Source organism: Bos javanicus, chromosome 23 (assembly GCF_032452875.1).
Source record: "Bos javanicus breed banteng chromosome 23, ARS-OSU_banteng_1.0, whole genome shotgun sequence".
Classification (NCBI taxonomy): domain Eukaryota; kingdom Metazoa; phylum Chordata; class Mammalia; order Artiodactyla; family Bovidae; genus Bos; species Bos javanicus.
In genome coordinates, this window is record NC_083890.1 from 31,544,338 (window position 1) to 31,828,703 (window position 284,366).

A 284,366-nucleotide genomic window follows, 5' to 3' on the forward strand; every position below is an offset into this window, starting at 1 on the left:
GTTCCATATCAGTATGTAGATCCGTTAGGGGAAGCACAGTGACTGAAACTGCCTAGCCTTGCCAGGCACCATAATAATCATTTGCATGAGTTGTTTTACAACAGAAAGTTCTACTAAGGAATACAGAACTAATAAGTCACCACCAACCTGAAGAGTTTGGGAAAGGTCAAAAAGTGACACCACATGTCTGATCATCTCCCAGAATCCTTCTCACTGGCATCCATCTTGGTTGAGCAATGCATGTGCCACCAAGAAGAACTCTGAGTCAGAATGATTGCCCAAAGACAACCTAGAAACTAATTCCATCACCATAAAACCTGAAGCTGTGAGCCACATGACAGAGCAGTTTTCCTGGGTTCCCTTACCCTGCTGCTCTCTGCCCAGGTGCCCTTTCCCAAGGAAGTCTCTTGCTTTGTCAGCACACGTGTCTCCTTGGACAATTCATTTCTTAGTGTTAGACAAGAGCCCACTCTTGGGCCTTGGAACCGGTCCCCATTCCTACAACAGTTTTAAGCTTGATAAAGTGTTAGTCACTCAGTTGTGTTAGACTCTGTGACCCCATGGACTAGGACCCACCAGGCTCCTCTGTCCATGGAATTCTCTAGGGAAGAATACCGGAGTGGGTTGCCATTCCCTTTCCCAGGAGATCTTTCCAACCCAAGGATTGCACCTGGGTCTTCTGCATTAGCAGGCAGATTCTTTGCAGTCTGAGCCACCAGGGAAGCCCACTTCAGGTGGTGGTGGTTCAGTCTCTAAGTTATGTCCGACTCTTGTGACCCCGTGGACTATGGCATTATAAGCACTCATTAAATGTTAGCTATTATCGTTTTTAAGAATAATTGTTTTATTATTATAGAGGATATGAGAATACAGATAAGGAGCCGAGAACAGGTAATGTTGGAATTGAATCCTGAAGAATGAACAGGATTAGCAATTAGTTTGGCAAACAGTAGGTAGTGGGAGGGAAGTTCTAAATTAAAGATCAGCATGAGGAGGGAGACATGAGAAATGTGATGAACTCTAGGAAGTAAAAACAGTATGGTTAGAGTATAAGGCATATGAAAGTGACAAATAATGATGCTGGATTTGTAGGTGGGTCAAATCATTAAGGACTTTTATCTCAAATGTATCGGAGAAATCTAAGTGTTCAGAATTTTTTGTATTTGAAAGGTCACAGTATCAGTGGAATTAAGGATTAGAAAGGGGACAGATGAGAAGGCCTTACCTGATATCACATAAGTAGTCTGTAGAAAGCTGGGATTAAAACTAAGTCTTTCAGTTCAGTTCAGTTGCTCAGTCATGTCCGACTATTTGTGAACTCATGAACCGCAGCACGCCAGGCCTCCCTGTCCATCACCAGCTCCCGGAGTTCACACAAACCCATGTCCATTGAGTCGGTCATGCCATCCAACCATCTCATCCTCTGTCGTCCCCTTCCTCTCCTGCCCTCAATCTTTCCCAGCATCAGAGTCTTTTCTAATTAGTCAGCTCTTCGCATCAGGTGGCCAAAGTATTGGAGTTTCAGCTTCAACATCAGTCCTTCCAATGAACACCCAGGACTGATCTCCTTTAGGATGGACTGGTTGGATCTCCTTGCAGTCCAAGGGACTCTCAAGAGTCTTCTCCAACCCCACAGTTCAAAAGCATCAATTCTTCGGCACTCATTTATAGTCCAACTCTCACATCCATACATGACCATTGGAAGAACTATAGCCTTGACTAGATGGACCTTGTTGGCAAACTTATGTCTCTGCTTTTTAATATGCTGTCTAGGTTGGTCATAACTTTAGCCTTTATCATTTATATTACATCATACTTCTTACTAGGGCAGTAGAGATAAAGAGCTTGGACTTTGGAGTTCTGGCTTAATGTGTGACTTTAAGCAAATGACTCAGTACTTTGAACCTCCCTTAAAGTAGAGATTCTATTATTAACTTCATAGGCTGTTTAGGAGAATTACCTGTGTTATATTGTGAATCAGCTTGGCATAAACTCAATGAATATTAGCTATAAAACCCAAAAAGTAAAGAGTTTCCTTTCTTCCAAAATATGAAACAATAACTCAAGAGACAGAATATGCAAAAATGAGATAATAGACAAATACTAGACTTATCTATCATCTATACCATTTTTCTAAATTCCATTTATATGCATTAATATGTGATATTTTTCTCTTTCTGATTTACTTCACTCTGCATGACAGTCTCTCCAAAAAAGAGGGGATATATGTATATGTATAGCTGATTCATTTTGCTGTACAGCAGAAAATAGCACAACATTGTAAAGCAACTATACTCCAATAGAATTTTTTTTTTAATAGATAAATATAAGGCACTGCTTTTCAGTGCTAAAATTAGAAGTTAAAACAGTACAGTAAGTACTGTGGGAGATTAGGAAAACTAGGGACTTAGGAATGTCATGAGACTAGTGTAATTTGAGTGAGACTCTAAAGTATGGTCAAGAATTAGGTAAAACAAAGAAAGAAGGGCTTTTTGGACAGAAGGAGCAATAATAAACTAGTTACAATGAAGAATCAATGTTGAATATTAGGAATACAGTTAATAAAATCATTAATTTTTCATGTTTAATGCTTGTTTTTTTTTGTATTCCTGGATCTAGGGGTCACATTGAAAATAGACACTTAAGTGAAAATCTACATACTGAATAGGGACACCCTCACTCCACAAATTCTTCCTTTCACTTGATTCAGAACATAGGCCATCAGACTTCTACATCCCACCCCCTTATAACCTAGCAAGATCCTATGGGGTCTTCCCCAAACAGACCCTTCCCACTTCATATCTTTTGCCTGACTCTTGTTCGTAGTAAAACTTTATTTTCCTAGCCTTCTCCAAGTTCTAGAAAGTAAATTTCATCAAAATGAATAAGTAGAAAGAAAGGAAACAGTCAAACAAGACAAAATAATAATAGTTTAGCCATTAAGAAAAAGCCAGGGATCTTTAGTTCCTCCTCAGGGGCTGTAGATATTCTGAGATGTGTCCTTTGAGCTGTTTTTTAGAAACTGAAACTCCCCAGGTGGAAGAAGTTAACTGTATGCTGCCCACAAGAACATAGACCCCAGACCATTTGGAACCAGAAGGTTGATGATGTTAAACTCCCAATTACCTCACCACCAACTAATCAGAAGAGTGTTCAAGCTGATCACACACCCGGCAACTCTCCTCCCTCTCCTTGTCTTTAAAAACCTTCCCTGAAAGCCAAGTCATCTGGAAATCCAGACCTTTGGAGCACTAGCTACCTGAATTCCTTGCTTGACACCCTTCAAGAAATGCTGCACTTTTCCTTCACTACAGCCCAATGTCAGTAAATTGGCTTTACTGAGCACAGGCTGGTAGACTCAAGTTTGGTTGATAACACCTTTTCCAAGTACAAGGTTGAAGTATTTCATTATGGGGAAACTGATCAGTACAAAATAAAAGACTATAGGTGCCAACATTTGGGGGATCCTCTAAAGGAACGCTACCCAGTCCAGTATTCTGACTTGGAGAATTCCATGGACTACGGAGTCCAGGGATTCGCAAAGAGTTCGACACAACTGAGCAACTTTCACTTCATAATAAAACAGCCAGGTCCCTGCCCAGTAATCCTGCAGTGAAACCTATTATTCATCATGTCTTTACACAAAACCACTTAGCTTCAATCAACATATTAGTACTCACTCCTAAGTATGAACCTATAGTGAAGGACTACTAGATATGCTGATATATATCCCTCTTTTGTTCTCTGAGCTTAATGTTTCTTATTTTTCTATCCTTGACTGAGAATTAAAAACAACAACAACAATGCAGGTTTGTCACTGGAAAACCCTAAGTATTATTTTCCATGTCAAAGGAATAAACTTCCTCTTTTTTTAGTCTTTTTCCTTTTAAACCTAGTTTCTGCTCTTCTTACATCAAAGGTAAAGCAATAACATTAGCAGTCATTCATAAAGAGAGATTAGGTAAAATTCTTGCTTTGTGCAATTCAAAATTCCAAATCTAATGGGAAAGTTTATTTGAAATATATTTCAGTTCAGTTCAGTTCAGTCGCTCAGTCTTATCCAACTCTTTGTGACCCCATGAATCACAGCACGCCAGGCCTGCCTGTCCATCACCAACTCCCAGAGTTCACCCAGACTCATGTCCATCGAGTCAGTGATGCCATCCAGCCATCTCATCCTCTGTCATTCCCTTCTCCTCCTGCCCCCAATCCCTCCCAGCATCAGAGTCTTTTCCAATGAGTCAACTTTTCGCATGAGGTGGCCAAAGTACTGGAGTTTCAGCTTTAGCATCATTCCTTTCAAAGAAATCCCAGGGCTGATCTCCTTCAGAATGAAATACATTTAAATACCTCCTAGTAGCCTTTGAGATAATAGTTTAAATGTTGCTTAAATAGTTTTCTCACAGAAGATTTCCTAAAACACCATCTCTCTTTGATAAGAGTTTTTCTTTTCTTAATCTGTGCTCATTTGCATATTTTCTCCACTAAGTTCTATAGTTTAGCTTTTTTTCTAATCATCCCATCTGACAGGCTGATTACTTCATTCTCTTTGATTACATTATTCTTGAATGATGCCCTTTCACACCAGTAGCCTTTCCATCTCTTCCTTCCTTAGATCAATATGCCATTTTTATGGTCCCCATATGAAATATTCTGAGTATTTTCAGTTTCATTATCTTGTTTCCAGTATAGTAGCTTTTTTCCTTCCTAGCACTGGACTCATAGTGAATTTGTATTTTTATGTCTAATAGATGGGAAGCCTAGACCTAGAGTCAAGAAATCAACACTAGAGCAGCAGGACATTTTCAAATTCCTCTGAAGGAATAAAAATGGAAGAAATTGCAAAGAGAAAGATTATATTGGGAGAAACCTGGAGGCCAATTTAAGAACTAGCACCTAAACAAAGAGAAATATCTGGGAAAATATTAGTCACCTTCATGAAAATTTCTGCCAAAGAAAGTGATACAGAATGTAACGAATTTGGGGAAAATTTCAATGAAACATCAATACTTGTTTCAGAGCACAGTGATACTATTGAAGAGCATTGCCATGAATGTGGTACACATGGAAATATGTTCAAAAAAACTCAGATTTAATTATACAAAGTAAATGTGATTTAAAGAAAACATAAATGTAGTGGGAAAACCTTCAGAGAGGCTTCATTCATTCATATTTTCATTCAACATCATGCACATCATACTGGAGAACAACCTTATAAATGTGATGAATGTGGAAAGAGATTTAACCAGAGTTTCCATTTAACAAATCACAAGAGAATCATGCTGAAGAAAAGCCCTATAAATGCAATGAATGCGGGAAAGTTTGCAGTTATTGCTCAGTCCTTATTCAACATCAGAGAATTCATAGAGGGGAAAGACATTTTGAGTGTACTGAATATAGCATGATATTCAGTCATAGTACATACCTTACTCAACAGCAAAGAATTCAAATGAGATAAAAGTTCTATGAATGTAACAAATGTGGGAAAACCTTCAGTGATCACTTAGGTCATATTCAACATCATATTGCCCATACTGTAGAGAAATCTTTTAAATGTAATGACTGGAAAAATTTTCAGTTACTCTCAGGCCTCATTCAACATCAGGGAATGAATACTGGAGAGAAACAATACAAATGCAATGTATGTGGGCATGCCTTTAGTGATTGTTCTGTCTATTCAACATCAAAGAACTCACACTGGAGAGAGGCCCTATGAGTGTAGTGAATGTTGGAAAGCCTTTGGTAACTACTCAGTTCTTATTCGACATCAAAGAACTCATACTGGAGAGAAGCTCTATGAATGTAAGGGAATGTGGGTAAGATTTCAGCAGAAGCACATACCTTACTCAACATCAGAGAAGTTATACAAGACAGAAACCATATAAATGTAATGAATGTGGGAAAACTTTTGCCCAGAGTTCATTCCTTACACATGAGAGTTCATACTGGAGAGAAACCTGAAAGCTTTTAGTGACTGTTCAGGGCATATTCAACATCAGATAACTCACACCGGAGAGACACCCTATAAATGTGTATGGAAAAGCCTTCAGTCAGAATACAAACCTCACAAATCACCAGAAAATTCATACCAGTGAAAAATCCTATAAATGTAATGAATGTGGAAAAGCCTTTAGTTACTACTCAGGCCTTATTCAACATCAGATCATTCATACTGGAGATAAACCTTATGAATACAATAAAAGTATCAAAGCCTTCAACTGAAGGATAGACCTTAAAAAACATCAGAAAACTCATATTTAAGAAAAACTCAACAAATGTAATGAATGTGGAAAAGTGTTTAGCAAGAACAAATATCTTACAGAACACCAGAAAATTCATAGTGGAGAGAAGGCAAATATACATACTGAATATAGGAAATCTGTTAGACAAAATCCTTTTTTTGTTCAACCCGAAAAGCTTCATGTACAGAAAAGCTCTGAATGCCTTGACTGGCTACCATGGAGACCTTTCCCAGGGAACCAGTAGGACTGTGAAAACCATCAACTTCCTAGAATGACCACACAGTTTAGTGGAAAGAGCACATGTCTGGGTTTGGCAAGTCCTGGATTCTAATTCAGTTCTATTACTAACTAGGTCTATTAGTTATTTGGGGGTAACAAGTTATTTTGCTTGACCTCTTTAGACCTTCATTTACTCACCTGAAAAATCAGAAGACCTGATTAATTGATATTTAATATCCATATTTATTGTTTTTATTACAAATGCAGGCTTCTGTAGATGTGGTTCTAAAATTGTGACTTATTTACATCAAGTGTGATGCAATGAAAATATAGGCCACATGCCATATATACTGTTTACTACCCTTGTATTTGTTCTTCAAAATTCAACATTGTGAATATTGAAGAATATTGAGATAAAATAGTATAGATTCCATGAATTATTGCAGTAGGAAGATTGGGATCTTTAACTTAAGAATATGTTGTTGGATAAAATCCCAGCAAAGAACAAATCAAACTGTTGGTATATAAAGCTTGCTTTCTTAGAATTCACCCAAACTTAATCTTGCAATGTAACTTTCTCAACATTTTCTACTATACTGAATATTGTTGCCATCATGTCCTAGATAAAAAGGAAGTGGAAACATGTCTTGGGAAAATTATCAAGAAAAGATGAAATTAGGAGTTGCATGTTATTTGCACACCTAAATATGTAAAGGTGTGCATATTCATATTCTCATATGAGTGAGAATAAATTTGGAGATTCATAACATCTAGAAAAGTTGGTTGGCCTATTGTCTGACTTCTTCCTGTGGTTATACAGTGACCTGAAAATATGAAGATTGATCTCAAAAGCCTATGATTTTGAATTCACTACTTAGGGAAAGAAAAAAATTCAGTTATGGAACTTCTCCAGTATAGGAGGGTCCAGAGTTACAAAGTCTGGTGTTTGTTTCAATGTCTAAGCAGACTGTTCACATGTAAGGAAAAATGATAATGGACTTGCTACAAGCTTTAAGAAAACCTGGACTTCAGGCAGCAATGTATAAGCTTTTCTGAATTTATGTATCCTTTTAAGAACTATAAAAGTCATAAACTTTCTCACCAGAACAGATGCATGACAATTTGTGAGCAGTTACAAAATAAAGTTAATAGTACTAAAAACACATATACATTGTACTAACAGTAATTTGAAAGTGTAAAGGATACGAGACTTTATTCACAAGAGAAATATAAAATATTTAGGAATGAATTTAATAAGAAGTAGGAAAACCAAAAAAATATAATTAGTCTACACATTCCCTTGAGAAATTGAATGCTCATTTGAGGGAACTGATACGGAAAATTAAGGGCACCAAATTCTCAACAGATAAGTAGTATAGACTTTGATCAGCAAATACTCTAACCTCTTAGGGTTAGTTCCTTCATCTGTGAAATAATGACAGGTTACCTGTCAAGAGTTACTTTAGGGATTAAGTGAGATGATATATAAAAGGTGCCAGACACTTTGTGGGAAGTTTACTGTTGTTATTATATAGCATTATTATATATAATATTAATTACATGTTACAATAACTTACACTATAATATATAGTACAATATATAACATACAACAATATACTATAATAGTTATTGTAGTATGCTATTACAGTATATTATACAGATTATACATTAACATGTGAACTATTATGCTGTGAACTTGATGATATAAATCATAAATTATTGAATCAGTAAGAAAATGGTAGGCTCAGAAGAAGAACAAGATATCCTTTCAATCAAATGATGATGATAATACTAGTGGCCCTGAATCCAAAATTGACTGGAAATGTAACTTGCCAGAGGACATTTTTTGAAGTCAGGTTTATTGGAATATACTTAAATCAATAATTTAAACTTTTCTCAAAACAAATGCTCTCGGCACTGATGGATTTACTAGAGGATTTGGTCAAACAGTAAAGAAAGAACTGTTCCATTTTCCCAGAGTGTAAAAGAGAATATACTCTTTCCAACTCTTTCTGTGTCTAGTATAGCCTTGATACAAAAATCTGACAGGAACAATATTTAGAAAGAAAATTGAAGCCAGGCTCATTCATAATCATAGATACAAAACTCTTGAATAAAATATTGACCCACTGTCTAGCCACATAAATGTGAAAGATAATACAGGACTACCAGGTTGGATTTATCCAAAGAATGAAAGTTGGCTGAAGAATATAAATTCAATCCACACTAATTAATCCTATTAAGGAGGGACTTCTCTGACAGTCCAGTGGTTAGGACACCATCCTTGCATTGCAGGGGGCCTAGGTTTGATCCCTGGTAAGGGAAGTAGACTCCCACAAGCTGTGCAGCCAAAAAAAAAAAGAATATTAATGTTTTTTTAAAAATCAAAGAAACACATATGATCATCTCAATGGATGCAGAAATAAGATTCTACTTACTTCTCTGTATGTTTTATTTTGCAACAAAATGTAAAATTAAGCAAAGACAAACAAGGAAGCTTTTATGTTATCAATGTGTGCTGCTGCTGCTGCTGCTAAGTCGCTTCAGTAGTGTCCGACTCTGCGACTCCATAGACGGCATCCCACTAGGCTCCTCTGTCCCTGGGATTCTCCAGGCAAGAGTACTGGAGTGGGTTGCCATTGCCTTCTCCAATGCATGAAAGTGAAAAGTGAAAAGTGAAAGTGAAGTTGCTCAGTCGTGCCCAACTCCTAGCGACCCCATGGACTGCAGCCCACCAGGCTCCTCCGTCCATGGGATTTTCCAGATAAGAGTACTGGAGTGGGTTGCCATTGCCTTCTCCGATCAATGTATAAAGATTCCCAAAATATGTTGTGGGGCGTCAAAAGCAAACCCCAAACATATGAATCTATATATTCACATATAAGTGAATAAAGAAACTCAAGAAAGTTAAACATCAAATTAGTTAAATAACAAATAGTAGAAACCTGTGAAAGGTAGAGAAAAAGTAGGAACCAGGTAGGTGAGTAACAGGGATGGAAAGGAAACTTTAACTGTATAACTATTTATACTTCATCTGAACTCTATGAGTGTATTATCTTTTCAAAATGCAAAACAACCAAATAAATACAATTTCTTAAAAGCATTATTCAGAAGCCTTATAGGAGAGTGTACCTTCTTTAGAAGAGGTTCCCATTCCCTTGGAGCCTCACGTGTTATTTTCATTCATCCTTAGCTCCAGTAGCTCAGGAGTCAGGCTTTATTCCTGGACAGTTGAAGATTTGGAAACCGGAATAACTAGTGATTACACAGATGAACATCTGCACCTCTCCAGATGGGATTAGAAGTTTGAGATGCTTAGTCCTAACTGCAGGGTCAAGCTTTAAGTCTTTGCACAATCATTGACTAGCAATGGTGCCTGTGCATAGCATAATTAAACAGAAGACCCATGGTTAGCAACTCAAATTTATACACAAAACTACAACAGGGAGCTATATAAATGGAATTCAGAACCTTTATCTATGAACAAACCATTCCTGTATCCTTTCCAGGCTAAACTCTTGAAATCTGCTTGCACATCCACCTGTGAAAAAACTCATTTATTGTACCCTGGTAGACTGTTCAGCATTTATTCAACAAAATGTTGAGGATCTGCTATTTGACGTGTTCTCCTCTAAATACTGGGATTATATTTCTGAACAAAATGTGCAAAACTCTATCCTCATGGGGTCTGCATTGTAATGGGAAATGCAGACTAGTGAATAAGTAAAATGTGTATGAGTAGATGGTGATAAGTATGAATGAAAAAATATATGTATGAATGAAGAGATAATAGGGATGGCTTTTTTCTTTGTAATGTTTTATAATTTTAAGCATGTTGAACAGGTAAAACTTCACTAATAAAGTGATATTTGAGCAGACCTGAAGGATATGAGGAAATGAGTTAGGCAAATGAGTATTTGGGAAAAGGTGTTTCTAGGCAAAAGAAACAACATATGCAAAGGAATGAGGCAGGAGTATGTCTGACTTGTTTGAAGAAAAGCAAGGAGCTAAAGGGGAGGATAAGATAGGAAGGGAGAGCTCTTACAGGCCGCTTGAGGCGCTTTGACTTTTTTACTGGACAGAAGGGAAACTCTTGGAGAGTTTTGAACACTTGGAGAATTTTGCACTACTTCTGTGTTTAGAATAGACAGGAAAGGGGCAAGGTTAATAGCAGGAGGCCAGTGATGGGTCTACTGCAAAAATTTAGGTGAGAGACTGATAAATTTTCTAGTATGATTGCAGTGGGAATAGTAAAAACTGGTTGGATTATGAGTATATTTTGAAGGTGAAGCTGATGAGATGTAGGATCTGAGCAAAAGCAAAAATTCACAGATGCCTGCACAAAATGGAGTAGTTTTTTTTTGTTTTTTTGTTTTTTCAGTTCAGTTCACTTCAGTCGCTCAGTTGTATCCGACTCTTTGCGACCCCATGAACTGCATCATGCCAGGCCTCCCTGTCCATCACCAACTCCTGGAGTTGACTCAAACTCGTGTCCATTGAGTCGATAATGCCATCCAATCATCTCATCCTCTGTCATCCCCTTCTCCCACCTTCAATCTTTCCCAGCATCAGGGTCTTTTCAAATGAGTCAGCTCTTTGCATCAGGTGGCCAAAGTATTGGAGTTTCAGCTTCAGCATCAGTTCTTCCAATGAATATTCAGGATGGATTTCCTTTAGGATGGACTGCTTGGATCTCCTTGCAGTCCAAGGGACTCTCAAGAGTCTTCTCCAACACTACAGTTCAGAAGCATCAATTCTTCAGCGCTCAGCTTTCTTTAGACTCCAACTCTCATATCCATACATGACTACTGGAAAAACCATAGTTTTGACTAGACAGACCTTTGTTGGCAAAGTAATGTCTCTGCTTTTTAATATGCTGTCTGGGTTGGTCATAACTTTTCTTCCAAAGAGCAAGAGTTTTTTTAATTTCATGGCTGCAGTCACCATCTGCAGTGATTTTGGAGCCCCCAAAATTAAAGTCTATCACTGTTTTGATTGCTTCCTCATCTATTTTTATTATTATTATTTTTTTTTGCACTGAGATGTGAAAGACTAGTGAAGAGAAAGTTTGGGGGGAAGATTAGGAATTCAGTTTTTGGCAATGTTAAGTATAAAATACTTATCAAGAAGGCAGCTGGATATGTGAATTTGGAGTTGGAAGGAACAGTCCAAGATGGAAAGACTTTAGCATATATGTGGTATTTAAAGACCAAACAGTGGGCATGCTAATGGAAGACTCATACAAGAGATAGTTATAATGCAACATGTAATAAACACTATTGATGGGACTGAAATAATCTCAGGAATTCTGGGTATATTTCAGGAGTTTCTAAACCAGTCTTGAGTCAGCAAAAAGTTCCAGAAGGTAGTGTCTGAACGGAGATCCAAAGGACAAGTAGGGAATGGCAAATGGGAAAGGGAGAAGGAATTCCAAAGGAAATGCAACTTCTTCATTCAAAAGCAAGAGGACATGAAACAAGAATTCCCCTGCCTCCTTCCACTTCAACTCCTCTGTCACAGTTACTCTTCTGTCAGAGGAGGAACTACAGACATTTGGAGGGAAGTTAAATTGGAGAAATTTGATGTTTGAATTCAGTGGGCAATATTTTTGTGGCTTCTAGTTACTTCTGTGTGAAGTTCTTATTTAGCATCTAGCACTGCAATTTCTGGAAGGTACCACTCAGAGGCAGCCTTAAATAACAGGAGCCTTGGTGTGCAGGGACTTCCAAAAGCCCCATTCCCTGAGATCAGCTTCAGAAACAAATATCCTGTTTTCAAACATAGGAACTCCTGGTCCCTGTCAAAACAGACCCAAACATTATCCAATCAGAAATGGAATTCCAAAAAACCTGGCTCCCTTGCAGGCAAAGAAAAATCTTGAGATTTTTGATAGGTTCTTCTCAAGTGAGGGTTTCCTTATGGCTTTGCTCTATTGGCCCCTCCTTGGTTCCCTCTGCAGTTCCTCCTGTGATCCCAGACAAACTTATGGAGAAGCAGGTCAGAGATTGAATATTTGGCAGAATGGGAAAAAGCAGACTTGGTGGAACCATCTGGTTCTCAAGAGGACAGAAAAGAGTCCAAGAAAAGGGAAGAGTGAGCCAGGGGAAGGAAGGAAAAAGACGTGGGAAAAAATAAAAGAAATCATTCTTATGTTTGAAAAACCGTTTGTTGTAACGCAGTTGAATATCACTTTGCCAACAAAGGTCTGTACAGTCAAAGCTATGTTGTTTTTTTTAATCAGGGCTTATTTTCCTAACATATATAGGATTATCACTTGTTATCAAAGCTGTGGTTTTTCCAGTAGTCATGTGTGGATGCTGAGCGCCAAAGAATTGATGCTTTCGAATTGTGGTACTAAAGAAGATTCTTGAGAGTCCCTTGGACTTCAAAGAGTTTAAATCAGTCAGTCCTAAAGAAAATCAACCCTGAATATTCATTGGAAAGACTGTTGCTGAAGCTGGAGCTTCAATACTTTGGCCACATGATGTGAAGAGCAGATTTATTGGAAAAGACCCTGATGCTGGGCAAGACTGGAAGCAAAAGAAGGGGGCGGCAAAGAATGAGACAGTATCAGCAACTCAACGGACAGGTATTTGAGCAAGCTCCAGGAAATAGGGAAGCAGAGAGGAGCCTGGTGTGCTGCAGTCCATGGTGTCACAAGTGTCTGACACGACTTAGCTTCTGAACAATAACAACAAATTGAATATCAATGAGGGCACATCCATTTATAAGCAGAGTGGAGCCACTGAAGCTTGTTGGACAAGCCAGAGATCAGTGTATTGGAACCAACCTTAGCTGCAAGTGAAAGGTTGTTGTTGAATCACACGAAGACACCAGGATTCTTGGCCCCTGGAGGAGAAGAATTCAATCCGGGGCCAGTGACGAGGCTTGATCGCTCAGAGCTTTTGTGTAATAAAGTTTTACTAAAGTATAAAGGAGGGAAATCTGGTCAACCACTTGTAAAAGAATGAAACTGGACCACTTTCTAACACCATACACAAAAATAAACTCAAAATGGATTAAAGATCTAAACGTAAGACCAGAAACTATAAAACTCCTAGAGGAGAACATAGGCAAAACACTCTCCGACATACATCACAGCAGGATCCTCTATGACCCACCTCCCAGAATATTGGAAATAAAAGCAAAAATAAACAAATGGGACCTAATTAACCTTAAAAGCTTCTGCACATCAAAGGAAACTATTAGCAAGGTGAAAAGACAGCCTTCAGAATGGGAGAAAATAATAGCAAATGAAGCAACCGACAAACAACTAATCTCAAAAATATACAAGCAACTCCTACAGCTCAACTCCAGAAAAATAAACGACCCAATCAAAAAATGGGCCAAAGAACTAAATAGACATTTCTCCAAAAAAGACATACAGATGGCTAACAAACACATGAAAAGATGCTCAACATCACTCATTATCAGAGAAATGCAAATCAAAACCACTATGAGGTACCATTTCACACCAGTCAGAATGGCTGCGATCCAAAAGTCTACAAATAATAAATGCTGGAGAGGGTGTGGAGAAAAGGGAACCCTCTTACACTGTTGGTGGGAATGCAAACTAGTACAGCCACTATGGAGAACAGTGTGGAGATTCCTTAAAAAACTGGAAATAGGACTGCCTTATGACCCAGCAATCCCACTGCTGGGCATACACACTGAGGAAACCAGAAGGGAAAGAGACACGTGTACTCCAATGTTCATCGCAGCACTGTTTATAATAGCCAAGACGTGGAAGCAACCTAGATGTCCATCAGCAGATGAATGGATAAGAAAGCTGTGGTACATATACACAATGGAGTATTACTCAGCCATTAAAAAGAATACATTTGAATCAGTTCTAATGAGGTGGATGAAACTGGAGCCTATTATACAGAGTGAAGTAAGCCAGAAGGAAAAACATAAATACAGTATACTAACGCATATATATGGAATTTAGAAAGATGGTAACAATAACCCGGTGTACGAGACAGCAAAAGAGACACTGATGTATAGAACAGTCTTATGGACTCTGTGGGAGAGGGAGAGGGTGGGAAGATGTGGGAGAATGGCAATGAAACATGTAAAATATCATGTAGGAAACGAGTTGCCAGTCCAGGTTCGATGCATGATGCTGGATGCTTGGGGCTGGTGCACTGGGACGGCCCAGAGGGATGGTATGGGGAGGGAGGAGGGAGGAGGGTTCGGGATGGGGAACACATGTATACCTGTGGCGGATTCATTTTGATATTTGGCAAAACTAATACAATTATGTAAAGTTTAAAAATAAAATAAAATTGGAAGAATAAAAAAAAAAAAAAAAAAAAGTATAAAGGAGATAGAAAAAGCTTCCGACACAGGCATCAGAAGGGGGCAGAAAGAGTACCCGCTTGCCAGTGTTAGCAATGAAATTATATACTCTCCAATGAATCCAAAGAATGTCTGGAGGTTGTAAAGATCTCACCAGACCTACTCCCATAATTTACATTTTAAGATAACAGAATTAGCCAGAAGGTTTAATCCAGAGACTGTCCTTAATCCAGAGACTGTCCTCAGGCAGGATACATTATTATTATATAATCCTAAGGAATGTAGAGAAGGAAAAAAAGTTTGTCCTTTCTTCTTCCTTGAGAATTCCAGAACCCTCTCTCCTTGGGGACCCCTAGACTCCTTATCAACCTGCCTAGGAAATGACTCTCTCACAAGTTTTCTAACAATTCCATTGTTAAACTATATTCAAACAGTTGAACTAAATCTACTTCTAAATCTTATTTTACCTTTCCTAATGTATTTACTTTTCTAAAATTCATCTCTTGAGAATCAGTCTACCATAGAAGTGTGGCACTCAAGTCCCACGTTCTCAGCTTCCGTGGAAAATTTTCAGCCTTCTGCTTGAAAAATTAAGACAATTCTGATAAATTAAGACATTTGACTGTGACACACTGCCCTGGGGTGCTCTCCTCTCTGATTCCCATCATGGGAACAACTGGAAAAACAATCCTTCAAGCTGTTGCTGTTGTCTTTTTTTTTTTTTTTTAATGTGGCCTGTTTTTAAAGTCTTTATTGAATTTGTTACAATATTGCTTCCATTTTATGTTTTGGTTTTTTGGCCATGAGGCATATGGAATCTTAGCTCCTGAAATCTGTGTCTCCTGCATTGGAAGGCAAAGTCTTAATCACTGGACCTCCAGAGAAGTCCCAAGACGATTTTGTATACAACTTCATGGAGGAGGGAGAATGACAAATTCCACATTTACTTCTATTACCTCCTCCATTAAAGGGTTTTTCAAATTATTATCTGTTTATCATGCCTTGGTTATGTGCAAGTAGATGCAGATTAGCACAATCCACAGGAAGTATTTTTAATATTCAAAGGAAATAACATCAAATTTCAATATTTATACCTGTATTTGGTACAGAGAAGCATGGTAGGAAGATCAAGAAAAGACTAAATGCAAAATGTTGTATTGGGATAAAGTTCTGTGAGAGACATGAAATAGAAAAAATAAATTGAAGTAAGTACGAGATTTCTTTTCTCTCTCAATAGATGTCATGCATATGTTGTCACTTAAGTCCTGTCCGACTCTTTGTGATCCTATGGACTGTAGCCTGCCAGGCTTCTCTGTCCTTGGGATTTTCCAAACAAGAATACTGGAATCAGTTGCCAGGCCCTTCTCCAGGAGATCTTCTCTACCCAGGAATCGAACCCATGTCTCTTTACATCTCCTGCATCGGCAGGCGGATTATTTACCACTAGTGCCAATAGATGTTGGTAGGTGTTAAGTTATTATAGTTTTAAAATTCCTTTGATACAAGTCATTATATCTTTCAGCAAAAATAGAAATTTATGAAGAAAAATGTTAAATGTCCACTGGAAAAAATGTGAGGGGGAATGTCAAATTTGTCAAAATTATCTTGTACATGTGTGTGTGTGAGTTCGGTCATGCCCAACTCTTTGCGACACCATGGACTGTAGCCCTCCAGATTTTGGAGAATATTGGAATGGGTTGCCATTTCCTTACTTTGGGGGATTAAAAAATGCCCCCAAAGTCATTGAAGTGTACAAGGGAAACAAAGTAAGCCAAGTATTCTTAGAGCCTGGGTAGCTCAGTCGGTAGAGCATCAGACTTTTAATCTGAGGGTCCAGGGTTCAAGTCCCTGTCCAGGCGGGAGGTTTGAGTGCTTTCTTGTGTTAGAGGATCCTGACTTTTTATCTCAAGGAAAATTTGGCTACAACTTTGACCACTTTCACCTGCGTAGAGTGAGGAAACACCAAGAAGTCAGTCACCTTCAACCTTAACCAGTAGCTGAGATTTGATATTGTGTTTTAAGCAGAAGGAGATCTTAGCAGTTCTTAATAATGGAGACCTCCTGAGGAACACAGTATAAAATGCTTAAGTGAAATGAAGTGAAGTCGCTCAGTCGTGTCTGACTCTTTGAGACCCCATGGACTGTAACCTTCCAGATTCCTCTGTCCATGGGATTCTCCAGGCAAGAGTACTGGAATGGGTTGCCATTTCCTTCTCCAATAAAATGCTTACAGCCCATGAAATATAAGAAAGCTATCTATTCCTTTAGACTAGGGTGTATTAGAAAAGGAACTGGAAAGTATATTTGTCGAGTAAAGTATTCACTGGGTCAGGACTTCTAGATTTTCAGTTATTCTCTCTCACAACTGAGCTACTTAGCAGATGGGAAAGCCCTGCTGCACTAAGCCATGGTAATGTCACTCTAATGATAAACATAAATGGTAGGAAGTTATTTCACAAATACTGCAGTATAATCTTAGGTGAAATGCTCATCCTACCCAAAAATATTGGCATATTTTACAATCCATTTCTGCAATTTTGTCCAATTGTGTCTTGATACAATTTCTTACTCAGTGAATTGTATTTTTCTTTAGAAATATACATTTCCTCCCTCCATCTCTGTGGTAGGATTGTACTTCCCATTTGAAGATTATATGATGGTTTACATAGAAAATCTTAAGGAGCTAAAAGCAAACAAAAATCCTTCTAGAACTAATAAGTATGTTTAGCAAAGTCACAGAATACAAGATCAAAATAGAAAAATCAATTGTATTTCTATGTACTAGCAATAAAAAATGGACACCAAAATTAAAATACAGTGTTGTTTTTTTTTTAAGTAAAGAAGCACTTAGATAAAAATCTACCCAAACATGTGAACATGTGCCTGCTGGAAACAGCAAAACTACAAAATTCTGATGAAAACAAAGGCTTAAATAAATGGAGAGAGATTCTGTGTTCATTGATCATAAAACTCAACATAGCAAAGATGTCAACTCTCCTGAAAATGATGTACAAGTTTAACATAATTTAACATAATTCCTATCACAATCCAGGAAAGATTTTTTGTAGCTATAGACATGACTATTCTAAAATTTTTGTGGAAAATCAAATGAGTTAGAATAACTAGAATGATTCTGAAAAACAGGAATAAAGTGGAAGAAATCATTCTTATGATTTCAAGACTTATTGTATAGCTACAGTGTAATAAAGAGTGTACATTAATTGGAAGAGGGATAGATATATGTCAATGAAACAGTATAGAAAATACAGAAACACCACATACAACTACATCTAAATCAGTTTTTACAAAAATGCAAAAGCAATTCAGTAGAGGAAGAAAAGTCTTACTTTTTTCTCATGATTGTGGGAGAGTAATTGGATACCCATTTTATCCAAATTAAAAGATGCTTGCTCCTTGGAAGAAAAACTATGATAAACCTAGATGACATATTAAAAAGCAGAGATGTAACTTTGCCAACAAAGATCTGTCTTGTCAAAGCTATGGTTTTTCTAGCAGTCATGTACGGATGTGAGAGCTGGACCACAAAGAAGACTGAATGCCAAAGAACTGATACTTTCAAACTGTGGTGCTGGAGAAGACTCTTGAGAGTCCTGTGAACAGCAAGAAGATCAAACCAGTCAATCCTAAAGGAAATCAACCCTAAATATTCATTGGAAGGACAGATGCTGAAGCTGAAGCTGAAGCTCCAATACTTTGGCCACCTGATGTGAAGAGCCAACTCACTGGAAAAGACCCTGATGTTGGGAAAGACTGAGGACATGAGGTGAAGGAAGTGACAGAGGATGAGATGGTTGGTTGGCATCATCAACTCAATGGACATGAGTTTGAGCAAACTCCCAGAGACAGTGAAGGACAGGGAAGCCTGGTGAACTGCCATCCATGGGGTCACAAAGAGTCAGATACAAATGAGTGACTGAACAAGAATTGGATATCTATAGGCAAAAGAAGCAAACCTCAGTTATATCTCATATTTTATTTAAAAATTAACTGAAAATGCTTTATAGCTTTAAAATAAAACATAAAACTGTAAAACTTTTGGGAAAAAATGTGAGAATATTTGGGGGACTTGGTGCTTGATGGAGAGATAATAGGCATAACACCAAACACACAGTCCATAAAAGACAAACTTGACTAACTGGATTTCATCAAAATGAAAAACTTTCACTCTGCAATAGACTCTGCTGAGAAAATTAAAAAAGAGTTATAGACTGAGGGAAAATATTTGCAGATAACATATCTGACAAAGACATATCTAGAATACACAAAGACCTCTCAAAACTCCTTTTTAAAACAACAATCAATCCAATTAGAAAATGGGCAAAAAACGTGAAGGGACATTTTACCAAAGAGGATATACAAATGGGAAATAGCACATGAAAATATGTTCAATATCACTAGTCATGTAGGAAATATAAATAAAGACCATGATGAGATATCACTATACACCTATTATAAGAGATAAAATAACAAATGGTAACAACTGCTAAAGGTTGGCAAGAATGCAGAGAAACTGAATTTGTCATACATTGCTTATGGGAATGTAGAATGGTAAAGCCACTCTGAAAAACAGTTTGTCAGTTTCTTAAAGAAACACCATACAACTCAGCAATTCAACTCCTAGGCATTTATCCTGGAACAATGAAAACTTATATCCATACAAAACTGTGTACATTATTATTTATAGAAGCTTTATTTGTAATAGCTCAAAACCTGAAAACAACCAAAATGTTCCTTAATAGGTGAATAGGTTAAAAACTGCTATATCTATACAATGGAACACTATTCAACAGTTTAAAAAAAAAAAAAATGAACTATTGATACACAAAACCTCAATACATTATCTTTGCAACTTCATGTGAATTTATAATTATAAGTATTTATAATAATTTCATGTGAATTTATAATTATTATTTCATTGGAATAATGTATTTATTGTATAACATACACACTTTCTCTTCCTCATGGACTTGGCCATGTGGCTTAGTTTGACTAATGAAATGCGAGTGGAAATGTCCAGTCTAATGTATCAGAGAAGCCTTCAGCTCACAGTACTAAAGATAAAAGGCTTTTTACCTTCCAGATTGGCCCTCTCTAGCGTCGTCACAAAGGCATCTGCAAACAAGAGCTATGTTCAGGAACTTTCCAAAGGTTCTGCTCTCTAACACGGGAAAAAGAAGGGCCTATCTATAAAAAAAAAAAAAAAGAAAGAAAAAAATCATTTTTTTAAAGTCGAAACGACCCCAAACGAGATGTAATCGAAATTTTGACCCCCGTGTAATAATTTGAATAACAAATTAAGTTTATTGCAGGCACACCGTCCTTGTGAAAATCTTGCCCCCTTGCAAGCGAATAAAACATCTTTTATTCAAGGATTGTCTATGAGATTTTCGATAAACAACACAGGAGATGGTTAACACGATTCCTGTCTGATGGCACCAGAGCTGGCTACACGACTTTCGAGATTCTCCCCGAGAAGGGTCCATCCTGAGTTTTGCTTTGCGGGCGCTTCCTCTGCTCTTTCTGAAAGGCTAGCGGCTCCAGGTAAAGAACCCGCCTACCGATGCAGAAGACTCAAGAGATGTGGGCTCGATCCCTAGGTCGGAAGATTCTTCTGGAGAAGGAAATGGCAACCCACTCCAGTATTCTTGCCTGGGAAATCACAGTCCGTGGGGTTGCAAAGAGTTGGACACGACTGAGCTCGTATGCATGCATACATACATAGCTGCTTCGGGAAGGGGGAAAGGTGCTGGGGAGGGGTACGTTGATAAGCTTGGTCACTCTTTGGCAGATTGGAAAATTGCAGATCTGGAAGTGATGATCCGAGGTCATCTGATTATGGAAAAGCAGATCTTCTATGTGTAAGGGAGAGAGAGGGGAGGCGGAAACCATCAGAATGAAAAGAAATATATATATATATATATCACAAAAGGTGTTATAATCTTTGAAAGGAAAAACAGTGAGAATGCTTAAGAGGTGAGCAGAGTGGCGCAGCGGAAGCGTGCTGGGCCCATAACCCAGAGGTCGATGGATCGAAACCATCCTCTGCTAAGAAGGTTTGTTTTACACCTGTTTATTTTCGATAAGAGTCAGACACGACTGAGCGACTGAACTGACTGATTTCCGCTAAACTTTATTCCAGCCAGGATACAAGAACAGAAACTAAGTCAATTTCTACATCTTCCATGTTTAATCAATAAAAATTCACGAGTTTGATAATCCTCTAGTTTGGGTTGTTTCCCACCTTACTTTAAAATCCCACGATTCTCCCACTAGGCAATTCCAAAACTCTTCTATCTGAAATGGCACACTACTCCGAATTGTAAAGTTCCTTCCATCCCTGATGTCCAGCAGAAGAGCAATTGGAAATATTCTTTCTGTCGAGGTGGTCTTATACATGTATGCTACCTCATAGAGAAAGAAGTGATAAATTCCATATTTGCTTCTGTTACATCTTCCAGTAAAGAGGTTTTTCAACTTATTATTTACTTAAGATGTTTTGATTGGTTGCATTCTATTAGTAAATGCAAATATAAATTAAACCCCAAATTTGCTTATAACAGATTTGTGGTATCACTAAATATTAAAATTTCAGATTTCAATGTTCATACTTCTTTGGTACAGACTAGTATAGTAGGATGATCGAATAAAGACTTTAAGCGTAAACATACATTATATTGGCATAAGATTCTATAGAAATGCAAGTTCAAGGAGAAAGAGACCGATGAAGTGGGAAATGTCTGGACCCATTTTTGGACGGTGTGGGTTTTGAAGGGAACCCTCTCTCCGAGTTCCTTAATTTAACCTTGAAATGATCTTTCTTCAAAGAGTTGTCTTCAATCCATGCCAATTTTATTATTAGGAGTTGTTCTAGAAATCTTAAAACATTGTTTTTTAATTTCTCAGAATGTTAGTCCCCTAGTTCACCCTGGGTTAGTGTGAATATTCAACCTCAAATTAAATCTCCCACTCCTTTGCTCCCCTCCGAAAGCCTCGACCGCACTGGGCAAGGGGAGGATAGCAAATAAGAGATAGTCTGGGTGGCTGAGCTAGCGACTAAGCCAGGTGCCTGCGGAGGCGCTCAGGTTCGCGGCTGGCAGACAGGTAATCCCTTTGGCTCAGTCCGAAACCTCGAGACCCCTCCAGACTGCTGTAGCGCCTGTAGAAGCAGTACGAACAATCGGAGGGTAAGCCAGATTCAGTCTCCAGGGGGCGACCCTGGATGGTGGGGCTGCGTCGGGAGTTTGTCATCCAGGAGGCAATGACTGACCCCTACTGGCTGCAGGAACGAAAAGGCAAAGGAAAGAAGTGCGGGAATCCCCACCCAGCAAATCCCGCTTGAGTTGCTCCTGGCTGCTGGCGCCAAAAATGCAGTCTGGGCTGCACAGGTCCTCGCGTCCGAGTCTCCAGTCTTGCGCTCCCGCGAGCTCCCCGACCCCGACTAACCCTGAGGCACTCGGACTGCACTCATTATTCCGACTCCAGGGAACAGGAGGGCGCATGGATCAGGCCCGCCGCCCGTAGCCTGGCCCCTTCCCGCCGGCCGCTGCGGTAATCTGGAGACTCCGCGCCTGCCCAGCTCTAGCTCTGCGTGCCTGGGTGAACTCCGGCCGCGCGCTTCCTTTCCAATCCCTCTCCGCCTGCCGCGCGCTGCAACCTGGAGAGGAAAGAACAGAGGCCCGAGCGTCCAGCTTCTGCCTCAAAATAGCCGAGCAGGCCACCCCGACCGCCGACATCCCGTGTGTCCTCTGTTTTCACCGGCTGCTGACTTTCGGATACCGGACCTGGAGGATGTGGAGCGCCCCGAGACCCTTGCTCTTTCCTCGTGCCGGGATGCTAACCGTCATCCGAACACTGCGCACTTCGACCGCGGCTGGGTCGTCGGAAACCTCGGGAGCGGAAACTCTAAATCCAAGTCATCGACTTCGCTTCATTGATCCGCATGGGCAGTTACCTGGGCAAGCTGGGACTTTCGCCATCATCCCCAGCAGAAGGGCGCACAGACTTGTCGGAGAGGCCAGTGAACCGCCGGCTAACTCAGTCCCTTCATCAAGTCTACCGGATTCAGCAAGTCCATCGTACCCACCCCGCCCCTCGACACAGACCTGCGAGAAGGCCGCCGGACTGGGATGCTACCAACCCCACCGCGTGGATGGTCAATGAGGCTTGGAGGCGCTTTCCCATGAAGAGATGCCAGAATTCCATCATGGGGCCTCTTCCCTCAGACTGGTGGGAAGGTTACTTCAAGCGGAGTATCTGGTCTCTGCGGCACCCTAGGGCAATATGGAGCCCGGTGACCATCAAGATCGTTCCTCCTGCGCGGACAGTGCCCCCCTCCGCTTCCCCAGCAGAGGTAACCAACTCTGCAGGGCTCTCGCCCTCTGAGAGGCTCCCAGACCCCTGTGCAAAGGAAACGGTGCTGAGGGCCCTCAAAGAGTGCAAGAAGGGGAAAGTGAGGTTTGAAGAACCACTGTTTCATGAGAGCTTTGACTGTAAGAGAAGTATTCCAGAGACCAGACTATCTGCATTTAAACCTCTGGTTAAAGAGGGAGTCCTCACTTCTTTTGTGCCTAGGCCGGGGCCTCTGAATAGAAGCCTCAACCCTTGGAGCTCAGATCACAGCTTGAATAAGAGGCCCGGTTGTTCCTCCATGGACTCCTTGACCAGCACACACACAGGCGACTCCCTTAACTCCAAAAGAAATGCTATCTCAAGCTCTTTCAGCTCTTCTCGAGATTTCTCAGAACCTTGGAAGAAAAGTATTCCCAGTGCATCACTCCAGATACCAGAGTGGCCAGTAAAAAAGAAAGAAAAAGGTCATCAGTCTCACCTTCCAGTCCCGCTGGTATCAGACGAGTCTCCAGAAACATCTGGCAGCTCTGGACAGCAAAATCAGGTTCCACTGCTTCCATCTAGCCCTGAAAACCTGCTGTCTCTCACTCCACCTCCCCAGCTTGGTCATCCAGTCCCTGAAGACCTGGCCTTATGGAAGAAAGCTGGACTCCAATCGAGCAACAAAGCCAGAGAGAATACAACTGAGAGCACCACAGACTCTGTCCCTGAGTCTAGGTCTGCTATTCAGCCTTCCCTGTCTCTCACCCTGCCTTCTGCAGGCACAGCTCCAACCCAGAGCACTGATCCTCAGTTGGAAAGTTTAAATAAGTTACAGAAGTCTCCAGGTCCACCGGACTTCCCACAGCCCACTGGAGAGGTAATCAGTGCAGCCCACTCACCTCTGACAACAGCAAGCCTGCCAGCCCCATTTGGGTGCTCACAGTCAGACCCCCTTTCAGGCATCTCTTCGGACTCAAAACTCCCAGCTACTTTCATCCATCTGACCCCTGTTTCTCCCACATCACCAGTCACTGGCACCACATGGCTACCTTTGGCTTCTCAGGCTGCCGTGCACCTAGACTCATCTGCTGTTATCCCTACAGCCCCCGCTACGCAAAGTACTTCGTTTAGACTGATGAGCAGCCCAGCTCCCCATCCTCCTGCATCTGTGCCTCCTATTGCAGCTTCTGCTGACCACATGTCAAAACCCATTTTAGGGCTCCCACCCAATAGTGAGACTGGGACCTCCTTATACTCTAGAATTTCAGTCACAGCTGCTCCATCTTCAGCTCCGGGTACCTTAACTCCCACTTTCAGGCCTATCTTTGGCAGTGTAAGACCACTTAAAACTATGCCCATGATAGCTCCTTTCTCTTTCAAGCAGGCCTCTCCTCCACCTACCCCTGCTTCTCCCCATCTCTTCCATGGCCTGGTCAAGGCTACCTCTGTAGTCATGTCCACCACACTAGCCAACACATCCAAAGACTCTCTTAAGCCACCTTTTGATTTTGGTGTAGTGAATGTTACCAGTACCATGGGCAACACTTACTCCATCCCTTCCACTTGCCACACTTTCCTTCTTGGGGCTGCCTGTGCCTTCAAGGGCAGTTTCTCCCCAGCTGCAGGCTTCATTTTGCCGCCATGCCAACGTCCTACCATACCTACTGTACACACAGTCACTATCTTTAGCCAGGTTCTTCCCAGTGCTGTCCAAATAACCCCTACCAGGAGCACTGCCAATTTTAGGGCTAGCTCTCTGTCCACTTCAGCCCTAGGAAACACCAACCAGCCTGCATTTTCATCCAGGATCTCCAGTTCAACCTCAGCATTCACAATTCCCTTGGGGTCAGGCCCAAGGCCACCTTTTTCACTATCCCTGGGAGCAACTCCCCAGCCTGCATTTGGAATTGCATATGGGCAGAAGCAAGGAGCCCCCCAACCAGCCCTTGGCCCAAGCTTCAGTAGCTCTCTCATTTTTGGAAACTCAACAGTGGCATTCTCAACCCCATCACAAACTCTGACTCAACCATCCTTCAACAGTCCCACTCAGTCAGCCTTTGGAGGTTTGGCACCATCAGCCTCCACCTTTTGCATCCCTACCAACCTCCGGCCAGATGTTAACAACACTCCAGTAGCTTTTCCCTTTGGTCAGGCTAATACAAATGGTTTTGGAGTTGTTACCCCAACCCACCGGACTGGGGCTTGTGGCTCAGTGTTTGGTAGCACAGCCCCAAGACCTTTTGACTTTGGGGGATTAGTAACCCCTATGGACTGTGGTGAGACTGGGGTCAGTGTGACTGCTCCAGACATGAGTTCCAACTCCAGAGCATTCAGCACTGGAGCAGTGCCAAGTGGGACAACTAACACCATCACACCCTTGGGTAAAGGCTGGGGCCCAAAAAACCAGGGCCTGACCAGCCAGGGCACACCTTTTGCCTTGGGGAGGGCCAACATTTCTGCAAGAAAAACTATGTTTAGGGGCCCTTCCATGGATCCCTTTGCTCAGAGCACTCCTGTCCTTGGACCAGTTAAGGCAGGCAGCAGTTTTGGCTTTGGGATGCATTCTTCACCTCCCCAGGGCTCTGTTGGAAAAGGATCTTTCAGATCGCCAGCCTCATCATTTTCCATTGGCACAAAATCAAAAACCTCAAGAAATAGGGAGCAAGGGCATTCTCGAAGGCATCATTCCCATAAGAAATAACCTGTGTTCCTTGCCATTCGTACTGTGATGTGGACCTCTGTGTAGTGACTTGCCTCAGCATCTTCTAAGTCTCTACAGCAAAAATACCCGAGATCTAAGGTGAGAGCTTTGCACATTCATCCTGTGGTCCTAATCTACATTCTAGAAGACAATGAAAGACTAAAGTATCAGTGATAATAGCAGACTGGAACTGAGTGGAACTAAATCTTTGGAACTGAACAGAGCCTTGCCTTCCCCTCCCTGCCCATTTCTTTCTGTGTCAAGAATGAGCTCAATCAGGACACTGCCTCCTGCTTTTTTTTCTGGAAACAGACATGACAGAGAGGCAACAAATACAGCCCTCTTGCAACTCTGGAAGGTGGAATAGATTCTTTCTAAATCTCAGCCTTCTTTCATTTGGCCCAAAGAAGTGGTTCCTTTATCTGATTCCCTAGGGCAACCGAGTCCTCATTTCTCTCACCTTTGTTCCTCAATCAGTTTTCAGAGAAGCTTTTATTTTTTTTAATTTTTATATATTTTTGGAGAAGCTTTTAATGCAGTTTGACCTTGAATCCAACTTTTCCTTGAGGATCAGTGGTTAACCCATGAGAGTACCCACAGGAGGGTTGGGGAGAAAAAGATACAGTGGTGCAATCTTGCTTCTGCTCTTTACACCATAGGTCATAATTCCTCCAGTCTGAGCCAGAAATGCTCAGTTAGGGAACCAAAGCTTACATTTCATTTTTTCTTTTAATTTGTATAATACCTTATATAGTCACCCTTTACATTCACATCTCTCCTAGCTGAGGTAGGTAGGGCAGTAAAACTCTTGGACCTGAGGAATAAAAAAGTACATAACCAATGCGAGGTCTATGAGTAAGCCTTGACATATTCCTTAGCACTTATCATCCTAATGAAAAACAAAAAGGCAAGAATGACTCCCTGAATACATCTATCTCCTGCTTTATGGATACCTTGAAAGAGACATAATTGGAAAAACAATCTTAAATTGGTTGATACAATAAAACTAAATTATTGAAATGAGTTTATGGTATAGGAATTACTATCGAACTCATGTCTATTCTGAGGCAGAGAGATAGTAAGAAACTTGCCCAATCTCAACCAGTTAGTAAAGGTTAGATTTGAGACTTAAACCCTCTTGGCTCCAAAGTCTGTGCTCACTTATCCCTCCCTACAGCAAATCACCAAAGTTAGAACTCTAACCCAGGTATATATGACTCTAAATATTCATGCTATTTCACCTTTTAAAGACATTCCACAATTCAGGATTGCTATCTTATAGAGTGGGGTGGGATAAGAGAAAAAGTATGAGACCTTTTCTACTACTCTTTACATGATAATTTAGCATTTATATAGTGATGGCTATATGCCCTGTATTGTGCTTTGCACCAGATGTTCAGAGGAGATGGAAACTCCTGCTTTGGAGATAATAGTTTAGCGGGTTGATTGGTCAGTAGCCAGTGATTTCAGAACAAATGGCAAAGGCTGGGGGAATGTAAGCAGAAGACAGAAGTTCATCTTACCAAAGAAGTCTTTGAACTCGATTTCTGTTTTAAGGTGTGTATTCTGGGAATAAATTGGGGAAGGGTATTACAGACCAAAGACAAAACACCTGCACAGGATCATCCAGAAAACAGAGCAGATCTGTTGGGATAACTGTTCAAGGAGTCTGACAAGCCTTGGGAGAAGCAGGGGCAGATCATAGATACGCTATAAACCATGTCCAGCGGTGTGGATCGGGTTCCAAATACAATGGAAAATCCTGGAAAGATTTTAAGTTAGGAAAACACAAGTTTGGGTTTATATTGCTCTAGTTGCCCTGTGAGGAAGGAATCAAATGGAGACAGACTGGAGGCTGGAAATGTGTGGTAGACTGTGGAGACACCAACAAACAAGACAGATACACCTTCTATTGAGGTAATTGCCTGATTAACAACCACCATCAGAATAGTTTGAGCCAGGCCCCAAAGAAGTACAGTTCACCGAGGCCAAATGTTTTTTTCTCTTTTTCTTTCGTAACTCCAAGATGGGGGAAGAGTGAAATAGGAACAATGTGAAGATTTTAAAAATTAATGGTAGCTTTTGGTTGTTTCGGGTTTTTGTGTTCGTTTCTCTTCCGCCATTCCCAGCTTTCTGCCCCCAAGAATCTGAAGAAACCATTTTGTTTCATTTTTATTTAATTGGATGAAGAGGAACAGGACAAGCGTCAGGTGGCTGGTTGGCTCAGTTGGTTAGAGCGTGGTGCTAATAATGCTGAGGTTGTGGGTTCAATCCCTGTACGGGCCAACTGGCATGAAGTGATATTTTTGCTACATTTACACACAGATGAGAATTCTGGTCTCATATCCACTAGGGTGTCACAATTACTGCCTGAGAGATAAAGCTGGTTGAAATCCTTGATTTCCCCGAAGGTAGAAGTCCTGTAAAGAATCCGCCTGCAATGCAGAAGACCCAGGTTCCATCCCTGCCTGGAGAAGGGAATGGCAACCCACTCCAGTGTTTTTTCCTGGACAGTCCCAAGGATAGAGAAGCCTGGCGGGCTACAGTCCATGCATCCTGAAGAGTCAGACACGATTGAGCGACTAAGTGCAGCACATTGAACCCCATCTACAGGGCAAAAGGGTAGCAGTGAGTGACCAGCAAGGAAAGTAGAGAAGCTCTGGGCATGTTTTTCCACTAGATAACTGATTCTGCAAAGAAACTGAACTTCTTGTACTATATTCATCTATAAATAAACTGTGAAACCATCGACGCTTTCTACACTTCCACACTTAGGTTTTAACTAGTTCAGCAAAGGATGAAACAAGGTTTTTAAAATGACAGGTGAAAAAAAGTATTAATATCAACACAGCAGTAAAGAATAGTGAAAGTTGGACAGTAGCCTACCAGGCTCCTCTCTCTATCGAATTATCCAGGTAGAGTGGGAAGCCATTCCCTTCTCCAGGGTATCTTCCCCATCCAGAGATGGAACCATGGCTTCCCACATTGCATTGCAGTCAGATCTTTACCATCTGAACCACCAGCTAAAAACAGCTTCTTTAATCGTCTCTTTAGCAAAGAGTCAAAGGTCTGTCTAGTAAAAGCTATGGTTTTTCCAGTAGTCATGTTTGGGTGTGAGAGTTGGACTACAAAGAAAGCTGAGCACAGAAGAACTGATGCTTTTGAACTGTGGTGTTGGAGAAGACTCTTAAGAGTCCCCTGGACTGCAAGGAGGTCCAACCAGTCAATCCTAAAAGAAATCAACCCTGAATATTCATTGGAAGGACTGATGCTGAAGGTGAAACTCCAATACTTTGGCCACCTGATGTGAAGAACTGACTCATTGGAACTGCCCCTGATGCTGGGAAAGATTGAAGGCAGGAGAAGTGGACAAGAGGTTGAGATGGTCAGATGGCATCACCGACTCGATGGACATGAGTTTGAGCAAGCTCTGGGAGTTGATGAAGGACAGCCTGGCGTGTTGCAGTTGATGGGGTTGCAAAGAGTTGGACACGACTGAGCGACTGAACTGAACTGAACTGAGTTGTCTAAGAGTGAAACAGCTGTCAATGGCCAAACCTGGAACACTTAGAACTACAAATAATATGGTTTGGGATTATAATCCAAACTGCAGTGTAAAATACATATTCATAAATCCATACTGATATAAATAAAGGATTGAAAAATAAGTCAGTGAATACAGCAGAAAGGATACTTTTCCTTTAAGAAAGAATTCCAACGTAAATAAGTAAATAATCCCCTGACCCACCCAAGACCCATCCATGAATCTTATTTCGACTAGCTTCTAAGTAGTCCAGTGTTAGTGTTAGTTGCTCAGTCGTGTCTGACTGTGACCCCGTGTACTGTAGCCTGCCAGGCTCCTCTGTCCAAGAGATTCTCCAGGCAAGAATACTGGAGTGGGTTGCCGTTTCCTTCTCCAATAGTCCAGTATGAAGTAGGAAAACATAAGAACTTGAAAAGGGAGAAAAATGGCAAATACTACCTTAAAAATGATCAAAATTGCCATCACCAATGGTAAGCCATGCTCCTCTCATGTAACATCTGATGTAAAGTGATGGGACAAGTGCTTTGTTCTCTCCCCAAAACCTATAACCTCAAGCTGTTACATGAAAAATATCAAACAAACTTAGACTGGAAGATAGTCAAGTATTCTATAAAAATACTTCATCCACACCAAGATACAGTCACAGACCAGGGGAGGCTGAATACAACGTGGGGGAGTACGGGGTGGAGTAGAAAGGACATTATGTAAGAACAGGTGTGATATAGACAAAGTCAAGAGTTTAGTTATTAGTAAAATATCAACATTGGCTTCTTAGTTTTAACAAAGGTACCATGGTAATGTAAGAAGCTAATATTAAAAGAAACTGGGTAATGGGTATAAGGAAATTCTGTTGTCTTTGCACCTTTTTGAAAATCACTTCAAAATAAAAATTTAATTTTCAAAATTCTCATAGAAAGTATGTCTTTTTGCCACCACTTAAATCAGCATCAACACAAATGCCTGATTGAGAGTAGGTCTATGATAGGTAGTTGTTAAAAGCTGAAGGAATGTGGTTGATGTCTTCTTTTGGTGAGGGACATGCAGAGATGTTTACGTGGTGATATGTGCAAGATGGTATATTCTTGTCCTGCAGAATATTCTCCCAGAGCCCCATTCCCATACTGAAATGCAAACCAGATCAATAACATTCATCTTCAACCTATTAAAGACATCTGAAATGGAGCTATATGGTTTATGTTGAACTTGAAGCTCAGTGGGCTTCTCTCACAAAGTTTCAAACCACACCTGAAATGTTTTCTTTCCCGGCTTGACCCTAAAATATTTCCATTTGTGTCAATAAACATGTTAACCACTTCTCTTTGTTACATTTTGCCTGGCAAAACTGAGGTTATCTATCACACTGCTGCTGCTGCTAAGTCGCTTCAGTCGTGTCCGACTCTGTGCGATCCCATAGATGGAAGCCAACCAGGCTCCCCCATCCCTGGGATTCTCCAGGCAAGAGTACTGGAGTGGGTTGCCATTTCCTTCTCCAATGCATGAAAGTGAAAAGTGAAAGTGAAGTCGCTCAGCCATGTCCGACTCTTAAGGACCCCATGGATTGCAGCCTACCAGGCTCCTTAGTCCTTTATAAAATCCAAGTTTTTCAGACAGAACAATGGCCAGAGCAATGTTCTCTTGTGGAGCCTTCACAGAGCTCATACTTTTTTCAGGCAATATTACTCACTCCTTCTTTTTTGACTTGAATAATTCAGATTACATTAATGCTAGGTGGATTTTTCCCTTTTATTTTGACTATTTTAACAAAGCTTTGAAAAGGATGGAAAACAAAGCACTGTGAGTGAAAATACTCTACAAGAGAAATATTCAAAATTATTAGATTGGGGGGGGTGCAACCAAGGAAACTAGAATGCCATTTTATTAGACAAACACCTAAGCTGGGGGTGATGTTTCTGTGGTGTAGTGGTTAGCACATTCACTTTATACACATAAAGGTCCCCGGTTCAAAACCAGGCGGTAACAGCTCACTCTTCTGGTTTTTGTCACCTTACTGAAGTACAAAACTTTCCTTTGTAGTCTACTGCCCTCATGAACGGAGAAGGCAATGGCACCCCACTCCAGTACTTTTGCCTGGAAAATCCCATGGACGGAGGAGCCTGGTAGGCTGTAGTCCATGGGGTCTCTAGGAGTAGGACACGACTGAGCGACTTCACTTTCACTTTTCACTTTCATGCATTGGAGAAGGAAACACTCCAGTGTTCTTGCCTGGAGAATCCCAGGGACCGGGAAGCCTGGTAGGCTGCCGTCTATGGGGTCGCACAGAGTCTGACACGACTGAAATGACTTAGCAGCAGCAGCAGCCCCCATGAAGGTTCACAACTTCAAAACAAAGATTTTCCAATGCATGCTCACAACTACAGCCTTTTAAAGTACTTACTGTATTTTAACATTTCTTTACCTTCCTCTGACTCCAACTCCAGCAAATTCTCATGTGTGAATTTTATCTGGAGTATCTCCTTCCAGTCTGTGGCTAGTGTTTTTCTCTCTTAGTGGACTTGTGAGGAAAAAGGGGTTCAGTTTTTGTGAGGTACAGTGTAGCTTATTCCTGTCTAACATATACTTGCTCATCTCAAAGGTGTGGAAGTATTTTGCTACATTTTCTTCAAAAGGCTTTATTGTTTTCACTTTCACTCATGACCTATTGGCAATGACTTGAAAAGCAAGCAACCGGCTGTAAACAATTGAGGTATGCCTACCACAATTACAAATGAATTATTGAATGAATGCAATCAAACAAGAAGCTAAAACCAACAAATGAAAAGCAAAAGAGGATGTTTCCAGATGTCTTCCATCTCTGGCATTTCTTTTCCTACCCAGAAATATTTTCAAAAACATTCAATATAAAATTTGTGTGTGGAGAAGGTGGAAAAGAATTGAGGAGGAGATGGAAGCAATGAATCAGAAGTTTCCCAGAAACTGCATGGAGACCTTGTGTCTAGTGGAGATCATTGTTTAACCTCACAGTCCTTTCCTTTTTCTCCTAGTTCCCCCTTGTCCGAGTTTGTACCCCCATCAGTACTCTCAGGGAATTATTCTGCAGTCTGCCTGGATCAAAGTCTCTCTGCTTTGCAATCTTTGGATATTTTGGCCTTAATCTATGATGTTACCATTTGAGAGTTTGCAATGAGTGCTCCAGCAGTTACTGGAAACCACTGTTGTTGTTTGTATAATCCCCACAACCAGTCTTAATTCTTTTTTGCATCCTGGAATATTTACCACACATGATGATCAGTAAATATTTGTGAATGGATCAATGAATACTCAATTTCTTTTTTCTACTATTGTGAAAGTCAAAAGAATGGAGTTGGACACCAAAGATGCTGATGGCTGCAGGAACTCTTAGAACCAGAAAGCAAAACTTTTATGCCTACTGTGTCTCTCCTGCACCCTCTGCCAACAAGAAAATAAATATTTAAAAGACCCAGGTCCCTTTTCCAAAAGCAGTCTAAAAGGCTGAATTTGGAGCTAAAAAGTGCATTAGAAAAAAACAAAACTGTTTTTCCTCCTGTGTGTCTTCACTACTCACACAGAACACTTTACTTCAGACACGTCTGGCCAGTAAATATGTGGGAGTACCCCACCGCCACCACCACCACCAAGTAATTCTGCAACACTAGCTGAGTGTCCTACAATTTAACTTAATGCTGACATTATTTTTCTGGAGATAACATCACATCCCACACGTTACAAGATTAGTCCCTTTAGACTACTCCCATTTCAGATGCCAATGGAACAATGTAGGCCTTTTTGTTATCTCAACGCATAAACAGATGGTACATTTCAATAGATTGTTGGAAACTAAAAGTCAAAAATATGCTAAATTCAAACACAGACACACAGTAAGAGACATAGGATGTCTTCAATAGACTAATTAGTAGACTCTATAGAAACTGAAAAAAGAAATTATAAACTTGAAGGCCTAAAAACTACCCAAGTTGAAACATCAAGGGAAAAGAAAGAGCATTTAAGAATTATTGATTAATATATTTGTAATCAGAATCTCAGAAGGTGAAAAGAAACAGAGAAAAGAGCAGAAAAAATATTGGGAGAGTTAATGACCAAGTATTTTCCCAAGATAATGAAAAACAGATATTCCTCACTTTTCAGAAGTTCACTTTGCTGCCACTTCATTTTTTGGAAAGACCTGCATTAGCATCTGTTTTACTTCCCTGGTGGTTCAGACGGTAAAGCGTCTGTCTACAATGCGGGAGACCCAGGTTCGATCCCTGGGTTGGGAAGATCCCCTGCAGAAGGAAATGGCAACCCATTCCAATATTCATGCCTGGAAAATCCCATGGACTGAGGACCCTGGTGGGCTACAGTCCATGGGGTCGCAAAGAGTCGGACATGACTGTGTGACTTCACTAACTAACTATTGTAGAGGCTGAGCTCCTCAGGAGCAGCCAGGTTGGAACTGCCAAGCTCCTCCCCCAGGAACTATAACTCAGCATCCCACTGTCAAGGCTGCTGCTGCTAAGTCACTTCAGTCGTGTCCGACTCTGTGTGACCCCAGAAACGGCAGCCCACCAGGCTCCCCCGTCCCTGGGATTCTCCAGGCAAGAACACTGGAGTGGGTTGCCAGTTCCTTCTCCAATGCATGAAAGTGAAAAGTGAAAGGGAAGTCTCTCAGACGTGTCCGACTCTTCGCGACCCCGTGGACTGCAGCCTAACAGGCTCCTCCATCCATGGGATTCTCCAGGCAAGAGTACTGGAGTGGGGTGCCATTGCATCACAGCTTTAAACTGTGTCTATAAGCATCTGTGCTTTATTTCCGCTTATTTTGTGCATCTGTATGCAAGAAGGGTGCTAAGGTAATCGCTTCTTCACGCCAATTCAACTTGTGAAATGTTTCATAGGAACATTTCCACTCTGTTTTTGGATGGTATCACCAACTCAATGGACATGAGTTTGAGCAACCTCCGGGAGTTGGTGAAGGACAGGGAAGCCTGGTGTGCTGCGGTCGATGGGATAGCAAAGAGTCGGACACGACTCAGCAGCTGAACTGAACTACTTTCTGATAGTGGAGGAAACCTCTACATCAAACCTCAGCTCCAAGTCAGAGAATTCCAAGCTGTATCTAGCTAGCTAGCTATGTATCCAAAACAGTAGAATTTTCATCCGATTAGGTATGCCAGAAGATAATGGGATAACATTTGAAAGTGATGAGAGGCTAATTTTGTAAAATCTGTAAACCCAGAATTCTCTACCAAGCAAAAAGTATTTTCCAGAACTGAATAAGAGATAAAAGTCTTTCCTGACAAACAAAAACTGGAGTGCGTTTCTATCAGACCTGCAAAATAAGAAATGTTATAAGCTGGGACATATAAGGAATATTTTTCCCAGTTCTAATCACTCTAAAAATGACTGACTGCATTAAGCAACAGTAGTAGTGACATACTATACAGCTATAGCATACATGAAAGCAAAATCTGTGGCAGCAATGACACACAATATAGGAGGAAGTATATTATTGCCAGCTTCTTACATGGTACAGTAAGTAGCATAATATAATTTGAAGGTAGATTTTGATTAGTTGTAGCTGTATATAGAAAACCCTAGGGAAACCACTAGTAATTTAAGACATACAAGTGATAAGACAATGCTCTAGACAGGAAGAAAGAGATAAAAGAAAGGAACAAGGGGAAAAAAACACATAGAAAACAGCTAATAAGATGGTGGATTTTTAAAATACATCATTTACATCATATCTAAATTAGCTAAATTCACCCATTATAGACAGAGCCTGTCAGATTGGATAAAAAGAGTTCAGAGTCAACTATATGCTGGACTACTGTCCAATTTTGCTTAAAAACTGTCATTTTTGGGTAAGATACATGCTAAAGTAACTTGATCCCTGGGTGAGAAAGATACCCTGGAAAAGGAAATGGCAACCCACTCCAGAATTCTTGCCTGGGAAAGTCGAATGGACAGAGGAGCCTGGCGGGCTACAGTCCATGTGGTCGCAAAAGCGTGGGACATGATTTAGCAACAAAAGCAGTTGTACCGGGAGTGGGATTCGAACCCACGCAGACACATGTCTATTGGATCTTAAGTCCAACGCCTTAACCACTCGGCCATCCCAGTGGTGGGCCCAGTAGTCTATGTATCTAATATTCAGTTCGGTTCGGTTCGGTTCAGTTCAGTTCAGTTCAGTCACTCAGTCGTGTCCGACTCTTTGCAACCCCATGAATCGCAGCACGCCAGGCCTCCCTGTCCATCACCATCTCCCAGAATTCACTCAAACTCACGTCCATCGAGTCGGTGATGCCATCCAGCCATCTCATCCTCTGTCGTCCCCTTTTCCTCCTGCCCCCAATCCCTCCCAGCATCAGAGTCTTTTCCAATGAATCAACTCTTCGCATGAGGTGGCCAAAGTACTGGAGTTTCAGCTTTAGCATCATTCCAATATTACAGGCTTATAATTAATTAGACTTGCTAGTCCCTGGAAGACTATGAATAATTTTACAGGAGATTAGAGACCAAGTTTAAAAAAGAAAAATCCTTTTAATGTTTCTTGGAAAAAAACAATGAAACACAGTAAGTCTAGTTAATATCCATCACCACATATGTTACAAATTTTTTTCTTGTGATATAAACTTTTAGGATCTATTCTTTTAAGGACTTCCAAATATTCAATACAATACTGTTATTAACAACTATACTACCACAGTGTACCTTAGATCTCCATAACTTATTATTTTTTTTTATTACTGGAAATGTGTACCTTTTGACCCCTTTCATTTCTTTAATACCCGTAGCTTCCCTGATAGCTCAGTTGGTGAGGAATCTGCCCATAATGTGGGGGACCTGGGTTTGACCCCTGGTTGGGAGGATCCCCTGGAGAAGGGAAAGGCTACCCACTCCAGTATTCTGGTCTGGGTAATTTCATAAAATCACAAAGAGTCAGATAGGACTGAGCAACTTTCACTATCATCTATTTCCTAACTCTGGCAAACATTTTTATTATGCATTACTTGTATATTTAAACAAACAAATAATGTTTGCTTTATGCCAAAACAAAATGTTGAAACACATACTAATCACAAACTTAGGAAAAGACTGTTCTATAGCAGTGGTAACAGGTAGCCACCAGACCTGAATTTAAACCAATTGATTTATCTGTGATAATTGTTTTGTGAACATTTGCACAACCAATCACTGTCAACCCCTGCTTTCTGAAATGAATCAGCCAGGAATGCACTCACTTCAGTAAACATCCCTTTGAGTGCCAACCAAACAACAAGAGTCTCTCCAGAAGAACCATGCTTCCACAGAATATGTCAACCCACTGACCCTCTGAAAGTCTACCTTAAGCTCCTTCCCAGAAAATATCAGCTCTTTCAAAGGGATGGTGCCTTACCAGCACTGCTCCCTCCTTAAATGAACATAGGCTTTGGATTTCAAGCAGTGATTGGTGAAAATGCCCCTCTGTCAAATCTGAAATGCTGAAATTTCATTTTTTTGCTGGGACTGTGTTTGCTGGGGGCAGGGGTGGAGGGGAAGGAAGGTAGTGTCACTGCTGAAGAACAAATGAAGTCAACATTTATTCCCAATTTGATGTATGTGAGGTTATCTCCAATTTGTTAGATGACTGCAACAAAATTATTCAGTGAGTAAGTAACAAAAGGCTTGCAGTGGCCCATATGGGGACTGAACCCACATCCTTGGTGTTATTACCACCATGCTCTAACCAACTAAGCTGACTAGCCAACTGGCAAAGAAACCTTTTCATACAAAGGTAATACAAAGATTCAGATTGCTATACCTGCTTAAAACTAAATAATACATCAATGAATTAGACAACAGAGAACATAGATTCTCAGAAACATACAGTCTACCAGGACTGACTCATGATGAAAGAGAAAATCTGAAAAGCCCTATCACTAGGAAGGAGATTGATCAGTAATCAGAAACCTCTCAACTAACAAATGTGTAGGACCAGATGGCTCCACTAGTGAATTCCACCAAACATTAAAAGAAGAATTAAGACCCATCCTTCTCAGACTCATCCAAAAAGTCGGAGAGGGAGAATTCTTAAAAACACATTTTACCAGGCAAGCATTGTCCTGATCCCTAACAAAGAAAATGATGTCACCTCACATATTGAGGGATGGGGAATTCAGGTAAGAAACAAAAAGGTCTGCGAGATTTGCCTTATCATTTGTTTACTAATTTGCATATCCCTCCTATCTACTAGTGCTGGAGTCTGAACTTGCCAAATTCTCCCCTCTTCTCCACAGAAAATCCCTCAGCAGCTGGAGATCTGGCTTCCACTGGCAAAGGAGAGCCAGGTTAGATGGTGCCACGCCCTCACCATCTCCTGTATGACCTGCATGTTTCCATTTATTGGACAAGAGAAAGTAGCTTGTTTTGAAAGAGGAAATTCCCAGGAATTCACAATTAGCAACTGTCCTGCGTGAAACTATCTTGTGTCTGCAAATATCCTCATTTCTGACTAAAAGTGCTTTCTTACAGATGAAGAGTTATCTAAATACAAGTGACTGCTCTCAATGTCCTGTTATTGTTCAATCACAAAGCCGTGTCTGACTCTTTGGGACCCTGTGGACTGTAGCCTGCCAGGCTCCTCTGCCCATGGAATTCTCCAGACAAGAACACTGGAGTGGGTAGCCCTTCCCTTCTCCACAACTCAATGTGAATATCATTATTTTAAATGTCAAATGTCAAATAAACACGGCTCTTTACGCTCATCTCCTCCCCCTGCAAATCAGCTTCAGGCTCAAATTCTGTTCAAGTACTGGCCTGAATGCCTTGCTGCCTGTCTGTCTCTGGACTTCAGACCCTGACCTGTCTCTGCTTCTCACTGTTGCTCTCACTGGACCCTCCTCCCTCAGTCTCCAAACTCTCTCTGTCTGTAATTGTCTCTCAATCTGCTCCTGTTTCTCTGAATATCTTCATTTCTGTCTCTCTCTGTGTCTTAGTCTGGTTCTCTTTCTTGCTCTTCGTCTCTGTCTCAGCCCTTGTTGCTCATTCAGTATCTTTCTACTTTCCTCCCCTCTTGCTTGCTCTGTCCTTACTTATCTCCATTGCTCTATTTCTGTCTCTCATTTTTGGTCTCTGCATCCCTTTAGTCACTTTCTTTCTCACTCTCTCTCGGCCCCTATTCCTCTCGCTTCAGACTTTCCCTGTCCTTTGCTATCTTCTCAATCTTGCTTTCTCCGTGAGGCTCAGTTTCTGTCTCTTAGGCTCTTCCTCATTGCCTCTACTGCTCTTCTTGTCACTTCACCCTTGTCTTTCTCTGTCTGTCTTTTAGTTTTCCTTCTTTTTCACTCACCAATCTTTCCCCATAATCAAATGTCACGCTTGGGCAAGTCCAGCTTCCAATCCAAGGGGTTTAGGGTTCTGATCAAGCCTTCCTGCTGAGGACACCTAATCTCTGAGAGATTAGACCCAGTCTCACGGGGGCCTACTTGGCCTGCCTTGGCACGGCCAACAATACCATGTTCACAGGTTGGTTCAACCCTCACCAGGACCAGGAGTTAGCCAGTCAAGGGGCCTGAGTGCCTCTGGGAAGCTGGGAAGTGGAGGGAAAGTAAAGACGAGTGGGATGAGGGGAGGGATGGGCAGGAGTGTGGAAACAGAGGCATAAAGCCCATTCTGTGAGGGGTCGTTCCCTGCCTTTCTTGACTCCAAACCCTGAGGAGTAACACTGTTCTCTCTCCTGAGGATCAGTCCTAGCGCAGAACACAGGTGCTACTGCTGCTGCTAAGTCACTTCAGTTGTGTCCGACTCTGTGCGACCCCATAGACGGCAGCCCACCAGGCTCCCCCGTCCCTGGGATTCTCCAGGCAAGAGCCCTGGAGTGGGTTGCCATTTCCTTCTCCAATGCATGAAAGTGAAAAGTGAAAGTGAAGTCGCTCAGTCGTGTCCGACTCACAGGTGCTACCCTGTAACAAACGCTGCTCTTGAACCACAGCCCCTCATGTTGAGGTCTAGCCTCAGTGATTCCCATCATCATTTAACAGTGTGCACCATGGTCTGACAGTCATGGGTGCTCGATTCCTGCCGAGAGATGAAAGAATGAGGTCTACCCTCCAATCTTCACTTCCTCTTGATTTTCCTCCTACTTTGCTGGATACTTATTTGCAAGCTTCTCCATTTATTACTTAATGGCTTTGGGGTTTGTCCTGGGCTACCTCGTCTCCTCAAGTATTCTCAGAGCCTCCCTATCAATGTGGCTGTGGTGCCAGGCCTACCTCTAAGGCAGGTTTGCCACAGTTTTGATTACCTCAGTCCTCAGGAAATAGAGTTCATTCACGCCAAATACTAAGAATTCCTCTTTGTTTCCCCCTAATTCCACGATGGGGGAGAGGAAGAATGCGATTTCTTCTTTCTTTGAGTATTAGTTTGTGGTCGTTTGGGTTCACTGTATTCCTTTTCCAGCTCCCGGAAAAGCCGTATTGATACCTTTTCTTTTAATAGCATAAACACGATCTCACACTCCCATGTCTGGCCGGTTAGCTCAGTTGGTTAGAGCGTGGTGCTAATAACGCCAAGGTCGCGGGTTCGATCCCCGTACGGGCCAGGCTGTGTGAAGACTACCGTTTTTCACACTTACACACAGAAGGTGACGGTTCATCCATTTTAGGTTCACCGCTTACATCCCAGTTCATGTCTGGGACACGGAACTCTCGGGGAGAACTGTCACTGGAATCGTACATCTTTCCTCATGTTTGACTCGCATCCGCAGGACGAAAGGATAGCAGTCAGCGACCCAGCAAGCCATAGAGCATCGCTTTGGCGCATTTTGATCCACAGGGTAACTGATTCCAGCAAAGAAACTGACCTTACTGGATTATTTTCCTCCTAAAATAGACTATGAAACCATCTACACTTTCTACATTTCCACACTTGAGTCTTAACTAGATCAGCAAAAGATGAAACAAGGTTTTTCAAATGCTATGTGAAAAAACTCTATTGATACAAACACAGCAGGAAGGAAGCAGTTTTGTCAGCTGTCTCTTTATGAGCTGGAGCCATCAATGGCCAAACCTGAAACACTTTGAACAACAAATAATATAGTTTGAGATAATGATGCAAACTAAGTATAAAATATGTATTCATGAGTCCGTACTGTTATAAATCAGTGATTAAATAAGTAAATCAATGAATACAGGAGAAGGGATGTATTTTTCTTACTGATGCATTCCAACTAAGGTTGGAACTATTCTCCACCAACCCACCAGGAGATGGAGATTTAACCTCTCCCTTCTGGAATATGGGCCATCCTGACCGACTAGCTTCTAAATATCCAGGAAGAAGTAGGAAAACATAGGAAGAAACTTCACCAGGGAGAAAAACAGCAAACACTCCCTTAAAAGTGATCAAGGTTGGCATCACTAATGGTAAGCTATCCTCCTATCAAGTCACATCTGATAGGAAGTGATGGGACAAGTACTTCATCTCTGTGGTCTCGTCCAGAAACCTGTAGCCCAGGCCTTCGTGTGAAAACTATCAGACAAACCTAGACTGGAAGATAGTCATAAAAATACCGGATAAAAATAATTCATCCGCACCAAGAAATAATCACAGACCAGAGGAGGCTGAATGCAATGTGGGATCCCGTGGGTGGGGGGGGAAGACATTAGTGTAAGAACAGATGTGACACACACAAATACATGAGTTTAGTTATTATTAAAGTAGCAGTGTTGGTTTCTTGGCTTTAATAAAGGTACCGTGGTAACCCAAGAAGCTAATTAAAGGAAACTCTGAAATGGGTACAAAGAAACTCTATTGTTTTTGCAACTTTTCTAAATATACTCCAAAATAAAAATTTGTGTTTCAAAATTCGCATAGGAAATGTGTCTGTTTCCCACCACTTAAATCAGAGTTGAGACAAATGCCTGGTGGGCAGTAGGTCCATGACAGGCAGTTCTTAAAAGCTGAAGGAATGTGATTGATGTCTTCTTTGGTGAAGGACATGCAGAAATATTTACATGGTGACCTGTGCAAGATGGTACATGCTGCAGATTATTCTCCCAGAGTCCCATTCCCACACTGAAATGCAAACCAGACCAATGACATTCGTCTTCAGCCTGTAAAAGACATCTGAAATGGAGCTATACGGTGTATATTGAACTTGAAGTTCGGTGAGTTTCTCTCACAAAGTTTCAAATAACACCTGAAATGTTTTCTTTCCTAGCTTGGCCAGAAAATATTTCCATTTGTGTCAATAAACATCTTAACCACTGCTCTTTGTGACATCTTGCCCATTATAAAGGGCAAGACCGTCTTGCCCTGTGTTCCCATGACACAATCCAAGATTTTCAGACAGAACAATGGCCAGTTCACTGTTCTTCCGTGGGGTCGTCACAGAGATCATACTTTGCCCAGGCAATATTACTCACCCCTTCTTTTTTGAACTGGGAGACCAAAGGTTACTTTAATGTTAGGTGGGTTTGTTTTCTTGTGTGTGTGTGTGTGTGTGTGTGTGTTATTCTTATTTGTGTGCTTTGATTTTTAAGCCTTTGATGTGCTTAACAGCAGGTGGTTCCTAACTTAACTTAGTTTTCCCATTAATTCACAAAATACTTGATAAAGTGCAATCACATTGGGCAGAAAAATTGTAATCCTATAGCAGTATGTGATTGCAATGAAGGAGTTCTTCAAATAGAAATAAATGGAAAATGTGACCTACCTTTACAGAAGTACTCGAGAAGCTACAGTTGTTGGGAAAAAAAAAACAAACAAACAAACCACAAAACAAAAGTCTGTTATTGCAAAAGATACTGGCAGCTTCCTGACACTATTCACTAGCACCTGTGGAAGCAGTATTGTTTATGCGGCCTAGATATAGAACACTTGTAGCAGTCTTATAGATTGAGGCTAGAAATAATCTACACTACCTGCCAGCACTCTTCAAAGAATTTGAGTAAATAAAAATAATAAATAGAGGTTTTACATTTTCTCAAAGTCACGAGTATAATGACAGATTTGGAACAAAGAATCAGTGGAGTCTGACATCAGAGTTTGAGCTCTAAAGCATCATCGCATACTGCCTCATGCTCAGAGGAGAGGACTATTCTCTGATAATTATGCAGTAAGTGTCCATTTTAGGAACTCAGACAAGTCAAGAACTTGATGACATTTTTAATGTAAGACATGTCTACCAAAGTTTTAATTGTCTGTGTTTCTGTGTCAAACGTCATTCTTGCATGTTGACATTTGCTGAATTCTTACCTTCCTTTTCCCTTTTGCATGCCTTTACCGTCCACGTTGCTCTAAAATAAATATGAACAGGCACACTCCTCTCTTGTAAGATACTGCTCTTTGACAGTGAGCGTAGCAAAAGATGTGGTGAAGTCCTTTCAAGCGCTCCATTTCATGCTATGTTTCAAGACTGATAAGCACCATCGTTTTCCTTTTACAGATTCGAAAGGGAGAAGTATTAGTATCTCCCATGCTGCTGTTAAGTCATTTCAGTCGTGTCCGACTCTGTGCGACCCCACAGACGGCAGCCTACCAGGCTCCGCCGTCACTGGGACTCTCCAGGCAAGAACACTGGCCTGGAGTGGGTTGCCATTTCCTTCTCCAATGCATGAAAGTGAAAAGTATCTCCCATAGGAAGGTGCAAAAGTCAAACGACTTGGCTATCGATTTCAAGGGTTCAGAGGTTCAGAAGGTTTTTCTTGTCTTGGCTCAGCATGTAAACTTCTGTGCATATTTCAGACAAGAGAGGGTAAAAGACTTGATAGAAATTTTGAGAAAGAGTCCTGAGATTGTAGTGTTGATCTTAAGTTCTTGAGAAATGCATTGGTGAGCCAGGAAAGCGAAAACTCCTTCAAATAATGTTAGGAACCAAGGGTCAACTGCAGCTGGCTCCGTGGCTTAGTTGGTGAAAGCGCCTGTCTAGTAAACAGGAGATCCTGGGTTCAAATCCCAGCGGGGCCTCAGGCAAGACTGTTTTAAATAGAGCAAAACAAGTTTAAAAAATGAAATCTGTTTACCTCCCATCAAGCCCGGGAGTACTAGGAATGCTCTCCCGATAGCCATAAAAAGGTGGTTCTCAGACGGTCTTGAGATGAGAATTAGAACTGCCTCTCGGTGTTTCCTTCGCGTTTTAGATCAGGTCTCAGAAGTTGCCAGTTTGGTTTTGTGGGATCTCTTCAATTATGTTTGCCTCCTAGAACTTTTACCACAATGGAGTCATTTGTTTTTCTTCATGGAATCATTGAATTGTCATGTCCCTCTTCAGAGCCACCCCCTCCCCCGCGAACTCCCACCACCCCGATTTGGCACCAACTTTAGTAGTGCCTTACAGTCGCGCTTCTCAAAATTTTATGGGCATGTGAATGACCTGGTGTGATCCATTATAATGAGGGTTTTAAATAACTGCATCTGCAACAGGGGCCTGAAAGTCAGCATTTCTACAATCTCAGACGCTACACTCCTGTTCCATGGACGATACTTCATGAAGCAAGGCCAGAGACTTACTGGTCTAGTTCAGTGGGTGTGTTTTCAAGTTCTGCACTTCCATATGTTGCAGCTGTCTTCCTGAATCACTAGGTAATCCAGCATTGTTTTTACTCATTTATCCTTAGTGAATGAAATGAAATCAAAAGAAATAAAAGAAGAGGAAAGACATTCTAATATAAATTACGGTAGTGTGAATCAAGTTGTGTTGTAACTGTTTCCTCTTTTCGATGTGAAATGGACTCTTGACGATACTGGAAATTTTGGAAGGAGAAGAACTGAGGTTATATCTAAAAGAGGATAAAGAATAGTCAATGACAAAATACACAAAATTATATTCTTTTTTTTTTTTTTAAGGTGCGGGCAAACTGACTTTTTAAAGCATTCTTTGTTTATGAACTTCAACTGTTTAAAAAGTACATTTTGATCCGAAAAGCCTTTGTGCGTTCAGGAGTCACATACCCCAAAGGGCCCTTTGAGTTGCTTGCATAATTTTTCAGGACATCTGGTAGGGTCAGGATTGGGTACATGGTGGGGCTACTCCTTACTGGCTTAAAAATAAACTTCTAATCAAATTATGGGAAACTAAATCCCAAACTTGCTGATTGGGAAATATTGTCTCTCGACTCTGTTTCCTGCAACGTTGTGACCAATCCTAGTTTTAGTTTTGCTGAGAGCAGGAGCTCTCAGCGCTGCTATTTGTGAAAGATGCCGATGCAGAGCTGGTGCAAAGATATCAGGAATTTCTCACATGGGATTTAATGAAAGACTACACTTTCGCTGCTGAGCACCTTCCTGGTCCTCGAGGGAAGTACTGAGAAGAGGGAAAATACAATGAGGAAGGTCAGGTGACATGAAGAGAAAAACAAAGGAGAGGCAAGGTGGGCATCTGTTGAACAAATTCAGATCGCTCAAAGCACAGTCGTTCCAGGGCAGTGTGAGTGACGCTGGATAATAAGTTGACTGATGCCTCCCACCTCGACTTATTCTGGCGCAAAATCCAGTCCCATGAATTCCCAAACACTGCTCCTTTTGGCACTCCTTTCTCAGAGTCAAGAGGGCACAGGCCATCCCAACCCCGCTCGGCAGTCTCCTCCAAGGCGAGTTTGGCCCTCTCGGAAGTTCGGTGGTCTTCAGGACTCTGTGCGTTGTGTTCTGGCTCCGACGATGAGGAAGAGAGGTGGAAATCAAAGGCACAGGACAGTATCGGGTTGTTGCTCGTAATCAAATGCCCTTGGAACCTGAGGACACCCTGCCTGATGTTTGGGAAGGTGTTTGGACTCTGCTCCCTCCTAGCTCAGGCGGTAAAGAATCTGCCTGCAATGCGGGAGACCCGGCTTTGATCTCTGGGTCGGGAACATCCCCACTCCAGTGGGTTGTTTCCAGATGTCCAGCCTGGAGAATCCCATGGACAGAGGAGCCTGGCAGACTACAGTCCATGGGGTGGCAAGAGTCGGACACGACTTAGCGACTAAACCACCCCCACCACTGAGTTAGGTTTGGTGGGGAGCCTGGTAGGCCGCCGTCTATGGGGTCGCACAGAGTCGGACACGACTGAAGCGACTTAGCAGCAGCAGTAGCAGTATGAGCCATAGAATTTCGATATTATTCTTTTAGCAAAAGTTTTTGAAACGATGGAAAGCAAGGCACCGCGAGTGAACACATTCTGCAAGAGAAATATTCAAAATTACTAGATTGGGGGCGTGACGGGGGGCGGGGGGAGTGGGGAGCAACCAAGGAACCGAGTATGCCGTTTTATGGGACTTGTAATACCTCATACGGGCGTGACGTTTCCGTGGTGTAGCGGTTAGCACATTCGCCTTACACGCGAAAGGTCCCCGGTTCGAAACCGGGCGGAAACAGCCCAAGCCGCCGGCTTTTGCTGTCTTATAGACAAGTGCAAAGATTTCCTTGGGATTTTGCTGCCCTCTCCAAGGTTCCCGATTCCAACGTATCCTCAGAGCACCCGTGCTCTCACCTACGGCCTTTTAAAATACTTACTGTAGTTTAACATTTCTTGACGTTCCTCTGACTCCAGCAGCTTTACAATGTGTCAACTATAATGTTCTCTCCTAGAGCAATTTTGAGGGAAAAGGGGTCGGATTTTGTGAGGTACGGGGGTAGCTTAGTGCTTATTATGTCCTGGACGCTTAGTGCGCCTTCTGTCCTGTCTAACATATAGTCGCTCATCTCAAATGCATGGAAGTATTTCGCTACATTTTCTTCACCAAACTTTATTGTTTTCGCTTTCACTGTTAGCCTGTGGGCAAATGATTTGAAATGCAAGCAGCTGGCCCGAAGCAACTGAGGTAGGCCTACAGCAGTACAAGTGAATCAACGAAAGAATGCAATCGGTCAAACAAGAAGCTAAAACCAACAGACGGAAAAAAGGGGAGGTTTCCAGATGTCTCCCATCTCTGGCAATTTTTTTTCCCCCGTACCAGAAATATTTTCAAAAACCTTCGACATAAAATCTGTGTGCGCAGAAGGTGGAAAGGAATGGCGGAGGGGATGGAAGCAATGAATCAGAAGTTTCCTGTCCCCAGAAACTACACGGAGATCTTGTGTCGGGTGGAGACCGTTGCTTAATCTCACTGTCCTTTCCTTTTTCTCCTAATTCCCCGGGTCCACGTGCAGATCCCCACCAGTACCCTCAGAGAATTATTCCGTAGTCCGCCTGGATCCGAATCTCTGCTCAAATGTTTGCACCACGCGGTCGACGCCGACTCGCCCCTTTGCCGGGAGCTTGGGTCATCTGCACGCGGAAGGCAGCACGCGGTCATCTGCAGCCGGACCCAATTACCCACCCACCTAGGTTTGCCTGGGCGGACTGGTCACATTCTGCCACGGGTTGTCCTTCAGTCGCACAGACCCGTCGCTTCCCCGGGTTCAAAAGACAGTTCCATTTAGGCACAGAACAGTCCCAGGTTGAGATCGGAATGGAGTGGAGGTGCGTTTGTCTGCGTGTGTGTTTCGAGACAAGGCCGTGGGACAGACACACACGGAACGGGGCCTGGGGACCCTCGCAGGCAGGGTATCTAGGCCAGCAGCGGCTCTTCTCGGACGGTTCGGGGACTCGGCATCCAGATCAACACGAAGCTCGCGACGGGCAGGCGGAGAAGGTCCGCGTCGCCCCCGGGAAACCAGAACTATTCCCGGAGTCAGGACCATGAACAGCGCACTTTGGATTTGCCGGGCCGAGTGAGGGATTTCTCACAAGTGAGAAAGGACAGGGGGAAATGTTTTAATGGTACATTGAGTCGGTGGCGCGTGTATTTTAGGGACAGACTTTTTTTTTTTTTTTAATTTAAAAAACACATAAAATACCGCACATGGTATTTCCGTTGTTGCTGCTGTTCAGTCGCTAAGTCGTGTCCCACTCTACGGGACCCCGCGGATTGCAGCACGCCAGGTGTCCCTGCCCTTCACTATCTCCCAGAGTTTGCTCAAATTCATGTCCGCTGTGTCGATGATGCCATCCAATCAGATCATCCTCTGTCCCCTTTCTCCTCCTGCCCTCAATTTTTCCCAACGTCAGGGTCTTTTCCAGTGAGTCAGCTCTTCACATCAGGTGGCCAAAACATTCGAGCTTCGGCTTCAGCATCGGTCCTTCCAATGAATATTCAAGGTTGATTTCCTTTATGATTGACTGGTTTGATCTCCTTGCAGTCCAAGGGACCCTCAAGAGGCTTCTCCAGCACAGTTCCACGCTCAGCCCTCTTTATGGTCCAACTCTCTCATCCCTAAAAGACTGCTGGAAATACCATAGCTTTGACCAGAGAGAGGGATCTTCATTGGCAAAATGCTGTCTCTGCCTTTTAATCCGCTTTCTAGGTATCTCATAGCTTTTCTTCCAAGGAGCAAGTGTCTTTTAATTTTGTGGCTGCAGTCATCATCCACAGTGATTTTGGAGCCCAAGAAAATAAAATCTGTATTTCTACTAGATGGTTTTGAAAGAAATGGTCACATGTTGAGGTATGGGAAAGTCATGCTGGCTTACATATGTTCGTGCCTAATGAAAGGCAAAAAAAAAAAAAAAAGTCTGTTTTAAAGGTAAAGCTTAAATGCCTTTCTCCCTGAGAGGTGAGCACTAGTAGTATTTCCCAGGTGCCTGGGCCAGACTAATCTGATGTGAACTGGCTGATCTGCCTTTTTTTTTTTTTTTTTTTGAAACCTTTAAGGAATGTGCCATTTCACTTTTGATGTTTTTTTGTTCTGACAAGGAATCAGTTCAGTTCACTTGCTCAGTCGAGTCCAACTTTTTGCCACCCCATGAACCACAGCACACCAGGCTTCCCTGTCCATCACCAACTCCTGGAGCTTGCCCAAAATCATGTCCATCGAGTCGGTGATGCCATCCAACCACCTCATCCTCTGTCATCCCCTTCGCCTCCTGCCTTCAATCTTACCCAGCATCAGGTTCTTTCCCAATGAGTCAGTTCTTCACATCAGGTGGCCAAAATATTGGAGCTTCAGCTTCAGCATCAGTCCTTCCAATGAATGTTCAGGACTGATTTCCTTTAGGATAGACTGGTTGGAACTTCCTGCAGTCCAAGGGACTCTCAAGAAGCTTCTCCAACATCACAGTTCTAAAGCATCAGTTGTTTGGTGCCCAGCTTTCTTTATAGTCCACCTCTCACATCCATACATGACTACTGGAAAAACCATAGCTTTGACTAGACGGGCCTTTGTCAGCAAAGTAATGTCTCTGCTTTTAAATATGCTGTCTACGCTGGTCATAGCTTTTCTTCCAAGGAGCAGGCATCTTTTAATTCCATGGCTGCAGTCAGCAACCCATCTGCAGTGATTTTGGAGACCCCCAAAACAGTGAGAGTGAGCCCCCTCTCACTGTTTCCATTGTTTCCCATCTATTTGCCATGAAGTGATGGGACCGGATGCCATGATCTTCGTTTTCTGAATGTTGAGGTTTAAGCCATCTTTTTCACTCTCCTCTTTCACTTTCATCAAGAGGCTCTTTAGTTCTTTGCTTTCTGCCATAAGGGTGGTGTCATCTGCATATTTGAGGTTATTGATGTTTCCCCCGGCAATCTTGATTCCAGCTTGTGCTTCATCCGGCCCAGCACTTCGCATGATGTACTCTGCGTAGACCTTAAATAAGCAGGGTGACAATATACAGCCTCGACGTACTCTTTTCCCGATTTGGAACCACTCTGCTGTTCCATGTCCGGTTCTAACTGTTGCTTCTTGACCTGCATACAGTTTCTCAGGAGGCAGGTCAAGTGGTCTGGTATTCCCATCTCTTGAAGAATTCCCCACAGTTTCTTGTGATCCACACAGTCCAAGGCTTTGGCGTAGTCAATAAAGCAGAAGTAGATGTTTTTCTAGAATTCTCCTGCTTTTTCAATGATCCACCAGATGTTGACAATTTGATCTCTGGTTCCTCTGCCTTTTCTAAATCCAGCTTCAACATCTGGAAGTTCACAGCTCACGTCCTGTTGAAGCCTGGCTTGGAGAATTTTGAGCATTACATTGCTAGCGTGTGAGATGAGTGCAATTGTGTGGTAGTTTGAATATTCTTTGGCACTGCCTTTCTTTGGGACTGGAATGAAAACTGACCTTTTCCAGTCCTGGGGCCTCTGCTGAGATTTCCACATTTGCTGTCCGATTGGGTGCAGCACTTTCACAGCATCACCTTTTAGGATTTGAAATAGCTCAACTGGAATTCCATTACCTCCACTAGCTTTGTTCATAGTGGTGCTTCCTAAGCCCCACTTGACTTCCCATTCCAGGATGTCTGGTTCTAGGTGAATGATCACACCATCGTGGTTATCTGGCTCATGAAGATATTTTTTTGTATAGTTCTTCTGTGTATTCTTGCCACCTCTTCTTAATATCTTCTGCTTCTGTTAGGTCCATACCATTTCTGTCCTTTATTGTGCCCATCTTTGCATGAAATGTTCCCTTGGTATCTCTAACTTTCTTGAAGCGATCTCTAGTCTTTCCCATGCTATTGTTTTCCTCTATTTCTTTGCATTGACCACTGAGGAAGGCTTTCTTATCTCTCCTAGCTATTCTTTGGAGCTCTGCATTCAAATGGGTATATCTTTCTTTTTCTCCTTTGCCTTTCACTTCTCTTCTTTTCTCAGCTATTTGTAAGGCCTCCTCAGACAACCATTCTGCCTTTTTGCATTTCTTTTTCTTGGGGATGGTCTCGATCACTGCCTCCTGTCCAATGTCACCAACCTCTGTCCACAGTTCTTCAGGCACTCTGTCTGTCATATTCTAATCCCTTGAATCTATTTGTCACTTCTGTTGTATAATCATAAGGGATTTGATTTAGGTCATACCTGAATGGCCTAGTGCTTTTCCCTGCTTTCTTCAATTTAAGTCTGAAAATTGCAATAAGGAGTTCGTGATCTGAGCCACAGTCAGCTCCCGATCTTGTTTTTGCTGACTGTATAGAGCTTCTCCATCTTTGGCTGCAAAGACTATCAGATCAGATCAGATCAGATCAGATCAGTCGCTCAGTCGTGTCCGACTCTTTGCGACCCCATGAATGGCAGCACGCCAGCACTCCCTGTCCATCACCAACTCCCGGAGTTCACTCAGACTCACGTCCAGCGAGTCAGCGATGCCATCCAGCCATCTCATCCTCTGTCATCCCCTTCTCCTCCTGCCCCCAATCCCTCCCAGCATCAGAGTCCTTTCCAATGAGTCAATTCTTCACATGAGGTGGCCAAAGTACTGGAGTTTCAGCTTTAGCATCATTCCTTCCAAAGAAATCCCAGGGCTCATCTCCTTCAGAATGGACTGGTTGGATCTCCTTGCAGTCCAAGGGACTCTCAAGAGTCTTCTCCAACACCACAGTTCAAAAGCATCAATTCTTCGGCGCTCAGCCTTCTTCACAGTCCAACTCTCACATCCATACATGACCACAGGAAAAACCATAGCCTTGACTAGACGCACCTTTGCTGGCGAAGTAATGTCTCTGCTTTTGAATATGCTATCTAGGTTGGTCATAACTTTCCTTCCAAGGAGTAAGCGTCTTTTAATTTCATGGCTGCAGTCACCATCTGTAGTGATTTTGGAGCCCAGAAAAATAAAGTCTGACACTGTTTCCACTGTTTCCCCATCTATTTCCCATGAAGTGGTGGGACCGGATGCCATGATCTTCGTTTTCTGAATGTTGAGCTTTAAGCCAACTTTTTCACTCTCCACTTTCACTTTCATCAAGAGGCTTTTGAGTTCCTCTTCACTTTCTGCCATAAGGGTGGTGTCATCTGCATATCTGAGGTTCTTGATATTTCTCCCGGCAATCTTGATTCCAGCTTGTGTTTCTTCCAGTCCAGCGTTTCTCATGATGTACTCTGCATAGAAGTTAAATAAACAGGGTGACAATATACAGCCTTGACGTACTCCTTTTCCTATTTGGAACCAGTCTGTTGTTTCATGTCCAGTTCTAACTGTTGCTTCCTGACCTGCATACAAATTTCTCAAGAGGCAGATCAGGTGGTCTGGTATTCCCATCTCTTTCAGAATTGTCCACAGTTTATTGTGATCCACACAGTCAAAGGCTTTGGCATAGTCAATAAAGCAGAAGTATATGTTTTTCTGGAACTCTCTTGTTTTTTCCATGATCCAGCAGATGTTGGCAATTTGATCTCTGGTTCCTCTGCCTTTTCTAAAACCAGCTTGAACATCAGGAAGTTCACGGTTCACATATTGCTGAAGCCTGGCTTGGAGAATTTTGAGCATTACTTTACCAGCGTGTGAGATGAGTGCAATTGTGTGGTAGTTTGAGCATTCTTTGGCATTGCCTTTCTTTGGGATTGGAATGAAAACGGACCTTTTCCAGTCCTGTGGCCACTGCTGAGTTTTCCAAATTTGCTGGCACATTGAGTGCAGCACTTTCACAGCATCATCTTTCAGGATTTGGAATAGCTCAACTGGAATTCCATCACCTCCACTAGCTTTGTTCGTAGTGATGTTTTGTAAGGCCCACTTGACTTCACATTCCAGGATGTCTGGCTCTAGGTCAGTGATCACACCATCGTGATTACCTGGGTCGTGAAGATCTTTTTTGTACAGTTCTTCTGTGCATTCTTGCCATCTCTTCTTAATATCTTCTGCTTCTGTTAGGTCCATACCATTTCTGTCCTTTATCGAGCTCATCTTTGCATGAAATGTTCCTTTGGTATCTCTGATTTTCTTGAAGAGATCCCTAGTCTTTCCCATTCTGTTGTTTTCCTCTATTTCTTTGTGTTGATCGCTGAAGAAGGCTTTCTTATCTCTTCTTGCTATTCTTTGGAACTCAGCATTCAGATGTTTATATCTTTCCTTTTCTCCTTTGCTTCTCAGTTCTCTTCTTTTCACAGCTATTTGTAAGGCCTCCCCAGGCAGCCATTTTGCTTTTTTGCATTTCTTTTCTATGGGAATGGTCTTGATCCCTGTCTCCTGTACAATGTCACGAACCTCATTCCATAGTTCATCAGGCACTCTATCTATCAGATCTAGGCCCTTAAATCTATTTCTCACTTCCACTGTATAATCATAAGGGATTTGATTTAGGTCATACCTGAATGGTCTAGTGTTTTTCCCTACTTTCTTCAATTTCAGTCTGAATTTGGCAATAAGGAGTTCGTGGTCTGAGCCACAGTCAGCTCCTGGTCTTGTTTTTGCTGACTGTATAGAGCTTCTCCATCTTTGGCTGCAAAGAATATAATCAATCTGCTTTCGCTGTTGACCATCTGGTGATGTCCATATATAGAGTCTTCTCTTGTGTTGTTGGAAGAGGGTGTTTGTTCTGACCAGTGCATTTTCTTGGCAAAACTCTATTAGTCTTTGCCCTGCTTCATTCCGTATTCCAAGGCCAAATTTGCCGGTTACTCCAGGTGTTTCTTGACTTCCTGCTTTTGCATTCCAGTCCCCTATAATGCAAAGGACATCTTTTTTGGGTGTTAGTTCTAAAAGGTCTTGTAGGTCTTCATAGAACCGTTCAACTTCAGCTTCTTCAGCGTTTCTGGTTGGGGCATAGTCTTGGCTTACTGTGATATTGAATGGTTTGCCTTGGAAACGAACAGAGATCATTCTGTCGTTTTTGAGATTGCATCCAAGTACTGCATTTCGGACTCTTTTGTTGACCATGATGGCCACTCCATTTCTTCTGAGGGATTCCTGCCCGCAGTAGTAGATATAATGGTCATCTGAGTTAAATTCACCCATTCCAGTCCATTTCAGTTCGCTGATTCCTAGAATGTCGACATCAACCTATATAAATATATATAATCAATCTATATAAATAGACACGGTATAAAACTGCTGAAAACCGTGTTTCTCCGGAGCCGTTCATCAGAATAAGTGAGAGACACTCACACGGGGCTATCGTCCTTAGTTTGGCTTGATTCACGCTTTTTCTTCTGTTCCGGGTATAGACTGCTTGTTGATTATTTCCCTTGACACCTGAGTACAGACTGCAAAACGGGGGCTCCCGCGTTCAGGGAAGTGATACCTCGATGTCTGCACTCCCATTGCCTCTGCGCTGGTGGAGCTCAGCACCCGGGGCTGGCAGATCCCTGAAATTCTAACTGAGGGAGTCGGGCGGATTGGCCGGGCTGTCCACCGGGACCACCGCTGTTGCCCGCTGCGGTCTAAAGGGGGCTGCGTGGTTTGAATGCCTGGGAGTTTTCTCCAATATTTGGGGGAATTTTAGCTGACTTTTACTCAGATTAGATCAGACTAGATCTCAGATTCTGTGAACTTTGAGAGGACAAATGGATGAAAGGCAGGAAGCGGTGTTTCTGAAAGGGTCGCCTGCCACCTGAACATCTGAGACCTATTTTATGACATGACCCTTAAGCTTATGGCCTCAAATCCTCTCCATGGCCTCTCCTATGTCTCCAGCTTCATTTCACACTTCACTGCCCCCTTCTCTCCCCACCACCCTGTCCTCTCATTTCCCAGAGACTTGTGAATATATTATTTGTTCCCCCTCTGTTCCTAGTTACGATCTCCTCAACCTCGAAACTTCCCCTCCATCATCACTCCTTCAGATAAAACTTCCCCAAAGCTTTCTGCATAAATCTTCACATTTCTGTTAGCTTCTGTACACCTGGTCTTTTATCGCAAAGGCCAGTTAGGCAACAGATGGCAATGCTGGGGTGAGAAAGCGTTGCATTCTGGATTCCAAGTTTGTGCCATCAAGAACATTACTATGCCCTGTCTCTCTCAACATCCAACATCCTTCTCTCAAGGCAGTTGTATATTTTGACGTGTTCCTTATGCCCAACTTGAAAACAAAAAGAAACATATAACCACGGTGTCTAAAGAGAGCATGTCTGCCTGTTTAAATTTTGTGTGGTATTAAATCATTTCCTGAATTCCAGCAGTCTCTGCCTAATGTGGTTTCTGCACCTTTGAGTATACCTTTCCTGCCTTCTTGCCTCTTTTTGCCTTTACCATTGACTTCTGCATGCTTTTATCCGACGCATGATTTATCATAGAATTTGGCCATGATTCTCCCTCTTAGGGAGTATTAACTACTCTTAACAGTAAGAGGAGTAGAATGTGATTCTTAGGGCCAAATGCACTTCCAAACCAAATAAGTGTACTTTATTTTAAAAACACTTAGTTAAAGAGAATACAGGGCAGTCAGTAACCATCCGCAGACGCATCATCAGGGCCCCAAAGAAGTATAGAATAGATGAGGGAGGTGGAAGCACGCCAGATTAACAGGTAGCAGAAATTAACCAAGAGCACTCCCAGCAGAAAACTTGCTCTCAAGGAGTGACTTCTTTCTATCATGTATGGAAAGTCCTAAGGGTTAAATTTGCTTGTAATCCAAAATGTAGACATGGAAAGCAACGTTGTAGTACGTACACTAACCCCAAATGAAGAGAATCGGTGGGAGTCATCAGTTTCGGGGTTATTTCTATCTTCATAGCAGAACCAGCGACTTCGGAGGCCTCATTGAAATAGACATGCTTAAGCCCTCTCGTCGCAGGGGGCCAGTGGCGCAATGGATAACGCGTCTGACTACGGATCAGAAGATTCTAGGTTCGACTCCTGGCTGGCTCGAAACCTTTTGCACAACTGATCTTCCTGCACTTGAACCACACCCCAACTCTCCAAGCTTTGGCGGCTCACAAGCGCTACGAAAAGCTCCCTCAGCCTTGCTTCTTGTTACCCCGTGGGGCCATCCTACGTCTTGTGGGAGTCCGAAGGACCCTTCAAGTGATTGCGATCACTGGAACATTCACAATCAAGCATTTTCTGGTTTCGATCTCCCACAGCAAATACGGAGGGGGAAAGGACCACATAGGGACACCTGTACTGAGTTTCACATCAAACAGGCTTTAAGAAAAAAGAAGAGGAGGACGAGGAACAAGAAAGAGATGGAACGTAGGAAGGAAGAAGGCTCGGCAAGTGTCTTCGCCACTTATTCCCACTGGGTTACCCTTCACCACGCCCTCCCCTCTTCCTAATAGAAAGAAGAGTGGCTTTGACTGAGGAAACGTTAAATCCAAGAAAGCCCAGGGTGTTGGGCGCCGGATATCGGAGCTGGCCCTGCACCCCGACTTCCAGAAGAGCGCCGGTAGGACAGTTTCAAGAGGGAGGAGTAACACGCTATTTTTTTTGTTTTGTTTAAGCAACCCAAGTTACATTACATACAACTCCAGGGTTCAAACAGGTAACACCTTGAGTGATAAGGAGCAAAAGTCCCCTTGGCCCGTACGGGGATCGAACCCGCGACCTTGGCGTTATTAGCACCACGCTCTAACCAACTGAGCTAACCGGCCATGACAAGTCTTGATCTACAACTTAAGACCTCTGTTTGCCGCGGTTACACTTCTTTTTCGTGGTCCTCGGAGAGCTGTTCCACGCGTAACCCAACAAACATCTGCTGTGACCTCTGCACACAAAGCCAAACTCGGACAGCAGCCCTTTGGACCAAAGGCCGCCAAGCGAGGGAGCAGGAGACGAGCCTCACGTCCACTCCCTCTTGGTCTTTCAGTTAGCGGTGTTTTGTTGTTGTCTGTCTGTCTGTCTGTCTTCTCTGTCTGTTTGTTTGTTTGTTTCAAGCGGAAGACCAAAGAATCTGGGATTGATCACCGACTTTTGACATTTCAGGATTCAGGATGTTTCCGGTTTACCGTTCGCTGCCCTCGTAGTCCACGGCTCGGAGATTCGTTAGCTCAGCTTGCCCCGGAGAAACAAACTGACTTTGGATGTTACTGATGATATCTACAACAGCAGTGTTAGTGCCTTGAGGATGTTACCGACCACAGCAATTCTAGTCTGACTCTGGGTGATTTGTGCTCAACTGGCACAGAACTGAGGTCAGGGGGGACAAAGTAAGGACTGCCTGGCAGATCAGTGGGCATTTGCCCCTCTCCGCCCCTCGGTTTCTATCAGCCAAACACTGCCCGTCACAGAATGGGCAGCTGCTAGAGTTCAAGGGCACCGAATCGCGCTTACTTTTCAACCAGGATCATTGAATCGTCTTCAGTCATTGCAATCTTTTTCTGGCACTCAAGAGATGGTGATCACAGAACTTCCTAAGGTCACACAAACCCACATAAGACAAAATCGAGCAGTTCTCCGACATCTACTGTACCCGGACGCTGCCTAAAACGTCTGCTCTGCCTTTGGCAAGGAATTCTTCGCTTAGAGGTAGTATTTGCTTAGTGTGACTCATTGACTGTAGCATTGTTGGTCGTGATAGGAGGGCGCACTAACGTCGACCATTTCCTGAAAGAGAAAACCGATTCGGTGTGGCCAGCTTGGGCTAGCCGGGAATCTCCTTTCCCGCTTGGACACCATCAGCCGGGGAGGGAAAACATGATCAAGGAGCCGAGAAAGCAAGTTTCCGTAGTGTAGTGGTTATCACGTTCGCCTCACACGCGAAAGGTCCCCGGTTCGAAACCGGGCGGGAACAGCTTCGCTCTTCGGAGTTTGCATTTTGAACCGTTCTCCGGAACCTCTCAGGAACCTTCCGAGAAACTCGGTAGTTGAGGAGGCTTCCGAACTCCCACCGAGTCTCACCGGTAAACCTGGGGGAACTACCGACGATCCGACCCATCGGAATAGTCTTCAGGCACCGTATTCCATCTCGTACGGCAGAGCCTGCACTCAGCCCAGCTTAAGGCGCTTTCTGCGAGCCTTTTACACAAACAGCAAATTCTTCCATGGATTCCCCGGGCCGTAGACCGCAGCTTCCTCCGAAAACCTTCGGTTTCCTCGTTCACGTCAAGGAATACGACCGAAAACCAATTGTGCCTTCTTTTCTTTTGGTTTTCTTCTCCGAGAAAGCGTCTCATTCTTTTGACTGAGGATGGAAGGCAACGACAATGACGAAACTCTCTTAAGAGAAGCAACAGTAAGGGTCAGTTGGAACTTGACATTTTGGAGGGGAGGCGGGGGCCGTAAGAGGAAAGGAAGAAGAGAAGAGGACTCACGCAGTCAGGGGCCGGTTAGCTCAGTTGGTTAGAGCGTGGTGCTAATAACGCCAAGGTCGCGGGTTCGATCCCCGTACGGGCCACTGTTCTCTTTGGTCACCTCCTCCAGGAGGCTGCCAACTGTTTTCCGAGAAAACTTGCCTCTTAACCTACACAGCCCTGAGAATAGTGCCTAGAGTCCCCTTGCGGTTGTGCCTGTCCCGTCGGGACGCCAGGCTCGTCAGTCCTCCACCCTCTCCTGGAGGATGCTGTCTAACCACATCGTCCTCTGCCGACGCCTTCTCCTTTTGCCTTCCGTCTTTCCCAGGATCAGGGTCTTTCCCAGTGAGCTGGCTCTTCGCATCGGGTGGCCAAAGTGTTGGAGCTCCAGCTTCAGCGACCGTCCTTCCAATGAATACTCGGGGTGGGTTTCCTTTAGGATTGACTGCTTTGATCTCCTTGCAGTCCAAGGGACTCTCAAGAGTCTTCTCCAGCACCACACTTCGAAAGCATGAATTCTTTCGCGCTCAGCCTTCTTTATGGTCCAGCTCTCACATCCGTACATGACTACTGGAAAAACCATAGCTTTGACTGTACGGACCTTTGTCGGCAAAGTTACGTCTCCGCTTTTTAAGTTACGTCTCCGCCGTCTAGGTTGGTCATAGCTCTTCTTCCAAGGAGCAAGCGTCTTTTAATCTCGTGGCTGCAGTCACCGTCCGCATTGATTTTGGCGTTTTCCCCTTCTGTTTGCCATGAAGTGATGGGACCGGATGCCATGATCTTAGTTTTCTGAATGTTGAGGTTTAAGCCAGCTTTTTCACTCTCCTCTTTCACCTTCATCAAGAGGCTCTTCAGTTCCTCTTCGCCTTCTGCCATCAGAGTGGTATCATCTGCGTATCTGAGGTTGTTGATAGTTCTCCTGGCAATCTTGATTCCAGCTCGTGATTCATCCAGCCCGGCCTTTCACATGATGTACCCTGCATAGAAATTTAATAAGCAGGGTGCCAATATACATACAGCTTTGTCCTATGCCTTTCCCAATTTTGAACCAGTCCGTTGTTCCACGTCCAGTTCTAACTGTTGCTTCTTGACCCATATACGGGTTTCCCAGGAGACAGGTAAGGAGACAGTTAGAGTCCTCTAACTGTGTTCCAAACCCGCCACCCTCACATACCTTTTACCCACTCGTTACCCAGTTCAGCTCTCCACTTACCACAAGCCCAACATTTTTCCAGGCAGGCAGGGTTCTCTTTCCTCCGGGACCAATAGATGAGGACAGAGAGCTGGGCAGGGTCAGAGGGTGGCCTAACACGAAAAATTTGGTGGGAGGTGGGGGCAGGGGCAGTGGAAAAGTTTCCTGGCAACCTTTTGTCAAAAGCGTATTCGATTTTAAATTGTCTTTCCAAAGTAGTTGCTCAATCAACGCCCTTTCTCAAATCCTCAAGAGATACAAAGTAAGGAGGCATTCTTAAAAGGTCGTTCTTTCCATGTCTCTGAAGACCCTTTAAGGTGAACTGACAGCCAAGATTGCCTTGTGAGGAGAGACGGCGCAAGGTGGTGGACTGATTCGGGATGCTTCCTCTCCCTACGTGTCTGCAGCACTTTGACCACTTTGAACAAGAAACACAAGACCACAAGACTGACTTTTTTTTTTTTTTTTAGGCCAGGAATCAAATCTGGACTCTTGTCATCAGTTGACAGCCGTGCATCTCCCACGATTGCTTCTGATTTCAAAGGACAATTCAGTATCACGGTCCCTTCTCTGATCACTGTGGGGATTCTTTCCCCAGCCTTGTATAGTTTCCCTACCTGTGTGCGCTGACCAGTGTTAAGGTCCATGTGGAGAGCTTCCGGGAGTTTCCTCTTCTCCCGGCTCTGTCCTTTCCGGTGCTCTGTCCTGCCGTCTCCAGCTGTCTTGGTCTCCTGGACTTTATCCGCCCCAACATTTCAACTCAGAGAATTCACCAGCCTCTGCCTGCACTGGGCCTTGGAAACTCTCTCAAGGCAGTAAAAACTCGGGTGCAATCCTAGATCTCACGTCGGTTCCCAGCAAAATCGCTCATTCATTTCTTTTCTGTCAGAGATTACCATCCTTCTTTGCCTGATGTTTGGTGTCTGGAAAAGTGTTTCTGATCTGTTTTGGTTCTTTCAGGCAGGAGGGTGCGTCTGATCCTTGCAATTTTGTCTCGGCTGGAAACAGGCCTTTCCACTCTTTGGAGGAGGAAGAGGGGAAAGCTGAGACCTCTTCGGTTTGTGGGTTTCTGCTCTGGGGTTGCAGGCTGCGGGGGAGCAGACAGGGGCAGGTTGGTTAGTGCAGCGGCCTGTCCTAGGGGCAGTTGGCATCGCCTTTCCGGGAAACATGGGGCCTCCTGCTGCTTGTGGCAAGCAGTGTGTGCAGATATTGGGCTCGGGCTCCAGGTTCCAGCTGGGTCAACCTATCTGGAGGGTTCAGGCTACAGGCCCCAGCGCCGGTCACATGGTCTTCTCCGCTGTACCAGTGTGAGTGTGTCCGTGTGTGTGTGTGCCAGGGCTGGTGGTGGGAGAGGAGGGCTCTGGTGGGAGAGCAGGGCCTGAGTCCAGGAGTGCCGAGGGGCTGACGTCACCAAAACGGGCATTCGGATCTCTGGCGGGCCGGCAGGCTGAAGGTGGGCGCTTTCTGATGAGGGGGCGGGAGCCTTGGAAGATGGGCGATCCGCACACTCTTTCCTCATCGCCGCCTGGCTGTCACCCGCGGGACATCGGAACACCTACCTGCTGCACCAGTGCCTTCCCCCTGGGTCAATTCCAGTCGTCCTCCTTGGTGGCCGGGTGATGATTGCCACTTGGCAGAGCCTCAGAGGCTGGGACTGGATGAACCAGTGGGACTCGCCCAGCACCTGAGTCCACCGGAGCCACGCCTCTCAGTCCCTTGATGCCTCTAGTCCCCTTTCTCTCTCTCTCTCTCTCTCTCTCTCTCTCTCTCGTTCTCCTTTCCTTTAGGTTATTACATCTCCGTGGGACCCTTTCCCCAACACTTTATTAAAGAATATTTTAAAATGTAAAGAGCTTACGTGTAAATTGAGCTGGATGAACTTAACCGAGGTATACTACTCCCACGTGACCACCGCCCAGCTCGAGGTTCAGGACATGCCAATTAGTCCAGAAAATCGCCTTATGCCCCCTCGCCAGTCAATATTGCCTCCTGCAAGCTCATCGCTGTCTGATTTCTAGCGCCAGGTAATGTGCCTGCTCTTGAATTTCGTAGAAACGGAGTCATATAGCATATCCTCTGGTAAGACTCTTTTTCTTTTTCTTGCCTAGGGCAATAGTTCAGAAAGTGATTTGAGTCTTTACACGTACAATAAGTCGTAGAAGTTTGATCTTATCGCTGGGAGATTTATTCTTTCGATTTTATAAACAAACCAAAATTTATCTGTACAAGGAAATGGGACGTTGCTCATGATACTCATAGTAGGGAAAAAGCAGCCTAGTCAGGCCACCTGTCAGCAGAGTGGCGCAGCGGGAGCGTGCTGGGCCCATAACCCAGAGGTCGATGGATCGAAACCATCCTCTGCTAGGCTTTCTTTTCGTGACACCCATCCAGTTCCTCGCTCGAGCATCACGGGCACAACACAGTTCGTCAGCTTACAGATGCACCGTCTCCTTTCACCACTCCTAGAACCGTTGCCACCGCCTTCCTAATCTTTACAAACCAGCAAGCGTTTTCCTTTCCCGTCCTTTCTCTTTTCTTTTTTTTCCTTTCGTCCTGGGCGAGGGCCCTGGGGCCGGGGCGGGGGGCGGGGGTGAGGGTGTAATAGCAAAATCGGCCCTCCTCACTCATTTCCAAAGAGAGGCAAACCTCTGGCCCTTCTTACTTCGGAATAGTTGACAAGTTTACTGTCCATTTCCGATGGATCAGCACTACTTCTTCCAGGGAATAACATACACACTTGACTCCAGTTAGGGTTTTATATCTTCTTTACACTCGAAAGAAAAAACTTTTCTTGTTTGTTTGTTTTTCTTGATTTCTGCCTGGGGACTGGTCCGCGAGTCTCCTACTGTCTGTCCCTTGTCTTTTCACGACTATACGTATGCTGTACGACGAGGTGGCCGAGTGGTTAAGGCGATGGACTGCTAATCCATTGTGCTCTGCACGCGTGGGTTCGAATCCCATCCTCGTCGTCTGGTTGCGTTTATGGCCTTCTGCTGTGGCTCAGCTGGTGAAGAAACCACCACTCGCAATGCGGGAGACTTGGATTCCATCCCTGTGTGGGGCAGATGTCCACTCCAGTATTTTGGCGCTTAGAATTCCATGGACTACAGTCCACCTGGTCACAAAGAGTGGGACACGACTAAGTGACTTTCACTTCTACATGGTTACTAAATTTAGATCAGGTTAGCTGGAATGTTTTGTAAATCAACCTTGAATGCAATGCTTGTTGCTATTACTTATAAAGACACCAGTCGCATGCACTTTATGGGAAGAATGAGCAAAGGAATTAAGTTTGAAAGGCAGGAGAAAATGAAATGAATATGGTATAATAAATAGGTTTCTGCATCACAATTCAACTGGCAAATTCAAGAAGGAAAACACAGAAATCTTAGGAAAGTTTTCCCTTTTTTGTACAGTACTGTTTAATGAGTCCTTACACTGTGACAAGAAAATAAAAATTCCTTGAAACAGCAAGCACCATAAATAATGAGAAAATTTCAAAAAAATCAAATAGAAAAATAAAAATCTTCTGAAGTTGGGGCTGGGAGGATGGTGGAGGGTATGGGGGGATTGGGAAGGTGAGGTGAGGTGTGGAGGGACCTGCTCTCCTTTACTTATTGCTTTGAAGATGTTCTTATTTGGAAGCCCACTAAACTAACATACTTCAACTTATTTTGCCTGGTTACCCTATGCACTCATCTCACACGCTGGTAAAGTAATGCTCAAAATTCTCCAAGCCAGGCTTCAGCAATATGTGAACCATGAACTTCCTGATGTTCAAGCTGGTTTTAGAAAAGGCAGAGGAACCAGAGATCAAATTGCCAATATCTGCTGGATCATGGAAAAAGCAAGAGAGTTCCAGAAAAACATCTATTTCTGCTTTATTGACTATGCCAAAGCCTTTGACTGTGTGGATCACAATAAACTGTGGACAATTCTGAAAGAGATGGGAATACCAGACCACCTGATCTGCCTCTTGAGAAATCTGTATGCAGGTCAGGAAGCAACAGTTAGAACTGGACATGAAACAACAGACTGGTTCCAAATAGGAAAAGGAGTACGTCAAGGCTGTATATTGTCACCCTGCTTATTTAACTTCTATGCAGAGTACATCATGAGAAACGCTGGACTGGAAGAAACACAAGCTGGAATCAAGATTGCCGGGAGAAATATCAAGAACCTCAGATATGCAGATGACACCACCCTTATGGCAGAAAGTGAAGAGGAACTCAAAAGCCTCTTGATGAAAGTGAAAGTGGAGAGTGAAAAAGTTGGCTTAAAGCTCAACATTCAGAAAACGAAGATCATGGCATCCGGTCCCACCACTTCATGGGAAATAGATGGGGAAACAGTGGAAACAGTGTCAGACTTTATTTTTTTAGGCTCCAAAATCACTACAGATGGTAACTGCAACCATGAAATTAAAAGATACTTGCTCCTTGGAAGAAAAGTTATGACCAACCTAGACAGCATATTAAAAAGCAAAGACATTACTTTGCCAACAAATGTCCATCTAGTCAAAGCTATGGTTTTTCCTGTGGTCATGTATGGATGTGAGAGTTGGACTATAAAGAAAGCTGTGTGCCAAAGAATTGATGCTTTTGAACTGTGGTGTTAGAGAAGACTCTTGAGAGTCCCTTGGATTGCAAGGGGGTCCAACCAGTCCATCTAAAGGAAACCAGTCCTGAATATTCATTTGAAGGACTTATGCTGAAGCTGAAACTCCAATACTTTGGCCACTTGATGTGAATAACTGACTCCTTGGAAAAGACCCTGATGCTGGGAAAGATTGAAGGCAGGAGGAGAAAGGGACAACAGAGGATGAGGTGGTTAGATGGCATCACTGACTCAATGGACTTCACTGACTTGGTGAGTTGGTGATGGACAGGGAGGACTGGCATGCTGCAGTCCATGGGATCGCAAACAGTCAGACACGACTGAACTGTACTGAACTGACCCTCTAAATTGTTCGGAGGAGGGAATACCTGGGTTCAGACCAAAACTTTGGATCCATTGACTCTGCAATTTGTGCCACAACATGATAGATATAAGCCGTATATCATACCCTAAGAATAGACAGCAATAGCACTCAGTCAGGCATGGAAGAGCACTAAACTAAGATCTAGAATGAGTGGAGAACGAAAAGATGTGAAACGAGGGCAGAGGTTGAGCACTAGAATGTCACCAATGAGGAATGAGATTATAGAAAACAGAGAAAATCGCCACAGTGTGAATACGGGAGTAACCAGGATGGAAATGAAACTGCAAGAACAAAGAAAGTGAGAGGTAGAATGAGGACAAGCAGAAAATTATATACAGTTCTTTTGTCAAGATACAGAGCAAAATTTACTTTTCCCCTCCACTAGAAAGTCCGACGAGGATGGGATTCGAACCCACGCGTGCAGAGCACAATGGATTAGCAGTCCATCGCCTTAACCACTCGGCCACCTCGTCTCGCAGGAAACTGCAGCGTCTGGAAACTTTTAAAATATATTACTGGTTGGAAAGCCTTTATAGTTCCATGTTTGTGCCCAGTACCATTCTTCAAACTGCAGTCTTTTTCAGAGAATTTACACAAAGAACTGATTCTTTACTCCTTCCTTGGGGAACCTTTCACACTTTGATAGTCTTTTAACCTGCTGTGACTCCAGCTTTAATTCTCATTCTTCTTCAGTACTCACATTGCATCGCAGTCACGGTGACGTTTTCTCTCTTTTCTGTAATCTGATTCTCCTGCGTTTTTGAAATTAACTCTTTTCCTTCTGTTTTTCCCACAAACTGAATGCGATTGGGTTCTTCATAAGTAACAGCAAGGTGTATTGCCTTCGAGAAGGATTTTTTAAAAATTCCCGTTAACTTGACCTATAGGAGTGAAAAGAGAGGCGTAGATATCCGGAGTGGACATCTGCCCCACACAGGGATGGAATCCAAGTCTCCCGCATTGCGAGTGGTGGTTTCTTCACCAGCTGAGCCACAGCAGAAGGCCATAAACGCAACCAGACGACGAGGATGGGATTCGAACCCACGCGTGCAGAGCACAATGGATTAGCAGTCCATCGCCTTAACCACTCGGCCACCTCGTCGTACAGCATACGTATAGTCGTGAAAAGACAAGGGACAGACAGTAGGAGACTCGCGGACCAGTCCCCAGGCAGAAATCAAGAAAAACAAACAAACAAGAAAAGTTTTTTCTTTCGAGTGTAAAGAAGATATAAAACCCTAACTGGAGTCAAGTGTGTATGTTATTCCCTGGAAGAAGTAGTGCTGATCCATCGGAAATGGACAGTAAACTTGTCAACTATTCCGAAGTAAGAAGGGCCAGAGGTTTGCCTCTCTTTGGAAATGAGTGAGGAGGGCCGATTTTGCTATTACACCCTCACCCCCGCCCCCCGCCCCGGCCCCAGGGCCCTCGCCCAGGACGAAAGGAAAAAAAAGAAAAGAGAAAGGACGGGAAAGGAAAACGCTTGCTGGTTTGTAAAGATTAGGAAGGCGGTGGCAACGGTTCTAGGAGTGGTGAAAGGAGACGGTGCATCTGTAAGCTGACGAACTGTGTTGTGCCCGTGATGCTCGAGCGAGGAACTGGATGGGTGTCACGAAAAGAAAGCCTAGCAGAGGATGGTTTCGATCCATCGACCTCTGGGTTATGGGCCCAGCACGCTCCCGCTGCGCCACTCTGCTGACAGGTGGCCTGACTAGGCTGCTTTTTCCCTACTATGAGTATCATGAGCAACGTCCCATTTCCTTGTACAGATAAATTTTGGTTTGTTTATAAAATCGAAAGAATAAATCTCCCAGCGATAAGATCAAACTTCTACGACTTATTGTACGTGTAAAGACTCAAATCACTTTCTGAACTATTGCCCTAGGCAAGAAAAAGAAAAAGAGTCTTACCAGAGGATATGCTATATGACTCCGTTTCTACGAAATTCAAGAGCAGGCACATTACCTGGCGCTAGAAATCAGACAGCGATGAGCTTGCAGGAGGCAATATTGACTGGCGAGGGGGCATAAGGCGATTTTCTGGACTAATTGGCATGTCCTGAACCTCGAGCTGGGCGGTGGTCACGTGGGAGTAGTATACCTCGGTTAAGTTCATCCAGCTCAATTTACACGTAAGCTCTTTACATTTTAAAATATTCTTTAATAAAGTGTTGGGGAAAGGGTCCCACGGAGATGTAATAACCTAAAGGAAAGGAGAACGAGAGAGAGAGAGAGAGAGAGAGAGAGAGAGAGAAAGGGGACTAGAGGCATCAAGGGACTGAGAGGCGTGGCTCCGGTGGACTCAGGTGCTGGGCGAGTCCCACTGGTTCATCCAGTCCCAGCCTCTGAGGCTCTGCCAAGTGGCAATCATCACCCGGCCACCAAGGAGGACGACTGGAATTGACCCAGGGGGAAGGCACTGGTGCAGCAGGTAGGTGTTCCGATGTCCCGCGGGTGACAGCCAGGCGGCGATGAGGAAAGAGTGTGCGGATCGCCCATCTTCCAAGGCTCCCGCCCCCTCATCAGAAAGCGCCCACCTTCAGCCTGCCGGCCCGCCAGAGATCCGAATGCCCGTTTTGGTGACGTCAGCCCCTCGGCACTCCTGGACTCAGGCCCTGCTCTCCCACCAGAGCCCTCCTCTCCCACCACCAGCCCTGGCACACACACACACGGACACACTCACACTGGTACAGCGGAGAAGACCATGTGACCGGCGCTGGGGCCTGTAGCCTGAACCCTCCAGATAGGTTGACCCAGCTGGAACCTGGAGCCCGAGCCCAATATCTGCACACACTGCTTGCCACAAGCAGCAGGAGGCCCCATGTTTCCCGGAAAGGCGATGCCAACTGCCCCTAGGACAGGCCGCTGCACTAACCAACCTGCCCCTGTCTGCTCCCCCGCAGCCTGCAACCCCAGAGCAGAAACCCACAAACCGAAGAGGTCTCAGCTTTCCCCTCTTCCTCCTCCAAAGAGTGGAAAGGCCTGTTTCCAGCCGAGACAAAATTGCAAGGATCAGACGCACCCTCCTGCCTGAAAGAACCAAAACAGATCAGAAACACTTTTCCAGACACCAAACATCAGGCAAAGAAGGATGGTAATCTCTGACAGAAAAGAAATGAATGAGCGATTTTGCTGGGAACCGACGTGAGATCTAGGATTGCACCCGAGTTTTTACTGCCTTGAGAGAGTTTCCAAGGCCCAGTGCAGGCAGAGGCTGGTGAATTCTCTGAGTTGAAATGTTGGGGCGGATAAAGTCCAGGAGACCAAGACAGCTGGAGACGGCAGGACAGAGCACCGGAAAGGACAGAGCCGGGAGAAGAGGAAACTCCCGGAAGCTCTCCACATGGACCTTAACACTGGTCAGCGCACACAGGTAGGGAAACTATACAAGGCTGGGGAAAGAATCCCCACAGTGATCAGAGAAGGGACCGTGATACTGAATTGTCCTTTGAAATCAGAAGCAATCGTGGGAGATGCACGGCTGTCAACTGATGACAAGAGTCCAGATTTGATTCCTGGCCTAAAAAAAAAAAAAAAAGTCAGTCTTGTGGTCTTGTGTTTCTTGTTCAAAGTGGTCAAAGTGCTGCAGACACGTAGGGAGAGGAAGCATCCCGAATCAGTCCACCACCTTGCGCCGTCTCTCCTCACAAGGCAATCTTGGCTGTCAGTTCACCTTAAAGGGTCTTCAGAGACATGGAAAGAACGACCTTTTAAGAATGCCTCCTTACTTTGTATCTCTTGAGGATTTGAGAAAGGGCGTTGATTGAGCAACTACTTTGGAAAGACAATTTAAAATCGAATACGCTTTTGACAAAAGGTTGCCAGGAAACTTTTCCACTGCCCCTGCCCCCACCTCCCACCAAATTTTTCGTGTTAGGCCACCCTCTGACCCTGCCCAGCTCTCTGTCCTCATCTATTGGTCCCGGAGGAAAGAGAACCCTGCCTGCCTGGAAAAATGTTGGGCTTGTGGTAAGTGGAGAGCTGAACTGGGTAACGAGTGGGTAAAAGGTATGTGAGGGTGGCGGGTTTGGAACACAGTTAGAGGACTCTAACTGTCTCCTTACCTGTCTCCTGGGAAACCCGTATATGGGTCAAGAAGCAACAGTTAGAACTGGACGTGGAACAACGGACTGGTTCAAAATTGGGAAAGGCATAGGACAAAGCTGTATGTATATTGGCACCCTGCTTATTAAATTTCTATGCAGGGTACATCATGTGAAAGGCCGGGCTGGATGAATCACGAGCTGGAATCAAGATTGCCAGGAGAACTATCAACAACCTCAGATACGCAGATGATACCACTCTGATGGCAGAAGGCGAAGAGGAACTGAAGAGCCTCTTGATGAAGGTGAAAGAGGAGAGTGAAAAAGCTGGCTTAAACCTCAACATTCAGAAAACTAAGATCATGGCATCCGGTCCCATCACTTCATGGCAAACAGAAGGGGAAAACGCCAAAATCAATGCGGACGGTGACTGCAGCCACGAGATTAAAAGACGCTTGCTCCTTGGAAGAAGAGCTATGACCAACCTAGACGGCGGAGACGTAACTTAAAAAGCGGAGACGTAACTTTGCCGACAAAGGTCCGTACAGTCAAAGCTATGGTTTTTCCAGTAGTCATGTACGGATGTGAGAGCTGGACCATAAAGAAGGCTGAGCGCGAAAGAATTCATGCTTTCGAAGTGTGGTGCTGGAGAAGACTCTTGAGAGTCCCTTGGACTGCAAGGAGATCAAAGCAGTCAATCCTAAAGGAAACCCACCCCGAGTATTCATTGGAAGGACGGTCGCTGAAGCTGGAGCTCCAACACTTTGGCCACCCGATGCGAAGAGCCAGCTCACTGGGAAAGACCCTGATCCTGGGAAAGACGGAAGGCAAAAGGAGAAGGCGTCGGCAGAGGACGATGTGGTTAGACAGCATCCTCCAGGAGAGGGTGGAGGACTGACGAGCCTGGCGTCCCGACGGGACAGGCACAACCGCAAGGGGACTCTAGGCACTATTCTCAGGGCTGTGTAGGTTAAGAGGCAAGTTTTCTCGGAAAACAGTTGGCAGCCTCCTGGAGGAGGTGACCAAAGAGAACAGTGGCCCGTACGGGGATCGAACCCGCGACCTTGGCGTTATTAGCACCACGCTCTAACCAACTGAGCTAACCGGCCCCTGACTGCGTGAGTCCTCTTCTCTTCTTCCTTTCCTCTTACGGCCCCCGCCTCCCCCTCCAAAATGTCAAGTTCCAACTGACCCTTACTGTTGCTTCTCTTAAGAGAGTTTCGTCATTGTCGTTGCCTTCCATCCTCAGTCAAAAGAATGAGACGCTTTCTCGGAGAAGAAAACCAAAAGAAAAGAAGGCACAATTGGTTTTCGGTCGTATTCCTTGACGTGAACGAGGAAACCGAAGGTTTTCGGAGGAAGCTGCGGTCTACGGCCCGGGGAATCCATGGAAGAATTTGCTGTTTGTGTAAAAGGCTCGCAGAAAGCGCCTTAAGCTGGGCTGAGTGCAGGCTCTGCCGTACGAGATGGAATACGGTGCCTGAAGACTATTCCGATGGGTCGGATCGTCGGTAGTTCCCCCAGGTTTACCGGTGAGACTCGGTGGGAGTTCGGAAGCCTCCTCAACTACCGAGTTTCTCGGAAGGTTCCTGAGAGGTTCCGGAGAACGGTTCAAAATGCAAACTCCGAAGAGCGAAGCTGTTCCCGCCCGGTTTCGAACCGGGGACCTTTCGCGTGTGAGGCGAACGTGATAACCACTACACTACGGAAACTTGCTTTCTCGGCTCCTTGATCATGTTTTCCCTCCCCGGCTGATGGTGTCCAAGCGGGAAAGGAGATTCCCGGCTAGCCCAAGCTGGCCACACCGAATCGGTTTTCTCTTTCAGGAAATGGTCGACGTTAGTGCGCCCTCCTATCACGACCAACAATGCTACAGTCAATGAGTCACACTAAGCAAATACTACCTCTAAGCGAAGAATTCCTTGCCAAAGGCAGAGCAGACGTTTTAGGCAGCGTCCGGGTACAGTAGATGTCGGAGAACTGCTCGATTTTGTCTTATGTGGGTTTGTGTGACCTTAGGAAGTTCTGTGATCACCATCTCTTGAGTGCCAGAAAAAGATTGCAATGACTGAAGACGATTCAATGATCCTGGTTGAAAAGTAAGCGCGATTCGGTGCCCTTGAACTCTAGCAGCTGCCCATTCTGTGACGGGCAGTGTTTGGCTGATAGAAACCGAGGGGCGGAGAGGGGCAAATGCCCACTGATCTGCCAGGCAGTCCTTACTTTGTCCCCCCTGACCTCAGTTCTGTGCCAGTTGAGCACAAATCACCCAGAGTCAGACTAGAATTGCTGTGGTCGGTAACATCCTCAAGGCACTAACACTGCTGTTGTAGATATCATCAGTAACATCCAAAGTCAGTTTGTTTCTCCGGGGCAAGCTGAGCTAACGAATCTCCGAGCCGTGGACTACGAGGGCAGCGAACGGTAAACCGGAAACATCCTGAATCCTGAAATGTCAAAAGTCGGTGATCAATCCCAGATTCTTTGGTCTTCCGCTTGAAACAAACAAACAAACAGACAGAGAAGACAGACAGACAGACAGACAGACAACAACAAAACACCGCTAACTGAAAGACCAAGAGGGAGTGGACGTGAGGCTCGTCTCCTGCTCCCTCGCTTGGCGGCCTTTGGTCCAAAGGGCTGCTGTCCGAGTTTGGCTTTGTGTGCAGAGGTCACAGCAGATGTTTGCTGGGTTACGCGTGGAACAGCTCTCCGAGGACCACGAAAAAGAAGTGTAACCGCGGCAAACAGAGGTCTTAAGTTGTAGATCAAGACTTGTCATGGCCGGTTAGCTCAGTTGGTTAGAGCGTGGTGCTAATAACGCCAAGGTCGCGGGTTCGATCCCCGTACGGGCCAAGGGGACTTTTGCTCCTTATCACTCAAGGTGTTACCTGTTTGAACCCTGGAGTTGTATGTAATGTAACTTGGGTTGCTTAAACAAAAAAAAAAAAAATAGCGTGTTACTCCTCCCTCTTGAAACTGTCCTACCGGCGCTCTTCTGGAAGTCGGGGTGCAGGGCCAGCTCCGATATCCGGCGCCCAACACCCTGGGCTTTCTTGGATTTAACGTTTCCTCAGTCAAAGCCACTCTTCTTTCTATTAGGAAGAGGGGAGGGCGTGGTGAAGGGTAACCCAGTGGGAATAAGTGGCGAAGACACTTGCCGAGCCTTCTTCCTTCCTACGTTCCATCTCTTTCTTGTTCCTCGTCCTCCTCTTCTTTTTTCTTAAAGCCTGTTTGATGTGAAACTCAGTACAGGTGTCCCTATGTGGTCCTTTCCCCCTCCGTATTTGCTGTGGGAGATCGAAACCAGAAAATGCTTGATTGTGGATGTTCCAGTGATCGCAATCACTTGAAGGGTCCTTCGGACTCCCACAAGACGTAGGATGGCCCCACGGGGTAACAAGAAGCAAGGCTGAGGGAGCTTTTCGTAGCGCTTGTGAGCCGCCAAAGCTTGGAGAGTTGGGGTGTGGTTCAAGTGCAGGAAGATCAGTTGTGCAAAAGGTTTCGAGCCAGCCAGGAGTCGAACCTAGAATCTTCTGATCCGTAGTCAGACGCGTTATCCATTGCGCCACTGGCCCCCTGCGACGAGAGGGCTTAAGCATGTCTATTTCAATGAGGCCTCCGAAGTCGCTGGTTCTGCTATGAAGATAGAAATAACCCCGAAACTGATGACTCCCACCGATTCTCTTCATTTGGGGTTAGTGTACGTACTACAACGTTGCTTTCCATGTCTACATTTTGGATTACAAGCAAATTTAACCCTTAGGACTTTCCATACATGATAGAAAGAAGTCACTCCTTGAGAGCAAGTTTTCTGCTGGGAGTGCTCTTGGTTAATTTCTGCTACCTGTTAATCTGGCGTGCTTCCACCTCCCTCATCTATTCTATACTTCTTTGGGGCCCTGATGATGCGTCTGCGGATGGTTACTGACTGCCCTGTATTCTCTTTAACTAAGTGTTTTTAAAATAAAGTACACTTATTTGGTTTGGAAGTGCATTTGGCCCTAAGAATCACATTCTACTCCTCTTACTGTTAAGAGTAGTTAATACTCCCTAAGAGGGAGAATCATGGCCAAATTCTATGATAAATCATGCGTCGGATAAAAGCATGCAGAAGTCAATGGTAAAGGCAAAAAGAGGCAAGAAGGCAGGAAAGGTATACTCAAAGGTGCAGAAACCACATTAGGCAGAGACTGCTGGAATTCAGGAAATGATTTAATACCACACAAAATTTAAACAGGCAGACATGCTCTCTTTAGACACCGTGGTTATATGTTTCTTTTTGTTTTCAAGTTGGGCATAAGGAACACGTCAAAATATACAACTGCCTTGAGAGAAGGATGTTGGATGTTGAGAGAGACAGGGCATAGTAATGTTCTTGATGGCACAAACTTGGAATCCAGAATGCAACGCTTTCTCACCCCAGCATTGCCATCTGTTGCCTAACTGGCCTTTGCGATAAAAGACCAGGTGTACAGAAGCTAACAGAAATGTGAAGATTTATGCAGAAAGCTTTGGGGAAGTTTTATCTGAAGGAGTGATGATGGAGGGGAAGTTTCGAGGTTGAGGAGATCGTAACTAGGAACAGAGGGGGAACAAATAATATATTCACAAGTCTCTGGGAAATGAGAGGACAGGGTGGTGGGGAGAGAAGGGGGCAGTGAAGTGTGAAATGAAGCTGGAGACATAGGAGAGGCCATGGAGAGGATTTGAGGCCATAAGCTTAAGGGTCATGTCATAAAATAGGTCTCAGATGTTCAGGTGGCAGGCGACCCTTTCAGAAACACCGCTTCCTGCCTTTCATCCATTTGTCCTCTCAAAGTTCACAGAATCTGAGATCTAGTCTGATCTAATCTGAGTAAAAGTCAGCTAAAATTCCCCCAAATATTGGAGAAAACTCCCAGGCATTCAAACCACGCAGCCCCCTTTAGACCGCAGCGGGCAACAGCGGTGGTCCCGGTGGACAGCCCGGCCAATCCGCCCGACTCCCTCAGTTAGAATTTCAGGGATCTGCCAGCCCCGGGTGCTGAGCTCCACCAGCGCAGAGGCAATGGGAGTGCAGACATCGAGGTATCACTTCCCTGAACGCGGGAGCCCCCGTTTTGCAGTCTGTACTCAGGTGTCAAGGGAAATAATCAACAAGCAGTCTATACCCGGAACAGAAGAAAAAGCGTGAATCAAGCCAAACTAAGGACGATAGCCCCGTGTGAGTGTCTCTCACTTATTCTGATGAACGGCTCCGGAGAAACACGGTTTTCAGCAGTTTTATACCGTGTCTATTTATATAGATTGATTATATATATTTATATAGGTTGATGTCGACATTCTAGGAATCAGCGAACTGAAATGGACTGGAATGGGTGAATTTAACTCAGATGACCATTATATCTACTACTGCGGGCAGGAATCCCTCAGAAGAAATGGAGTGGCCATCATGGTCAACAAAAGAGTCCGAAATGCAGTACTTGGATGCAATCTCAAAAACGACAGAATGATCTCTGTTCGTTTCCAAGGCAAACCATTCAATATCACAGTAAGCCAAGACTATGCCCCAACCAGAAACGCTGAAGAAGCTGAAGTTGAACGGTTCTATGAAGACCTACAAGACCTTTTAGAACTAACACCCAAAAAAGATGTCCTTTGCATTATAGGGGACTGGAATGCAAAAGCAGGAAGTCAAGAAACACCTGGAGTAACCGGCAAATTTGGCCTTGGAATACGGAATGAAGCAGGGCAAAGACTAATAGAGTTTTGCCAAGAAAATGCACTGGTCAGAACAAACACCCTCTTCCAACAACACAAGAGAAGACTCTATATATGGACATCACCAGATGGTCAACAGCGAAAGCAGATTGATTATATTCTTTGCAGCCAAAGATGGAGAAGCTCTATACAGTCAGCAAAAACAAGACCAGGAGCTGACTGTGGCTCAGACCACGAACTCCTTATTGCCAAATTCAGACTGAAATTGAAGAAAGTAGGGAAAAACACTAGACCATTCAGGTATGACCTAAATCAAATCCCTTATGATTATACAGTGGAAGTGAGAAATAGATTTAAGGGCCTAGATCTGATAGATAGAGTGCCTGATGAACTATGGAATGAGGTTCGTGACATTGTACAGGAGACAGGGATCAAGACCATTCCCATAGAAAAGAAATGCAAAAAAGCAAAATGGCTGCCTGGGGAGGCCTTACAAATAGCTGTGAAAAGAAGAGAACTGAGAAGCAAAGGAGAAAAGGAAAGATATAAACATCTGAATGCTGAGTTCCAAAGAATAGCAAGAAGAGATAAGAAAGCCTTCTTCAGCGATCAACACAAAGAAATAGAGGAAAACAACAGAATGGGAAAGACTAGGGATCTCTTCAAGAAAATCAGAGATACCAAAGGAACATTTCATGCAAAGATGAGCTCGATAAAGGACAGAAATGGTATGGACCTAACAGAAGCAGAAGATATTAAGAAGAGATGGCAAGAATGCACAGAAGAACTGTACAAAAAAGATCTTCACGACCCAGGTAATCACGATGGTGTGATCACTGACCTAGAGCCAGACATCCTGGAATGTGAAGTCAAGTGGGCCTTACAAAACATCACTACGAACAAAGCTAGTGGAGGTGATGGAATTCCAGTTGAGCTATTCCAAATCCTGAAAGATGATGCTGTGAAAGTGCTGCACTCAATGTGCCAGCAAATTTGGAAAACTCAGCAGTGGCCACAGGACTGGAAAAGGTCCGTTTTCATTCCAATCCCAAAGAAAGGCAATGCCAAAGAATGCTCAAACTACCACACAATTGCACTCATCTCACACGCTGGTAAAGTAATGCTCAAAATTCTCCAAGCCAGGCTTCAGCAATATGTGAACCGTGAACTTCCTGATGTTCAAGCTGGTTTTAGAAAAGGCAGAGGAACCAGAGATCAAATTGCCAACATCTGCTGGATCATGGAAAAAACAAGAGAGTTCCAGAAAAACATATACTTCTGCTTTATTGACTATGCCAAAGCCTTTGACTGTGTGGATCACAATAAACTGTGGACAATTCTGAAAGAGATGGGAATACCAGACCACCTGATCTGCCTCTTGAGAAATTTGTATGCAGGTCAGGAAGCAACAGTTAGAACTGGACATGAAACAACAGACTGGTTCCAAATAGGAAAAGGAGTACGTCAAGGCTGTATATTGTCACCCTGTTTATTTAACTTCTATGCAGAGTACATCATGAGAAACGCTGGACTGGAAGAAACACAAGCTGGAATCAAGATTGCCGGGAGAAATATCAAGAACCTCAGATATGCAGATGACACCACCCTTATGGCAGAAAGTGAAGAGGAACTCAAAAGCCTCTTGATGAAAGTGAAAGTGGAGAGTGAAAAAGTTGGCTTAAAGCTCAACATTCAGAAAACGAAGATCATGGCATCCGGTCCCACCACTTCATGGGAAATAGATGGGGAAACAGTGGAAACAGTGTCAGACTTTATTTTTCTGGGCTCCAAAATCACTACAGATGGTGACTGCAGCCATGAAATTAAAAGACGCTTACTCCTTGGAAGGAAAGTTATGACCAACCTAGATAGCATATTCAAAAGCAGAGACATTACTTCGCCAGCAAAGGTGCGTCTAGTCAAGGCTATGGTTTTTCCTGTGGTCATGTATGGATGTGAGAGTTGGACTGTGAAGAAGGCTGAGCGCCGAAGAATTGATGCTTTTGAACTGTGGTGTTGGAGAAGACTCTTGAGAGTCCCTTGGACTGCAAGGAGATCCAACCAGTCCATTCTGAAGGAGATGAGCCCTGGGATTTCTTTGGAAGGAATGATGCTAAAGCTGAAACTCCAGTACTTTGGCCACCTCATGTGAAGAATTGACTCATTGGAAAGGACTCTGATGCTGGGAGGGATTGGGGGCAGGAGGAGAAGGGGATGACAGAGGATGAGATGGCTGGATGGCATCGCTGACTCGCTGGACGTGAGTCTGAGTGAACTCCGGGAGTTGGTGATGGACAGGGAGTGCTGGCGTGCTGCCATTCATGGGGTCGCAAAGAGTCGGACACGACTGAGCGACTGATCTGATCTGATCTGATCTGATCTGATAGTCTTTGCAGCCAAAGATGGAGAAGCTCTATACAGTCAGCAAAAACAAGATCGGGAGCTGACTGTGGCTCAGATCACGAACTCCTTATTGCAATTTTCAGACTTAAATTGAAGAAAGCAGGGAAAAGCACTAGGCCATTCAGGTATGACCTAAATCAAATCCCTTATGATTATACAACAGAAGTGACAAATAGATTCAAGGGATTAGAATATGACAGACAGAGTGCCTGAAGAACTGTGGACAGAGGTTGGTGACATTGGACAGGAGGCAGTGATCGAGACCATCCCCAAGAAAAAGAAATGCAAAAAGGCAGAATGGTTGTCTGAGGAGGCCTTACAAATAGCTGAGAAAAGAAGAGAAGTGAAAGGCAAAGGAGAAAAAGAAAGATATACCCATTTGAATGCAGAGCTCCAAAGAATAGCTAGGAGAGATAAGAAAGCCTTCCTCAGTGGTCAATGCAAAGAAATAGAGGAAAACAATAGCATGGGAAAGACTAGAGATCGCTTCAAGAAAGTTAGAGATACCAAGGGAACATTTCATGCAAAGATGGGCACAATAAAGGACAGAAATGGTATGGACCTAACAGAAGCAGAAGATATTAAGAAGAGGTGGCAAGAATACACAGAAGAACTATACAAAAAAATATCTTCATGAGCCAGATAACCACGATGGTGTGATCATTCACCTAGAACCAGACATCCTGGAATGGGAAGTCAAGTGGGGCTTAGGAAGCACCACTATGAACAAAGCTAGTGGAGGTAATGGAATTCCAGTTGAGCTATTTCAAATCCTAAAAGGTGATGCTGTGAAAGTGCTGCACCCAATCGGACAGCAAATGTGGAAATCTCAGCAGAGGCCCCAGGACTGGAAAAGGTCAGTTTTCATTCCAGTCCCAAAGAAAGGCAGTGCCAAAGAATATTCAAACTACCACACAATTGCACTCATCTCACACGCTAGCAATGTAATGCTCAAAATTCTCCAAGCCAGGCTTCAACAGGACGTGAGCTGTGAACTTCCAGATGTTGAAGCTGGATTTAGAAAAGGCAGAGGAACCAGAGATCAAATTGTCAACATCTGGTGGATCATTGAAAAAGCAGGAGAATTCTAGAAAAACATCTACTTCTGCTTTATTGACTACGCCAAAGCCTTGGACTGTGTGGATCACAAGAAACTGTGGGGAATTCTTCAAGAGATGGGAATACCAGACCACTTGACCTGCCTCCTGAGAAACTGTATGCAGGTCAAGAAGCAACAGTTAGAACCGGACATGGAACAGCAGAGTGGTTCCAAATCGGGAAAAGAGTACGTCGAGGCTGTATATTGTCACCCTGCTTATTTAAGGTCTACGCAGAGTACATCATGCGAAGTGCTGGGCCGGATGAAGCACAAGCTGGAATCAAGATTGCCGGGGGAAACATCAATAACCTCAAATATGCAGATGACACCACCCTTATGGCAGAAAGCAAAGAACTAAAGAGCCTCTTGATGAAAGTGAAAGAGGAGAGTGAAAAAGATGGCTTAAACCTCAACATTCAGAAAACGAAGATCATGGCATCCGGTCCCATCACTTCATGGCAAATAGATGGGAAACAATGGAAACAGTGAGAGGGGGCTCACTCTCACTGTTTTGGGGGTCTCCAAAATCACTGCAGATGGGTTGCTGACTGCAGCCATGGAATTAAAAGATGCCTGCTCCTTGGAAGAAAAGCTATGACCAGCGTAGACAGCATATTTAAAAGCAGAGACATTACTTTGCTGACAAAGGCCCGTCTAGTCAAAGCTATGGTTTTTCCAGTAGTCATGTATGGATGTGAGAGGTGGACTATAAAGAAAGCTGGGCACCAAACAACTGATGCTTTAGAACTGTGATGTTGGAGAAGCTTCTTGAGAGTCCCTTGGACTGCAGGAAGTTCCAACCAGTCTATCCTAAAGGAAATCAGTCCTGAACATTCATTGGAAGGACTGATGCTGAAGCTGAAGCTCCAATATTTTGGCCACCTGATGTGAAGAACTGACTCATTGGGAAAGAACCTGATGCTGGGTAAGATTGAAGGCAGGAGGCGAAGGGGATGACAGAGGATGAGGTGGTTGGATGGCATCACCGACTCGATGGACATGATTTTGGGCAAGCTCCAGGAGTTGGTGATGGACAGGGAAGCCTGGTGTGCTGTGGTTCATGGGGTGGCAAAAAGTTGGACTCGACTGAGCAAGTGAACTGAACTGATTCCTTGTCAGAACAAAAAAACATCAAAAGTGAAATGGCACATTCCTTAAAGGTTTCAAAAAAAAAAAAAAAAAGGCAGATCAGCCAGTTCACATCAGATTAGTCTGGCCCAGGCACCTGGGAAATACTACTAGTGCTCACCTCTCAGGGAGAAAGGCATTTAAGCTTTACCTTTAAAACAGACTTTTTTTTTTTTTTTTGCCTTTCATTAGGCACGAACATATGTAAGCCAGCATGACTTTCCCATACCTCAACATGTGACCATTTCTTTCAAAACCATCTAGTAGAAATACAGATTTTATTTTCTTGGGCTCCAAAATCACTGTGGATGATGACTGCAGCCACAAAATTAAAAGACACTTGCTCCTTGGAAGAAAAGCTATGAGATACCTAGAAAGCGGATTAAAAGGCAGAGACAGCATTTTGCCAATGAAGATCCCTCTCTCTGGTCAAAGCTATGGTATTTCCAGCAGTCTTTTAGGGATGAGAGAGTTGGACCATAAAGAGGGCTGAGCGTGGAACTGTGCTGGAGAAGCCTCTTGAGGGTCCCTTGGACTGCAAGGAGATCAAACCAGTCAATCATAAAGGAAATCAACCTTGAATATTCATTGGAAGGACCGATGCTGAAGCCGAAGCTCGAATGTTTTGGCCACCTGATGTGAAGAGCTGACTCACTGGAAAAGACCCTGACGTTGGGAAAAATTGAGGGCAGGAGGAGAAAGGGGACAGAGGATGATCTGATTGGATGGCATCATCGACACAGCGGACATGAATTTGAGCAAACTCTGGGAGATAGTGAAGGGCAGGGACACCTGGCGTGCTGCAATCCGCGGGGTCCCGTAGAGTGGGACACGACTTAGCGACTGAACAGCAGCAACAACGGAAATACCATGTGCGGTATTTTATGTGTTTTTTAAATTAAAAAAAAAAAAAAAGTCTGTCCCTAAAATACACGCGCCACCGACTCAATGTACCATTAAAACATTTCCCCCTGTCCTTTCTCACTTGTGAGAAATCCCTCACTCGGCCCGGCAAATCCAAAGTGCGCTGTTCATGGTCCTGACTCCGGGAATAGTTCTGGTTTCCCGGGGGCGACGCGGACCTTCTCCGCCTGCCCGTCGCGAGCTTCGTGTTGATCTGGATGCCGAGTCCCCGAACCGTCCGAGAAGAGCCGCTGCTGGCCTAGATACCCTGCCTGCGAGGGTCCCCAGGCCCCGTTCCGTGTGTGTCTGTCCCACGGCCTTGTCTCGAAACACACACGCAGACAAACGCACCTCCACTCCATTCCGATCTCAACCTGGGACTGTTCTGTGCCTAAATGGAACTGTCTTTTGAACCCGGGGAAGCGACGGGTCTGTGCGACTGAAGGACAACCCGTGGCAGAATGTGACCAGTCCGCCCAGGCAAACCTAGGTGGGTGGGTAATTGGGTCCGGCTGCAGATGACCGCGTGCTGCCTTCCGCGTGCAGATGACCCAAGCTCCCGGCAAAGGGGCGAGTCGGCGTCGACCGCGTGGTGCAAACATTTGAGCAGAGATTCGGATCCAGGCGGACTACGGAATAATTCTCTGAGGGTACTGGTGGGGATCTGCACGTGGACCCGGGGAATTAGGAGAAAAAGGAAAGGACAGTGAGATTAAGCAACGGTCTCCACCCGACACAAGATCTCCGTGTAGTTTCTGGGGACAGGAAACTTCTGATTCATTGCTTCCATCCCCTCCGCCATTCCTTTCCACCTTCTGCGCACACAGATTTTATGTCGAAGGTTTTTGAAAATATTTCTGGTACGGGGGGAAAAAAAAATTGCCAGAGATGGGAGACATCTGGAAACCTCCCCTTTTTTCCGTCTGTTGGTTTTAGCTTCTTGTTTGACCGATTGCATTCTTTCGTTGATTCACTTGTACTGCTGTAGGCCTACCTCAGTTGCTTCGGGCCAGCTGCTTGCATTTCAAATCATTTGCCCACAGGCTAACAGTGAAAGCGAAAACAATAAAGTTTGGTGAAGAAAATGTAGCGAAATACTTCCATGCATTTGAGATGAGCGACTATATGTTAGACAGGACAGAAGGCGCACTAAGCGTCCAGGACATAATAAGCACTAAGCTACCCCCGTACCTCACAAAATCCGACCCCTTTTCCCTCAAAATTGCTCTAGGAGAGAACATTATAGTTGACACATTGTAAAGCTGCTGGAGTCAGAGGAACGTCAAGAAATGTTAAACTACAGTAAGTATTTTAAAAGGCCGTAGGTGAGAGCACGGGTGCTCTGAGGATACGTTGGAATCGGGAACCTTGGAGAGGGCAGCAAAATCCCAAGGAAATCTTTGCACTTGTCTATAAGACAGCAAAAGCCGGCGGCTTGGGCTGTTTCCGCCCGGTTTCGAACCGGGGACCTTTCGCGTGTAAGGCGAATGTGCTAACCGCTACACCACGGAAACGTCACGCCCGTATGAGGTATTACAAGTCCCATAAAACGGCATACTCGGTTCCTTGGTTGCTCCCCACTCCCCCCGCCCCCCGTCACGCCCCCAATCTAGTAATTTTGAATATTTCTCTTGCAGAATGTGTTCACTCGCGGTGCCTTGCTTTCCATCGTTTCAAAAACTTTTGCTAAAAGAATAATATCGAAATTCTATGGCTCATACTGCTACTGCTGCTGCTAAGTCGCTTCAGTCGTGTCCGACTCTGTGCGACCCCATAGACGGCAGCCTACCAGGCTCCCCACCAAACCTAACTCAGTGGTGGGGGTGGTTTAGTCGCTAAGTCGTGTCCGACTCTTGCCACCCCATGGACTGTAGTCTGCCAGGCTCCTCTGTCCATGGGATTCTCCAGGCTGGACATCTGGAAACAACCCACTGGAGTGGGGATGTTCCCGACCCAGAGATCAAAGCCGGGTCTCCCGCATTGCAGGCAGATTCTTTACCGCCTGAGCTAGGAGGGAGCAGAGTCCAAACACCTTCCCAAACATCAGGCAGGGTGTCCTCAGGTTCCAAGGGCATTTGATTACGAGCAACAACCCGATACTGTCCTGTGCCTTTGATTTCCACCTCTCTTCCTCATCGTCGGAGCCAGAACACAACGCACAGAGTCCTGAAGACCACCGAACTTCCGAGAGGGCCAAACTCGCCTTGGAGGAGACTGCCGAGCGGGGTTGGGATGGCCTGTGCCCTCTTGACTCTGAGAAAGGAGTGCCAAAAGGAGCAGTGTTTGGGAATTCATGGGACTGGATTTTGCGCCAGAATAAGTCGAGGTGGGAGGCATCAGTCAACTTATTATCCAGCGTCACTCACACTGCCCTGGAACGACTGTGCTTTGAGCGATCTGAATCTGTTCAACAGATGCCCACCTTTGCCTCTCCTTTGTTTTTCTCTTCATGTCACCTGACCTTCCTCATTGTATTTTCCCTCTTCTCAGTACTTCCCTCGAGGACCAGGAAGGTGCTCAGCAGCGAAAGTGTAGTCTTTCATTAAATCCCATGTGAGAAATTCCTGATTTCTTTGCATCAGCTCTGCATCGGCATCTTTCACAAATAGCAGCGCTGAGAGCTCCTGCTCTCAGCAAAACTAAAACTAGGATTGGTCACAACGTTGCAGGAAACAGAGTCGAGAGACAATATTTCCCAATCAGCAAGTTTGGGATTTAGTTTCCCATAATTTGATTAGAAGTTTATTTTTAAGCCAGTAAGGAGTAGCCCCACCATGTACCCAATCCTGACCCTACCAGATGTCCTGAAAAATTATGCAAGCAACTCAAAGGGCCCTTTGGGGTATGTGACTCCTGAACGCACAAAGGCTTTTCGGATCAAAATGTACTTTTTAAACAGTTGAAGTTCATAAACAAAGAATGCTTTAAAAAGTCAGTTTGCCCGCACCTTAAAAAAAAAAAAAGAATATAATTTTGTGTATTTTGTCATTGACTATTCTTTATCCTCTTTTAGATATAACCTCAGTTCTTCTCCTTCCAAAATTTCCAGTATCGTCAAGAGTCCATTTCACATCGAAAAGAGGAAACAGTTACAACACAACTTGATTCACACTACCGTAATTTATATTAGAATGTCTTTCCTCTTCTTTTATTTCTTTTGATTTCATTTCATTCACTAAGGATAAATGAGTAAAAACAATGCTGGATTACCTAGTGATTCAGGAAGACAGCTGCAACATATGGAAGTGCAGAACTTGAAAACACACCCACTGAACTAGACCAGTAAGTCTCTGGCCTTGCTTCATGAAGTATCGTCCATGGAACAGGAGTGTAGCGTCTGAGATTGTAGAAATGCTGACTTTCAGGCCCCTGTTGCAGATGCAGTTATTTAAAACCCTCATTATAATGGATCACACCAGGTCATTCACATGCCCATAAAATTTTGAGAAGCGCGACTGTAAGGCACTACTAAAGTTGGTGCCAAATCGGGGTGGTGGGAGTTCGCGGGGGAGGGGGTGGCTCTGAAGAGGGACATGACAATTCAATGATTCCATGAAGAAAAACAAATGACTCCATTGTGGTAAAAGTTCTAGGAGGCAAACATAATTGAAGAGATCCCACAAAACCAAACTGGCAACTTCTGAGACCTGATCTAAAACGCGAAGGAAACACCGAGAGGCAGTTCTAATTCTCATCTCAAGACCGTCTGAGAACCACCTTTTTATGGCTATCGGGAGAGCATTCCTAGTACTCCCGGGCTTGATGGGAGGTAAACAGATTTCATTTTTTAAACTTGTTTTGCTCTATTTAAAACAGTCTTGCCTGAGGCCCCGCTGGGATTTGAACCCAGGATCTCCTGTTTACTAGACAGGCGCTTTCACCAACTAAGCCACGGAGCCAGCTGCAGTTGACCCTTGGTTCCTAACATTATTTGAAGGAGTTTTCGCTTTCCTGGCTCACCAATGCATTTCTCAAGAACTTAAGATCAACACTACAATCTCAGGACTCTTTCTCAAAATTTCTATCAAGTCTTTTACCCTCTCTTGTCTGAAATATGCACAGAAGTTTACATGCTGAGCCAAGACAAGAAAAACCTTCTGAACCTCTGAACCCTTGAAATCGATAGCCAAGTCGTTTGACTTTTGCACCTTCCTATGGGAGATACTTTTCACTTTCATGCATTGGAGAAGGAAATGGCAACCCACTCCAGGCCAGTGTTCTTGCCTGGAGAGTCCCAGTGACGGCGGAGCCTGGTAGGCTGCCGTCTGTGGGGTCGCACAGAGTCGGACACGACTGAAATGACTTAACAGCAGCATGGGAGATACTAATACTTCTCCCTTTCGAATCTGTAAAAGGAAAACGATGGTGCTTATCAGTCTTGAAACATAGCATGAAATGGAGCGCTTGAAAGGACTTCACCACATCTTTTGCTACGCTCACTGTCAAAGAGCAGTATCTTACAAGAGAGGAGTGTGCCTGTTCATATTTATTTTAGAGCAACGTGGACGGTAAAGGCATGCAAAAGGGAAAAGGAAGGTAAGAATTCAGCAAATGTCAACATGCAAGAATGATGTTTGACACAGAAACACAGACAATTAAAACTTTGGTAGACATGTCTTACATTAAAAATGTCATCAAGTTCTTGACTTGTCTGAGTTCCTAAAATGGACACTTACTGCATAATTATCAGAGAATAGTCCTCTCCTCTGAGCATGAGGCAGTATGCGATGATGCTTTAGAGCTCAAACTCGGATGTCAGACTCCACTGATTCTTTGTTCCAAATCTGTCATTATACTCGTGACTTTGAGAAAATGTAAAACCTCTATTTATTATTTTTATTTACTCAAATTCTTTGAAGAGTGCTGGCAGGTAGTGTAGATTATTTCTAGCCTCAATCTATAAGACTGCTACAAGTGTTCTATATCTAGGCCGCATAAACAATACTGCTTCCACAGGTGCTAGTGAATAGTGTCAGGAAGCTGCCAGTATCTTTTGCAATAACAGACTTTTGTTTTGTGGTTTGTTTGTTTTTTTTTTTTTCCCAACAACTGTAGCTTCTCGAGTACTTCTGTAAAGGTAGGTCACATTTTCCATTTATTTCTATTTGAAGAACTCCTTCATTGCAATCACATACTGCTATAGGATTACAATTTTTCTGCCCAATGTGATTGCACTTTATCAAGTATTTTGTGAATTAATGGGAAAACTAAGTTAAGTTAGGAACCACCTGCTGTTAAGCACATCAAAGGCTTAAAAATCAAAGCACACAAATAAGAATAACACACACACACACACACACACACACACACACACACACAAGAAAACAAACCCACCTAACATTAAAGTAACCTTTGGTCTCCCAGTTCAAAAAAGAAGGGGTGAGTAATATTGCCTGGGCAAAGTATGATCTCTGTGACGACCCCACGGAAGAACAGTGAACTGGCCATTGTTCTGTCTGAAAATCTTGGATTGTGTCATGGGAACACAGGGCAAGACGGTCTTGCCCTTTATAATGGGCAAGATGTCACAAAGAGCAGTGGTTAAGATGTTTATTGACACAAATGGAAATATTTTCTGGCCAAGCTAGGAAAGAAAACATTTCAGGTGTTATTTGAAACTTTGTGAGAGAAACTCACCGAACTTCAAGTTCAATATACACCGTATAGCTCCATTTCAGATGTCTTTTACAGGCTGAAGACGAATGTCATTGGTCTGGTTTGCATTTCAGTGTGGGAATGGGACTCTGGGAGAATAATCTGCAGCATGTACCATCTTGCACAGGTCACCATGTAAATATTTCTGCATGTCCTTCACCAAAGAAGACATCAATCACATTCCTTCAGCTTTTAAGAACTGCCTGTCATGGACCTACTGCCCACCAGGCATTTGTCTCAACTCTGATTTAAGTGGTGGGAAACAGACACATTTCCTATGCGAATTTTGAAACACAAATTTTTATTTTGGAGTATATTTAGAAAAGTTGCAAAAACAATAGAGTTTCTTTGTACCCATTTCAGAGTTTCCTTTAATTAGCTTCTTGGGTTACCACGGTACCTTTATTAAAGCCAAGAAACCAACACTGCTACTTTAATAATAACTAAACTCATGTATTTGTGTGTGTCACATCTGTTCTTACACTAATGTCTTCCCCCCCCCACCCACGGGATCCCACATTGCATTCAGCCTCCTCTGGTCTGTGATTATTTCTTGGTGCGGATGAATTATTTTTATCCGGTATTTTTATGACTATCTTCCAGTCTAGGTTTGTCTGATAGTTTTCACACGAAGGCCTGGGCTACAGGTTTCTGGACGAGACCACAGAGATGAAGTACTTGTCCCATCACTTCCTATCAGATGTGACTTGATAGGAGGATAGCTTACCATTAGTGATGCCAACCTTGATCACTTTTAAGGGAGTGTTTGCTGTTTTTCTCCCTGGTGAAGTTTCTTCCTATGTTTTCCTACTTCTTCCTGGATATTTAGAAGCTAGTCGGTCAGGATGGCCCATATTCCAGAAGGGAGAGGTTAAATCTCCATCTCCTGGTGGGTTGGTGGAGAATAGTTCCAACCTTAGTTGGAATGCATCAGTAAGAAAAATACATCCCTTCTCCTGTATTCATTGATTTACTTATTTAATCACTGATTTATAACAGTACGGACTCATGAATACATATTTTATACTTAGTTTGCATCATTATCTCAAACTATATTATTTGTTGTTCAAAGTGTTTCAGGTTTGGCCATTGATGGCTCCAGCTCATAAAGAGACAGCTGACAAAACTGCTTCCTTCCTGCTGTGTTTGTATCAATAGAGTTTTTTCACATAGCATTTGAAAAACCTTGTTTCATCTTTTGCTGATCTAGTTAAGACTCAAGTGTGGAAATGTAGAAAGTGTAGATGGTTTCATAGTCTATTTTAGGAGGAAAATAATCCAGTAAGGTCAGTTTCTTTGCTGGAATCAGTTACCCTGTGGATCAAAATGCGCCAAAGCGATGCTCTATGGCTTGCTGGGTCGCTGACTGCTATCCTTTCGTCCTGCGGATGCGAGTCAAACATGAGGAAAGATGTACGATTCCAGTGACAGTTCTCCCCGAGAGTTCCGTGTCCCAGACATGAACTGGGATGTAAGCGGTGAACCTAAAATGGATGAACCGTCACCTTCTGTGTGTAAGTGTGAAAAACGGTAGTCTTCACACAGCCTGGCCCGTACGGGGATCGAACCCGCGACCTTGGCGTTATTAGCACCACGCTCTAACCAACTGAGCTAACCGGCCAGACATGGGAGTGTGAGATCGTGTTTATGCTATTAAAAGAAAAGGTATCAATACGGCTTTTCCGGGAGCTGGAAAAGGAATACAGTGAACCCAAACGACCACAAACTAATACTCAAAGAAAGAAGAAATCGCATTCTTCCTCTCCCCCATCGTGGAATTAGGGGGAAACAAAGAGGAATTCTTAGTATTTGGCGTGAATGAACTCTATTTCCTGAGGACTGAGGTAATCAAAACTGTGGCAAACCTGCCTTAGAGGTAGGCCTGGCACCACAGCCACATTGATAGGGAGGCTCTGAGAATACTTGAGGAGACGAGGTAGCCCAGGACAAACCCCAAAGCCATTAAGTAATAAATGGAGAAGCTTGCAAATAAGTATCCAGCAAAGTAGGAGGAAAATCAAGAGGAAGTGAAGATTGGAGGGTAGACCTCATTCTTTCATCTCTCGGCAGGAATCGAGCACCCATGACTGTCAGACCATGGTGCACACTGTTAAATGATGATGGGAATCACTGAGGCTAGACCTCAACATGAGGGGCTGTGGTTCAAGAGCAGCGTTTGTTACAGGGTAGCACCTGTGAGTCGGACACGACTGAGCGACTTCACTTTCACTTTTCACTTTCATGCATTGGAGAAGGAAATGGCAACCCACTCCAGGGCTCTTGCCTGGAGAATCCCAGGGACGGGGGAGCCTGGTGGGCTGCCGTCTATGGGGTCGCACAGAGTCGGACACAACTGAAGTGACTTAGCAGCAGCAGTAGCACCTGTGTTCTGCGCTAGGACTGATCCTCAGGAGAGAGAACAGTGTTACTCCTCAGGGTTTGGAGTCAAGAAAGGCAGGGAACGACCCCTCACAGAATGGGCTTTATGCCTCTGTTTCCACACTCCTGCCCATCCCTCCCCTCATCCCACTCGTCTTTACTTTCCCTCCACTTCCCAGCTTCCCAGAGGCACTCAGGCCCCTTGACTGGCTAACTCCTGGTCCTGGTGAGGGTTGAACCAACCTGTGAACATGGTATTGTTGGCCGTGCCAAGGCAGGCCAAGTAGGCCCCCGTGAGACTGGGTCTAATCTCTCAGAGATTAGGTGTCCTCAGCAGGAAGGCTTGATCAGAACCCTAAACCCCTTGGATTGGAAGCTGGACTTGCCCAAGCGTGACATTTGATTATGGGGAAAGATTGGTGAGTGAAAAAGAAGGAAAACTAAAAGACAGACAGAGAAAGACAAGGGTGAAGTGACAAGAAGAGCAGTAGAGGCAATGAGGAAGAGCCTAAGAGACAGAAACTGAGCCTCACGGAGAAAGCAAGATTGAGAAGATAGCAAAGGACAGGGAAAGTCTGAAGAGAGAGGAATAGGGGCCGAGAGAGAGTGAGAAAGAAAGTGACTAAAGGGATGCAGAGACCAAAAATGAGAGACAGAAATAGAGCAATGGAGATAAGTAAGGACAGAGCAAGCAAGAGGGGAGGAAAGTAGAAAGATACTGAATGAGCAACAAGGGCCGAGACAGAGACGAAGAGCAAGAAAGAGAACCAGACTAAGACACAGAGAGAGACAGAAATGAAGATATTCAGAGAAACAGGAGCAGATTGAGAGACAATTACAGACAGAGAGAGTTTGGAGACTGAGGGAGGAGGGTCCAGTGAGAGCAACAGTGAGAAGCAGAGACAGGTCAGGGTCTGAAGTCCAGAGACAGACAGGCAGCAAGGCACCCGCCCAGTACTTGAACAAAATTTGAGCCTGAAGCTGATTTGCAGGGGGAGGAGATGAGCGTAAAGAGCCGTGTTTATTTGACATTTGACATTTAAAATAATATTCTCATTGAGTTGTGGAGATGGGAATGGCAACCCACTCCAGTATTCTTGTCTGGAGAATTCCATGGACAGAGGAGCCTGGCAGGCTACAGTCCACAGGGTCCCAAAGAGTAGGACACGACTTTGTGACTGAACAAAAATGACAGAACATTGAGAATAATCACTTAATTTATATAACTCTTTGTAACAAAGCACTTTTAGTCAGGAGTGAGGATTTTGCAGACATAGGATGGTTTTATGCAGGACAGTTGCCAATTGTGAATTCCTGGGAATTTCCTCTGTCAGAACAAGCTGCTTTTTCTTGTGGAATAAACGGATACATCCAGGAGTGAGGTGGCCCTTCTGGAGTTGGTGAGGGTGTAGGATTCAGACAGCACCCCTAACTTGGCTCTTCTTTGCCAGCCCAAGCCAGGTCTGCAGCTGCTGGGAGACTTTCTGTAGAGAGGTGGGGAGAATTTGGAAAGTTCAGACTCCAGGGCTAGTAGAGAGCAGGAACATGCAAATTAGCATGCAAATGATAATGCAAATCACTGAGAGCTTTTTCTCTCTTACCTGTCGCGCAAGGCGGAGGCTCGGGGAATCTGAGGGTCTCTCAGGTGCCATGTCCAAGCAATGAGAAGCACTAGGGATGAGAAGGGCTGGCTCGGAAGATCCCAAAGGCTGTGTTACACTTAGCACATGCCAGGGGTCTGTATCCCCTGGAAAGAAAGGAAAGGATGGTGTGTTGAGCCACAGCCAGGCAGACACTAAGGAGTCAAGTTCTGATGGCACACTCACCATTAATAAACAGCACTTGGGTGGCTCCTGGGGTCTGGCCACCATAATAGGAGTTGGTCTGGGCCACAGCCTGAGCTACAGATGAGGTTGAAAGCCCAAACACCTGTTCACATAGCTCAAGCTCGGAGGGCAGAGCTGGGAGCTGGGAGAAAGGGCACCCGGGGACCTCACAGGTGACGTCTGTGGAGAGAGGGATTCATCAATGTGGAGTATATAGCCAGCCCCCTACCTCTTTAATAATCATGTTCAGAGCTCTCCCCAGTGATGACTGAGACAGTTCCAGACCCTCCCTTCAGTGAGTTCACGGTCGTCTCAGAGATGCACTCAGCCCAAGACACTGATGGCCTAGAATGATCAGAGCTTGATAGAAAAATGTCTGGAGTGAGGTTGGGGGTGTCTCAGAAGGAGCATAATGAGCCTGGACCACCTTGAGATGGCTTGTCTGGGCACAGCAGAGACCGTATGTTTGGGAGGTGAGAGTTTGGCCAGTCACTCACAGTAGCCAAACTCGGTACAAGTTTGGTACAACCACTGCCGGTCACCCACGCTGGACACTTGGAGTTCTGTGACCCTCAGCTGTGCCACTGTCTCTGCTCGAGGAATGCTTAAACACCTCTGACCCAGGCTGTGTGTGACAACCTAAAGGACAATACACATACATATATGCAGACATACGTTCCTTGCCCCTGCAGCCCTGGGCACCCCCCACCCCTCCCACCCCCCCACCCCCGGGCCATCAAGCCAGGGCAGGGCGTGGAGCCATTGGTCCCTATGGGTCAAAGTCAGAAGTCAGAAGAGTGAGTTTCTGCGTTTTCCTGGGGTCACTGGTCAGAGGTGCTGGGGACCTAGGTCCCTATGGGTGAGAAATTAAGGTGCTAGATGACTAGGAACTTCTCATCTGTAAAGTTGATCTTGGGCAAGTGAGAATATCTTAGATCTCAGTTTCCTCAGTTGTGTGTGGGGACAATAGTAGTGTTTACTTGCTAGAACTATTTTAAGAATTCAATGAGATAATATATGTGAAACACACCGCACAGCATTTGGTGCAGACATCGATGGAAAAGTGATAGCTGGATTGTAGAGGCTGGAGTGCGAGGGAGTCTGAGGCTAGGAGCCCCGCTCTCTAGGAGAACTGTGTCCCGAGGACAACTGTGTCCCCTGGACTATTGTTTTTCCTTCATTCTACAAATACTATTTGAGAGTTTGCTGTGTGCCAGATTCTCTTGCAGGCCCCAGAAAGAGGACAGAACAATGTAGGCAAAATATTAAGCACAGTCGCTAACATCTGCCTACTGTGCTCCGGGCTCCCTGTTCCCTAGGGCATACTGCTCCTACCTCATTTCACCTCCGAGGTCCTTTTGAGATGTAATGCCCATTTTACACACGAGGAAACTAAGGTGCAGAAGGGTTTACTCTTGCCCAAGTTCACACAGCGGAGGTGGAGCAGGAATCCTCGCTCTGCTCATTCTTGGCGGTGCTTAGGGTTCTCACCTGCACTGCCCGACGAAGCCCGCGGTAGGGTGCAGAGCCGCTGCAGTTGCCCTTGCAGTTGCCCCGATCACCGAGGAGGAGTCTGCAGAGCTGTCGCACACTCAGGGGCGCTCCAGCTTGCCCATCGTACTGCACCGCACCTCCCACGAGTGCCTGCAGCGCCCCCAGAAGCTCGGCCTGGTCCTCAGCGCGCTCCAGAGACCCGCACGCTCCCAGCTCCACGCTCAGCGTTGCCCAAGCCCCTCTGCTCGCGCGCAGCCGCCGCTCCACCTCCGCAAAGGCTGCGGACGCCGCCGCCCGGCACTGCGGAGAGCGAAAGGCAGCGTTGGTGAAGACTTGGGCCCGGGGTTCGGCCTTTCCCTTTCCGTGACCCTCATCCTCCCTGGGCTCCCCACTTTTCCACATTCAGATTCATACAGGGGGCAGTTGAAACTCGCTTTTGCTCGAGGCCCCGCCCTCTTCCGGCTCCTCCTCCGGGCCGTCCCACCCCAGGCCCCGCCCACACAAATACAGCCTCCTGATAGGGTCGTCCGTCCTCAGACCCCGCCCCCGTATCAGCCCCGCCCCTGTAGGGTTCTCCCTTCTTGGTACCCAGACCCATCTTCAGCTCTCGCCTTCCCAAATTCACCCACCTCTCGGGGCTCCCAAGTCTCTGAGACCCCAACACCTTGCAAGCTTCAGCCGTTTTCTCTGGCCCCCATCCTCAAGGCCTTTTCTCTTTCCCTATCCCCCTCCGACTGGGCCCCAACTCATACCTCCAGGGATCCGCCAATCGCAGTGTTCATTAGGCTTCTAGACACCACCTAAAGTCCGGTCACGGAAGAATATCAGGTGATTCGCACCACCGAGGCCTTCCTCCCCCCGGGCCCACCGCCCGCCATCCTTACGTCATTATACTTGGAGAAATCCAGTATGGCCCGCACCGGAGCGGAAGAGGCGATGGAGGCAAAAAAGAGATGGGGAAACTGAGGGAGAACAAGTTATCAGCCTGGGGGCTGAAGGACTGGGATCCCATATCTGCCCGCCCCTGTGTCACTCACTCGTTGTGTGATCTTCTACACACTGAACTCTTACGAAGGCAGATTGGGATGGGGGATGGAGGGAGGAGGGTCTGGAAGGAGGTTTTCCTATTATCTGAGTTATGGACCTCGCAGTCCAAGTTCCTTGCCCCCAGTCCACCCAGAGGGGTCCCAGGACCTTTAGCCGGGCCCAGGCAGCCAGGGAGCCAGCATAGGAACCTCCGAAGCAGATCCAGGGGCTGGTCGAGGAGACGTTGAAGAGGCGGGAGAGTGTGAGGCGGGCAGAGGCCGCATCCGCCAGCCTAGGGTCAGAGGAGAGGCTGAGTCGGTTCCCATGGGTAGGAATCCCTGAAGATTCCCCGACTTACAGGCAGGGATCCAGAGACAAGAATGGAGAGAGCCTGGCCAGAAGCTAGGGTTTTTTTCTCATGAGGTATTTCTGAGGATTCCCCATACCTACACACTCATTTCCTCACAAGTGCCTAGATCAGGGGAGACTCATTTGGAAAGCTTCTACTCTTCACTTCCAGACTAGGTGGGAGAAGAAAAATCTTCAAGACAGTTTAGGTGAAAATCTAAATTATAGGAGGGATTGGAGACTATCAAAGAGAGCTACTCAGGAAGAGGAAGGGGCCTAGGCTGGATAGGTTAGGAGGTATTGGCGGAGAGGGAAACACGATTAGAAAAAGAGACAGATATTGGAATATATCTAACATCCTTCCTTTTTTTCTTTCCCTTTGGCAGTACCACAAGGCTTCTGGGATTTTAGTTCCCCAATTAGCAGTGATCGAACCCATGACCCCTTCAGTGGAATCGTGAAGCCCTAATCACCTAATCACCAGGGAATACCCTAGCATCTTTTTTTTTTTTTTAAATCCCAAATGCTTTCTCCTCTCCCTAACCTTTCTGAAACAGTTTGTAGTTAGTGTCATCCTACTGCAGTTGGAAACTAGTTTAGCTTGTGAAAAGATTAAGAGACAGGAATATACAGGCAGTGTGATACAGATGGGGACACAAAAAGATGGAGACAAGAGTGAGGCAGAGAAAGTCAGACTGATTACAGACAGATACAGAGATAGAAAGCAGAAAAGGGAGAGATAAGTCCTGGGGGGGACAATAAAGTAGGTGAGGGAGGAAAGAAAGAGAAGGGATTTGGTATAGGTGTAGGGTGCACTGAAGGAAGTGAGAGAGGGAGCTAGACAAATATCTGGGGGAAGCCCACTCTTTGAAGAAGGCAGAGTTCAAAGGCTCAAGGAAGCGATGTGCCTGCAAGTCTGGAGAACAGCAAGGACTTCAGTGTACCTGGAGCCCAGTAAGAGGGAGAGAGAGGCCAGAGAGCTAACTGGGGAGCCTCCAAAGCCAGCATAGGAGCTTCCAAAGCAGATCCAGAGGCTGGTGGAGGAGATGTTTCAAAGGTTTTGTCTTTGCTCTGAGTGCGATGAGAGACATGTGAGGGATTTGAGCCAGGAGAGAGGTGATCTGGATTGTGGTCTAATGATCACTCTGGCTCTTCATCTGGAGAATAGACTGATGGGATCAAGGACAGAAAGGAAGCTGTGTCATCCACATAAGGGATTCTGGTATTCTGGACCAGCAGGTCATAGTGTGATAACAAAAGATAAGAATACAGTGGAAGAGGTGGAGAAATAAAGGATAGGGAGGGAGAGAGATGGAGAGACAGAAAAAGAAAGAATAAAACACTGAAAGACGGAGAAGAAAACATGGGACCAGGGACTCAGAGGTCAACTTTGGGCAATGGAAGAAGAGACAAAGATGTAGAGAAGCCAAAATATAGTCATCCTCAGTCCCATGACCCCAAACATCCCCTACCCCCACTCACGCATGGCGGCTGGACAAGAAGCGGAGCTGGGCCGTGTCCAGCCCCTCAGCAGGTATACTCAGGCCATAAAATCTATGTTCCAGACTTATCACCAGGGCCCCCCAGATTGGGGCCAGATTTGCAGGGTGCCCTGTGAAGAGTCCAAAGGGGATATGTGTGAGGTGGGTGTCAACTCTTGCAAACCTCAGGCTTTACAGCACTTCACAGTATACAACTCCCCTTCCTCGCCTCCACCAGCTTCCCCCTGTCTTTCCTCATGCTTGCTTCTTACCTCTCATCACTGAACCAGGTCCAAGGCTGCCTTCACCCCCCAGATGCAGGAATACAGGTCCATCCTGGCTGGTCCAATGTTGGTCATTTACCCAGTACCGCTAAGAGGTGGGATGGGGAGGAAGAAATGGAATCGTGAGAGTTCTGACCTACTCTTTATTCCCTGTTCATTCTGGTCTCTTTCCCTAATGGATCTTTTTTATCTGACATTGACTTGTTTATTTACATGTTCATTTCTCTCCTGTTTGTCTCCTCATCTAGAATGTAATATCTGCAAGGGCAGATATTTTTTTCAGCTCTTTCACTTTGATAATCCCAGGGTCAAGAATAGTGGCTAGGAAGTGGTAGGCACTTGCTCTATATTGAGATAATTATTGTAGAATAATTAATGAATGCAGGTGGATTTAGAAATAAGGCCTGTGTGAGATGACCTTTGGAGACTGTGGGGAGAGCAAGTGTAAAAGAGTAGGTATAAAAGTGGTAAATCTGTTCATTCATTCAATACATATCTTCAAGTGCCTATTGTGAGCCAGGTCTGGTTCCAAAGCTGGTCCAGATTTTTGCTCCATATTGAGACTTGGTGGTGCATTTGGTGATTAATCTGAAGGACAGGGAGAAGGGGGGTGGTAGTGAGGGGCAATGAGGGAGTGAGAGTGAATGACAGGGAAAAGGAAAGACTGAAGGATAGGACCCAAGGACCAAAAAAAGTGGGAGGCTAAAGAAAGGAAGGGGAGACTGGGGGATAGAGGGCAAATCTAAGACACAGAGGGGCTAGACTAAAGGGCCATAGGGATACTGACAGCAGATATCAGGTAAGACTGATGGGGAGAGGACGAGGTGACAGAGGTGTAGAGATAGGAATAGAAAGCAGAGACTGAGAGGTGGAGTAGGGGGACTGAGAAGGGAGTAGGGTGGGCAGTGGATCTCCGCTCTCCTGGCCTTACCTGCAGGAAGGAGCGTCTGTCAGAGGCATTGAAGGGGTCCAGTGGCTGCTCCAACCACCCCTCTTTTGGGAGGGTCACAGAATCTGGGCCCAGCCCCAAGCCCAAGGCTGAGCTCTCCTGAAACCTCAGGATGTGCTCACCAAGGCGCCGAAGGAGGGAAGCTGTGGGACGTGGAGGGGAAAGAGTCAGGCCGGGGCTCCCCAAGGGGGCCCGGCCTGACTCTCAGGATCCTCCTACCTGGAGCTGAGGACGCCCAGAGGGAAACCAGGAGCAGAGGGCCCAGCCATGGTACAGGCCCGATGTCCATGCTGTCCAGTCCTTTGTGGGAGGGCTCTAGGGGCTATGTTCCCACCACTCACTCAAGACTTCCTCTATTGTCCGAAGGGCTGGCCTTTCAATTTATAGTCTTTGATCAGGAGCTCAGGTATGTTTGCAGACTCCTGTCCTGGAACAGGTCAAGCTTCTGTTGGAACCATTCAAGCAAGGCAGGGACGCCAGAGTCTGTATATAGAGCCCTGTGGCTGTGGCCCCTGGATATCCAATTCTCTCTCTGCTCTTGATTTTCTCCTCTCTTGTCCCTTGATCTCCCTTCCCTCTGGCCCTCAGTCTCCATGCCTGTGCCTCACTCTCCCCTCTCCTTCAGGGGCCATCTCTTTCTACCTCAGGAGCCCCTCTTTCCCCCACCCCACCCTCCAGCATACTTTCAGTCCCCCTCATTTGCCCCAATATTCAGTCTGTTTGTCTCTTTGTTCCACAATTCTCTTTCCATCTTCTCTCTACTTCAGTCTCTCTCTTTCGTCTCTCTCTGTCTTTCATCTCTCTCTCTCTTTCAGTCTTGGCATGTCTATTTTCCAGTCTCCCCTTTTTTCCTGCTCCCTATCAATCTCATCCCCACCCTCTGATCCACAATCTCACCACTTTCCTTAGATCCCTTATAGCACTTTGAATATTTCTGCAGCAGCAGAATATTACTCCTACCTCAGAATGCTTGCCCCTGCTCCTCTCAACTCTATCTATTCCTATTTCTCCATAAATCTTCATGGCTTCCTCCCTCACCTCAGTCAGATCGCTATTCAGAGTCCAGAAAGGGTCTTCCGTGGTCATCTCTTTAAAAATTGTCAAACCTGAGCTCGCCAGCCCCAAAGAACATCACAGTTACCTAGGGAGCCTGTTACACATGCATATTTCTGGCCCTACTCCAGAGACTCTGATCCAATGCGCCTGGGTAGGAGCAGAGGACGCTGTATGCCTACGAAGTTGCTTGTAGTAATTTTCTGGCAAACAGGACCAGGAATCGGGCAGGGAGCCCAGGGTAACAGTAGGGTCCTCATAAGAAAAAAGAGTTGAGGATGAAACAGCCATCTTTGGCAATAACGAGGAAGCAGTTTAAAAAATCCTCCTCTGGAGCATCTTGACCAACAAGAGACAGAAAAACAAACAAGTGGGAGGCACTTGGTTGAAGCATCTACATCCACAGAGGCCAGAGCAGGGAGGCAGGACAGCTTCGAGCTCAGAAGTCCACAGAAGGCACTGGGGAAGCATCCTCGACCTGCCGCTTTCTAGTTCAGTGACCCTGAGGAGGTTTTGTCACCTTTTAAAGGCTGTTTCTACATGGTGTTAACCACCATTCTCTGCCTCTTCCTACTCATGTCTTTGGTTCAAAGCACTGCCCTAATCCAAAGCTGAATGTACCCTGAAAACAACAGAACATTGAAATTAAAGAAGATCTAAGTAAATGGAAAGTTATCCTGTGTTCATGAGTTGGAATATTTTAAAATGTTAAGAAGGTATTAATAAAAGGGTCCAAATGGGCAGAGAAGGCAATGGCACCCCACTCCAGTACTCTTGCCTGGAAAATCCCATGGATGGAGGAGCCTGGAAGGCTGCAGTCTATGGGGTCGCTGAGGGTCAGACACGACTGAGCGACTTCACTTTCACTTTTCACTTTCATGCATTGGAGAAGGAAATGGCAACCCACTCCAGTGTTCTTGCCTGGAGAATCCCAGGGATGGCGGGGCCTGGTGGGCTGCCGTCTATGGGGTCGCACAGAGTTGGACACGACTGAAGCGACTTAGCAGCAGCAGCAGCAGCCAAATGGGGGGGGGGGGGGGAGGAAAGGTCAAACCACTAAATCTCCTTTATTCTTTACTCTTCTTCATAGCAATGTATCATTATCAGAAGTATAAATATTTTATTTATATAGTTCATCATCTGTCTCCCAGATGAGAATAGTAAGCTCCATAGGGCCATGGATTTTTCATATCCTTTGTCCATTGCTCAGTGCCTGGTTCTTACAAGAGTGTACACAGTGGGCAATCAATAAATGTTTGTTAAGTGAATGAAAAATCCATCAACCAATGTTGATGGGGTTCTACTCTAAAAGTTTATCTACAATCTGGCAACTTCTTTCCACCTCCAGTGCTATCATCTTCTTTTAGCCACCAGCATCTCTGACTTGGACTATCACAGAAATCACTTAGCTTTACCTCTATTTTCAAAGCAGACATATTTTACTTCTGGACAATGCACTCTTCTTTAATGATTAAAGCAAAGTATACCAGATATTTTTGATCGGCCACAAGATAGGCTGTTCTAGTTAACATAAAGTTCATGCAAAGTCATGTGTAAATCAGCATTCCATTCCTCAGTATGTGAGGTAACATCCTTTTCCTTGTTAGGTATCAGGGCAATGCTTGTCTTGTAAAATGTGTTTAGAAGAATTTCCCCCTCTCTGATTTTTTGGATGAATCTGAGAAGGATTGGTCTTAATTTTTTGAATGTTTGGTAGAATTTATTAGTGAAGCTACTGGTCCTCGACATTTGTTTGTTGGGAGGTTTTTGATTACTGATTCAACTTCTTGCTAGTAATAGGGCTGTTCAGATTTTCTGTTTCATCAGTATTCAGACCCAGTAGATTGTATGTTTCTGGGAATTTATTTCTTTCTATCTTGTCCAATTTGTTGATGTACTATTTTAAAGCAGGTACCAGAATCTGAATCTTTGTATTACTTTTGTATGAAAAGGTTTCTTTGCCAGCTGACTACGCAGCTTAGTTGGTTAGAGCATGGTGGTAATAACACCAAGGATGTAGGTTCAGTCCTCATATGGGCCACTGCAAGGCTTTTGTTATTTACTAACTGAATATTTCAAATCCTGAAAGATGATGCTGTGAAAGTGCTGCACTCAATATGCCAGCAAATTTGGAAAACTCAGCAGTGGCCACAGGACTGGAAAAGGTCAGTTTTCATTCCAATCCCAAAGAAAGGCAATGCCAAAGAATGCTCAAACTACTGCACAATTGTACTCATTTCACACGCTAGTAAAGTAATGCTCAAAATTCTCCAAGCCAGGCTTCAGCAATACGTGAACCATGAACTTTCAGATGTTCAAGCTGGTTTTAGAAAAGGCAGAGGAACCAGAGATCAAATTGCCAACATCCACTGGATCATGCAAAAAGCAAGAGAGTTCCAGAAAAACATCTATTTCTGCTTTATTGACTATGCCAAAGCCTTTGACTGTGTGGATCACAATAAACTGTGAACAATTCTGAAAGAGATGGGAATACCAGAGCACCTGACCTGCCTCTTGAGAAACCTATATGCAGGTCAGGAAGCAACAGTTAGAACTGGACATGGAACAACAGACTGATTCCAAATAGGAAAAGGAGTACGCCAAGGCTGTATATTGTCACCCTGCTTATTTAACTTATATGCAGAGTACATCATGGGAAACCCTGGGCTGGAAGAAGCACGAGCTGGAATCAAGATTGCCAGGAGAAGTATCAATAACCTTAGATATGCAGATGGCACCACCCTTATGGCAGAAAGTGAAGAGGAACTAAAAAGCCTCTTGATGAAAGTGAAAAGGGAGAGTGAAAAAGTTGACTTAAAGCTCAATATTAAGAAAACTAAGATCATGGCATCTGGTCCCATCACTTTATGGGAAATAGATGGGGAAACAGTGGAAACAGTGTCAGACTTTATTTTGGGGGGCTCCAAAATCACTGCAGATGGTGACTGCAGCCATGAAATTAAAAGACGCTTACTCCTTGGAAGGAAAGTTATGACCAACCTAGATAGCATATTCAAAAGCAGAGACATTACTTTGCCAACAAAGGTCTGTCTAGTCAAGGCTATGGTTTTTCCAGTGGCCATGTATGGATGTGAGAGTTGGACTGTAAAGAAAGCTGAGTGCCAAAGAATTGATGCTTTTGAACTGTGGTGTTGGAGAAGACTCTTGGGAGTCCCATGGACTGCAAGGAGATCCAACCAGTCCATTCTAAAGGAGATCAGCCCTGGGATTTCTTTGGAAGGAATGATGCTAAAGCTGAAACTCCAGTACTTTGGCCACCTCATGCAAAGAGTTGACTCATTGGAAAAGACTCTGATGCTGGGAGGGATTGGGGGCAGGAGGAAAAGGGGACGACAGAGGATGAGATGGCTGGATGGCATCACCGACTCGATGGACGTGAGTTTGAGTGAACTCTGGGAGTTGGTGATGGACAGGGAGGCCTGGTGTGCTGCAATTCATGGGGTCGAGAAGAGTTGGACATGACTGAGCGACTGAACTGAACTGAACTGAACTGATTAATTTTGCTGCAGTCACCTAACAAATTGGAGATAACTTCACAGACATCAACTTGGGAATGAATGTTGACTTCATTTGTTCTTCAGCAGTGACACTACCTTCCTTCTCCTCCACCCCTGCCCCCAGCAAACACAGTCCCAGCAAAAAATGAAATTTCAGCATTTCAAATTTGGCAAAGGGGCATTTTCACCATTCACTGCTTGAAATCCAAAGCCTATGTTCATTTAAGGAGGGAGCAGTGCTGGTAAGGCACTATCCCTTTGAAAGAGCTGATGACTGATATTTTCTGAGAGGGGACTTAGGGTAGACTTTCAGAGGGTCAGTGGGTTGACATATTCTGTGGAAGCATGGTTCTTCTGGAGAGACTCTTGTTGTTTGGTTGGCACTCAAAGGGATGTTTACTGAAGTAAGTGCATCCTGGCTGGCTCATTTCAGAAAGCAGGAGTTGACAGTGATTGGTTGTGCAAATGTTCACAAAACAATTATCATGGATAGATCAATTGGTTTAAATTCAGGTCTGGTGCCTACTTGTTACCATTGCTACAGAACAGTCTTTTCCTAAGTTTGTGATTAGTATGTGTTCTCAACATTTTGTTTTGGCATAAAGCAAACATTATTTGTTTGTTTAACTATCCAAGTAATGAAAAATAGTGGACTTTCTGGTGGCTCAGATGGTAAAGCATCTGCCTACAATGTGGGAGACCCGGGTTCGATCCCTGGGTTGGGAAGATCTTCTGGAGAAGGAAATGGCAACCCATTCCAGTATTCCATGGACGGAGGAGCCTGGTAGGCTACAGTCCATGGGGTTGCAAACAGTTGGACACGACTGAGTGACTTCAATCTCAATGTATAATAAAAATACTGATTTTATTATTGAGGACCTTTCATTGATTTAAGCCTTGAGGGAATTATACTACATGAAATAAGTGAGACAGGAAAAGACAAATCCCGAATGTTTTATTTACATTTGGAATCCAAAAAACAAAATAAATCAAAATTGAGTTCATAGACACAGAGAACAGATTGGTGATTGAGAGGGGAATGGAGGATGGGTTAAAGGAATAAAAGAGGTCAGAAGGTACAAATTTCCAGTTATAAAAGAAATGTTATGGAGATGTAAGGTACACCATGGTAGTATAGTTATTAACAATAATACTGTATTGAATATTTGGAAGTTGTTAAGAGAGTAGACCCTAAAAGTTTTCATCACAAGAAAAAATATATATATAAGATGTATATAAGACGGATGTTAACTAGACTTACTGTATTTCATTAGTTTTTCCAAGAAGCATTATAAGGATTTGTTTTTTCTCTTTAAAGCTTGCTCTCCAATCTCAAGGGTGTAAAATTATTCATAATGTTCCAGGGACTACAAAGTCTAATTAATTTCCAGGTCTCCTACATTGCAGGAGGATTCTTTACCATCTGAGCCACCAGGGAAGCCTAATCAATTTTTAAATTTTATTTATTTATTTTAATTGAAGGCTAATTACTTTACAATATTGTAGTGGTTTTTGCCATACATTGACATGAATCAGCCATGGGTGTACATGTGTCCCCCGTCCTGAACTCCCTCCCCATCCCATCTTCAGGGTTGTCCCAGTGCCCTGCTTCATACTTCGAACTTATACTGATAATCTATTTCACATACGGTAATATACATGCTTCAATGCTCTTCTCTCAAATCATCCCACCCTCCCCTTCTCCCACAGAGTCCAAAAATCTGTTCTTTTTATCTGTGTCTCTTTTGCTGTCTCACATATAGGGTCATCGTTACCATCTTTCTAAATTCCATACACACCGAGGAAACCAGAACTGAAAGAGACACATGTACTCCAATGTTCATTGCAGCACCGTTTACAATAGCTAGGATACGGAAGCAACCTAGATGTCCATCGGCAGACGAATGGATAAGAAAGCTGTGGTACATATACACAATAGAATATTACTTAGCTATTAAAAAGAAAGCGTTTGAATCAGTTCTAATGATGTGGATGAAACTGGAGCCTATTATACAGAGTGAAGTAAGTCAGAAAGAAAAACACCAATACAGTATATTAACACATATATATGGAATTTAGAAAGCCTAACTAATTTTAACCCAGTAATATTTGACTTGTAGGTACTAGTGCTCACCATCGGGATGGCCGAGTGGTTAAGGCGTTGGACTTAAGATCCAATAGACATCTGTCTGCGTGGGTTCGAACCCCACTCCCGGTAGAATTGGTTTTGTTGATGCCTAGTCATGTCCAGTTCTTTTGCGACTCTGGAAACTGTTGCCTGCCAGGCTCCTCTGTCTATGGGATTTCCCAGTCGAGAGTTCTGGCGTGAGTAGCCACTCCTTCTGTAGGGGATCTTCCTGACTCAGGGATCCAGTTACTTTAGCAAGTATCTTATCTGGAAATGATAGTTTCTTGTGCAAACTTGGATAATAGTCCAGCATATAGTTGACTCTGAACTCTTTTTATCCAATCTGACAGGCTCTGTCTATAATTGGTGGATTTAGGGAATTTAGATATAATGTAAATGATATACTTGTATTTTTTAAAAAATCCACTGTCTTATTAGTTTCTTTCTATGTTCTCCTTTCTTTTATCTCTTTTTTTGTGTCTTTGAAATATGTGAAAATCTTATATGATTTGATTATATCTAGAGTGTTGCCTTATCATTTGTATGTCTTAAATAGTGTTTTCCCTACGGTTTTCTATATACAACTACAATCATTCAAAATCTACCTTCAAATTGTACTTTGCTGCTTCCTTTACAATGTAAGAAGCTTGCAGTAATATACTTCTTCCTATATTGTGTGTCATTGCTGCCACAGAGTTTGTTTTCATGTATGCTATTATTGTACAATATGCCACTACTATTTTTGTCTAATGCAGTCAGTCATTTTTAGAGTGATTAAAATTGGGGAAAATATTGCTTATATGTACCTCTATTGTATCCATTTTTGTGTATATTCATTGCTTTGTATTCTCTCTTCCTGAGACCACCTTATAACATTTCCTGTTTTGCAGGTCTGATAGAAATGCACTTCAGTTTTTGTTTGTCAGGAAGGACTTTTATTTCCTATTCAGCTTTGGGAAATATTTTTTGCTTGGTGGAGAATTCTGAGTTTACAGATTTTTTTAAAAGTAGCCTCTCATCACTTTCAAATGCTATTCCATTATCTTCTGGCATACCTAATTTCTGATGAAAAGTCTACCGTTTCAGATAGATAGAGAATTAGATAGCTTGGAATTCTCTGACCTTGGAGCTGAGGTTTGATGTACAGGTTCCTCCACTATCAGAAAGCAGAGCATTCCTATAAAACATTTCACAAGCTGAATTGGCATAAAGTGAAGAAACAATTATCTTAGGACACTTCTTACATATGAATGTACAAAGTTAGTGGAGATACAGCACAGATGCTCACAGACACTGTCCAAGCTGTGGCGGCCCGAAGCTGAGATGCACAGTATAGTACCTGGGGGAGGAGCTTGGCGGCCCCACCCTTGCTGCTCCTGATGCGCTCAGCCTCTACAATGGCTCCCTGCAAAACTTGCTGCTGTTCAGTCGCTCAGTCGTGTCCGACTCTTTGCGACCCATGGACTGCGGCATACTAGGCTTCCCTGTCCTTAACCATCTCCAAGGAGCTTGCTCAAACTCATGTCCATTGAGTCGATGAGGCCATGCATCCATCTCATCCTCTGTTGTCCCCTTCTCCTCCCGCCTTCAATTTTCCCCAGTATCAGGGTCTTTTCTAATGAATCAGCTCTTCTCATCAAATGGCCAAAGTATTGGAGCTTCAGCTTCAGCATCAGTCCTTCCAATGAATATTCTGGACTGATTTCCTTTAGGATGGACTGGTTGGATCTCCTTGCAGTCCAAGGGACTCTCAAGAGTCTTCTCCAACACCACAATTCAAAAGCATAGATTCTTCTGCACTCAGCTTTCTTTATGGTCCAACTCTCACATCCATACAAGACTACTGGCAAAACCATAGCTTTGACTATAAGGACTTTTGTGGGCAGAGTAGTGTCTCTGTTTTTTAACAAGCTGTCTAGCAAAACAAGTACTAAAGCAGGTCTTTCCTAAAAATGAAGTGGCAGCAAAGTGAACTTTAGAAAAGTGAGAGATACCTGTATTTCCTTATCTTGGGAAAAAATACTCGATCATTAACTCTCCCAATATTTTTTCTGCTCTTTCCTCTCTTCTCACCTTCTGGGATTCTCATTACAAATGTATTAATCAGTAACTCTTAAAAGTGCTTCTTATTATTTTTTTTCCTTTATGTTTCAGCTTGGGTAGTTTCTAGGCCTTCAGGTTGATCATTTCTTTTCTCATCCCTATAGAGTCTACTAGTTAGTCTATCAAAGACATCCTGTGTCTCTTTGTGTGTGTGTGTGTTTGAATTTAGCATATTTATTTGACTCTTAGTTTCCAAAAATTTACTGAAATTTGCCACCTGTTTATGTGTTGGGATAATGCGGGGACCTACTATGTTCCTTTGGCTTCTGAAATGGGAGCGAGGGACTAATCTCATTGTAAGCTTTGGGATCTGAGGCTATTTCCAGAAAAATAATGTCAGCATTGAGTTAAACTATAGGACACTCGGTGTTGCAAAATTGCTTGGCTGGGGAGGAGCTTCCACATATTTACTGGCCAGAAGTGTCTGAAGTAAAGTGTTCTGTGTGAGTACTGAAGAAGACATACAGGAGGAAAAACAGTGCTGTTTTTTTTTTTTTTCTCTAATGCACGTGTCAGCTCCAAATTCACCCTTTTAGATTTTTTTTTTTTTTGCAGAGGGATCTGGGCCTTTTAAACTTCTATTTTCTTGTGCCAGGTGGCACTGAAATTTTGTCAGTAGAGGGTGCAGGAGAGACACAATAAGAGGAAAGAGTTTAGCTTTCTGGTTCTAAGAGTTCGTGCAGCCATCAGCATCTTCAGTGTACAGCTCCATTCTACTGACTTCCACAGTTGTACAGAAAAGAAATTAGGTATTCACTGATCCATTCACAAATATTTATTGACCATCATGTGTGGTAAATATCCTAGGATGCCAGGAAGAATTAAGACTGGTTGTGGGGATTATACACACACACAAAAAGAAAAAGCAGTGGTTTCTAGTAACTGCTGGAGCTCTCATTGTAAACTCGCATATGGTAACCTCAAAGATGAAAGCCAAAATATCTGAAGATTGCAAAGTAAATCGCTGATAATCTCGTCACATATGAGAGGGGCATTGTCATCCAATGAAAATCTGAATTGTTTGGTGTCCAAATAGTAATTTATAGTGCTTCAGTCATACCTCGTGTGAAATGATTTTTCATGCAACTTTTTACATAGTTCACTCAGTCTTTACTTCTCTTCTTATGAAACTTCCAGTGCCTGCCATCTTCAGAAACCACATAGATGAAATAAACATGAGACTCTTAGTTTCCCACATCATTCAGCAATTGGACAACATAGGCTTGATCAAGGTTAATTCCCCAGACTGTGTTCAACAAAATGAAGGCTAACACTTTTCACAAGGATAAAGCCTATGAAGAGAGCTCTGCCAAATTTCATTTCAGGATCTTTTACTTATGAAACAAGCTTTTTAGCCCTCTTCGATAGAGAAAAAGAAAAACAGATAAATATATTGTGAGAAAGTTTCCATTTTCACGCACTAGAAATTGCCTCTAGAGAATAATACACATTTTTTTGAAGTGAAAATCAAATAGAAATTCTTGGGAATATGACACTGCTGTGGAGCCTGCTCAAAAGAACCACTTCCCTGGCAAATTGATCACACTTTACTGATGTTACTACATCAATAACCATAGGACGATGTGAGAGGTAATAATATCACATAATGAGTAAGTTTAATTTTTCTAGTAGTCATATTTTAAGAAGTAGAAATAAACAATTGGAATTAATTTTAATGTTTTAACTCCAAATATTATCATTCTGACATGCAATCAATAAAAATTAATGAGATTGCACGATTTTTCTTTTAAAAATAGACTGAATTTAGAAGCATGTGTTAATGTCTATTGTTTTGGACAGGGCATCTTAACCCTAACCCAACATTCTGGGGAAAAGGAAATAATACTTCACAGTATTATCTCTGTAGTTTTTTTTTTTTTTTTTGAGGAGGGGAAGAACTTCCCCGAAATTTTTGGAAAAGAACCTGTTATCTCCTTTAGGTCCAAGAGTGATCTGATGAATATATCAAATGTGTTTTTGTTTATTTGAAAGGGAAGTTGAAACGGACTTCCTTTTACAACAAGCCACCACCACAACCAAAAAAAAAAAAAAACAAAACAGTCCAAAAATCTTGAGAATAGAAAAGTTGGTTACCTTGGCTGGCTAAAGCCTCGTGGAATAATATGAAACGCTCTATTTTAATATAGACGCTCTATTTTCCCCTTCTACCGTGGAAGTTCCCTGTCGTTACTAGTTGGAAAAAGAGGATAATAAAATACAACATTAGTTTGCTAAAAATTCATGAGCTGCATCCTAGAATCACTATAGAATCTCCGAGGGTTGAAATCTAGAAAACTGGGCATAATACTCCCTCCTAGCGATTCTCCTCCGCCAAGTTTTGAGAAGCGTTTACATCAGGAAGTTCCAGATTCTTTGGGCCATTGTATAAGAGTTGACTCATTGGAAAAGACTCAGATGCTGGGAGGGATTGAGGGCAGGAGGAGTAGGGGACGACAGAGGATGAGATGGCTGGATGGCATCACTGACTCGATGGACCTGAGTCTGAGTGAACTCCGGGAGTTGGTGATGGACAGGGAGGCCTGGCGTGCTGCGATTCATGGAGTCGCAAAGAGTCGGACACGACTGAGCGACTGAACTGACTGACTGATCCTCCCCATTCTGCCCCCACTCCAGCCTTTTAACTGGGTAACAGCCCAACAGATCATATATCAAACGAGGAGTAGACGCGTGGCAGGTTCATTCTTTTAATTGCCAGCACCGCTTAGAACGCACAATGTACGGAGCCAATCAACTTCCGTAAAATGTGAAGAAAAGTGTTAGTCGCTCAGTTGTATCCGATCCTTTGCGACCCCATGGGCTGTATCCAGCCAGGCTCCTCTGTCCATGGGATTTCCCAGGCACGAATACTGGAGTGGGCAGCCTTTCCCTTCATCCAGGGAATCTTCTTGACCCAGGGATTGAACGTGGATCTATCACATTGCAGGCAGATTCCTTACCGTCTGAGCTACAGTACATAGGTACTACCAAATGAAATTTTGCATGTTTTTGTTCCTTTCTATCTTCACCTTGATTTCCTTCCCAGACGCCTCCACTTTGCTCCAAGAGTCTAAAGTCACGCCCAGGAACACCTGGAAAGGAGATCAAGCTGTTGAAAGAGACACCACCCCCAAACTGCTACTTTCCTTGACTCGTTCGACATCCTTGCCCTCTTCCTGTCGGTTTAATTTCTGCCTCGGATTCCTTACAACTCTGAATAGTCTCTTAGTTTGATGGTGAGGCTGTAGCGCTCTTCTGTTTGAGATCCGGGGCTGGGCGGAGAGATACGAGTCTGAATAGCTTTCTCAGGTGTCAGGGCGTATCTTCGCCAAGATCGCTGAATTGAGGGGGACGCTATGATTTCATCTGTCCACAGAAGCATATTTCCAGATTCAATTTCTCCAGTCGATGTCCTTTATTTTCCCTCTATGACCCATGCTCGGAGACAGAAATTGTGCAGGGAAGAGCTTAAAGAGGGAGAACCCTGCCCAATGGGGGACAATTAATGAAGAAAATGTTGGTCATATTTTTCTTTTCTTTCTTGCTTCTTTGATTTTTAAAAATTAAGATATACTTTATATACTGTAAGATTCACACAAAAGTGCACAATTCAGTGTTTTTGAGTATATTCCCAGAGTTATGCAACCTTCATCATTATCATATTTCACATTTCCATCACACAAAAATCAACTCTGTACCCTTTCCCCAGTTCTTGGCAACTACTGTCTCTGGATTTGCCTATTCTGGACATCTCATATAAACGGAATCATACAACATATGGCTTTTTGTGTCTGACTTCTTTCACTTAGCATGTATCTTCAAGGTTCCTTCATGTGTAACATGTATCAGAAATTCATTTCTTTTTATGGTCAAATAATATTCCATATTTAATTTTTGAAGTTGTCTTTCCAAAGACCTTTCTGTCAACTCCCCTTCTCAGTATCATTGAAAGGAACGAGATAAAGGGGACGTTTTCGAAGACAGATACTTTAAGCATCCACCCAGACTTTAAGCATCCATTCAGACTTAAAGAAAAGCCGAAATTGCTCTGTGTGGCAGGTACCACGGATGGTTAAAAACCAGATCAGATGATTTACTTCGAAGAATTTTAAGAACTTAGAAATAATTTTTTTGTTTGTAAAGAGTACAAAGAATTTTTTTCCCTTCCTCCTAAAAATATAGGGGTACCGAGCCAGCCAGGAGTCGAACCTAGAATCTTCTGATCCGTAGTCAGACGCGTTATCCATTGCGCCACTGGCCCCCTTTCGTGTCGATGTTTTCTATTAGTCTTTGTTCACTGGAATGGGTGAGAAAATAGTTGTTTGACAATGAAGACGGAAATCAGTTAGACAGGAAGGAGGTGTGTATTCTGGTAAAGCTGATGGGTTATATTCAGGGTCATTTTGCATGCTACATTCACTTAAAATATTTATAATTATGAAAGAACTTTCTGCTTTGGAGCATCATGTATGTGACAGAATGACAGTGGTTAGCGCCTGCCGGCACTCCAACCTCATTTACGTACATGCTTGTTTCTATTGTTTCTACTTGTGAACGCTTCATTAATTTCTGCAGTCGTTCATCTGTTCATTCCTCAAACCATTTCATTTTTCTTTAGGACTTAGATACTTATGCTGTGTATGGATCAATTATTAATGACCCGTTGAATTTTCAATTTTGATACACTGAAAGTGGAATAAAACTCATCCTTGAGGTATTAATCATATGTTTTCAATCTCACTCTCCAAATAGCCAAAACTCTTTCCAGAGGAAATAATTTCAGACACTGCATCAGAGAAGACATTCTGAAATACCTACCTTCTCAAATTAGGCGAAATGAAGGTAATAATTCAATAAAGGTAAACTCTTTAAGAACTAAGTTCACATAGGAACTTAGACGTTCAAAGTTAATATAGTTATAAAATTTAAAACTATCAGTCATCATTACACAAATTGGCTAGCAATGTTTAAGGGCTCAAAGTAGGCGAAACAGGCATATGGAAATAAGTGTTTATAAGCGAGGGTAGTCCTTTGAGCGAGAAGTGCAATGGTTTGGGTCTGAGTGCAGCCACGGTGCCCACAACTTTTATCCGTACTCTTCCTTGGTTAGATTTATTGCCTTGGCCCAGGCTGTGTATCTTCTTTGCCTCAGCTTCCTCATTTCTACAGTTTTAAAGAGCGCGCGCGCGCGCGCACACACACACACACACACACACACACACACACCCCACAAGGATATTTATGACCCTAGATCTTTATAGTTCCTGCCAGCCCGTTCCATGGTTGGCTGGTTTCTTATAAATACCAGAGAACGCTTTAAGGAAGCTACCTGCATTTCTGTTATCAGAGCGTGGAATTTTATTACAGGTTTTTAAAAACAAAATTTGAAGCAGAGATTCACAGCGAAAAACAAATCGCCTCGCGATTAGAACAGAAAGCTACTGAATAGCGCTGTGAGCAGGATTTGAACCTGCGCGGGGAGACCCCATTGGATTTCGAGTCCAACGCCTTAACCACTCGGCCATCACAGCTCTGCTTCCTTTGTTTATTTGGACATTAAAATACACATCGTTATAGGGCCCTGATTTACAATCCTGCCTACCAATTTTGTCTGCTCTTGCTTATTTGGTATGTTTACTTTAAGTATTCATCAGATCTGTCTGCTCAGCGTCATCCAACTTGTCCCCATCCTGCCAGGCTCCATGCTGCGAAGTCTCACCTCTGAGAGAGGTCAATATTCCAGCATCACAAGAATCCTTGATTTTCTAAAAGTTTCTACGGTTTTCATGGATTGCCTGGTTTTGCTTCATACTTGGCACGAAATGAAGTCGTATTAAGGGTGCCTACGATCCTATTCATTTCTGTTTTCCACAGACAAATACACTATGCTTTGAGGCTACAAGGACAACTAGGCAGGATCTACCAATATTTCAAATGCATATACTCTTTGCTACAGCATTTCCACAAATGTAAGAGATAGACTTGAACACATGAGAGTTATATTGTGTTCAAACTCACTCTCTGAAGCATTCATTGAAATAGTAGGATTGAAAAAACTTAATTAGTCAGAATTACTTAATTAGATAAATAATGGCACAACTACACAGTAGAATGCAATGCATATTTAAGACAGAATGATAAAGACTACTATATACATACATATAAAATGAAAGGTTCAGAGCAATCTCTGTAGAATTCTACTTTTGGTGGTATATTCATGTTAGATTGAATACACATTTTACAAAAAAAACAAAAAACTCTCAAGGATAATCAGTAAACTCATGGCAAAAGTTCCCAGTTGAGGGGCTGGAGACTAAGGAGGTGGCACTCTTTGAAAGCAGGAGGGAGAAATTTACTGCATATCCCTTTAGACTTTAGATGTTATCTATTAAAAAATCAAATAAAAGCTCAAGAAAACATTATAAATGAGGAAGTAAGGGAGAAAAATTTTTCTAACCAGAATTCTCCTCTGGAATAGAGCTTCCTTTCTGGAACTCAGCAATAGTCAGCATTCTGAAGGAGGCCTCACTTAGAGCCTCAGAAGAAGCAAATCACACAGATGAGATTTGAAGTCACTCAGGAAGCCTGAGGCAGAAAGGCAAAAGGGTTTTGGAATGCTGTCCAAGCTTAGACCTGGACACACAGGCCACGGGAGACATGGGGGTCTCTGGGAGAATCACGTGATTCAAGATCAGATGGTTTCTGGAATGTTCTTCAGACACTGAATTGAATCTTCTGTTTGTGAGCAACCAGGACCAGCTCAGTAGGTCAGACTCACCCTGACTTTAAGGTCCTTGATTTATTCTAGGATGTTCTCTCCACAGTGTAATCTCAGTGGCCTATTTTGTCCAAAATTGCAGAATTTAAATAGCTAAAACTTCCTCCTTTGGGTCTAGGAATACAATTTTTAACAGTTGTCTTTGTATGTGTTTTGTTGCTTTGTTTTTGCAGAGAAAGTAGCATGTCTTTCTTTTTATTATCTGTCTTGGCCAGAGTGTAGTTCTGTTTACAGTGGACAGTTTCCCAGGAGTTGTTTTCATGAGAAATTCTTTCCAGTTTCCTGTCCCCAGTTTTGCCACTTAGCCAGTTCACAGTTCTGGTGGTTTCATAGAACTTCCAACAAAGCGCGTTGGAGAATTCAATAACCTTGGGATAAAGATGTAAAATCCACTCACAAGTTAAAAGTTCTTTTGAAATGTGTTTTTTTTTTTTTTTTTCCTCACCTAGATTTTGATCGTCTTCCTAGTACTTCTACTCTACTAACAAATTTGGGAGAACCAAAGAGGGAGGGAGAACAGGAAAAGGAAGCTGTTTAAAATAACCCCATCCCAAAGCAGTCCCACAGGCAGGTCTGGCTCAGTTTCTTGTGTGTACGTGTGTGTGGGGGGGGGGGGGGGGCGGGGACGGGAAGGGTGGTCACTGCTCCTTTCCCTGGGTCCTGGTGCACACAAGGTTTTGCTTGTGTGTCTCTGGCGGGTATGGGATTTGATTTTAAACATGACTGCACCCCCTCCTACCATCTTGCTGTGGCTTCTCCTTTGCCCTTGGATATGGAGTAACTTTTTTTGGTGGGTTCCAACATTCAGAGGATGAGATGGTTGCATGGAATCACCGATTCAATGGACATGAGTTTGAGCAAACTCTGGGAGATAGGGAAGGACAGGGAAGCCTGGCATGCTGCAGTCCATGAGGTCACAAAGAATTGGACACAACTGAACGACTGAACAACAACAAAAGCAGTCACTGTTCATCCCTTCCTCCCTGTCTCCTCCTTGGGAGTTTAACTTTCATCAGAGTTCTGAATGGTTTCTCAGACTCTCTGTGCCACTGTAAGGCTTCCATACTCTTCTATACATCAACATTCCCCCAGGAGATGTTCTTTTTTTTTCCTCCTGGATGTACACCTGTGGGTTTGGAGCTGTAAAAGGCCAAATGAGTGTGTATGGATACTATCCATTGTGGAAAAAAAGTTGGTGGAGAAAATGCTGGTAACTTATTATCATGTTTTAAAGCTTCTTTGATTTTAAAATATGTCCAACCTTCTTTCTCAGTCAACTTTCTCAATTTTAGGAAGAAGTGGGAGGTAAAAAAATGCTGGAGTCCAACTCCAGCAACCAGGGATTCAACCTGAAGAGGTGAACGGTGTCGGTGAGAGAAATGAGGCAGCCTCTCAGTTTTTTTGGACTGCCTGTTTATTTCAAGTTTAAGATTCTCTTTTATACATTTACAAAAACATTAGGCCAGAGGTTTGACATTTTCAGTTCCCCCTCTCCCAGATTTATTATCTCCATAAATCATTGTTGCTCTTCAAACAGAGTTCCTGCTTCAGTGATTCTCTCAGAATCAGCCTTATCATCTATTATCTACTTCCTGTAAAGTGTCCTATAGTTAACTTGTGATTACACAGTAACCCGTGCTACATTCTTCAGTTTACTACTTATCTTCCTAAATCCTGTTTGCCCTTAACATCCTGAGCTCACTATCCCTTAAAAAGGCTTCTAGCTATAGTGTCTCTAAAATTCCTAACTTCTATAAGCTATAGTAAAATATGCTAACTTTACAACATTCCTTAAATCTTTAACTTCTAACTGTTTTAATTATTTCTAAGCCCTAAATTCAGTAAACTCCTTTGCCAGAAACATTCTCCTCACAAATAGGCTTCAAATAGCAATCCCTCCCATGGCCTCAAGCTACGGCCTATGTGCTCATCCTGGAACACTCTTTTGTAAAAGTCCTTGAACAAATGTCAATGATTAACTTTATGACTTATTCTCTGAGCACAGCTGCAGAAGGCTTTGTGCCTTCTCATGCTCCTCTCAAGAACAATAAGCACCTTAATATTCCTTTTCAGTCAACTCAGCCAAGGAGAGGAAAAGACAAGTCAGAATTACAAGGCCTAACTCCTTAATCCCAGGTCCGTGCCTGCGGAATGAGGAGAGGGGGCTGAGGGCCGTGCCTCCATTTTGTCAGTAATGCCTAACGTGGCTCCCGACAAAAAAATCTTAGAAAATAACTCCTCTGATGTCTCTGAAGACTCAAACTCAACTGACAGGACTGTATGATGGGGCAGCAGTTCCAGATGTGAAAAATCAGTTCAGGATAATTTTCATTCAAATGTCTTAACAACTGGTTTCAGCATCACCTATTGACCACTGGCCTCCTTGCACAGATGGTCAATATTTTCCGTGAATAAACATAGTTGAGGGTAGAAAAGGAAATGGATGTTTTGGGGATTGCTATAGACTGAATGTGCTTACCCCCACTGCCCCCGATATGTTGAAACCTAATCCCCAATGTGATGGTTTTGGGAGGCAGGTGCTTTAGGTCATTAAGTCATTCATGAGTAGAATTAGGTCCTTCTAAAAGAGATGGTAGAGAACTTCTTCACCCTTTTCTGCATCTGAGGATATAGTGAGAAGACAGCTGTCTGTGGGACAGGCAGCCAGGAAGCAAAGTGTCACCAGAGTGAGAATCAACACTGGCCTCCATAAATGTGAGAAATAAATGCTTGTCTTTTAAGCCACTTGGTCTATTGTATTTTTGTTACTTAATCCATATGGACTAAAACTGGGATAAAGACACAAGTGAGGCTCACAAGACTGAGCCAGTACTGGAAACGTAAACCCATTCATTTGTGATCAGTTTGCACAATATAAATTTGCCTAAAATATTCATGTAAAACAACAATAATCAGCTTTCAACTTTAGAACACATGGTAAGGTGGTGACGGTCTCTGTAGACTAATTTATAACATATGATTGAAGAGTTGATATACCCCTGAGGTAAGGTAGGTAAGCTGTACAGTTAATTCAGCCAGCTGAAAGCTCAGTTGCTTCTGATGGTCTTTCTGACTGAATATAGAGAAAATGGCACAAAATGTATCAGTAGCTGCATACCAGGTGGCAGGAAATGTGTACGTTTTCTCCACTAGTGAAAGGACATCTGTGCTAACAGATGCAACTGACATAATCACTTAACCAGATTTACAATAACTAACTCTCATTCTCTGTAACAGATTTATCTTCTATACTCGAGTAAATGAATTGAATAGAAATTTGGTGAATCTGTGACCCTGTACCTTTCAAGCTCTTGATGTTGGCACTAATCTCAGTTATCCCTCCAGGAATATCAGTTTTGTGTTTGGTTTAATTATTTTCATAGAGAAAATTCTGGTGGCGTCTAATTGGCCTTTTATTCCATAATAGCCGTCACTCCATCAGTCATGGAAATGACATAGAGATTCTGTCTGGAATTGGGAAAGTAATCACAGGGTGGACTCAGAGACCCACTATGCCCACAGTGAAACGGATCAGAGGCAAAAAAACAAACAAACAAAAAAAACCTTCGTAGGTTGTCTGATCATGAATACGTACTTTGCCCGATGGACAGCAGTGATATCTTGTATCTCTAGCAGTTGATGCCAGTTCAGAGCCATTGTCTAGTAACCTCTGAAAAGTCTATTTCCCTTTCCCTAATGCACAATCGCTTTCGTACACGAGCACAGATCCCTTTAGGAAAAGCTGGGAGGAAGAATAACAATATAAACATTTGGCAGTGTGCCAATGGTCTTTGTCAGGGGAAACTGGATTTCTCTTCAATTAGAACTGGTTTAAGTTGGGGGACTTCCCTGCTACAGATCAGGTCCAAGATCAAGGTGCCTTCAGAGTCAGTTCCTGGTGAAGCCTCTTTTCGTAGAAATCCCAATTCCAAAGAGAGCAACTGTTTCCGTGGAGCGGGCTCATCTCCGTCCTCTGATTTTGTCTGAGGGACGCGAGCTCGCAGGCCGGGTGGGAACCCAGCCAAAGAGATAAGGGGGAACTCTACGGCGTGTGCACAGCGAAACCAGGTATCACCACGGGACTCGGGATAATTTCTTTCAAACAAACAGCAAGTGCAAAGACTTGTGGGCTGTGTTATTTTTTACATATAAGAAAGTTGAAATCTCTTAAATCAAGTAGTGGTGTCTAACAGGTTAGGAAAATGTTTCCGCCCGGTTTCGAACCGGGGACCTTTCGCGTGTGAGGCGAACGTGATAACCACTACACTACGGAAACGACTGACGGCTTCCTCTCCAGCCGTTACATAACTGAGTAGGCTGCCTGTAGGGCCCAGGTTTGTTCGTGCCTGTGAAGTAATGTTTACGGTTGCAGGGCATTTCCCTATTTTTTTCTGTTTATGAAAACAAACAAACAAACAAAACCCAACTCCTTTCTTAAATTAACCCCAATTCTTAAATAAATTCCAGGAGTGGAAAGCTAAGGCAACATCCTGGAGATTTTTTTTTTTTCTTTTTTCGTGTATTAAGGATATCCGTTGAAACTACCGCAAAATTGCACTCATTGGTCTTTCCTGGTGGCACAGATGGTAAGTTTCTGCCTGCAATGCGGGATACCCAGGTTCTATCCCTGGGTCAGGAAGATCCCCTGGAGAAGGAAATGGCAACTCACTCCAGTACTCTTGCCTGGAAAACTCCATGGATGAAGGAGCCTGGTAGCTACAGTCCATGGGGTCACAAAGAATCGGAAACGACTGAACAACTTCAGTTCACTTCTTCACTTAACACTCTAGCAAAGTAATGCTCAAAATTCTCCAAGCCAGGCTTCACAGTACGTGAACTGAGAACTTCCAGATGTTCAAGCTCGATTTAGAAAAGGCAGAGGAACCAGAGATCAAATTACCAACATCCGCTGGATCATTGAGAAAGCAAGAGAGTTTCAGAAAAACATATACTTCTGCTTTATAGACTTCGCCAAAGCCTTTGACTGTGTGGATCACAACAAATTGTGGAAAATTCTTCAAGAGATGGGAATACCAGTCCAAAATACCAAAATACCAGACCAAAAGGCTGACGTGCCTTTTGAGAAATCTGTATGCAGGTCAAGAGGCAACAGTTAGAACTGGACATGGAACTACAGACTGGTTCCAAATTGGGAAAAGAGTAGTCAAGGCTGCATATTGTCACCCTGCTTATTTATATGCAGAGTACATCATTCGAAATGCTGGGCTGGATGAAACACAAGCTGAAATCAAGATTGCCAGGAGAAATATCAATAACCTCAGACATGCAAATGACACCACCTTTATGGCAGAAAGTGAAGACGAACTAAAAAGACTCTTGATAAAAGTGAAAGAGAGAGTGAAAAAGTTGGTTTAAAACTCCACATTCAAAAAATGAAGATCATGGCATCTGGTCCAATCACTTCATGGCAAATAGATGGGGAAACAGTGGAAACAGTGACAGACTTTATTTTTTATAAAATCACTGCAGATGGGTTGGTGACTGCAGCCATGAAATTACAAGATGCTTGCTCCTTGGAAGAAAAGCTATGACCAACCAAGACAGCATATAAAAAAGCAGAGACATTACTTTGCCAACAAAGGTCCATCTAGTCAAAGCTATGGTTTTTCCAGTAGTCATGTATAGATGTGAGAGTTGGACTATAAAGAAAGCTGGGCGTGGAAGAATTGATGCTTTTGAACTGTGGTGTTGGAGAAGACTCTTGAGAGTCCCTTGGACTGCAAGGAGATCCAACCAGTCATTCCTAAAGGAAATCACTCCTAAATATTCCTTGGAAGGGCTGATGCTGAAGCTGAAACTCCAATACTTTGGTCACCTCATGTGAAGAATTGACTCATTGGAAAAGACCCTGATGCTGGGAGGGATTGGGGGCAGGAGGAGAAGGGGATGGCAGAGGATGAGATGGTTGGATGGCATCCCTGACTCAATGGACATGAGTTTGAGTAAGCTCCAGGAGTTTGGTGATGGACAGGGAAGCCTGGTATGCTGCAGTCCATGGGATTGCAAAGAGCCAGACACGACTGAGCGACTGAACTGAACTGAAGGATACTAGTTTTGTTGTTGTTGTTTGTTTTTTAAAGCTCTGGTGCTTGGATTCAGACTCCACTGCTCTCCATAATTTACTGGTGTTATGGAATGAGAATTCTGCATGCTACAGTTTCCAAGACAGAATTTAAGTTATTCTTTCGAGGCCCCATTGGGAGTGATTTTTCACAGTCTTTTGTATAAATGAAGTCTTCCACCTCAGCATTTCTATACAAAATAGCACACTGTCATCTCCTGACCTCAAAATTCTCATCTCCTAGGTGACAGCAAGATTCACAATTCCCTTCACTATTTACTTCTAAAAATTTTTGGTGATATTATTCCCCAAAATTGCAAAAAGCAAGAGATAAGGATTCCAAATGGATATTATGTTTAAGTAGATATGCCAAGATAATGGAAGCTATGTATCCATATACAGAAGTTTTCCATGGCACATAGTATAAGTACTTTCATTGGATATTATTGCTCATCTGTCTTGATCATTTGTGCAGAAAATACACCAGTATCAGACACAAAAGACTGAAGAAAAGATCTTTTTAAAGGTAAAATGAAAATAATGGCTATGTGGAGAAAACCATCTCCACTGTTTGACAGTTAGTTAGAAGTCATGGTGGTATTGGATTTTAAGCTCTAGAAGAGTGTGGGAAGGACCATGTGTGACTTTGGGACCATCATGTTAGTAATGAAAACTAGACTTGATCATGGTAGATTCTCAATAAACATTTGTCAGATCAGGGGACAATATTAGAGGTAACTTTCTGAAATGTATCCAAATTTCATGCGACATTCTTTGGCCATGCAAATACCCAGCAGTCTCACTTGGAGGTCTAAGTGAAATCTGGCAACACACCTTCACGTGTCAGCCATTTTCCTTCTTGAAGTTTTCATGGTGTCATGTAGATATTATATTTCACTCCTAATTTAGTAAAAGAACAGAGCTAGCTATTTTAACTCTGTTCTTTTACTAAATTAGAAGTGAGAGTAAAAGAACAGAGCTAGCTATTTTAACGGAGAAGGCAATGGCACCCCACTCCAGTACTCTTGCCTGGAAAATCCCATGGACCGAGGAGCCTGGTAGGCTGCAGTCCACGGGGTCGCTGAGAGTAGATACAACAGCTTATTTAAATGTTAATTAAAGATATAAAGAGTGGTTAAATAAGGATAGTTCAGTGAGGAAATTCAGTGGAGAAAAGAGGCTGAAATAATTCAGCCAGAAGGTGAGAGAAAGAACGACATGGGGAGACCAAGTTTCGGTGAACAAGGCCCGCACTTTATTTTCCAAAGTAGTTTTTATACCTTAAGTTATGCATAGACGATAATGCGGGAAGGGGTAGAGTCATGCAGTAAGCCAGGCTTTCTTCCTGCAAACTTATCATATGCAAAAGTTTAGGTGATTTGCATCATCTTCTGGCCCAGAGGCCTGTTAACATTTTAAGACCCTTTCTTCAGAAAACTTCTTTTTCTCTAAAGGTGATTAGTCAGGCGCCACCCTCCAAAAGCATTAGATAAAGTTGCATTCCTACAGGGCAAAGGTGTGGTGAGCTATAACAAGAAAAAGAATTAACTCAAGGGTCCCAGGTTACAAACATTAAAGCTACTACTTACACCAATTATATTCATCAATACACTGCCAGGGACACAGCAGGTAAGGGATATGGAGACTTAGCAGCAAACATTAGCCCAACAAGTGAAAAACCCTTCACCAGTACAATTTCTAATCAATCTTTTAACTGCTCAAAGGAATCTGTATTTAGACAGTTTAGAACATCTCATGCCTCTCACAGCTGGGAGGCTCTGAGCAATCACATGTGGCCGGAAAAACCTATTCAGGCAGGCTAGAGGACTTCCAAAGGAGTTTGTAGGTTGAAACACTATCACACCCAGGAATTATTAACTGGAGCTCTAAGTTAACTCTTTTTTTCAGAGAGAGGTAGTGGGGGGCAGCCCCCCGTAAAGTCAGAGGTGTAGGTGAGAGTACAAAGCAGAAAGTAGGCAGACTCTGGTTTTGGGGGTAGATGCTCGAGAATTTCTAGGGGGACTCCTGAGGCTCATCCCGCCTTTGCGTATGCCGAGCCTCCTTCCTCATGACCTTTGCCACGGGCGGAGCTCCTCACGCCTGCTCGGCTCCTGGCACCTTTTCAACACTAAAGATAAGAACTACCATCTTACAGCTTTTTAAACAATTAAAAAGAAAATTTATAAATTGCATAATATAAAATAAGTAAATGAGTAGTTAACTTGTCTCATTAAAAGAAATAACTCTTTTTAGAATAGTCTTTCAGATCTTACTCGATATACTATATACATATAAAATGAGTCAATTAACTTCAGATGCAAAAAAGTAGGGGGAAAAAAGAGAGAGAGTTGTAGGGTCCAACAGAGAAAAGAAAGCAAGTAGAAATGTGCTGCACCGCCGGTCCCTGCCAGAGTTGACACGGCTTGCAGGTGGATCATGCCAGGCTCAAAAGGGCAAAGATTTCCTAACTCCTTACTGTTTGTTGCCTGATCTTGGCTTTAGTTCAAGCTTTCAGATTCCGTTGTTTCTCCCTGGTCCGGATCACGGGTCCTGACCCGGACTCACCCTGGTCTCGACTTGTCTCGTCAAAGGAGACAAGTTTTAGGATGGAGGTTTTAGGATGGAGAAGTCAGTCCTTTTGCCTCCAGAGACCTCAACCCCGTCCTCTGTCGTCACCAAGTGTCCGATGGTCGGTACTGCAGCGTCAGGTCACGGTCTTAATCCGCGCGGGACGAACAGCTAGCTACAGACTTAGCTTTAGAACAACCAGGCAACCCACCCTGAGGCCAAGCGGCTAGAGGCCTCTGGGAAGAGGTGACCCGCCCGTAATGGTCTCCTGGAGCAGAGAATCCGTACCCCGCGGGCGGAAGCCGGATCCTCTGAGCCCTGCACTGCTGGGGTTCTGTGATGAGTTCTGTGATCCGCCCGCCGCCGTCTCAGGCGTGCAGGAGCTTTGCGTTTACCCTAGGCCTTCTGGGAATAGTTGTAAGGAAGTAGTTGTTTCCGGACATCGATCTGCGTCTTCCTTGGTCGATTTGAGAAATAATGTTTTCCTGGAGAGAAGTAAGGTTTATCTGTGCCGGTAGCTGGGATTTATCTTTTCCTTTTATGGTAGAAAAAAAGAGCATTTTTAAACCTTTCGTTAAGACGGCCTGCTTTAATTAGATCAGACTTTAAAGGAGGTAAGTAAAGCCTGTGCGTAACGGTGGCCGGTTAGCTCAGTTGGTTAGAGCGTGGTGCTAATAACGCCAAGGTCGCGGGTTCGATCCCCGTACGGGCCACTGTAGGAGTTCCTTTTTCCCCACCTCCTTTTTATCCATAGACCACATCTCAGGTGGAAAGTGCTACCATGTATCCAGTTACAGATAGTCCTAATATCACCAGCACTGAAATATTTGATTGTGTGTCTGTATTTTTTCTTTATAAAAAATAATGTATCAGAGTCAGGATGAAAAGCTTTCAAAGAAGCTTGAACGAGGTAAGGTGGCTGTATTTAGGAAAGAGGAGATAGGGAGAGTTAGAGAATTTCTTGCATCATCCTGGAAAAAACTTAAGGCAATAATGTTTTGATATAGTTTATATTTCTGAAATGTAAAAACATCATTCCTCTGCATGGTAAGCTGCTCAGTTGCTTAGGGTATTGTTTTTATAGTGTTAAGGTGCTGATTCGATCCCCTCGGGGATATACGCCTGGTGGTACTTAGGTTTCCTTTTTCTCAGTGTGGGAATATCTCAGGCTTGTTCGCGTAGCCTCAGACCAGCAACCGCGAATGCTCCGTGGTAAAATGGTGCAATGGTCAGCCTTTGGGTTGCATCTGACCGTTAGTTCCGTGCTGCCACTTACCAAGTCATTTAAAACTCGTCTAAAATTTTTGTTTTGAACGTTTATCATAAAATCTCTGGACTTCAGATGTGAATGACGAAAACGGGGTGTGCGGTGGGAGATAGGAGGTCAAGAGCCCCTGGGGCCGCTCTCAGTCGAAGCTCCTTACTCTCCCTGTCGGTCCCTTTTCTTGAAGTCTGGCTCCTGTCTCTCTGTGTGCCCAGCACGAACCTCCTCCTTTTTCTCCCCTCGACCCTTGCACTGTCCCTCAGACTCCCAACATATTTTTACTTTTTCTCTTGTTTAAAAGTACGGGGTTACTATAAAAACATGTATGATATTGATTAAGTAATGACCTAAGTAATGTCTCAAGCACAGTTCCAGGGACATAGTGGATGCTTAACAAGCCCAAGATGGCAAGGCCTTCCTCTGTTTCAGTCAGTACTGCATCCTTGGTATCAAAGCCAGCACCTGATTACTCCATTGCATATTAAATAATGTACTTACAGATTTGAAGTACAAGAAGGACTCAACAGGTCATTGCTATCTTTGGAGATGAAGGAGGCCACAGGCCATGAAATGTGGACATTCACTAGAAACAGAATAACTGTTAGCTGACAGCCTTCAAGGAATGAGAAATTCCTAGAGATTTATCAGTGTCCACTGTTCATAATATGTTTGGAGTTCTGGTGTCGTTTTGCCTGATAGTGGCACCCCACTCCAGTACTCTTGCGTGGAGAATCCCATGGATGGAGGAGCCTGGTGGGCTGCAGTCCATGGGGTCGCTAAGAGTCGGACACGACTGAGCGACTTCACTTTCACTTTTCACTTTCATGCATTGGAGAAGGAAATGGCAACCCACTCCAGTGTTCTTGCCTGGAGAATCCCAGGGACGGGAAGCCCGGTGGGCTGCCGTCTGTGGAGTCGCACAGAGTCGGACACGACTGAAGCGACTTAGCAGCAGCAGCAGCAGACAACAGCAGCAGAGTACAGTGAGACACAATTTCAGTTACTTTTCGAAATGTTAACTTGGTTGCACTTTGAATCTAACATCTAGGCAATTGGCTTTCAACTGAGGATTTATATTACTTACATATGAAGTCTTATGAATATATAAATGTGTAGGACCTACTCCAGACTTACTGGGACGGCATAATCCGCTACTCCCCATGACTACCTTTTTTGCTCACATTCCTTGGGAAGTCCATGGGTAAGAACTGCTATGGATAAACTAATGAAAATGAAACCAGGTTTCCACGAAGTATAAACAGGGTTTCAGGCATAATGCAGAACTACTTCTATGAAAGTGAAAAGACAATGACTCTGGTAAAACTCCAATTATAATGTTTGAACTTTTTTTAATAAAAGTGAAAAACCCAATATGTAGGCCAGTGCTATGCAGTGACATTTTAGCTAATAAACTCTGATATCATTTAACATTCAAGAAATTGATCATCTATTTATGATTTATTTCCCCAAAATATCATTAAGCTCCCAATTTCCACTCCCAGAAGGTTCTACTAACGAACAAACAAATACAGTTTTGAGGGCTGTACAAAACCAAAATGATGAGGGTCTAAATTTGACATTCCTCTCTTACTTGTTCTCAGAAATAAAAATGAGTCTGATTCTAAAAATGTTTTATTAATTCTTTACCTGATGCTGATAACCAAACTCCATCGTTTAGCTGAAAATGTTGGATGTCACAGGTTAAGAGAGCTGAAAGTGAACTTCCGAGACAGAATTTGAAATTTTGCTGTCAGGTACTGTAAGATAATTTGTGCTCAATCCACACACCAATCATTAGCAAATTCATCACTTTCTATCCTTTACAGGAAACGTACTCACTTTTCCCTTCACCACAGCTCTTCATACTGTGATGCTGGAAAAAGACTCTCCACATTGGAATAAGAATTTAATTCAGAATTTACCAGTAATATAAATTGTTCAATGCATCTCCAAGATGTTTGGCGGCAACAACTCTTGAAATATAAAAACCGAACAAGGAAGGCCCCGCTGGGATTCGAACCCAGGATCTCCTGTTTACTAGACAGGCGCTTTGACCAGCTAAGCCACAGGGCCGCTTTTCTAACTAAGATTCAGTTATATCGTATTGGTAATATTTTCTGTGAAATGCAGCATTTTGACAGAAATGTACATGATTTCTTGACAAAGAGAACGAATCTATATTTCCAAACCATATTTCTATACGAAAGCAGAAACTTCAACATATAAAAAATAATGCATTCTTCAGTGCGAGGTTTTAAAAATTATTTTACATTGGAGTGAAATTCCTATTTCATGGTGACTTTCGCCCTCTAGAGGAAATATTGGATATTGCCACACATTAAAAAATTTTATCCATTAATTCATTTTGTTCACAAATGTGGTCACTATTGTACCTCAGGTAATTTACTGGGTACTGAAGATAGAACAGTGAACAAAACAAACAAAAACTTCTTCATCTTTAAGATTTATATTCTAGAAACAAATAAAGTGAGTTTTAAAAACTTCCCCCTCCAAACAAATGAGAGACATAAGCACCAGTTCCCCAATCTCCAGGTTACAGACTCCATGAAGCTACTTTCTGAACTAATTCACTGCACAAGAGCAAGACTACCATGCTTCCTTCGATTTTATCTGACCTGGCACAAGCAAGCAAGCAAAGATAAGGACACACTGATGCAGAGAAGATTCTGCTCACTGCACCAGTGAGTTAAAACTGACTTGATTCCTGTCTTCATTGACTGTAAAAGTGAGTGAAGGATTCAGAGAAGTAATGAAAACTAGGGTGCAATGTGGTTAATACCTCCTGCAGGAGGCAGGAGGCAAGGTGCAGGGTGTCTTAGCAGAGTCACATGACCTCTCTTCCCAGTTTCCGTGTCAGGCTGATGATTGCAGAAGGGTCTGTGGCATGTTGGCCAAATACAGCTTAAGGTGGGGAAGGAACAGATGAGGCCATCTTTTGGAAATGTTTAAATAACTTCCTTGTGTTTTGTGCTTTATAGAGAAGCACTGAGGCTTATGCATTCACTGAGCACCCACAAAATGAAAGACCCTGGAGAACAGAGAAATCACTGAGACCCTGTGACAAATCTACGTGATTTCCTCTGGGCACCCACCAGCTCTTCTCTGCCAGGGTAGCCTGTACCTAAACTACTCACCCTTTCTTACAACAAGATTTATTCATTTCCTTTGTTCTTATGTCCTGCTGCCATTCCTCTCCTTACATAAACAAGTTTTCTAATTTGTTCATTGTGTATTATTTTGATCATACATATATATACATACAAATATATACCAAAATTGACATTTTTGGTTTTTGCACATATAAATTTATATGAATTATATATCATATACTTATGCCTTTAAAAAGCATTTTTGACTTTAAGATCCATCAAAGTTGCCCTGTGTACATTTAAATCATTGCTTCTAATTTCTGTGTAAAATTCCATAATGGGTACCGTATTTCCTATCTTCTGTCCTTTTCCCCCTAATGGTTTGTACTTTTGAGGTTATGCTTAAAGGATTTTTCTCACTACTAGGTTAAAAAATATTCTCTCTTTAAAAAACATAGATTTTCTACTTTTAAATTTGAGACATGATCTGTCTAGCCATATAGGGAAGTCTACTGGTTTTTTATATGACAGTCTGTTGGAGGTGTGTCTTCTAGCGCTTAAAGTTTTGGTTTAGTAAGAGTCTTCAGAACGTGTTGGTGGTCATGTAGCATCCTATACTTCCTTTAACTTAGCCTCCTTGTATTTTCATGAAATTAGATATTTAGTAAAATTATATGTTTTTCTTGTTATAATATATATCTGTAAGGTCAGGGAGAGTTCTAACAACCCATCACAAGTCATAGCACATAAATAGTAAATTTTATGAAAATAATTGTTTGAATTATATTTTATGATTTTCCCATCAAAGAGCCTTCCAAAGATTTGTTTTTTGTTTACATTCTTGTAAGCTTGGGCCAATGTTTCATGAGCCTATGAAATCAATCCTAGACCTTCCAAACTGTAAACAAATATTTTTTGGTTTCTTATCAGAAAAGATATGAGAACAAAATCCTATTGCTGTCATTGGTGAGTGGGAAGGTTTTGAAATTAGTTTGTAAGTTGTTTGTCTACTTGAGTTCAGTCCTTGCTCTGGTGTGTGAGCTTGTTTTTTTAATTGATCCTTTTCATTAAGAACTGGAAACTCCTTATTTTTGGTCCAGAAACCCTATGAGTTTCTATCTTGTGCTCAGCCTCTTTGGTTATTTTTTGCTCTCCTATAATTCTAAGACCTTGAACAACAAGGATTATGTGACACTCAAACAACCTTCTCACCAGTGACTTGACTTCTAAAAGGCTCCCAAGTCTTCACTAAGGCTCTGGAAATCAGGGCCCAGAATTTGAAGATTTGTTAGACCACTAATATATTACAAGGAAGGAGGGAGAGGAGAGAGAGATTGTGTAGGAGAGGTAAAATTTCTCCTCTACTCTTAGGGTTTCTGATTGGGCCTAAGAATTAAACTAGCATAAAACAGATTGATAGGAGAAACCCATACAAATTTTATTAAGCAAGTTGTACATGGGAGCCCTCACAAGAAAAATGAAGACTTAAAGAAGTAATTAGAGTCCAAGACTTATGTATTAGGTTGGACAAACATGAAAATGTGACAAGATGAAAGGGTTGGGACTAGGGCAGTTAATTGTGGAAAAGTGACTTGGAAGATAAGGGTTAGTTTAAGGAGGTTTTTCTGTTTTGGAAAGATTTCTCTCTGCTTGGACTCCCCAGTCTCTGGTAATAAGAATGCTTCCTTCTTCCTGGTACAGGGAGGGCATATTGTATTTCATCTCCTGCTTTCAGAATCAAAATGAAGGTAAGAGTGCCCTTTTTTGCATTTGCTGTTTTTCAAGTGTGGTTAACTTAAAAAAAAAAATCAACATATCAGAGGAGAATATTTTGAAATGGCATGCTCTGAACCCCTATAATTGTAAACATTTTTTTTTTTTGCCTCCCATCTGCATTAACGCACAGATATCCTAAGTTTAACTTAGTGAGCAGTCCCCTGACGGGGACCAGCCCCGGCTGATCCAGGGTATTCGAAGGAGAGACGGCGTAGGCGAGGATCAGGAAACAATTGCTTAATTAAACGTTAATTAAGGATATAAAGAGTAATAGAATGAGGATAGCTCAGTGAGGAAATTCAGTGGAGAAAAGAGGCTGAAATAAGGATAGCTCAGTGAGGAAATTCAGTGGAGAAAAGAGGCTGAATAATTCAGCCAGAAGGTAAGAGAAAGAACGACATGGTGAGACCAAGATTCGGTGAACAAGGCCCGCACTTTATTTTCCAAAGTAGTTTTTATACCTTAAGTTATGCATAGAGGATAATGGGGGAAGGGGTAGAGTCATGCAGCAAGCCAGGCTCTCTTCCTGCAAACTTACCATATGCAAAAGTTTAGGTGATTTGCATCATCTTCTGGCCCAGAGGCCTTTTTCTCTAAAGGTGATTATTCTAAAGCCTCCAAAAAGCATTAGATAAAGTTGCATTCCTACAGAGCAAAGGTGTGGTGGGCTATAACAAGAAAAAGAATTAACTCAAGGGTCCCAGGTTACAAACATTAAAGCTACTACTTACACCAATTATATTAATCAATACACTGCCAGGGACACAGCAGGTAAGGGATATGGAAACTTAGCAGCAAACATTGGCCCAACAAGTGAAAATCCCTTCACCAATACAATTTCTAATCAATCTTTTAACTACTCAAAAGAATCTGTGTTTAGACAGTTTAGAACATCTCCTGCCTCTCACAGTTGGGCGGCTCTGAACAATCACATGTGGCCAGAAAAACCTATTCAGGCAGGCTAGAGGATTTCCAAAGGAGTTTGTAGGTTAAACACTGTCACACCCAGGAATTATTAACTGGAGCTGTAAGCTAACTTTTTTTTCAGAGAGGTAGTGGGGGACAGCCCCCCGTAAAGTCAGAGGTGTAGGTGAAAGCACAAGCAGAAAGTAGGCAGACTCTGGTTTTGGGGGTAGATGCTTGAGAATTTCCAGGGACACCCCTGAGGCTTGATCCCGCCTTTGCGTATGCCAAGCCTCCTTCCTCCTGACCTTTGTCATGGGCGGAGTTCCTCACGCTGGCTCCTGGCAGTGATAGAATTCCAGTTGAGCTATTCCAGATCCTGAAAGATGATGCTGTGGAAAGTGCTGCACTCAATATGCAATATGCACTCAATATGCAATATGCCGGCTCCCGGCATCCCCCAATTGTCTAGCTGTAACTCAGCTGCAAAAAAGAGAGGTCATGAGAGTGCTGCTAATTTTGTTTATAATTCTTTTGAAATAGATACATTTATTCAGCACCTGTTATTTGCTAGGAACTACAGCATGGTAAGATAAGGTGATCAGGTATGTATACACAGGGGTTTTGATTGTTGCACTGCTCTATCCTCAGCACTTTGACAAGCGCTTGGCCCACATGTTCAACATACATACTCTTTGAGTGAATGGATAAATATAGTCTAGAAGTGTTCAAAGGGGCACAAATCAAGAATCATGTGTTCACAGACAGATTAATCTAGAAGTGTTCAAAGGGGCACAAATCAAGAATAGTGTGTTCACAAATGATGCAACTTGAAGATATTTTAAGCTTGTATGAGACTGAAATGCAGTAGAAATGTAATTAAGCACCAAAAATTTCCGTATTCAAAGCTACCTATCTTTGAATCAATAATTATATTTGCTGATATAGTTTGCCAGAAACTTTTGTATCTGGGGACAGGAGACCTGGTAGCTCTTGGTTCCATAGTGTAGTGGTTAGCACATCTGCTTTACACGCAGAAGGTCCTGGGTTCGATCCCCAGTGGAACCAGCTACAAAGATATGTGATTTTTTTGTTTGTTTCTTCTCCAACTCCAAGGCAAACAGAGTGAGGTTTCGGTGTTTTGTAGATTAGGCTTCTAATAGCTATTTATGAGACAGAATATATGATTTTCCCCTGATTTCTCTTTGAGAGATCCACTTTCATATACTGTGTAGCTCTGTGAGGCAATGTGAAGCATCAGGTTGTCACCTATTTCTCCTTGACTTTTATGATGACTAGAGGTTCTTGCCTGGAGAATCCCAGGGACTGGGGAGCCTGGTGGGCTGCCGTCTATGGGGTCACACAGAGTCGGACACGACTGAAGCGACTTAGCAGCAGCAGCAGCAGAGATAAATCTGGAAGAAAATGAAATCCACCATAGAATCCTATATGAAATCTAAGAATCCATAAATATGAGTGTAAAAAAGAGCCATTACTGGCCAGTACGGGCAAGATGCAGAACATTTGTCTTCGATCTCGCAAAGGCATTTCCGAGGCTGTCTCCATGGCAATGTTGCAAAAACAGTGAGGTGCTTATGAGCAATGCAGCTCTTGCCGTGACTCGGATTCGAACCAAGGTTGCTGCAGCCACAACACAGAGTACTAACCACTATACTATCACAGAAAGCCATGAAGAAAAACACCTGCCTCTGGGCTGTACCTCTGCTCTTTTCACAGGAACATCCATTCCCGTCATCCATAGAAACAGGCACTTTGGTTCCCGTCCTTATTTAGAAATGCCTTCCCAGTTAATTGCCTTATTCTCTCCTCCACTTTCCAACATCTTGCCCCTGGCAAACAAACCAAAAGGAGCAAAAATTGTTTCACTCCATGCAATTTTTCAAACATGATGCTTCCTCTCCTGGTTGCTAACACTCGTGGAATCACTACTCTCACTTCCACTTCTAATCCATGCAGTTTCTTGCTTAGTTTTACAAAGCGTGGTCCTCAGACCTCCAGCTATGAAACAGAGAGGGTGGTTGCTTCGAAGTGAATCTTACTGGTTCCCATTTTTGGCCAAACTGGTCAGAATCTTTGGGTGCTTGGCGTGTAATCTGGCCTCATACCAGGTGCCAGAAGTCAGTTCAAGGCAACGAATATGGATCGATTCTGCCCATACCTCTGAGTTCAGCCCCACCAGGACTCATCCCGCCCAGTTGAAACTGTCAGAAAATATGGTGTCTCGGGTGCTCACATCTCATTGAAACTACTTTCTCCATTTACCTAGGTTTAGGTTGCCAGAGGGGAAAGTGCTTCTTGTGTGGCCTGGAAGCCCTATGGTCCACCCCTACCCCCTCACGGATGGCTCTGCGAACACTGACCCTAGAGTCAGAGTCCTGGAGTGCTCCTTCCTTGGTAGGAAATGATTTCCCTTCTTCTCTATACCTGGTTAAATTTCATTCCTGCTTCATTCAGCTTTCCACTGAATTCATTGGGGAAGCTTTTCCTGACTTTCTGTCTCCATACAACATATTCCTCTCAGTCTAAGTCAGATTTTATTTTCTCTGTTCCATGATCCTTTTTTTTTTTTTTTTGCTTTTCCATCAATGTCCCTAATCAGTTTCTTATGATTAATTAGTTACTGGAGTTATTCTAAATTAATGTCAGTCTCCTCCCTTCGTCCCTCCCTGCCCTCACTGTGTTCCAAGAGGAGATAACTATCTTGTTCAATAGTTTATCACCAGGGCTCCGTGTTAAGTTCTTTATGAATATTGTTTGGCCCCACAATGAATGAATTAATATGCAGGGATTCCAATCCAATGCTTTATGGAAGCAGTCTCCCAACAGTATGTGGCCAAGCACATGACTTTATTGTATGTGGAGGACATTATCAGGTAGGGCTGTGGGGAGGAAAGGATGGATAGAAAATGAAAACAAAGAGTTCATATAACAGCAGCTGTCCATAAAAAGCTTCTCAGCAGAGCCAAAATGATGTCCTTAATTTTCTGAGATTTTCTTTGTCTCATTCCTTCTAGATCACCCAAAGCCATCCTAATTACTGGCAGGTTTGCTGAAGAATTCCCAGTATTAATTTGATCTGGGAAGAGAGCTAGGGATTTTCTCAGTCTCAAGGAAATGAGCTCAGTTAAGTTGAAGGAAAGAAAATGCTGCTCTACAGAGAATGCAGGGTGCTTATGTCTCAGGCTTGTGTGAGTTGGACCTCTCCTTCCTTTCTTTCCCTCAGGGACTTTCTCTCACCCTATTTAGAAAGCACCCTATTTATGGACACAAGTGCTTTTCCTTTTTTTCCGCTGTGGTGTTTTTAGCAATGGGATTGATTTGCATGTGTTTCCCTATACAGAGAGAGAAAAGCTAATCCTGTTGCTAGTCCGTGGTGGGGCACAAAGCCTAGAAAATGGCCTCTTTTCTTGTGCTTTTTATTTCTAAAAGCCTTTCTGAGGGTTCTGTCTGACACATTTACTACAGTGATTCTGAGTAGGATAAAGAGGGTGGCCTATGCAACTTCCTAGCTCTATGTTTATCAATGCCATGGGCTTTTCTACTTCTGATTTTCATAAGTTTTCTATAAAAAGTAAACTTAAAACTTTCTCTCTTACTCAGCATAGCTCCAGGAATCCTACCATCTCCCTTTCCTATATTATTAAAAAAAAAATCTCTGTAAGGGGCATTTCCTGGTGGTCCAGTAGTTAGGTTCCTCTGCCCTTTCTAAATCTAACTTGTACATCTGGAAGTTCTTGATTCTCGTACTGTTGAAGCCTAGCTTGAAGGGTTTTGAGTGAGATTTGATTACAGAACTTCCACAGGACTGAGAAACAGAGACTCCTGGAGGGCACAAGCAAAACTCTGTGTGCACCAGGACCAAGGAGAAAGGAACAGGGACCCCACGAGAGACTGATCCAGACTTGCCTGTGAGTGTTTGGGAGTCTCTGGTGGAGATGTGGGTTGACAGTGGCCTGTTGCAGGGTCAGGGGCACTGGCAGCAGCAGTCCTGGGAGGCGGTTGCCATTACCTGTACCATAGAGCATGTAGTCTACTATAGTGACTGCAAAGTCTAGGACTGGGCTGCCTCAGGCCAAACTACAGGGAGGCAGCAGTCCCAGCCATCAGGGGGAAATTGGATTGAAGATTTACTGAGCATGGCCCTGCCCACCAGAGCAAGACCCATAAATATGGCATGGTTAGTTTATGGGCAGGGTAATTTCATAGGCTAATGAGTGGATTATTCCAATTATTTTGGGAAAAGGGCAGAGATTTCCAGGAATTGGGCCACCACCCACTTTTTGACCTTTTAGAGTTAGCCTCAGAACTGTCTTTGTGGCTCAGCTGGTAAAGAATCTGCCTGTAGTGCAGGAGACCCTGGTTCAATCCCTGGGTTGGGAAGATCCCCTGGGGAAGGGAAAGGTTATCTACTCCAGCATTCTGGCCTGAAGAATTCCATGGACTGTATAGTCCATGGGGTCGCAATATCCACTCCAGTATTTTGGTCTGGAGAATTTCACGGACTGTGTAGTCCACAGGGTCACAAAGAGTCGGACCTGACTGAGTGACTTTCACTTCAGAACTGTCATGGCGCTAGTGGGTGTGTCATTTAACTGTTAAAATATTACAATGAACAATCCCGTTGGTTCTAACCAGTCTTTGTCATGTCTTATGGCTATGTCATTCTTTTAAAGGCTGTGCCCTACCCTCTTCCTTCCAAGGATCTGGAGAAGGGAGAGAAGCCCAGTGGAACTCTCATCAGTTCAGTTCAGCCACTCAGTCATGTCCAACTCTTTGCAACCCCATGGCCTGCAGCATGCTAGGCTTCCCTGTCCATCACCAACTCCTGGAGCTTACTCAAATTCATGTCCATCAAGTCGGTGATGCCATCCATCCATCCATCTATCTCATCCTTTGTTGTCCCCTTCTTCTCTTGCCTTCAATCTTTCCCAGCATCAAGGTCTTTTCCGATGATCCTCTCATATTCCTTATAATTGTTCTATATCACCTTCCATTTGCAATGACTGAGGGAGGCATCTAAAATCTTATTGGAGTACATGGAATTAGTAAAGATTTATAGAAAGTTTTCTCATTTTTCTCAAAAGAAAACACATCTCTTTTAAATTCCCTCAATGAAAACAAAGAAACAATACTAGCTATGCATGTTAAAGTCAGTTTTACAAATACTATCATAGATATGACTCAACATTGATATTTATATTCATCTTAATGTATGTCATAGACAAGCAAATGCAGTAGCCTGATCCCCACCAAGGAAAGACTTGCTGCCCAATTGCAGAGTGCACTTAGTAGATAGGCGCAGTTCTTGTCTCCTTCAGTGTTCCTAGAGTTTCAGAGTTCCACCCATCTCAAGGCACGCCCTTTCCTAGTGCAGTCCACATCAGTGGCAAAGCAAGGTGGGGAAGTAAAATCTGATCCTGGGACATTTTCACCCAAAGTGGGGCAACTCTGAAAGGTAATACAGGCTCCATTGCTCCCCATGTTTGTCTGGCCTGTATTACAGTTTGACATCCTCTGTCCAATCCTAGTTCCTTCCTCTACCAATGTTGGTCCCTAATAAACATCTTGCACCCCAAACTGTCTGAAGCATCTGCTTCTAGAGAACCCAACCCGCACCACTGTATCATCATAGTTTTTTTTCCTTGGCCTTTTGCATTTTACTATCATTTCATTCAAAAAGGCTTCTGCAAACAAAGACTAGGAGTAGTAAATAAATCCTGTACTGAATTATAAAGAATGTTCTCCAAAATCTTTCAGTTTTTGAACCACATAATAAGGTGAGGTCAATACTATTACTATGGTGTCTTTTTTTTTAAGTGTGTTGGATTTCATAATTTTTCTATTTAGCTAATTTGTATTATCAAATTTATTATCTCAAGAGATCAGGGTTGCTGTTGTTTTTGATTACTTATACACATTAAGTTGCACAGCCAAAGTCCTATATTATAGTGGCCCTCCCCCTTCAAGTTCATAACCTCATGAGCCTTCCGGTTATTCCCAAGAAAAACATATTTTCTGTCTTAAGGCTTTTGCACTTTGTTATTTCTACTTGAAATTCTCTTTTTCTAATATCTGTCTTGTTTATTTTTCAATTTATGTAGGTTTCTGATCAGGTAACTCCTTTAAAAGAGGTTATCTCCACTTATCTAAAATGAGTCCCCATTATTCTCTATGACTTATCTCCTCCCTATGTTCTTCGCAGCAATATTGTATTACATATTTACGTGTTTGCTTGTGGCTCCCTCACCTAGTGGTCGACCAGTGGTGAAGAACTTGTCTGCCAAAGCAGGGGACCTAAGAAAGATCACTGGGTTCGATCACTGGGTGGGAAAGATGCCCTGGAGGACGGCATGGCAACCCACTCCAGTATTCTTGCCTGGAGAATCTCATGGACTGAGACTTGTAGGCTAAGTTCATGGGGCCGCAGTCGCAGACTGAAGCGACAGCATGCACAAACAAAACTCAGATAACTTTCAGGGAGGCAGATTTTGAGTCGCATTGACTGTCTACACAGGAGTGCATTAAACTAATATATGTATCCCAAAGAAATAGGTTCAAGGATTTACATGAGATTAAGAAAATACTGTATGATTTTAACCGACAAGCTAATTTTCCATTAGGATAAATCCTCAGGAAAATGAAAGTAAGCAGAACTCAAGAATTTCCCATAAAAACTATTTTTTAGTTAGATCACTTATTCAGAATGTTCTCAAAGGGTTTTTTCTACTATACTCTATACTGCTGAATGTCTCTTAAAAGTTAACCAGTGCCTCCCATATTGACTACTTAAGAATACTACTAGGCAACATTAGGGTTATCTGATTTCAATAAGTTACCTGTTGATTCACCTTCCAGCTTCTTGTGAGCATACTAGTCCACGTGAACGTCAATTCAGACCATATTTTAAAACGCCATCAGAATTGCTTCACAACCTCAGTTAAGCACCTTGTAATTTTATCATTCAAAATACACAGTAATCACAGCCTTTTCTTTGACAATGTAGGTTGGCTCTGAAAAGAGCCGTTGGTTTTTTCACCTTTCCTAACCTCTTTATTTGGCCTTGTGATGGCTCTCAGTTTTCTTAGGTAGTAGCACGGCCTGGATGTTGGGTAAAACACCACCCTGAGCAATGGTGACCTTCCCCAGCAGCTTGTTGAGTTCTTCATCGTTGCGGATGGCCAGTTGCAAGTGACGCGGAATGATTCTCGTTTTCTTGTTGTCGCGGGCCGCATTGCCCGCCAGCTCTAGGATCTCGGCCGTCAGGTACTCCAGCACCGCCGCCAGATACACCGGGGCCCCGGCACCTACCCGCTCGGCATAGTTACCTTTGCGGAGCAAGCGATGTACGCGGCCTACAGGGAACTGGAGCCCAGCCCGCGAGGAACGGGTCTTAGCTTTAGCGCGAGCCTTGCCTCCTTGCTTGCCACGTCCAGACATTTCGGAATCTACAGCAGCAACGCAGACGAACTTGCTAATGTAAGTTTCCAAGTGCAGCGCCTTTTATAAGCCTGATTGGGCGCGAAAAAGAAGACGTGTCATTGGTTAGGTCAGTGGGTTCATTTTAACCAATGGGAATGAGAGATTGGGATTCTTCCGTTCTGATTGGGCATAACTAATTTATGACGTCTTTTTCAACCACCACCAATAGACTAAGACTTTAACCTATGACCTTATTTGCATAGGAGGTTCTATATAAAAGAGGCATTTTGCGTCTCTTGTCATTGTTTTCTGGTTTGTGTTTTAGACTTCGGTGTAAGTTTTTACAACCATGCCAGAACCAGCGAAGTCCGCTCCGGCCCCGAAAAAGGGCTCCAAGAAGGCGGTCACCAAGGCGCAAAAGAAAGACGGCAAGAAGCGCAAGCGTAGCCGCAAGGAGAGCTACTCCGTGTACGTGTACAAGGTGCTGAAGCAGGTCCACCCGGACACCGGCATTTCGTCCAAGGCTATGGGCATCATGAACTCCTTCGTCAACGACATCTTCGAGCGCATTGCGGGCGAGGCGTCGCGCCTGGCGCATTACAACAAGCGCTCGACCATCACATCCAGGGAGATCCAGACGGCCGTGCGCCTACTGCTGCCCGGGGAGCTGGCCAAGCATGCGGTGTCTGAGGGTACCAAGGCCGTCACCAAGTACACCAGCGCCAAGTAAAGTTGTCCAGCAACCGTTCTTAGACCAACCACAAAGGCTCTTTTAAGAGCCACTAAGTTGTCAATATAAAGAACTGGAAACACGTTCTCCACTTTTCTCTTTGTAACACCGCAGCGTTCTTGGTAAACACTGGCCATTTTCGCTAAATCTTGTGTTCTGTGAATGGTGTTATTTTAGCCCTTTCAATGAAAACTTGGCGGGCCCTAAAAAGGGCCTTTAATAAATAAGGTCGAACTTTTTTCCTTCAGCCGCCGAAGCCATAGAGGGTGCGTCCTTGGCGTTTGAGCGCGTAGACCACGTCCATGGCGGTGACAGTCTTGCGCTTGGCGTGCTCGGTGTAGGTGACTGCATCCCGGATCACATTCTCCAGGAACACCTTCAGCACCCTCCTCGTAGATGAGGCCGGAGATGCGTTTAGACTCCTCCACGCCGAGCTAGGCGGCGGATAGCGGGCTTAGTGATGCCCTGGATGTTGTCTCGCAAAATTTTGCGGTGACGCTTGGCGCCCCCCTTCCCCAAACCCTTTCCCACCCTTATCACGTCCAGACATTTCGAGACCCGAGAACAGTAAAGTACATTCAGTTTGTCGCAGCCCCATTAATGCGTAGAGTCTGCGGACCAGAATGAAAACCCAAAGTGCTTTGGCGGGAAGCCCTCTGGGTTGGGGAGGGTTCTTAAAGAAACAAGCCAGCCACATTACTCCCTTTCTGTTCTTTCAGTGAATTCTTTTGATTCTTCAAGGCCTAGGCTGTATATCTCCCCTTTTCTCATTTAATGTGTTTCTCTCTTCGTCCTCGTTAAATAACAAAACCTTAACCTTGTAGATGATACATAAAACCACAGAATAAAATATTCTGCTTTTATCTTTACTTTCTCTAATAGTATTTGCATAATGTTATATCTTGTTTTTCTCCTAATATATGAAGGAAACATAACTTCCAGAAATAGAACAAGATGTTCTAATAAAATAGAGAATTTTAAGAGCTTCCAGGTGTGTTGCTAAATTCTCTTCTTTTCGGTGTCAATTTTCATTTTTAATAAGTTTCTATTATTTTGCTGATAATATGTAGAACCGTTAAAAAAAAAAAAAAACCGAACTCTACAATGATCTAGATTTGGTTTGTGTAGATAATTAACGTTTAAGAAATTAACCAGCTGGCTAATAAGTATAACGTAATAAATGCTGATTGGAGGAACTTAATTAATAGTTTATTGAGTATTTCACTTAAAATTATTTCTAGAGTTTTTATTGTTCAGATCAGTCTATGATAGTGCTCTAGGGTTTTAATTATTTGTAATGTTAAAATATAAGTATTTGCCAGTGAACTCATACCTCACAATTGTTTATTTCAAGTTAATTTTTACTATTATACTATTCTTCAAAAATCATTTTATCTAGCTGCAAGAATGAAATTCTTTTAGTACTCTTAACTGTATTAAATCTATACATTTATTAGGGTAAATTTGTTATTTTTGAAATAGTTTGTCCTCCTAATCGGAAAAATACTGAATCCGAGTCTTTAAATGTCTTGTAGATGTTTTTCTAGGTAACATATACTTTTTAAAAAGTTTACTTTCATTACTTAGAAGAGCAGTTAAGTTTTCATTAGTGAATAGTACAAAATTCAAATATAGAGAAAAGAAAGTCTACCTTTGTCTTTCTAAGAAAGTCTTTATAAAAAAAGATTATGTATTTTAAACATTCCTGTTTATACATGCTTAATTTAAAATATATTTATAATTTATTGCTTAAATTCTGAGAAATTTTAATCCCTTCTTTCAGCATTAACATGTAATCCCATTGTTATTCAATGATTTTTTTACTTTCCTTTATTTCAGTGAGTTACTTTTAGAAGCTTGCATTATAGAATTTTCAAAGGATTCCTATAAACTATCAATGTTATGAAAATAAAAACTTTTGAAACAACAAAACTGATTCAAACAACAGGAACAAAATTCAGTATATTTTATAGAGAGGGTAGATAGCTAGTATAGGTGAATTCAAGTTAATTTAAGGGCAAATACAAATTGAAAATAAGAGGCTTAATTATCCATCCCTTCCTTTTCCTTTTTCTCTTTCAAAAATTTTTTCTCTGTCCTTTTCAAAGGTATGTAAATTTTCTTAATGGCTAAAAACACCCTTTGGCTAGCCTCCTATCTCAAGAATGTTTCCTTAAGGACCTTAGAGTCCTCTTTTTGAAATGTAATCAACAAGGGAAAGTGCTCAATTTCCCAGTTTTCTGACTCCAGATTGCAAAGCCTACTAATGTAATGGATGTACCCTCTTACCTATGTAACAAGTTTTTTTTTTCCCCTCTTTTGAAATCTCTTTAATAAAACATTGCCTGTGTTGAGCACAATGCTTTAAATAAACATGAAGCTTAGTCTATAATAAATTTTCTCTGCTTTTGTTTTAAATTATATTTTCCCAACATTAGTTAACTGGAATATATTTTACAAACCCTTCTCTACTTTAAAAAAATCAGTAAAATTCCCACCAACTACTAGCCTCTCTCCCTATCTGATTTCATGAGTTTTTGCATAACAGCTAGTGATTGTAAGACTAGTAATGAATGTATATGTGAAAAGTTTGTCAGATTCTTTATAATTTCTGAAATTGAGGGACAAAGGTTTATTATTCTATAAAGATACAATGTATTATAAAAATACAATGTATTATAAAAATAAAAATACAAAATATAAGTGGAAAGCTCCACTTATATCTCCCTCTCCACACTAAGCATTGTATTTTTCTTCCTATTGTATTTTCTTCCTATTGTATAGTATTTTATACAATACTATGTTTAAAAAATACATAGTAACTGACTTAATAGGTCAAGATAAACTTTAGTTTAAATCAAGTATTTTCTTTATATCTTTATGTTCTTTCACAGTTGAAGTGTAGCTGAACATGCCACCCCAAACTATGCCACCCCTCTTGTCATAAGGATTATTTTGAACTAATTATTTTTGAGAAACAGCATAGACAGGAGAATTTCTGAAAACAAAAATTATACTTTTGTAAGAGACACTTATAGAGGAAAGCTCCGCTTATATCTCTCTCTCCACACTAAGCAGAGAAGGATGATTCTAAATTGTAAAAAAAAAAAAAAAAAGGATTCTGGGACAAAGCACCCACTTTAATCTGCATTGTGTTCAGTGGCTTCAGTCATGCCTGACTCTTTGCGACCCCATGGACTGTAGCCCACCAGCCTCGGTCCATGAGAGTTTCCCTGCAAGAATACTGGAGTGGGTTGCTATGCCCTTCTCCAGGGGATCCTCCAGACCCAGGTATCAAACCTGCATCTCCTGCATTGCAGGTGGATTCTTTACCTGTGAGCCACTGGGGAGGTCCCTTACCTTTGTTTACGATGCATTTTTTGGGAAAACTTCTAACGGCAACCGTGCCCCAAACCCCTACCCTCATACAACTTTGTTTTATCTTTCATTTCAGTCCCCAAAGGTGTTCAATCTACAGTACAATTGAGCTTATTTCATGTTAGCAAGGTTATGCTCAAAATCCTTCAAGCTAGGCTTCAACGGTACATGAACCAAGAACTTCCATATGTACACACTGGCTTTCAAAGAGGCAGAGAAACCAGAAATCAAATTGCAAACATTCGTTGGATCACGGATAAAGCAAGAGAGTTCCAGAAAAACATCTACTTTTGTTTCATTGACTATACTAAAGCCTTTGACTGTGTGGATCACAACAAACTATGGAGAATTCTTCAGGAGAGGGGAAAACAAGACCACCTTAGCTGTCTCTGAGAAACCTGTATGCAAATCAAGAAGCAACAGTTAGAACTGAACACAGAACAACGGACTGGTTCAAAACTGGGAAAGAAATATGACAAGGCTGTATATTGCTTATTTAACTTCTATGCAGAGTACATCATGTGAAATGCCAGGCTGGATAAATCGCAAGCTGGAATCAAGATTGCCAGGAGAAATATCAACAACCTCAGATATGAAGATTATACCACTCTAACAGAAAGTGAAGAACTAAAGAACCTCCTGAAAAGGGTGAAAGAGTATAGTGAAAAAGATGGCTTAAAACTCAACATTCAAAAAACTAAGATCATGGCATCTGGTACCATCACTGACAGATTTTATTTTTGGGGCTCCAAAATCACTGAGGATGGTGACTGGAGCCATGAAATTAAAAGACATTTACTCCTTGGAAAAAAAGCTATGACAAACCTAGACAGAATATTAAAAAGCAGAGACACCACTTTGCCAACAAAAGACTGCATAGTCAAGCTATGGTTTTTCCAGTAGTCATGTAGGTATGTGAAAGTTGGACCATAAAGAACGCTGAGCACCAAAGAATTGATGCTTTTAAAACTGTTGTCCTGGAGAGCCTTGAGAATCCCTTGGACTGCAAGGAGATCAAATCAGTCAATCCTAAAGGAAATCAACCCTGAATATTCATTGGAAGGCTGATGCTGAAGCTCCAATACTTTGGCCACCTGATGTGAAGAGCTGACTCACTGGAAAAAATCCTGATGCTGGGAAAGACTGAAGGCAAAAGGAGAAGGAGGAGACCAAGGATGAGATGGTTAGACAGTATCAATGGATATGAATTTGAGAAAACTGAAGGAGATAGCAGAGGTCAGAGGAGCCTGGTGTGCTATAGTCCATTGGGTGGCAAAGATTTAGATTTGACTTAGCAGTTGAACAACAACAAAGACCATATGTAAGGTGGTGGCTTGGGTCATCTTGAGGAGCTTACTCATTTTTCCTAAGTGTCTCTCATATACACATGAGGTATACATGTTAATAAAAATTTGGTGATTTTGAACTTGTCTTATAGGAGGTCTCAGCCAAGAATTCAAAGGGAAAAATATTTTCTCCCCTCTCCTACACAGTATGAATCAAATCCAGCAACAAACTATTGGTCACACTTATGAAATATATCTATACCAAACCATCATCTATTGCCCCCAGTTTAGGCCAAACCGTCATTATCTCTCAAAAAGACCATTGCAATAGCTTCCTAATTTATATCATTACTTCTAAACTTTGTATTCACCATATAATTGCCTTAGTGAGCTTTCAAAGAAATATAAATTAGGTTATGCCATTCCTTCATTCAAAACCCTTAGAATGATTTATAAAAACATAACATAGCATATAAAACCTACATGATCATAAAGCCCTACATGATCTGATCTCTTCCTGTCTCTGTGAACTCCCTTTCTACCCTTGTTTTCTCTGCTCTTTATCTTCCTTAAATATTCTTGATCTTAAACTTGATCTTTATCTTCTTATCTCAAAATGAATAGATGCCCAAACTGTCTGTATACTTACAAACATAAGAAAAAAATGTTTAACTACATTATTAACCCAGAAATTTGGATTTGAAATGAAAAAAAAAAAAAAAAAAACCACACACACACACACACAAAACTTAAAAGTTATTGCAATGGTGGAGGTCCCCATGGACTGTGGTCTGCCAGGCTCCTCTTCAGGGTATTTCCCAGGCAAGCATACTGGAGTGGGTTGACATTTCCTTCTTCAGGGGATCTGTATTGTAATGAAAGAGCTTTAATTTACTTTAAAACTTTTGTTTAGAAATATTCTTTGTGTATCATTTATAAATATAAGGCTGAGTTCAGATTTTTTATTAATACAGACAATAGTATAAATCAACAAAATAGTAATTGGTGTTAAAGGATAGAATAGGCCACCCCAAGATACTCCATTTAGCACCAAGATTGATTTGCCCAACTGAAGCATTTGAGATGAAGCAGATCCAAGAGGTCTTCTTGCCTTCCTTTGATTTTCCTAAAAGTTGGACACAAATTGACAGAGATGTCCCTCCTCTCTACCAGGAAGGACAATTTTAATCCCAATAGACAATGGAGAAGGTATCAATTTAAATATGCCTAAAAGAATCTACTCTTGTTTCCCTGGTGACCTCCTCATAACTGACCTCCTCACATCTTCAACAGAAAATAGTGTTTATGGTGGAGTTTTTTTTTTTTTTTTTTTTTTTGTCCATACCTCATAAGTTCGAGGGATCTTAGTTCCCCAATAAGGGATTGAATTTGTGTTATCAGCAGTGAAAGCCTCCAGAGAACTCCTGGCCTTCTAAGGCACCTTGGGAGGTATTCATTTTTCCCTGGGTTTCTTCCATGTTTACATGAGGTACACATGTTAAGAAACTTGTTTTTCTCTTTAGAATTTGTCTTTTATTACAAGACTTGTTACTTGAAAACTGGGTTTTGCCCCTTGGTGGGTATCAAACCAAAAGGTACAACCAAGCCAAAGATCAGAAGGAAGAAAGGATTTATTATTACAAGCAGCAACTAAAGAGAACACCAGGGATATTCCCAAAGCAGTTTCTCGCTGAACAGCAAAACTGGGGGTTTTAAGCCAAGGGAACATGCATATTCATGAAGGGTCTGGAGCAGAGGAGAAATCAGCATAGAACTGGGGCAAAGGTTGATAGAGTCTAAGCTTTAGTTGATTCACGTCACCAGGGGCAAAATTATCATTCCATCCTCCACCTAGGTGGGGTCCTTCCTGCAGAACTCAAAGACTATCAGATTATCTATATGCCTTGAAGAGGAACTAGAACTTTGTTTTATTGCCGAACTGTTATCTCTTGATTGCTTTTCCTTTATTCCTGCATTCTCTTACTTCTGCTTCAGATCATTGATTACTGAGACTGTTAAACGACTACCATTGCCACTAAGCTTATATAAAAAAATGATTTTGGCCAAAATGGCTTATGTCACAAAACCATTCCTGGGAAATTCTGGTGATCCAGTGGTTAGGACTCCACTCTTTCTTTCACTGTCGAGTTCAATTCCTGATCGAGGAATTAAGATCCCACAAACCGCAGGGTGACGCAAAAAAAAAAAAAAAAGAGAGAGAGAGAGAGACAAAGCCATTCCTGGTTCTTTCTGGGGAACCCCTAACCCATCTGCTTACAGGCTCTCTGTCAAAAACTCACAAGGGTGGGGAAAAGTAACTTTCCCCCCCTACAATTGGAAGACATATTTAAACACAATTGAATAATGAATGAAATCACTTGGGTTACATAGCTTCTGAACAGCCTGTTAAAAGTCTAACATTTTAGCCAAAGCACTTTCTCTCGGACTCTCTCTCCCGCATGCGTGCGCTCTTTTCTTTCTCTCTCTCTCTCTCTCCGGCTATCTTCTAAATAAAATAGAGCTGTAACACTAAAAAAAAAAAAAAAGTCTAACATTTTACTTTTTTGATAAGCCATTTCAGTGTCTAGGATTGCTAGATACTGTCAACATTTATTCCAATAAGTCTTACTTATGTTAATACCAGGATTTTAAACATACAATAGGATGAGTGAGGTATTAGTAGACTAAGTGCTAAAAAAATTCCACGTGGGAAGAAGCAATTTCAGTGAAAAAAATAAGTTGAAAAAGAATGAGCTAAACTGACCAAATTTTACACTAAGGGTTTTTGACCTGGAATCCATATATGCCACTATATGAAACTAAAAGTTTTCCTAAGTTTTGTATTTTTCTGCCATTCAACATTATTAACAAATGTCAAGCTCTTTTACAGAAAATATGGGTGGCCCTGAAAAGAGCCTTTAGTTTGGACTCATCGGAGTTGCTAAAATCCAAGCAACTACTTGCCCTTGGCCTTGTGGTGGCTCTCGGTCTTCTTGGGCAGCAGCACCGCCTGGATGTTGGGCAGGACGCCGCCCTGAGCGATGGTGACTTTGCCCAGCAGCTTGTTGAGCTCCTCGTCGTTGCGGATGGCCAGCTGTAGGTGACGCGGGATAATACGGGTCTTCTTGTTGTCCCGGGCCGCGTTGCCCGCCAGCTCCAGGATCTCGGCCGTCAGGTACTCCAGCACCGCCGCCAGGTACACTGGCGCGCCGGCCCCGACCCGCTCGGCGTAGTTACCCTTGCGGAGCAGCCGGTGAACACGGCCCACAGGGAACTGGAGCCCAGCTCGCGAGGAGCGTGTTTTGGCTTTGGCACGAGCCTTGCCGCCTTGTTTACCTCGCCCAGACATTATAAGCTTAACTTCACCCCAAACGGCTACCGAAATAGTGAAATTATAAGGGTAGCATTTATTTTTTATAGCCCTCATTAGGCGCGAAAAAGAAGACACGTCATTGGTTAGGATTGTGGCTTCATTTTAGCCACTGGGAATCCGAATTGGTATTCTTGCGTTCTAATTGGGCAGAACTAATTTCTGACGTATTCTGGAACAGCCATCAGTAAGACTAAGACTTTAACGTATCACCTTATTTGCATAAGAGGTTGTATATGAAAAGGACTTATCGTATCTTCTGTGTGTTCTTCCCGTGAACTTGTTTAACCTATTATTCATCATGCCTGAACCGGCTAAGTCTGCTCCGGCCCCGAAAAAGGGCTCCAAGAAGGCGGTGACTAAGGCGCAGAAGAAGGACGGCAAGAAGCGCAAGCGCGGCCGCAAGGAAAGCTACTCTATCTACGTGTACAAGGTGCTGAAGCAAGTCCACCCGGACACCGGCATCTCGTCCAAGGCCATGGGCATCATGAACTCCTTTGTGAACGACATTTTCGAGCGCATCGCGGGCGAGGCATCGCGCCTGGCGCATTACAACAAGCGCTCGACCATCACTTCCAGGGAGATCCAGACGGCCGTGCGCCTGTTGCTGCCCGGGGAGCTGGCCAAGCATGCGGTGTCCGAGGGCACCAAGGCTGTCACCAAGTACACTAGTGCCAAGTAAACTGTGAGTCGGTTGCAAACGATTCTAACGGCTCTTTTAAGAGCCACCCATGTTCTCAAAGAAAGAGCTGATGCTTATTCTCCTTCTGCCCTGGGTCTTTGTAATTATTTACAGTGTGTGGTCTGGGAGGTAGAGCAGTTCCTGAACAATCTTAGGAGTTTTTTTCACAGTAAGCTCGCGATCCACTAATGACAATATAACGTTCCTGACCTTGGCAAAGCTCTGAAGTTCCTTGTGTAACCTTGGCTCTGATGTTTACTGTTAGTCAGGAATTTCCTGCATGTAAAAAGAGCTTTGCTACTCGTTCTGATAGCCATTAGGGTTAAGTAAGAGAGAACTTTAATTGATAACACATACTTCCTAGTCGCCGGTCTGGGACAAGGAGTTTTGAGTCCTGCCTGGGTACAGAGGTTAGGCGGGAAATTTAAATTTGGCGGGTGAGCGCCAGCCCTTCGTCCCAGGTCCTGATTTGTTGCCGGCATCGGAGAAGGAACCGCTGGTTTCCGAGCGCGGGACAAACCGACTAACTGCCGCCGAGCCCAGGCACTCACAAGCTCCTTGAATAAACATTTTCGGCTAGTTCATCCTGCTTTTTATTTTTCCGTCTTTCTTAGCGCTTAGTCCCTTGCGAGAATAAGATGTATGACTTCCTCTCGAAATGTTCTTTGGAGAGTAAGGAACCTGATGGATATTTTCAGACTGAGAGATACTATCGCTTTGTTTCTAATTAGGGTACTTAATCCTATTTTGACTTTGCCTGGAGCCAGTGAAGAGGACCAGCGTTATTCAGGTTGTCACAAAAGAGAACCAGGCACTCACAATGCTTCTCTAAATTATTGTTCAAAATTGTGTGTCCCTTTGGGGTAAAAAGCCATGATTTATAAATCATTTGGAGAAGTCCACCATGGCTGTTTATTTTGTTGTTCGGTTTTTGTTTTTTGGTTTAGGTGGTAATTTTCAATGAAATTACCTAATTTATCTAAAATGGATCTAAAGTTAGCATAGTAATAATGCCTAAATGCAATTAATGTTTTGTTAAATCCACTATCAGAGGTACTCTTCCCCTTTGTTGACCCAAAGCCTACCCATGTTTCAACCCGCACTTCAGTTTTGCCTGCTTTCCAAAATTTCCTCTCATTTTTGAGCTTTTTCTAACAGCTTATCCAGCATTTGGAAACTGCCTCCATAATGTCTCATATATTAATCTCTGAGAGACAGCAGTGAGCAGTCTTAAAGAGATATCTTAGTTCCCTGCCCAGGAATCAGACCTGGGTTCAGTTCAGTTCAGTTGCTCAGTTGTGTCTGACTCTTTGCAACGAAATGGATTGCAGCATGCCAGGCTTCCCTGTCCATCAGCAACTCCCTCAGCTTGCTCAAACTCAGGTCCATCAAATCAGTGATGCCATCCAACCATCTTATCCTCTGTCATCCCCTTCTCCTCCTGCCTTCAATCTTGCCCAGCATCAGGGTCTTTTCTAAGGAGTCAGTTCTTCACATCAGGTGGCCGAATTATTGGAGTTTCAGCTTCAATATCAGTCCTTCCAATGAATATTCAGGACTGATTTCTTTAGGATGGACTGGTTGGATCTCTTTGCAGTCCAAGGGACTCTCAAGAGTCTTCTGCACCACAGTTCAAAAGCATCAATTCTTTGGCACTCAGCTTTCTTTATGGTCCAACTTTCATGTCCATACCTGACCACTGGAAAGCTATGACCACATAGCTTTGATTAGATAGACTTTGTTGGCAAAGTAATGTCTCTGCTTTTTAATATGCTGTGTAGGTTGGTCACAGCTTTTCTTCCAAGAAGCAAGCATCTTTTAATTTCATGGCTGCAGTCACCATCTGCAGTGATTTTGGAGCTCAAAAAAATAAAGTCTCTCCTGTTTAAAGTCTATCCCAATAAAGTATCTCTTCTTTCCATTGTTTACCCATCTACTTGCCATCAAGTGATGGGACTGGGTGCCATGATTTTAGTTTTTTGAACGTTGAGATTTAAGCCAGGTTTTTCACGCTCCTATTTCACCGTCATCAAGAGGCTCTTTAGTTTCTATTAGCTTTCTGCCATAAGAGTGGTGTCATCTGCATATTTGAGATTATTGATATTTTCCCCAGCAACCTTGATTCCAGCTTGTGCTTTATTCAGCCTGGCATTTTGCATGATACACTCTGCATATAAGTTAAATAAGCAGGGTGACAATATACAGCCTTGATGTACTCCTTTCCCAATTTGGAACCAGTCTATTATTCCATGTCCAGATCTAACTGTTGCTTCTTGACCTGCATACAGATTTCTCAGAGGGCAGGTAAGGTGGTCTGGTATTACTATCTCTTTAAGAATTTTCCACAGCTTGTTGTGATCCACACATTCAAAGGCTTTGGTGTAGTCAATAAATAAGAAGTAGATGTTTTTCTGGAACTCTCTTGCTGACCCAGAGGATGTTGGCAATTTGATCTCTGGTTCCTCTGCCTTTTCTAAATCTACCTTGAACACCGAGAAGTTCTCAGTCCACCTACAGTTGAAGCCTGGCTTGGAGAATTTTGAGCATTTCTTTACTAGCATGTGAGATGAGTGCAATTGTGTGGTAGTTTGAACATTCTCTGAAATTGCCTTTCTTTGGGATTGGAATGAAAACTGACCTTTTCCAGTCTGTGGCCACTGCTGAGATTTCCAAATTTGCTGGCATATTGAGTGCAGCACTTTCACAGCCCATCTTTTAGGATTTGAAATAGCTCAGCTGGAATTCCATCACCTCCACTAGCTTTGTTCATAATGATGCTTCCTAGTACCCCCTTGACTTCGCATTCCAGGATGTCTGGCTCTAGTCCAGTGATGACACCATCATGGTTATCTAGGTAATGAAGATCTTTTTTGTATAGTTCTTCTGTGTATTCTTGCCACCTCATCTTAATATCTTCTACTTCTGTTAGGTCCATACCATTTCTGTCCTTTATTGTGCCCATCTTTGCATGAAATGTTCCCTTGGTATCTCTAATTTTCTTGAAGAGATATCTAGTCTTTCCCATTCTATTGTTTTCCTCTATTTCTTTGCATTGATCACTGAGGAAGGCTTTCTTATCTTTCCTTGCTATTTTTTGGAACTCTGCATTCAGATGCTTATATCTTTCCTTTTCTCCTTTGCCTTTCACCTCTCTTTTCTCAGCTATTTGTAAGGCCTCCTCAGACAACCATTTATTTTTCTTGGGGATGATCTTGATCACGGCCTCTTGTCCAATGTCACAAACCTTTGTCCATAATTCTTCAGGTACTCTGTCTATTAGATCTAATCCCTTGAATCTATTTGTCACTTTCACTGTATAATCGTAAGGGATTTGATTTAGGTCATACTTGAATGGTCTAGTAGTTTTCCCTACTTTCTTCAATTTAAGTCTGAATTTTGCAACAAGGAGTTCATGACATGAGCCACAGTCAGCTCCCAGTCTTGTTTTTGCTGACTGTATGGAGCGTCTCCATCTTTGGCTGCAAAGAATATAGTCATTCTGATTTTGGTATTGACCATCTGGTGATGTCCATGTATAGAGTCATCTCTTGTGTTGCTGGAAGAGGGTGTTTGTTATGACCAGTGCATTTTCTTGGCAAAACTCTATCAGTCTTTGCCCTGCTTCATTCCGTATTCCAAGGCCAAATTTGCCTGTTACTCCAGGTATCTCTTGACTTCCTACTTTTGCATTCCAGTCCACTATGGTGAAAAGGACATCTTTTGGGGGAGTTAGTTCTAGAAGCTCTTGTAGGTCTTCATAGAACCATTCAACTTCAGCTTCTTTAGCATTAGTGGTTGGGGCATAGACTGGCTTACTGTGATATTGAATGGTTTGCCTTGGAAACGAACAGAAATCATTTTGTCATTTTTGAGATTGCACCCAAGAACTGCATTACGGACTCTTGTTGACTATGAGGGCTACTCCATTTCTTCTAAGGGATACTTGCCCATAGTAGTCGATACAATGGTCATCTGAGTTTAATTCGCTCATTCAGTCCATTTTATTTCACTGATTCCTAAAATGTTGATGTTCACTCGCCATCTCCTGTTTGACGACTTCCAACTTATCTGGATTCATAGACCTAACATTCCAGGTTCCTATACAATATTGTTCTTTACAGCATCAGGCTTTACTTCCAACACCAGTCACAGACACAACTGGGCACTGTTTTTGCTCTGGCTCAGTCTCTTCATTCTTTCTGGAGTTAGTTCTCCACTCTTCTCCAGTAGCATATTGGGCATCTACCAACCTGGGGAATTCATCTTTCAGTGTCATATCTTTTTGCCTTTTCATACTGTTATTGGGGTTCTCAAGGGAAGAATACTGAAGTGGTTTGCCATTCCCTTCTCCTTGCCATTCCCTTCTCCAGTGGACCACGTTTTGTCAGAACTCTCCACCATGACCCGTCTGTCTTGGGTGGCCCTACATGGCATGGTTCATAGTTCCATTGAGTTAGACAAGGCTGTGGTCCATGTGATCAGTTTGATTAGTTTTATGTGATTGTGGTTTTCATTCTGTCTGCCCTCTGAGGGGTAAGGATAAGAGGGTTATGGAAGCTTCCTGATGGGAGAGACTGACTGTGGGGGAAACTGGATCTTGTTCTGATGGGTGGGGCCATGCTCAGTAAATCTTTAATCCAGACCTGAGTAGCTTGGATGAAAACCAGGAACCCACCAGGGGCTAGAGGGTAGAAGCAAAAGTTCCTCTGGCTCTTGCCCTATTTAAAAAATATATTTCTCAAAGAGGCAAAAACTTTAAAAACAGGTACAAAATTTATTATTTAGAGATACAGCATAAGTGGGAGAGTACACTGAGAAACAGTTTGTCTTTTTTTTTTTTTTTTTTAGACAAAAACAAGATAGAAACACCCACCCAGAGAGAAAGGCTGTGGGTATCCTCCCTAATGAGGAGTGTAGTAAAGAGGCAGTTAATTTATATAAGGCAGTTCTTTCAGGTCTGTGTTTACCTTTGGCCAATTACCTTGATTCTAATCCCACATCTGACCTGTTCTAGGACACGCCTCACCATGAGAGTACATCTTTTCTTCAAGATGGATTCCACCACTGAGGCCTGTGGAAAGTTTGGCATCAGCTGTTATGGGATGGCACTCTCTCCCTTTTGACCCCACCCCTGCCCTCAAGGCGTGTTTATGTGCAGGGAAGTCTCCCTAACCTCTGGAGTGATCATCTTATCTCTACTCCAGCATCTAATGGAATGCAAATCAGAAAAGTCATGGTAAAAAAATAAAATATTTGAGGCAATTAAAGATTTTTTTTCTAGTACTAGTTATTGGATGATGTTACAAATCATTTAAAACTTTTCTTAGGAGAGAAAATCTTGTATTTTGTTTAATTCTGTATTTGTTGGGATGTTTGAAATATTCATGATTGAAACAACATGTTTATGATTTCTTTACACTGTAACCCTCCCCCACAGTGTACCCGGTGGGTGGATAAAGAAACAACACAAGAGATGTTGGTTAATTGTTGAAGCTTTGCCTGAGGGGCACTTGGAAGTACCTTGTTCTCTTCTGTCTACTTTTGTGTATACTTCAATGTGTCCCTTCCCTGCATCCCTTCCCCTTTCCCCGAAAAATGTTTCTTTAAAAAGCTGGCCCAATTAACGAACATAATTCTCTTCCAGTCAATAAGGGGTGATAATGAGAGGAATCAAATGTTGGCGAAGAGAAATTCTAGAGACTGAACTAAGGAAACCAGGAGAGAGGCTGCACGGGGTACTTCATAGCAGCAGTGGTTCCCCTTCTTGCAGCGCACATGCTCGACAATCAAGAAACGCTGTCGCCATCTTGTGGCCCTTTAAGATAATACAGTTAATATTTTATTCTGTGGTTTGTTAGGCAGTCCATTGCTAGACTTTAATAACTGTGTATGTAAAAATACAAAAAATAATACTACTTCAAACACAATTCTCATCTGACCAAGTTCTCTCATCAATAACAAATAACCACGTTATTAGTTTCTTATGTTCCTGTCTGGAATTTCTTTATACAAACACAAATATATAAATGTGGATTCTGTATGTCCCCTTTAACTCAAATGGCCAATGGCTATATTCCTCTCAAGTTCTACCCCTGATTTTCTCATTATCTAGCTTGGAATTCTTTCCTATTAGTAAGTAGAGTAGCTAAGACTTCTCAGCAGGTGCACTTGAACCAGTGACCTGAGGAGGGTAATCAGAGGCCAAAACTGTTATTACACTGGCTGCATCTTCCCTGAAAATAAGCCTGATGCTCATTTGAGAGGAAACATGGGTCTCTTGACAAGCTGCTCAGGAGCTGAACCTGGTCAGGAGAGTTGTGGGGTGGCTGAATTCGTGTTCCCTTCCTGGAATGGGACCACTGTGCCTTGTAAGGAAGGGACATTGAAGTCCTAACACAGGTATTTGTCTTGTCGATGAGGCATTCTTTGAATGTCATCTTTCTATCTGAGCCACCCCAAGCAAATTTCCAATTCCTACTTACCGTTCTTCATAATATGTAGCAAGATCTGACATGCTGTATACTTATCTTCACCATACCATCCTCTTCACCAGAATGTAAGTCAACTGAGAGCTGAATTTCTCTGTTTTAGTCTACTTTGATCATTGTTGTATCCCCCAGCTTCTAAAACAGTGCCTGGCACACAGTATGTCTTGGAATAAATGGATGAAGTAGTATTCTCCCCTGTTGTTATGGGAGACCCTCAAAGACTTTACTTTCTCCGGTGGATGATTCAGCGGGAAAAAAACAAATTGTCTCCACTTCCTGCCATTCTCTGAGTGCTTCTTCTGGTTGAACTCCCAGTTTTCTTCACCTGCAAAAAACAAAAAACCTTAGGTTTTGTTAAAAATTCAGGTTTCTCCTTCTTCATGAATTTTGCTTATTAATGATTACTATTACATACATTATTTTATTTTTATATGCCAAAAAAAAGGGGGGGGGAATGTCATATTGAGTCACCTCAATGGAGATTCTGTCTTCTCTGAATCTCCATTCTGTCAGGAAAGACATGCACCCTTGTTGGCCTCAGGGTTTTGGTTAACAGGAAATGGCAAAACCTCTCTTCAGAGTACTGTTTTCTAGATTACTGTTTCTCTCAGAAGAGAAACACCAGTGTCTAAGGAATTCTCCACATGGGTCAACAAGACTTCCATTTTACCCCAACAGTTAGAGGGACCCAACGTTAGAGGGTGATGCTGTAGATGACATCCCCCCCTCATCTAGCAGTAGGACCTGGTGGACTTTTGAGTGAGGACAGTTGTGTTTGTCTTTGGTTCGTTTTTTTTTTTTTCTTCTTCACCAGCTCTCATTTTCTCAAAGTCTCTTACCTTCTGAAATTTCAGTCATTCTTTTTTCACTACCCATAGTCTCCTCCCTGGCCATATTAGATGGAGTATCCCATCTAGTCCAACCAATGAAGGAATGAATGACTTTGAATTTGTCTCCAGCCTAAACTCCTTCTTACTTTAAATCTGCACTTGCAAACAAATGACCTGAGATACTTTTTGAAATACCATCAAAAGGACCTGAGCAATAATTGCCACTATCAGTTCATTGGAAGGACTGATGCTGAAGCTGAAACTCTAATACTTTGGCCACCTCATGTTAAGAGTTGACTCATTGGAAAAGACCGTGATGCTGGGAGGGATTGGGGGCAGGAGAAGAAGGGGACGACAGAGGATGAGATGGCTGGATGGCATCACTGACTTGATGGACATGAGTTTGGGTAAACTCCAGGAGTTGGTGATGGACAGGGAGGCCTGGCGTGCTGCGTCTGCAAAGAGTCAGACACAACTGAGCTACTGAACTGAACTGAACTGATTCAGAACTAGATCAGGGAAAGATAAAAAGTGAATCACTCACATTGTTTTACTGAGTCCAGTTTAATTTTTCATGAACACATATCATTATCCTCATTTAAGATGTGAAGCTGAGGCTCAGGGGAAAATAGCTTCTTCAAGTCACATGGCTAACTGGCAAAGCCACTAGTGGAAAGCAGACTTTTTTTTTTACTCTAAAATGCGTGTTCTTTCGTCCACCTCATGTTCTCTCCACATTCCTTCTTCACATGTGCTTGCCAGTTCTCTTAATATATATTTACATATTTGAGGATTTCTTCACCAGTTAAATACATATCCGAACTCCAAGGACTTGCCAAATCTTGTAGATTATTCCTGCACATTCTTTTTCTTTTCACTTACTTCTTCATCCATTCGTGGTAAATAGTACTGTGGAGGAAATAGTGTGTCACATATAGGCCACCTCTGATTTTAGAGGCTGATAGAAGGTACATAGTCTGGCATCTGGGGCCCTTCCATGTTTGAATAACTTCTTGTTTCTGCCCCTCTAGTTACACCATCTTGTAATCTTTCTGACACAGCTAAAGAAACATAATTCAAAACTCAGCACAGGGGAGGCAGGAGAAAAGAAGTACTAAAAGGGACAGTGAGACTTCAGGGACAACAGAAAAGTTCACTATCTTGATTGGGGTCATGGTATGTGTATACATAATGTCAAAATTCATCAAAATGTACCCTGTAAATATATGCAGTTCATCATATACCAGTTATACTTTAATAAAGCTATTTTAAAAATAAAAGTAAAAATTCAGTTATTGGGTCAAAATATAATAGGAAAAAGCAAAACTGCAATATACCTTTTTAAAGTTAGTTATGAAAAGCCTACAAGTAAGGAACAAGAACTCTAATTCACCATGGAAATGAATTAGAGCCTGGGAAGTGCACCCAGGAAAATTTGTCTGATGTCTATTCTGTGGCTTATGAGAGTCTTACCTTACGTATAGTCAAGGATATCACTTAGTATGCCAAGAAGATTAAATGAGTACCTCAGGGAAAGAGGACACCCTTTCTTTCAGTCTGGGGTACTTTAGCTGCAACGTGGAGAAGGCGATGGCACCCCACTCCAGTACTCTTGCCTGGAAAATCCCATGGATGGAGGAGCCTGTTGGGCTGCTGTCTATGGGGTCGCACAGAGTCGGACACTACTGAAGCGACTTAGCAGCAGCAGCAGCAGCAGCTGCAACATGGTAGAGTAAAGAACACCTGCGTCATGTCTATTACCACAAAGAAATTTTAATCTCCCAATGGGGTAAAATATGACTTCATTGTTGCTTTATGATACAACCTTCAATTCATTGAAAGTCTCAGATGGAGTCCTGCAAGTCGCTCTACCCAGACTTTCCCAACCATCTCCCCTGCCAAATCCTGGGATTCTGACAGTCTCTAAATGATGCTTCTTGTCATGTGGCCTTTACACAGGATGTCTTCATTTTCAAGTTCTCGGGGGCACAATTTGGAAATATCCAATCCAATCACTCTTCAGCAACAGATTCTTGGTTCCAACCTCAAGCAGCATACTGAATGTGGCCTCTTAGAAAGAGGTTTGTATGGTTGTCATCTGAAACTAAGTTACCTCCAAATTCCTTGATCTTTTAAAAACTCACGTTCTCATCTCTTCAGTGCTATACATTTCTTCAATTTTGGTCAGTAGATTTGTTCTTGAGAATCTAATTCAAATTTTGCCTTGGTCTGCTAGTTCTGCTGACTGTATCTGTTGATGAATTTATTTTATTGTTCATTGGAGTAATAACTTCTAAAATGAGGGACTGCAGAAACCAGATTCCAGTTTCTACCAGCTTTGTCTTTCACTAATCTCGTCCTCCACTGAAGTAACTTCATCAATGACAGTAGCCGAAACAACTGTCAACGGAAACTAGGAAAATCCACACATACCTCTGTAACAGTTGTGAGTAGGGAAGTAAGAGCAGCTTTCTCGTAGGTGAATTCAAAGTTTAGATCTGGGTAGGTGATCTTCCTTTCTCCTTATTAAAAATGCCAGGTCGACGAAGGTGGGATTCGAACCCACGCGTGCAGAGCACAATGGATTAGCAGTCCATCGCCTTAACCACTCGGCCACCTCGTCTTTACACCTTAGGTATTTGGCAAGGTTTATTTCAAAGTTCATACTTGGGAACTCACTATTTCAGAGAGAAAGACGGTTAAGAGATGGCTTGGAGACGTCTGGGAGACGTGGAGGTGGCCCGTTTTCACACGAATGGACAAAGAACTGGATTGGAAAAAACTGCGACGGGGGAAAAAAAAAACAACACATTTGCGTGGGCCTTCATTCCTTTTCTCCCGCTGCAGGCAGGGGGCACCTCAGCATCAAGTCCGAGTTTGTTGTCACCGTCTCGCGTCCGGGGAGCCTGGTCCAGCGCCCCCAGGGCGCAGCCGAAAAGACCGCAGGGAACAGTGGTTCCCAAAACCAGTCCCCTTGGAGTCGTTGTCAGGGAAGCTGGCGAATGTGGACTCCTAACGCGGGGTTAATAAAATAATTTGGAAAATTAAACGATGAGTCTGAATAGGGCTCAATTTCTATTCAATGTTATTGCCCCTTTTGCAATACTTTGGGGTGAATTGTGTAGAAAAGAATCCTTAATTCTTGGGGTTCTCCTCTCGGATCATCCGCATCAGAGGAACCATTCACTTATTTTCCTTCCAAATACCCGTGTATTTCTTGAATGGTTTTCTAGAGGAAATGTTTCCCAACTTTCATTTGCTCTTACAAGGGGTGCAGTGCTAAAAATGTTAAGTGACTCATTTCTAAAAATGAGTTGAAAAAATGTTTCTGGGAAAGAGTGAAAAAAACCTATTTTAGCTGTCTTTTGGGAGTTTTGATTGGTTTGGTTGTTTCATGGAATGAGTAACAGGCACATGAATGAACATGAGTACAGACTAACTCTAATTGTAATGAATCATAAATGCCTGAGAAAAGATGGTAATACTGAAAGTGAGCCTTGAGCAAATTTTCTAGAGGTGAGAAAAATGAGGGTGTCCCAGACTGAGAAAAGGGTGTGTTCAAAGGTGAGGAATGAATATCTAGATAACTGTTGGAAATCACTGTGGCTGGTGTGCTGAAGCACATGAGAGGCTGGTCAGGAAACATCAATAAATCTGAGAATGGAAGCTGGTCATGAAGATTTTTCTTGTGAAGATTAAGTAAATCAATCACAGGATGAACAACAGCAAACATGGAAGAAATCCTGTAGGAATAGATTCCTGCTTCATTTTCACACTTGTAGTGTGAGTGTTACCTAAAGGTGCATGGGGGGGCGTGGTGGGGGGTGCGGTCTGGCAGCTCACTGCTCAAAAGCCAGGAAACAGGCCAGGTTGGTGGAAAGGAAAGTTTGCTTTATTTCAGATGCTGGCAACCTAGCGTGGGGGTGGTGGACATCTGTCTACAGGCCAACTCCCTGCTCTTCCCCCACCACAAGCAGGGGATGAGAGAGTCCTTGGTGGAGGGACTACATGCAGAAATAGCACAGTCATCTCTAACAGTTATCTTGAAATTGGTCATCAGTGGTCTGACCAGCATCATCTTGGTTGTTTTAGGTATAGTTACTCTTCAGTTCCAGGGTGCACTTGTTCCCATTTCTTTGCGGTCAGCTCTCAGAATTGTGGCAGCTCATATTCTGGGTACAGTCTGGTCATCATGTAGTTAACTTCTCCACCTGGTGTTCTGGTATCTATAAGACAGCTCACAGGAAATGGCTCAGAATATTATCTATAGCCTTTGAGGAAAGGTCCTTAACTGTGCTTAATGACTGCATTGTTATTATTTAGTCTCCTTTGTTTCAGCATTTGTCACTTCTCTGATTAAACTTATTCTTTGACTAAGTTTTCACAGGCAAAAGGTAGGCAGAAGACATGGGGGGCGGGGGGAGGGTGTGGGGCAACGATCATACGGTCCTACTCCATTTCATGAGGACACTACCTTAGGTTGCTCTAACATTTTCTTCAGTGAAAACCATCCTTAACTTGTCCCAGAGAATCAATCTCTCTTCTTGCTTGGAAAAGTTCTTTAAAAAAAAAAAAAAATTGGGGAGTGGGGGTGGGAGGAAGGGATAAGAGGTAGGGGACATATGTTTACCTATGGCTGATTCATATTGATATATGGCAGAAACCAACACAATATTGTAAAACAACTATCCTTCAACTAGAAATAAATAAATTTAAAACATTTTTGGAAAAGTCCTTGTATTTTAATGTAGGCTGCATTGTTCTGCCGGGATCTTCCCCTCAATTTAACCCATATCCCTCCACTTTATTTCTCATGCTCAGTCTAATTCATGATTTTGTATCAAGAAAAATTTATTTCCCCTTTCTTCCAACAAGACATTTTCCCTCATGGAGTGCTCTTGCCCTTTTTCATTTTAACCTGGATAGATTTTTTTATCCACCCTTGGTTCTCAGTTTAAAGCTTATTTTTTTAAAAAAGTTAAAATGTTTAAATTAAAGTTAACCACACATTTCAAAATCTCAAGTACTTCAGAAATATGTGTATGTTAGAAAGTGGTTCTCTTCCCCCTTTGGTGGAGGCAAAGATTTTCAGTCATTTGGCTTTTTGTTTGTGTTGTTTTTGTTCTACCAACAACATGTTTCCAAATATCATGCTATGGCAGAGATGGCTAGTTACCATCAGTATTTGTTCTTTCCTTCCAAAAAATGGAAATTTGGTAGCGTTCATAACCATCCATGAAAAAATTACAGGGCACCACTTTCCCTGATGCGTGGTCATGTGGCCAATTTCTAAACCAGAGCATTAGAGATAAAGTGGATGTAAAGCTTTCAAGTTATGTTCAGAAGAGGGAAGAAATACCATTCATTTCTCTCTTCTGACTGTATCTGCTTGCTGGAAAAGGCAGCATTATAGGAATGAAGGTGTCATGAAATATAAAGAGATTGGAAACAGTAACCCATAGGAAGGAGGGAACCATGAGATAGGAGATTAGAACCAATACCCTAGAGCCAAAATATCACTCTGGGATTGATTATACCTTCAGACTGTTACATGAGAGATCATGAGGGCTTCTTGTGTAGCTCAGTTGGAAAAAGCAATGTGGGAGAGCTAGATTCAATTCCTGGATTGGAAGGATCCCCTGGAGAAGGAAATGGCAACCCACTTCAGTATTCTTGCCTGGAGAATCCCATGGACAGAGGGGACTGAAAGGCTACAGTTCATGGGATTGCAAGAGTCGGACATGACTTAACGCTATTTTTCTTTCTTTCTGTTTCCTTTAAGGTACAGTTCATTGGGGTCTTTGTCAGAGAAAAAATTGTGTTTTAATTAATACAGATGCTTTTATTTCTACTTTTACATTTTTTCCAGTTTCGTATTTTCTATTGATTACTTCTTAAATCAAAAAAAGATTCATTTCTCTTTCCTTGCCCTAAATATCACCATATACAGACACCCTTACTATTGATTTTTCTTCTGAATTTATTTATATCATAATATTTGTTGAATTAGTATCACTGTTCATATATTATGATTGGAAAATACCATTCCCTGTTCTGTCATGATATTTTTGTTTCCTGAACATTACAGTCTTTTCTTACTACTACTACTACTACTAAGTCACTTCAGTCGTGTCCGACTCTGTGCGACCCCATAGACGGCAGCCCACCAGGCTCCCCTGTCCCTGGGATTCTCCAGGCAAGAACACTGGAGTGGGTTGCCATTTCCTTCTCCAATGCATGAAAGTGAAAAATGAAAGTGAAGTCACTCAGTCGTGTCTGACCCTCAGCGACCCCATGGACTGCAGCCTTCCAGGCTCCTCCATCCATGGGATTTTCCAGGCAAGAGTACTGGAGTGGGGTGCCATTGCCTTCTCCCAGTTTTTTCTTAAATTACCACAAATAACTATAAAAGCTTTGACAAAAAAAGAAATTGGGTGTTTTCTATACAGTTTTCATCCTGATGTCTTCCTGAGAAAGATTTCATTGGAGATAAGATTTTTTAATATTTTGGTGCTGGAGAATATCTTTTATATTTCTCTTACACTTGCTTAAATATTTGGTTGGGTATGGAATGCTAGGGAATATTTTCTTTCAGGATTTTGAAAGAGTTCTCCATTTTCTTCTAGATTTCAGTATTGCTTTTGAGAATTACAAAGTCATTCTAATTACTGTGTTTCATTTGTAATTAGTTTTTCTCTCTTTCAAGATGATTTCTTTGTCTTTAATGTACTAAAATGTCTGAAAGATATGCCTTTGTGTGTATCTATTTTCATTCACTGTTCTGGGAGCTCTATTACATCATTAAATTTGGAAAAATCATCTATTTCAGTTTGAGAAATTAACTTTACTTTTTCGTCAATTTTCTCACTTATCTGTTCTGTATTCTCTCGCTTTACCTTTTTTTCCCTAGAATTTTTCATACTTGGATTTTGAACCTCCGGGATGTTTCCTCTACTTTTCAAAAAGTATTATTCTCTCCTAGTTACAATCTGTTTATATTTTTCAATAGACTATTTTTAAGGCAGTTCTAGGTGTACAGAAAAATTAGTACAAAAGTACAAAGTCCACACATACCTCCTATTGTCCCCCACAGCTTCTCCTATGATTTACATTGCATATTATTTGGTACATTTGTTACAACTGATGAACCACTATTAATACATTATTATTAACATTCTTCATGTTAGGGTTTACTCTTCACTTTAGACATTCTTTGGGCTTGACAAATGTATAATGACATATATCCATCATTACAGTATTGCACAGAATAGTTATATTGCCCTGTGTTCCACATCTTCATCCATACATTCCCTAGAACTACTGATATTTTTATTGTTTCTATATCTTTCTTTTCCCAGAAAGTCATATAGTTGGAATCACACAGTATGGAGCCTTTTCAAATTGGCTTCTTTCACTTAGTAATATGTTTTTTAAGTTTCCTGCATGTCTTTTTGTGACCTGATAGCTTATTTCTTCTTATTACTAATATTCCATTGTATGGATGTACCACGGTTTGTTTATCCACTAATTTATTGAAGGGCATTTTGGTTGCTTTCAAGTACTGACAATTATGAATAAAGTTGCTTTAAACATTCATGTGCAGGCTTTTTTGTGGAAGTAAATTTTAAGCTCATTTGGATAAATATGAAGGAGTGCCCTTATATTACTACTCCGCATTCTGGAAAATGTCCTTTACATTTTATTTCAACTATTCTATTAAGTTTTTCATGTCTACTCCCACAATTTCAACTTTGAGACTTCTGTACCTAAGAGTATCTTGTTGAACAGCAGCCTCTTTTAAAACAAGAATAGATGTAATAACATGCCTGAGATTTTTTTTCTCCTCTCTGCATAATATTTTCCTCTATTTTTTTAGTTCACGTTCATCTCTGTCTTTCATATTAGACATTAACTTTAGATTTCTAGTGATCTTTGATTGCTGGTCTGCAGATATAATTAGGCCCTAAAAATGACTGAAAATGAGATTATGAGTCTAGTTTATTGACTGTGGGCTTCACTTGTAAAGTGATCTACCTGTACCTTTTACTATCAGGCAATATCTTTAACTCATCCTTCTTGGGATAGTAAAATTCCTTGAAAAAGGATCATTAAATCTGCTTAGATGATGTAAAACTGACTTCTTGAATTCTGAGAAAATTCTTAAAGGACAGAGGTTGGAGGAAATCCTTCTCCAAACGTGTACCTTCATACTTATTGAGTTCCCAAAACTGATCAAGGAAAGACAAAAAATAACAAGGAAAGGTATCAAAAGAGATAATATTTATGAATACCATGATGAACAGGGCCAGGTGAGTCCCTAGGTTATCAAGAAGCAAGGAAGACGTGGTGGTTTGTGTGTGTGTTCACTCTAAGTTTCGACCACATAAGATGGTTATCCTGAGGATATATCTTAATTTAGCTAGCATGAGCAAAGTAACTGGATTAATACCTTCCCTCTCCATCGTATTTCTTCATCTTCCAAATTTCATTAATCAATTCACCTGAACGTTTTCAACAGTTTCAAACTGAGAGGTTTTCCTGGGGTCAAGGAGAAGGTATGGCAAGTTTCCAGGTTTGAGGTAGGGAAGCCCTCAAACTTCCAAGAGTTAGTGATTTCTCTTCGTGGTTTTTCTCTCCCTGTGGACAAACTGTGGCCGGCAATATTCCCCGGAAATCTACAGGTGGGCTCTGGATATTTGTGCTGCAGGAATTCTACACCACTTGCGATATTAAATCCCATAGAAACAAAAACTGTTTAATTTTTTTTATTCCTGGTCCCTCACCGCATCCCTGGGATCCAGCAGAGGCTGACACGTAGTATTCACTGAATATTCATTCATTGAATGAATAGGTAAATAAACTCTGACCAGGGAGTGCAGCTCCAAGGTGCAACGCAGGAAAAGAAAGAGGCTTACATCCTAACCGTTGATTACAGTGGGAGTGGCGGCGGCAGCAACTAGGAGTGCCTTTTACTTTAGTCAGTGCGGTATCTGTAACTGCTGCGAGTGGGAGAATGATCACTCAAGTCGGAGATAGCAGTGGAAATGCAAATCCACATCTCTACCAGAGGAAGTCAGGTACTGCTGCTGCTGCTACTGCTGCAAAGTTGCTTCAGTCGTGTCCGACTCTGTACGACCCCAGAGACGGCAGTCCACCAGGCTTCCCCGTCCCTGGGATTCTCCAGGCAAGAACACTGGAGTGGGTTGCCATTTACTTCTCCAATGCAGGAAAGTGAAAAGTGAAAGTGAAGTCGCTCAGTCGTGCCCGACTCCTAGCGACCCCATGGACTGCAGCCTACCAGGCTCCTCGGTCCATGGGATTTTCCAGGCAAGAGTACTGGAGTGGGGTGCCATTGCCTTCTCCGAGTCAGGTACCGGTTGACCGTAATTCACACTTCCCCGCTCCGCCCCACCCAGTCAAGTACGCACACGTACGTACGTAGGCACGTACACACGTAGGCACAAACTAGGTGCCCAAGGCCTTCGTTCTTGACTTTTGGAAAGAGATCCATCTGAGAACAGGAAATGGGGGGGCGGGGGGGAGGGTGGGATAGGGGGAGGGCGTCTGCGAACTAACATCAACACTCCAGATACCTCCCAATCAAGGGGATCTGGAATTAAGTACCCAGCTGCTCGGAAGACACTCCCATTGTCAATGCAATGAAATCCCATCTTTTTGGCAACAATATTAGAGAAAATACTTTTCCTCATTATTTATTGGAATTTTCGAAAAGGAAGCGGGCTCGTCCGGGATTTGAACCCGGGACCTCTCGCACCCGAAGCGAGAATCATACCCCTAGACCAACGAGCCACTTACGTAGCATGTCTGCCCATGTTTAATATAAGAAGAACTAGAATCAATTTTCTTGGCCCTACACGGTATCAAGTATGAGCCCCCTATATTTAAATAACAACTAATATACATTTGGGGGTCTTATGATGACCTTTTAATTTAGGCCCAAGTTACTAAAGTTTTCATCCTTCCTCCTGTCAGTTATACAGTAACCATTACAAAGTGAGTTCCACCTGTATACTAATCTATGACTTAACTGACAAGATTACATCATAAAGGTCACATTAGGAAAGTACTCTGTTTTTGAACCATATTTTTTAAATTGAAATATAACTTACCCACAATATCGTTAGTTTCAGATTTGATTCTTAATTTGTCTAAAGAAGTATATATTCCAAATTTCATTATGTACTTCGCCGTGTGACAAATAATTTGAGTAACATTCATATTAGTTTTCTATACTTTACTTTCAAAGAGGAAATTGACATTTTGTTGGACAAGTCCCCTGAAAATTTGCTTAGTCATAAGTAAGCATTTTTGTCAAGATATTATTTCAATATGGGATCCCCTAAAACAGTATTGTACCCCAAGCACAGGCCATTGTTTTTGCATCTGTTTTATGACTTTGAAATCTCTATATTCTGCCATAACTAAGAACAGAATCCTTCAAAGATTTAACACTTTAGAAAAAGATTCCCAAAGATCTTCTCTTCGGTGCAAGCAGCTGTCTTCAAATTCTTTATAGATTGGCATTCCTGCTTTCTGAGTTTCTCATAAGACTTCGCTGGAAAAAAGGCAATGCTGGCAGATGAATGCTTAGTTTGGCTGCCTGCCTCTTGTTTGTATCTTTAGCTTTAGAAGAAAGTTTTGGCATCTCAGTAAGGATTCAGAGAAAGGAATTTGAAGTGCCAGCTCCTTTGAAAGCTGGTTCATCAACTCAATTTTTTAATAAAGTTTCTTACCAATGTTTTTCTACTTTACCCATAACACCATGTATGCGGAAACTTTTGATCAGCGAAGATGGAATATATATTTGAAAGGCATAAAAATTGGAATTTTATACAAAGTACAAATTAAAGGCTGGTGTTTTGTGTATAATCAGAGAGTGCCTGAATTAATCCTCAAAAGGACATGAAATAACTCACATGGCAGTTACAGATTCTTTTATCTTTTAATTCTAAGATACTTTACAGTTTCTGTAGTTCAGTCAAGAGTACACCAACATTTTAAACTGAGAATATAGAATTTGAGTCCTAGTCTGCCTAGTAGGCACATAGATTACAACTCTGAATTTTTTTTCCACCACTGAAGTTTCCATGAATTCTTGGGACAGGCAGTGACTACAAAAGGTTGAAACTACAAGGAAGTGGTTTACTTTCCACCCTCACTCTCACTCTGTATTTCTTGATTTTTATTTTGGTTATCCTTTCAGAAATGCACCCAATTTTCTCTTCTCCCCAGCCTACTGTGTTAGGTAACAGCTTCAAAATTGGGTGATAGAAAGTGAGAGGTAAAAAGGGAAAAATTCAAACCTCCCAGATGCATATTTTAAGGTTTTTTCAGAACTTAAATACTTTAAAATAATGGATTGAGTCATACTGTTAATGAACCTAACATCACAGTATTGTGTCGTTTATCTTAATTACAAGTCTTAGCCTCTAATTTATGCTGGACAGAATTTTTTCTGGGCAAAAAAAAAAAAAAAGTGACTAAATAATCTCCCTTTAGTTACTAGAGGAATCAATATAAAAAGTGGTTTTCCCAGTTTTCCAGTGTGCCAGCAGTTAGCTAGGTAGACATTCCTGCTGATCAACACCAAGAGGCTGAGACTAGTGTAGCCAAATGTTAGAAATATCTTAATATTTGATAATATGTTATTATTTAATCAAGAACAAACCTAAATAGGAGGAAGAAATGGAATCTGCCCAATAAAAGAAAAGGAAACAGATCATGAGAATGAAAACACTTTGAGTAGCTCTGATTTCTGGGGTGGAGTGTTTTGGAAATCTGGAGCTCTGAAATTAGAGAACATATTTATGCTGCTTATACAGATGAAAAGCCATGTACCCACTGCTCCACCCCATGAGAACCTGGAAGAAGATGTCCTGCAGAGACATGATAGTAAGGAAAAGCCACTTAATTGTTTGCCTAGACAGTAGCATACAGCAATACTCAACATATGGTTTATTTCCAGATTTGTTCATACTATTGACTGTTGTGATGTAGTAGAGCAAGTTAGAGCTTATCAGGAAATTAAGGATCCAGAAGAGGAGGAGATAGGGAAGAACTTGCCATGCAGTCAGTGGTTTGAGCTTTCTCCATAAAGTAGTCCTAGAACTACTGGTGATGATTTGAACCACGCTGAGGAGACAGATGGTACAGATGGAAAGACAACGTGCCACTCTCAACAGACACACCACAGCTTTACAACCACCACCACATGGAGAGTTACTGAAATGAAAAGCTGATATTATATCTATGATTCCTTTGGTACAAAGTGTCATTGTGTTAGCAAAAGGCAGGTGAATAAGAATAAGGTCTACAGGTTTTTTTCTCTATTCCTGTGACAGACACATATACATGGCCACAAACAAAAAGAAGTTCCCTCCAGTGCCAGATACAGTAACAGGAAAATTATTCCCTGGATGAGATCACTCCAAATCATCTTCTAATGTCATGGACAGTCCCAGGAAAAACCTTTTGAAAAAAACAAATATATAAGGATGACATATTTCATGTCTGTGGCTTCTTTCTGGTTTACTAAAAAGGAAAAGAACAGCTGGGACACTGAAGGGTAAAAGTACATGGTTCTGTTTATACATCCTTTTCAATTCATGCCTTTTCTGTTTGTCACTTTATTTTTCTGCTCTCTCAGTTGATTTATAGAAGGTGGTGACTCCAGTATCTACATGTCCAGCACATTATTTCTCTCCCACATTACACAATCTACCTGATTCTATGACCATTACCTTCTGAATCTTTCACATGACCACATACACGTGATTTAAACTACCCAGTCTATGATGTTCTTTTATAGCTGCTGGAACAGATTAAGACACAAGCTTAGACTTTCCTTGCGTAATAAGGTCTCACTGAACTCATTGAACTGTGATGCCGTTGCTTCTTGTTTTTCACCCTCCACTTAAGTGTGAGGCCTGGATATGTAAACTACACGGGTAACTTACTCAGTTCAGTTCAGTTCAGTCGCTTAGTCATGTCAGACTCTTTGTGACCCCATGAACCGCAGCACACCAGGCCTCCCTGTCCATCACCAACTCCCGGAGTCCACCCAAACCCATGTCCATTGAGTCGGTGATGCCATCCAACCATCTCATCCTCTGTCATCCCCTTCTCCTCCTGCCCTCAATCTTTCCCAGTATCAGGGTCTTTTCCAATGAGTCAGCTCTTCGCATCAGGTAGCCAAAGGATTGGAGTTTCAGCCTTCAACATCAGTCCTTCCAATGAACACCCAGGACCAATCTCCCCTAGGATGGACTGGTTGGATCTCCTTGCAGTCCAAAGGACTCTCAAGAGTCTTCTCCAACACTACAGTTCAAAAGCATCAATTCTTTGGCACTCAGCTTTCTTTATAGTCCAACTCTCACATCCACACATGACCAGTGGAAAAACCATAGTCTTGACTAGACGGACCTTTGTTGGCAAAGTAATATCTCTGCTTTTTAATATACTATCTAGGTTGGTCGTAACTTTCCTTCCAAGAAGTAAGTGTCTTTTAATTTCATGGCTGCAGTCACCATCTGCAGTGATTTTGGAGCCAAGAAAAATAAAGTCTGACACTGTTTCCACTGTTTCCCCATCTATTTGCCATGAAGTGATGGGACTGGATGCCATGATTTTAGTTTTCTGAATGTTGAGCTTTAAGCCGACTTTTTCACTCTTCTCTTTCACTTTTATCAAGAGGCTCTTTAGTTCTTTTTCACTTTCTGCCATAATCGTGGTTTCATCTGCACATCTGAGGTTATTGATATTTTACTCACTGCCTATTATCTAAATCACCAGGCTTTGTGCCTATAAAATAATATTAAATAAACAGTTTATAAGTAAATAATCAAATGAAGCATGGAATTATCATTGTGAAAGTGCATGTTAATGATGCAGAAGAGGTTAGGGGACAATTAGGAGGGACATTTGAGGAGATTCTTCTTCTCTATGAATTTAAAAAGCTGATGACCTGAGAACTCAAGTCAACCCATGTTGAATGATATCTTAATTAGAGACCTCAGTATCTCCTCAAATAAATGGGTGGATTTGAATTTCAAGGTTCCCATTAATGTTATCAGCTCCAATAAGACACATGTGTCATCTTTCAAGAGACACAATAAACTCTGAAAAATTTACATTTCCTCTTTCTCTGTTTCTGATTAAGTAGTTACTTGACAGGCACCCCACTCTGAGACACCCATAGCAGTTTTCGGAATGAGGATTTTTTCTTTGCTATTTACAAGATGGACTGGGCAGGTGATACTTTTATGTCTACTCTGGTTTCTGGGACAGATGAGAAGTTACATATGTTTCTTAAAAGAACAAACAAAAACCTTTGCAAGGCTTTTACAGCTAGCATTTAAGGATCAACTAAAGGCAATCTGGGAACATGGTTTACTCCTCCTGAAGTTTTTTGGCACAGCCTTGCTGTATGAGAACCAGAATAACCCCAAACTTCAGTGAGTTATCTGTCCAGGCAGCCTAGTGATCTTCACTAGTGAGATTATTTTTCAAGTCTGTAATCAAGGAACATGGGTTCAACATCAAGAAGAGAGTTGCCAATGCAGGAGATATAAGAGACCTGGGTTCAATTACTGGGTCGGAAAGATCCCCTGGCAACCCACTCCAGTATTCTTGCCTGAAGAGTGCCATGGCCAGAGGATCCTGGCTGGCTATGGTCCATAGGGTTGCACAGGGCTGGACACAATTGAAGCAACTGAGCACGTATGCACCCGTATATCTATATCTATACCTATATCTATATCTATATATGTCACTAGTAAGCATTTTTCTGGTTTGAGACTTTCAAAATGGGTTAAACTCAGAAACTGCCCTGAAGAATCTAGCGGGTCAACTCCCTCATGGACCAGAAAAAAGCAGATGTTTTTGGATGGCAGCTGGGAAATGATCAGCTGTTCTTTCCCTGAGTCTGGCACCTTCCTCTCCCGTAAGTGACAAAAGAGCTCAGACTCTTCTCTCTGACAGCCTGTTCCTCACCAGCCTTACCCCAAATAGCCTCCCTTCCAAAGACAAAGGCAGTCCCATCCATAGTTGTTAGGTATACTCACCTTGGTAGCTTTGTGCAGCATCAGGTGGTGTTTTGGCAAAACAGCACCAGCCAGCCCCTGTTTAAGCTCCAGTATTCAGAGCCTAACTCTCACTGTTGTCAAGATATCAACATCCTAAGCTTTGACTTCAACAGGGGTAAAGGGCTCCTTGGAGAAGGAAATGGCAACCCACTCCAGTTCTCTTGACTGGAAAATTCCATGGATGGGGGAGCCTGGTAGGCTACAGTCCATGGGGTCGCAAAGAGTTGGACACGACTAAGCAACTAACACACACACACACACACACACACACACACACACAAAGGGCTCCTTAGCCCTAGAGAACATCTGTCTCCTCTCCCTAATGCTTCATAAGTTGCTGAGCCCGGACACATTCCAAAATCAATTATAGTAAATGGTTAATAATGAGTAGGAGGCACTGTGAAGATGAGCAGTTGCCACAGCACAGCTCCCCAAGAGATTCAGATTTCCTATTTTTATTATTGAAGAAGGAAATGGCAACCCACTCCAGTATTCTTGTGTGGAGAAGTCCATGAACAAAGGAGTCTGTCTGGCTATGGTCCATAGTGTCGCACAAAGTCAGATACAACTGAAGAGTCTTAGCACTCATGCAGACTCCTGCCACACCTTCCATTCACACCAAAGGTTGGGAACAATTTGGAAGAAACATCTGAGCACCTAAAGTGGCCATCTTAAAAATAATTTAAAACTACCATATTCATTGATAATGAAAAATCATTCAGTGTTGGAAGAAGGATACTGGATCCCTATAATAGACAGTGTCTGCTGCTGCTGCTGCTGCTGCTAAGTCGCTTCAGTCGTGTCTGACTCTGCGCGACCCCATAGACGGCAGCCCAACAGGCTCCCCCGTCCCTGAGATTCTCCAGGCAAGAACACTGGAGTGGGTTGCCATTTCCTTCTCCAATGCATGAAAGTGAAAAGTGAAAGTGAAGTCGCTCAGTCGTGTCTGACTCTTCGCGACCCCATGGACTGTAGCCCACCAGGCTCCTCGGTCCATGGGATTTTCCAGGCAAGAGTACTGGAGTGGGGTGCCGTTGCCTTCTCCGAGACAGTGTCTAGAAGATAGAAAAAGAGGTCACTGGTGATGGTTTAAAAGATCCATAGATTCCCTTTCCCGTTACTGCAGTTGCTTTTTCTCTTCTTCATAAATAGCCAAAGACTCTAAACGTTAAAGTTTTCAATCAAGCTTAATGAAGTTTGTGGATGGTAATCACTGGGAGTGCGGGGGTGGGGGAGGGACCGCAGGCTCTGAGCGGGGCTGGCGGGGGGTGGGGGGTGGGAGGGGATATGAAGAAGTTGCTACCAAGTTTCAGTTTCCTGATGATTTTTTAATTTCCCAAAGAGAGGAATTGGGAAAAGCAAACCAGGAGACCTATAGGCCAGGTCAGGCAGTAGAGGGGATTATTTGAAGATCTGAGATGAGTTGAGTTTGCGGATATTTTAAAATATTATGTCTAATTTTCAATGTGTTTTAAAATTGCCACAACAAAATGCTTTTACTTTTAATTTTTTTTCCAAAAAGGAAGAGTTTAGAAAAAATATTTTTACTAAATAATGTTAAAGATAATAATTTGAAAAGAGAAGATAATGTAATAGGAATAAAACTATTTGAAATTTGAAGAGGGAAAAAACCTCCAATCTTTCTCCTAATTGGATAGACTTCAAACATTTATGCAGACGTACCCTATACTTCTTGGGTGCCAAAATCACTGCAGATGGTGACTGCGGCCATGAAATTAAAAGATGCTTGCTTCTTGGAAGAGAAGCTATGACCAACCTAGACAGCATATTAAAAAGCAGAGGCATTACCTTACCAACAAAGGTCTGTCTAGTCAAAACTATGGTTTTTCCAGTAGTCATGTATGGATGTGAGAGTTGGACTATAAAGAAAGCTGAGTGCTGAAGAATTGATGTTTTTGAACTGTGGTGTTGGAGAAGACCTTTGAGAGCCCCTTGGACAGCAAGGAGATCAAACCAGTCAATCCTAAAGAAAATCAGTTCTGAATATTCATTGAAAGGACTGATGATGAAGTTGATGCTCTAATAATTTGGCCACCTGATGCGAAGAACTGACTCATTGGAAAAGACCCTGATGCTGGGCAAGATTGAAGGCAGGAGGAGAAGGAGACGACAGAGGATGAGATTGTTAGATGGCATCTCAACTCGATGAATATGAGTTTGAGCAAGCTCCGGGAGTTGGTGACGGACAAGGAAGCCTGGCATGCTGCAGTCCAAGCGGTTGGAAAGAGCCAGACAGGACTGAGCGACTGAACTGAACTGAACCCTATATTCTAATGTTGTATAAATATACTAAAATCATTGTGGAACTAGATTGTCCTTTGTAAGGAAGAACCTAGCTTACTCAAGTATGAATGGCAGCATTGGAAGAAAATAATAAACAACAAATTTGGAAACAAAATTGGTTACTGGTTAAAAAGATACATAGAGTTCAAAGTGTTAGTTACTCAATTGTGTCTGACTCTTTGAGACCCCACAACCCACCGGGCTCCTCCATCCATGGGATTTCCAAGGCAAGAATACTGGAGTGGGTCGTCATTCCCTTCTCCAGGGGATCTTCTGGCCCCAAGAATCGAACCCGGATTCTTTACCGTCTGAGTCTATGGCAGTGGCACCCCACTCCAGTACTCTTGCCTGGAAAATCCCATGGATGGAGGAGCCTGGTTGGCTGCAGTCCATGGGGTCACTAAGAGTCGGACACGACTGAGCGACTTCACTTTCACTTTTCACTTTCATGCATTGGAGAAGGAAATGGCAATCCACTCCAGTGTTCTTGCCTGGAGAATCCCAGGGACGGGGAAGCCTGGTGGGCTGCCATCTATGGGGTCGCACAGAGTCAGACACGACTGAAGCGACTTAGCAGCAGCAGCAGCAGCAGAGTTCAAAACCCTTAGCCAATTAATTCTCCTAATTATAAACTGATTGAAAACAAAAGCTCCTTCAAGGAGTCTTGCTAAATGTCAAGAGAACAATATGTTGGATTGGTTAAAGCTGAGGAATAATCTTCAAAACCTGTTCTAAGCAGTCAGCGCCTTAAATGTAGGAACTTTCACAGTTTTAGAGGGGAGGGAAATATGACAGAGTTAATAAAAAATGGAAAGGGAGGTAGCCTTTATCAGGCCAAACTCAGAATACTGAACACATACTTTAAGAGAGCATGACCCAACTGGAAATGCTAGGAAGCTTTCGAAAACACGTACCCGATTGCTCCTATCAAAAGTACACCTCCGACGAAGGTGGGATTCGAACCCACGCGTGCAAAGCACAATGGATTAGCAGTCCATCGCCTTAACCACTCGGCCACCTCGTCGTCGTGTTCCTTGTTTCTTGGTGTGCTTTATTTCAGAGTTTATACTTGGGAACCGTCTACCCTAGACAGAATGATGTTTAGGAAGGAGATGGTTTGGAGACGTCTGGGAGAAGTAGCTTCCACGCGAATGGACAAAGCACCAGATTGCAAAAGCTGCGACGGAGGGCCGGGGCGGGGGGAGGGTGGGAAACAGGCTTAGCTTTCACAGGAGTCTTATTAAAAGTGATGGGGACATGGTAGAACACAGTTGCCTGGGCTTTAGCTTCCTTTCTGGGGTTGTCTCGTCCCCGGCAGGAGGCGCCTCAGCGCCAAGTCCCGGCAGGGACTGAACCTGGGCTGAACCACAGTTTGCTGTCAGGGGAGCCTGGTCCCGGGTTCGAGCGCACTGCCGGAAGTCCACCGGGGCAAAGGTTCCCAGAGCCGGGTCCACTGGAGTCGACCTCAGCGGAGCTGGCGAATTTGGACTCCTAATTTGTGGTTAATAAAACAGTCTGGATAATTAGACGGTGGATCTGAGTAGGGCTCAATTTCTGTTCAGTGTTACTGACGCTTTTTCAAAAGTTTAGGGTGAAATTGCATAGAGAAGAATCATTAACTTCGCGGTGCTCTTCTCCCCGGTCATCCCCGTAAGAGGAACCACGAATTCTGACCCTCCCCACTCTGCTACCTGAGTGTTTTCTAAGAAGAATTTGTCCAACTTTCACTAGGTTTTCCAGGGGTTCTGGTACTGAAAACAGCAAGAAACTCAACACTGCTGCCGCTAAGTCACTTCAGTCGTGTCCGACTCTGTGCGACCCCATAGACGGCAGCCCACCACCAGGCTCCCCCGTCCCTGGGATTCTCCAGACAAGAACACTGGAGTGGGTTGCCATTTCCTTCTCCAATGCATGAAAGTGAGAAGTGAAAGTGAAGTCGCTCAGTCGTATGTGACTCTTAGCAACCCCATGGACTGCAGCCTACCAGGCTCCTCCGTCCATGGGATTTTCCAGGCAAGAGTACTGGAGTGGGGTGCCGTTGCCTTCTCCACTAGCGAGAAATAATTCAAAGAAAGAAAGGCGGGGCGGGGGGTGGGGGAGGTAGGTAGTGTTCAGCTCCATCCACTTCCTTGTTTCATAAGAATAAACACAACAGACAGATGAACGAATAAGAATAGGAAGTAAGTCTGACTACTCAGATTGATCATAAGTGCCTGCGAAAAGAAGGTAATATTAAAGGTGAGTCTTGACCAGCAAGTTTTCTAGTGGGCGCGAAGAATGCGGTTATCACAGGCTGAGACGAAAGGGCCTGAGCAAAGGCAAGGAGGCGTGCAAAGTAATCATATGACTCATCCTGTTGTCAATTCTGACAGCAAAGGATAAAGGAGTTATATTCTTTTCACAAGGAAGGACAGTATAATTAACAACAACAACGTCAAAAATGCATAGTGCTTTCTCAGGAAGTAGTGGTGAATCATTGGGAAAATAATACACTAACTCACGTATTTGAAATTATTAAAGAGGAATTTGAAACCCAAACACTGAAAACATATACTTAAACAGATTTGTTAGATAGAGCAGAAGAGAGAATTAGGAAACTGGAAGTAAGATTTGGGGGAACTATGTAAAATACTATGTAAAATACATTGATACAAATAGTTGGAAATTAGGGAAGAGGGATAAGAAAAATTAAGGTTAGGAGAGAAGTTCTACCATATATCTAATTAAAGTCCCAGAAGAAATTATTAAGAGAATAGGAAAGAGTTAAGTGTCTCAAGTATGCCTGACACATGCTTTAACAATTATCAACATGTTGTCAAATTGGCTTTCCATATTATTGCAAAGTTAATCTCAGGCAGTGTATTATTTTGTATATCCTTTCATTTGTTCAATAAGAATACTTACTAGAATATTTACTAGTGTTCATTTCAAAACTTCTAGAGTATGATTTGTTGAATAAATCGTTTTCAATCAGCCAATTCTGCCACTGTTTTCAGGAACAACAGTGGGGAGAGGACAACAGTTTTTGTTTGTTTATAATGCTATTGCCTATGTTTCTATTTATTTTCTATTGTCATTAAAACTCTACAAAGTAGGAATGATTCTAGATTTAGCTGCTTAAAATGAGTTGGTTGGTGCTTAAAACAAGAAGCAAAATTATTCTCAGTGAATTTCTACAAAAGTGCAAGTCTTGAGTAGCATAAGCTTGCAAGTTCAAGACTACTACCTTCCTAATAGTCTGCTCTTCTCCAACATTCAAACATCAAGATTCAGTCTATAATCGCTCCTCATTGCTTTCACTTTCATCGCTTTCACTTCTTCCCTCTTTAGGTATCCAGTTCTAGGCTTCTCATGGTGATTTAGCTCTCAAATACCTCAAACTGAGTTATCTCACTCTCTGGCCATGCCCCCTGGATGTTAGAGGTGTTCTGCTTAAGTAACCAGCATGCCTGCTCTAGCCTAGACTGTCTACCTAGACATCAAGGACTGTAAACCCAGATCCTGAGCATACTATAAAGCCTGCTGAAAACTCTTTAACAACTATCAACCACTTACCCCCTGGTGACAGACCTCTACCCTCTCTCATCAGCCTCCTCTGCCCTTTTCCAGTCACACTTTGGCTGCATTCTCTATTTGGTAGCAATGTATTTGAGGAAAATCCAAGTATCTTCTTTGGGGAAAATATGTGAGAGTAGTTAATATTTTTTCACAAGCCACATGTGGAAAAGCCTGGACTGTGAGGCTGTGCTTGAGCATTGCTTTTCTTTATATCTGCAGAAGTTTCTAAACTGTTCTATTCAGTGATGGCCTGGCTCTCATTACAAAAGAGAACCACAGAGCAATCAGAGAGACCTGAATAATGAACCCAGTTGTCCTGCACAGAGCCTCTTCTTCCTCTGCAGAGAGGTCCAGGAAGTTTAAGTACCACAAAGCTAGACCTTTTCTAGAGTAACCTTCCAGGTCTAGCTGTTTTTCACTTTCCTTTGCTTGCTGGTTCAGGATGCCTGCCCAAGGCTGCTTGTAAACTGTCTCAATTCCATTCCATACAATTTGGCCTTGGTGAGCATATAGTCACCAATGGATCCTGAAGGGTCTGCAAAAAATTTGGATATAAAGATGAAATTGACAACTGCTGTCATTGGCTGAAGACAGAATTGGCTCAAATGGCAGAACACTAGCTTTGCCAGAGAAAGGGGTAGTGGGATCAATGCCTGCCTTCTCCAGTTTTGGGTAAACCACTTATGAGGCAGATTAAAAGCCAGGAATAACTGGGTATCTTAAGGGAGGTAGTTAAAACATTTTTTTTTTTTTTCCCCTGTTAGGTTGCTTACCATTCTACAGCACCCAAGACAGGGGCACAGTGCTGGAGAACAAATTCAGGGCAAGTGATGACATTTAATGAGGAAAACAAGAAGGCTGTGGGAAAAAATTCTTTGTGGAATTTATTTTCTTCTCTGTAATCATAAAAGCTTTTAAGGATTAGAACTGAAACCTAAGTGGAGTCTTGATAGAATCATATAAACTTTAAGCTGATATTTATTTTTCATTATTTTCTGACTACATTATGCTCTGACTACATTTTTCTTTTTATTCAAAAAAATGCATTTGAAAATATATATTAGTAGATTTACTTTGTTTTCTATGTGCTATGGTCTGAATATTTGTGCCCCTCTAAAATTCATATGTTGAAAATGCGATGATCAGGGTGATGGAATACTAGGAGGCAGGGGCTTTGGGAGATGATTAGCTAATGAGGGCAATGTCTTCATTTAAAAAAAAAAAAACAACCCAGAATACAACTGATTCATTTTGCTGGTTCACCTCTGGGAAGTTATTTTCAGTTCAATTCAGTTCAATTGCTCAGTTGTGTCCGACTCTTTGTGTCTCCATGGACTGCAGCACTCCAGGCTTCCCTATCCATCACCAACTCCCGGAGCTTTCTCAAACTCATGTCCAATAAGCCGGTGATGCCATCCAACCATCTCATCCTCTGTCATCCCCTTCTCCCACCTTCAGTCTTTCCCAGCATCAGGGTCTTTTCCAGTGAGTCAGTTCTTCGAATCAGGTGGCCAAAGTTATTGGAGTTTCAGCTTTAGCATCAGTCATTCCAATGAATATTCAGGACTGATTTCCTTTAGGATGGACTGGTTTGATCTCCTTGCTGTCCAAGGGGCTCTCAAGAGTCTTCTCCTGCACCACAGTTCAAAAGCATCAATTCTTCAGCACTCAGCTTTCTTTATAGTCCAACTCTCATATCCATACATGACTACTGGAAAAACCACAGCTTTGACTAGATGGGTCTTTGTTGGCAAAGTAATGTCTCTGCTTTTTAATATGCTGTCTAGGTTGGTCATAACTTTTCTTCCAAGGAGCAAGCATCTTTTAATTTCATGGCTGCAGTCACCATCTGCACTAATTTTGGAGCCCAAGAAAATAAAGTCTGTCACTGTTTCCACTTTTTCCCCATCTATTTGCCATGAAGTGATGGGACCAGACGCCATGATCTTAGTTTTCTGAGTGTTGAGCTTTAAGTCAACTTTTTCACTCCCGTTTTTCACTTTCATCAAGAGGTTCTTTAGTTCTTCTTCACTTTTTGCCATAAGGGTGGTTTCATCTGCATATCTGAGGTTATTGATATTTCTCCCAGCAATCTTGATTTCAGCTTGTGTTTCTTCCAGTCCAGCTTTTCTCATGATGTACTCTGCATATAAGTTAAATAAACAGGGTGACAATATACAGCCTTGATGGACTCCTTTCCCAGTTTGGAACCAGTCTGTTGTTCCATGTCCAGTTCTAAATGTTGCTTCTTGACCTGCATACAGATTTCTCAGGAGGCAGGTGAGGTGGTCTGGTATTCCCATCTCTTTAAGAATTTTCCACAGTTTATTGTGATCCACACAGTCAAAGGCTTTGGTGTAGTCGATAAAGCAGAAGTCGATGTTTTTCTGCTGACCCAACGGATGTTGACAATTTGATCTCTGGTTCCTCTGGCCTTTACTAAATCCAGCTTGAATATCTGAAAGTTCTCGATTCGCGTCCTGTTGAAGCCTGGCTTGGAAATTTTTGAGCATCGCTTTGCTAACATGTGAGATGAGTGCAACTGTGCGGTAATTTGAGCATTCTTTGGCATTGCCTTTCTTTGGGATTGGAATGAAAACTGACCTTTTCCAGTCCTGTGGCCACTGCTGAGTGTTCCAAATTTGCTGGCATATTGAGTGCAGCACTTTCACAGCATCATCTTGTAGGATTTGAAATAGCTCAACTGGAATTTCTTCACCTCTGCTAGCTTTATGCAATAGTGATGCTTCGTAATGCTCACTTGACTTCGCATTCCAGGCGGTCTGGCTCTAGGTTAGTGATCACAAGTTAGTTAGCGATTTCTAAGTACCGGCCAGAGGATATCTGAAGAATGAGGGTTACAAGACCAAAGGTGGGGGCAGATGTTCTTTATTAGAAATCAGCTTACAAGACAAGGGGGCTTTCCTTGTGGCAATCCGCCTGCAATGCGGGAGACCTGGGTTCGATCCCTAGGTTGGGAAAACCCCCTGGAGAAGGGAAAGACTCCCCACTCGAGTCTCTGGCCTAGAGAATTCCATAGACTACAGTCCTTGGTGTCGCAGAGTCGGACACGACTGAGTGACTTTCACTTTACAAGACAAGGTGGGGGATAAAGAATTACAGAAGCTAGCCCACTGCAGTACAACAGAGTCGTTGCTTGGTTCTAACAGTGCTAAGGGACAGGTAAGAATAAACTCTATAGGACAAACTCAAACACATCAAAGATGGTGTAGTAGGAAAAGAGAGCGGAAAGGCGTCTCAGAAATGTTGGCAAAACAATGCTCCAGGTGAGGATCGAACTCACAACCTCGGCATCACTCGCACACATACTGCTGTATAAGTACCGCGCGCTAACCGATTGCGCCACTGGAGCTGCTGCGTCTCGTTTCCGGTCACTCTTTACACGGCCTATGCACCCCAGTCCCTGCATCTCCGCCACCACCGTCTCTGAGTCCTGCAACTGCATCCTCAGCACAAAGGCAAAAGTTCAGCTGCAGACCCCACCCAGCCACCAATCCTGAAGGGCAGAGGGTGTTCTGCTAGCGGAAACGAGGGTGGATACTTTGAACACAACTGCGAAAAGTGAAGACACTCCGGAGGACATTCGCGGGGCTGACTGGGCTGGCGAGTCTTCTGCTGCTGCGTGGATCCCGGAGTCCTTCCTTTTGCCTCTCTCCGGGATGCTTTTCCTTGGGGCGTCAGAAGAAGTTTTCCTGTCTGAGCCTGGGGAGGGGGTGAAAGTGGGAGGACCCCGAAGCCGTTGCAGGCTATCTCAAAGTGTGTGAGCATTCAGAATTCCTGTGGGCTTCCAGGGCACGTTTACCTAGTTCTCTTTAGTTAGGTGGCAATCTTCTTTCACGAGTTGGAAGACAGTTTATCCACCAAGGTATACCTCTTGTTGAAAGTCTTCGACTTTTTAAAAATGCGATATTTGGATAACTGAAGAATACAGTATTTGACTCTAAAACGTGTTTGTACCATCAGCCAGCTGTGACCCAGCTGACTTTTAAATGTTATAATCCAAGTATATAGTTTCAAGCAATGATAACTCATTCTAGCCTGTGTGCTGCTAGATTTTAAATTTTGGCAAGAATGCAAACCATTTGGTATGTAAATTTTTATACTGTCCTGCACTGGAGAAGGAAATGGCAACCCACTCCAGTGTTCTTGCCTGGAGAATCCCAGGGACAGGGGAGCCTGGTGGGCTGCCGTCTATGGGGTCTCACAGAGTCGGACACGACTGAAGTGACTTAGCAAGATTCTTTAAAGCTGTCTCATCTTACTTTTTAAAGTTAGTTTTCTTAATAAGTTAATAGGGATCTCCATGGAGCAATACTTAATATCAAATTTTAGTATGATGTTTAAAGATGGAGCGAAGGATTCAATTTCCAATAGTAACTATGACGATGGTTTGAAGTAGAATTTATATAGGACTTCTTTTTTTTTTAAGTACTTTTACATTTACTTTCTCAATCTAGTTATATAGCAATCCTACAGAGGTAGATTTTTTTTATTGAAGTAATATATAAATGATATTCTCTAATCACTTACTGTGATTAAAAAAAGAATAAGTATAAATGAACAAAACAGTCAATCTCTTGTGGAGTTTATATGTAAGAAACCCAGAAAAGTCATACAATTTAAAAAATGTATTAGTGAACACACTTGAATATAATAGAGAGCAGACAGCATTTTCACTCATGTGAGCAGATTGTTTACTAAAGAAAAAGAAATTAGCTTCTAGCCCTATAGGTGACTGAGATGTCAAATTTCTATTTGTAAACTTATGGAAAGTTTCAAACATAATGAAGTTGACATAATTAGGTAATGAACTCACATGTAATTGATTTTACAATCATCAACATTTTACTAATCTTGTTCCTTCTATGTTTTCACTACTATTTTTGTTGGGGGGTCAGGGGTAGGTGATTGAAGGTGGGAGTGGAAGTATTTTAAAGTAAAACCTATATCATCTCACCCTAACTTCTTGAGTCTGTACGTCTTAGAGATAAGAATTCTTTTTATTTTATTCCACTTTTCCTTTTTTTAATGTACATGCAATATCTTTATCACACTCAGCAAATTTGGCAGTAATCTCTTACTAAAAGAAGTGACTTGACCAAAAAGTAAGTGGCAAAACTAAGATTTGAATCTAGGTTCTCTTCCCTTGGGGCTTCCCAGGTGACCAAGATGGTAAAGAATCTGCCTGTAATGTGGGAGACCTGGGTTTGATCCCGTGTTACCCATTCCAGTATCCTTGCTGGGGAATTCCATGGATAGAAAAGCCTGGTAGACTATAGTCCATGGTGTCAGGAAGAGTTGAATATGACTAAGCGATTATACTTTTCTCTGGCTCTAGCTTCTGGTACTTGATTTCTTTTCCAAACCATTTTAAACAAAGAGTTGTCTTATTTAAGGGAGTGTGTGCCTTCAAGTGAATGTGGAATAATTAACAATTTTTTAAAATATTTAGACCGAGAGGTTGTCTATAAGGGAGAGAGTAAATGACAACTGTTTAGAGTAAACAATTTGCTTGCTAAATATATTTATAGTTTCCCTTTATTCCTTTTCTGACATTAACAGAAATCTGTTTACCCATCTACTTTGTTTTCTGGGGTCAGTTCAAAGCTCAGGATAAAATATGGCACTCTTCTCAATGGGGCCTTCTAACAACATTGAGACTTAAAGATATTGTCTTGCAATAACTAGTTTTCCTAGGTCTCAGGGCTGGATTTCCACATGCATATGATTGTCTAACACAAGCTGGAATCAAGATTGCCAGGAGAAATATCAATAACCTCAGATATGCAGATGACACCACCCTTATGGCAGAAAGTGAAGAGGAACTCAAAAGCCTCTTGATGAAAGTGAAAGTGGAGAGTGAAAAAGTTGGCTTAAAGCTCAACATTCAGAAAACGAAGATCATGGCATCCGGTCCCACCACTTCATGGGAAATAGATGGGGAAACAGTGGAAACAGTGTCAGACTTTATTTTTCTGGGCTCCAAAATCACTGCAGATGGTGACTGCAGCCATGAAATTAAAAGACGCTTACTCCTTGGAAGGAAAGTTATGACCAACCTAGATAGCATATTCAAAAGCAGAGACATTACTTTGCCAACAAAGGTCCATCTAGTCAAGGCTATGGTTTTTCCTGTGGTCATGTATGGATGTGAGAGTTGGAGTGTGAAGAAAGCTGAGCGCCGAAGAACTGATGCTTTTGAACTGTGGTGTTGGAGAAGACTCTTGAGGGTCCCTTGGACTGCAAGGAGATCCAATGGATCTTCAGAATGGATTCTTCAGTCCATTCTGAAGGAGATCAGCCCTGGGATTTCTTTGGAAGGAATGATGCTAAAGCTGAAACTCCAGTACTTTGGCCACCTCATGTGACAAGTTGACTCATTGGAAAAGACTCTGATGCTGGGAGGGACTGGGGGCAAGAGGAGAAGGGGACGACAGAGGATGAGATGGCTGGACGGCATCACTGACTCGATGGACGTGAGTCTGAGTGAACTCCAGGAGTTGGTGATGAACAGGGAGGCCTGGCATGCTGCGATTCATGGGGTCGCAAAGAGTTGGACACGACTGAGTGACTGACCTGATCTGATCTGATGATTGTCTAAAGCAATCTTCACTTTGTTTCCTCTGATTTCACAAATAATCCTTCTTTTTTCAACCAATAGCATTATCATGCTATCTTCTTTTAATAGTTCTACTGATTGACACATAAACCTATAATTCTAAGCTGGAAATATATTACTGTTGCACACTCTAACATTTTAGTTTATTCTAGAAATATATAGTGCACATACAACAAAAATTCAACTGCGAGAAACTGACAGATATACCAACCCCCTGTCCTAAAGATGATCCTTTTGTTCCTAGGTTAGTCATTCATTCAACAAATATTTGCTTAACACCTGCCTTGTGCCAGAATCCATAAGTGAATAGAATAGACAAAATCTCTGCCTTCCCAGAGCTTACATTTAAGAAAATTTTAAACAAAGGTTCTTAGCAGCCCTCTGTTTTGTCTCACTTTAATTTATCCATTTATTTGTTAATTCGTCTATCAAAAACACACAGAGTGTCCATCATTGCCAAGTGGTATGTTAGACAACAAGGTTGAGATTAGAAAGTATTTCATGTCTTAATATCATTCGGGTGAAGGAATTGAAGAGTGTAGTGTGAACCACTGTACCCTTAACACAAAACTGGTTTCCACTTACATCTTTCAATTATTTCCCTGATTATCCTGTTTTCTCTCTATCAGGCATTCTTTAATCTTGTGCAGAGATATAGTATTCCTGCCAACTCCATATTAGAAGTCAGAACTAAGGGCACAAGCCATAACTTCTGAGGCATGCGTGTACCAAAGAAAACAAAGACATTGCTGGGTGGAGGGGGTGGGAAATGACATATTTTTTTAAAAAACAGGGCAGCAGGATAGGATCTCACATTTCTGTTGGGATGTAGACTTCACATACTTATGATGTCACTAAACAGTTCTGCCAATGAGGAGACAGGAAGGGACCACAAGGTTCTACTCTTGAAGAGAAGGCTAGGATGGGCCTCAGTGTTAAAAAGTACTATAGAAAACAAAATGTAATCAAATGATGAAAACTGAAACAGAAATTTTAAAAGAAGAAATAAGAGAAAAGGTAACCTCAGATCTTTAACAGTAAGAGAAGAGGGGAAAGGGGCTGTGATTTGAGGGGAGTGATGATGGAGGGCAATGTTGAGACTGCAGAGCACAGGAAAATTTTTACTTCTCTTGACATTACTAGGGAATGTATTTGGTGTGCACATTTTTTTTTTTCCTTTCTGTTAACAGATCACTGAGATCCTGCTACATGTAAAGCACTATGCTAAATGTAATGGAAAATTAAGAATTCAGGGCTATTGTTCTTCAGGGACTTCTACTGTAGATGGTGAGACACAATATCCAGACACCCAGGAAAAGCATAGTAACAAAACAGAGTTGTGGATGGTTGTGTCCAAGTGGTTTAGACATGATAAATAGAAAAAAGGAGAAAGATCTCAGTTCTTGCTGCTGAGGGACATAGGGTCAGTCTGTGACCTGGGGAAGATTTGATTAAGAGATGAGAAGGGGAGTTCTGCAAGCCTGATTATGAAAGGCAAGGAGGTTGGACTTATATGGGCTTGTATGGGTGTTTCAGAATGGAGAGAAATCCCAAAGTAACTGAAGGCATCTGACTCATTTGCCTCCCCCTGCCCTTTTTTTCAGTCAGCACCCTTCTGTGTGAAATGTGGGATAGTTAAACCATACCGAGTTCTTATCCTCATCTGCAGTTTCACTGGTTCTGCCCTTCTGTGGTGGGCCTTCAACCTCTCAACCTGGGTGAAGATAGAAAACTCAAACCAATCCCTATTCAGTGCTCTCTTTGCAATATGCAGTGGTGAAATCAAATGTTGGGTTCTACCATCAAAATCAAGTAAGTTCTGGCCTTGAAAGGGAGGGCCCTGCTTCAACCCTGTCCCTTCCCAGAAGTTTCAACCTCCTTTTTCTGCCCCAGCATACCCGAAGGAAGCAATTATAAGCCCACCAATAACAGTGGCTCATTTCAGAATGAGCCAGGGGACCTGGCCTCTCAAGGGATACCAGCCCAGCTAGAATCACTATTTTAGATCTTTTGGCAGCTTACTTCTCCCTCCATCCCTAAGCTTCCCACCAATTGCCATTGATTCCTACCTTAAAGTCTCTGCACTGCTTCTTTAGTATTCTGGGGATTCAGACCCAGAAGGAAGGGGGCCCTAGAGGGAGCTCCTGGCCTTTCTCCCCTCTCCCTCCCTAATTCAGACTACTACATATTTGGTCAAATTTTCATGATCAGCGCCCTTCTTCTCTCCTTCTTCCTGAGCTTTATACTCCTGGCCTTTCCGCATTCCCTTCCTGATACCCGGAAACAGTACTTCATCTTCACAACCACCTTCTTCATCATAGGTAAGGGATGAAACGCAGAGGATTCCTTCAGTCATTCTGGTTCTGGGCTGGGGTGGTAGTCCATTGGGCATAACCTCTTAGAAACTGTTGGGGGATTGTTAAGGGCAAAGGTAATACAATGACAACAAATGGAATGACAACAAAAGGAAAGAAATATAGAGTATGGGGAGTTAAAACAACAACTTAAGTCTTGGAAATTAGTCCTAAGGCCATAGATTAAACTAGCCAGACAGGATGTTGTTCACTCCCCCTTCCTTTTTTTTCTGCATAACAGGTATCTGTGTGTTCCTTGCACTACTACTGCATTATCTGTATATTTTGAAAACAACTAACATGTATAAGGACGTGAAAATCACCTTTCTCTACCCTTCTTTCCTCCTTATATTCAGCACCATACTGTTTTTCTTATGTGGTGAGTATTCTTAGGGCTTAGGGATTTTGTGGGGATAGGTACTGAATTCAGACCAATTATATTTATGGTGTCTCAAGTCTCAAGTATTTCACTTGAGTACTGCTAATTTTCAGACATGGATCTGGTGCAATGATATCTCATTTGCTCATTGCAGCTCCTCCTACTCCACAGTGTTAGAATGTTGCCTTTATAGAAGACATAGAATCCATTTCTCCTGTACATACTGTAAGAACCATGTCTTGGAGATTGAGAGAGAAATTATAAGAAAGATTGTAGTAGAGTAAAGGGTGGGTGGGGTGAAGATTGGTATTGACAGATTGGTACTTTAGGTCCTAGACCATACTGTCATTTGTTAATCCTGTTTAAAAACTAAATTTCATAGTAAATATCAAGTTATAGTCATTTTCATCTTCAACATGATCACTCTTCCCTCAGGAATTCTCTGCTTGTTCAGCACCCATCATTGTTGGCTTCAGTGTGTCCTAGTGCAACCAATCCAAGTGAAACCCATGCAAATATCAGTGGACAGTGGGAACTCAGTCACAGAAAGGATACCGGGTAGAGATGGCTAGCCTAACGTCAGTGATGGTGAGAAGGCTAATTTCTGAAGAAAAATCATGTCTACCCTGTAATTCAAGACTTCACAGCTATGCACACACTCTTGTTTAATTACTACGGCTAGAAAGAATTGACTTGTTACAAATCATTATTCAGATATGGATTAAGATTCCAGGAACTCAGATCTTTCACTAGAGAGAAGACACAGTTGGGATGTAGGGATGGCTGAGTGTGTTTGGCTCTGGGGACTTGAAGCAAAAAAACTTTGCCTCACCTTGAAGATTCCTTAGGCACCCACTTCCCAACCCTCTCACTGGTATTCCTGGTCTCCTGGAAACAGATTTTTTTTTTTTAAACAGTAACAAAACTCTTTCTCCTGTGAAGCCTTAGTTTTGATAAAAAAAAAAAAATTATGCCTGAGGAATTTTATGAGTGGAATCTTGTAACTATTGTATTATTCAGGCCTTTTGTATTTTTCAGACCTGTATGTTGTTGCATGTAACAAAACCTTATCCAAACTACCTCAACAACAACATAAAATGAATATATTGGAAAAGATGCAGAGGTGGCTCATAGACTCACAGAAAGTTCTGATATAATTAGATTTACATGAGAGATGTTGGGACTGGAATTGGAACTCGTTTCCTCCAAGATGCTTTTTCCCCCACTATTTACTAAAAATTAATGGAATTTCCTGATCCATAAATACTAAAGTCCACAGATCCACTATCCTAAATTCCATTTGTTTGTCACTTTCAATGAATCATCAAAGCCTGTCACTTCCACCTCAACCAAACCTCCGTTCCCCTCTCTGAGCCCTCCTCATACCTGGTTATCTGGACCAGGCCTTAGTTATTCCTGCCCAGACCATGGTGTCTCTACACGTGGCCTCTCCCTGCACTTCGGTCTACCTCTACAAATACTGCCTAATTTGATCTTCCTCAAACACAGAGCTGAGAATGTTCTCCTTGAAGACCTATTTCGCCTTCTTCTGTCTTCAGGATAAATTTCTTATTTTGATTATCTTGATAAATAAAGGTATTTACAAATTGGCACCAACCTACCTTTTGAAACGTTTTAATTTTTTGTGATGCATCTCATACATGTCACATAAGCAAAAAATATCAAAATATGTACAGTTGGAAGAATAAGAAATGAACCACCATAGCTAGAAAAAAATAATATTGCCGCTATATTAGAAGCCTTTAGTGTGCTCCACTTTTCCTGCTCCTCCAGTTCCTCTTCCCTATGCCAATTAAAACTGTAGTTCTACCTCAAGAAACTGCTTTCCTCAAACAGACCTTTTGTAACTTCTCCTCATACAAATACTGAATACTCTGGCTTTTTATTTCCTCCTTCTTTACAAGGTCAAATTTGTTTCTCCTTCAAAATTAAAGTCAAATGTGATAGCAAGAAAAATTTCTCCTGACTTCCCCTCCAGAGTTAATTGCTGTACTTCCATTCTGCTGGGAAGTCCCTGGTGGCTCAGTAAAGAAACTGCCTGTGATACAGGAGACCCAGTTTCCAGCCCTGAATTGGGAAGATCCCCTTGAGGAAGAAATGGCAACCCACTCCAGTGTTCTTGCCTGGAGAATCCCATGGACAGAAAAGCCTGGTGGGAAACAGTGCATAGGATCACCAAGAGTCGGACACAACTGCGTGATTAACACTTTCAGGCCGCTGGCACATTTTTTTTATTTCTGGAGTAGCACTTCTCCTGTTGTAATTATGAATTTGTCTCTCTGACTTGATGTTAGTTCTTTGAGGAATTCAGATTAATCTTTACCTTTGAATCCTCCAGTTTCACAGTCTGCTTTGTAAATGAATATTCAGTAAATGCTTCTGGAGTTATTAAGATTAAGCTTTAGAATATTGGGAACAGTTGGACATTACTATTAAGGACAGTTTTTATTGACAGCCTAAATAATTGTCAGGACTTGACCTGCTTTATGTAATTTAATCTCACCACAAACCTGCAAATTAACTATCATCTCCATTTTGTAGATAAACTAATGGGGTGACTGAAAAGTTAAGTGACTGGTCCAAATTCACATATTCTAGTAAAGGTAGAGTCTTTCTCCAAAGCCTGCTCTCATTTTCCATGTGAAGTTTCTTCTACATGAACAGTAATAAGAATAGAAAATAAATAAGAACCTGCTGTGTAGCACAGGGAATTCTACTCAGTACTCTGTAATGGACTATACAGGAAAAGCATCTTAAAAAAAAAAAAAAGTAGATTTTTAAACATACATAACATTCATTTTGCATACACCCAAAACAAATACAACATTGTAAATCAATGATATTCCAATAAATATTAAAAAGAAAAAACTTTAAACATACAAAAAAAACAGTAAATTTTAAGACAGAAAGTGTTCAACTACGCTTATGCTGGAAAGGAACAGATTGTGATGAAGAAATAAATTTAAAATGTCAACTGTTAAGCTGCAAAAATAAACCTGGGGATCAGTGAGCGTTATATCTTTTATAGACAAATTTAGATCAGATCAGATCAAATCAGTCGCAGTCGCTCAGTCGTGTCCAACTCTTTGCGACCCCATGTATCGCAGCACGCCAGGCCTCCCTGTCCATCACCAACTCCCGGAGTTCACTCAGACTCACGTCCATTGAGTCAGTGATGCCATCCAGCCATCTCATCCTCTGTCGTCACCTTCTCCTCTTGCCCCTAGTCCCTCCCAGCATCAGAGTCTTTTCCAATGAGTCAACTCTTTGCATGAGGTGGCCCAAGTACTGGAGTTTCAGCTTTAGCATCATTCCTTCCAAAGAAATCCCAGGGCTGATCTCCTTCAGAATGGACTGGTTGGATCTCCTTGCAGTCCAAGGGACTCTCAAGAGTCTTCTCCAACACCACAGTTCAAAAGCATCAATTCCTCAGTGCTCAGCCTTCTTCACAGTCCAACTCTCACATCCATACATGACCACAGGAAAAACCATAGCCTTGACTAGACAAACCTTTGTTGGCAAAGTAATGTCTCTGCTTTTGAATATGCTACCTAGATTGGTCATAACCTTCCTTCCAAGGAGTAAGCGTCTTTTAATTTCATGGCTGCAGTCACCATCTGTAGTGATTTTGGAGCCCAGAAAAATAAAGTCTGACACTGTTTCCACTGTTTCCCCATCTATTTCCCATGAAGTGGTGGGACCAGATGCCATGATCTTCGTTTTCTGAATGTTGAGCTTTAAGCCAACTTTTTCACTCTCCACTTTCACTTTCATCAAGAGGCTTTTGAGTTCCTCTTCACTTTCTGCCATAAGGGTGGTGTCATCTGCATATCTGAGGTTCTTGATATTTCTCCTGGCAATCTTGATTCCAGCTTGTGTTTCTTCCAGTCCAGCTTTTCTCATGATGTACTCTGCATATAAGTTAAATAAACAGGGTGACAATATACAGCCTTGACGTACTCCTTTTCCTATTTGGAACCAGTCTGTTGTTCCATGTTCAGTTCTAACTGTTGCTTCCTGACCTGCATACAAATTTCTCAAGAGGCAGATCAGGTGGTCTGGTATTCCCATCTCTTTAAGAATTTTCCACAGTTTATTGTGATCCACACAGTCAAAGGCTTTGGCATAGTCAATAAAGCAGAAATAGATGTTTTTCTGGAACTCTCTTGCTTTTTCTATGATCCAGAGGATGTTGGCAATTTGATCTCTGGTTCCTCTGCTTTCTCTAAAACCAGCTTGAACATCAGGAAGTTCACGGTTCACATATTGCTGAAGCCTGGCTTGGAGAATTTTGAGCATTACTTTACTAGTGTGTGAGATGAGTGCAATTATGTGGTAGTTTGAGCATTCTTTGGCATTGCCTTTCTTTGGGATTGGAATGAAAACGGACCTTTTCCAGTCCTGTGGCCACTGCTGAGTTTTCCAAATTTGCTGGCATATTGAGTGCAGCACTTTCACAGCATCATCTTTCAGGATTTGGAATAGCTCAACTGGAATTCCATCACCTCCACTAGCTTTGTTCATAGTGATGCTTTCTAAGGCCCACTTGACTTCACATTCCAGGATGTCTGGCTCTAGGTCAGTGATCACACCATCGTGATTACCTGGGTCGTGAAGATCTTTTTGTACAGTTCTTCTGTGTATTCTTGCCATCTCTTCTTAATATCTTCTGCTTCTGTTAGGTCCATACCATTTCTGTCCTTTATCGAGCTCATCTTTGCATGAAATGTTCCTTTGGTATCTCTGATTTTCTTGAAGAGATCCCTAGTCTTTCCCATTCTGTTGTTTTCCTCTATTTCTTTGCATTGATCACTGAAGAAGGCTTTCTTATCTCTTCTTTCTATTCTTTGGAACTCTGCATTCAGATGTTTATACCTTTCCTTTTCTCCTTTGCCTTTCGCCTCTCTTCTTTTCACAGCTATTTGTAAGGCCTCCCCAGGCAACCATTTTGCTTTTTTGCATTTCTTTTCTATGGGAATGGTCTTGATCCCTGTCTCCTGTACAATGTCACGAACCTCATTCCATAGTTCATCAGGCACTCTATCTATCAGATCTAGGCCCTTAAATCTATTTCTCACTTCCACTGTATAATCATAAGGGATTTGATTTAGGTCATACCTGAATGGTTTAGTGGTGTTCGCTACTTTCTTCAATTTAAGTCTGAATTTGGCAATAAGGAGTTCATGATCTGAGCCACAGTCAGCTCCTGGTCTTGTTTTTGCTGACCGTATAGAGCTTCTCCATCTTTGGCTGCAAAGAATATAATCAATCTGCTTTCGGTGTTGACCATCTGGTGATGTCCATGTATAGAGTCTTCTCTTGTGTTGTTGGAAGAGGGTGTTTGTTCTGACCAGTGCATTTTCTTGGCAAAACTCTATTAGTCTTTGCCCTGCTTCATTCCATATTCCAAGGCCAAATTTGCCTGTTACCCCAGGTGTTTCTTGACTTCCCACTTTTGCATTCCAGTCCCCTATAATGCAAAGGACATCTTTTTTGGGTGTTAGTTCTAAAAGGTCTTGTAGGTCTTCATAGAACTGTTGAACTTCAGCTTCTTCAGTGTTATTGGTTGGGGCATAGACTGGGATTACTGTGATATTGAATGGTTTGCCTTGGAAATGAACAGAGATCATTCTGTCGTTTTTGAGATTGCATCCAAGTACTGCATTTCAGACTCTCTTGTTGACCATGATGGCCACTCCATTTCTTCTGAGGGATTCCTGCCCGCAGTAGTAGATATAATGGTCATCTGAGTTAAATTCACCCATTCCAGTCCATTTCAGTTCGCTGATTCCTAGAATGTCAACATTCACTCTTGCTATCTCTTGTTTGACCACTTCCAATTTGCCTTGATTCATGGACCTGACATTCCAGGTTCCTATGCAATATTGCTCTTTACAGCATCAGACCTTGCTTCTATCACCAGTCACATCCACAGCTGGGTATTGTTTTTGCTCTGGCTCCATCCCTTCATTCTTTTTGGAGTTATTTCTCCACTGATCTCCAGTAGCATACTGGGCACCTACTGACCTGGGGAGTTTCTCTTTCAGTACCCTATCATTTTGCCTTTCCATACTGTTCATGGGGTTCTCAAGGCAAGAATACTGAAGCGGTTTGCCATTCCCTTCTCCAGTGGGCCACATTCTGTCAAATCTCTCCACCATGACCCGCCTGAATTTAGGTAGCATAAATTACTGATTTCCAGAGTTAGGAATTTAAGACTCCTGCCCTACTCTGGAGCTGTTTAAAGTTGAACTTCAGATCTCTACACTATTATACACTTGTTAGCCTTTGACACTTTAAAGTCAGAAACTGTAGTGTCATTTTACTCTGCAGTCATGATAAGATCTGTGATGTATGGTATTATTAATAACCACACTTATACAATTCTGATATATAAGTCAATATGTCATCATGAGAGACTTTTGAGAGTCCCTTGGACTATAAAGAGATCAAACCAGTCTATCCTAAAGGAAATAAACCCTGAATATTCATTGGAAGGATTGATGCTGAAGCTGACGGACCAGCATCAATTTGGCCATTTGATGTGAAGAGCCAACTCATAGGAAAAGACCTTTATGCTGGAAAAGATTGAAGGAAAAAGGAGAAGAGGGCTGTGGAGGGTGAGATGGTTAGAGAGCATCAGCGTTTCGAAGGACATGATCTTGAGCAAACTCCAAGTGATAATGAAGGATAGGGAAGCCTGGCATGCTGCAGTTCATGGGGGTCACAGAGTCAGACACGACTTAGCAACTGAACAACAACATGTAATCATGCACAATTAATGTACTTGTACTAAATACAAATACTGAATATAAGCTGTATATCAGATGCTTTTTGTAATGGTTAGCTCTGGAAATTTGTGTTTAATATTGATGCTGACAACAGTGGGCTTGGCAGCAACAAGGGTTCAGTTAGTCCTTCCCCAAGAGGGTGTTAAAGTATTAGGTAAAAAAAAAGAAACCTTGCTGTGCAAGTAAGGTATGAAAGAAAATCACAGAAGTGTGGGAGAGAGAGTGAAAGGCAGGAGTCTCCAGTCAGTTGTTTGGACAGGACCGGCAGTTTCCCTTAAACTCCTGGGTTTTGGTACCAAATGATCTCAGAGGGAGAGCAGTGAGCAGTCCTGAAAAGAGATCTTAGTTTCCTGTCCAGAAATTAAACCTGGGGAACCTGGATGAAAAATGAAAGTTCTAGCCACTAGACCACTGGGGGCTAGAAGCTAGAAGCAAAGTGGTCCTGGGTCTTGCTCCTGTTTGAAAGCATGAGTGTTTTAAGGAGGCAAAAACTGTAAAAACAGGTCCAAAGTTTATTATTAGAGACACAGCGCAATGTATGGGAGAGCACACAGGAAAACAGCTTCTACCTAACTAGCTTAGATAGAAGACTAACTTAGAAAACTAGCTTCTATCTAACTCAGAAGCTAGGCAGAGATACACACCTGGAGAGGAATGCAGGCATCCTGAGTGTGGAGGAGCTCAGTAAGGAGGTGATGTAAACCACTTATATAGGACAGTCCTTCTGGGTCTTCGTTACCTTTGGCCAATTATCTTGCTCCTCTCTTCACATCTGACTGGTCCACGGATCCTCTCCAAGATGTGTGCACATTTTTCTAAGATGGATCCCACCACAAAGGCCTATGAGTGTGTGTCCACACTTATTATGAAATGGGGCCCACTTCCTTTTCGACCCCCAAGAAGCCCTTCCTGCATGTGTATAGACAGGAAGTCTTCCTTGACCTTAGGAGCGGGCAGCTTATCTCTTTAGCAGAGCTCAACTTTTAGCTTTGTCCTTGGAGTGTCTGGATGAGAACAAAGGCTCTGTTTTATTCCACTTGACAAACACCAAGTGTCTGGACCAGAGGCCCACTGTCTCCTACCTCAGTGTGAGTTAATAAGGTAAGGAATGGAGGTCTTGAACATGCTAAAAAATGCCTACTTCATTTTATTTCAAATATGGGGATGGTGTAGGGTACAGCAACTAATATTGCTTGTTTGTTCCACCACCAGTCACCAACAACAGAGCCCCTATTCCTCCTCTCGAACAGAAACATGATTTCATTCACATAACCTTTTCTATACTGCCTTGGCTTTGCAGGAGGTGGACCCTATCTCAGCTGCAGAGGCAGAGTTATGATTGATCTAACTGATCACAGTGGTCACATTCTTGGCAGTACTTGGATTAGGTAAGAATGTGTGATACAAATCTAGCCAATGTGAGGGGGAAATCCACTAAGGAATGTATAAAAGAAGTTCTTAACAAGAGATACAATAAAGAAGTCTGCTTATTTTCCTGGAGTTTATCTTGATATTGTGAGAGTCAGAGGTACTACAAGGAAACCAGCTGGTGTATAAGATCCATATAGTGAGAATGACATAATGCAAAGACTCGATCATTCAAAAAGTCTTGGTTCTGAATAACATCATAGAGTTGTTATTAATGAGGCTCATAGCCTCCCTACCTTCTTGACTTGTCATGTATGATAGAAAATCCATTGTAAGTCAGTTGAATGCTGTCATTCGAATAATTGTAGAGCTATTACTGAAAGTGTCCTTTATAGGGGAGGAATCTTTGGGCTAGATGTCTTATAGTTCTGTAAGAATTGTGTTCTAAGTCCTCCTAATCACTGGCATTATGAAAAACTCGAAACAAGCTACATAAATGATATTAAAAATATTGGTCTGGTGCGCCCTTGGTTCACTAAGTTTTTTCATTGCTATCAGCAGACTCTGCATTCTCTTCACTTAGAAGGCCTACTTCTCAGCCACTAGCTCCAGCCCAGTCCTACTGTCTGATTGTCACTGGCTTCAGACTTAATGGACACATGCCCAGCCTCCACCCCTGAGTACATAAACAGACACCATGAACCTCAAAACATATTCAGGAAACTAGAATTCGGCTGCTGTACATAGCATGCCTTTGCTCTTCCATTTAAACATCTGGGTTGAGGTAGCATGGAATGCTTGTGATGCCTACCTGTACCATAAACTGTTTTCCTGATGTTTACAGGCATTTTTCTCAACTCTTCATTCATGCATGCAGACTTTTAATGTAAAATTAGTCATTGTAGATACGGAGCATGCTGGCCTTAAGAAATATGCAATTGAGTGGAGAGGACCACTGAGCAAACAGCTGTTCACAAGAATGTGATAAATGCCGAAATGAGGAGTGTGCTCTGCACCCTAGGCGAACAAGGAAAGAGCACGATCCAAATGGGGGGAAGAATTAAGAACTCGATTAGGTTTGCGAATATTTCTGTTAGTTTGTTTGTTTACTCTGGTCCCTATTTCCCGGTTTCCTTCCGTTCTCATTAGCAAAGTCCTAAGAACTCCATCATTTGCTCCTTCCAGGCCCTTCACCAGGAGGTCAAGGACTTTAGGCTGGCAGGTTATTGCTATAATGAGACTTCAAAGTAGACCGTAAATCTTTATATCGTCTCATCTGGGAAAGTAGAGGGCAGACAAATCAAAAGAAGAGCGAGTGTACATCGGCTACATCCAGAAATTCCATGATATGAAAGTGCAAAAACATCTTAAAGGCTAATTAATGATGGTTTAAAGAGCACCCACGCCGATAGGGCCAGTGGCGCAATGGATAACGCGTCTGACTACGGATCAGAAGATTCCAGGTTCGACTCCTGGCTGGCTCGAGGTCTCCTCTCCCCTCTTTAGGGGGATGGTAGGGTGGTGTGTTTTTACAACCCACCTGAGACTCTCAGTATGAAGAAGTCCTCTTAAAACCTTTGTTGTTACGATCATCACAAAGAATGGAGGGAAGATGACCGGGGCGGAGCTAGAAAAGATACACAAAAGAATAAGACAGTAATCTTGCACATCAACTAATACCTTTTGTACTATCGCCTGTTGCATGGAAAACTCTACCTTTTGAGAACGCTTGCCTCTTGAGAATATAGTGCTCTCTAGAGAACAGAATCTTCGACGAATCCTGCTAAAATTTCTCCAGCGTTCAGCTGTCCGAGTCCACACCGAAACAAGCAACAGCGATGTCATAAACAACAAAGAGAACCGTAAGTAGGGAAGGCAGAACGCGTGGGAATCAGCGGTCAGGTCTTAGAAGAACCTCGAGTGAGGAAAAGCACTTCGTAAGCGTTCAGATCTTCACACAGTAAACAAGGACGATGTGGATCTTGTATCTATCAAGGATTGGGAGATGCGAATGGGATCTGCTGGGAGGAGCTGCCAGCATGTTTCCCTGCCCTGCAGGTGTCTGCAGAACATCAACCCAATACCGCGCTTTAAACGCATCAAGCGCAGTCCGGGGTCGGCGACTCAAAGTTGAGAAGTCCCTTCGGTCGCTGCCCTCGAGAAGTGACTCCTCGTGAGGGTCGAGGACGCTCAAGCAGCCGGGTCAGCTAACAGAAGGGAGTAAATGGACGGATTTTTCTATCACTGTCTACTGAGATCCATGCTGAAAGAGCCCTGGAGGCGGCTGAAGGAATTCGAGGACAGACAAGAAGAGAAACGAGAACAAAGAAGAGAAAGAGAGTGGGAAGAATGGCTCCTTTCATCCTGGCTGCATTGTTGCCTTTTAGGATACTGTAGATCAAACTTCTTTTAAAGCCTGGAATAGGAGGTACATTTCTTGAGTCAAAAGACAGATACCACCAATACCACTGCCCAGGTTGCTGAGCCAAAGTGTGCCAGGCAGGAGGAAAGTCTTGAAGAATTTGCATTCTCATTCCCTTCCTGCTTTCATACTCATCAGTACCGACCCCTCCCTCTGCCGAGCCACCCGTTGTAGTTATGCTTCACTTTGTTCAGGGGACTTCTAACAAGGTAATAGCTATCTTGATTATCCAGATTACTAACCAAGTTGTTGTATCCAAACGCTCCGGGAGGCAAACTCATTCAGAAGGACAGCGTGAATAGTGGAGTGCAGTTTATTACACCGGCGGGTCCAAGGCAGAGTTTCCTCTTTAGCCAGGGACCCCTACCGATTTTTGTTACAACCTTTTCTACCTAAAGTGTATGTGCCCAAGCCCACATCCCCAAATTTCTTAAGTCTGCTCTGGAAAATGTTAGAGATACAATCAGGTTACAGCCTGATTCACAATCAGATAATTCACAATCTGAAGGTCACCTAGTCATGCAGAGTAGTCCGCATCAATGGGCACTGCAAAGATTACAGAGGTAATTGATTACATAGTGGTTTATTACACTCTTCCTGGCTCCAGGGAGTCTAGGTGCGAGCTCTGCCTGGTTGGGTGTTTGTCCCTTGGTGGTGGTGGGCGGAGGGCGGCGGGAGGCGGGTGGGGGGGGGGGGCGCGGGGGAGTGGTCGGGGAGGGAGCTGCCTGGCAATTTGGTATGTTGTCTCCCTGGTTACCAGATAAGTAGTCCAAAGTTCACTGAGAGGGCAAGATGGAGTTCCTTTCCTTTTAAAAATGGAGTCAGTCCAGTCAGGGCAACCTGCTCCTTTCCTTCTTCAAGGTAATGGAGTTAACAGCAGGCTGTAACCAAGCTGTGAGAAAACTAACACCCTAATCAGATCTCTCAAGTGTTTTCCAGAAAGCTGAATAATAAACCACGTTCCAGTATTTTCCCCTCCTTCAAATTCATTAGGAAGACTTTATCATCTCTTTATTATTAGCCTGAAACTTTGGTAACTATGAAACTTGACAGCAGGAAAGTTCAAATGTCATCTGCTCAGTCTGATGACCTCAGCTAAAATGCAACGTACCCTGTTACCCCCATAGCCCTCACTGTTTCTAGACCCACTTCCTGCTTTATTTGTCTCCATAGGGCCTGAATGACAGTTGTTGATGGAAAACCAAATTTCCTCTTCGTCCTCTCCCAGACAGTCACGTTGATCAAAGGCAAACAAATAAATTCATACATTCAGCCCCTCTGCTCGTGGATTCTTGTCCAAATCCCAGTTTCTATTCCAGCCATTTTTCATAAAGGTAAATATTTTGATTCTCCTGAAGTTTGTATTAACTTCTGATTGCAGTCCCAAACCTGCTATTTGTAAAAGGAAGTATAGGTTATCTTAACATTTCTGTTGATTTGACTTCCCTTCCCTTTCTTCTCAAAACAAGTCGATTCGATTGACATTCTGTACACAAAAAAATAAATTCATATTGAACCCCCACATTAGTATCTTCAGCATGGTAAAGGAAAGCTTCACTGATCACCCTACTGGATGAGGTTGTTGCATTCAACTTCAAAATTAACACCAAATTCCTCCTCCGGAGACAGACACTAGCCTCACCCCATGTCCCCCCTAACTCTTGTTCGTAAAAAAAAATTTAGCATCTGAGATCTTCCCTCAACTTCAAAGAGCAAATTTAATCAGAGAAGTGAGAAAATGCAGAAACAAAAGAAAGCGGTCAAACAAGACAATAGTTTAGCCATAAAATAGAGCCGTGAGCCTTTAGCTTCTCCTCAAGGGCTATGGTTAATATTATGAGCCATATCCTTGAATTATTTTGCAGATACGAAAACTCCTATCAGATGAAAAAGTTGACTGCATGCTGACCAATAGTTTGTAGATCTCAGACTGGTTGGAGGCAAAAACTGATAATTGTTACCCAAAATATTACCTTGTTACCTCACCATCAGCCAATCAAAGAGTTGCACACTGCTCCTAATGCACCCTGAGACAGTCTCCCTCACACTATCACACTGTCACACTGTCCTGGGCTCAGTCACATCTGACTTTTCAGGACCCCATGGATGGTAGCCCGCCAGGCTCCTCTGTCCATGGGATTTCCCAGCAAGAATACTGAAGTGGATTGCCGTTTCCTACTCTACGGGATCTTCCCCACCCAGGGATCAAACTTGGGTCTCTTGCATCTCCTGCATTGGCAGGTGGATTCTTTACCACTGAGCCACCTGGGAAGCCCTTGATTATATACCCTGAGACAGTCACCCTCACATTGTCTTTAAAAACCCTGCCTTCAAAGACTTTGGGGTATCTGAATCTTTTGAGCTGGTTCTCCTTGCTTGGCACCCTGCAATAAATCCTTCACCTTCCTTCATCACAACCTGATGGCAGCTGACTGGCTTTGCTGCTCTGAGGCCAGCACCCCAAAGTTTGGTTTAGTAAACTATGATAAATAGTTTTGTTGCCAAAACTCAATTAGACTACATGAAATAATCTCCATAAATCTCTTAGCATAATTAATAGCATATAAAGTTGAAAAAAATGGAAGACTTTTTAAAATTAAGTTCAGTTTATGTTTTTGTCGGGAAGAATGTCTCCAGTCACATAGATGCAAGTGGAGATATAAAGATAGAGAAGTATGGACTATAGACAAATTTGAAGGATACTGATTCAGTCAGTAAGAGAAATAATATTAACTGAGCACCTTCTATGTTTCTTCAACAAAGATCATGAAAGATGTAATTTCGGTTGAGGGCAGGAAACACAATGTCTTTCGAACACAAGACCAGCAAAAGACAGACACGATGAATTGTCCTTATTGCTGAAGTATAGATGGTCCTGTCTTAGGTTGAATACTGGAAAGGCATGGACTCTACCTTTCATAAATATGGACTCCTACCCATGTAGCATTGACTTAAACATTGTGATTTTCAAATAACATAGAGTAGATTCTTTAAAAGCTGAAAACAGATGAAATAGACATGCTTGGAAAATGCTGTTTCATATTTTAATTTCAATGTACAGACATTAAGTTGTCTGCCCTCTTAGCGCAGCTGGCAGCGCATCAGTCTCATAATCTGAAGGTCCTGAGTTCAAACCTCAGAGAGGGCAGGCCCTCACTTTTTTCACAGTTGGTCTGGTGAAAAGCCAAGTTGAAAGAAAAGAAAATGTGTGTGATCTGCGCTTAAAGAAATCAATACAAAAGAAAACTAGCAAATGCTGCCAGATAAGCATTGGATGCTGCTGCTGCTGCTGCTGCTAAGTCGCTTCAGTTGTGTTCAACTCTGTGCTACCCCATAGATGGCAGCCCACCAGGCTCCTCTGTCCACAGGATTCTCTAGGCAAGAATATTGGAGTGGGTTGCCATTTCCTTCTCCAAATCATGGGGTGGATGTTCCAATATTCAATATTCACTCAAGAAAATGGAATCAATTTTCTGGTTTGTTGCACTCTCAGCAGTTTGAGTGAAATGGATAAGAAATTTAGATTACACCAGAAAACAAAAGCTATACTGTATTTTTGATCTTCCTCTCCTCCTGGTGGAAGAAGCAAGGGAAGTTTTCTCTTCCAAATTCATGCTCTAAAGATTGTCCAACCACAGTTAAGACATGGGGAAGGGTAAAATCATTTATTTTTTAAATCATGTAACAAATATTTCTTGTTAATGCACTGTTCTGGGTGCAGTTGAGAATTTGGGGCTCTCCCACTCATTGTGTATGTCTCTATAGAAACAACTGTGATTGTTACAAGATTTTGGAAATAAGGCATATATATAGGAGGAGACAGTGGGGTAGCTTTTGTAGATCTAACCTGTAGATCTGGGGTAGTTTCTGTAGATCTAATCTGCACCACATTCTAGAAAGTGTCCTGAAAGTTTATTGATTTTATGCAAGTCATTTGATTAACCTTGCAAATAACCCAAATATCATCACTCCCATTTGAAAGATGGAATTGAATTTCAGGGAAGTTGAATCATTTTTCTCAAGTCTGTTAGCTTTAAGGAGCAAAACCAGACATGAAAAGCTGGTTGTTTGTTTGTTTTCTATATGAAATGATGTGAGCTTGTCTTTTAATTTAAGGTATAGTCTCATAGGTCTATAAGGAATACCAGTTCCTCCCTTCACACATTCATAGAACAAATTTTTAAATGAGTGTATTTAGTTTTCCACTCATCAGACACTAAATCAAAATCACTTCTGTGTCTGTCACCCAGGGTCCAGACTTCTAAGTGTCCTTGACTACTTCTTCTCCCTCAAATCTCTACATCCAGTGTCTTGACACATACTTAGATATTGTAGATCCTTCCTACACAACTCTCCAGAATCTTTCTCTTTCTTCTCATACATCTATGCCTTGATCTATTCTATGCTAATGGAGAAAGTATTCTGTGCCAGAGAGAGTCTTGGACTGGAGATGCAGAAAGACTCATGCTACTGCTAATCTCAGAAGCTAAAAGAATAAACCTCAATCCCTTAATATAACTTCTTTTTCATTCTCCTTAATTCCAGTTTCCCCATTTCCTACCTATATGGCATTCAAAATTAAAAATTTATCATAAAATGTTACCTTGATTACATAAGCTGTCTGCATGGGATTTTTTTCAAGTGTTCTTAAGCCTCCAGTTTTCTCGCCAGTGTATCTTCATGTGTCCAGGCTTTTCAACCACTGTTTCCCTTCATGTCTATTTTACACACAAAAACGCACATACACCCACTCCAATTGAACAGGTATATTTCTGAACACAGGAATCCCTACCTCCATGCTTTTTCCTTCCATCCTGTGTTCACTGTACATCTACATCCTACAATGTCCATGCATTTTTCCTTTTCTCTATGTCTCACCTCTAATTTCTGATGGCTTTTGTATGTAATAGTATGTACTTCTTTTTTGTTCTTGCATATAGCATAAATACATAACTTCTTAAGACCTGCCTCAGCAAGAATCCCATAAATATTCCAGAAATAAAGCAATGTGTAAGGTTCTGTAGTGTGGTGGTTATCATGCTTGCCTAACACGCTGGAGGCCCTTGGTTCAAAACTAAGCAGAAACAATTGCTCCCTTGTACCTTCTACCATCTGGGAAAACTCAGCCCTCTGCCTCTCCTAAAGGGAACCAGTGTTCATCTCATTTCTGTTGCTTTGCTGTTTTAGTTTCATGTTTAAGAAACAGATAGATTATCAATCTGAGATAGTCCGGCTGCATTAGCCCACTGTTCTGGGTGAGTCCTCCCAAATGGGATGTGGTCCCTTCTGTTGGAAAAATCTGAAATTCATAGTTTTTTGGCCAGATTTTGTCACAGTGACTTTCTTTTTTCCTTGGCAGAGGAATAGGTACCAACTGCTCTCTGGCCTTGGAGGATCCTTGAGAAGATGGACCCTTAGTCCAGCTTAAAGACCTTGACATTTCCTGAAGTTCTAGCAGCCTGGAAGAATGAATAATGACGTGGATACAGTCCACTGAAAAATGGAAGGAAAAAAATGCATGCTGGATGTGGGGAATTAGCTCAAGTGGTAGAGCGCTCGCTTAGCATGTGAGAGGTAGTGGGATCGATGCCCACATTCTCCAGTTTTTACTCTTTCAGCTGAGGAACTGTAAATCTTCTAAATTGTAGAAAGAAAGGAAAAAATTAGACACTTTGGACTCTTCCCTGGGTAAGGGCAAAACAGGACAGGCCTGGCTCTATTGGCCTTCAGTATGTACATCTCTCATTAATGATAAATCTAGTAGATTAGAAAAATCAACAAACACGTTGAAAAAATAAACACCACCATACATCAATGGATCGAACTGACCTTATAAAGCAAAATCACAATGAAGTTCTACCAAAGAGTTGAGGGAAAAGCAAGATCATATCAAAAATAAAAAATCAAGAATGGTCAGATTGAAGCAAAGGGACATTGTGGAAACAAACATTTTTTAAAGTATTATTTAGTTGTAAGTGCCAGGGAAGACTGAAAGTAGTGAAACCAGAAGAAGACTGTCTCTTGTCAATATACATACTAGCTCCAGAGGTTTGGGTGGTCAGATTTCTTCTGAATCAACTGGGCCTACTGCAGTGCCAAGCACAGAGCAGCTCCCCAATGAATATGTCCTGACTGAATGGAAAGGAAGTGATAGATTTAACAGAGTTTCACAAGAATAATAGTATTTGCCAGGACAGTGAATGTGGATTTTGAAGGTGGAGAATGAGCCAAAATTGACTTGGAAGTCTAAGTCCAGAACACCAGCACAGAAGATGTTAGGAATTAGAGTTTAGATGAATGAGTTATTTTGGAGAACAGACAGTGAGACCCTCAGCTGCAGCAGAAAAATAAAATCACAATTTGGAATTTAAAATCTGTTTCTCAATTCATGCTTTGCTACTTAGCAGCTCGGGGACCTTAACTTTTCTGAGTCTCCATTATATCTGAAAAATGTAAATTATGATGCATACTTCTGTTGCTGAAATTCAATTTGAATGTATGAAATCATCTCCATAAATCCCTTAGTATGATTTTAAGGCTGAAATAAATGAGAAGGTTTTGAATTAAGTTCAGTTTGTGTTTTTTGTAAGGAGAATATCTCTGGGCATGTAGATGCAACTGGAGACATAGAGTGAGATAAAGAAGTATGGAGTGCAGACAAATTTGAGGAATATTAATTCACTTAGTCAGTCAGTGAACTATTAATAGTATTAAGTGGGTACTTCTTAGGTTTCTTTTAAATATAAGGTATCAAGGAAAGTGTAAGAGTGACTGAGGTCTCTGAAGGATACAACAGGCAGATCATTAGATCACAAGAGGGAAAAAGAGCAGCAAAAAACTAGTACAATTGTTACTGGACCAGTACAAATGGTACTGCAGGCCAGAGGGTCCAGTTGTTGGGTATATGTTGGAAAGGTGTGGACTCTACCATTCCTGGATGTGGAACCCTTCAAGTGCAGCACTGGCTTAAATGGAATGATTTACAAGTAGCATGGTTACATTCTTTAAAAGTTGGAAACTGCTAGACATGACTGGAAAGTACTATTTTATGTTTTACTTTCAATGACAGAAGCTGGGATCATCTGCCCTCTTAGCGCAGTAGGCAGCGCATCAGTCTCATAATCTGAAGGTCCTGAGTTCAAGCCTCAGAGAGGGCAAGTGTTTTATATTTGTTGTTCAGCTCTGATGGGCAAGGCGAGTCAGAGCTCGAGGCGCCCCCCACCCCACCCCACCCACCGCCTCCGGACCTGCCTGAGCATCTACCCCAAAACCAGAATCTGTCCGTTTTACTATTTTATGACTTTCACCAACTCCTTTGACACTCACGGGGGGCTATCCCCGATCACTTTTCTCTGTAGGAAAATCAATTTAGAACTTTAGTTAATAAGTCTCCAGGGTATAATAAGGTGTGTTCCAATTCAAATCCCTCAGAAAGCTTTCTAACCTGCCTGACAGGTTTCCAGACTCTTGCAGCTACGCATGTGATTGTTCACAGCCTCCCAACCACAAGAGGCATGGGAAGCTTAAGATATTCTAACAATGCAGAGCCTCTTGGGGAGTTAGAAATTGTTAAAATAGAACTAATAGAGGAATTCTTTGTTGAGCTAATGCCTGCTGCCAAGTTTCCATATGACTTACCCACTGTGTCCCTGGGAGTGTATTGATTAATATAGTTGGTATATAGAAATATAAGTAGAAGCCTTAATGTTAATAATAACCCTAGACCCTTTAGCTAATAAATTCTTCCCTTGATTATCCCCCACTGCACCTTTGCCCTATAGGAATGCAACTCTATCTAGTGCTTTCAGGGAGTGGCACCGAACTTTAAGAAAAATCACCTCTGGAGAAAATAAGTTTTTCTGGTTGACTAACCTTTATCAGAAGTAAAATGTTAGCAGGTCTCCTGACCAGAAGATGATGTAAATCACCTAAAGCCTTTGTATCTGATAAGTTTGCAGAAAAAAAGCCTCGTTTCAATAAGGGTCAAGGACTGCTGACCTTGCATGACTTTGCACCCCCTATTACCTTCTATGTACAACTTAGGGTATAAAAGCTCCTTTTGAAAATAAAGCTACGGACCTTGCTCATTAAGCTTGGTCTCCCCGTGTCATTCTTTCTCTTTCCTTTTCCTTTTCAGGCTGATTCCCTGGAGCACAGGGGCCCTCTGCGTTCACTTTCCTGCCTGGGCTTCTAAGACCCACTCGAGAAGGTGCCTAAGGTGGGGCACCTTCCGAGATTCAAAAGGGTGCCTTCGGCCTTCGTGAACAGAGCAAGTCCCGTGCTGGGTCCTTATTGGCTTTCTGCGTAAACCAAGGAATATCAGCCTCTTTTCTCTCCTCTATTTTCTTAACTGCAAAATTCTTTCCTTATCTCTTTCTCTATCCTTAATCGCCAATGCCATCCTCCCAGAGGAATCCCTGGATCCAACCAGGGCTGGACCCCAGTAGTTCAGCCTTGTCTGACTCTTTGTGACCTCACAGACAGTGGCACTCCAGGCTTCCCTGTCCTTCACCATCTCCCAGGCTTCCCTGTCTTTCACCATCTCCTGGAGCTTGCTCAAACTCATGTCTATTGAGTTGGTGATGTCATCCAACCATCTCATCCTCTATTGTTCCCTTCTCCTCCTGCCTTCAATCTTTCCCAGCATCAGGGTCTTTTCCAATGAGTCAGTACTTCACATCAGGTGGCCAAAGTATTAGAGTTTCAGCTTCAGCATCAGTCCTTCCAGTGAATATTCAGGACTGATTTCCTTTAGAATTGACTAGTTTGATCTCCTTGCAGCCCAAGGGACTCTCAAGAGTCTTCTCCAAAACCACAGTTCAAAAGCATCAATTTTTTGGCACTCAGCTTTCTTTATAGTCCAACTCTCACATCCATACATGACTACTGGAAAAACCATACCTTTGACTAGACAGACCTTTGTCAGTAAAGCAATGTCTTTGTTTTTTAATATTCTGTCTAGGTTTGCCATAGTTTTTCTTCCATGGAGCAAGCGTCTTTTAATTTTGTGGCTGCAGTCACCATCTGCAGTGATTTTGGAGCCCAAGAAAATAAAGTCTCTCACTGTGTCCATTGTTTCTCCATCTAGTTTTCCATGAAGTGATGGAACCAGATGCCATGATCTTCGTTTTTTTAATCTTGAGTTTTAAACCAGCTTTTTCACTCTCCTCTTTCACCCTCATCAAGAAGCTCTTTAGTTCCTCTTCACTTTCTGCCGTAAGGGTGGTTTCATCTGCATATCTAAGATTACTGATATTTCTCCCAGCAATCTTGACTCAAGCTCGAGCTTCATCCAGCCTGGCATTTTGCATGATGTACTCTGCATATAAGTTAAATAAGCAAGGTGACAATACAAAGCCTTGATGTATTCCTTTCCCAATTTGGAACCAGTTTGTTGTCCCATGTCCAGTTCTAGCCATTGCTTCTTCACCTGCATACAGGTTTCTCAGGAGGTAGGTAAGGTGGTATTCCCATCTCTCTAAGAATTTTCCACAGTTTGTTGTGATCCACACAGTTAATGGCATAGTCAATGAAGCGGAAGTAAATGTTTTTCTGAAATTCTCTTGCTTTTTCTATGATCCAACGGATGTTGGTAATTTGATCTTTGGTTCCTTTGCCTTTTCTAAATTCAGCTTGTACATCTGGAAGTTCTTGGTTCAGGTACTGTTGATGATTAGCTTGGAGGATTTTGAGTATGACCTTGCTAGCATGTGAAATGAATACAGTCTGTGGTAGTTTGAACATTCATTGCCTTTCTTTGGGATTAGAATGAAAACTGACTTTTTCCAAGCCTGTGGCCACTGCTGAGTTTTCCAAATCTGCTGGCATACTGAGTGCAGCACTTTAACACCATCATCTTTTAACAGCATCATCATCACTCTTCACCTGTACAGCTCAATGCCCATATTTTTTCCTTCACTGTAACATGCTCTTGTGTCTTATTTCCGATGGCTCTTATCTGTAATATTTTGTACCTTTTTATTGTTGTATCATATGGTGTAGATATATAATTTCTCATGACCTGCCTCAGTAACGATGGAAAAACATCTTAAAATAGAACAAAGCGTGAGTTTCCCTAGTGTAATGGTCATCATGCTCGTCTAACACGTGAGAGGTCTTTGGCTGGAAACCGAGCAGAAACAGCTATGTTTTTTGCCTTCCACCATCCAGGGAAAATCAGTTCACCTTCTCCCTTAAAAGGAATCAGTGATCATCACACCCCTGCTGGTTTGTCATTTTCATCTCATTTTTAAGAAAGATAATCATCCTAAGGTAGTCCTGTTGTATTAGCTGGCTGTTCTGGGTGAATCCTCCCATCTGGGACATTTTCACTTCTATCTCAGAAAGTCTGAAACGTGAAATTTGGAGCACCAAATGTTTCCCATGGCTACTTTTCACCCCTTTTCCTTAGAGGAGGAATAGGTACCAATCTCACTTTTGCTTCGAGTCATCTTTGGGAAGACGTGCCCTTAGCAGTCCTGGTTTCAAGCGAATAATGGAGATGGTACTCTGAAAGACTGGAGGAAAGAGCTCAATAAAGGTGGGGAATTAGCTCAAGTAGAAGAGCACTTGCTTAGCATGAGAGAGGTAGTGGGGTTGATACCCACATTCTCCAGTTTTTAAGAAGCACTGGCAAAAAAAATATACATCCAAATTGCAACTTTGGATTGCAACCTGAAAAAAGAATGTGTAGATAGAACAATAGTAAATACTTAATCCAAATGACAAAGAAGCAAGTGTACTTTAAAAAAGGGACAGAACCTCAAGGACAAACAGGAAAATAGCAAAGTTCTTACATTCACATCATTGGAAACTCAATAGAGGAAGAAAGGAAACATTGCAGGGGGGATTGATTACCCAAATCTGGCAAAAGATATAAACCAGAATAAAACATTCAGCAACCCTAAAGCAGGATAAAATGAAATAAACCCACAGGCAGACAGATGACAGTTATACTGCTTGAAACTAGAAAGGGGGGGAATGCTCTAAAGTACCAGAAGAAAATGCAAGAGAAACTGCAATCTGAATGATTGTTAATTTCTCATCAGAAACTGTAAGAACCATAACTAAATAACATGATTTTTATGTTATTTTGAAAGAAAAGACCTGTCAATCTAATAGCTAAATATAGCAAAAATACCCTTCAGACAGACATAAAGTTTACCTTCTCATTTGAAGGTAAACTGAGTGACTCCATTGCTAATGAAAGTTCTAGAAAAGAGTAATGCTGTGAGTCAAGAAAAATGATACTAGAGGGAAATAAATAGGATAGTATAAATGAAGAAAGTTAACCAAAATTTCAGAAACAGAAACTCGTTTGAAATTAAATAGCCCATATTGGAGGTTTACTAGGACTGCAGCCTGGGAAACAGATTTAAGAAGCACAGGAGTTGTGTTCCATTGGATTACAAAATGAAGGAAGCTTATTAAAGGGAAAAACTGCAAGGCCACACAGTGACGTAAGTTGTTTGTCTAGCATTGTAATTGATGCTAACAAGAAGAAAGACAGCTTATTAAGCAAGAATTGGTTAGGGTCTGCAATGGTTACTTAGTTACAAGGGGAAACCTTGAGACTACAAGTTTGCAGCTGGTGGATGTTGTTCCGACTATGGCTGGTGGTGGCCCTGGGTTTGGCACAGTGATATAGGGACTGGTCTAAGGCCAGATCCTCAAAGGCCGTCCTCCCCATTTTTGTATGCCTAAACTGTGGTTACTCCCTTATGACTTCAATTTGTTGTTGGAACCATAGAAGAGAAGGAAATAACTGGGAAAGCATAATAGATTTTTACATTCCTCTTTAATTCTTTAAAGTATGTTTGATGCTTGAAAGTGAAAATCATTACATTGTCTGATGGAATTTTCATTGTATCTATATGTACTATATGAAGGGGTTGTGGTAAAGGGACTAAATGGTGGTGAGGTCTATACACAACTTGAATGGTAATTTATTGATTCTAAGTATACTGTGAAATATTAAGGATGTATATGGTAATCAATACATCACCTACTAACAATGTTTAAATAAGTCAAGTAAGGGTAGGGAGGAAGAGGAGCAAAGAAAAACAAGAAACAAAGGAAACAAGCTATTAATAAATTATTTAGTAAATCTAAAAGCAAACTTATTAATAATAATATTATTTGAGTTATTATAGTCAGCAATTTATTTTTAATGCATTCTAACAATCCAGATATATCAGATAAAATCAGTTTGTCACAATATATTAAAAATATATATGCTGATTAGAAGAAATCCACTTCAAATACAGTTAGTTGTGAGATGAAAAGCTGTACTCAAGATTAAAAATTACATAGGAGATTGAAAGCAAAGAATAGGAAAACAGACCTCATGCAAGCATTAATAATAAAAAAAAATAAAGTAGATATATTACTATAAGACTAAGTAGATTTCAAAGCAGAGAAAAATTCCAGGCATTAATTTGAAGAAGTGAAGTCGCTCAGTTGGGTCCGACTCTTTGCGACCCCATGGGTTACCACCCATGGCCTACCAGGCTCTGCCTTCCTTGGGATTTCCCAGGCAAGAATACTGGAGTGGGCTGCCATTTCCTTCTCCAGGGGATCTTCCCAACTCAGGGATCGAACCTGTGTCTCCTGCATTGCAGACAGACACTACCATCTGAGCCACCAAAGCCATACAATTATAAGATGTCAACTCACTAATAAAATAACTATCCTAAATTTGTATGCCTCTGACCACAGAGCTTCAAAAACCATAAGCAATAGCTAATGAAACTGAAAAGAAACATAGAAAAGTCCTCAATTATTGTTGAAGATGTCAACAATCCTCTCTCTTTAATTGATAGATCTAGTAGATAACAAATTGGAAAATTTGTGTGGGACTAAACACTATCCACCACTGAATCTAAATGACCTTATTAAGTAAAATTTCAGTGTCAGTAAAAAGAAGGATCAAAGAGTTGAGAGAAAAGCAAAATTATATCAAAACAAAGAAACCAAAAATTGTCAGTGTGAAGCAGAAAAGTGGTATTTTAGAAAGAGTTATTTAGCTGTAAATGCCAGGGAGACTGAAAGTGGTGAAACTGGAAGTGGATCATTCCTTGTCCATATTTATCCTTCCAACTCCTGAGGCCTGGGGGTAATCAGATTCCCTTTCAGTCCCCTAAGCCTGCAACAGTGCCTAGCACAGAGCAGCTCCACAACAATAATGCGCTGAATGAATGCAAAGTAAGTGATAGATTCAAAAAAGCTGCACAAGAATAATGTTTAGTATTTGGCAGATCATTTGATATGGATTTTGAAGGACTTGGAAGTCTAAGCCCAAAAGTCCAGCACAGAAGTTGGGAATTAGTGGGTGTGAGCTGGAGTAGAGAGAGAACTCACAATTTGAAATCTAATAATTTCTCTCAATTCATACTTTGCTGTTTAACAGAAATATTACTTAACTTCTCTGAGCCTTCATTTTGTCTGGGAAGTACAAAATATGATACACAGGTTTATTACCTAAATTCAAGTGGACTATATGAAATAATCTCCATAAATCTCTTGGTATGAATTAGTATGTAAGGCTTAAAAAACAAGGTGGCTTTTTGTCATTTTGCCGTTTTTGTAGGAAGAATGTCTCCAGCCATGTAGGTACGAATGGAGATGTGGAGTAAGACAGAGAAGTCCAGATTTGAGGACTATTGATTCACTCAGTGGACTAATATTAACTAGGCAACTCCTGTGTTTCTTTCAACATGGAGATCACGGAAAATGTAAGATCAGCTGAGATTTCTGAGGGCAGGAAAAGGCACATCTTTGGAATACAAGACTAAGAAGACAGCACATTAATTGTCCCTAGCCATGCAGCCAAGATGATCTTATTTTGGGGTGAATACTGGGAAAGGCATGGACTGCATCATTCCTAATGTGGACTCCACTGGGTTTGTCATTGGTTTATTGGAATGATTTTCAAGTATTCATTAAAAACTAGGAACTGATAAAAGTGTGGGTGGTCGGAAAATACTATTTCCTCTCTACTTTCAATACATAGTACTCACACCGTCTGCCCTCTTAGCGCAGTAGGCAGCGCGTCAGTCTCATAATCTGAAGGTCCTGAGTTCGAGCCTCAGAGAGGGCAGATAATACTTTTTTTGGCCTGGCTAAAGTTATGTTGCAGGAAAAACCCAACAGCAAGTAAAATTAGGTGGGCACCAGCAAAACATTTGAAAAATGACCGAATATTTGCTTAGAAGGTTGAAATTAGATTTCAAGTTTGTTGCAATTCCCAGTAACTTCAGTAAAATCATTGGTGAAAAAGTTTAGATTCACCGGAAAGATTTCAGATCAAAAAGAGAGTTAGGACATGGGAATTAGGGTCAATGTTACAAAGCCTTCTTTGCACTCAAAGCTTGTGGGAAAGATACTTGTTTCCACCAGTTTTGCTCTATCATTCCTTCTCCACAAGACCTGAGTCCTCAGAAGACCTTTCCTGAACCCAACTTCGGGAAATATTGGATTTCTTTTTAAAATGAAGATTTATAAATCTCTGGTTCTTTTCTTATTTCACCCAGAAGAGAGCACAGACTTGGTCTTTGACCAATATTCTCTGTCGCAAACAGTTGGACTCAACTGAGTGACTGAGCACACATGCACCCACTTTGACATCATACTACAACAAGGACAAAAAACGTGCTGTGAAGGAAGTGAGCATGATCTGTACTGGAGTATGCTAGCCTTTCCTTCTCAAAATGCATGACTTTTGGCTTGTGGGACAGTGGACCTCCCATCCTTGTAAACAGAGAGAATCTGGTGAAAAGAAGGCTATTTTGTAATTGACATTTATGGGACCTATTGACCTGGGGCGGAGAAGGCGATGGCACCCCACTCCAGTACTTTTGCCTGGAAAATCCCATGGATGGAGGAGCCTGGTAGGCTGCAGTCCATGGGGTCGCTAAGAGTCGGACATGACTGAGCGACTTAGCTTTCACTTTTCACTTTCATGCGTTGGAGAAGGAAATGGCAACCCACTCCAGTGTTCTTGCCTGGAGAATCCCAGGGACGGGGGAGCCTGGTGGCTGCCGTCTATGGGGTCACACAGAATCGGACACGACTGAAGTGACTTAGCATAGCATAGCATTGACCTGGGGAAAGAGAGAAGTCTGTTGAGGGACAATTAAAGAAACAAGATGGACAACACAACTTGTGGGTCTGAGGACTGAGTTTGCCTGGGTCTGAGAGAGAACCAGAAAGATCCAAATTGTCAAAAACAAAATAAAAAAGATGTGAAATCAGGGGAATTCTTAGAGTAAACTCATAAACAAGAATAGGAGTAGGATCTTTGGGTAGTTCTTCCTTATGGAAGTTTCTTACCCATCCATTCCAGCCCAACCATCACAGTACCTGTAATGACAGTCTAAATTAACACCTTCAGAAATATCTCCAAGAATTGAAACAATCTGGTGATATTTGACTTCCACATATAGAATCTCAAATAGAATTTTTCCTCTTTGCACATGCAGCTAAAATATTTTAAATGAGGCAGGAGGGATTCCAGCAGGTAATACAGGAAATATATTTAACAGCATTAGTGATCAGATCCTGATGAAGTCCAAAAATAGGAAGGAATGTTAAAGAGGGTCATGATTCTACCATGCAGAACTATGAACAGCCCTTGAACTTTGCTTTTCACTGAAAGACTTCCCTCTCCTTTAACTGTATCTTAAGCTTCTTCAGACACAAAGAATCCTATGGATGATGCCCTTGGAGGCTCTGTGAAAGGGTGGTCCTTCAGCAAGTCCACAATTTGGTTAGGCCTTTGGCACCACAGTCTTGAAATAAGCTGGAAATTTTCTTACATTTTGACTTTTCTATGGGTATTTGGTAACTGGGCTCTGTCTGGGTTTCCCAAATGCACACAGAGGACTTTTCTTCACCTCTCAGATTCTGACTAATATAACTTCTCATGTTGAATCAGACTTAGTAATATGCCTACTTCTTGGCACTCAGTCCCTAAGTCAAATGTTACTTTGCTACTGAGACCCCCTCCCTAGCTAATGCCTCTTATCGTGATTTCAATCTGTCCATCAACTTATGCCACTTTCCTCACAAGCACTGTGTTTTAGAAATTGTCTTATGAATTTACATTTAAAGTTCCTGTCTCTCCTCTAGAATATAAGGATCTTGAGGCTCAAATCATTGTGTCCTCAGTGCCTGGAGTTAAGGCATAAATATGGCTTCTGCCTTGAAATGGAAGTATTAGGTAATAGGGAATCGGTAGATCAAATATAAGTGAATAATTTAATAAATTATTTTATTAACTTCCAAAATGTTACTCTCCACATGTGCCGATTTATTTTGCTCTTTCTTTATGCCTTACTTGATGTTTTAAATTTTATTGATGAATGGCAGTTTATATGACTTAAAATTTTCCCAGACAGAATTTTCTACTTTCCAATTAGTGAACAACAAAAAAAGATGTAAGGGAACACAGATGTTTAGGACTCCTGTTACAAAAGTCACAACAGATAGCAGTTTAGTGTTAGTCACTCAGTCGTGTCCGACTCTTTGTGACCCCATGGACTGTAGCCCATCAGGCTCCTCTGTCCATGGGATTCACCAGGCAGAATATCCAAATGGGTGGCCATTCCTGTCTCCATGATAACAGTTTAAAGTTGAGTGAAAGCTAGAACAAATTAAAAGCCTATTTCCTTTTGCATGTATCTTCTTACAACCATTTTTTTCTACATGGGTTCTTAATATCTGGTTTCTTTTCAGTCAACAGTGAAACCCCAAAATGTTCCCTCTGTCTCTTCTTTTTCCCATGGTGACTTTCCCCTTCTTTCTTCAGCAGAGGAATAGATACTAATCACACTATTGCCTTAGGCATCTTTGAGAAGATGTGCCCTTAGTCCAGTCCTGGTTTCATTTTAAGGACCTTGAAATTTCCTGAAGTTCAGGCTGCTCAGAAGAGTAAATACAGTGAGGATGGTACTCTTAAAAGCTAGAGGAAAAAACATAAGTATGAAGGCGGGGAATTAGCTCAAGTGGTAGAGCGCTCGCTTAGCATGTGAGAGGTAGTGGGATCGACGCCCACATTCTCCAGTTTTGGCTCCTTCAACTAAGGAGCTCCAGCTAACAACCACAAATCTCGCAACCTATACAAAGAAATGAGAAAAGCAGACACACATTGCACTCTCCTCTGGGCAAGGACAAGACTGGCTCTACGTCCCTGACCACTGAGCTTCAAAACTCATGAACTGAAGCTGATAAACTTGAAAGGAAAAACAGAGAAGCCCACAGTTATCATTATAGGTGTCAAAACTTCTCTCATTAATGATAGATCTAGTAGTTAAGAACACCATTCACCAATGGATCTAATTGACCTGACAGAGCAAAATCGCAATATAGAAAGGTGGAAAGAAGAGCCAAAGAGTTGAGAGAAAAGCAAGATCATATCAAAACTAAAAAATCAAGAATGGTCAGAGTGAAGCAGAGGGACATAATGAACACAGTCATTACTTGGCTGTAAATGCCAGGAAGACTCAAAGTGGTGAATCTGGACGAGGATTGTCCCTTGTGCATATATATCCTTCTAACAGAAGTCTGGGTGATCATATTCCTTCTGAATCACCTGAAGCTACTACAGTGCCAGGCACAGAGCAGCTCCCCAATGAATATGAGCTGACTGAATGGAAAGGAAGTGATAAATTCAAGAGAGCTTCACAAAGTAATGTTCAGATTTGCCAATATTATTCAGCGAAAGTGGATTTTGAAGGAAGAGAATGAGCCAAAGTTTGACTTGGAAGTCTAAGCCTGAAAGGCCAGCAGAGAGGAGACTGGGAATTAGAGTGTGTATGAATGAGCTATTGTGGAGAAGAATGTACAGTGAGATTATCAGCTGCAGCAGAAAAAAATAACATAATTTGGAATTAGATAATCTGCTTCTCAATTCAGACTTTACGGTTTAGCAGACACATTACTTCTCTGAGTTACCAACATATGTGGAAAATGCAAATTATGACACCTAGTTGTGAAAATTCAATTGGAATATATGAAATAATCTTCATAAATCTCTTAGTGTAATTAATAGCCCAATAGGCTGAAGAAAAACAGGGAGGTTTTTTTGCTAAATTCTGTCTGTAGTTTTTTTTTTGTTTGTTTTTTTCCAGTCTGTGTTTTTTGTAGAGAGAACATCTCCTGTCGTGTTCATGCAAGTGGAGATGTAGAGTGAGACAACGACATATGGAGTGTAGATAAATTTGAGGCGTATTCATTCACTCAGTCAGTGAATTAATATTAACTGGGTATCTCCTAAATTTCTTTTGAATATAAGGAAAATGCAAGAGTGAGACCCGCTCCAGTGTTCCTGCCTGGAGAATTCCAGAGACGGGGGAGCCTGGTGGGCTGCCGTCTCTGGGGTCACACAGACTCGGACACGACTGAAGGAAGCGACTTAGCAGCAGCAGAAGCAGCAAGAGTGAGATCTCTGAGGGAGAGAAGAGGCCAATCATTGGAACACAAGAGAGGAAAAGAGCCGCAAAAGACAGGATTGTTCCTGGTCTTGCTGGCCAGAGTGTCCAACTGGTGGATGTATACCGTAAAGGTGTGGACGCCATCATTTCAGAGCGTAGAATCCGCCAGGTGCAGCATTGTCTTATATGGAATGGTTTTCAAGGAGCATTGGCTACATTTTTTTAAAACCTGGAAACATAGATGTGCCTGAAAAATATTATTTCATATTTTAATTAGAATGTGAAAGCTTCACCTTGTCTGCCTTCTTAGCGCAGTAGGCAGCGCGTCAGTCTCATAATCTGAAGGTCCTGAGTTCGAGCCTCAGAGAGGGCAGCTTTGTTTTTTTCCTCCACAATCGAACTAGCCTAATGTTACTCTGCTAAAAAGAAAACGTATACAGGCTACACCAAAACCAAACCGAAAGGAACAAACAAAAAATCAACATAAAATAACTCTGGGAGTTAGTGAAGGACAGGGAAGCCTGGGGCGCTGCAGTCCGTGGCGTCCCAAAGAGTCAGACACTCCCAATGGCAATTAAGGAATGGAAGATGTAAAATCATTTATTCTTTTTATCATGAAACAAATAATTCTTGTTTACACAACTATTCTGGGTGCAGTGAATCAAGAGTGAATAAGATCTCCAAATTTCCTTCCTTGTGGAGCTACATCCCTCCATCTTTTGCTTCTTTTAGAGTGCCAGGATGCAGAGAGCTTGAAGATTTGACTAATGTGGTTTTTGAGGGTTCTTACACTTTATCTCTGACATTCTGTGAGCTTGGAGGCTGGAGGGAGAAAGCGGAGACAGAGGTCACTTCTGGCATGCTGACAGGGTAGACAGTGTAGTAGCCTTTTCAGGATAATCAGATATCTTGAAACCACTTTATTCTTTGGGGACCAGAGACAATATGGGGACATATGTGATTGTGGGATTCCAATTTTGCCCAGTTGATTTTCCTTTAAAATGTGAAAGAGAAATGATACTCTGTTTTACTCCTTATATACGTTACCAAAATGATACTCAGAGATGGATTTATGAAGGTTATGTTGTCCAGAGCTTCCTTCCTGCAGATTTGACCTTGCTGTTGCTTCCCCTTAAGGGTTCAAGGAAGGGAGGCACCTTCAGGCTGCAGAAAGCACCATGGTAGTTACCTCTTTCTATTTTATGCCTCTCTGACCCTTTGAAAGATGGATGACCACCACTGGGGACTTGGAATACCGAATACAAAAGAATTAAAAGGAATGGAAAAAATCCTTTTTTCAGCACTGGGTGCTAAAAATGATACTACATGTTTATTAATCTTATGCAAGTTGTTTGATTTAACTTTGCAGTTCGTCCAAATATCATTATTCCCATTTTACAGAGAAAATTGAAGCTTAGAATAGTTGAACCATCTTTTTTTTCAGTTCGCATGGCTCTACGGAGCAAAACCAGAAGCACAAAGCTGATTTTTTTTTTTTTCCCTGTATTAAAATGTAGCCTTTTCCTTTAACCCTGCACTTAGTCTTTTCCTCCAGACCAATTCATTCATTAATTCACTATTATTATAAATGAGAGGATTTAATCTTCCATGCATCAGATATTAATTCACAATCACTTGTGTTTACCACCCAGATTCAAGTATTCTACATGCCTTTGACTCTTTCTTCTCCTTCAAATCTCTACATCCAGTATCTTGATATGTGCTTAAATGCCGTAGCTCTTTCCCGCACAGCTCTCCAGAATCTTTCTTTCTTCTCATGCACCTATGCCTTTGTCCATTCTGTGTTTGTGTAGGATGTATTCCAAGCCAGCTAGTGTACCGGGCCGCAGGTACGGAAAGACTCATGCTATTATTAATCTCAGAGCTTAAAAAATAAACCTCAATCCTTTAAGATGTTACAACTTCTTTTTCTTTCTCTCTAATTCTATTTTCTCCATTTCCTACCTATTTGGCATTCAAAATAAAAAAGTTTCATAAAATATTTTTATTTTAAAGCCATGTGCCTGCATGTTTTTCAAGGGTTTTTAAGTCTCCCCAATTTTTTTCCCAATGTATCTTCATGTGTCCAGACTTTTTCAATCACTGTTTCTCTCCATGTCTATTTTACACACGCACACACATGCACTCACACACTCTCTCACTCCACTCCTACTACACAGGTATATTTCTGAACACAGGAATTCCTACCATCCTGACTGTTCCTTCCATGCTGTTGATTCTTTATCCTCACACCTCAATGTCTGTATTTTTTTTTACTCTGTTTCATAGGATCTCACTACTTATTTTTGATAGTTCTTATTTGTAACAGGCTTTTTTGTTTGTTTGGTTTGGTTTGGCTATTCTCTTATGTGATGCAGATGTGAAACCATTCATGAGCCACCTCAGCAAGAATTGAGTATCTCAAAAACAGGATATGGTGTGAGTTTCCGTAGTGTAGTGGTCATCACGCTCGCCTAACACGCGAGAGGTCCTCGGTTCGAAACCGAGCGGGAACAATGGCTACTCTTTTACCTTCAGTCATCCGGGGGAAAATCAGTTCACTGCCTCCCCTGAAAGGAACGAGTTATCAACCCACTTCTTTTTGTTGTTTGGGTCCTCTTTTTAAGAAACAGATAATCATCCTGAGATAGTCTCGTCTGTTCTGGATGACTCCTTCCAACTGGGACGTGTTCTCTTCTGTCCCAGAAAATCAGAATCGGGAACCTTTGGAGTGCCAAACTTTTCCTATGACTACTTTCTCCTTTCCTGGCAGAGAAGTAGGTACCAATTGCGCTCTTCCCTCGGGGCATCTCTGAGACGATGTATCCTTAGCCCAAATTCTGATTCCCATTAATGGGCTTGACATTTCCTGAAGTTTGGACCACCCAAAAGAAAGAAAAATGGAGAGGGTATGTTGATAAACTGCAGGGTGGGGGGAGAAGCGAAACATAAGACCTAACGGTGGGGGATTAGCTCAAATGGTAGAGCGCTCGCTTAGCATGCGAGAGGTAGTGGGATCGATGCCCATATCCTCCAGTTTTACTCTCAACTGAGGCGCTCTGATCTTCCAATCTCTATAAAGAAATTAGATACTTTAGACTCTTAGGGAAAGGACAAGACAGGATAGCGAGGGCTCTACTGGTTAGTACATCTACTACCAACGTATGACGTGTTATGCTACAGAATAGCTGAGTCATCTCAAGGGATATGCCCAGTTGGTCTTTTTTCCCCCTCCGTTTCTTCATGCACTTGGCCGCAAGGCGGCCCAATCCTGAGAAGCGCAGGGCAGGGCAGGGTCAATAAAGCCCCAACTTTCTTGTCAGGGGCAGAAACCGAGTGCCCCAAGTAACCAAAAAATATGGGGAAAGACCCTATGGGAAGCAAATACGTGAAGTTATTAGTTAGCTTCTGGATGCACCCGCGAGCTGTGAATAAGTGGCTCTGATCCTGAATAACAACCAATAATCGAATTGCTTAGATGGAAAATGACCAGCTCATCCTCGCATAGATTTTCTTCCTCTTTGAGCATCTTGGCCTGCTCGAGACCCCTCATCTCCCTTCCACTGTTTTCCTCCACTGGCTATAAAGTTGGCTTGTCAGTTAAGACATCTCCAGCTCTGACATGTGTGAAACCATACAAGGGGGGAAAAATCAGAAAGATCCGATTTATCACACGTCCAATATTTCAATGTCCAATATTTCTCTGTCTTCTTCGGGCTCATAAAAAAAAAAAAGTAAAGACTCTCCCTGCCCCCCCCCCCCCCCCAAGTCAATGTTTTCTATGTCTGTATTGAGTTGTAGTCAAGAGCTCAAGGAGATGCGCAGGAGGAGAATGCGGGCATAGACCCTGCAGGCACCAATCAGTGAAGTTAGTGAAGTACAATTCGCCGCGACAGTCTATTTTGAGCTCGTGGTTATTTCAGCACTAGAAGTTTTATGCCCTCCTTGGTTTTTCGGGACTAATATGAAGACTCAAGTGTCACTGCTGTCAAGGCGGAGCATCTCTAGAACTTCCGGAGAAACATTGCTGGAATGCTCGTCTAAATGGGAACCCGGAACGGTTATCGTGAGAAAACTCTGACACAATCTCACGTCTTGATACTTCACAGCAGAGCAAACTGCATGCCAGAGGTAAATGAATGCAAAAACAAAACTCAAGGAAAATGAACGCGCCTAAGGAAAAGCAAGCAAAAGAAAAAAAAACGTGCCCTCTCTGAGGCTCGAACTCAGGACCTTCAGATTATGAGACTGACGCGCTGCCCACTGCGCTAAGAAGGCTCTGGAATTAAATTGTTGGCTAGGCTCTAAAGAAACTATCTAAGCCAGTGCTTGCCCTCTTGGCTTTTCTTGTTGCTTGCCCTCTTGGCTGTTCTTGGTTTCTGTTCATCTGGATCATCGGTCCCTCAGAGTGAACAGTCACATTTTCACCATCCAGAGTCTTGTCTCTGAAATGATACTCTAACCGAATAGTAGTTGGGTGAATGTATAGAAAATTTTCATACCTTGAAACATGTATGTAATTTTTTTTGCCCAATAATTTAGTTCTACCATATTTTCCAAAGTACGATTTGGGGTTATTTTTCAAAAAGTTAATGTGTGTTTGGATTTACCCATGTTTTTGTCTATACATTTTCTCACCATGATTTGCACTGTAAGTCTAATAGAATGCAAATTCTTCGTCTTTTTTATCTACTAATTTGTCCAAAAAGTCTAGAGCAGCGTCTTTGAAAATATTTACTAAGGAATATATCTATGAAAATTTCCTTCCTTTTATAGTATATTCTTGAGATTTCCTTTATTGAGGGTCTCTGTGGGATAAACTCTCAAATTTTCTTTTGTCTCATGCTATCTGTATATCACTATCATTCTTCAAAAATAGAGTCACTAAGTGTAATTTTAGTTGAAGAGTTATTTTATTTCTTCAATTTGAAAATTACTTTGAGCTATTTTCTAGCTAACAGTGTTACCTTTGCAGGCAATCTCTCTTCTATTTTTTGAGAATTGTTGTTAGTCTCTAGTGTCATTTTGGTACTCTTGCCCCTCTTCTTCCTCTCCTTTTTCTCCTCTTCTTTTACAGTTTCACTGTGATGTAACTGGCTATGGATTTCTTTTTATAGTCCCAGCTTTTGGTGAATTGGATTTCCTGAATCTTTTCTATAAATCTTGAATTTATAGGTGAAAAATTCTCATGTATTTATGCATTCATTTTTTAAATCATGGTCCCCTACCCAACATCCTCTCCTGTAGATAGAAATTATCACAATTGTCACTAAACAAGCCAGTGTTCAGTCAGATGACCATCCATGATAATCAGTAGAAAGAAATTGATGGAGGCATAGCCAAGTGTTGGAAATGTTTGAATATTAAATACAGCATTAATTTATTGCTTAAAATTAAATCCATATTGCCGGGGACCAGCCCCGGCTGATCCAGGGTATTCGAAGGAGAGACGGCGTCGGCGAGGGTCAGGATACGATAGTTTCAATTAGATATTAATTAGAGATATAAAGAGTAATAGAATAAGGATAGCTCAGTAGGAAAATTCAGTGGAGAAAAGAGGCTGAGTAGCTTGGTTTACGCGGGAGACCAATAAAACTTCAAGACAAGAAGTTTGCACCACTTACGTAGGCCGCAGGCGTCCTTCCGTTCTCCCGAAGGAGAGGAGACACTGAGGCCTCCCCGGTCGGATCTTAGAAGCCCAGGCATAATTAGTAAGCATGGTGGGTTCCGCGCTCCAGATGGAGACTCAACCAGAGTGAGAGAGAGAGAGCGACATGGGGAGACCAGTATTTCGAGAAACTGATCCCAATTCTTTATTTTCCATGGTCTACTTTTATACACTGAGATGTTATACAAAAGTCACGTGGGGAAAGCAGTCCTGACTTTTATTAAAGTCAGGTGCTTCACACAAATGTATACAGAGGTCTTAGGGGTGTTACATCATCTTCTGGCCAGGGGGACCTGCTGACAATTTACGACCCTCTCCTTGTGACAGCGGTCAGTCAATCAGGACACTTATTTCTCTAGGGCTGATTATTCTCAAAACAGACGCCACCCAAGTAAAGTTACACTCCTACAGGGTGAGGGTGTAGTGGGTTTTAGTTAAGGAAAGAATTTACTTAGCCTAAGGTCTAACGTGATTAATATCAAAGGTTAATTCTATATATTCATTAATGTGTGTAAGGCCAGGGGATATGGAGACTTAGCAACAAACATTGGCTCAACAAATGAAAAACCCTTCACCAACACAATTTCTAATTAGCCCACTATACTTATAGTTTTCTAACTTCTCTAAAGAACCTGTTTTTAGAGGGTTTAAAGCATCTTGTGCCTCTCACGGTTGGGAGGCTGTGAGCAATCACATGTGGCCGGAGGAGCCTGTCAGGCAGGCTAGAGAACCTTCAGAGGAGTTTGTAGGTTAAAACACTCTTATCACGCCCAGGAATTATTATTAACTGGAGCTCTAGGTTAACTCTTTCTCTGAAAGAGGTGGTGGGGGACAGCCCCCCGTAAAGTCAGAGATGTAGGTGAGAGCACAAAGTAGTAAAGTAGGCAGGCTCTGGTTATGGGGGTAGATGCTCGAGGAGTTCCAGGGGGACTCCTGAGGCTCGATCCCGCCTTTGCGTACGTCGAGCCTCCTTCCTCATGACCTTTGTCACGGGCGGAGTACCTGACTCTGGCCCCCAACATCTCCCCCTTTTTTATTTCTTAAAACAACCAGATGCAGCTCAGTCGCGAGCTTCCGAATGTTCTGCCAGAGAATCCTGACAATACAAGGAAGAATGATTATGAGAAGTAGGATTAGATCACCAAAAACAACATAACTAGGGATATTAGACAGAATATTTTTTCCAGAAATAAAGTTAGAGAAGGTGTTAAAAAAAAATCATTAGCTGCTCCAGTGGCGGTAAAATCCAGTCGAGAGTGTTCCAAGGTCTGTATTTGATTATGAAGTTTCCCTAAGTCCAGGCCAATATCAGAACTGTTCCAAACACCTGAGATATGATTTTTAATCTTTTCCCATTCATAATCTGTCTTGTTTACCTTCAAAGATGTCACGCATATCCACCTGTAATCAGCGTGGCATGTCAACGCCATCTTCACCTTTAAAGCCTGTAACTCAGTCCCAATATGCATAATTGCTTCTTCTAAGGCGTCTACTCTCATCTCTAATTTCCTATCTATAGCTTCCTGTGTTGCTAGAGTTAAAGAAACAATTTTAGACATGGTATCAACATATTGGGCAGTATGCACTTGTTGAGTCAATGATATTGCTGCCGCAGTAACAGAAGTAATTGTTGCTATCAAAGCTGATATTCCTAGGATAAGCAAGCCCACAAACCGTCGCGATCGCATTAAATCCTGCAATTGTTGTAACACAGTAAGACCATAGCTATCATATAGGCACCATAAGATAGGATGGGCATTGTTAACACCACAAAGGAGCAAACATTACATTGAGGGTTTAAACAAGATGAAAGCATACATTGTTCACAAGTCACTACGTTAGGTCCACCTGAATAATTCATGCCTACATTAAGTTTGTTGGAGTCATTAGTAAAAAGGAAAACATAAGGCGAGTGTGGACAAGCTAAAACAGAATAAGTAGAATTATTTTCTGGTTGGAGTTCATGCTGCAGCAGCCCTGTCAGTCTCGCCGGGATCTCGATGTTTATCTTGTCTCCCCTGCCGGCGGGTTCCTCTTTTGTGATCGAAGCAATGGGGGAACTGGATGTCTGGGGGTCTGAAACATGGAGAATCAACCTGTCCCGGATCTAAATTGGAGAATTTGCATCCTGTGGAAAAATACAAGCACATCCTCGACCGCTAGTTAATAATGGGTCAGGACCCTTTCATTGTCCTGAGAGGAGGTCCTTCCATTTAACTAATGGTTTTGCATTTAATTGCTCCAGGCATCAATGACGAAGCATTGCAGTAGTTCCAGCCAGATCAGCATTTAGAATATTTATTACGAAAAGAGCATGTTGCAAGATTTGATGGGGAGAACTATACTTAAACTCCCCTTCTTTTAATTTTTGAATTTGAAGCTTTAATGTTTGATGTGCTCTTTCCACAATGGCTTGTCCCCGGGGATTATAAGGGATGCCTGTATTGTGTTTAATTTGAAACTGTAAACAAAATTCCTGAAAAGACTTAGAAATGTAAGCAGGAGCATTGTCAGTTTTCAGAGCTTTTGGTAGGCCCAAATATGAAAAACAAGTAAAGAGATGTTGTATAACACCTTTAACTGCCTCTCCGGTACGAGAAGTTGCAATAATGACATGAGAAAAGGTATAACAAAGGACAGTTTTCCAAATGAAGAGACATGAGTTACATCCATGTGCCAGAGTACGTTAGGTTTGAGACCATGAGGATTAACTCCCGTAGGTAGACTATATTATAAACAGTGGGGCAGTGTAAGCAAGAGCGCACAATCTCCCTAGCAGTTTCTCTGGGAATTTGGAATTGATATCTTAAGGTAGTAGCATATTGATGATGAAGTGAGTGAGAGGCTCTGGCCTCCTCAATCACAGTAGCCACTGTATTTCTGGTTAAGTCAGCCAAATCATTAAAGGCATTTAAAGGGCCGGGCAATCCGGAATGAGCCCGAATGAGTCCAGTGAAAAATATTTTATTTCTTTTCCAAATTTGTTGCTGTAATTTAGTTAACAAATGAAATATGGTAGTTTTATTTTCAGGCAAAACCGCAGTTTCAATGTGTGGAAACAACCTGACAATATATTGAGAATCAGAATAAAGGTTAAATTCTTCATCTGCAAACATAGCAAAAGCCTCTATGCCTTGTTATTTCAGCGCTTTGAGCTGAAGTTTCCTGTGTTTCTAAAACTTTTTGGTGATTTTTAGTAACTATGGAGGCTTTACCGTTTGCTGATCCATCAGTAAAAACTATCTGAGCACTTGGAATAGGAGATTGTTTACATCTGACAGGAAAAATAACTGGATGTCTGGATATAAAATTCAGCAAAACATGCGAGGGTAAATGATGCAAAAATTTTGACCAAAATAATTTCCTACGGCAATCTGCCAGTCCTCATCAAACATTAGAAGAGCATCAAGTTGTTCCTTATTATATGGAATTACAATTTCTGATGGCTCTTTACCAAATAATTTAATGCTCTGCTTTTTTCCTTTAATATCAAAGTAGCTATCAATCCTGGATAAGAAGCCACTACTTTTTTAGTTTGAGCGGGGAGATGGACCCACTCTAGGGGGCCGTTTTGTTATAAAACCAATTTTTTGTCTGGCTACTCCAATTACACCTATGGGGGTTTTATGGTAAAAGAATTGTCAAGCAGTTGTCAATTTAATTTTTTAAATTTACATTTTAACAGCATAAATTTTGGGATATGTTAATTTAGGTCTAATGTTTAGTTTAGGTCTCTGTACAAATTTAAACAATAAATGTATAACCTCCTTATCTCATTTTGGTATACAGATATATCTAAATGCAAAATGTATTTATATATGTATTTATACATGGCAACAAGTATAAACTTATTGACATAATCAATATACTTGAATTAATCTTTATAATTAATATGTTAATTAATATATATTACAGCAATACAACACGTACACAGCTAATACCAGCCAACACAAACCAATGTACTGTAATAATACATGTCACACATATATAATTATACAGTATATAGAGCATATATCATCACAGCACATCAAACCATACCAATTAATATCAGCCACACACATTATACTACTGCAATATATATTTGATTATACAGTATATATATAATATGCATATACAGTATACATACTAATTTATATACAGATTAATTAAGTATAGATCCATAAATAGAATTAGGTATACCTCTATTATATTTTATTTATACCCATACCTAATTAGGCAAACTGCAATTAGGCAAATATATTTATATTATGTATTTATAATAATATATATAGTATTATTAATTGTACCGCCTGTTGATCACTAAGAAATTGAGAAAACCCTTCTCTGAGTATCTCCTATTTGAGACAGCACGTCCCTCTCCCATAGGGTAAAGGGGAGCATAGGAACTACATAGGGTTGGAAAGTTTCACAGGTATCTTCAAACTGCCAATCTAACATTTTTGAACTTTTAACTACTGTGGGGGCTTGAGGGCAAATGAAACAAAATTTGACCCCTGAAATCTATCAGGGCAACTTGCCAATCATCACTATTTTGTAAAAGACTTGCAGTTGATCCTTATTGAATGGAATTACTATATTTGCTACTTCTTTTCTAAAAAGTTCCACACTTCCTTTTTCCTCCTTTTATAATTAATTGTGCCACCAAGCTGGGATAAGATAAAACTATTTTTCTTGGGGTCACTGGTAGATGGAACCAATGGGCCTTTTTGTCACAAGCATCCTGTAGGTGTATGTTTTATGGCAAGAATAATTTAATCTCATCTTTTGGTAATATTAATTCTAATTAACTGACCATTTAAAGTCTCATACACTTCAACAAGAGCTAACTCTGTCTCATTAGTCAACTTTTTCTTAGAACTGGAATTAGGATCAATTTTTAAGCAATCAAATAAAGGCTTTAAATCTGCAGTAGTCAGTTTTAAATGAGGGCGTATCCAATTAATGTCCCCTAATAATTTTTGGAAATCATTTAAAGTTAGTAAACAATCTCTCCGCAGCTTCAAAGGGGCATTATCAGTTTTTAAAACTTTTGGCACACCTAAATATGAGAAGCAAGTAACGAGGTGTTGCACAACATCTTTATAAGCTTCTCCAGTTTTTGTTTTGTAACCTAAATCTGGTCTATAGCTTTTTAGATGACAAGCAACCATCTAATCTTTGCTTGAATACTTCCAGCAACAGGGAACTCACTACTCTTCAAGGTTTTAAACTCTCCCTCACCTTTTTTTTTTTCTACAGCATTCTCACCCCGCATATCACTTTCTCTAATCCCACCAACTCATTTTCAGTATTATACGTGGGCCAGGAACTAGGCCAGTCTTTTCCAGCAATGTTAAGAGACGTCTGTTCTTGTGTCTAATAGCCCTGACATTTTATTTTCTTGAATTAAAAGATCTTTTAAAGGCCTTGGAGCTGTAATTCCCTGCACCCAAAAAGCTAGATCACTAAATCTAAATGCTCTGTGGCTCTTAGCTTGAGAAGTCAAGGTTTTTCTTGTCTGATAATAAGGTAAAAAGCAAAAGCTGTGTTACTCTTTGACCTTTATTAATTTGCACAGTTTTAGTAGGCGGTGAGAACAAAACTTTAATTTCTCAATATAATCAGAATCTACTACACCATGCACCACCGAAATTTTCTTTTTCTTTTTATTTACTTATTTATTTGTTTTCTTTCTTTCTTTCTTTCTTTTTTTTTTTTTTTTTAAGAAAGCGAGCTACGCCCTAGCACAAGTCCTACAATGCCCTCAGGTAGGGGGCCAGCCACTCCCGTTGGAATTGGAGTAACCTCGTCAAGGGTTAATATTGTTGCTAAATCCCCTTACCATTTGGCTTTTCTCTTAGCCTGGGTAAGACCCCCCTGAGGGGGTTTTCTCCAAGGAGCACGCTCTGCATATTGTGCATGCAGTCTGTTTTAAAAGCTCCACTGTTTAAAAAACTTTTTATCTTTTTCGGGCTTAGGCAACACTTTGAGAGGCTTTGGGGGCAAAGTGGGGAACTCTTGGGCCCTGGAAGGCGCAAACAGAGGCGGCGGCTATCGCCCCAAATCAGAAAGTGGTGGATAAGTTTTTTTAAAAGTTTGCGCAGAGGGGGAGGTAGCTCGCCAGGGCGTCTGGCCACAGTGTCCTGTAAGTCCTCTCCTCTCTCCTCTGCTGATTTTTTCTTCCTTCTTCTCTTTAAATCTTTCTCAAGTTTTCTTTCCCTCACTCTATCTTTTTTCCTTCCTCTTCTCTTCTCTTTTACTTTCTATCATTTCCTTCCTGTTTCCCTCTTTCATTCTCCCTTCTTCCTTCTTACTACCTTCTCTTTCTTTCGTTTCTTTTCCTTTACCCTCTTTCTCTCTAACTTTTTCTTTCCTCCTCCCTCTCTTTCTCTCTGTATCTCTTTTTCTAACTTCCTTTTTTCCTTTTTCTATCTTGCTGCATTCCCTGATTCCTTCCTCCTCCGTTTTTCTCTCCTTTTCACTCTTTAGTTCTTTTTCTATCTTTAGATCTTTCTCTATTTTCTTTCCTTTTTTCTTTTTCACTTTTTTTCTTTTTTCTTTTTATTTTTCTCTCCTTTTTTGCTTGGGTGAGGCCCCCCCCAGAGGGGGTTTTCTGCAAGGAGCAGGCTCTGTATATTGTGTATTTTTTAAAAGCTCCTTTGTTTAAAAGAAAACTTTTTTATCTTTTTCAACCTTAGGCAATGCTCTGGGAGGCTTTGGAGGTAAACTGGGGAATTCCTAGGCCCTGAGAGGTGCAAGCGGAGGTGGGGTAGTCGCCTTAAATCAGAAATTGTTGGATAAATTTTTAAAGGTTTGTGTAGAGGGAGAGGGGGCTCGCCAGGGCGCCCGGCCGCAGCGTCCTGTAAGCCCTCTCACTCCTCGGGAGGTAGAGCACAGTGTCCCTCCTCTTCCTCGTCAATGGCAGAAAATATGATCTGTGCAGAAGGTGGAGACCCACTACCATCCACCGCTATAGCCTCTCCCATAGGTCACCCCACAGCCTCATGACGAGGATCCAGAACATTTTTAATCATATTTATAGGATAAGTGTTTAGTTGTTTTTTTTCACCTTCACCCAAGTATCTAAATTAACAGTAGCTTCTTTAACAGTTTCAGATTACTTGTATAAAGAGTTGCCATTCTTAGTTTCAGTGTTATCCATGTCAGAAAGTTAAATATAATAGAAGATAAAGCTTTTAGCTTTCAAAAGATCAGGCTTTTCTTTGGCCTTTTAACTTCAGAAACCATTTTTTCTCTCTAACTCTAACTCTTTAACACTTTCAACACTTCCCACTCCTACTCGCCCTGTCTATCCTACAGGGGGGTCCGCGGCACCCTGAGTGGGGTCCTATCCGTCCCTAAAATTCAACACTGGGGAAAGGGTTGGGGACCTACCTTCGAATCGTCCCTGTATCGGGCGCCACCTGCCGGGGTCCTGCCCCGGCTGATCCAGGGTATTCGAAGCGGGGATGGCGTCGGCGACCTATTTATTTAAATATTTTATCAAAGATATAAAGAGTAATAGGATGAGGATAGCTCAGTAGGAAAATTCAGTGGAGAAAAGAGGCTGAGTAGCTTGGTTTACGCGGGAGACCAATAAAACTTCAAGACAAGAAGTTTGCACCACTTACGTAGGCCGCAGGCGTCCTTCCGTTCTCCCGAAGGAGAGGAGACACTGAGGCCTCCCCGGTCGGATCTTAGAAGCCCAGGCATAATTAGTAAGCATGGTGGGTTCCGCGCTCCAGATGGAGACTCAACCAGAGTGAGAGAGAGAGAGCGACATGGGGAGACCAGTATTTCGAGAAACTGATCCCAATTCTTTATTTTCCATGGTCTACTTTTATACACTGAGATGTTATACAAAAGTCACGTGGGGAAAGCAGTCCTGACTTTTATTAAAGTCAGGTGCTTCACACAAATGTATACAGAGGTCTTAGGGGTGTTACATCATCTTCTGGCCAGGGGGACCTGCTGACAATTTACGACCCTCTCCTTGTGACAGCGGTCAGTCAATCAGGACACTTATTTCTCTAGGGCTGATTATTCTCAAAACAGACGCCACCCAAGTAAAGTTACACTCCTACAGGGTGAGGGTGTAGTGGGTTTTAGTTAAGGAAAGAATTTACTTAGCCTAAGGTCTAACGTGATTAATATCAAAGGTTAATTCTATATATTCATTAATGTGTGTAAGGCCAGGGGATATGGAGACTTAGCAACAAACATTGGCTCAACAAATGAAAAACCCTTCACCAACACAATTTCTAATTAGCCCACTATACTTATAGTTTTCTAACTTCTCTAAAGAACCTGTTTTTAGAGGGTTTAAAGCATCTTGTGCCTCTCACGGTTGGGAGGCTGTGAGCAATCACATGTGGCCGGAGGAGCCTGTCAGGCAGGCTAGAGAACCTTCAGAGGAGTTTGTAGGTTAAAACACTCTTATCACGCCCAGGAATTATTATTAACTGGAGCTCTAGGTTAACTCTTTCTCTGAAAGAGGTGGTGGGGGACAGCCCCCCGTAAAGTCAGAGATGTAGGTGAGAGCACAAAGTAGTAAAGTAGGCAGGCTCTGGTTATGGGGGTAGATGCTCGAGGAGTTCCAGGGGGACTCCTGAGGCTCGATCCCGCCTTTGCGTACGTCGAGCCTCCTTCCTCATGACCTTTGTCACGGGCGGAGTACCTGACTCTGGCCCCCAACACCATATAGAAGATAGTAACAAAACCTCGCCATATTTTATTACCATCAGGGGCAGCCTCCTAAAATGAATATGTATAAATTCTAGAACTTTATACTGCTGAGAAGGGATGACCATCAGCAAGATGGCAAAATAGAAAGCCACAGACCTTGTTCCCTGACAGAGACACCAATTTAACATGAGTATATGGTCCAAAAAGCTTTTATGAGCTCTCCAGAAACCAGTTAGGAAGTTGCAGTACCCCCAAGTAATGCAGAGCCAGAAACAGCTGCATTGAAATGGATAAATAAAACTATGGCATTCCACCCACTACAGATTTTCCTCCAAGTTGACACAACTCAGAGAGATCAGGAGAAAATGACCAATTTATTGCTTCTGTCTTCGGACAGAAAGGGAAGAATGGAACATATGCCAAACATTCTGGGTTTTCAAGGGTTGGGGGGAGTCTGCCCAAGGGACTGGTTTCTTTCTCACTAGACTGGAAGCGCTCATACCAAACTCTCATACTTTGGATGCCTGGGGGCTCCTGAGAACAAAGGAGAGTTTGACAGCTTGAGGCCGCACCACAGAACCTGCAATACCATCGATAAACACAAGAGGGAGCAAGAGACTATCCGCTCCGGGAAAAGAAACCGTTACGGAAGCCTCTAGTGCGTTTTTCACTTCAAATTTGTTTTCTTCAGCTCTGTGACTTCTGTTTGGTACTTTCGTATATTTTCTCTTTGTTGAGGTTTTCATTGTGCTCATCCATTCTCCCAAGTTTGGTGACCATTTTTACGACCCATTGCTTTAAACTCTTTATCAAGTAAATTACTTATCTCCATTTTACTATTACAACCCTCCACCCCCAGAGGTTTTATCTTGTTTTCTCCTTTAGAACACATTCCCCATTTCCTCATTTTATTCCTCTGTGTTTTCTCTATGTACTAGATAAAACAGAGCTTTTCCAATCTTGAAGCAGTGGCCTCACGTAGGAAATGAACCTTATCTTCAACCTTGCTCTAACTCTTTTTTCTCCAAATAGAGACATCTATCTCATGGAATATTCTTATGATTGTGTGAAGTGGCAGGTTCGAATTCTGTATGGTTTACTTTTGCTGTTTTGGCTTGAGCTTTAGATGTCATACCCAAATGCCATGTCATTCTTTGGCCTTATTAGCTGCCTCAGCCCTGACAGTTGGGGTTCATAGTTGAGGAATAGGCTCCAGGGAGGACTGGCCATAATCCTGGGTCTATTTCTCTTGGTGATCCTGGTAATGTGCTCTCTCAAAACGACAGAAAGTCTCTGCCAGTGAACTGCCAGATTGTTCAGGGAACCCACTGGACCCAACTTATGAGATAGACTACCTTCCAAACTTGAGGTAGACTAGGTTCCTACCTGGCTTCCCTAGTGGATCAGGCAAAGAACCTGCCTGCCAGTGCAGGAGATGCAGATTCAATCTCTGTTTCGAGAAGATCTTCTGTATAAGGAAATGGCTACTCATTGAAGTATTCTTGCCTGGGAAATCCTATGGACATAGGAGCCTGGTGGGCTATAGTCCATGGGGTCACAAAAGAGTTGGACAATATTTCGTGTCTAAACAACAGCTACAAGGGTCCTACCAGATTGGACATGCTTTATCTATTGTTTCAGTAGAATGGGGTGGGGGACGGGTGTTGATGAGAAAGGCAGTCTCCTGTACAGTCTTTTAGTCCCTACTTGGTCAGATAAAAACGGGCCTTCTGCCTGAAACACATCCTGTCCTGAGATAAAGAGCCCACATAGCCTATGTCAGGCTTATAACTCTATGTGGGAATCTATTTCCCTGTTTCATAGTTAATGTGTATTCTTTTGTTAAGCTTACGTGTTCATCAGTGACCCTCAGGCCTGCTCACAGCTTCCAGCATTTCAGACTCCACAGGGAAGGGGTTGTGGTCCTACTGTGGCATGAGAGGGGTGTGCATAGCTGCTGTGGGGACCTGCTAGACATGGGGAGCTGACAGACATACTAAAGCTGACTTTGCTCTGTCTCTTCGCTATGGAAGTAAAGTTTTGTTCTATCCTGTGCTTGATTGTGTTGTTGTGTTTTCCTTGGTGACTCTGATACCAAGGTGCAGTGAGCAGACTGGACTTCTATTTCTGGTGATTGGCAGTAATGATGATCTTTGTTTCCCTCCAAGCAGTCAGAGTCCTCCCCTGACATCAGCAATCAGTACAAGGAGAACCTGTGAGTTTATTACCTTGATGGCAAAAAGGACTGTGTGGATGTGATCAAGGTTACAACCTTGAGATGAGGAAATACACTGGTGAGCCCAATATTATCCTATGAGTCCTTAAGAGTAGAGAAAGTTTCCAGCTATAGTCTTAGTTATGCAATGACATAAGGCTTGGAGACATGTGACATGAGAATAAAATGGTCCTTCATTGCAGGCTTCGGAGATGGAGGAAGAAGTCTATGAGCCAAAAGCTGCAGGAAGCCTAGAAGATGAAAAGAGTGAGGAAGAAAATTCTTTAGAAAGGAACACAGCTGTGCCAACACCTTGATTTTAACCCAGTGTGCCCTGAATTAGACTTCTGAACTACAGAACTGAAAAACAATAAATTTGTATTGTTTAATCCACTAGTTCAGTTCAGTTCAGTCGCTCATTTGTGTCCGACTCTGCGACCCCATGGACTGCAGCATGCCAGGCTTCCCCCTCCGTCACCAACTCCCGGAGCTTACTCAAACTCATGTCCATCGAGTCAGTGATGTCATCCAACCATCTCAGCCTCTGTCGTCTCCTTCTCCTCTCGCCTTCAATCTTTCCCAGAATCCGGGTCTTTTCCAGTGAGTCAGTTCCACACATTAGGTGGCCAAAGTATTGGAGTTTCAGCTTCAGCATCAGTCCTTCCAGTGAATATTCAGGACTGATTTCCTTTAGGATTGACTGTTGGACCTCCTTGCAGTCCAGGGGACTCTCAAGAGTCTTCTCCAACACCACAGTTCAAAAGCATCAATCCTTCGGCACTCAGCTTTCTTTATAGTCCAACTCTCACATCCATACGTGACTACTGGAAAAACCATAGCTTTGACTAGATGGACCTTTGTTGGCAAAGTATGTGGTAATTTATTTATTGTTGTCATTTAGTCACTAAGTCATGTCTAGTTCTTTTGCGACCCCATGGACTGTAGCCCACCAGGCTCCTCTGTGTATGAGATTTTTCCAGGCAAGAATACTGGAGTGGGTTGCCATTTCCTTCTCCAGGGGGATCTTCCATACCCAGGGATCAAACCCCTGTCTCTTGCATTGGCAGGTGAATTCTTCACCACTGAGCCACCAGAGAAGCCCAGTGGCTTTGTTACAGGGACCATAAAGAACTGATTCACACCTCTTTCAGGGAATACAAAGGAGTCTACAGTCATCTCTGTCTTGAGAACTGCCATTCCTTCATTCAAAGCAACTCCAGGGTATGATGTCCCTTACATGTACAGCCTCTCAGTTAGTGTCTGATATATATTAACTGAGGGGCTTCCCAGGTAGCTCCATGGTAAATAATCCACCTACCAATGCAGGAGACATGGTTTAGATCCCTGGGTGTGGAAGATCCCCTGGAGAAGGGAATGATTACCCACTCCAGTATTCTTGCCTAGAGAATCCCATGGAGAGAAAAGCCTGGCGGGACACAGTCCATAGCGTCACAAAGAGTCAAACATGACTGAAGTGACTTAGCCCACATGTACGCTCACATTTATGACTAACTGAATGAGTAAATTGAAACCGTATCTCATTTGTGTACCTAGATTATTGAGTAGGCTAATGTTGAGCTAATATGTAATTGTCCTCCAAAAGAAGAGCCATGTATTAATTTATAAAACAATCTATTGATCCACAAGTTATTAATACTTCTGGACAATGTTTTACTTGATTTTTCTTTTTTTTTCTCTTATCCCTACTTCCAAAAGTTCTTCTATATTTATTTTGAAGGTTTCTCTTGTCTTAAACACATCAACAAACATCAACAAGAGCACAAAAGCTTTTTATTAACCTAAAGATATTATTCCTCAGCCTGCAGAAAGAATAGTGGACAGTGAACTGGAAGAAACTTGGCTTCCTGAATATTTTGTGGAACAAAGTGATCCTAACAGCCATAGACTGCTATCTCTTTCTGTCAAGTCTCTTTTGATCCCTTTAGACAGAATAACCCACTTCCTTCAACATTCTTATGGAACTTTGTACAGATATTTTTTCTAGTTCATATCCTATTGAGTTAAATTTGTCATCAATCCTAAAGGAAATCAGTCCCGAATATTCATTGGAAGGACTAATGCTGAAGCTGAAGCTCCAATACTTCGGATATCTGATGTGGAGAGCTGACGCATTAGAAAAGACCCTGATGCTGGGAAAGACTGAAGGCAGGAGAAGGGGATGACAGAGGATGAGTAGGTTGGACAGCATCACCCACTCAATGGACATGAGTTTGAGTAAGCTCCGCGAGTTGGGAATGGACAGGGAAGCCTGGTGTGCTGGAGTCCACAGGGTCACAAAGAGTCAGACACAACTGAGCGACTGAATTGAGTAGATACACATACCAAAGGGGCAGTAGAACCAGTCTTGTCCTTGCCCCGAGGAGAGTGCAAGTGTGTCTACTTTTTTTATTTCTTTGTATAGGTTGCAAGATTTGTGGTTGTCAGCTGGAGCTCCTTAGTTGAAGGAGCCAAAACTGGAGAATGTGGGCATCGATCCCACTACCTCTCACATGCTAAGCGAGCGCTCTACCACTTGAGCTAATTCCCCACCTTCATACTTATGTTTTTTCCTCTAGCTTTTCAGAGTACCACCCCCACTGTATTTACTCTTCTGAGCAGCCTGAACTTCAGAATATTTCAAGGTCCTTAAAGAGACCAAACCAGCCAGTCCTAAAGGAAATCAGTCCTGAATATTCATTGGAAGGACTGATGCTGAAGCTGAAACTCCAATTCTTTGGCCACCTAATGTGAGGAACTGACTTGTTGGAAAAGACCCTAATTCTGGGAAAGATCGAAGGTGGGAGAACGGGATAACAGAGGCTTAGATGGTTGGATGGCATCACTGACTCGATGGACATGAGTTTGAGCAAGCTCCAGGAGTTGGTGATGGACGGGGAAGCCTGGCGTGCTGCATTCTATGGGGTCACAAAGAGTTGGACACAACTGGCTGACTGCACTGAGTAGATACACATACCAAAAGGACAGTAGAACCAGTCTTATCCTTGCCCAAGGAGAGTGAAAAGTGTGTCTACTTTTCTCATTTATTTGTATATGTTGCAAGATTTGTGGTTGTCAGCTGGAGCTCCTTAGTTGAAGGAGCCAAAACTGGAGAATGTGGGCATCGATCCCACTACCTCTCACATGCTAAGCGAGCGCTCTACCACTTGAGCTAATTCCCCACCTTCATACTTATGTTTTTTCCTCTAGCTTTTCAGAGTACCATCCCCACTGTATTTACTCTTCTGAGCAGCCTGAACTTCAGAAAATTTCAAGGTCCTTAAGACTGAACTGACTGTCTCATGCACAGGGATAGCAAAGCAAAATCCATCTTGATTGACTGACAGACAGTGGGTATTGTAAGATACCTGAGCTTAAGTTTTGTAAAGTGGAAAAGAAAAGTCACCACTGACTGGTGTTAGCACCATGAATGTGGGGGAGGAAATTAGTAATTTGTCTCACAGATTTTTCATGAACTAAGCAAATATCTATTTCATTTTCAACTATGATTTATTAATGATAGGAACCAATTTTTTTAAAAATTTCCTATTTCCAGTGCCCAAATAGACCATAGGTTAGACTGCAAACTGCATAAATTTTAATGATACATGAGACACCCAAATGAATTTTACAACTGTGAGAAGCCATTTTGAGGCATTTGTTCATTCTCCTCTTGTTTGGTTATACTACAGTGGAAAAATCTGAGATACCCTAGGAAATCAGGAGGTAAAAAACAGCAATGCTATCCTATTAACATTGTTGAAGCATAAACATGGTGATTTATTTTCTAAAAATACATTAATTCAGTCAGTCAGTCAGTTCAGTTGCTCAGTCATGTCCAACTCCTTGTGACCCCATGGACTGCAGCACACCAGGCTTCCCTGTCCATCACCAACTCCTGGAGCTTGCTTAAACTCATGTCCATCGAGTCAGTGATGCCATACAACCATCTCATCCTCTGTTGTCCCCTTCTCCTCCCACCTTCAATGTTTCCCAAATCAAGGTCTTTTCCAGTGAATCAGTTCTTCACATCATGTGGCCAAAGTATGGAGCTTCAGCTTCAGCATCAGTCCTTCCAAGGAATATTCAGGACTGATTTCCGTTAGGATTGACTGGTTGGACCTCCTTGCTGTCCAAGGGACTCTCAAGAGTCTTATCCAACACCACAGTTCAAAAGCATTAATTCTTCAGCACTCAGCTTTCTTTATAGTCCAACTCTCACATCCATACATGACTACTGGAAAAACCATAGTTTTCACTAGATGGACATTTGTTGGCAAAATAATGTCTCTGCTTTTTAATATTCTCTCTAGGTTGGTCATAACTTTTCTTCCAAGGAGCAAGCATCTTTTAATTTCATGGCTGCAGTAACCATCTGTAGTGATTTTGGAGCCCCCCAAAATAAAGTCTCTCACAGTTTCCACTTTTTCCCCATCTATTTGCCATGAAGTGATGGGACCAGATGCCATGATTTTAGTTTTCTGAATACTGACTTTTAAGCCAAGTTTTTCACTCTCCTCTTTCACTTTCATCAAGAGGCTTTTTAGTTCTTCACGTTCTGCCATAAAGGTGGTGTCATCTGCATATTTAAGGTTATTGATATTTCTCCTGGCAATCTTGATTCCAGCTTGTGCTTCATCCAGTCCAGCATATCTCATGATGTACTCTGCATGTAAGTTACATAAGCAGGGTGACACTATACAGCCTTGGGGTACTCCTTTTCTTATTTGGAACCAGTCTGTTGTTCCACATCCAGTTCTCACTGTTGCTTCTTGACTTGTATACAGATTTCTCAGGAGGCAGGTCAGGTTACTGGTTTTTAATTTGGACTTAATCATTTCTGAACAAGACCAAAGCAATACAGATACATTTCTCTGCTTTGATCTCTGATACCTTCTGTTCAAGTCTAATTCCTCTTTGTACTGCAGTGAGTAATTCCTCTTTGTACTGCAGTCGCCAGCTTTTCCTGTCTCCTAAGTGGCCTCTCTACATCAAATACCCTTTTCCTGAATCCTCAACCTCTCTACTGACTTTTATCCTTTAACAACATATTAAAATCTCCTGCACCCTGAAGCCTCAGGCCCTGCCCGATGTTTAAGTCCTATGTTCTATGCTAGAGATGGTCTTTGTTCATCTTCATAGCGAAGCTTCTGAAAGATGTTTCAGAAGATGATGATACTGCCTGTATTCTCTATTTCCCTTTCCACCACACTCCACAGAAACTTCCCTTACTAAAGATGAAAACCTCTTTTTTCCTAAACTCCACAGAGCCGCTTTAGAGAGATAGAATAGAGTAGTGGTAACAAGCACGGACTTAGAAGCCATATCCCCCAGAATTTAAATCCCCATTCTACTTCTTATCAACTGCATGATTTTGCCCAAATTTTGTACCTCATCTTCCTCATTTATAACAGGGGCTTATTGTAAGGACTAAAACACATAGGGTTGTTGCATGATTAAGTGAGCTAATACTGCTGCTGCTGCTGCTAAGTCGCTTCAGCCGTGTCCAACTCTGTGCGACCCCATAGACAGCAGCCCACCAGGCTCCCCCGTCCCTGGGATTCTCCAAGCAAGAACACTGGAGTGGGTTGCCATTTCCGTCTCCAATGCATGAAAGTGGAAAGTGAAAGTAGGAAGTCACTTGGTCGTGTCCAACTCTCGGCGACCCCTTGGACTGCAGCCCACCAGGCTCCTCTATCCATGGGATTTTCAAGGCAAGAGTACTAGAGTGGGGTGCCATTGCCTTCTCCAGAGCTAATACTATAAAGTGCTTAAAACGGTACCTAGAAGATAGTAATTATCATGTAAACCTTATCCAATAATCTTTGGTGCTATCTCATCCAGTATCTTTCAGAATATTTGACATTGTTCTCAACAACCTTTTAATTGAAATTCTCCCTTGATTGTCATGACCTATTTTTGTTCATTTACCTAATTTGCTGGCTGCTCCTTCTTATTCTTTATCTTGGTTTCCAGGCTTCCTGCTTTGCCACTCTCTGTATTTAAAACTAAAACAAAATCATACTTTTTAAAGATTTTAAGCTTGGGGATAACTGAACTATTTTATGAATGGGTTCCCATTTCCTACAAGATAAAATTCATGAGTTGAAATCACATTAGAAAATCTCTGACCTATTTCCCATCCTCCATTCCAACCCCATCTTCAACTCCTTCCTTCTAATCTTCAAGCTTCACCTCAAGTCCCACGTTGTACAGAGTCATTTCTGACCCTTTCTCAAATAAGTGCGCCCTCTTCCTGTTCCCAGACTAATTCATGTAACTTCTACCTTTGTCACACCATGTGACACGTGGTGCTGTGAAGCCTCAGAGGAATGGAACTGAGTCTTTCCCACCTTTAAATTCCTAACATTCAGCCTACTGTCTGGTGAGTTGGAAGTGTTCAACAAACATCTGTTGAGTAAATGAAACAATGAATAAAATGAGCACTTTGCTTGGGTCAATGCATCTTTAAAGAAAGAGCTACAGAGTTCAATTCAACACTTACTGAGACCTTCCTATACACAATGCAGAGATCAGAATTCAAAATTTTACTACAACACAATCACTACTATTGATGTAGCCATATAATACAATCCTGGCAAGCACAGGCTCTGGTATGACTGTTCATATTTCAGCTTCCCTAGTTACTAAGTGTGTGATCCTGGACAAGTTACTCAATCTCTTCCTGCACCAGTTTCCTCCTAAGATAAAAATAATAACAAACATCTTATAGAATTTTTGTTACAAGTTAAACAGATACTAGGAGGTGCTGGTGGCTCAGTGGTAAAGAATCTGCCTACAATGCAAGAAACATGGGTTCCATCCCTGGGTGCAGCAAGATCCCCTGGAGAAGTAAATGGTGACCCACTCCACTATTCTTGCCTGGGAAACTCCATGGACAGAGGAGCCTGGCGGGCTATAGTCCTTGGGGATAGCAAAAGAGTTGGATGTGATTTAGTGACTCAACACAATAATGAGATAATACATGTAAAATGAGAACAACATCTGGAATATATCACATACTCTGAAGTTATTAAAAATGATTTCAAATATTAAAAAGGCTCTGTATAGAATATTTGGGCCTTCCTTAGAAATTTTCATTAAAAACAAACATAAAACTAAGTTGTAGCTCCTCTGGGGAAGAATTCCAGAATTAGGAACATAATTAGTTTATCTTGAACGTAAGAGTGTTAAGGTATGTTTGAGCCCTCTCAGTGTCTCTGGAGGGTATGGGGTTTGATTCTAAACATGATTTCACCCCTCCTACTGTCTTGCTGTGGCTTCTCATTTGCCCTTGGCCTCCTCAAAGTTGCTCTAGCGACAAATGGCTAACATCCGTTGGATCACCGAAAAAGCGAGAGTTCCAGAAAAACATCTACTTCTGCTTTATTGACTATGCCAAAGTCTTTGACTGTGTGGATCACAACAAGCTGTGGAAAATCCTTAAAGAGATGGAAATACCAGACCACCTGACCCGCCTCCAGAGAAATCTGTATGCAGGTCAAGAAGCAACAGTGAGAACTGGACATGGAAAAACAGACTGGTTCCAAATCCAGAAAGGAGTATGTCAAGGTTGCATATTGTCACCCTGCTTATTTAACTTCTATGCAGAGTACATTATGAGAAATGATGGACCGAATGAAGCACAAGCTGGAATCAAGATTGCCAGGAGAAATATCAATAACCTCAGATATGCAGATGATACCACCCTTATGGCAGAACGTGAAGAACTAAAAAGCCTCTTGATGAAAGTGAAAGAGGAGAGTGAAAAAGTTGGCTTAAAAGTCAACATTCAGAAAACTAAGATCATGGCATCTGGTCCCATCATTTCACAGTAAATAGATGGGAAATCAGTGGAAACAGTGTTCATTTTGGGGCAGCTTTATTTTGGGGGGCTCCAAAATCACTGCAGATGGTTACTGCAGCCATGAAATTAAAAGATGCTTGTTCCTTGGAAGAAAAGTTATGACCAACCTAGACAGCATATTAAAAAGCAGAGTAACTACTTTGCTAGCAAAGGTCCATCTAGTCAAAACTATGGTTTTTCCAGTAGTCATGTATGGATATGAAAGCTGGAGTATCAGGAAAGCTGAGCGCCAAAGAATTGATGGTTTTGAACTGTGGTGCTGGAGTAGACTCTTGAGAGTCCCTTGGACTGCAAGGAGGTCTAACCAGTCCATCCTAAAGGAAATCAGTCCTGAATATTCATTGGAAAGACTGATGCTGAAGCTGAAGCTCCATACTTCGGCCACTTGATGTGAAGAACTGACTCATTGGAAAAGACCTTGATTCTGAGAAAGACTGAAGGCGGGAGGAGAAGGGGATGACAGAGGATGAGATGGCTGGATGGCATCACCACGGACTCAGCGGATACGAGTTTGAGTAAACTCCAGGAGTTGGTGATGGACAGAGAAGCCTGGCGTGTTGCAGTCCATGGGGTTGCAAACAGTGGGACACAACTGAACGACTGAACTGAACTGAAGAGTGTTAAGACACTGATGATGCTCTCATCACTCCCTAATCTCAGTATTGTTCTCCCAATTCAAGTCTTTGTTCTCTATATTCCCAGTACTCATCCTTCCCCTTTGATGTCTGAGGGCTTTTACGAAACTTTTTTTCATTGAACAACTGAGCAGGGGGAGATGTAGATATAGATACATTTACTTCAATCTGAAAGAAAACTCATTTCTGCTCCAGCCCAAACATGTGATTACTTAAGTTGATTGCAGCCCTGGAGACAATCATAAAGGACTGGGAAACATCCTACAATCACAGCAGATCTATCCTCCTCTGCAGTTTCCTGTACCCACAAAAAGCCAACACTACCCCCTCTTTAAAGCATTTTATCCATCTCTCTGGCCACATCTTAGGTGACGGAACGCTTCCACTGTGCTTTGGGAGCCTCAATTTCTTTCAGATCCTTCCCGGGTGTTTTCCCCAGGGTCGGAGGCGTCCATCTCTTGTGACGCTACTCTGGCCTACAGTTCTCTTTCAACAGCCTTGTAGAAAGAGAACAGAAGTCGGAAACTGTAATATACACAGGGTTGCTTCTTCCTAGACAAGCTGGCAGTGGGGTCCTCTAGTCACCCTGCATACCTCCGCAGAATCAGAAAGTACCCTTAAGTACAGTCCTCTTCAGCTCCGCCCCCGGAACACCACGGTCCCTGGAGCGCAGGCGCCCCAGGGCCCCGCCCCCCATTTCAAAGGCTCGGTCCCTATTGGCCCAGAGGCCGGGGATGGAGCGCCCTGGTCTCGGAACCGGGGAGATCATGTGATTCTTGGGGGCGGGGCTGCGCCGGCCGCTTCCCAGCCAGGCTGAAAGGGCTCGGGAAGCTAGCTGGCCTTGTTGGCCCTTAAATCGCACACTGGATGGCCTGGCCCCAGCTACCCTCGCCGAGCCGCGGAAAGAAGGATGCTCCTGGCTCTCGTCGGCCTCCCAGGTTTGCTTTCCTTCTTTTCCCGAAGGTGGGCCCTTAGGTTCACCCTCCGAAGCCTGCGGCCGCAGGGAAAGCCAAACCCCGAGTGTCCGGAGAGTAACCGGAAGTGCCCTCCCAGGCAGAGGGGCGGCGCCGGCTGCAGCCGGGGTAAGCGCGGCCCGCGGGGCTTGGGAGGGGCATGGCCTGCGAGGCCCAGGGATATGTGGAGGGGTTCGGCGGGACTGGAGACCCCTCGGCCTCTGCCTGATAGGAGCAGCCTCTGTTCCTCTCGACGGTGCAGGATCTGAAACCCCCCCTGAGGGCGGACTGAAAGGTGGTCAATGAAAAGTTGAAAGAAGAGAAGCATAGTACTATGGTTCCTGGAGATAATAATAGTAAACACTGCCGGGCACTTTTTAAAGCGATCTTTATCTTGCACTCTGGGGAAAAAAAAACAAGGACGTTGAATGGAGTTCTCCACCCACCACCCATCCCCATCTTTAAGGCAGAGATCGGTTATGTTTCATCTAGTCTGTATGCAGAAGAATCTGGTTTAATCATCCCATAATTATTATTGGAAACCGACATTATATACAACTTTGTCATATGCACTTGTCAACTGCATCTGGAGGTTTATAGTGGTATAAGAATGGGTCATTGATCTAAGTGAAGATAATACACTTAGCAGAGGCGAAAAATTGAAACAAGTAGAACAGGATTCAGGGCTTTATTATGAAGTTAGTCATTACCCAGAAGGACTCTCAATATTTTGTCTGGAGCTCTCTGGGAGAAAACAATGTGAGGAGAGGTGGGAAGAGGTAAGTTATGATTGAAAGATATTGACCAGACTGGGAAGTAAAGGGAACCGATTTTTAGATGTCCAGCGCCAGAAAAATTTAAAATTTCACAAAAATTTTAAATTTCTACATTTTTTACTTTTCCTCCAGGAGAGGCAAGAATTGAGTATTGTTAATAACTGTGGACTGGAGACCTTTTGGAGCCAAAAGGAAGACAGTCTTGAGTCTTTCTTGTTACGGTAAGTAGCATAGCAAACTGTGTTTCCATATAAATGGTGGAGTTTTCGGGGACACGTGAGGGAAACTGGAGGAGAACAAGAAGAAATGGGAGAAGATACTTGGAAAGAAGATCATGACCCTTTCTTAGCTCCTGAGGTAACCCTGCCTACCAATGTTGGTGTATTTTCTACTCCTTTCCAACATGCTTATTCACCATAGGCTTTTAATTATTCCTTCATGATTGATTTGCAGCCCCCAAAAGACAGTATACTTAATGCAGGCCCTGGAGTCAGAGGATGGATATTTACATCCTGGCTCTGCTATTTACTAGCTGTGAGTTCTTAGTTATTTAACTGCCCCAAGTATCATTTTTCTATCTGTAAGGTACAAACATTCCTCATAATACCTATTTTACAATCTTGGAAAGATGAAATGAGATAATCCATGTAATCATTGAAAAATAAATGAGATAATCCCTAGCCTGGGGACTGATACATTAAGCATTAATAGATAGTGCTTTATTGACTTTAATCTGCTTGTCCCATATATCCTTTAACTGTAAGGATGGCCTTGGTCTTTGAAGTTCTACACTCAGCCTGTCTGCTTGGACTTTTACCGCCAGCCTGCCTGTTCTGTGCACTCCAATCCTAGCCATGAAGTGAGAACCAGTCTTTTCCTAGAATGAGATAAGAGAAACCTCTTAGCATAGGGTACTCTGAAGCTGAGACTTGAAGGATATATTTTGGTTTGCCATTTGAAACAGCCAGGGCTGTTAGCCTAGCCTAGATTGCTACTGAGGCTTAGAGGATAATGATGACTCTTTTTTGGTTCTGATATTCATTCATATTTTTCATTCATTCAACAGACATATTCTAGACACTAGAAATACTGCAATGAACAAAAGACTTAAGTCCTAACCATAATGAAAGTTATATTCTAATAGGAGAGAGAAACAAATGAACAGATATAAAATACCACAAAGTTGGATGATAAGTGCTCTGGAGAGAAATAATACATGCTAAGGGGACATAGCTATTTTAGTTAAAGTTGCCAAGATGTGCCTCTTTTTGAGGAAATAGTTTTCAGAGACTTGAGTCAAATAAAGGAGCAAACTCCTTGGGTGAAAAGCATTCTAGGTAGATAAAGCAAGTGTAAAGATTCTGATGTGTTATGGGAGGCAGAAAAACTATGTTAGGTGGTATAGTGAGAATCTTAGGTTTTATTGTTAGTGTGGTAGAAACAGTTACAGTATTTTTCAGTGGGGAAGTATCATGATTTACTTTAAATTTTGACAGCCAGACTGTATATTATTTTCTAGGTGCTGACATCCATCTTAAAGACTCAAATATGAATAAGAAAATGGTTTCCTTATTTTTAATTTTTTTCATTGGTGCCCTACAAATTATTGGCTGTTTAGGGCAAATATACACTCTGAACTGATAAAATTAAGGAATATTATACTTCATTTACCAGGCTATGACCACGCTCAGAATTGTGTTTATACTCTAACTCTCCTATTGACCTTAACAGTAGTACACATTTTAATAAGATAGAACTCCTGGAAAGCCACTGTCTTATAGTAGCTGTATGCATGACTCCAGAGTTTTACATAGCTGTGATTCTGAAGCCTTCCTTTTCCTTCTAACATTTCTCTGTAAATTTTTTTTTTCTAGTTTTTGCATAATCTTCATATTAATCATTAACTGATTGAGTCATTTCATTATTTATTATTTAGTTAATTATTTTAATGCATTTTGAACAAGGCTGTGTGTAAAAGACAGGCACAGACACAGAGGATGACCTCAAGAAATGGTAGGGTTTTTGTGACCCTGAAGATGGAATTAAGAAAATAATAGAACCTGCCATTTACTGAGCATCTATTAATTGAGCACCTAGGTCCTGAGCCAGGTCCTTTATTGACAGTATCCTAGTTCTCATGGCAACTCCTTAAGACATGTAATAGTATTTTCCTTATTTTATCAAAAGGGAAATGAAAGCTAAAGGAAGTAACTTACCCAAGTTCTCATAGCTACAAAAGAACATAGTGGGAATTCGAACCAAAATCTGATTCCAGGGTTTGAACATTCAACTTCAGCTAGCATAGTATACCAACTCTCAGCTCCCATGTTTTTAAAACGCAAGATAAGATACATTTAAATTTTGAAATAATTTCATATTTACAAAAAGTTGTAAAATAATATAAGAATGCTCATACACCCTTCACCCACAGTCCCTAAATGTTAACATTTTACTGTATTTATTTTATGAGTCTGTCTACTTACTCCTCTGTACATACATGTACCTCTGTGTACATTTTTTTTCTGAACCTTGTGAGAGTAAGTTACAAACATAATGCCTCATCTCAAATGATGAGAGAATTAAGTCCTAAAGTCCTAAGACATGCTAAGCCCTAAAATCCTAAGAGAATGAAATCCTAAAGTCATAGGTATTTAATGAATTAACTTCTCTCCCATGTAGTGCTGCTAGCTATATGCATCTTTGGGAGAATTAAAAAAATAGTTACTCAAATCATTTTCCATAGGGCTTCATTCTTTCCCAGAATGCTAGTTGAAAAAGCCTGTCTTAAATACTTAATTTTTTATTCCCTAAAAACAAGTCTATTCTCTTTTATTATCATTACAGTTATCAAAGTTAGGAAATTAACTTTCATATAATACTATTATCTGATCTTGAGACATTATTAGAGTTTAGCCAGTTGTTCCACTAATGTCATTTTAGGAAAAGAAGAGTTATTTTTGTTGTCCAAGATCCAATCCACCATCACCCGTTTCCTTTGATTGTCTTGTCTTTATTGTGGAACATATCCTCAGATTTTGTCTTCCATAACTTTGACTTTTTTTTTTAAGTTTAAGCCATTTATTTGGCAGAATTTCCTTCAATTTTGCTTTGTCTAGAGTTTCCTCCTGATGAGATTCAGGTTACAATGTTTAATGTTCTGTTCCTCTCTTTGTATCATATTAGGAGACAATTTTTTATCTTGTTATTGATGACGTTAACTGATCATTAGTTAAGATGGCATCTTCCAGGTTTCTGTGAAATTACTTTTTTTGTGTGTTTGTAATTATTAAATGTCTAGTGGGGAGATATATTCTGATTGTGTAAATATCCTGATTCTCAAAACTTTTTATCCACTGTATTTTTGCCTGAAACAATTGTTGCTCTTCTTTTGATTAGACATGTGATGTTTTTAATTCCATCATTTCATCTACATTTAATTGTTGGCTTCTTTAATAAAGGAAAAAACTTTCCCTTCCCCTTTTATATTCACTTTTTAAATGAGTATGGATTCATCGATTCTTACTGTATTACTAATTTATTACTGTCAGTATTTATTTTGATGTTGTTTGTTGCAGATTTGTGTAGTGGCAGCCCCTTCAGTGAGGCTTCTGGTCCTCTTAGCATATTATCACCACTCTTTGAGCACTTCCTTGTTTTCTGGAACAACAAGATGTACCAGGTTCATTGTGTACTTTCTAAACCCTGAAATTAGCCATTTCTCCAGTGAGCCCTGGTTACTTTCAGTGGGAAATGGTGTTTAGAAACCAAAATCTGAGTGCTTGGTATGCTGATTACTACTGGGATTTCATTGTTTCTGTGATCTCTCAGCAGACATTAGGAGACCAAAAAGAAAAATACTTTAACATTTCTGTTTTCTCTGTGTATACTTCAAAACTTTGACTTCCCACTGATACTTGTAATTCCAGTTAAACACTGTAGATACAGAGTTCATTCTAGCCTTTCGCTTTTCTATGTTTCTGACTCCCTTGTCTGACAGTGAGACATCTGCTTGCCTTTATATTTACTTATTTTGTCATTCCTAGTCTGTGCATTAAGTAGTGAACCTTTACCAACATGGGGGAAAACTCCTACTAATTATAGTTCAGTAATTGTTTGTAGTTCTATTTATCTTTAGTTTGAGTTTATATAATTCTAATACTGTATTGCAGAATTTTTTGAGTTATTTCCCTCCTGGGTGGTTTTATTATTAATTTGAAATACAGACTTCTTTGTTTTTATTTGAATTTTATTTGAATTCTATTTTAATTATTTTCTCCCCTAGCTTTTCTGTTTATTTATTGAATATGTGAAATGTAACAGTTTAAAAAGTTAAAATGTGTGTTTTTACAAAAATATGTACTAAAGAAGCGTATGATTCTCTTTCCTTCACCCTTTGCTACCAGTTTCACTTTCCTGTCCTTTTGATCCCATTTCCATCTGCCTTGTAATAACCAAACTCATTAGTTCTGTCTTTTCTGAGTTTCTTTTTGACCAAATGCATAGATCCATGTGTAATTTTTTAAGTTCTACTTCATTCTTACAGAAAATATAGCATACTGTTTTACACCAGTGCTTTCTAAAATTTACAGTTTATCCTGAAAACTGCCCCACATCAGTTCAGAAAAGTAACCTTCATCCTGTTTCACAGCTACAGAGTACCTCATTATATGTGAACATACTTGCTCTGTGCCAGACACTGTCACAGGTGCTAGAGAAACAGCAACAAATGAAATGAACTAAAATCCTTGTCCTTTAAGGGGCTTACATTGTCCGGAGAAAAATAAGACATGAAACGAGAGGAGGGGTGTTGCATGTGTGGGTCATCTGGGATGGAGATGTGTCATAATTTAAAATAGGATGGTCAGTTATGGCTTTAATGAGAATATGACAATTTATCAAAGATTAGAGTGAGATGAGAAAGGGAACTTTGAAGATCTTGAGGATGAGCACTTTAGCAGGGAGAGACTTACAAGCATAAAGACCTTGAAATGGAAGTGAACCTGGATTGTTTGAACAAAAGCAAGGAGAGCAAGATGACTGGCATACAGTACAGATGAGAAGAGCAGGGAAGTGTGTCAGAGGGGTAGCTAGGAGTCAGATTTCCTAGGGGCTTATAGGTTCTAATAGGAGCAGTTTTGTTGGAGCAGTGAAAGTGAGTATTTGTAGTATGTTCCAGAAACCTTGATAAGATTTAAGATAAGAATTAAAGACAATGAACAGATTGATTTCTTTTGAGGAATTTTGCTGTAAAGAGAAAGAAGTGAAAGTAGCTTGAGGATGAAGTGGTTGAGAGAAGTTTCTTGTTGGTGCTTTTGTTTTAGGAGCGGTAACAGCTAGTTTGCTGATTAGTATGATTCAGTAGTAAAGAACAAATTGGTATTGCAGGAGAGAGAGGACAGAATTGCAGGAGTGATGTCCTTGTGGTGAAAAGGGGGTGGAATCCAGTACCCCGACCAACAGATTGTCCTTAGATTGAGCGGGGGCAGTTTGTCATCCATGGTAACAGAAGGAAAGATGGAGTGCATGACCACACTTGCAAGAGGTTGGTTGTTGTGGTGGGAGCACGTACAAGTGTTTTTTGTGTTTTTGTTTTTTTCCTTCCTTAGATTTTTCTCGGTAAAATAGAAAGCACAGTCATCAGTTTTTATTCCCTAGGTGACAGAGGAGGGGGTTTGAATATATGAGAAGGTCAAACATGAAATGATCATTGAAAAGAGTAAGTGTGAAGGATATGGAAAATGGTGTTTCTTCCCTTCTGTTTCTCATGTTTCTTCTTTAGTATATCATTGGTAGTTGATAAATGCTGCTGCTGCTAAGTTGCCTCAGTTGTGTCCGACTCTGCAGCCCCATAGACGGCAGCCCACCAGGCTCTGCTGTCCCTGGGATTCTCCAGGCAAGAACACTGGAGTGGGTTGCCATTTCCTTCTCCAATGCATGAAAGTGAAAAGTGAAAGTGAAGTCGCTCAGTCATGTCTGACTCTTAGCGACCCCATGGACTGCAGCCTACCAGGCTCCTCCGTCCATGGGATTTCCAGGCAAGAGTACTGGAGTGGGTTGCCATTGCCTTCTCCGAGTTGATAAATACAATAGCTTATTACTTTTATCTTTTTCTCCCTTGAATCAGCCCATTGTTTTCCTTAGTGTTAGTCTATATTCCTGTATTTCCTGTTGGGCTTGAATGTTTAACTTATCTAGTGGTGTAGCCCTACAAAAGATAGGGCCTGAGTAGAAAGACCTCAGGAAGCTCAGTAATAAAGAATCCGCCTGCCAATGCAGGAGACAAGGGTTCAGTCCCTGGGTCAGGAAGATCCCCTGGAGAAGCAAATAGCAACCCACTCCATATTCTTGCCTGAGAAATTGCATGGACAGAGGAGCCTGGTGGGCTACAGTCCATGGGGTTGCAAAAGATTTGGACACGACTTGGTGACTAAACAACAACAACAGCAAGACCTCAATGTCTCTCTTCTGTCTGTCTCTCCTTTTTAATCTCCTAGTCATTTGAAGATGTGATTGTCTGCCTTACTGGGGAGGAGGAGTAGAGTGGTTAGACTCTGAGCACAGGGCCCTTTTCAATAATGTTATAAAGGAGAATTATATAATTGTGATCTTTCTGTGTATAAGGACTTCTTTAAGATGCTCAATCTTTGGATATTTCCATACATGTGCATCCCTCTAAAAACAAGAAAACCTGTTCCATATTTCTTCACTGTACAAAGAAAAGCCTGGCATTAAAGACAGATTTGAAGCCCAGGCTTTTAGCTACAGTCATTTTTCTTTTTGAGCAAGGTTTGTGCTCTTATGATCATATCAAAGCAGAATCTTAGATCCCTTTATCATAATAGTTATTATAAGAGCTAACACAGAATGCTTACCATGAAATACTGATTAACTTATTATTCAACTCAATGATGTGAGGTTAACTTCCATCATTCATCCATTTTATAAATGAAAAAACTAGCTACAGAGTGATTAAGAAACTTGCCAGACATCACACAGCTAGGATGATAGTAAGAGAAACTTTTCTTTCTCTTTACACTGAGAATTCTAATAATCAGTAACCATTTCCTTCCAAACGTTCTACAGAAAGGACTGCACAGGTATTCATAGTCCCTTTTGGGTTGTTTTCCTCAAGAGCAGGCATATTAGTTATTAGATGTCTTGACTACTCAGTTGAACCAAGGGAAGAGGAGGAATCCTGGTTTTGAGATCACTTGAGTTGATTAAAGAAACAATTCTTTCTGGTACTTTCCATGTATGTGTTGCTGATTTGTTTTAGTTAGAGAAAAACCACTGCTGTCAACCCCTGTAAAACGTAGAGCACTTGTGGAATTTGATGCAGAAATTCTGTCTTTTCTACAGCAATTTTAATTGTGAGCATTTTAGTTATGGAAATATAAATAATATTTCTTCTTTGTCTAACAGGGTTGTAAATACCACATAAGGAACGAGTGCATGTGATGCTGGAAACTTGTAAAGAGGAACTGCTCATGACTGAAAGGCCTAAGACAGATGTATCTTTCAAGTTCTTATCGAGAAAATGACTGTGAAGAAAATGATGGGTCAGGAAGACCAGTGGAAAACTCCCTAGGAGAGAGCCATAGAAAATGTACACTTCAGAAGAGAGATATAATCAGAGAACTCAAAAAAGGAAAATATATCATGTATGCCCTCAGAAGGGTAAAAAGATTTTTATTCATGTGCATGAGATTACTCAAATAGATGATCAGATATACGAGTGCCTTGAACGTGAGCAAAACTTTTGTGAAAACTTAGCTCTTATTATGTGTGAGAGAACCCACACTGGGGAGAAACCTTATAGACGTGATATGTGTGAGAAAACCTTTATCCAAAGCTCAGATCTTATTTCACATCAGAGGATCCACAGTTATGAGAAACCTTATAAATGTAGCAAATGTGAGAAGAGCTTTTGGCACCACTTAGCCCTTTCAGGACACCAGAGAACGCATGCAGGTAAAAAATTCTATACATGTGATATCTGTGGCAAGAATTTTGGTCAGAGCTCTGATCTGCTTGTCCACCAGCGAAGCCATACAGGCGAGAAACCTTATCTGTGTAGTGAGTGTGATAAATGCTTCAGCCGAAGTACAAACCTCATAAGGCATCGAAGAACTCACACGGGTGAGAAACCGTTTAAGTGTCTGGAGTGTGAAAAAGCTTTTAGTGGGAAATCCGATCTTATTAGCCACCAGAGAACTCACACTGGTGAAAGACCCTACAAATGTAATAAGTGTGAGAAAAGTTACCGACACCGGTCAGCCTTCATTGTTCATAAAAGAGTACATACTGGGGAGAAGCCCTATAAGTGTGGTGCCTGTGAGAAATGCTTTGGCCAGAAATCAGACCTTATTGTACACCAGAGAGTCCACACAGGTGAGAAGCCGTATAAATGCTTGGAATGTATGAGAAGTTTTACCCGGAGTGCCAACCTCATCAGGCACCAGGCAACTCACACTCACACTTTTAAATGCCTTGAATATGAGAAGAGCTTCAGCTGTAGTTCAGACCTTATTGTGCATCAAAGAATTCACATGGAAGAGAAACCACATCAGTGGTCTGCATGTGACAGTGGCTTCCTCCTAGGCATGGACTTCGTTGCCCAACAGAAAATGAGAACTCAGACAGAGGAGTTGCATTATAAGTACAGTGTCTGTGATAAAAGCTTTCATCAGAGCTCAGCCCTTCTTCAACATCAGACAATCCACTTCGGTGAAAAACCATATATCTGTAATGTGGCTGAGAAAGGTCTTGAGCTCAGCCCTCCCAATGTATCAGAAGCCTCACAGATGTCTTGACCAGACAAGAAGTTGTTATACCATTAAAAAAAAAAAAAGATGTATTTACAATGTAAGAGAACTCATTTAAGATGGAGAACTCAAACTCAGACTTTCCTCAGAGCTCAGACTTTATTGGGGACCAGAAAATCTGCAGTTGTAGGAACTTGAGAAATGGTTTGACCAGAGAGCTGTCTTTATAGAACCGTATCAATCACTCCAGTGAGAAACCTTACAAATGCCCTGAGTTTTTGGAAAACCTCAGTCCAAGCTCATGTCTGATCACCCACAAGAGGATTTATACAGGTGGGAAACTTACAAGTTCAGTGAATGTGAGAAAGCTATCTAGCAATGCTCACCTCTCCTCATTCCAAGAGAATTCAGATCAGAGGATGATATTTTTTTAATGCCCTGTGAAACAGTGCTTCAGACAGTATGCACGCCTCATTGGACATCAGAAAGCCCCACTGGAAAGAAACCCCAACAGTTGTGAAAAAAGCCTCTTAACATAACTGTGACTTTATTACCTATCAGAGAAGCCATACAGGTGAAAATTTGTGTATTTGCCTTGAATGTGGCAAAAGCATTAAGTGGAGAGCTTTCTTGGGTTTGCAACCCACGCCACCCACCCCCACCCCCCACCCCCCCCGCCAAAAAAAAAAATCTGATGAAGGACCTTATGAATTCTCAGAATGAGAAAAACTTCTGTCAATGATCAGTTCTTGTACACCAGGGGACTTGTATAAGTGAAAGACCCTATAAATAACCCTAAGTCTGGGGGGAAAAAAAATCCTTGCAGGAAATCTCTACCTTATTGGGCCCCAAAGAAACTACTCTGGAGAGCATTTTGTAGACCTCTAAAGAGGTCTAACTCGATTGTGTACATTTAATAGGTATGAGAAGAACTGTTCTCATAGTTAGTTGACCCCTGTAGTAGAGATGACTTTTAATGGAGTCGACATGCAAACCGTTTTGTTTAGATTCCCAGAAACGTTTTCTGGGAAGAGCTAGAGCAGGTCAGAGTAGGCCTGATGGGTAACTCAGGTAAAGATGCTTTTCTTTTATCTGAACCACTGAATGATTGCTTTACTTTCAGTTTTTAAAATTTGGAACTCCAATAAAAGGAAGGACTGTAATTGAGATAGAAAGTGTGGCATGTGTTACTGTTGGGGAAAGAAGTACATTGACTTTGCCTCTGTTGATTTTCTAATTCTCGGGTAGAACGGGGACTAGTGTGTTGATACCAGCATGGGAACCTTCTGCTGGTTGTGAAAAGAACTAAACAACTGGGGAGTAGTTATCCTAGATCAAAACACTCCCCAGAATTTCCCCTTTGGAGGACCAACCTCATAATAAGGCAGAATGTTCAACATTTTACTTGGTGTGAATTGAGGCATACCTTCAGTCCTCGCCCTAAAATATCTTTTGGACTATTACTTGTATTTGCAATTTCAGCTCTAGAGATTTGTTTGTTATCAACAGAGAAGTGCAAATTCCAGGATGATCATTATGATTTTGCTAGTTGCCATATTTTTGTGACTTCATTTATCATGTTTCTTTCAATGGTAAGATATACTCAATCAACTCCTTGCAAAGTGTTTAAGGGAAGGCTGACAGACTCAAGTCTGAGTCAGCACAGAGTAAAACACATACTGATGCGTTATTAATGGAGAAACGACTAATTTTAAGAATCCTGACTAAAAAGCTGGTAATGTTTCTTTTTCCCCCCACTCCATCATCCTGTTTATAGCAAATCCAAGCCTCATAATGATATACCTTTCATTTACTTTGGTTCTGCCAAGGAAAGAGAATACTTTTTTATTTCTGGGGAAAAGACAAGTCACCACAATATAAGGTGTACATTTGGCTTGTAAAATAGGATTCTAAATGCTAGAAGGGAAAAGGAGTTGGCATTCATCAGAGGTTTCAGGATAGGCACTTATCTCCAATTTAGTATAATTATGATTACCTTTAACATTCTCTGGAAACACTAATTAATTCAGGGATCTATAAATGCATGCTTGTGAGGTTTTTTTCCCCCCTTCCCTCAGATTAAAAGACATTTAATATAAATACTTAGGAGTCCTACAGTCTTTGGTACTGTAGACTGGTGAATAAATATTTGCGGTCCTCTGATACATCTTAGCAGATCCTGAACTCTAGAAGCATTGGTGTTTGGACTCATGGGGGTGGCCAGCTGCTAGACTGCCACCTTGCGTATGGCTCCAAGCTTTGATCCTAATGACAGGTTGGTGACCTTGATAATCTTAGGGTCAGAGGATATAACATAGTGATAAGGAATTTGATTCTAGGCTGTTTTTTCTTTCTTTTAGAAAACAGATCCTGGAAGTTTATTTGATCTGATGTGTTTTAGTAATTTTCATTAGCTCTTACACCATAAAAACTTGCTCTGTGTGATAAAACACACAAGATATATTTGTTTCTTTTTGATGAAAATCATGCCTGTCACTAGTATATATTTGACAGTTGTAATTTTTAAAATAGTATTGGATGTATGGCTTGGTGGTGATGAAAATTAGTCCTTATGGCTACTTGTTAGTCATTAGAACTTGGAGAAGGGCACAGTTGTTAACTTTGGTGGGGCAATGACCTGCCCCTTTCAACTAATCTTACTGGTAATTGTCTCTAGTCTTTAAGTAAATTAAGGATGGACCATCCCTCAACCAAAACTTTGAGGGTATGAAATAGGTCTGAGGGCTTTTAACCATGGGGGAAAAAAGGGTGTTGGTATTACTCATAGAATAACCTGAGGTTGGAGAGGACCACTTAGGAGCCTGTAACCAAAACTAGAAGGTAACTTCTGGAATGGAGGGAGGTTCTCTTGAGACAGTGCCAACCTAAATCTACCTCAGGTAAGTAGTTAGAGGAACTTTATCAAGATTTCAGACCAAACAAGACACTTGTATTCAGTCAGTGTATTCCTATGCTTTCATGTTTTTGTTTTCCCTTAATTCTTAAATAAAAACATTGTTCTGAAAACTCCATCTTTGCCTCCACTGTACCAAAAAGCGTTTCCCTTTCATTTGTGTTACAATAAAGCAGATGTTCAAGAATCCTTACAGTGTGTACATATATTAAGCCATCATCATGTATACTTTAAATACCTTATATTTTATTTGTCAGTTACATTTCAATAAAGCTAGGGGAAAAGAATAAAGTGGATATTCATGTGACCCTTAGGCCTGCTGGTGACACTAGCCATTGGACCATCGCTTGAATTCCAGGAATTTTTAAAAAATAGGATCCTGGGAATTTTTGATGTTAAAGAGGGTGAATGGAAACCTGGAAGGGATTACTGTCTTTGCTGTAGACTTTGCATCCTATTGGAGCCTCCCCACTGCATTACATACCAAGTGTGGGGAGGAGTAATAGCTTAAACTAACCATATGTGGGCTAAAACTCAGAAGCCAGCAAAACTGTGAGTAAGCTACACCCTCAAAGGACAATTTTTGAACTTTCAATTCCCAGTAAGAAGAATCCACATATGACTCCAGTTGTACCTTTCTCCCACCTTGTCTTATCATTTGTTGGAGATGGCAAAAATGATGGCATTGGTGTTCCTCCCATTACAAAGTTTGCTCCAGTTTACATCTATTTGCTCTGTCACAGAATAGGTCCCAGCGTTTTAAGGGGGTCTCACTGTGGGAAAAGAATAATAAGAGTTAAGACAGTTTGGGTTGTCTGAAATTTGGATTGGTGAAAAGGGGAAGGGACAATGGTACAATTTCAAGGCCTGTGGCTTTCATGCTTATTCCCTGCCCACCCCCCACCCCACACACCCCCCACCCCTGCGCCCCACTTAAAGTGATGCTGGGCTGTGGTGAAAAATATTTCTGGAAAAAACTCTAGTCACATCCCTTACAAATAAGTAGAGGAGGGATGGTGCCACACTGTCTCTGGGGTAGAAGAAGGGAAAGGTGCTTCCCAGGACACACACATGCCACCGGAGTTGAAATAGTTCACATTGCTTCCGAGATGACGGGGGTGGGGCGGATTTGTAATGCAACTGAAGCTTTCTTGTTTCACGCCCCAAACGTTAGCTTGTGTTGTTACTCTACCCAAGTGGAGACTTGAACTTAAAAGTGAGGGAGCCTGAAGGCTGTTAACCCTTGCAGAAAGAATCCCTTTTCCACCCGGCAGAGAACACTTTAAAAATAGAGATATAGGGATCCTGCTAACAGTAGTGACTGATAACATCAAATAACTGGTAATTAGTGAAGAAAAGACAAGACTTGTGGAGTAGCTCCTGGTGTTTATCCTTTATACTCACTTTCAAGTTCTCTGCAACACTCTTGTACCCGAGAATCTTGGTCTTAATTTCCTGGCTCAAAAAGTTGCATTAATACATCTGACAAAGAGAAGTCTTTTATACAGAATTCCAAGTGGAACTCCTCACTATCGATTCCCGGACCTCTTCTAAAAGGAGTCTGTCTCCCAGGTGGAGAAGTTGATGCTGCTTTGGAACACACGAGGGCAGTTTGTTTGGGGGCTGCTGCTGCTACTGCTAAGTCACTTCAGTCATGTCCAACTCTGTGTGACCCCATAGACGGCAGCCCAACAGGCTCTCCTGCCCCTGGGATTCTCCAGGCAAGAACACTGGAGTGGGTTGCCATTTCCTTCTCCAATACATGAAAGTGAAAAAGTGAAAGTGAAGTCGTTCAGTCATGTCCGACTCTTAGCGACCCCATGGACTGCAGCCTACCAGGCTCCTCTGCCCATGGGATTTTCCAGGCAAGAGTACTGGAGTGGGGTGCCATTGCCTTCTGTAGGGCCATATCATGGTTTGCCAACAGGCTGTTTAAACCAGATCAGTTGTTCTGACTGGGCAGGGGACTGATAAGGGAGTTGTACGGAACTGTCACTGCTGCTGTGACCTGGCTTCTCTGACAACGTCGTAAGCCCAAGCTCTCAGGCCTCATTCTCCATCCCTATTCAACCACCACCACCATCCCCATAAGATCATCGACTACACTGAGAAAAACCTCCAGTAGCCAGAGCCCTCCTGACCACTTCAAATCTCTCTATCCTGCCTTTCTTCTCCTGAAGCAATAAATATCCTGGCTCATTTAACATCAAGCTCATTCTCTCCAACAACCTCTGGAAACTTCCTTATCTCTCTATGGATTTTTCACTTATTTCTTTCATTAATATTTTCCCCTCACATCTTCAAAAAACTATAGATGTCCTTTCATTCCCTTTTATTTAAGTTTGGGTTGCTAGTTTTTCTCTTCCCCCCATTCCAGAATTCACCAGCTTAAAATCTATACTGCCTCTATTTCTAAGTATTCATTTCCTATCACTAACCTCCCTAGTATCTATTCCCTGATGATCAGAAATGACTGAACAATATCCATGGATAGAGCACTCTACTGGGCAGGCACAATTTATGGAATGTGGGCCAAAAGATAACCAATATTTAAAGGGAAGCTCAGTTTTCAAATGGCCATTCTTTGTGTTCCATTGTGCAGCATTAAGTCTTTATACAGACAAGAGAGAGGAGGTTTTTCTCAATGTTCTTTCCCTGAGAATTGAGAGTCTCAATAGAGCATCTTTACTGAACATCGATACTTTATGCACCATTGAATCTGATATCACAAAGCCCAGTTTCAGAGCAACTTGCTCAATAATCTAAATCAGCTACAAAGTAACTTCATGGACTTAGATGAAATGAAGTAGGTAGAATCTTGATAAGCCTCTTTGTATCCCTCATTTGTCACTTACAGGGAAGAGGTCTTCAACTATTCTTACACATCGTGTTACTGGGGCTTCTGAGTGCTTACTGAATGACTTGCCTCCTGGGGTCCTTCTCAAGGAAATGATATGACTCCATGTTTCCTGGTGATCAGAGGAACTAACACATCTCCCCAAACTGCACAATTGAGGATGAATATTAGGCATTTGAATCAGAACTTTTAAAGATTTCTATTAGGGTCCGGCAGGCAATTTTAGGAGGAGATGTACAAAGAAAGAACTAAGAATGTAATGACTGTTGAGTGAAGGCCCAATATCTGAATCACTGCTATTAAGGGAAAAGAGACCAATGGTTATTGATGATGTCTAGATGATGTCTATTTTAAGACAATGTGTGGCCATCTTGAACATTCAAAATAGTCCCCAAGAAATAATAATTTAAAAAGAGGTACAAAAAGGAAAATCCCTCATCATCTCAGCAATCATCTCAAACTCTATGCTGATGAGTTAGCAAATAATGTTGCTTCTTTTCTTAGCCATAGTAAAGTAAATTATTTCTGGCAGCAAGCCTATGCATTATATGAAAGCTGTTTAATGAAAAATGAACATGTTTGGGGGTTTTTAGTAGCTTAATCTAGAAGTGTCAACTGACAAAGGAAATATGATACTTGAAAAAAGCTTATTAAACAGGTTTTGCTGTGGAATAGAGAACAACAAAATCTGAAGACCAAGATGGCATTATTAAAAGGGGAAGAACAGAGCATTCACAGTAGAATCAACAGGGAAGATTTTGTAAATAATAAGGCTTCTTCCAAAAAGATGCTGCTTCAATGAATCCAGAAGGGTCTGATCCTAGAAAACATTTTTTTGAGTCTCCTCAAAAGACTGTACTAAGTATCTAAGGTTGAGAACCACTGACATACAGGCATGAGAAATTGTTAAGATTTTTAAAATCAGACAGGTGAATATTTCAAGCAGTTTATATTATTAATGATGAAAGAAAGAGATCATTCTCCACTACCTGGTGTAAAAAACAATGCTTATGCTGGAAACAGGAATAATTACCTTGATGACCTTGGAAAAAAATGAAGATAACTTCATCAATGTAATTAAAGGCAAGGGACAAAATCCCTGTGGACTAAGAAATTTAACGTGGGGGGGAATAAAAGGAATTTAAGCTTTTTTATTTATTCAGCCAGAGCTATTGTATCTTCTTGGGGATCACCAGAAGGTAAGATTGGAAAAAGTTTAGATTACAAAATTTCTAACACCTTTTTGATTTCAGTGAGGTAGAAATGGATGGAAACCTATACTATGTTAGATACTTTCAAATCAATAGATATATTATCTTCTTAACTTGGCCTACCTTAATTCATCCCATATTTAAATTTAAATAATATTAGTCTTGTCTAGGTTTTGGGTTCTTTTTAAAGGATAGATGTATATAAGGCATTCTTGTTATTTGTTATTGAATGAGCACTATTTTAAAACTCATTCAGAGAATTTCTTCATGGAACTATTTAATTAATTCAAGACATTTTCCCCTAGGAAAGGACATATTAAACCCCATGTAAAGCACAGTTCTGTTTGATTAAAATAGTATTTAAAAATAATTTTAAAATAGTATTTTTAAAACTTAAGACATTTTGGTGGCCTATAACTAGTTTAGAAAATGTCATTATACAAAATAATAGGATAAAAATAAAGATGGAAATTAATATATTTTAATTTCATTTTAATTAACACAAATTAATTTGTGTTAACATCAAATAATTAACACAATGATTGAACTGTGTTCTTCAAAATTTATATATTGAAGTCCCAGTCCCTCAGAATGTGACCTTATTTGGAAATATGGTCCTAACAAAGGTAATGTGGTTAATTAAAATAAGGTCACTAGAGTGAGTGTTAATGGAAATGACTAGCATTCTTATAAAAAGAGGAAATTAGGAAAAATAAGATACAAACACAGTGAAACTGCCATGTGAAGATGAAGGAATACATCAGGGTTATTTGCTACAAGCCAGGGAAGAGCAGAGATTGTCAGCAACCACCAGGAGCGAGGTGAATGCCATGAAACTGACTCTTTCTTGCAGCCTTCAGAAAAATCAGTTTTGCTGACACCTGGATCTGACATTTCTAGCCTTCAGAACTGTGAGACAGTAAGTTTTGATTGTTTAATCCTCCAAAGTTTTTGGTACTTTGTTATGGATGTGTAGCAAGCAAATACAATATGATTAATTACCATAAGTGTAATAATGGTAATGATTAAGATGGTCGAATCTTGTATTTCCTGAGTTCATATATTTTAGATTAAGCTTTATGTTGAGTTATAATCTGTTATTGTTTTTGCAACCATCCTGAGAGATGATATTAGTCTCACTATAGAATTGTTTTTAGAGACGATTCCTGATAATGGTGCTGTCGGCAGTAGAGCAGTGATTCAACCACAGATCTGTCGGATCTTAAAGTCCCAGTTCAGCACTCTGCTCTGACAGCAGTTGAAGAGACCATATGACTGAGTTTAGTGAGTGGGGAGCATATTGTCTATTAATGAAATAGATATCATGAGGATGATGTAGTTGTTTTAGCGTTTGGAATTAAGGAATGAACTGAAAATTTAGGGGCAACTTGGAGAACAAAGCTTATTCTTTATGAGCATAGTAACCTGAGCCAAACTCTCACATTGGAAATATTTGGGGATGAAAGAGTAGAATTCTCAGGAATTGTTTTTTTTAAAAAAACTTCTTGATGGTGAAAGTAACCTCTTCCACAGTATCCTGAACCCCAAAAGAAATAGTTGTCATTAGATTTTCTGTCAGTTTGGAACCTGTGGAGGTCTCTGATAAGGAGAGTGATATAACTCAATGGTACTGAAAAAGGTGGGCTTCCTAGATGGCTCAGTGGGTAAAGAATCTGCCTGCAATGCAGGAAAGCCAGGAGACTTGGGATTGACCCCTGGGTCAGGAAAATCTCCTAGAGGAGGACACAGCAACCCACTCCAGTATTCTTGCCTGGAGAATCCCATGGACAGAGGACCCTGGCAGGCTACCATCCATGAGGTCACTGAGAGTTGGACACAACTGAGCATGGGAATGAAAGGATTTACTTTCTTGGAAATTTAATGTTGCTACTGGGAGAGGAAATTTTCAGACATAGCAGTCTGTCTTCCAACATGTACTATCTTTTCTTTATGTGGCATACCATGAGAAGGTCATCTTTGAAGGCAGGAAAATGGACTACAGCAGTGGTTCTCAAACATGTGCTCAGTCATGTCTGACTCTTTGAGACCCTATGGACTGTAGATAGCCTGCCAGGCTCCTCTGTCCATGGGGATTCTCCAGGCAAGAATACTGGAGTGGGTTGCCATGTCCTTCTCCAGGGGATCTTCCCAACCCACGGAAGCAAACCCAGGTCTCCCGCATTGCAGTCAGATTCTTTACCGACTGAGCCACCAGGGATTAACCAGCATCCAAATGACCTGGAGGCTTATTGAAACATATTTCTGATTCAGTAGGTCTGGGGTGGTGCCTTGAAATGTAAATTTCCTGCAAGTTCCTGCTGCTGCCGCTGACAAGTCGCTTCAGTCGCATCCGACTCTGTGCGACCCCAGAGATGGCAGCCCACCAGGCTCCCCCGTCCCTGGGATTCTCCAGGCAAGAACACTGGAGTCGGTCGCCATTTCCTTCTCCAATACATGAAAGTGAAAAGTCAAAGTGAAGGCGCTCAGTCGTGTCCGACTCCTAGCGACCCCATGGACTGTAGCCTACCAGGCTCCTCCATCCATGGGATTTTCCAGGCAAGAGTACTGGAGTGGGTTGCCATTGCCTTCTCCCCTGCAAGTTCCTAGGTGATGTTAACACTAGTGAAAGGTTGTTGTTGAATCATACGAAGACACCGGGATTCTTGGCCCCCGGAGGAGAAGAATTCAATCCGGGGCCAGAGATGAGGCTTGATCGCTCAGAGCTTTTGTGTAATAAAGTTTTATTAAAGTATAAAGGAGATAGAGAAATCTTCTGACATAAGCATCAGAAGGGGGCAGAAAGAGTACCCGCTTGCTAGTGTTAACAATGAAGTTATATAATCCAAAGAATATCTGGAGGTTGTAAAGACCTCATCAGACCTACTCCCATAATTTACATTTTAAGATAATACTGTCCTCAGGCAAGATACATCCTTGTAAAGACCAGTTCTACTCCCATAATTAACATTTTAAGACAACAACCGATTGTTGACAAAGCTGAGCCTTTTCTCTTGATGCCTTGTAACCACAATCTGCCAGAAAGTTTAAGAAATCTTCTGAGGCTCACGAACAAGCTTCCTCTGTCTCAGCACAGAGCAAAATATCATCTACATATTGTAACACCACTGCTTCAGAGCTATTAAAGTTTTGTAGATCCCGTGACAAACTTTGTCCAAATAAGTGAGGACTGTCACGAAATCCCTGGGGCAAAACTGTCCAGGTTAACTGAGAAGCTGGCTGTGTAGGGTCTTCAAAGGCAAATAGAAATTAACTTTCTTCCGCCAAAGGCGCTGAATAGAAGGCATCTTTTAAATCGACTACTGAGAAATATTTGGCTCGTTCAGGAATTTCAGACAATAGAGTATAAGGATTAGGCACCACGGGGTGTAAAGGAACTACAGCCTCATTTATTATTCATAAATCTTGAACTAGTCTCCATTTACCATTTGATTTCTTTATACCCAAAATAGGAGTGTTGCAAGGACTGTTACAGGGAATTAATAGTCCCTGCTCCTTTAAAATTTCAATGATGGGTTTTAACCCTTCCTTAACTTCAGGTTTCAGTGGATACTGCTTCTTACGTGGAAATACGTGTGGGTCTTTGAGCTTAAAAACTGCAGGAATAGCATTTTGTGCTCGACCCACAGATTTTCCATCAGCCCATACTCTAGGATTTACATTTTGTTCAACTAAAGGGAGAGAAAGGAAGGGCTCCATATTCATGAAAACAGAGGCATGGACCTTGCTCAGTATGTCCCTTCCCAAAAGGGGTGAGGGAGATTCTGGCACAATCAGAAACTCGTGTGAAAACAGCACAGAATCCCAGTTGCAAGATAAAGAATAACTGAAATAATACCTTTTGGCTCGTCCAGACAGTCCCATTACAGAAGCGGATCGGGAAGAAAGTGGGCCAGGGGCTTCAGTAAGCACAGAATAAGTTGCCCCAGTATCTAAAAGGAAATCGACAGATTGGCCCCCACAGTTATTAATACCCGGGTTCCTCAGGTGTAATTAGGACGGGAGCTTGTGTGGGGACCCCCAGGCACCTGCAGTCCTGATTGTCTTGAGAGTCCGACCCCAGAGACCTATGCCTCCGGGGGCAGTCTCTCTTCCAGTGTGGTCTTTTGCAGACTGGACATGGAGCCGGGGGCGGCTTAGATGCCTGAGGGCCATCCCGCTTGAGATGCCCCTCCTTTCCACAGTAATAGCAAACACATCCCTTTTCACCTGGGCCCCTCTGGGCATTTTTCTTAGGCTGTTTAAGAACGTTTTTCATAGCCTTTGCGCTCTTTCTTTTCCTCATATTCCCTACCATAATAGACTGTCTGAGCCAGTGTAACAGAGTATCTAAAGACTGATTTGGTCCATACACCCGTTTTAATAGCTTAAGGCGGATATCTGGAGCTGACTGAGTGAGAAATCTATCCTTTAAGATCACTTTCCCCTCTTCTCTTTCAGGATCAATCTCAGTGAATCTGTAAGGGCTTCTCTCAGTCTATCTAGGAATTTACCAGGAGCTTCCTTCTCCTCCTGTTCTATGTCTGCCAATTTGCCATAGTTTAAAGGCTTAGAATGTGCCTGCCTAAGTCCTTCAAGAATACATCTAACAAAATGACTCTGATCCCATCTTCCTTTAGCTGTGTTGTAGTCCCAGTCTGGTTCTATAGTTGGGACCACCTGATTCCCAGTGGGGAGGGCCGCTATCTCATTCTCCCTCTTCCCTACTGATTCATTACCAAGCCATTCATCTCCATAAGCAACCGCTTTTCCCAAAACTGGAGTCTTTGACTCGGGAGTCAGCGTTTGTCCCAAGATATACATCACATCCTTCCAAGTGAGGTCATAAAGCAGAGTAACACCTTTAAAAGCTCTAATATATTTTTCTGGGTCCTCTAAATAGTCTCCCAGATCCTCCTTGATTCTTTGTATTTCTTGATAAGAGAAAGGCTTATTAACTCTCACAGACTGATAATTTCTCCCAGTGGGTGTTTCATGAAGAGGCAACAGCTTGTGTGGCTGTTCCTCAGTCTCTCTGGCTGCTCTGCGCGTATGATCCCAGGGATAGATTGGAGAAACCTGTTTTTCCTCTTCTCTTTGTCTCTTGTCCTCCATCTCATCTCTTACCTCGATGGTCTGAGTTTCTACCGAAACCAGAGTAGTCTGAGGTCGTACTGAGACAGGAGTTGTTTGGACCTCCATGTGGGCAGTTTGAATCCCAGTTTGGATTTCCACTGAGACCAAGGCAACCCTTCTGAGGGGGGTTCTCTGGCTTTCAGTTTGCTCAACTTGGAGCCCCAGGTATGGAGGCAAAGTAGGAGGACAGGAGGGAACTGAAGGTTTCACGCCCAAATCTATCCCCTTAGGACATAAGTCTGGCATATTTCACAGAGAGAAAAAGGGCAACACATATGCTACTTCTACCCATTTCCCTTGTTCCTTACAGAACTGGTCTAATTGTAGAACAGTATTATACTTAAGAGACCCTCCAACTGGCCATCGTTCTGTCCTCCAATGGATACCGTGGCCATGCAGTATCACATAGGAAGACCAGGTGTGTCTTCTTTAAGCCCTGGGCATCAAATCTATCCGTTTTTCAGGATACAGTTCGAAGGAGTGAGGCTGGAATTGTTAGTTCCCATCTGTAAGAGAGAAAAAAAGTGACCAGTGCCATTTTTCTACCGGAGGTGTCCCTCCCTGCTCTAGATGGGGGTGTAGACAGACGTTACACGAAAAGCTTTTCCTTCCTGGTCGGACTTAGTCTGTCCCTTACCGACGCAGGCGCAGTCCACGTCCCTCCCGGTTCTCACACTGAGATGGGGTGGGGATGTACCAGGGGTAGACCTGATAGCATCCCTACTTGACGTCCAGCTCTTCACCTTTAACCTTGTTTGCCTCTGATGTCACCCGGGGTGAATCAGAGTAACCTTCCGGAATGCCTCCCAAGCTAAGACTACTAGGGGAAACATTCGTCATCTGAGTGCCTGTGCACGACCCTGAGTATTTCCTGACCACAATAAGACCGACACGAACATAAAACTGAGATGTTCTTTCCAAGCATCACCACACCAGTATAATAGCCTCCTCTGATCCACTAAGAGCCGGCGTTAACAAAGAAAAAAAAAAAAAAAAAAACCCATCGCAGTCCCAATCTGAGTAACCTTTAACCTCAGAGATGTTCTGGGAGCTAGAGTTCCATCTAGCTTCCGAATTTTCGATTCCTAGTGAGGCTAGGCGCTTTCTTGACTACCAATTCAAGTTTGGGACCTAAGCCACAGTATACAATAACAGTATAGATCACAAGTCCCTTGAAAGTCTATGATCCAATAGATTAGGTTAGTACTTCTAATTCCCAAGGAGTTATGAAATGGTCAAAGAGACCAAAAAGTTTGACCGAGAAAGGAGAATTCGGTCCACATGCTTTGCCCGTTTCTGGTCGGTTCCCGAAGGAGACATTGGGTGCCTCTTGGCATTGGCAGGTCGGTATAACGCCCTGACAGGTTTCTGCCATGAGCCGTATGAGATCACCGTGGAACCGCAGAGCAGGGCTCCTTACTTGCTTCACGCAGGGCCTGTCATTCATTCACACAAGCACACAGTAGAGTTAGTAAAGCACAGCAGAAAACGTGTTCGCTAAAAGAACAAAGAACTAAAGCTCCAAGCATCCTTACCTTGTCCTGAAGGATCCTGGATGAGCCCCCAAGATGAAAGGTTGTTGTTGAATCACGCGAAGACACCGGGATTCTTGGCCCCCGGAGGAGAAGAATTCAATCCAGGGCCCAGAGACGAGGCTTGATCGCTCAGAGCTTTTGTGTAATAAAGTTTTATTAAAGTATAAAGGAGATAGAGAAATCTTCTGACATAGGCATCAGAAGGGGGCAGAAAGAGCACCTGCTTGCTAGTGTTAACAATGAAGTTATATACTCCAAAGAATGTCTGGAGGTTGTAAAGACCTCCCATAATTTACATTTTAAGATAACAGAATTAGCCAGAAGGTTTAATCCAGAGACTGTCCTCAGGCAGGATGCCTTATTGTTATATAATCCTAAGGAATGTAGAAAAAGAAAAAAAAGTTTGTCCTTTCTTCCTCCTTGAGAATTCCAGACCCCTCTCTTCTTGGGGACCCCTAGACTCCTTATCAACCTGCCTAGGAAATGACTCTCTCACTAGTACTTGGCTGGGGTATCAAGTTGTGAGAGTCACTGCACTCAGTGAGTACTTTCTAACCATCGTAAGTCATGCTTACATGCCGTGAAAATCCACCTGTCCTGGGACAGGCTTCTTTATGTGTTCTGCTGGATAGTATTGCTGGGTTATAACTAAGGGAAAATACAACTTACTCTTGGCACCCAAGGGGAATCAACCACTTCTTACTTGGTAGGCCCTGATCATGTCCAGTTTTTATCTGTGCTATCCATGTGGTCTCGCCTCTGTTTCTTATTCTTCACAAGAATCTATATTTGCTCAAAATTTAAACTAATTTAGTCATCTTCCTCAGCAGAGGTTTTTCACTGTTCCTCCTCCAGTTTTCCTTTTACATATATATGTATTTAATTTATATTTGGAAGCATCCTCCTCTTTTAAGTAAGAATATAGGTAAGCTCAGTCTAATTCTGTACTCCAATGAAGTAATTAGGTATAGCCATGTAGTGTTTAATGATACAGTGTTTGTAATGATCAATGACACTTGGGCCCTTAATTCAGGATTACATAGCAGAAAGTATTTTGTGAATATCTGAAAGTGGATTTTATTTTGTGAGAAAGAAAGTAAAATACTTTTCAAAACATTGAACTAACATAATTTAAGATTATTGAGTGCACTACCCTGGGTTGGGAAGATCCCTGGAGAAGGAAATGGCAGCCCACTCCAGTGTTCTTGCCTGGGAAATCCCATGGACAGAGAAGCCTGGCAGGCTGCAGTCCCTGGGGTCACAGGGACTATGACCCTGGTAGTTAACACAGGGTGGTTAACACAGGGTGTTTTCTATGGTGGTTAACACACACCATAGAAAACCCTTTGTAATACTATTTGTATAACTAAAGACAGTCTAGTATGTTTTTGAAAATTACTGAACAACAGTTTTTTTGGTCACTAGTATCGCTGCAAGATGTAGTTTTGCAGGTGTGACCATAAAGAGTATCTTTTAATCTGCTTTTTTAAAGCTCCCAACAAATTTTAAAGATTAGTTTTTGATCACAAATTATTTTATTTGTAAAGGATGAAGAAACACTGTATGTTCCTAGGAATAGTGATATGGTTCATTCTCTGATTTAACACAAACACAGGTTCATTCTCTGAATTAAATTCTTGGGAGAGTCTCTTAAACAATGCCTTGGTATAATATTGAAAAACAATGCCAACTACCTTTTTGCCACGTTTCATGTTTTCAATAGTGTTATTTAAAATATATAATTACCAGTAATAAGCTGGCTTGAACTAAGTATACGTTTTCTATGGAAATTTAAATTTTATTTAGTTAGTAGAATACATCCTTAAACACTCTGAATGTTAAGTTGAAGTTCCTGGAGTTTGTGAAGTAAAATAATGGCCACTAATATCTATGTGCAGGTTGAGCTGGAAACTCAAGAATCTTCAGGAATAAAGGTTAATTAGCTTGTATAATAGCTATTAACATGTAATAATTAGGATTTGGATTATGAATATAAAAACAGATGCTTTTGTATGCATGAGAGAGCTGCTTTTTTCTTGTTGTTAATTAATTATTGTTTTGGCTGCGCTGGGTCTTAGTTGTGGCCTTCTGGATCTTTCATTGCAATGCCCGGGCTTCTCTCTAGTTGTGGCCCAGGGACTCAAGAGCGCATAGGTTCAGTAGCAGCATCAACCAGAGACAGGTGGGATCTTAGTTCCTGGACCAAGGGACAGAATTCATGGCTGCTGCATTGTGAGTGGGAAGTCACTGAGAGAGTTAGTTTAATAACAAATTTGTATGACTACGTGACTGGTTCTTTGGGAATAAAAAGGAGAGAAAAATCTAAAATCGTTTTTTATGATTAGATGTACAGTTAAAGAATGAAAGAAGACTGTGGTTATAAATATTTTCAGAAAATAGAATAAGGAAATGGATAAGGACACTGGCAACAATGTATTTATGTCTCGCACAGATGAGAACTTACATGTGCACATACCTTTGTATCCAAAGGTACATATATAATAATTATAACAATGCAATATGATAAATGATATTGTAGAACTGTGTTTAGAAAGTGCTAAGAGTTTCTCAGCTCAGAATACTGAGGAGTGTGTGTAGCAATAAACATCTAGAAAAATGGTATAGATGATCCTATTTGCAAAGCAAAAAAAAAAATAAGACACAGCTGCAGAGAACAAATGTATGAATACAGAGGGAAAAGTAGGGTGAGAGGAACTGGGAGACTGGGGTTGACACACTATCAATACTATATATAAAATTGATAACTAATGAGAACATACACTACTTAACTGCACTGTGGTGAACTGAATGGGTAGGAAGTCCAAAAAGCAGGGCATATATGTCATGTAAGGCTGATTCATTTTCTTGTAAGGCAGAAATGAACACAACATTGTAAAGCAACTATACTCCAATAAAAACTAATTAAAAAGAAAAGAAAAAATAAGTGAGGACAATGATTAAGGAGGAAGAAATGGTCAGCAAGCTAAACATTACAAGGGATATACGGAAGGATCAAAACACATGGATATCTGATGAACAAAACAAACCAGAAATTGAGGCAGTCCTGAATCATACACAAAGATCACCTGTGAAAAGACATTAACTGAAGATCTGTTTAAAGAATGCCATTCTAATCAGCCCCACCACCATTCTCTCCCACCCCCACTCATCATGCAGACCAATTGGCAGCCAAGGGCATACCTGGAAGCCAAAAAATTAAACTGGTACTTCTCTCTAAGACAACAATCAAATTGACTCAGAAGATTAAGACTTCCCCTAGGGTGTTGGCACCCCTACATAAAGTGTTCCTCATTTACAGCAAGTCCATCTTAATGGTTAACTTTCCACTAACAATGCCCACATCCAATTTTCTCATTTGTAGGCTCCACTTAACTAACCAGCTTTCACAATTCAGCTACCGCTTTAGGGTAAAGATTGTAGGAAATCAGTCCTATCTCTACAAAAAGAGAGTAATAGTGTATAGACTTAAAATTACAAAAGTTATATTGGTGTCATAATATTTAAATTCATAGACAATCAGTACAATCTTTTGAAAAGACATTCCAGTAAATGTTGCAGCAGGGACAATACTTGCCCAGTGGAAGGGATGGTGAAGTAACACAGTGAGACATAATAGATACTCATATTTCTGGCTGGACTCGAAATATCTAAAATGTTGAGGGGCCCACTTTAAGAAAAAAAGGATACACAGTGATGAATAAAGAGTGGCTGGGTCCTTGAACTGGACTTAAGCTTCAGTTAAATTGTCCTCTAGGTAGGGATGAAGAAACAAAGTGCAGTGAGAATAAAGGGCTTTAAAAATGTCCTGCTTCTTTGCTTGAAACAGTTTTTGGGATGGAGATGCACTAGAGAAGCCAGAGACATTTAGACCAGTTGGTGATGGAGTTGGTGATGGACAGGGAGGCCTGGCGTGCTGCGATTCATGGGGTTGCAAAGAGTCGGACGCGACTGAGCAACTGATCTGATCTGATCTGAATCCTATGTAAAATAGTTCCATTTTCCTCTAACACAACAAGCTGGTCTTGGCTCACTCTCACACTGATAGACATATATCAAGACATCTATTTCTTCCTTTTGTGTCTTTCAGTTCAGTTCAGTCACTCAGTCGTGTCCGACTCTTTGCGATCCCATGAATCGCAGCATGCCAGGCTCCCTGTCCATCACCAACTCCCAGAGTTCACTCAGACTCACGTCCATCGAGTCAGTGATGCCATCCAGCCATCTCATCCTCTGTCGTCCCCTTCTCCGCCTGCCCCCAATCCCTCCCAGCATCAGAGTCTTTTCCAGTGAGTCAACTCTTTGCATGAGGTGGCCAAAGGACTGGAGTTTCAGCTTTAGCATCATTCCTTCCAAAGAAATCCCAGGGCTGATCTCCTTCAGAATGGACTGGTTGGATCTCCTTGCAGTCCAAGGAACTCTCAAGAGTCTTATCCAACACCACAGTTCAAAAACATCAATTCTTTGGCACTCAGCTTTCTTCACAGTCTAACTCTCACATCCATACACGACCACAGGAAAAACCATAGCCTTAACTAGACGGACCTTTGTTGGCAAAGTAATGTCTCTGCTTTTCAATATGCTATCTAGGTTGGTCATAACTTTTCTTCCAAGGAGTAAGAGTCTTTTAATTTCATGGCTGCAGTCACCATCTGCAGTGATTTTGGAGGCCCCCCAAAAATAAAGTCTGACACTGTTTCCACTGTTTCCCCATCTATTTCCCATGAAGTGATGGGACCAGATGCCATGATCTTCATTTTCTGAATGTTGAGCTTTAAGCCAACTTTTTCACTCTCCACTTTCACCTTAATCAAGAGGTTTTTTAGTTCCTCTTCACTTTCTGCCATAAGGGTGGTGTCATCTGCATATCTGAGGTTATTGATATTTCTCCTGGCAATCTTGATTCCAGCTTGTGCTTCTTCCAGCCCAGCGTTTCTCATGATGTACTCTGCATATAAGTTAAATAAGCAGGGTGACAATATACAGCCTTGACATACTCCTTTTCCTATTTGGAACCAGTCTTTAGATACTAATTAATGAAATTTAGCATAACTGCAAGTTATGGAATTTGGGTATCTTCATACACCTTCTTAAAGCTTCCTCATTTTGGTGAATGTGAAAGGAAATCTCAACATGCTACCTTTCTCAAATTGAGACATAAATGATAAATTCTCCCCCTCTCTCCACCTATATTATTGTTTTTCATAAATGATAATTTTGATTTTTTTACTTCTTCATTTACAGCTAAGTCACCTAACCATGATGCATCAGTTACTTCAAATGATTTACCAATTATTCTACACTGGAGGTTCATCTTCTGCGTAATTGTTTAACTAGTAGTCCTGTTTGATCTTTAAGTCTGGTGCACAAATAAAGTTACATAAATGCAAATGTTCATATCTCTTAGAAGTAACAGATTATTAGTTTCAGTTATCTTACTATATAGGCAATGACATTCAAAATGCTCTTTTTCTCTGTTACAGAATTTATACACATGTTAAATTTATGTATATGATCCTATTTAATAATTGGTTATATGTTTCTTGAGGAGTCATATACTCTGTCTGGATGCTGTGGTTTGCACTGATATCTTATTTAATAATTCCAGCAACTCAATTGAAAAGCTATTTCTGCCTTGTAAAAGAAGTAAAATAAAGCACAGAGAAGTAACTCGTCAGAGGACATGTAGGTTGGCAGTGGTGGAGCTTGAGTGCAAAGTCTCTGCTCATTCTTTTTCAGGCCTGACCATATCATGTATGTTGATTTACCAGCATACCACACGTAGAGTGGATGATGAATAAATAATAACCCAGATAGTTAACGTTTGTGACTTCTTGTGCTTCTAGATAAAGAAGACATTTTTTATGGAGTGGGAGAATCAGACATTCAACCCTGACTTCATCTTGATGGGGATTTTTAATTACACGCCCACTCACATCTTTCTCTTCTCTCTGGTCCTGGGCATCTTCACAATGGCGCTCTTGGCAAACACTCTCATGGTCCTCGTCATCTATCTGGACACGCGGCTCCACACCCCCATGTACTTCCTCCTCAGCCAGCTCTCCCTCATGGACTTCATGGTCATCTGCACCACTGTACCCAAGATGGCCCACAGCTACCTGTCTGGCAGGAAGTCCATTTCTGTAGCAGGATGTGAAGCCCAGATCTTTTTCTATGTGTCCCTATTTGGTGCTGAGTGCTTCTTGTTGGCTGTCATGGCCTATGACCGCTATGTTGCCATTTGCTATCCTCTTCAGTACCACAGTCTCATGAACTGGAAACTTTGTGGACTCCTGGCTGCCTCTTCATGGTTCCTTGGTGCCTTTGATGGGATTGTTGAGTTAGCTGCTACTTTGTCTTTCTCCTATTGTGGATCCCGAGAAATAGCTCAGTTCTTCTGTGATGTCCCAGCACTCCTGCATCTCTCATGCACTGATACTTCCACATTTGAAACACTTATTTTCATCTGTTGTGTAGTAATGCTCCTCCTCCCTTTGTCACTCATCATCATCTCCTACACACGTGTAATTATAACCGTTATTCGCATGAGTTCTGGGGAGGGTCGGCACAAGGCTTTCACCACCTGTACTTCACATCTTATTGTTGTGGGGATGTATTATGGAGCAGCTATGTTCATATATATGAGACCCAATTCTAATCGATCCCCAACCCAGGATAAAATGGTATCGACCTTCTACACTATTCTCACTCCCATGCTGAACCCCCTTATATACAGCCTCCGAAACAAAGATGTGGCCAAAGCATTCAGTAAGGTACTAGGGAAGAGGAAATTTAGAGAACAAATTGGATAATGGTTGCAGGGTTTTTTTTTCTTTCCTAACTCCTGTCTCTCTCTCTGGCAAGTTCATTTATTTAAATATAACAAGATTTAGCAACAAATGTACAAATGTATAATTTTTCTAAAATAGTCATCACAGTTGATGAACTCTGGGTACACATTTAGTTTATTGATATATTTTGCATTCATTGAATATTCATTGTGGTTTTAAATATACTCAATGAAGTTTTTGAGAAGTGAATGATTAAGTCAATAAACAGATATACTCCTATTAATAGAACTAAATAATAAAACTCTTTTAAATGCTTTCCCTTATTTTCACAAAACAGATTCTTATTGAAATTCTTATTCAATGATTTATGTACTGAGTTAAATACCACACTTGTCTATTTCATTTTGTCATTAGTTCTTTCAAAATATGACCTAACCAGAGAGTCATGGATATTTGCTCATTTACCAAAAAACTTATTCTATAATAAATACTACTTATTTTGGCCAAAAAGACTTTTTTCTTTTGTTTGACTTCTCTAATACACTGAGCATTTGTGTATCTGAAGATTTCTTATAGCGGAGCCACTTATTTCCAGAGTTTTGACAGATGATGCGGTATCATCAACCTATATTTTATAGGGTTTTTTTTGGTATCCTAAAAATCCACTATGGTATAATGAAATCCCAGGGCTGTGAGTCCTACACAGAAATTATGATCTATATCATATTTATGTACTGAACCGTGATGGGAATATTGTTATTCTTCATATCAGAACATTACCCTTTGAATGTGTGTAGAAAAGTTTCCATGAATTTAGTAGTTATTGCAGTAAAGGTGTAATAATATTATTGTCACATAAGCTGCCTACTTTTTTCTTTGTTTTCCTGATGAACATGGATGGTAACTGAATGAAAATGTTGACTGGTCTTTGATTGCCTTGGTGGGAACCCCATCTCCCATTCTGAGACAATGTACATGGTCTTCCCAAAGGAATATACTCAAATCCAGTAGAAACTCCTCATCTTGGGACAGGTTACAGCACTCAAAGTGAAACACTTTTGTGTCCATAGAAGACCAGATTTCTATGATATTGGTTCTACCTGGGAAATTGGATAAACCTTATAAAGATTGGGATTTCATTCATGGAACTTGCATATACTTCTTTAATCTAAACCTGATATTTGGAGTTGCTATACCTGATATTTGGAGTTGCTATAAAAAGATATATCTAAAAATAAGACACTGGTATTAATTTAGTTAAAAAGTAGGGCGGGGGGAAAGTTGTGGCTTCATTTATATGAGGGTGGAGTTGTGAGTCTTATGATTAGATATGTACTCTTATTACAGCCCTTCGTTGATCACCTTAAAACACTGAAACTGACAAGTAAATGGAAAAGGGGACTGTTGAGTTTTCCAAGAATGTGATGAGTATCACTGAGAGTGGATCCTTACAGAAATGATGACACCTACATGAAATATCCTTAAATATTTTTTAATTTTGAAAGAGAAATATTTCACAGTTCTTTCCCTAATAGTTAAGGAATTGTAGAATTTTTTCCCAAGATACAAAACAGGACAATGCCAAAATAGAATTCTTGACATGACATCTTTCCTGATTGAGGCTATAAGGTCACATGATCAAAATAAGTCTTTTAAACTTTCTTCTTTCTTTCATCTGTTTCTCTTTTTTAATATATATCTTTCTGAGATATCATATACTATTAATGAAAAATATATTATAGTTTTAATTTTTTTATATTGACTCCATGGAGGTTTGCTTTGCTTTAGAAAAAGTATCATAATTAATTTCTGCTTATATGTGAAGTGGCTACTACAACCTGTAAATTTCATTCATGTGAGCACAGTGTTATCATACTCTTAATTTCTGAAAGCCACAGAAATAGTTGGACCTTGTATACATGTAAACAAAGGTTTAAATTATGTACCAATGAGATGCTAAATCAGCTATGTATATTCAAATGGAAGTTGGCCTGGCTGCATATACTAAAGGCACTCAGTACTCTGCAAGAGTTATTGGAATCCGTATCTTAAGAAGAATAAATGGAGAAGAGGGTGGCGGCACTATTTATTTCATATCTAATTTCACATCATGGTAGCTAACATTATTTGGGTGAAACTCTCTGGTACATATTATAATGATGAGTGATGAGCTGAGTTGTACAAACTCTCTGACTACCCTTCATGATGAAAAAAGGCAATAGACCCCAAGAAGGACTTCATTAAGTGTGTTTCTGGTCCAATAATCAGTTTCAGGACATACTGCTTCATCACGATCATCAAAGAGAAACTCTGACTGACCTCACAGATTCTAATCATGCTGAGTCACTTCAGTCATATCTGACTCTTTGTAACCCTTTGGACCATAACCACCAAGCTCCTCTGTCTGTGAGAATTTCCCACCAAGTATACTGGAGCAAGTTGCCATGCTTGGATGTTCTCTTTGTGATCCCTCCAGGGGATCTTCCAGGCCTAGGGATCCAACCCATGTCTCCTATGTCACAGATTCTAAACGAACATTTATTTGTACCAAAAGGTATGGATACTCTGCTGGGTGCAGGCAGTGGAACCCATAAGGAATAAGCTGAGGGCCACCACTGTTCCACTGAAAACCTGTATGGAGTCAAGTATTTGGATAGTTACAGACCCAGATAGTAAATATATCCAGGTTTCCAAGAAAAACGAATAAACACAGGAGAATACTTGCCCCTAGAGTAGCTCAAAAAACCCTGCTTTTCTCTGTTCCACTCCCTGGGCAGGAGTGCTGGTACTAGTAGGTCACTAATAAGGACAGATACTGGGCTATGGTGAGACTACAGAGAACCTTAGCGTGAATGGGGAAAGGGTTAAATATCTCCTTTTCAGTATTTTTAGTGAGGGACAATAGATTCTGCCAGTAAACAGTTTTTTCTAGACAGGATGTTAGATGGATGGTTTAGAACTAGAGTGCCTCTACATTTTCAGGGAATGCTTTCTCTCTCCTCCCCTTATGGCTTATAGGGATTCCTCACCAGGAGAGGTAAGTGTACAGGGCTGAAGTTATCCATGAACATAATAAGGAAAGGGCAGAAAGACCCCTTGGCCAGCTATTATGTTATATGACAGTTTTTTCCCTATTATGCACTTTAATACAACTCCATGACAATTAAATTGAGATAATGGAGGGGGCTCATATTATGGAAGTCATAAATGTGTATTTATTTGACAGTAGCTTCTGAGATAATTTCTTCCAGGCTACTCTGATCTGAGGGTGGGTGGTGGTAAGCCCTGCACTGTTCACCTTTGATCCTGAGGGTTGGCATAAATACTGATATCTCCACTGAGGTTAAACAAATATGCAAGCTTTAGAATTTTCAGACTCCATTAAGCTAACTTTAAAGTGACTATTTCCTCACTATGACATAGTAAACCTGAAAAAGACCTCTATATCCCATCACTAATCAGGTGTAGTTGTCGAGGTCCAGAGATATGAAATGGTTTTTATCAAAGTCACAGGTTTATGATGATTACATAAACACATCAAAGATAGCTTGAAAATTTAGGTAACTTACCACACCAGTATTCAAAGTTAGAGAGGACGTCAACACAGTCTAACATAATTAAACATAGTTGTTTCTATAGGGGTCACTTTTTTTCTGACCCAATATAATATTGCTTAAAGATTCCTATTTGAACTTGTAAATTTACCTGTCTATTGAATGAGGTTGTATAAAGTCATTTCCAGCTATATCTTTCATAATCAGATTTGTAACATATATGACAAATCTTATAGGTTTCAAGATGTTTCCATATAATCTAAAATTTATTCTGAGTTTTCTGATGTTCTCCGATATCATTTGGAGTGGAACACCATTTCAGACAGGTGATTACTAGCAACTTCAGTTCTGTGCTTCAAGTTCAAGAGAGAGGTACTATTCTTAGAAAAATATTCGGGGACTCACTAAATGAGGTGTCTTGTGGGGGCTGAAAAATTTTAATGAGCATGCAAAATTGAAGACCCCACTTAAAGAGCTACCTAACTGGAAAAGTATTTTATATGGTTCCTTGGACTGAAGAGCAAAGTGCCAACTAGTGAAAGGTAGAAGCTGTCCTGATTAGCAAACTCAAAAGGACAGAACTGTTTGGTCACTTTGGTGACATCTGACAGAGAAATAAATCTAAGGGTAATAAATACACTTGAGAAACCAGTTAGCATATAAACATTCCATGCTAATTAATATAATAGTAGAGCATGTGCTAGGGCTGTTGTTGAAAGAAAGTTACATGGCTCAAAATAGCCTGGAGTTCAAACTCCCCTCTAGATCCTCCCCACCATTCTATGTAAAACAAAGAACTCTCTCACCCGAAGAAAAAAAATGGACATTAACGTTGATTACGCCCAGCTCCCAGCTGGTCCAGCCTCTGGCCGATCTCCAAAATTCCTTACCCCATCGGTTTAACTCTGAACAACCTTGGAGCAGAATAGGCCCCCTTAAGACAGTAACTTTCCACATACATGCCTATATATACTTACTCTTTTCTTGGATAAGTGCAGCAGCTCGCTAATCTGACTGCTGCCCCTTCTCACCTCATTAAAGGTGATCTGTTCCTGTAAAGTGCTGGTCTCATTCTTTTTCTGAACCTTGTCTTCTCTAACTCCCTTACCTTACAGTTGCAACATAAATGTTGCCTTGTACTGTGTCACTGCGTAAAGTGAAAATCAAATCACTACAAATGTATGTACATTTGTAATTAAAAGTGCTTTTTTCCCTATGAATCTAGACTATTTTACATAGAAAATAATCTAATAATCATCTTAATAACTAGACCATAAGAGATTATTTATTTCATCAACTGATTTTACATTAGACTTCTTTGAATGTACTGAGTCAGACTAGAATATTTCTCTTTTTAAAAGCCAATAATAGCAATACTGTATAGTTCTCAGTAACCAACTGAATCATCTAATCAAGCTTCATAACTCTCTAAATAACAAATTAGCAAATAACAATAAAACTGAAACATATTGTTATTTTTTGTATTAATTTATTTTTAAAAAGTGCTTTATTATTTTAAAATATTTTAATTATGCATAGTACAAAAGGAATGATATAAGAAGTATGGACACATTCCCATATGAGAGTTTATCTTAGCCTGATGAATTTATTCCTTTTCCTGTTTTTAATGAAATGAGATTCCAGCTAGAGTTAATGCTCTTTGGGTAACTCCTCACCATCATACCATGAACCTCTTACATTTCCTGCCATAATCACAGACTTGAATTTTTGATGACGTATTACCAGCAATGGTACTATATTTTGCTGAATGTGTACGTCTTCATAAAAATTACATAATATGATACAATAGGTATTATACTCTACACATAATTCTTCAACTTGCATGTTTCACACGTTATGTTTTCTAAAATTAACTTACTTTGATATGTCAAGTCTATTCACATGAATCTTTAAATACTTATACAATATCCCACTGGATAAATATACCATCAACTTATTCATGCATACTCCTATTGATGGATATTTGGATTGCTATATGTTCTATGTCATTATAAATAATAATTGCAATGAATTCAAAGACTCTCTGGTGTCCATTCTCAGAAAACTGGAAATAACAGTAGGAGATAGTTCCATGGACAAATAAATCTACTGAGCAGGCATGATTTTATGGATAGTGGGACAGATGATACCCAGTAATTAAAGGGTAGCTCAGGTCACAGGGGCGTTTTTTGTGTTCCATTGTGCAACATTAAGTCTCTATGAATCCAGTAAAGAGCCTCTTTTCAAGTATTCTTTCCCTGGAAATGGAGAGAAGCTTAATAGAGCATCTCCATTTAACACAGACCCTGTATGCACCATTGGACCTGGTATCACAAAGCCCAGTTACAGAGCAACTTGCTCAATACTCTGAATCACCTATGAAGTAGCTTAATTGGGTTGGGGGTCAGGGGAGGGAAATAAAATAAGGTAGGTGGAATTTTGGTAAGCCTCCATCTATCCTTCATTTGTCACTTGTAGGGAGAGGCTCTCCAACTATCCTTACTCATAGTGTTACTTGGGCTTCTGAGTGTTTACTGGACTTCCCCCTCTATGGGTCCTTCTCAAAGAAATGAGACAACTCCACATTTCCTGGTGACTGGATGAACTAACACATTTTCCCAAACTGTCCAATTGATGATAAGTATCAGGCATTTGAGCTTTTAAAGACTAGTGTCAAGCAGGAAATTTTAGGGAGAGTCATAAAGAGAGAGAAGTAAAAACTACTGTCAAAAGGAAAAAGAGATCAATAGTGACTGGTGATATCTATTTTAAGACAATGTGTGGTCATTCTTGATCATTTGAAATATTCCCTCAAAAAATAATAATGATAAAGTGGTACAAATAGGGAAAATCCTTCATTATTTCATAAATTATCTCAAGCTCTATGCTGATGAATTAATAAATAATTGTGTTCCTTTTCTTAGCCATACCTCTGGCAGCAAGCCTATGCATTATATGGAAACTGTTTAAAGAAGAACAAGCATGTTTTGGGCTTATTAGTAGTTTAATCTCAAAGTGTCAACTGACCAAAAAAATATGAGGGACTAAAAAAGTTTATTGAACAAGTTTTGCCATGGAATAGAGAACAGTGGAATCCAAGGACCAAGATGGCATTGTTAATTTTGCAAAGGGTAGAGCCAGCACAATAGAATCAACTGGGCAGATTCAGAAAATAATGCCTGGCTTCTTCCAAAGAGATTCTAATTTAATGAGTTTATAAAAGTCTGGTCTAGATAACATTTTCAAGTTTCTTCAAAAGATTCTAATAAGTGTCTAAATTTGAGAACCACTGGGATAGAGGTTGATAGAGAAATTGTTAAGATTTTAAAAGCCAGACATAGGTGAATATTTCAAGCAATCTACATTAATAATGATGAAAGAAACAGATCACCCCCTACTACTTGGTATAAAAAGAAACAAAGCTTATCTTGGAATCAGGAAAAATTACATTGAGAACCTCAGGAAAAATTGAAGATAACATCATCAATGTAATTAAAAGCAAGGGACTAAGTCCCTGTGGACAAAGAAATTTAACTTGGGAAAAAAAACAAACAAACTAGGATTTAAGCCTTTTTATTACTCAGTCAGTGTTCTTGTATTTTCCTGGGAAACACCAGAAGGTAGGTTGGAAAAAATAAGTTTAAATCACGAAATACCTAGCACTTTCTGGGTTTCAATGAAGCAGAAAGAGATGAAAATCTGTTAGATACTTCCAAAGCAATAGATATATTTCCATCTTACCTTAATTCATCCCGTATTAAAACTTGAGTAATATTAGTTTTGACTATGTCTTAGGTTCTTTTTAAAGGGTGTGCCTGGAGTATCCCATGGACTGAGGAGCCTGGTAGGCTGCAGTCCATGGGGTCACTAAGGGTCGGACACGACTGAGCGACTTCACTTTCACTTTTACGTGTTGGAGAAGGAAATGGCAACCCACTCCAGTGTTCTTGCCTGGAGAATCCCAGGGACGGGGGAGCCTGGTGGGCTACCGTCTATGGGGTCGCACAGAGTTGGACACGACTGAAGCGACTTAGCAGCAGCAGCAGGTGAACACAGGAGAAGGCAATGGCACCCCACTCCAGTACTCTTGCCTGGGGAATCCCATGGACGGAGCAGCCTGGTGGGCTATAGTCCATGGGGTCGCTAAGGGTCGGACACGACTGAGCGACTTCACTTTCACTTTTTCGTTTTCATGCATTGGAGAAGGAAATGGCAACCCACTCCAATATTCTTGCCTGGAGAATCCCAGGGACGGAGGAGCCTGGTGGGCTGCCATCTATGGGGTCACACAGAGTTGGACACGACTGAAGCAACTTAGCAGCAGCAGCAGCAGGTGAACACAAGGCATTATTATAATTTGACTGTTCTATCATGTATACTAGGTTAAAACTCATTCAGAGAATCTTTTCATGGATCTATTTCATTAATGCAGCACTTTTTTCCTCTCTAAGAAGAACATATTCAACTCTGTATAAAGCACAATTCTGTTTTATTAAAATAGTATTTTTTAAATGTAAGACAATACATTTTGGTGGTCTATATTCCAGTTTAGAGAATAAATCATTATACAAAATGATAGGATAAAATTAAACATGGAAATTAATATATATTTTAGGGGTTGAATCGTGTGCCTCAAAATTTATATGTTGAACTCTCTGTACTTCACATTGTGACCTTATTTGAAGCTATGGTCCTTACAGAGGTAACCAAGCTAACAGGAGTTCACTAGGGGAAGTATTAATTCAAATAATTTGTGTCTTTATAAAAAGAGGAAAATTGGACACAGACACAGTGAGATTGCCATGTGAAGATGAAGGACACATCAGAGTTATTTTTCATAAGTCAGGGAATACCAAAGATTGCCAGCAACCACCAGAAGTTAGATGAGAAGCGTTGAACTGATTCTTCCTTGCAACCTTCAGAAGAACCAGATTTGCTGACTCCTTGATCTAACACTTCTAGCTTTCAGAACTGTGAGAGAGTAAGTTTTTATTGTTTAGCCCTCCTAGTTTTTGGCATCTTGTTATGGCAGTCTAACAGACTAATACAGAGATTAAATACCAAAAGTATAACAATGGCAATGATTGAGATATTTGAATGGTTAAGATATTATATTTTCTGAGCACATATATTTTAATTAAGCATTATGTTGAGTTATCTTTTATTATCTTTGCAACAATCTTGAGAAATGACATTAGTTACTATAGAATTTTGTTAAAAAAAAATAGATTCCTGATAATATCACTGTCTGATCTCAGAGTCCCAGTTCAGCTCTCTGTTCTAAGAGCAGTAGAAGAGACCATACGACTGAGTTCAGCGAGTGGGGAGCCGATTATCTATTAAAATGAAGTAGACTTAATGAGGATGATCTGGTTGTTCTAGAGTTGGAATCAAGGAATAAATTTTAAAAGTTGGAAACGCCTTGGAGACCAAAGCTTATTCTTCTTGAGGGAAGTAACCTAAGCCAATATCTCACATTAGAAATGTCTGGGGATGAAAGAGTAGAATTCTCAGGGATTGTGTTAAAAAACAATGAGAGGAAACCTCTTTTGCAGTATCCTGAACCCCAAAATAAATAGTCGTCACTGGATTTTCTCACAGTTGGGAACCTGTGGAAGTCTCTGATGAGAAGTATGACATAACGGTACTAGAATAATCAGGGATATTGTATCCACAGGTTGGAAAATAAAGGATTTATTTTATTGGAAATTTAATGATACCGGGAGAGGCAGAGGAAATTTTCAGACATAGACGTTTGTCTTCCAACATGTACTAGCTTTTCTGTATATGGAATACCATACAAAGATCATCGTTGAAGCAGGAAGATAGACTACAGCAGTGACTCTCAAACATTAGCCATCATCCAGATCACCTGGAGGCTTATTGAGACATTTCTGATTCAGTAGGTCTGGAGTGGTACCTGGGAATGTGAATTTCCCAAAAGTTCCCAGGTGATAGTGATGCTAGACTTGGTCAGGGGATCACACTGTGAGATTCACTGTGTTAAATGAGTACTTTCTAACCATCTTTACATTATGCTTATGCACCAGGAAAATCCACCTGTCCTGTGGCAGGCTTATGACTGTGTTCCACTGGAGGATGGTGTTGCTGGGTTATAATATAAGGGAAAATACAAGTTGGTCTGGCATCCACAGAAGAATTGACCTGTTCATACTTGGTATGCCCTGATTGTGTCTAAATTTTTAATCTGTGCTCTCCAGGTGGCCTCGCCTCTGTTCTTCTTCCTCACAAGTGTTGATTTTTGCTCAGAATTTAAACTAATCCAGTCATCTTCTTCAACAGAGGTTTCTCTCTGTTCCTCCTCTCTGTTCCTTCCTTTTACATATGAAGTGAAGTGAAGTGAAGTGGCTCAGTCATGTCCGACTCTTTGCAACCCCATGTACTGTAGCCTACCAGGCTCCTCCATCCCTTTTACATATATATGTATTTAATTTATTTTTGAAAGCATCCTCCTCTTATAAGTAGGAATATAGGTAAGTTCAGTCTAATTCTGTACTCTAATGAAGTAATTATGCATAGTCATGTAGTGTTTAATGATAGTGTTGGTGATCATCATTGACACATGGGCCCTTAATTGAGGATTACATAGCATAAAGCATTTTGTGAGCATGTAGATGGGAATTTACTTTTGTGATAAAGAAAGCAAAATAATTTAAAGTAAAAAACTAAGATAATTTTAAATTTTGAGTGTATTAGGTTTTATATACTAATACGTGTTACTATTCGTATAACTAAAGGCAGCCTATGATGTTCTTGAAAATTATTGAACCACAATTTCTTTGGCCACTAATATTACTGCAAGATTAGTTTTGTAGGTGCGACCATGCAGAGATGTTTTAATCAGTTATTTCTTAAAGCTCCCTAGCAAATTTTAAAAGATTAGTTTTTGATCACAAATTCTTACATTTGTAAGGGATGAAGAAACACTACATATTTCCATTATGTACTGATATGTACACAAACATCTACACAGACACAGGTACAGTCCCTGAATTAAGTAATTCTTGAGAGATGTAGCTAAATAATGCCTTTGTATGGTAATGAAAAGCAATGTCAACTGCCTTTTTGGCTTATTTCAATGTTTTCAATACTGTTATTTAATGTATATAACAAAGAGTAAATATGCTGGCTTGAGTGAAGTACAAGCTTCCTATGGAAAATTAAAATTTATTTAATAAATCAAGTACATCCTTGAACACTCTGAGTTGAAGTTTCTAGAGTTTGTGAAATACAATTATGGCCAGTAATATATATGTGCAGGATATGCTGGAAATAAAAGAATCTTCAAAAATAAAAGGTAATTATGTTGTATAGTAACAATCAACATATGATAATTAGGATTTGGGTTATGGGTGTAAAACCTGATGCTTTTGTATGAATGACAGCATAAGTTTTTATGACAAAGTGTATGACTGTGCTACTAGACTTTGGGAATAAAAAAGAGTGAAGAATCAAGAATTGTATTTTATGATTACTGAGATGGACAGTGAAGGAATTAAGGAAGACTATGGTTATAAATATTTTCAGAAGACAGAATAAAGAAATGGGCAAGGGCTGGTAATAATGTATTTATATCTCATAGAGGTGAGAACATGCATTGCATATACCTTTGTATTCAAAAGTACATATATAATAACGATAACAATACAGTTTGATAAGTGCTGGTATAGAGGTATGTTTAGAAAATGGAAGGAGGTCTCAAACTCAAGAATACTGGGGAGACTATGTAGCAATAAATAAGGACAATAATTAAGAGGGAAGAGATGGTCAGCAAGCTAAATATTACAAGGGATACACGGAAGGATCAAAACACATGGAAATCTGATGAACAAAATAAACCAGAAATTGAGGCAGTCCTGAATCACACACAAAGATTCCCCTGTGAAAAGACATTAACTGAAGATCTGTTTAAAGAATGCTGTTCCAATTACCCCAGTACCATGCTCCCTCACCCTCACTCATCATGCAGAGCAGTTGGCAGCAAACAGCATACCTGGAAGCCAAACAAATGAAACTGGTACTTCTCTCTAGGACAACAATCAAATTTACTCAGAAGATTAAGGCTTCTCCTAGGGTGTTGGCACCCCTACATAAAGCTCTCCTTAATTAGGTATACAGCAAGTCCATCTTAATGGTTAACTCTCCACTTACAACGTCCACATCTAATCTTTTCATTTGCATGCTCCACTTAAGTAACCAGCTTTCACAATTCAGCTACCCCTTCAGCACAGAGGTCTGTAGAAAATCAGTCCTAGCTCTATAAAAAGACAATAATTTGTGCTCCTAAGATTTACATAGACTTAAAATTACAAAAATTGCACTAGGGTTACAGTATTTAAGTTGATAGACAACCAGTACAATCTTTTGAAAATATATTCTAATAAATGTTACCAACAGGGACAATGTTTCTGTGGAAATGATGGTGAGGTAACACAATGAGAGATATTAGATGCTCATATTTCTTATGAATCCAATAAAAAGAGAAATAGAATTTTAGTATTTTACAACTTATAGAGATAATACAAGAAAAGCAGTCTCTGAATGAAAGAATTGCACAGGCCTTTCACCAATGAAGGGATGAGAGCAAAGGCAGGCCAGTTCTGGCTGGGTTTGAAATATTTCAAACCTTAAGAGAAAAAGGATACACAACGTTGAATAAAGAACTGCTAAGTCCTTGTATCAGAGAAAGCAATGGCACCCCCCTCCAGTACTCTTGCCTGGAAAATCCCATGGACGGAGGAGCCTGGTAGGCTGCAGTCCATGGGGTTGCTAGGAGTCGGACACAACTGTGACTTCACTTTCAGTTTTCACTTTCATGCATTGGAGAAGGAAATGGCAACCCACTTCAGTGTTCTTGCCTGGAGAATCCCAGGGACAGAGGAGCCTAGTGGGCTGCCGTCTATGGGGTCGCACAGAGTCGGACGCGACTGAAGTGACTTAGCAGCAGCAGCAGCAGCAGGTCCTTGTATTGGACTTAAGCTTCAGTTAAATCCTCTTCTTGATAAGGATGAAAATACATAAAAGAGATATGAGAATGAGGAGGTTTAAAAATGTGTTACTTCTTTGCCTGAAAAATTTCTTGGGATGAACTAGAGAAGCCAAAGACATTTAGACCAGGACCACTGAAAATTGGCTTCAACAGCATTTGGGAGTAAAAGCATGAAACCTGTCCAATCTTTAAACACAGTTGGGTTGAGGCAGCAGTGGGCAGCATGACAGAAGACCTTTCCTTTAGTGACAAAATAATTATGTCATGAGGTTGTCGTGGAAGGATTCCTCTTCCTTGATGTTTCAACAACATAAAAAGCTGTCTCTGTTTACTCTGCTTTTGTCTAATCTTTTGTAAAACAATTCCTCTTTTCCCCAAACACAACAAACTGTTCTCGGCTCACTCTCACACTGATAGACATATAAGACATTTGTTTGTTTCTTTTGTCTCATTAGATACTGATTTAAGAATTTGGCAGACTCACAGGTTATATAATTTCCGAACCTTCTTATATACCTTCTTAAATTTTCTTCATTTTGGTGAATGTGAAAACTAGTCTTAAGATACTACCTGTCTCAAACTGAGACATAAACGCTTGTTTTACCTCTGCCTTCCATCCATCTTGCTTTCTTCATAAATGATTTTGATTTTTCATTTCCTCATCTGCAACTAAGTTGCCTATTCATAATGCATAGACTCCTTGAAATTATTAACCAGTTATTCTGCATTAGAAGGTCATCTTTTGTATAGTTGTATAACTAGTAGTCCTATTTGTGCTCTAAGTTTGGTGCACAAATAAAATTACATAAATGGAAATGTAATATCTCTACAACTAATAACAGATTATTAGTTGTAGTTATCTTACTTTAATATATAAGCAATGGCATTAAAAATGCTCTCTTCCTGGGACTTCCCTGGAGGTCAGTGGTTAAGAATCCACATTCCCATTGCAGGAGACATGGGTTCTATCCCTGATCCGGGAAGATTCTACATACCATAGGGCAACAAAGACCATGAGCCTCAACTACTGAGCCCATGCACTGCAACTACTAAAGCCTGTGTACCCTAGAACCCCTGCTCTGCAACAAGAGAAACCATTGCAATGAGAAGGCCATTTACTGCAATGAAGTGTACCTCTGGCTCACCACAATTAGAGCAAGCCTTGGTGCAGCAACAAAGATCCAGGGCAGCCATAAATCATCAATAATTAAAATATATATATATATATATATATATATATATTTTAAAAGCTATTTATACTATGTAAAGGAAAAATGAGAACATACAGAAATAACCTGTCAGAGCAGGTTGGTGGAGGTTGAGTGTGGTTAACTCCAGCTGACTGCAAAGCCTCTGCTCTTCTTTCCCAGTCCTGACATACCATGTATGTTGGTTTACCAGGGTACCACACATAGAGTGGGCAGTGTATAAATAATTATCCAGATATGTAATGTTTATAACTTCTTGTGGTTCTAGATACAGAAAATATTCATCATGGAATGGGACAATCAGACATTCAACCCTGACTTCATCTTGATGGGAATTTTTAGTTACACGCCCACTCACATCTTTCTCTTCTCTCTGGTCCTGGGCATCTTCACAATGGCGTTCTTGGCAAACACTCTCATGGTCCTCCTCATCTACCTGGACACGAGGCTCCACACCCCCATGTACTTCCTCCTCAGCCAGCTCTCCCTCATGGACCTCATGCTCATCTGCACCACTGTACCCAAGATGGCCCACAGCTACCTGTCTGGCAGGAAGTCCATTTCTGTAGCAGGATGTGAAGCCCAGATCTTTTTCTATGTGTCCCTATTTGGTGCTGAGTGCTTCTTGTTGGCTGTCATGGCCTATGACCGCTATGTTGCCATTTGCTATCCTCTTCAGTACCACAGTCTCATGAACTGGAAACTTTGTGGACTCATGGCTGTCTCTACATGGATTCTTGGTGGCTTTGATGGGATTGTTGATGTAGCTGCTACTATGTCTTTCTCCTACTGTGGATCCCGAGAAATAGCTCAGTTCTTCTGTGATGTCCCAGCACTCCTGCATCTCTCATGCACGGATACTTCCACATTCGAAACACTTATTTTCATCTGTTGTGTAGTAATGCTCCTCCTCCCTTTGTCACTCATCATCATCTCCTACACACGTGTAATTATAACCGTTATTCGCATGAGTTCTGGGGAGGGTCAGCACAAGGCTTTCACCACCTGTACTTCACATCTTACTGTTGTGGGGATGTATTATGGAGCAGCTATGTTCATATATATGAGACCCACTTCTAATAGATCCCCAACTCAGGACAAGATGGTGTCAGCCTTCTACACCATTCTCACTCCCATGCTGAATCCCCTTATATACAGTCTCCGGAACAAAGATGTGGCCAAAGCATTCAGTAAGGTACTAGGGAAGAGGTAATCTAGAGAATAAAATGGATTAGTGGTTTACAGAAATTTTTTTCTGTCTTAACTCTTCTCTCTTTAAATTCATTTATTTAAAAAAAAAACAATTCAGCAAAAAGTGTATAAACTATTTCCTAAATTAGGCATCAGACTTGATAGACTCTGGGTATACATTCAGTTAATTGATATATTTTGCATTCACTGTACATTCATTTTGGTTTTAAGTGTACTTAATGAAATTCTTGAGAAGTGAGTAATTAAGTTAATAAAGTTTCACTCCCCTTTCTAGAACTAAATAATAAACAAAATTTTCCTAAATGATTTTCCTTATTTTCAAAATCCAAAATCTTATTTAAATGCTTCTATAATGACTTATGCACTGAGTTAGCTACCACACTTGCCTATTTCACTTTGTTATTAGCTCTTTCAAAATATAGGCTAACCAGAGAGGCACAGATATTTGTTCATTTACCAAAAAAAAAAAAAAAAGTTGTCCTATAATAAATATTACTTATTTTTACTTATTTTGACAGAGAAGGCTTTTTTCTTGTGTTTGACTTCCCTGATATACTGAGCATCTGTACACCTGAATAATTCTTATAGTGGAACCACTTATATTCCAGAGTTTTGGCAGATAATACAGTATCATCAACCTGTACTTTGTATATATTATAAGTCTTGTAAGTTTCATGATGCCTGGTTATAATCCAAAATTAATTCTGAGTTCTCTGATGTTCTCTGACATCATCTGGGGTGACCACCATTTCAGACAGGTGATCACAGGCAACTTTGGTCTCTGCTTCAAGCTCAGGAGAGAGGTACTATTACTTTAGAAAAAAAAGTGTTCAGGGACTCATTAAATGTAGTGTCTTGTGGGGACTGAAAACTTTTAATGAGAGTGGCAAAGTTGAAGAGCCAGGCAGTCTAGATAAGTAACTACCTAATTGGCAAGGTATAAAACTTTACACGGTTTCTTGGGACCAAGGGGCAAAGTGCCAACTAGTGAAAGGTAGAAATTATCATGATTAGCAAACTTAAAAGGACAAAGTTGTTTGATTACTTTGGTGACTTTTGACAGAGAAATAAGTCTAGGGATAATAAATATGCTTGGAAAACCAGTTAAAACATAAGCATTTCATGCTAATTAATACAATAGCAGGGCATGTGCTAGGGCTGTTGTGACACAAATGTTGCCTCATATGAGCCTAATTTAACTGTGTAGATGTAAAATCACATCGCTACAAATGTATGTGCATTTGGAATTAAAAATACTTTTTTCTGATGAATCTAGATTATTTCACATAAAAAATAATCTAATAATCATCTGCACAGTTAGATCATAAGAGATCATTTATTCCATCAACTGATTTTACATTAGACATCATTGAATACGTTGAGTAAGACTAGGATGTTTCTCTTTTTGAAAACCAATCAATAGGGACTTCCCTGGTCATCTAGTGGTTAAGAACCTGCCTCTTAATGCAGAGGACATGGGTTAGATCCCTGGTCTGGGAACTGGTATCCCACATACTGTGAGGCTACTAAGCCCTTGTGCCACAACGATTGAGCCTGTGCACAACAAGGAAGACCCAGCACAGCCAAAATAAATAAATTATAATGTTTAAAAAAAAAGATGAGAAAGCAACACTGTGTAATTCTCATGAAACATCTAATCAAGCTTCAAAGGCACTAAATAACTAAATTAGCAAATAGTAATATTGAAATATATTGTTACTCCTAGCATTAACTTATTATTTTGAAAAGTGTTTTACATTTTAAAATATTTTAATGATACGTGGTAAAAAGGGAATGATAAAATAAATATGCAGATATCCCACACAGAAGATATTTTATCTTAACCTGATGACTGTATTTCTTTGCCTATTTTTAATGACACTACATTTCAGCTAGAGTCGATGCCCTGTGTGTAATTCCCCACAATCATACCATTCACTTCTTACCTTCCCTGCCATAATCACAGACTTGAATTTGTGGTTAAATATTTCCAACAATGATATTATATTTTGCTGAATGTATTCATAAAAATTATACAATGTGATTCAGAGATATTTATACTTTATACATTAGTTGTTATACTCTACACATAATTCTTCAACTTGCATGTTGAATCAAGTTCATTCATGTCAATTTTTAAGCACTTGTACAATATCCCACTGGATAAATTTAACATCAACTTATTTCTGCATGCTCCTATTGATGAATATTTGGGTTGATATACATTCTACATCATTACAAATAACAATTGCAATGAATTAAAAGGCTCTCTGGTATCCATTCTCTGAAGATTAGAAATAACAGTGGGAGATATTTCCATGGACAAAGGACTCTACTGAGCAGGCATGATTTTATGGATAGTGGGTCAGATAATACCCAACAAGCAGAAGCTCAGATCACATGACCATTTTTTGTGTTCCATTGTGTAGCATTAAATCTCTACAAAGCCTAGTAAACCATGAGGAGCTTCTCAAGTATTATTTCCATAGAATTGACAGAGGATCCACAGAGCATCAACATAGATCCTTTATGCACCATTGGATCTGGTATCACAAAGTCCAGTTACAAAGCAACTTGCTCAATATTCTGAATCAGCTACAAAGGAGCTTAATGTACTTGGGGACTGAGATGAAATGAATAGGAAGAATTTTAGTAAGCCTCCACCTACCCCTCATTTATCACTTATAGGGAGGAACTGTCCAACTATTCTTATTTATAGTGTTATTGGAGCTTCTGAGTATTTACTGGAAGACTCCTCCCATGGATCCTTCTCAAGGAAATAATATATGATTTCACATTTCCTGGTGATTGGAGGAACTAACACACCTCCCCAAACTGTTCAATTGATGATAAGTTTCAGGAATTTGAATCTGAGTTTCAAAGACTAGGGTCAGGCAGGAAATTTTAGGGGAAGTGGACCAGAGAGACAAATAAAAACTTAATCATTGTTGAGTGAAACTGAATGTTTGAATCACTACTGCATAAGGAAAGATAAATCAATAGTGACTAGTGATGTCTATTTTAAGACATGTGTGGCCATTTGGGGGCTTCCCTGGTGGCTCAAATGGTAAAGAATCTTCCTGTAATGCAGGAAACATAGGTTTGATCTCTGGGTCAGGAAGATACTCTGGAGAAGGGAATGGCTACCCACCCTAGTATTCTTGCCTGGAGAATTCCATGGACAGAGGAGCCTGCAGGCTACAGTCCATGTGGACACAAAGAGTTGGACATGACTGAGAGACTAATTCTTTCACTTGAATGTTTGAAATACTTCCCCCAAAATAATAGTAATAAAGTGGTACAAACAGGAAAACGCTTCATTACCTAATTAATTTTCTCAGGTTCTATGCTTATGAGTTAGCAAATAACTCTGCTCCTTTTCTTAGCCATAGTAAAGCAAAATATCTCTGGCAGCAAGCCTATGCATCATGTGAAAGCTATTTAATGAAGAACAAGCATATTTTGGGCTTATTAGTATCTTAACCTAAAAGTGTCAACTAACAAAAAAAAGTATGAGTAACTAAAAAAGCTTATTGAATAAGTTTTGCCATGAAATAGAGAACAGTAGCATACAGATGGGGAAAGAATGGAAACAGTGACAGACTATATTTTCTTGGGCTCCAAAATTACTGCAGATGGTGACTGCAGCCATGAAATTAAAAAACACTTTCTCCTCGGAAGAAAAACTATGACCAACCTAGACAGCATATTAAAAAGCAGAGAGATTACAAAGGCAAAGGAGAAAAGGAGAGATATACCCATTTGAAAGCAGAGTTCCAAAGAATAGCAAGAAGAGATAAGAAAGCCTTCCTCAGTGATGAGTGCAAAGAAATAGAGGAAAACAACAGAATGGGAAAGACTAGAGATCTCTTCAAGAAAATTACTGATACCAAGGGAACATTTCATGCAGAGATGGCTCAATAAAGGACAGACATGGTATGGACATAACAGAAGTAGAAGATATTATGAAGAGGTGGCAAGAATACACAGAAGAACTGTACAAAAAAGATCTTCATGACCCAGATAATCATGATTGTGTGATCACTCACCTAGAGCCAGACATCCTGGAATATGAAGTCAAGTGGGCTTTAGGATGCATCACTACAAACAAAGCTAGTGGAGGTGATGGAATTCCAGCTGAGCTATTTCAAATCCTAAAAGATGATGTTGTGAAAGTGCTGCACTTAATATGCCAGCAAATTTGGAACACTCAGCAGTGGCCACAGGACTGGAAAAGGTCCGTTTTCATTCCAATCCCAAAGAAAGGCAATGCCAAAAAATGCTCAAACTACCACGTAATTGCACTCATTTCACATGCTAGTAAAGTAATGCTCAAAATTATCCAAGCCAGGCTTCAGCAATACATGAACCATGAACTTCCAGATGTTCAAGCTGGTTTTAGAAAAGGCAGAGGAACCAGAGATCAAATTGCC

At 41.8% G+C, this 284,366-nt stretch overlaps 9 protein-coding genes, 2 long non-coding RNA genes, 45 other non-coding genes and 1 pseudogene across 58 annotated transcripts; 31 read left to right on the forward strand and 26 right to left on the reverse strand.

Annotated features, from left to right (window-relative positions):
- The first annotated feature begins 16,548 nt into the window (after positions 1-16,548).
- On the forward strand, positions 16,549-16,621 carry TRNAK-UUU (transfer RNA lysine (anticodon UUU)). Its single transcript has one exon. It is a non-coding gene; the product is annotated as a tRNA-Lys (tRNA).
- A 4,138-nt stretch (positions 16,622-20,759) lies between these two features.
- Positions 20,760-20,831, forward strand: TRNAM-CAU (transfer RNA methionine (anticodon CAU)). The gene has a single exon. It is a non-coding gene; the product is annotated as a tRNA-Met (tRNA).
- A 1,700-nt stretch (positions 20,832-22,531) lies between these two features.
- Positions 22,532-25,904, forward strand: POM121L2 (POM121 transmembrane nucleoporin like 2). Its single transcript, XM_061399267.1, has one exon. It carries the CDS (start codon positions 22,723-22,725, stop codon positions 25,813-25,815), a length of 3,093 nt encoding a protein of 1,030 aa, XP_061255251.1. The 5' UTR covers positions 22,532-22,722; the 3' UTR covers positions 25,816-25,904.
- A 2,123-nt stretch (positions 25,905-28,027) lies between these two features.
- On the forward strand, positions 28,028-28,101 carry TRNAI-AAU (transfer RNA isoleucine (anticodon AAU)). Its single transcript has one exon. It is a non-coding gene; the product is annotated as a tRNA-Ile (tRNA).
- A 7,277-nt stretch (positions 28,102-35,378) lies between these two features.
- On the reverse strand, positions 35,379-35,461 carry TRNAL-UAA (transfer RNA leucine (anticodon UAA)). The gene has a single exon. It is a non-coding gene; the product is annotated as a tRNA-Leu (tRNA).
- Positions 35,462-39,846: 4,385 nt separating this feature from the next.
- Positions 39,847-39,920, forward strand: TRNAI-AAU (transfer RNA isoleucine (anticodon AAU)). Its single transcript has one exon. It is a non-coding gene; the product is annotated as a tRNA-Ile (tRNA).
- Positions 39,921-43,211: 3,291 nt separating this feature from the next.
- Positions 43,212-43,285, forward strand: TRNAT-AGU (transfer RNA threonine (anticodon AGU)). The gene has a single exon. It is a non-coding gene; the product is annotated as a tRNA-Thr (tRNA).
- A 2,311-nt stretch (positions 43,286-45,596) lies between these two features.
- Positions 45,597-45,669, forward strand: TRNAV-UAC (transfer RNA valine (anticodon UAC)). The gene has a single exon. It is a non-coding gene; the product is annotated as a tRNA-Val (tRNA).
- Positions 45,670-54,768: 9,099 nt separating this feature from the next.
- Positions 54,769-54,841, forward strand: TRNAR-ACG (transfer RNA arginine (anticodon ACG)). The gene has a single exon. It is a non-coding gene; the product is annotated as a tRNA-Arg (tRNA).
- A 648-nt stretch (positions 54,842-55,489) lies between these two features.
- TRNAI-AAU (transfer RNA isoleucine (anticodon AAU)) lies at positions 55,490-55,563 on the reverse strand. Its single transcript has one exon. It is a non-coding gene; the product is annotated as a tRNA-Ile (tRNA).
- A 1,066-nt stretch (positions 55,564-56,629) lies between these two features.
- Positions 56,630-56,702, forward strand: TRNAV-CAC (transfer RNA valine (anticodon CAC)). Its single transcript has one exon. It is a non-coding gene; the product is annotated as a tRNA-Val (tRNA).
- A 529-nt stretch (positions 56,703-57,231) lies between these two features.
- On the forward strand, positions 57,232-57,305 carry TRNAI-AAU (transfer RNA isoleucine (anticodon AAU)). Its single transcript has one exon. It is a non-coding gene; the product is annotated as a tRNA-Ile (tRNA).
- A 3,380-nt stretch (positions 57,306-60,685) lies between these two features.
- Positions 60,686-60,757, forward strand: TRNAM-CAU (transfer RNA methionine (anticodon CAU)). Its single transcript has one exon. It is a non-coding gene; the product is annotated as a tRNA-Met (tRNA).
- Positions 60,758-61,280: 523 nt separating this feature from the next.
- TRNAS-GCU (transfer RNA serine (anticodon GCU)) lies at positions 61,281-61,362 on the forward strand. Its single transcript has one exon. It is a non-coding gene; the product is annotated as a tRNA-Ser (tRNA).
- A 2,403-nt stretch (positions 61,363-63,765) lies between these two features.
- On the reverse strand, positions 63,766-63,847 carry TRNAS-GCU (transfer RNA serine (anticodon GCU)). The gene has a single exon. It is a non-coding gene; the product is annotated as a tRNA-Ser (tRNA).
- A 547-nt stretch (positions 63,848-64,394) lies between these two features.
- Positions 64,395-64,476, reverse strand: TRNAS-GCU (transfer RNA serine (anticodon GCU)). Its single transcript has one exon. It is a non-coding gene; the product is annotated as a tRNA-Ser (tRNA).
- Positions 64,477-64,999: 523 nt separating this feature from the next.
- On the reverse strand, positions 65,000-65,071 carry TRNAM-CAU (transfer RNA methionine (anticodon CAU)). Its single transcript has one exon. It is a non-coding gene; the product is annotated as a tRNA-Met (tRNA).
- Positions 65,072-68,451: 3,380 nt separating this feature from the next.
- TRNAI-AAU (transfer RNA isoleucine (anticodon AAU)) lies at positions 68,452-68,525 on the reverse strand. The gene has a single exon. It is a non-coding gene; the product is annotated as a tRNA-Ile (tRNA).
- Positions 68,526-69,055: 530 nt separating this feature from the next.
- Positions 69,056-69,128, reverse strand: TRNAV-CAC (transfer RNA valine (anticodon CAC)). Its single transcript has one exon. It is a non-coding gene; the product is annotated as a tRNA-Val (tRNA).
- A 1,070-nt stretch (positions 69,129-70,198) lies between these two features.
- On the forward strand, positions 70,199-70,272 carry TRNAI-AAU (transfer RNA isoleucine (anticodon AAU)). The gene has a single exon. It is a non-coding gene; the product is annotated as a tRNA-Ile (tRNA).
- Positions 70,273-70,921: 649 nt separating this feature from the next.
- Positions 70,922-70,994, reverse strand: TRNAR-ACG (transfer RNA arginine (anticodon ACG)). Its single transcript has one exon. It is a non-coding gene; the product is annotated as a tRNA-Arg (tRNA).
- A 9,099-nt stretch (positions 70,995-80,093) lies between these two features.
- Positions 80,094-80,166, reverse strand: TRNAV-UAC (transfer RNA valine (anticodon UAC)). Its single transcript has one exon. It is a non-coding gene; the product is annotated as a tRNA-Val (tRNA).
- A 2,311-nt stretch (positions 80,167-82,477) lies between these two features.
- TRNAT-AGU (transfer RNA threonine (anticodon AGU)) lies at positions 82,478-82,551 on the reverse strand. Its single transcript has one exon. It is a non-coding gene; the product is annotated as a tRNA-Thr (tRNA).
- Positions 82,552-85,854: 3,303 nt separating this feature from the next.
- TRNAI-AAU (transfer RNA isoleucine (anticodon AAU)) lies at positions 85,855-85,928 on the reverse strand. Its single transcript has one exon. It is a non-coding gene; the product is annotated as a tRNA-Ile (tRNA).
- A 1,957-nt stretch (positions 85,929-87,885) lies between these two features.
- On the reverse strand, positions 87,886-94,784 carry PRSS16 (serine protease 16). Its single transcript, XM_061399286.1, has 12 exons — positions 94,314-94,784; positions 94,077-94,237; positions 93,134-93,233; positions 92,863-92,992; positions 91,201-91,324; positions 90,891-90,968; positions 90,759-90,806; positions 90,004-90,306; positions 89,010-89,151; positions 88,513-88,692; positions 88,288-88,433; positions 87,886-88,170 (listed from the first exon to the last, which is right to left on the reverse strand). Exons 1-12 carry the CDS (start codon positions 94,381-94,383, stop codon positions 88,102-88,104), a joined length of 1,551 nt encoding a protein of 516 aa, XP_061255270.1. The 5' UTR covers positions 94,384-94,784; the 3' UTR covers positions 87,886-88,101.
- A 6,016-nt stretch (positions 94,785-100,800) lies between these two features.
- Positions 100,801-100,883, forward strand: TRNAL-UAA (transfer RNA leucine (anticodon UAA)). Its single transcript has one exon. It is a non-coding gene; the product is annotated as a tRNA-Leu (tRNA).
- A 6,198-nt stretch (positions 100,884-107,081) lies between these two features.
- TRNAR-ACG (transfer RNA arginine (anticodon ACG)) lies at positions 107,082-107,154 on the reverse strand. The gene has a single exon. It is a non-coding gene; the product is annotated as a tRNA-Arg (tRNA).
- A 1,188-nt stretch (positions 107,155-108,342) lies between these two features.
- TRNAS-CGA (transfer RNA serine (anticodon CGA)) lies at positions 108,343-108,424 on the reverse strand. Its single transcript has one exon. It is a non-coding gene; the product is annotated as a tRNA-Ser (tRNA).
- Positions 108,425-113,874: 5,450 nt separating this feature from the next.
- TRNAV-CAC (transfer RNA valine (anticodon CAC)) lies at positions 113,875-113,947 on the reverse strand. The gene has a single exon. It is a non-coding gene; the product is annotated as a tRNA-Val (tRNA).
- Positions 113,948-118,960: 5,013 nt separating this feature from the next.
- On the forward strand, positions 118,961-119,034 carry TRNAI-AAU (transfer RNA isoleucine (anticodon AAU)). Its single transcript has one exon. It is a non-coding gene; the product is annotated as a tRNA-Ile (tRNA).
- Positions 119,035-121,584: 2,550 nt separating this feature from the next.
- On the reverse strand, positions 121,585-121,658 carry TRNAT-AGU (transfer RNA threonine (anticodon AGU)). Its single transcript has one exon. It is a non-coding gene; the product is annotated as a tRNA-Thr (tRNA).
- A 4,711-nt stretch (positions 121,659-126,369) lies between these two features.
- TRNAV-UAC (transfer RNA valine (anticodon UAC)) lies at positions 126,370-126,442 on the forward strand. Its single transcript has one exon. It is a non-coding gene; the product is annotated as a tRNA-Val (tRNA).
- Positions 126,443-132,328: 5,886 nt separating this feature from the next.
- On the reverse strand, positions 132,329-132,953 carry LOC133237007 (histone H2A type 1-H). The gene has a single exon (XM_061399347.1). The coding sequence runs from the start codon at positions 132,830-132,832 to the stop codon at positions 132,446-132,448; it is 387 nt and encodes a 128-aa protein (XP_061255331.1). The 5' UTR covers positions 132,833-132,953; the 3' UTR covers positions 132,329-132,445.
- Positions 132,954-133,083: 130 nt separating this feature from the next.
- LOC133237018 (histone H2B type 1-K) lies at positions 133,084-133,689 on the forward strand. The gene has a single exon (XM_061399360.1). The coding sequence runs from the start codon at positions 133,164-133,166 to the stop codon at positions 133,542-133,544; it is 381 nt and encodes a 126-aa protein (XP_061255344.1). The 5' UTR covers positions 133,084-133,163; the 3' UTR covers positions 133,545-133,689.
- A 48-nt stretch (positions 133,690-133,737) lies between these two features.
- On the reverse strand, positions 133,738-134,828 carry LOC133236988 (uncharacterized; annotated as a pseudogene).
- A 6,022-nt stretch (positions 134,829-140,850) lies between these two features.
- Positions 140,851-141,604, reverse strand: LOC133236987 (histone H2A type 1). The gene has a single exon (XM_061399326.1). It carries the CDS (start codon positions 141,555-141,557, stop codon positions 141,165-141,167), a length of 393 nt encoding a protein of 130 aa, XP_061255310.1. The 5' UTR covers positions 141,558-141,604; the 3' UTR covers positions 140,851-141,164.
- Positions 141,605-141,800: 196 nt separating this feature from the next.
- On the forward strand, positions 141,801-147,527 carry LOC133237023 (histone H2B type 1-J-like). The gene has a single exon (XM_061399365.1). It carries the CDS (start codon positions 141,880-141,882, stop codon positions 142,258-142,260), a length of 381 nt encoding a protein of 126 aa, XP_061255349.1. The 5' UTR covers positions 141,801-141,879; the 3' UTR covers positions 142,261-147,527.
- Positions 147,528-152,119: 4,592 nt separating this feature from the next.
- TRNAS-GCU (transfer RNA serine (anticodon GCU)) lies at positions 152,120-152,201 on the reverse strand. Its single transcript has one exon. It is a non-coding gene; the product is annotated as a tRNA-Ser (tRNA).
- A 7,115-nt stretch (positions 152,202-159,316) lies between these two features.
- Positions 159,317-159,388, reverse strand: TRNAP-CGG (transfer RNA proline (anticodon CGG)). The gene has a single exon. It is a non-coding gene; the product is annotated as a tRNA-Pro (tRNA).
- Positions 159,389-167,928: 8,540 nt separating this feature from the next.
- Positions 167,929-168,010, reverse strand: TRNAS-GCU (transfer RNA serine (anticodon GCU)). The gene has a single exon. It is a non-coding gene; the product is annotated as a tRNA-Ser (tRNA).
- Positions 168,011-173,823: 5,813 nt separating this feature from the next.
- TRNAI-UAU (transfer RNA isoleucine (anticodon UAU)) lies at positions 173,824-173,917 on the reverse strand. The gene is made up of 2 exons: positions 173,880-173,917; positions 173,824-173,859 (listed from the first exon to the last, which is right to left on the reverse strand). It is a non-coding gene; the product is annotated as a tRNA-Ile (tRNA).
- Positions 173,918-177,962: 4,045 nt separating this feature from the next.
- On the forward strand, positions 177,963-181,536 carry LOC133237035 (uncharacterized). Of its 2 annotated transcripts, none has more exons than XR_009733096.1 (5): positions 177,963-178,201; positions 178,789-178,996; positions 179,396-179,505; positions 179,780-179,917; positions 180,353-181,536. It is a non-coding gene; the product is annotated as an uncharacterized LOC133237035 (long non-coding RNA). The 2 variants fall into 2 exon arrangements; XR_009733095.1 differs by having other exon boundaries at positions 177,973-178,201; positions 179,423-179,505.
- A 7,972-nt stretch (positions 181,537-189,508) lies between these two features.
- On the forward strand, positions 189,509-189,581 carry TRNAR-ACG (transfer RNA arginine (anticodon ACG)). The gene has a single exon. It is a non-coding gene; the product is annotated as a tRNA-Arg (tRNA).
- Positions 189,516-191,796, forward strand: LOC133237041 (uncharacterized). The gene is made up of 2 exons (XR_009733103.1): positions 189,516-190,728; positions 191,693-191,796. It is a non-coding gene; the product is annotated as an uncharacterized LOC133237041 (long non-coding RNA).
- A 1,798-nt stretch (positions 191,797-193,594) lies between these two features.
- On the forward strand, positions 193,595-193,667 carry TRNAM-CAU (transfer RNA methionine (anticodon CAU)). The gene has a single exon. It is a non-coding gene; the product is annotated as a tRNA-Met (tRNA).
- A 2,381-nt stretch (positions 193,668-196,048) lies between these two features.
- TRNAA-AGC (transfer RNA alanine (anticodon AGC)) lies at positions 196,049-196,121 on the forward strand. The gene has a single exon. It is a non-coding gene; the product is annotated as a tRNA-Ala (tRNA).
- A 1,482-nt stretch (positions 196,122-197,603) lies between these two features.
- On the forward strand, positions 197,604-197,676 carry TRNAM-CAU (transfer RNA methionine (anticodon CAU)). Its single transcript has one exon. It is a non-coding gene; the product is annotated as a tRNA-Met (tRNA).
- Positions 197,677-204,544: 6,868 nt separating this feature from the next.
- Positions 204,545-204,617, forward strand: TRNAM-CAU (transfer RNA methionine (anticodon CAU)). The gene has a single exon. It is a non-coding gene; the product is annotated as a tRNA-Met (tRNA).
- Positions 204,618-209,250: 4,633 nt separating this feature from the next.
- On the forward strand, positions 209,251-209,323 carry TRNAM-CAU (transfer RNA methionine (anticodon CAU)). Its single transcript has one exon. It is a non-coding gene; the product is annotated as a tRNA-Met (tRNA).
- Positions 209,324-211,393: 2,070 nt separating this feature from the next.
- Positions 211,394-211,466, forward strand: TRNAV-AAC (transfer RNA valine (anticodon AAC)). Its single transcript has one exon. It is a non-coding gene; the product is annotated as a tRNA-Val (tRNA).
- A 447-nt stretch (positions 211,467-211,913) lies between these two features.
- Positions 211,914-211,986, forward strand: TRNAA-AGC (transfer RNA alanine (anticodon AGC)). Its single transcript has one exon. It is a non-coding gene; the product is annotated as a tRNA-Ala (tRNA).
- A 1,169-nt stretch (positions 211,987-213,155) lies between these two features.
- On the reverse strand, positions 213,156-213,228 carry TRNAM-CAU (transfer RNA methionine (anticodon CAU)). Its single transcript has one exon. It is a non-coding gene; the product is annotated as a tRNA-Met (tRNA).
- Positions 213,229-227,972: 14,744 nt separating this feature from the next.
- On the reverse strand, positions 227,973-228,045 carry TRNAA-AGC (transfer RNA alanine (anticodon AGC)). The gene has a single exon. It is a non-coding gene; the product is annotated as a tRNA-Ala (tRNA).
- A 558-nt stretch (positions 228,046-228,603) lies between these two features.
- TRNAA-AGC (transfer RNA alanine (anticodon AGC)) lies at positions 228,604-228,676 on the reverse strand. The gene has a single exon. It is a non-coding gene; the product is annotated as a tRNA-Ala (tRNA).
- A 6,084-nt stretch (positions 228,677-234,760) lies between these two features.
- Positions 234,761-247,593, forward strand: ZNF322 (zinc finger protein 322). Of its 2 annotated transcripts, none has more exons than XM_061399306.1 (3): positions 234,761-235,078; positions 235,858-235,946; positions 243,148-247,593. In XM_061399306.1, exon 3 carries the CDS (start codon positions 243,330-243,332, stop codon positions 244,536-244,538), a length of 1,209 nt encoding a protein of 402 aa, XP_061255290.1. In that variant the 5' UTR covers positions 234,761-235,078; positions 235,858-235,946; positions 243,148-243,329; the 3' UTR covers positions 244,539-247,593. The 2 variants fall into 2 exon arrangements, with proteins under 2 accessions (XP_061255290.1, XP_061255291.1); XM_061399307.1 differs by having other exon boundaries at positions 234,761-234,934.
- Positions 247,594-263,982: 16,389 nt separating this feature from the next.
- LOC133236971 (olfactory receptor 2M3-like) lies at positions 263,983-265,110 on the forward strand. Its single transcript, XM_061399312.1, has one exon. The coding sequence runs from the start codon at positions 264,023-264,025 to the stop codon at positions 264,968-264,970; it is 948 nt and encodes a 315-aa protein (XP_061255296.1). The 5' UTR covers positions 263,983-264,022; the 3' UTR covers positions 264,971-265,110.
- Positions 265,111-278,751: 13,641 nt separating this feature from the next.
- LOC133236008 (olfactory receptor 2M2-like) lies at positions 278,752-279,934 on the forward strand. The gene has a single exon (XM_061397754.1). The coding sequence runs from the start codon at positions 279,008-279,010 to the stop codon at positions 279,932-279,934; it is 927 nt and encodes a 308-aa protein (XP_061253738.1). The 5' UTR covers positions 278,752-279,007.
- Positions 279,935-284,366: the final 4,432 nt, after the last annotated feature.

What these genes read in the sequence shown, in the direction of transcription:
- POM121L2 (XM_061399267.1), top strand. Translation starts at nt 22,723, where the DNA reads ATGGGCAGTTACCTGGGCAAGCTGGGACTTTCGCCATCATCCCCAGCA.
- PRSS16 (XM_061399286.1), bottom strand. Translation starts at nt 94,383, where the DNA reads ATGGACATCGGGCCTGTACCATGGCTGGGCCCTCTGCTCCTGGTTTCC. An exon ending in TTCTTGTCCAGCCGCCATGC is followed by an intron (nt 91,325 to 92,862) that starts GTGAGTGGGGGT and finishes CTCTGACCCTAG; the next exon opens with GCTGGCGGATGCGGCCTCTG. An exon ending in ATTTCTCCAAGTATAATGAC is followed by an intron (nt 90,807 to 90,890) that starts GTAAGGATGGCG and finishes ACCGGACTTTAG; the next exon opens with GTGGTGTCTAGAAGCCTAAT.
- LOC133237007 (XM_061399347.1), bottom strand. Translation starts at nt 132,832, where the DNA reads ATGTCTGGACGTGGCAAGCAAGGAGGCAAGGCTCGCGCTAAAGCTAAG.
- LOC133237018 (XM_061399360.1), top strand. Translation starts at nt 133,164, where the DNA reads ATGCCAGAACCAGCGAAGTCCGCTCCGGCCCCGAAAAAGGGCTCCAAG.
- LOC133236987 (XM_061399326.1), bottom strand. Translation starts at nt 141,557, where the DNA reads ATGTCTGGGCGAGGTAAACAAGGCGGCAAGGCTCGTGCCAAAGCCAAA.
- LOC133237023 (XM_061399365.1), top strand. Translation starts at nt 141,880, where the DNA reads ATGCCTGAACCGGCTAAGTCTGCTCCGGCCCCGAAAAAGGGCTCCAAG.
- ZNF322 (XM_061399306.1), top strand. Translation starts at nt 243,330, where the DNA reads ATGTACACTTCAGAAGAGAGATATAATCAGAGAACTCAAAAAAGGAAA.
- LOC133236971 (XM_061399312.1), top strand. Translation starts at nt 264,023, where the DNA reads ATGGAGTGGGAGAATCAGACATTCAACCCTGACTTCATCTTGATGGGG.
- LOC133236008 (XM_061397754.1), top strand. Translation starts at nt 279,008, where the DNA reads ATGGAATGGGACAATCAGACATTCAACCCTGACTTCATCTTGATGGGA.